The sequence below is a fragment of the Brachionichthys hirsutus genome, chromosome 12, assembly GCF_040956055.1.
Source record: "Brachionichthys hirsutus isolate HB-005 chromosome 12, CSIRO-AGI_Bhir_v1, whole genome shotgun sequence".
In the NCBI taxonomy this organism is placed as follows: domain Eukaryota; kingdom Metazoa; phylum Chordata; class Actinopteri; order Lophiiformes; family Brachionichthyidae; genus Brachionichthys; species Brachionichthys hirsutus.
The window spans coordinates 7,443,419-7,731,776 of record NC_090908.1 but is presented as its reverse complement, the minus strand read 5'-3'; the positions used below and the strand labels follow the sequence as shown (position 1 = coordinate 7,731,776).

Genomic DNA, 288,358 nt, shown 5'->3' with positions numbered 1-288,358 from the left:
CTGCACGTTGGTCTGTTCTCTCTTCCCATGGGTCTAATTTGTGCAAGCTGCTTTTGAATTGCAGCGAAGAAGACGCAGGAACAAAGCCAGCTGAGGTGGCGGGGGGGGGCATGCGGGGCCTGCTGTTCCTCTGCGCCTTTAGTTCTGATGCCAAGTCATCTACATTCTTCTGTTCTTCCGCGCCTCCCTTCCTCTTTCAGCCCAAAGTGCGAGGTGAAAGGCTCAGATGGGCAAACACGAGTGCGTGACTTTTACGCATCGCAATTTACTGTACGGTGAAAGGTGTGCCGTGTGAATTCAGTTTCATTTAACTGGAGACAAATCATCTGATATCAGCTAATCAGCCAATATCCTTCAAAGACTGAGTCATCACTCAGACACAAATGTTTCCAGGAAAAGCCTTGATTTTAAAGTACGCGTGGACAGAATTATACTCCATTATGTTCTCTCCAGGAGGGATAACAACATCTGAACAACGTAGGAGAGGAGTCAAGGGTATGCGCTGAAACCTTCAGAGTTACCAGAGGACGCCCTGTAGGACAAGTGAAGTTTAGTCACCCGCAACATTGTAAGAGGCCGAGTGCAAAAGTTTCAGCAACAAATTGTAGTCGTCCTGCCCAAGGACAACTCCCTTTGCTTTTTCAATGTTGCCTTCACGCCTGGATCCCCTGCAGCAAGAGATGGAACTCCTCGTCCTGACACCCTGGCAACAATGGCAGAGAGGTGCAAGCTGCAGCGGTGGCAGGCCTCGGCATGTTTAGACTAGGAATACCAGGACATCAGGCTGGAGGAAGTAATATTGAATGAATGTCCATCTCACAGTCCGTCCCTCCCTTACATCGGTCTGTCGTGGTGAAGAAGGAGCTGAGGCGAAAGGCAGAGCTCTCCATTTACCGGCCAGTCTGCGTTCCTCCTCTCGCCTTTGGTCGTGAGCTTTTGGTCGGGCTTCGAAATGGTTTCAGAGGAAGATGAGAAAAGAAGCAGCTGCAGTTATTTAATAACATCCATGTTACCCGAAACAAAGCGATTCTAGTTTTACAAGCTATGAGTGAGCAAGTTAGTGAAAGATGGAGGGATACTGGGAGGGGGGGGGGTTACAATATCTGTGATGATCCATGGTGGAGAAGAATGGAGAATAAATCAAAGGGACATCCAGCAAAAGACAAGGAGGAGGAAGGGAAATTTAACTGGGTAATGGAGTACGGGAATAAGCTGGGGGAAAGCTTGCATCAAATTTCATTGTGCTGCCAGAACTATTGATAGGAGAGGATGAAATGTTCCTCTCTGAGTCTCCGGTCCCGTCTTTTGTTTGAAAAGGAAGGGTCTTGTTTTACAGGATGCAAACGTGGACTACTTTGTCTGGTTTTAGAATCAGGTTTTCAGTCATTTAATGCCACATCATTTGTCATCTCTGTAATCAGTTCCATTGATAACACATTTAGCGCTTCTGTATGACTTCCAAATCCTGGCTGTTTTGATTTGCTTGCACATTTGCAGCTCCAGCCTGCCTTTAATGATTTCAAAGAGGCAGCCACTAACAATGTTCCCATGAGTCAGTTGTCTGCAATGAACATGGTGTCCTCCACAAAATGAAGCCGAACTGAAGAAAGAACAGTCTCTCTCTGTGGTCCGCCCAGAAAATAAATGCGATTTCTGAGTGTAAAATCCTATAATTCAGAGCAATCTCCAAACCTCGATTAATACAACCTAAAACAGTCATTTAGTTTTTAATCAAAATGGATATTACAACAGGACGAGGGTGTTTTTGTTGTCTCACAGTCGGGTCACGAGGAGAAGCAGAGAAGGATGTTACATATTTGTAACGTATTAATGAACGCAGAAATAAAGGTGGGTGGGTTGACAGAATGGATCCAAATCAAACAGGAGGTGATGGGTGACGATTCTCTGGAGTGAGAAGGATAACAGCAGGCCACTGGATTCAGTCAGAACATGCTGTCACTTTGTGTCTATGTGTGTGTGTGTGTGTGTGTGCGGAGGCGGTGTTGTACATTTGTCGTTTTCAGATTTGATGCGATAAATGCGGAGCACCGTGTCGTTCTTGTACCTGGTTCTGGTTCGGCCCTTGAACGTTAAAAAGTAGAATGTAGAACGTCGCCTGTAAAACGTCTTGCACAGCAACTTCTGCAGAATCTCTTCATGGTTCTGAAAGGCAGTATTGCTAACTGGATTGCCTGTCTCCTAATTCCACTCAGGAGTTGATAATCCCACAGAATATTTCAGGCAGATGAAGGTGGCCTGGAATATTATTGCCAGGACTCCCTTGAAAAAGAGGGTTTTAATCTCAATGGGACTTTCCTGGATAAATTATTAAAATAAAATGCCTGGTTGGGTTGGCTCTGGCAAAGATAACCTCAGACAGAGCCCAGAGTGAGTCTTAATCTGGCAAGAGGAGAGCGAAGAGTTTCATTTAATCAAAACTTTTGCGATTAATAATGGATGGACTCGTGCTTCTCAAACTTTCAATCCAAACTCCAGTGGCATGTGACATAGCTGGATGTAGGGGAATGTATACGTATGTAAAGAATATTTGTAGAGAGGCGGGCAGGGGAGGGTAGAAGAAATATAACCATACATACGTGATGATATATGTACTGTACTATTTCAGGTGAGCAAAGGGAAAAAAAATAGACTCTGCAAGTCTCCACAGAAACATGCAGAGTAAAGTAAAACATTGAACTTGCTGGGAGCAGGAATGAGAGGACTCAGTCAGTGAACAGCCGTCACTCTGCTCAGGGTTGATTGATCATCCCTGTGGGTGGATAAAGATGGACTGTCACTTTGCACAGAGGAGACGTGTCTGTCTGAGAAGAGATGGTTCTGTGTGACAGCGGAAGCGCTGACAGCGAACCAAGACGAGTTTCAGAGGAGAACTGAGCCGCGTTTGTTCGGACCTGGCGCTGCTCACCATCTCTAAAATGCTCTTTAGACACACAGCCTTCCTCTTCAACTGTGATCCAGGATAAGAGGCCTCTGTTCCTTCCTGCCATTCGTACGTCTGCTGGGAAACCCTGACTTTGCTCAGGCGCTACCACTGGCTCTGTTTTTCCGCAGCAGTCGCTACGTGCTAAAGCAGCGACATTTCTCCATGTTATTTCCAGCAGCACTGCCTCAGCTGCCCGTTTGCCTCTTCTTGGTCTTGTGGGATGCAGAGAGAGTCTTCTTCTTCAGATTATCCAGAGATGACTGCTGCCTCTTAAATAATTCAGCGCAGTGAAGGACGGAGGCGGTCATTGAGCAAAACGTGTGATGCTGTATCTTGCAGCTGCGTAACTCCACTGACCTTCATTTTACTCTCATGGGTCCCTGTAATTTTTTTTTATTTTTTTTTTGCAGGGAAGAGGAGCTTCAAATATCTCTGTCTGCTAAAACTACCTTGAAAGTCTCAGAAATCGATGATGCAGTGAACGTTCTTCCAGGTGAGACGAACTTGAACCAAGAAGCCTTGGATATAGGTCTGTTGCCGTCTGGCCTCACCTCACGCCAATGTCTCAAGTTATTTTGTGTGCACAGTCACAACATGAAGGAAGAACAATTTGGAGATTTTTTTTTGCAGAAGCAATGATGACTAGCAGAGCAGACTGCAAACCTGCTGGAGCAACATCTGCTAAACGCTCTCACCGAGCAGATGTGAATAGGAACTCCATGATAATCTCACTGCTGACCGGTGGATTGTGTTCAATCATTTTGTGTTTTTATAATTAAGTAATGAAGCGTGTACTTATACAGGATATCCACATCTGTGAGTGTTAAAGTACTTCTGCCTGGTCAAAAAACAAAAAAACTATGGAAATAGTGTGTCCCTCTTTTAATTAAGTATCTTCATCAATACTACTTTTCTCCAGGTCTAGAGGCCTTTATGTGATTGTGTTGCTTTGGTTAGTGATGTTTTGGTGCCTGCCTGTTACTTGGATCTCGCTGCGCCTCAGCAGCTCCGTGCACTTTATTTTAGTTAAGACCAATTTAAGCCTTTGGCTAAAGATTCAAGCTTGAAATTTGTGCTGCACAACAAAGAAGACAGAACACAGAGAGCTAAACCTAAAATGGAGAAAGGACAAAACAGTTATGTCAAAGATGAGGGAATAAACAATAACAATAACAGCACAAACCAACTCACTGACCTTCGTACAATAAATATATATATATATATATATTGAATGTAGTAGAGAAATAAGGTCAATGTAGGACAAAGGAAAAAAATAATAATAATATGGATTCACCATAGTGCTTGTAAATTATACAAGAGTTAAAATCACTTTAAACGCTGGAATCACTTCAATTTAAGCAAATGTGAATCTACACCCATCACCCATAACCCTGAACTAAAGAGATGTGGATGTCGTGGTCTCCTTGTTGTTTAACGGCATTACCGCCTCCTACTGATCCGGGCTGTGGTCCTGTGTTATCTGCTTCTCTGACTCTGTTCTTCCCTATCTTGCTGTGTGGGCGTGGCCTTGGGAGAGTTGGCTGAACACCTGGAGACACACCTGCTGGCCATTTGTCAATTAGAAATGTTTGTTATTTAAACCCTGCCCTACCGATGCCCTGCTGCCAGGTTATGATCGCTTTTCCCTGTTTTGCATTCTCTTCCGTTACTGTAAGATTTTAATAATGTGTAGTTTGTTTTGGTGGTGTTTTTGATCTCTGTCTTTTTCCAGCGCCTGCCTGCTGTGCAGTGTTTAGTGCAGTACTTTGTTGTGGCTGTGTTTTGTGTTGATGTTTTTCTGGGACCGCAGCCAGTCTGAGCTTTTAGTTCTTTTAGTATTGCGAGTTTGAATTTTTCTGTTTTCTGTGATTCTGTATAAACTTTCGTATGTATGAGTAAAGTGTTTTTGTTCAACTTTTGTTTGTGTCTCTGCATTCTGGGGTCCACCAGCTTGATCTTTATGTCCTGTGATAGGTGATTTGTTAATTTATATATATCTGCTTATGTGCATATAATTGGAAGATGTACTGTGTTCCAATTTTGACCTTCAGAGTTGCATGAAACCGCTTTTTCTTTATATCCTTGGACAGCAGTTTTGCCTGGTCTCCAGTATTAGTGTAACTGCAGGAATAGAAAAAGAAAATCCTTGAATCATATATCCTCAAATAAGAGAGCCCAAACGAGTAGAGGCTGAATGGAAACTTTTGTTGCTGTTTTTCTCCCAGTGACATGAATTTCTGACACCTGTCATTTTTCCTGGTCTACTGCGAGGTGTGCTGTTGCAGATGTTACATTTTGTCTTGGAGGGAGCAGCTCCTCCTCCTCTGTGGCGTATTTATCCATCATGAATGGTGTGAATATCTACAACAAAGCAACCTTTGATATTCATACCAATAATCCAGTCAAACCGACCTCTCCACAATGCGCGTTCCACATAATCCCAGAACAATGACGGAAATGATATTAATGCTTTGAGGTCTGGTGCAGTCTAAGCGCCCGCGGGCTGAGTATCTTAGCTGTCATTTACATGCTAATGGTGTTAGCGGAGGCGATGACAACGGGCCAGGGGGGCCCAAACTGGGTTGCCAAGTGAGGAGGTATTTGAGGGGTCACAGCACATGCAATTTAAGGGTGTGGAGCCCATCTGCTGGTCCTCCTCTAGTGCAGCCTGCAACGCCCTTTACACATGGCCAAATCAGACGTCTCTTGTGGATGTTCCTCCTCCTCTTCTTTGACATTGACAGATCTTTTCAAACACAAATTAGTCTGTCCTATTTCCTATTGCGGATGTGGGGGTGTTGTGTTCCTGGTTTGGTAGCGACTCACTGCTAGAGGATTCTGCTTATCTGCACTGAGAAAACTGATTGCTGATCCCTCTTGAACATGGGATGTTTTAATTAGGTTTACTTGAATAGATTTTTGATGCTTTTATTAAATCATTGACCTATGGTCCTTCTGAACGAAGGTTTTATCTCTTCCTTCAGTCTTTAGTGGGTTCCCTCTGGGTTCTTCAGTTTGTGTCCCGCAGTCTGAAAAATGTAAAGCAAACTTAAAATATGCAAAAAATAATTTTATAATAGCAAATTCAGTGAAAAACAAATTCAGCATTGACTACAATATTTTGTGTTAGTATTTTAAATATATATTTTAAAATAGTTGCATTTTATTTTATGCAACTATTGTGTGCTTTTAGGTCTTTATTGACATGTCCTGTTCCTGTGTCAGAGTCGAGGCAAAAGAAATACAAAACCTTTATTTTACTCCCACACTCTCGCTTTATTTCTATTTACTGCACATGGAACTCAGAGGTTTGTGTGGGTGTAATGCAGCCTCACTTCTGCCACCCAGAAAAAAAATTAATAAGCCTTTGAGTCATGATGATTGATGTATACCAGGATGCTGAATGTATAGCAGTCGCTATTTATCAGCTAAGCAGTGAAGCACACACGTAACCCCTGAGAAATGTTTAATCATGTCACTGTGTTCGACATTGTCAAGCTGTTTCTTCTTGTTTCTCGTCTCTGTGCTGAACTAAGCGGCAGCCACATATACGTAATGTAAGGACAAGCTGTGGGCCAGAGAAAGACTGTGTGTAAAACCATTCTCAGTGAAGCCTAATAGTAGCAGAGCTTATTAAAAATAATCGAATGGTTTTCCTGTGATAGTTGTGATCGGACAGAATCTGATTGTATAAATATAAAGAGCCTTTACAAGTTTCTAAAGCTTGCTTTTCCTAAGGATGTCATTTTGGGAACATTTTCCAAAGTCTCCAAAAACATTAATGGATCCCCAAAGCTTATCCTGTGGTGCCATGCATGCAGGCTGAAACTGTCTAATGCAGTAATTCCCCTGAAACCAATGTTTTTTATGGTTGACAGGCAGCAGGCATTTAGATTTAGAGAGATTAAGTCCCATATTTTTTCAGTCATTTCTGCTCGAAGCAATCTAGGTCCAGCACTGCCCTATATCTCCATCTCTATTTCAGGAAACCCTTTAGAATGTATTAAATAGAAAGGAACAATGCAATTTTTTGAGTGGCAGATTTATGAAATACTCCCGCAGATGAGACCTACATCTGTCAAAAGGGTTGTCGAACGGGACCTGAGCGGCATCAATCATGTAGACGGAGCTGCCAGTCGGCCGTCAGAGAATCCAGGCTGGGATGTTTCATGACATCATTTGTGTCCCATTTGTCATTTTTAATTCATTTCAAGAAAAGAAAGTTTTTTGTTTTTTTTGTATGTGCAGATAGCTGCAGTTTGTGTGTTGTCAAAATCTGAGTGATTGGAGCGAGGCATAAACCCCCACTGAATGCTCAGGCCACCTGGTTTGATGAAATCGTCATGTCAGGTGCTTTTTTTTTTCTTCGTGAAACGCGAGTCTATATCTGAAGTGCGTCACTTCTGTCACAATAACAGAATCTCTGCAAAATATCCAGATGAGAAGCATAAAACAGGAGCACACAATAATCTCAGATGAAAGTAATTACGGTTCCCTTATCCTGTTCTAAAACAGAAAAAGAGAGTAGAAGTTACGGAAGAAAAGATTTAACAGATTTTCCTAGACAGAGGAGGGAAGGCAGTCGTTTCAACTTCACTGATTTTCAGCTTTCAGATTGAGCGACCTGACATATGAAGATGGATCTGAAGTTAGCAGTGGTCAATTAATCTGCTTCAATAGTCACAATCAAAACCCTGAAATTTCCACTCACAAAAAGTAAGAAGACAGAAGCTTCGTTTCAACCAGGAAGTATTATTTGTAAACGTGAAATAACTCCCATTGACGAGAAATGTGAAGTCCGATATTTCAATCTTGAGGATGGTGACGGAAAATCTACGTCAGAAGAAGCGCTCATCAATCCAGGACGACTCCACACCGACAGAGCTAACTGATCACATGGAGCTACACCACAGTGAGTTACTCTGGCATTACACAAATAAAATGTTCCCAGGTTTTCCCCAAGAAGCCGCCAAGAGAGAATCACATAGCGCCTCAAGCAACATAAAGGGAGCACTTTCAAACAGAACTCTGTCTGTCCATGTCAAACCTCGCAGCTGCTCTCTGGGTTTTTGCAGAAAGTCACTCCCGCTGTCTAAAAGCAAAGTGCTGCAAATCTGACGAGAGCCGACAGTGACGGGGGGGAAAAGTAATGAATATTTTACAGGCAAGAGAGTGCAGAGCTGCACTCCAGGTGACAGTATAGAGCTTATCAGAAGCTCATAGAGCTCGACCAAGGCAAGTCTGATTGTTTATCAGCAGCCTGCTGGGGCTTCCTGATACCTGCATTGGGCCAATCACTGGGATATTATGCAGTAAATTGGACACATAAATGGCCTTTTCAGAATGCAGCACTGGTGGTGAGTTTTACCTCTGACTGTCTCAGATTAGACAAGGGCCAAGTGAAGAAGCTCCATCCCTGCATTATAGTGTGACTTCCTTTTATTCAACTGAAATGGACTTTTATTATGCACACTGTCAAATTATATGACATATAAAAATGAAACAAATCATTACTTCTAGTTGTTTATCTTTCTTCCCTTTAAGTAGCCTTGAAGTTAAGTTTCAGATATTGTTTATTCCCAGTTTGTTTTAAAGATAAATCGTTTTTTAAAAAATAATGTTGATAGAAATCCTGTGATTTGTTTCAGAAATGTTGAAAAAAAAATATTTCTGGCTAAAACTAGAGCTCCAAAGGCACGACCTAAATACTAATAGGTCGTGCCCCCCCCCCTAGTTTTAAATGGGATTATTGTTTTAGCCCCCCCTCCCCCACTGGGCACCTATTCAGCACCTTAATCAGTCACTGTTTTTCCAAATGTAACAATGTGAATTTTGGGGGGGGGGGGGGTTATTTTGAGGACTGTTGCCTGAAGCATGCATTTCATGTTCCGGGTCAGACTCGCTGCTTTCACAAACGTGCATGGTAAACATTTTAAACGAGTTATTATATACAGTTATTTTTGTGCATTAACCTGTCTGCATCTATCCCATCTACATTTAGTGGTCGATAAAGTTGATTTGGTTAATGGCTCTTGAGCCGATCTTCTGACTCAGGTACTCATTTTTTAGCGTAATCTCTGAAAATCTCCTCTGTGTGTTCGTGTTTTACTTGATTCGTTCAAATAACTGGCCTCTGCAGACAAAATCCAATTATGTGAAATGAAACGCCCTTCGCAAGGCAGCGTGTCTGAACGCACATCAAGCGGAGGGAAAAGTGCAGCTGACGTCTCTGCAGCGTTTGTCACGCGTTCTGAGCTGCCGTGCTTGTGAAACAGTCCTTGAGCAAGGGCCTTTTGATGTGTCCTCCTCTGTGCGTGTGCATCAGTGCTTGTGAGCGGTGCACTACTCAAGGTGCCTGCCAGCTGACTGGCTTTGCTGCGAGGGATTATAAGTAACAGCATCGCTTCATAAAATCGGATGCCAGCTTTTGGAATAAAACATACTCTGAATGTTGAACTACACGGAGTGTAGAGTGTGTTCCTGCATCTGTTCAAGGGTTTTACGCCTGCTTGCATCATCGTCCTTTTAATTGCACTCGCTCTCCTTCCGCCTGTCGCTCCAATCTCTACACGCACTTCCACTTTTCCTCTCCCGTCATCTGTGCTTTTTCCATTCCATCGCCCTCTTCTTAATTTTCTCTCTCCTCTCGTCTGCTCTTCTATTTCTTCTAATCTTTCCATTCTTATTCTCGCCCTCCTCCTCTCTCTTTCTCCACTCCCACTCTGCATTGTCATCCGCACAGTCAATCGCAAACTCCTCTTTACGAGCAAGCAGTACAATGGATGCACATTTATATAAACCGATTAGCACTTCCTGGTTTTGTCCTCACGCTAAGCCGAAGGAAAATAATCAATAGACACGATGCATGGAGAAATCAATCTGGCCTTAAGCCGAACTGGGAAAGGTGTTTGCATGGTCTCATAAAATCCACTGCTAGTGTGTGAAAGAGGGTTTGGTGTTGATTGTTATGACTTGTTGAGCACAAAGCAGAGTGCAAGCCAAATCTTTATTTATTGTTTTTCAATAATCCACCTATAATCTGAGGCGATGTATTTGTGAAATTAAACTCCGGTTATCTTCAGAAAACGTCCGCTCAATTCAAACTGTTTATAAAAGACAAACCTACTTAAACATTAAGCGTATGTTTCATTAAGATTTATTTATATGAAAATAAAGTAACAACAGTTTGATTAAAAGACATGCTTAAAGCAGTCAGAAGGACTGTGTTCAGTGGAATGCCAAGGGTTGTGCCCGAATAAAAAATTATTTTATTTGAATAACAGATACAGGATTTGGACACTTATAAATGTATTGATATTGAAATGAGGGGTATTTCCAAATAAATGCTGTCATGCAGTTTATTTTCTACTACTGTATCTAGTGTAGTAGAATGTAGTATTGGGAAAGTCGATGACTCTCCAGGAAAGAATTCCGTAAACATAAAAATAAAAAGGACCCAGCCCTTTGTCTCATTGTCCTAACTGACTAACAAGGGTCTGTCTCGTCAACATTATATTTAAGTGTATTTATTATAACATCATATCCATCACAATATCACAACACCAATTCAGCAACCTATTCCCTATCGTAATCTCCTTTAAGTGACATATTAATGGTGAAAGTACAAAAATTAATGTTTTAGTTTGTCCCGATGTGCATCTCTACTCCACTCCCCTATCAACTGGCAGGATAAGACATTTCACTGTAAAGCCCACAAAGCAAATATCAATGCTGCTCTATCATTATGTCTGCGTGTGTATATATATATATATATTCCCCCTCCAGTATATGTATCTCATTTCACTACTTTCTGCCGTCATACTACGACACTGTCACTTTAAGTCTTTCACCGACGCGCCCATGCAATGTCATTTCTCTGCAGCTAGCGCGGGTCAATAATGATCGTGTTTTACTCAACATAGCATCGTAACCTCGGACGGTGTAATAGTTCATCTCAGCTTGACAAGAAAAGTCGGTCAGAACATATTCATATGTGATACGTGGTGATGAAGCGCGTCATCGGTTCTAGTCGGCAGGTACACAATAAGAATGTGCTTCTGTTTGACTCTTGATTGTCGAACACTGTCCTCCCCACCTATCTGCCTGCCGCTCGCGTTGGTGTCACCAAACACGAACACGAACACGAACACTGACAAGCTGCGCTACTAATGTGATAAAAGCAGGCATTTCCCTGTAGCAAGGAGCGGAGAGTAATTAAGGGGTAAAAGGCTGATGTGCTTTAGGCCCAAGAGAGGTAGCTGGCCTTGTACTTATCATGCCGAATTAAAATGCGTAGGTGGAGCCACTGACCGAGAACAGGAAAGAACAGGCTCATCTGCCACTTCAATGCTGAGTCAGAATAACGTCTGGCTGTTTGATTTCTGACTGAAGAACACTAAGAGACCGAACTTCTCTTTATCATCACAAGACCAGCATATACCTCATGCATTCATCCTGACTTCTGCAGAAAGTAACTCGTGAGATGTCTCAGACAAAATCGCCTTCCATCTGATGGACGTGCACCGACTTGGTATTCCGTTTGTCGCTGTATATCAACCATTTAGATTTTAGCGGTAACTGGTCCATTTGGTCCAATGTGCATGTGCTTGATATTCCTGTGCTTCTACTTTTTTCCTGTATTATTAATAAGTCGTAGAAATTCACTCCATGCAGGGGGTGTGGGTGCAGGAGTGGCTGTGTGTGAGTGCACAGTCCTTGGTCATCTGCAGGGAAACAAGTTCGAGCCCAAGCAACATGGCCACGCTCTGCGACAGCGCTCGGGGCGGGTTTGTGTCCTCTTGGTCCGTGTAGAGGAAACCCTCGTGTGCTATTCTACGTAATATAATGCTGCCTCGTGGATCCGCTCCCGTGCAGGTGTCTCCATGCCCATGTTGAATCAGTTACACAGTTGTTTCGATTTTTTCAATGATCTCTATCATGGATTTGGATGGGGACAGCAGGGAACAGTCGTCCTGGTCCCAGAGGCTGCTGGGGCTCGAGTTCCCATCTGTGCTCAACTCATCGTCCTCCTCCTCTGTCTCCTCTTCACAGGACTCCAGGTAATGCAGGCCTAGAGCGTTGATGCCAGAGTCCTCAGAGCTGGACGGAGAGGAGCAGTGGTCCATTTTGGGACCTTTTACCTTATCCACCCTGGAGGGAGGTTTGTGTTCATCGCATGCCTGCTGAACTGGTTGCACAAGCGGTGGTGCAGGTGTTTGTCGGGTCGGTGGCGTGGGCTTTGGGGCCGTCTGAGGCGTAGCGACGGCCGGCGGTGGAGGGGTGGGAGCCTGAGGTGGTTCTGGTAAGGGAGGCGAGGGACGCTGCACGTAGCACATCTTCCCATTAATGCGTTTGACGATGTAGTCGTCCACGAACAGATCAGCAATGACGCAGTACTTGGGGGACTCCAGGTGAGGCGGGGACTGGAAGCAGGGGGCGAGCTTCAGAAAGCGTTCAGCCAGGGAGAGGGACAGATCAATGGTGTTGCTGTACTCTGCACCAGCAGGAGGCACAGCGGTGCTGGGCAGCTGGCACACGTTGGTCATGGGCTGGTACACGTACTTACCTAAGGGGAAGAATGAAGGACACAGTAAAATGCATTTTCATCGTTTTGACATTAAAACTTGTAGAAGCAGCACGTAAAGATAAAGCTGCCATCTCTGCCGTTGCCTCCAAATCTAAAGTAGCATCCTTTCAGGCTCGTTGGTTTTAGTTTCAGCATCTTTACTGTTTGGTCCTCACTGCTGTCACAAGCTGTCATTGTCTGCTGCAGCCGGCAGCTCCTTTCAATGACAGAGCGATGATTAACCCACTGTGTGCCGCCTGGTCTGCGTCAAACACGAGGCTCAGTTAAAGTGCAGCGCCTGAGAGGAGGAGCTCGCATGTGACTTTCAGAAGGGACGCTTCAGTGCTGAAAGGGTTCAGGAAGTGGATTAGAGATGACTCGACTTTGAGGGGACGGCGCCTTCCAGCTCATTAAAGTCATTGACGTTCCCCTTGGTTCATGAGGCTAGCAGAGCAATGTAATAATAATATTCATGTCGTATAAATTCATTTTTGTCGACTCCATTCTTTGAATAATGTATCTGCGGTTAACCTGTCGTCTGCCCTTCCTCAGAGGCTGCAGCACTTTTCACGTCACGAAGCATTTCATGCAGCCAAAGGCAAACAAGCCACCATCTGAGGCGGTGCTACAGCCGGAGTCCATCATAGTTTCAATTTAAGGACATCAAGGCACAGTGAGAAATCACTTTTGACCTTTAGGAACTGATGCAAGACTTAATTAAAATATATATATATTATAATGAAATAGCATACAGGATAAAGGCCACACAATAAAATGTAAGTTAAAAAGCATGATGCGATGCTGCCTAACAAGGATTGGGTGAAGACCATGAATTTGTTCTGGGAAGTGTCTTGTGTTTGTGCATTTCCATGTGAGTTACGCCTCCCATTGTGGAAATGCCTGCACTGGTGGTGGCTGTGCAAAACGACTGCACCCAAATGCTACTCATTGTCTGCAGCCCACTGCCTCCGACTCTGAGCCGTGCTGCCTGAACGAGTGTGGCTCAGATGTGTGTTTAACTGGCTCTCCAGAGAGAGAGAGGGAGAGGCTGCAGAAGATGACAGGCCTGCACTTCAGTTGTCTCTGTCTCTGTCTTTTCTTTCTGGGGGGTAGCCTTTCAAACAAAATCAACTCCCCATTTTACACTGACAGCATCAAACTGTTTCAAAAGTAATGAAGAAACTTATTTGCATTTCTGAATGGACAAATGTTTTTTTTTAATCGCTGATGAGGTCGTTAAGTTGAGGTTAAACGGATGAATATTCACGTTCCACAAGAACAACTAAACTCACACGACAAGAAAACAAATCATCCACCCATGAGATGAGATTAAAAGAGGCCTTGTCTGCAGCTGTATTGACACAAAACACAGGCGATGATATCAATACAGACAAAAGGGGGGGGGGGGGTATTAGCCATCCTTCGTTTAATGAGAGAAACCCAATTGCCCATGTTCAGAAGGAGATGAGCACATTCAGCCAGAATAGCTGCAACAAATGAGAGCTAAAGCCCGAGTCGGTGCCTTGTTGGCATTTAGATGTTAACGTATAACATCTAAATGCCTTCATCCATCTGGGGTTTGATGTACCGTGAGCAATAAAGGGGCACAAACATACAGAGAAAACGCTGCACAAAGACGGTTGTCTTCAGCAGCCATGTGGGGGGGGGGGCACACAGAACCTAAAATGAGTTTACAATATCACATCAGCCTCAGAGAAGGATTGGTCGTCTGCCAGCTCAGTCACAGTTAGTCGGTTCTCTGGGCTCAAACTAGTGCGATAATGACATCATCAAATGTTTGCAGCTTTTACCTTTCCAGACATGCAGATGAAAAATCAACATTTGAACTTCACTTTTTCTTGCTATTTGTAAAATATAAAAAATGGTCGACATAATTTAAGAAGATAATCATCTGATTACATTAGTAGTCAATGCAGGAATGAGCCCTTATCAGGCATCATTCATAGCAAATCAGGTATCGACGTCTGCCCCTTGATGTCGAGGCTGCAGCGACCTACTGTGGAACTCCACCAGCCGTTTTTACCAACACCTTGAACTAATTAACAAACAAACCAACAGACCGATGGGGGTAAAATAGTTTGTCTTTGCTGCCAAAGATGCTCATGATATTATTTACTTGCACTGCATGTTTCAGATGTTTATTTTTTTGGGGGGGGAGGGAATAAATACATGTGGCATAATGCGAGGAATCATGAGGGATGAACATGTTTGTAATTTTAAATTCCTGTCAAAATAAAGGTTTGCATGAAATCTCTTATAGTGCAGAGACAGTGAACATATACTCAGTTCTATTGATATTCAGGCATAATCTATACTGCTATCTTGACCCCTCTGGACGCTCTTTGTATTTCCATACCAAGAAAGAGCAGATGTGCTCAAAAATAAACTAAATTCTCCATAGTTGAAGTTGTTGCTGCATTTTTATTTATTCAAAATAAATAAATAAAAGTCCTATTAACAAGATCAAAACTAACAATGTATTGGTTCATCACTTAGAACCGTCTGAGACGCTCACACTGCCCATGGCACTAGTTCAGAAATCCATTGGTTTTAAGTAAATATGTTAATCACTAAAAGTGGGTCACACACACACACAAACAAACAAAAAGGCTGAATCATTTTCTAAAACAGCTCGACATTGCAGTTTGAAGGAAATGGTGCATTTGTAGGCTTGGCTTTCCACAGATTAGTACATATGTAGTGGGCTGAGGATACAGGAAGGAAGGGATTTAATGAGTGCCCACTTTGATGATGAAGGGCTACATGTAAAAGAAGTCTGTGTCTCAGATGAATTTAATGAAGCTCAAACTGAATTCTGCCTGAACTAAACAAGCATTTATCCAAAGTAGACTCAAGTTATTGTTGGTTTTTAAATGGGAATTCAAATATTCTACTTTAAAGTGAGGACTAAAAGGCACCAAAACTGCTGCTGTTGCTGCATTCTGGATTTCTAGTTTTCCTTTTTATGTGATGTTTTTTTTAAAGATCATTTACAAACATTCCATGATGTCAAAAGACATTTGCAGCCCTGCGACAGTGCAATGAAGATTTTTCCAAATGAGGCATCACCCTCAGATCTAAGCGTTTTAAGTCCGTGCATCAGAATCAGAACTAGAAGATTCTCTGCAGACTCACAATTGTGCACCTACACAATCATGAGACGGTTCAGCTACAGGTAAAACACAGGACCAGTGTTTCCATGCATAAAAAAAAAAATACTCTAAGCTGGAAATCCTTCATATTATCAGTAAATGTCGGCAAAAGTGACGGGTTCACTGAGGACAGATGAATGGCATTCTGGGGGAAGTGGGAATGCAAATGAGGCTGTCAACAGAGCAAGGAACTGTTCTCCATTTCAACATGATAATCAAGGATTTAGGATCTCTGCATTTACAAAGCAGCGAGGGCGACTCTTTGCTCCGCTGTTCGAGACAACGAAGGATCTTTGCTGGCAGAAATGCAAATAATGGCATCCTGAGACAACAAAATGTCTAAAAAATGGGAACGTTAGATGAATTATTTTAGTCAGATACAAATAGGCGCAACAAGGGGACTGCTTTTAACAAGAAATGTATAATTTAAAAGTAATTCATGGGGAAAATTAAGTGTTTAAATTATTAATGAGACAGCAGAAAAGCAGCCGACTGGGTAACAACATGCTTTAATTTAATCTTTATTTGATCAGGTAACTCAGTTTACAAGGACGGCCTGGACAGAGTTCTCTTCATGGGGAGAAGTAGAGGACGACATTAAAGATACGTAACCCGACTCCAGCTTGAATGCTTTCTCTGCTCTCTAAAGGTGAATGTGGAAGGTCAACCACTGCGCATAGATGTGTCGTACAATCCTGCTTATCTCATATGTTAAAACCGCGGCTCCGCTGTCGGGCCGCATTAGGAGGAAAATACTTCAGGTTTATCATCAACAAATGCTACACGTAGTCAAAATGAATGAGGAAAGGATTATGTCATTTTAATGTAGGATTATATTTAGGCCTCAGCAGAGGGCGAGTCATCAACGACCCCCATCCCAGATTTTTTTTGATGTTGGAGAAGCCGGGAGTATTTTTGTCCTGGCTGAACAGACCTACTGTAAACGTGACACACCTGTTCGAGAGCAGCATGTTGGCGAAGCCAGGTGAGCAAAAGCAATTACTTGAGCAGATAGTTATCATCTATCAGCAGCAGCAGCAGCAGCAGCTGCAGCCCTCCGCCTGTAGATACAGTCTGCTCACACATCCGCTGGTATTTGAGTTCACGTCAGCCCAACAAAGGGGCTTCAGCGGGGAAAATAAACGTTTCGGGTTTCAGGGAAGGTGACGTTCTGAGCGGTTCATGTGAGACGCCCCTTCCTGTTTCCCGTTTCATGCCTTCAGAGCGGGGGGCGGGGGGGCTACTCCAGTTTAATGGCCATGTTGAGCTCCACTGTTTAGTCTGTCACCATAGTGAAAAGGGTCGAACCCTCTGACTGGTGCATCGTGAACATTACAGATTTGTAAAGGCATTTACGGACAGAGGATTTCTTCAACACAATAATCAGATGGAAAAACTATTTTTAAATAGGTCACTGTAATCATTCATCCTGCCAGTACTGGCTTACAGCGTAAAAGACGGGGAATCCACAGTCCTACATTACTGGAAGGACTTTATTTTAAAAATGTAGAGCAAGTTTTTCTGTTGAAATACAGTGAAATATCCCACCTGTCTTTAACATAACTAAGTGCAGCTCGGGGGTGCAGTGAAAATGAGCAGGCCCAGCTGTTTCCTGATGCTCGACTGACCTTCGGTATCATCTAACCAGGCATTTGCACATGTGTGCATTCTGTAGCTGGAACATCATGTCCATAAACAATTTCTCCGGTGTGACAGCAAGTCATCATTCACAATAGCAGAACCCAGAGACAGGCCAGAGGGATTGCAGTGCCGGGCAGTGTTTCCTTGCTGAGCTGTCACGAGGGGATTGTAACACAAACAGGGAATGTGGTGTTAAATTATCAGGCATGGAATAAGCAAGCTGGACTGAACGGTACCAAAATATTTCAGACTTTGTTATTACGGAAATAATCTGTTTATCATTCCCTGTTTATGTTGCTGCTGAATGTTCCGTGTAGATTTATTTGACTGTACATGTAATTTATGTATACGATTGTCTGTGTGTGTATATACAGTACATATACTAATGTATAACAAATGTATACTTTGCTTTTTACCCACTGGATGTGGACAGCAACAATATCCATTCAGGATGACAGGATCTCTAACAAATGACAAAGCCGCGTATTTGTCTTTAAAGCTTCACAGAAACTCGTGAATTAACTCGCTGCTGCTCTGTTACGTCTGCCTTGCAGTGGTCGAAGCGTTGCAGTTTCCAAATATGAACAGTCAGTCAAAAGCAGCACTCCCTCAGGTCTGTGCTGACAATGTATTGATCCTCTAATATTAACCGAAGCCGTTTCTGACGCAGCACTGCAGTACATTTTGAATTAAATCAATCAACAGGATAGAGCTTTGCCCGGTTAGCCTCTGTATGTCACTTCAGGAAATAATTGAACATTGCAGGTGGGCAGTGTGACGGATGCCATGATGCCGTTTGACAGTATGATCCAACTGTCTCGCATCTGCTCAAGATCTGGCGCTCACAAGAGGACACGAATGAGTACAATCAGAACTTCAACGCTCTTCATTGCTCTACCTGGTAATTGTTATCAGTTTGCAGAGAATAAAGAGAGAGAGAGACAAAATATTCAGTCCAGGTGGTTCCAGCGTTGCTGTGAGCAGAAGCTCTCATCACACGTGACGCTAAACATCACTAATTACCACTAATGACAGGCTTGGACTGACGCCCCCCCATTTTCTCAGCCAAAGGATTACCAAAGCTACAATCATGTGGAAAATGCTGGAAGGTCGTCAAAGCAACGAGATAAATGTTCTTGCTGTAGTCTGCAAAGACGATTAGCATTGTCTGAGAGCAGAAACGGGGGGGGGGGGGCAAACCATGGGACGCTCTGTTGGCTGAGGAAGAGACAGGGATGGAGTCACGGCTAGTCGCCTCACGCTGGTTACCAGGTGAGGTCATGGAAACAATTTGTGTTTGGCAATTTAAATGCTGAGCTGCGCCTTTTCTATACCTACACTTTGAGCATTTGGATTTATTTGCCCGGAAACCTATTAAAGTTATAATTAAGGACGCACGCCAGCAACACTTCCTGTGGCGAATGCACAATTATCATCTTCAGAACAATTTTGTACTGCAGGCGACAATCGTGGGCACGTTCCAAATGAAAACGCGACGAGATAATAGCATACAGCGTTTCACTGGGGCTTTAATATGTTGACTTGTCGCCGGAATGAAGGATGCGAGGGGGGGGGGGGGGGCATGAAGAAACTTGCATACTTTTCTCACTGGGAGCTGTGGATTTGCCTGACTCATCATTTTAAGCTGGTTTATTCTCACTTGTGCTGCATGGCTGTCCTGCAGGAAAGGCTGCAAAGCACATAATGGTGGAAAGAGATGTGAAGGTGAAACACTCTAATGGGACTTGGCTGGCTCTGTCTTCTACATCATAAAATGTCTGCACTGAATCATAAGGGACGAATGGCTCAACCTCCATTCTTCAGCATACATCCAACCACAGTGATGAACATTTCAAAGGACGAGAGAGAGAGCGTCGTAATGCTTCTAAATGATGTAACACTATAGACAGGATAATCCTGGATGTGGCATAATAATAAACACTGGAAAGGATTCAGAATTTTTCCTGCCATATCAGACATTTGAAATCTCTTAGCTCAATCCGGATTGGAGGAAGGCATCAAAATCCAATGATTACACACAGCGAAGATTACATTTGACTTGTGGAGTTGCGCACTATAAGCCCCCCCCCCCCCCCCCCCCCCAGAATGGCTGGCTGATTGTGTTTTACGATGATGTGTGGATTTTCAGGGCCGTCAGTGATGGGATAAATTAGGACAGGCACAAAGAGACGGACTTCCTGTCAAGGCCAAGCACTGCTATTGTCATTGTGTGCTGGTGTCAAGGTGTCAGGCTGAGGAACGTTCAAATGGAGGGGAAGTGTCTGAGGTGGAAATGTCACTTGACACTCTTCAAACGTCTGTGTTCGTATGGAGCTGCTGCTTTCGGTTTGGTTCCCAATAGTCAATATGAAAGAGATTGAGGATTGTTATTTCTTGGTGGTGTCGTTGAATTCAGTTCGTGCTATGAAATAGTGCCGAATAGTTACTGTCAACCAATACCATGAAAAGACCAAAGGATAAAACATGATATACAATACATCCGACAGCAGATTTAAATCTTTGTGTCACAAATAATAAATACCGGTAAATATTTTATTGCAAAGGATTAATAATTCACTAAAAGAGTTGGGCACTGTCATCTAAAGCAAACATGACTTCAACAGGAATAAATGAAGCATTTGATGGGGACGAGTTTCCATTTTAATCAGACTTGCATTTTGGATGTGTGGCTGTGCTCATTTCCAGCATGATGAAGAAATGATGTGATTCAAAAAAGTCTCTTCATGATGTGAAAGAAATGTTTGTTGGTTTTGGTCTTTTTTGATTCTTTTTTTGCCAGTGAGGAGAAACGTTTTAGAGTTTCTCAAGCCACATCATTTAAAGCGGAAACGGAGGCGACGACTCATCTCTGTGATGTCGCCAAGAATCTCTCGAAAGTGTAGTTTGAAAAATGAGGAACCTTAAAGTGGAGTTTAAACAACTGAATCGGAATGTTGTTGAATTTTCATCTGTGCCTTTTTTTTATTACCATTATTTTTCTGCAAAGTGCTCCTGTTCTTTACGTAAAACTGATGTTTGCCATGTTTAGGAAGAGAAAAAATGTGTTAAGACTATTTGAAAGGTAAGAGATTCATATTCTAACATCCATTTATTATAATAATAAGATGTACCTTTTTTATATATTTACATTGTAAGGAAGAATCCAGCCTTATGGATGCTGGAATAATAGTTAAATCTTTAACTACACACTGTGTAATGGCAGATTGGATTTAAATGACAAGCGGGCTTTCGTACAAGCGATGAAAACTAGCGCAATATATTGTTTCAGAACCGACCTCGCAAAGTGCGCATGCGCATCGCAAGATAAGCGGAGTTTCTGCTGTTTTGGTTGTAACTTTTTTTGTTTCGTTTAATTTAATTAAGCTTTTTATTTTAAAACCTGTTAATTTAATACACGCATTTTATTTTAAAACCTTCCATCCCAAATAGAAGATCTGTTCCTTTAAATAGACAACCCGCAACAAAAAGTTTTACTCTGATTCATTATATTCAACAGTATAAATTGTTCTCATGAACTTCCTGGAAAATGTTCGTGTCTCAATCAAGTTATATAAACATGAAAGAAACAAACTATGAACCCCTTTGACTGATGAAGACTGTGAAACAGCCTTTGTTCAGACTCTCTGGATCGATCCGGCGACGCTCGATTTGATGTTCGATGATTTTAACCTCCATATTAATCCCAAGACTAAGAAAGAAACGCGCCGGAGCTGGTCTGAAGAGCCGCTTTCACGGAGAACACGCAATAATTAAGATATCATTATTAATCAATCACAGGGAGAGAGAAGCGCCTCTATCCACAGCACATATGACGTCACCACCAGCTCCGGGTTTCTGCCATTGATCCGCGTAAAAGAAACTCACAGTGGCACCAGCCCAAGTGGCAGCACCAGTGCAGCTTGAAGCACTTCCCGTGGCTGTGCGTGGCGCAGATGGAGAGTCCGTCGCACGGCAGGAAGTCCGGTCTCCCGGCGCAGCTCCTGGCCAGAGCCTGCGCCTGGTCCAACTTCTCGTTCTTCGGACTCTTCTGTGCTCTGAAGGCAGCCATGCCAACATTTCCCGGATCAGGACGCACGCAGGTTCGCGTCTGATCCGCGAGCTGGAAGCCTGGTCTGGGTTCCTGCTGACGCAGCGGGCGCAAAGTTATCCCGTGGGAGTGGAGGACCGTGAGAGAATGTCACATTGAACGTCTCCCACCGCGGTCGTGATCCACGCATCTCGCCATCCTCCCGGTCGCGGAAGCTGCGCCTCTGTCTGTGTGCGCGCTGGTGACGCGCGGCGCGCATCTGAACTTCGCCACAGAACGGGAGGAGTCCGCGCAGCGCGCACACAAAGACAGCTGCTCTGCTGCGTCCTTCAAACACACCCAGGCTTCCATCGAGCCAATGCAAACTTCAGGACCCCCCCCCAAGTCACAAAAACACTGTTTTGGTCGTTTATAAATACAGGTACCAACCAACCAATAACAGGATTAGAACACAGAATGGAGCATCAGATTGTGTAATCCAGCTGCTCGGGGAGGACCCCCCCCCCCCCAACATCTGGGGAGCGAGGCGGACTCCTCGATTTACACAGAAGCAGTTTAGCGTCGTGCGTCTGTCTCTTCTTTCACTGCTGAGTCAGCAAAGAGCAGGAACGGGAGACGGACGAGACGTCGAGGCTGAAGCAGTTCAGACTGAATACCGCTGGAGGACATTCTGAGGCTGGGAATAGAACACAGCGCTGTTTAGGGAAACAGATCCATACATGAGTCAGATGTAGATCAGATCTTTATTATTAATTATAAGAGTTTAAACAACTGCACCAGAATGCACCGTATATACTATATACTACACGTATATACAGTCCAAGAGACATTTGAAGTTTTGGATTTAAACGTCGGCTCTTGTGAATTTAAAATCTCAGTTGTCTTCACAGAAATCTCACACAAGTTATTCACGTCATTTGATTCAAGCACTTTGATTCCAAAATACAAACCGCCTATAGCAGACATGGGCAAACCCAGGCCCGGGGGCCATATGCGGCCCGTTGGGCTATTTAATCCGGCCCGCCAAACTTGTCCAAATTATATCATTAAATAAAATTGTATTATAATTAAACCTCATTCATTTGACCTTTTCCCTGTAATGCTACCTGTAAAAGGCCAAATCCTTTAATGCAATAGCTTTCATGTGTCATTTTTATCAGCTCACACAAATACTTCATCCATCTGTTCTCGGTCCGGCCCCTCTGTCAAATTTTAGAACCTATTGTGGCCCGCGAGTCAAAATGTTTGCCCACCTCTGGCCTATAGCGTTTCTCCCATGGGGGTCCAGAATGTAGCCTGCCTCGTGCGTGCCCAGTGGCAGCTGGGATAGGCTTCAGCCCCCCCGCCCACGACCCCAAGGTAAAGTATAGCTGAAGAAAATCAATGGATAGATAGTATAGCTGCATACAACCGTTCACGTCACTATTGGCTCAATCAGCATTAGTTTATGATCACGACTCACAGCCCAACGGGACCCGGCAGGATCATTCGTCATCACAGAGCAAGAAAAGAATCGCACAATAAGATTCGTAATCACCCAAAGTCGTGTTAAATCTCTGCGCGAGAGGCTTCAACGTTTCCTGCTTGGCTTTATTCGACAGAGAACGAGCCTCGTTGTGTTTTACTTAAAGACGGCTGTGGAATTTCCCGGTGACTTCATTCCACTTGTGGATAGGTGGGCTGCCACCGGCCACCAGCCTCCTGAGGAGGTCGCAGGGCTGCAGGTGAGGCACGTCGGGGTGAGCCTGATGGTGGCGCTCCAGCACTTCCAGGACCTTCGGCAGCCCCACCGTGCTGGCGTAGAACATGGGACCCCCACGGTGTCTGGGCCAACCGTAGCCGAAAACGTAGATGACGTCAATGTCCTCGGGCTTTGCGGCTATTCCGTCCTCCAGGATGCGGAAGCCCTCGTTGATCAGGGCGTAGAGGCAGCGCTCCAACACCTCCTGGTGGTCGATCGGTCGCGCCACCAGGCCGTGCTGGGCTCGATAGCCCTCCAGGAAGCTGTGCAGCCAGGGGTCGGATCTGGCGACCCGGCCACCAGGTTTGTCGTACTGATACCATCCCCGGCCGGTTTTTTCACCGAAGCGCCCCTGCTCACAGAGAAGGTCCCCCAGCGGGCTGTCCCTGCGCCCTCGCCGGATGGTAGCCGACTGTCCAGCCACCAGTCCGTGATTCGCCAGCCCGTTCTCCTTCCTTATCTTCCAGCCCACGTCAAGTCCAGCGAGGTCGGACATTCTGAACACGCCCATGGGGAAACCGAACTCCTCTAATGCTTGATCGACTAACTCGGGCGTGGCTCCTTCCTCCAACAGGAAGAACGCTTGTTCCAAGTACGGCGCCAGCATGCGGTTCCCCACAAAGCCAGGACAGTTTCCAACAGCCACGTTGACCTTGCCCATTTTCTTCCCCAGCTGCATCACGGTGGCGACAGCCTGAGGAGAGGACCGTGATCCGTACACCACCTCCAGCAGCTTCATGACGTGGGCCGGGGAAAAGAAGTGCATCCCGACCACCAACTCTGGGTCACGGGTTTGAGCGGCCAGGTGGTCCACGTCCAGCGAAGACGTGTTGGTGCACAGGAGGGTGCCGGGTTTACAGGCAGCAGACAGCTGCTGGAAGACTTTTTCCTTCAGGGCCATATCCTCAAACACGGCCTCAATGACCAGGTCGGCGTCGGCTGCAGCCTGGATGTCCGTGCCGTAACTGATCCCATCAGGAGGCGGAGCCGCTCCACGCCTCTTAGCGCCGCGCTCCAACATGGCGGAAATTGCCTGCTTTGCTTGCACGAGCTGCTTCTCCTGCGTCTCCACAGCAACCACAGGCAACCCCGTCTGAGCCAGGGCCACTGCGATGCCTCTCCCCATGGTGCCAAGTCCTGAGAGGGCAAAAACCAAATGGTGACGACAGGAAGAAGAACAAAAAAAAAAAAGTTCCTCAGAAACACCAGCAAAGCAAATATCACACATTTCAGAGCAAAGAAAATGGTGACATAAACAAATGTTTTTAGCTCTAAACCTAATGCTCGATCCCACGCAGATAGCTTGAATATTCAAAATGCTTGTCTTTACTGAAGAGTCAAAACAGAACAGAAATCAAAGGACCAAATCTCCTACCGATGACCGCTACCCTGCGTACAGGCCTGGGCTGGCTTGTGTCCCAGCGAGCTCCACTGGGCATGCTCCACTTGGCGACCGCTCTCTGAGCGAAGAACGAGTACTGCAGGGCGCGGGCCTGCTCGGAGTTCATGAGAGTGGCCATCAGCTTGCCCTCCAGCTCCAAGCCCTGAGCGTAAGGCATGGTGGCAGCCGCCCGCACCGCCTCGATACATCGAAGGGGCGCCACAGCTCCACGGGCACTCTGACGCACCTTCCGCGTCGCCTCCTCAAACAGAGCGTCCAAATCAGACGGACGCGGACACGGAAAAGTGCTGATGCGACGGGCGTCCAGAGGCTGGCCTGAAAGAGAATGCACGCGAGAGAAGTCAGCCCAAAGGAGTGGCTTTGAGCTGGCTGACATTTCCCTCCAGTTAAAAGTTGAAATCACATCCAAATGCTAAAAGTACTTCTTCCTTTCTGCTTTCTCCATTTTGTTGGCTCACACTCAGTCCGGGTGTAATTGGGCAATCAATCACTGGATATATCGGAAGCCTCCGAGAGCAGAAGAAGCAAACAAAGCATTTCCGAGCTAACTGGAGGAGGGGGGGGGGGGTCTCTGAGATGCACTATTACAGCTCGCTATGACAACATCAAACTGAAAGGAACATTTTTGGGAAATTGGTTAATATTCAGAGTAAAACCTCAAGAGAAGCTTTGATATCAGAGCCTAAAAACACGCCGAGACGAAGCCGTGGACGATGAGAGCGAAGTTGGAGGCCACTCTTCGACACCCTTTGCTAAAAGCATCTTAATTTTCCATCTCTATCTCCTTTGATGTGATTACATGAGACAGTGGTCGCAGCTCCACTGATTTGCACTCAGCTTCCAGCCTGGCCCAGTAAATGGGTCACTATGGGCGGGCTTTAAAGGGACAGAGGTATCAGAAGCATCTGATTTGCCACCTCCTCTCAGTCCAACAACTCTAAATGTGAGCCGATAACATTTGAGTTTGGATGACTATACCGCAGCCGAAGAGCGAATGTCATTTCAGGTCGCTTTGATGTCAAATTCAAGCCCAACAGTGACGGGTTGCTGTGTGTGTGTGTGTGTGTGTGTGTGTGTGTGTGTGTGTGTGCGTGATCCCGGTGTGCATCAGCAGGGCTTTATTGCAGCGGTTAATCTGTAAATGGTTGATCTGTGTTGCTGGATTTGCCGAGCAGCGTGTGGAGAGCCTTGGTTGTCCTGACAGATGTAGCAGACAGATGTTAGAACCACTGGCATCACCAGCAGAGACTCCAGGCCGTGCATGTGCACAAGCGCATCATTTCAAGTGCACATGCTGCTTTTTTTGTTGAAATGCACCCCCCCCCCCCCTGGCTTTAAAGCCTTGCAGTGCTTCATGCCTGCTGCAGCACTGTGTGTGCAGAGTCTTCATTCAACACCGCTGCTAATCAAGACAAGAGAAGAGAACCGGTGAAAATCTCCAGATTTCAATCCAATCTGCTCCAATCTCCGACCTCGTATGCCGTTCGGCTTCCCTGAGTCGCTCTAAGCCTCGGCTTTAGTAACAGCGCTCTCTTCTTCACCCACTCAAAGTCATCTTGGCAGTGTGTGGTGCAGAAAATAAGGCATCAGTTAAAAGCATGAGACTGCAATCATCTCTGGACTGCTCAAAGTGTAGTTTTAACCATTTAACGGTTGGAAAAGAGGCGTTTCTGCTGTGCAAGCTACAAAAACACCCCCAGACTGCAGTGGGCGGCGTGTGTCTTAGTTCAGTGCTAGAAAAGCTAAAACGTTTGTAATGCAAGTAATTTTTTGCCATTTAAAAAAATATTTTAATCAGGTTTCTGAGACTTGGATGAGAAGTTTGACACTCTGCTCACATAAAACGTTCAGGCCAAGAACCTTTTAGAAGTTTTTACCATTTGAACGGATTCCAAATTTTTTTTTTTTTAAAGGCCTAATGTGCTAATTATTTTACTTTAGAGGTGCCGCTTGCTGGATTCATGGGTGGGCGGAGCCAGACAAACAGTTTCTCATTCATATTCGACATGATGCTAAACTAAGATAATCGGCTGCTGGCGGTGGACGTGGAAGAATTCCTCGAAATAATAACAACATGCATATAAACCAGGCTGCTTCTTGAATTCCTAACGGTCCACAGCCAAAAGGAAACAACACATAAAATGTACATTTTGATTTTTGGCAAACTGTTTCTTCCTACCTCCAGTCTTATTGATTAGGCAAGGCTAAGGTTTATTTGAACCTTCTAATCTTCTGCTCAGGCTACATGATATTTAAAATGCTAACAACTTCGTTGCTGTTGTGAATAATCTTTCTCACAAGTACAGCTGTGGAATAATTAAAGCAAAGACTGAGAGAAATGCACAATAATTAATAATTCCTCACACAGATTGAGAAATTGTTCCTGTTTATCTGCAGGGACGAGGCACCCTTCTGTAAGGGGATTTTAACTTCTTCTTAAAAGAGGCCGATTATTAATATTCTAAGAAAGTTTGTCCCTTTTCGCCCTCCTGAATAATACAGTAATAGCAGTGAAGACATCCGAGCACATCTGACAGAGACATGAAACATTCATGGCTTCAGTGGTGGAGATCTGGCTGCTTCCTTTCTTGACACTTCTTGATGTGGGACTTGCCCAGAATAACTGTTCTGGGAGGAATTTCTCCTCCTTCCACGCGGTACGTTTTCACATCAAGGAGATGTGGGTTGATTTCACGGCAGTGGGAACATTGTGCTATCCTCCTTCCTAGTGACTCACCGGCAACGCTCTCCGAAAACCTCAGCGCCTCAGCCAGCACGTTGTGATCAATGACCTGATCCACTATTCCGAGTTGCAGGGCCTCAGCAGCGGTCACATGACGGCCTGTGGGAGACACGAGGTTAATCGCAGATCTGTATGATTGCCTTGTGACATCCCCCCCCCCAATGTGTTCAAATAAGAAGGAAAAGAAAAGAAAAGGAAAACGCAACAAGAGTTTGCCTAAATTCTGTTGTTGAATATTTCAGGTCAAACTAAAGTGATACTGACCTCTGCTGGACATCACAGCGAACTACAGCATCAACTGTGAATTTACCAGAACTATAATATAATATAACATAATATAATATAATATAAACACAAAACAAATGTGCATAAAGAAAAAGAACTCCATTAAAATCCCAAACAAGAATCTATAGTGACATCTACGGATTTATCAATACTTTCCCTGCACTTCAAAGGCAGTTCAAACTTCTATCAGCCCTATAACGATCAGGCCAGCTCAACCTGTCTTTGCTACCTGTGGTGATGAGATTCAAGGCAGCCGGGACCCCAATAAGCCTCGGCAGCAGTTGTGTTCCAGCTGCAGCGGGCATCAGCCCCAGAGTCACCTCTGGAAGCCCCAGTTTGGCCTGAAAGGACACAAGACGTTTGAGTAAAGGACATAGTTGTGCTTCATAAAGACTGTAAATAATACTAAATAATACTAATAATGATATATTTAATGACCAGCCAGTCTGGGATGCAGCTCAACACCAACATTAGAGAGACAAAGAGAACGAGGTGTCAGACATCTCCAGCATGAACTCACTTTAGAGTGTGCTAGTCGATAATGGCAGCCCAGGGCCAACTCGAGGCCTCCGCCGAACGCACTCCCCTCTATAGCTGCCACCACCGGCTTGTGTGCGGCCGCAATCATGTGGATCATCGGTGCCAGTGGAGGCCCCGACAGCTTTTTTGCAAACTCCTTAATATCTGCCCCTGTTGATAAAAAATAACAATGATGATGTTATCAAAGGGTTCCAACAGAAGACAGAACGCGGATCTGTACCGTTTGTAAGTGTCCGCCTTAGACGCGAATAAATCATGTGATGGTTCCTGTATGGATTAGCGTGTGCGTCACTGCTAAATCCGTCACCGAGGTTGAGGAGTTTTGCGCCCCTTGGGAAGCGGAGCGAGGTGCGTACGTATAAGACAGAAAATATTACACTGTAAAAAAACACTGCAATTTGTTTGTAATGATTTTTGCAGAAAACCGGTATACGTTTATACTTTTGCTTGTTGATGTTTTTGTTTCACTGTGCTTGAATAAAAAGGTGTTTGGTGACTCCCTGCATTTCTAATTGATGCCGAGGGCTGCAACACTATTACTGTTGTAAAGCCACAGCAAACATTATTTTCCACATTTTTAGCACCAAAATGTAAAAAAAAAACGACTTTTTTTAAAGTAGTAGATACAGACAAACATACTACTATTATGAAATGTGAATTACATGATGAATTTCTTTAGTTGCTTGTTTTCAATTTTTGATTAAATGACTGATTTAGTTTTATTTTATTTTATTATAACTCTGATGTTAGATTAAATAGAAAATAAAATGTCCATACCCCCACAGAATATTCCACCATGGCCGGAGATGACCACGGACTTCACCTTTGGGTCACTGAGAGCTCTCTTCAGGTTGTCAATGATGGCCTGCCTCACATGGGTGCTGCATGAAAGATGCTGCACGTTTTAGCCTTTCAATTGTTATTAGCTGGGCTCAACGTAACAGAATAGACTCGCTGCTGCAACTATTTCTGCCACATAAAAACTAAAAGATGTAGAGAAAAAAAATTACATTGAAATATAGGATGATGATAGGAAAACGTGAATGTGGAATCTTACAAGTCAACAGGCTTTCATACAAATATAAGATATGGATTGTGTTTCTGTTAAACGGGGGCTTGCAGGCAAATACCAGTGAAAAAAGGAAAATTATCACAACCGAGGTACCCTTGAGCAAAGCATTTAACCCCCCCCCCCCCCCCCCACTACAGCTACTCATTGTATTGTACAGCATTACACATGAAAGTCCTGCATTAAAATCATACTGTAGTAAAATGTACTATTGACCCCTGTCAATCATCAAAGTATTTTCAAGTATAAATATTTAACTGAATCCCTTGGGGCCAACTTAGGCGGCATTTAATGTGTCCACACTTCTTAAATTAAATACATTATGCACCAACAAAACGAGTTCATCTTTATGCACTAAAGTTGTCTTCTTTGCACCCCTTTCTCGCACGTTTTAAGCGCCAATGCAAATCAAGTGCGCACGTAAAATGACGCACGTATAACGACTTCCCAAACCAAACTGTATTAATTTAATAAAGAAACACGCACAACGCAACGCAACGTCACGTCACGTCACGTCACGTCACGTCACTCACCTCAGGGCATTCACGGGGGGGTTCCGGAGAGAAATCAACCCGACAGATCCCAGAACAGTGAACTGAGCCATTGAGCCTGTCGACAGAAACGCTCTGCAGCTCTGCCGCACTGGTGAGACTGAACTTTGTAACTTCAACACCTTTCACACACTTCCTGGTTCAAAGATCGGCCACGCACGCAGAGATCTTTTTTTGTTCCTGCACACAGAGGCAATGATTCCACTCAGGTTTGATGGTATCGCTGCTCATTACCGCCCCCTTCTGGACAGAATCTGAAAAAACACAACTATGAGTCCCTTGTTCTGCTGTACTCGTTTGTTATTAAATTGGACATTTAAAACTCCATCAATGTGTACTTTTGGCGCCATTACTTTTCATGACTTTCACTTTTTTAACATTTTTATTTCAAGTGTATTTCACTTGAATGATTTTTTTTTTTGAGAATCAGAATCAGTTTGGTCTAAAATTGACTAAATATTTTAGTCTATTTAGTACAAATAGAGTCATGGAAAGTTTGCAAAGTGAAAGTGCATATATTTTAGACTGCCGTTTCCTGTTTAAGCCAGAGGGGGCAGTAATGCGACGAAAAAGGATGCGAGCTACCTTTAAAACGCATAGAAGAAGAAGAGCTGCCTTCTGTTTCCCAGTGCGCTCGATGTAAACAAGAAGGTGACGGTGTCGGTGTTCCGGTTCCGGTTCCGGTGTCTGTGTCCCGGTGTCGGTGTCCCGGTGACAGGGTGAATACTATGCGCTCCCTGGCGGGGCTCGGCTGCGTTATTGCTGGAGCGACTTTATACCTTTACTCGCTGTCGCTGTACCTTCCAGCGGGGCCGCGGCTCCGTCATCCATCCGCCGACGGCGAGCACGTCGAGTCCGAGCCGCCGAGCGACGACGCCTCCGAGGGAACCCGCAGGTCGCTGCCTTTATGAAGCCTCTCATTTACCATGTTTAGAGACGGGATGTTTGTGTGGCTGTTAGCGTGTGGTGCTGTAGCGCTGCTGTCACCAGACAACCAAGCACGCAGTGATATTAATAATATGAATGATAAAAGACAACTAACAGCCCTTCATGTCGTTATAAGGTGCCTTAAAGGTCACATATTATATAAGTTAACGTAGTTCCCAGCAACGTCCCCTCTAAGGTGCGATCGTGCGTAATTACGCACAGCTGATACGGTCTCAATCTACGTTGCGCACACAAAAAAAAAATCCAACCTAAATTGAAAATAACATAAACGCGTAAAAATGCACTTGTTTTTATGTTATTTATTTTTATACTATTGTGCGCTTTGAGATTTGCTTTTAAATATAAAGTGCGTTTAAAATAAAATGTATTATTATGATGTCGCTCAAAGTTGTCCGAGGGACTGCTCGGGGAGTTTGTGTGTTTGCGCCGACGCATGAAAAATTAGTGGGAACATTAGTTCCCAGACACTTGTATGAAGTATCTGTGACGGTCTTTGGTCAAAACAGCAAACAGATGCTGCGGGACAGCGTCCCTCTTTTCTGTCTCAAACGGCTCTGTCAGCAAACTATGCATAAGAATATAAATAAATAAGAATAATAAATAAGAGGTTAAGGTTGCCCGCTGGATTACGATTTGTACTCTGTCTGGTAATCCTAACCATTTAAAACGAGGGACTTTTATTTTTGTGGTCTGCGTGAGTGACGAGAGGACACCGTGTCTTTATTCTTGTGTCTGTCCCCGCAGGTTGAAGTTCCCTTCAGATTTGGACGAGCTGAGGGAACTCGCTGAGCTTTTGCAGTTTTACAAGCGGGAACACACGGGATATGTGCTGCTGCTCTTCTGCAGTGCTTATCTCTACAAGCAGTCCTTCGCCATTCCCGGATCCTCATTTCTGGTGAAGTGAAAACATAGTTTTGCTTGTTATCTGAGCTGACGTCGCTGACACAGGGAGAGATCGGACACAAAACGTTTGATGTGTTCAAATATCAGCTTTCGTACGACCTGCTTGGGTCTCTTCTTTTTTAGACGCGCTGCAGGGTATAAAGTATTCAGCGAGCTCAAACAACAAAGGGATGCCAGATGTGCCTTTTATATACATCCACTGTGACATTGTAATCTGCACAGCTGGAGTTTACTGCTAGAACTGAAGCGTCAACCACAAACCAGCTTCTGGCTACGCTGGATGTCACTGAGCTCCTCCAACTTGAAGCTCCTGTTTGATCAAAGTATTTCTCAGATACAGCGGCACTGCCTGTCAGATCTTTGCTCACACGTATTACCGAAAAGCACGACCCAAACGTTTTCTTTTTCTACTTGCTATGTTGCAGAACATTCTAGCAGGAGCGATATTTGGTCCCTATCAGGGGCTGCTGCTTGCCTGCGTGCTCACCACTGTCGGCTCCACCATGTGCTTCCTCCTGTCCCGGGCCTTTGGAAAGCACCACATTGTTAACGTCTTTCCTGATAAAGTGTCCGCATTACAGAGGAAGGTAAGTGCATGACAGTGTGCCAGTCTGTATTGAATCTAGTAGCTGCCATTATTGATAATGAGTTAAAAAGGATATCATTAGAATGGGTTTCCTCCCACCTCCAAAAACATTCAGTTTAGGTGAATTGATTACTTGAAATTGTCCGTAGTGTGTGAGTTTGTGCATGAACGGTTGTCTGTCTGTGTGTGGCCCCGATACGCACCCAAGGTGCACCCCGCCTCTCGGCCATAGCAAGCTGAGACAGGCTCCGGCGACTCTCGTGACCCGCAAATGCGATAGATTGTTTGTTTGTCCGACTGTTGGCGAGATAACTAATTTTGGTGATGATCCAGAAGAGATCCTGGATTCTGGGTCAGTTTGAAATTTTCAGTAACATTGCAGTCAATGGAGCTTTAAAATTTGTTCCTATTGACCAATGTTTATGGAATTTAACACAGTCATGTAGGGTGGGGGCCTCTATCTCACCACCGAATTTCATCTGGATCGGATCCAGAATGACTTTAGGAAAAAATCTTTAATTTTAACATTGAAAACTCCATTTATGGATGAAAAAATCGGTTAAAAATACACATCAAGTCTGATTCACTTTTACTTCTCATGGTTGGTGTATAAAGATACCAAGAACAAGTTGGAACCTTTTGATGATGATCCAGATCACTGTGTGGACGGTGTGCATCTAATTAGGAGGGGAATGAGCTGCTCGGCGGAGGTCTGCTCTCTCAGAGTGCTTTTCTAGTTTTCTTCGTGTGAACATCTTAAACAAAGTTGTGCCGACTGCTGATGGTGAAAACGAATACATTGCGAGGCTTGCACGTCCCCAAAGTTCAGACAGACATGAGAGATTCAAAGAATTCTGAGTCATTGATAATGAAAGTAACTCGTCTCGCTGTTATCTCACAGGTTGAGGAGAACCAGGACTGTCTGTTCTTCTTTCTGCTCTTCCTGAGATTCTTTCCCATGACTCCCAACTGGTTTCTGAACATGTCTGCCCCGATAGTCAACATCCCCATCACCTTCTTCTTCTGCTCAGTCTTCATTGGTAAGAACATACATGATATCATGTGCCGTGTAATATTCTCACAACCAGGTCTGTCGTAATTATTACATCATTTCACAATGACAATGCAGTAATAGATAGATAAATCTGTACAGAGCTTGATCAAACAGAAATGTCATATTTCATCATCATCTTTGATGTTCGTTAATGACATCTAGTTCAACTTATTCTGCTATTATTGGAGACGTAAATCAAACTTTTCCATTTGTTGGTGTGAACATCGCGGATCCTTTTGTGTTGAAGTCAAACACCAAAGCGCTGCAATGCCAAATGAAAAAGGACAGACTGACAGCTTTCTTGAGTTACAGTAACACATGTAGAAGTAAAAAATTACTACCTTTAAACCAAACATAAGATCTAGTTAGTGAAGAGTTCAGACCAGTCTAAGTATAACGGGGCTAATAAATTACTCGTTTGCTTCATGAAGTGTATTTATATTATTAAAATCATGGTTGGATACAATGATTTGAATTCCGAATCACAATTCTGTGTTAAAACTTATTTACCAGCTAAATTTAAATCTGTGACTAATCTACTTTAATTTTTGGAAGGCAATTTATTTTGAATGCAACCATTTTTTTATATATAGTTTATATTATATAAAAATAAAAATAAATCCAGCTTCAATATAATACACATTTGACTCATTTGAAAACAAGGCAAGATTCTAAATCCAAGCAACATAGATTTGGTTTCTGTCCTGATTTCACAAGAAAAGTAATAACAAAAAAATGAAAAGCAATCAAACTCACAACAGTCGGTAATGACTAGAGGACAGAGATGAATCCCTGCTGATGTCTATCCATCGTATAGCTCCCCCTCCTTGTAGTCTTTAAGATGTACTTTTAGGGGTTGATGGTTTGTTTTATCATTTTTAAATCATTTGCAATTTGAGCATTAATCAGTTCAAGCGAGATTACAAACAGCAATGCTACAAACGGTGCACTTTCGTTCCGCTGCTCTTACAGGCCTCCTGCCGTACAACTTCATCTGCGTCCAGACGGGCGTCATGCTTTCCGAGGTGTCGTCTCTGGATGACTTGTTCTCGTGGGAGCGGCTGCTGCAGCTGCTGGCCATCGCCTGCGTGGCTCTGGTCCCCGGCGCCCTCATCCGCCGCTTCAGCCAGACTCGTCTCACACTGGAAGCCCGGCCTCAGAATGGGCTCTCTGCAGATAAGAAGGCCCAGTGAGTCGTCCTGGAGACGAGCTTTAATGCCTTCTGGCCGGTGACTCCTCAGAAAAACCTCATGTACACATATGAAAGTGTTTCTTTTATCAGAAGTGCTGTTCTGGAGCCACCTGGGGCTGCACAAGTCTGGAAAATTAAACGGGCTCTGTTGTATTTTGTGTTACCAAATGTCAGCGCCTCCGTGCCACAACATGTTTAGACACGGCGTGTATAGAAATGTTGTGATGTAACCCAATCATGAGGGAAGAATTTTCAGGACGTTTCGCTCTTATACTCTTGTTTATGCAGTAAAAGTACTGCTGCAGCGTTAACAGCTGGTACTTGAAGTGCCTGTCATGTAGTTTCACTTCTACCTCTCAAGAGGGACGTGGAAAAGTGAACTTAACCGTGGATGGATGAGGTAGTGTGTGTTTGTTTTAAATTGATTTTCATAAATAGTTTTCAGGGTTGGCTTCTGGCCCAGGAAGGTTTGACAATTTTTGAAGTTTCTTTTCAAATGTTTTGGAATTATCATGAAAAGTCAAAATAAAGAGAAAAAAAGAATCCCTTGCGTTGAACAGTCGTCATGACTCCTGCATGAGTTATGGGATCTGGAGTCGGATCATTAAATGTTTCTAGGAAATTAAAATGTGTAGTGCGTTAGGATGAAGCGACATGCACTGGGTCACAGTAATGGATAAAGGCACTACCCTCATTGGGTGATGGTTCAGTCCGATAGGTGGAGGGAAAAGAATTCGCTATCCGTAGTCAATGTTTATTGTATTCAATCATCATTTTGTATGTGGTTCAAGGAAGAATGAAAGATTCTGGAACATTAGAAAGTGGAGATTTATACCAATTTCTATTCTCTCATACGTGGAATAAATAATACCTGTGATTTAATTCTATGTGATTGACGTCATAATTCTCCGACAGACTGTACATGCAGGGAGACGAGCAGGATGATCCTGACGACCATCTGTCCATGAGACCTGCCGTTAGCCTTGAAGGATAATATAATAAAATATAGGATCAAGGTACAATCGTTACATTTGGAATATGGCTGAGGAAACGGTAACCTCCAAAAATGCTAATCACCCAGACGGCTGATATGAGCTCGTTAGTTTGTCCTTTCAGTTTTAAAGTCCTTGCACCAGTGACATCTTGGATGAGCACAGTATTCTGTTCCAGATCAAGATCGTCCAAGATGAGAGGAATTCCATCAGCTGACTAAATCAAAAATCCAACTCTGAAGTATCTTTGTACTGTTGATGTTTAATATTTTTTCATAACAGTGCCAATACAAAAACGTTATGAAAAAAAACATGTAAATCACAGAAATACATAAATATATGTTATATATATACTAAAGTCTTTCTACACATTTTTTAAAGATGACTGGAAATAAATAAGTGACATCTAAAAACAGTACACAAACCTGAGACTACTGTCGGGCTGCGCTGGTCCCTATTTCATTGCTTACAGTACGTTTTGTGCATAAACATGCAGCAGTCAGTTCAGACTCATTTTAAAATGTTACAATACTCAATAAATAAATCTGTTAACACCAAATCACTTCTGTTTAGGAACGTGAAAATGAACCTTATAAAAGTTCACAGGGCACTTCTCATCTTCTCATCACATTCCCAGATGTGAAAAAATCTAGAAAAAAGATAAATAATGAGTAAGAATTCAAGAAAAATATAACTATTCAAATACCATTCAAAAAAATACTTTACTTTCCCTGGATGCTTGAGATCTCAAGACGGACTGTGTAAACCTAACATATTCTTTAATTATATACAAAATAATTATCAAAATCTTAATCTAAAAACTGAACAAATTATGTGATATGGTGATTAGGGCAGAACCCTTTATGGAGTGAATGCTGAATTACACAAACTTACATCCATGTGCCTGCACTCGTCTTCTTTTTGCATATCTGGGAGGGTAACTTTAAATTGGAAATTTATTGAATATCACTAGAATTTATTTATTTATTTCTGTACTAAAACCTACACCTTATCTCCTACGTTTATTTCATACGTTTAATATAAAACTCAGTGTTTTCATGTTCTCGGTTCTCTCAGCTGCCATCGATGGTTCTGCTCTAACTTTGTCCAACAGATGACAGTGTAGCACCGCAGAACCCGGGTGGGGAAAGATGGGAGATCGAGTTCTTTGATATGGTGGGGGCAAAGATGGAGAGAAGGGCTTCTTCTTCTTCTTCTTCATCATCATCATCTAAGGGAAACCTTCGTAGCTTCCAGGGTGTCTGAGGCTGCCAGAAGACAGAGAACATATAATGCAACTGAGGAATAAGTAGAAGGTCAACTGTAGGGATATTAAACAGTTTCAAGAAGAAAACCTAAAGTTTTACTATACAGTATCAATAAATCCATGATGCAATAATCCTCACACTTAATTATGAAGAATATGCATCACATAATAAATTGAGACAAAATGTCCAAAAATAATGAGAGTTTGCATTTCAGTCCACTTATTGTAATGAGACTCTCCAAGCTGGCTCTGATGCCTGTTTAAATAATGCAGTGTTTAAATCAGGCTTCCTGCGGGTGATGGAGGGCAAAAAGGGTAAAATGGTGAAGTACTGTGGATGAACTCGTTCCTTCTGCAATCAAAGCAAAGAGATGAAGAGCAATCGTGCAGTCTTTCAGGAATCCTCCTCGGCTTTACAGCTCACAAAATATGATTGGGAAAGAGCACAGACTAGTCTGCAATGCATTTTTGCACCGTCTACATGGCTCCCCACCTGTAAAGCGGGGAGCACATGACCTCATCTTTTGATGTCCTTCAGGGGTTGCAATGAAAAATATCTATTTATAAGTGTATCCTTATTGATTTCCTCTGTGCAGTGACTTCGAGCAAAGAAAATGTGAACAATCCTTCCAGCTGTGATCCAGGAGGGAACTTATTTTCTCCAGTACGACATTTAATTCATACCAGTTAGCATAATTGTGAAACCAGTGCTACAGGCTAGCCAGTAAAACATTTCAGATTTTATATTCTTTCTGTAGAAAAAGGATCAAATAGTAATAAATCAGTAGACGCGTGTTTCTGACTCATCATTCTGATACTCAGCTGTGATACTTTTGATCTTACCAGCCACTCCTTTGAGCTTCGCTGCTCATCAATATCAAGCTGAGCACAAGTCTCCATGGCGCTCTCCTCTCCAGATGTGCAAGTCCCACCTCCACTGGCTGAAAACCTGCTCCCAGATCTGGAATAAAAAAAAGTAATTATTTATTTTCACACCAGCTAGATATACACATACCGGTATCTAACAAATCCAGACGCTGCTCAGGATTTATTGGGATCAAATGCATCTGATATTTTCTAAAATCATATAATACGACAAGCACCTGCCTGATGTTTGGAAATATATTTCCCCCAGTCAACCTGATCCGTGTAAGCACGATGCATCAATATTTAAATGCAGTGTGCATGTTTGTGTGTTTCCACCTTTTAGGACGCCTGCAGCATTTCCTCTTTCCCCAGGATGCCGAGCACAATTTCTCTTTCAGCTCGAATACCAGGTGCCTCTTTTCGAATCTTTCATCAGTGAGATCCTCCATCTGAAACACACACAGACAAAAACGATTTTATACAGTCACAATAAAGAGCTCACGTCCGAGTGACGGTGACTGTACCTCCGCGCTCTCTGCCTCCTTGTGTCTCAGAGCTGAGGTCTCAACCAGCCTCCAACTGCAAGGAAATACAAGAACGTTGGAAAGCATGCAGTTTGTCTGTTAGGAGTTTATTAAAGTAAATAAAGTGAGTTTTATTAGTGTTATAGCTTAGCATTCAACATCCTGAAAATGAATTAAAGACCAAGTACAGCACTGATGTCCACATAAAACATCCATAGAGCACCAGAGTAGCAGTACCACAGAGACTTCTATGGTACTTCTGCAGAGGTCGTTTTATTTCCATACCTGGGCGTGAGGATGTTTTTGTATTGCAGTTTCTCCACTTTGGCCATTGACACGGGAAAGACAACGCTGTTGATATTATACCCACTCACTCCTTGGCGTTTGCGAACAAATCCCTAAAAGGACACGGCCCAAGTGGGAGCAACGAACAAACAACATCTCACAGCAGAGCTCTGGAGCGATCACACAATCAAGATCGCCGTACGCCATCCCTCACTCGTCTCAAGTCTTCTGTACACAGACCAGGTTTTTCACATTTCACTCTTGTCCACATTAAGAGATGCCTTTAATATTGTGTTCATTTGAATTCATATGTTAGTGCAATGTAAATGTTTATTTCACTCATTACACAACAGTGCACCAGCAACCTTTAATTGGAACTTCTACATGGTAAGTTCTACATGGTACAGGCTGTTTGGGTTTGGGTGGTGAGTCTCTGATATTGTAGGGGACAAAGCGGCGTTCTGAGTAAACCTCCTTCTCTCATTTTCTCACAAGTGGAAATAAGGTACCTGTGTAGCCTGCTTGTGTGTCTCCTCCATCTCGCTCTGCTTCAGCTCTTCATCTGAGCTGTCCTCTGTGTCACAGAGCTGGTAAAGAACATCGTCTTTATCTGGACACACAAAAACACACACGCAATCCCACCTACATTCAGTACTGGAGAGGCAGATTTACCAGTTCCACTCCCTGGAATCAAGCGTCTTCCCAGTCGTCATTTAATCACAGATTTACAGTAAAAGCATGAACATACTCATATAAACACGTTTACGCACACACACACACACCCACACACACACACCTTCTATCAGCCTCTGGACAGAGCTTCTCTTCCGTTTCCTCTGACTGGCTCTCCTGTGTTGACTCTGAGCAGAGCCTTCCATCTCAAATGGTGACCGTCTCATAACGCTTTTACAATGCCCACCATACGTCTTGTATTTGTGACCTATAATGACACACACACACACACACACACGTAAATCAAGTTAATATGTCACTGTGTTTTTCCTGTCATCCTAATCTACCCCTCGGATCCCTGGGGATTTTATCCTTAACCCTTATCTTTACAAATATAGTTCCATTTCCGTGACAAACCACCTTCTTCTGAAGAATGACGTCATCCAAGCTGATGAGAAATGCATTGACTGGTATGTGAGTGACGCCTCCATTAAATCCAGTCTTCTTTATCCTTCTCGGTGCATCTCTCGCATTACCTCTGGTCTGTGATCACATATTTGTATTCACTAGCCACTCTCACCCTGGACAAACCGACGTATCAGAGATTGTTTTCTATTATCATTCTGCATTGTGGACAATCGTGTGAGTGAGCAAGGGTTGCTAAAGCTCTGCAAATAACGCAGACCTGATTTCAGTCTAAATCTAAAATAAAATGATAAATACTGGCGTTGGTGAAATGCCACATTATTTCATTTCCAAAAGAGAGACTTCCATCCAGTTTCCACCGCTTATCCGGGCCGGGTCCCGAAAGCAACAGTCTCAGCAGGGATTTCCAGAATTCCCTCTCCCCAGCATCTTCCAGCTCTTCCGGGGGCATCCGAGGCATTCCCAGGCCAGCCGAGAGACAGTGTCTCCCCAGCGTGTCCTAGTTCTTCCTCCTTCCACCTCCCCAGGGATGCAAGGTGGATTCTGAAATAGATGCCTCTGGATGTGGAGGAACAGCGGCTCTGCTCCGAGTTCCTCTGAGCTCCTCACCCTGTCTCTAAGGGTGCGCCCAGCCACCCTGCGGAGGAAACTCATATCGACCGCTTGCATCGAGGGGAATGAGCTGCTTGGCGGAGGTTTTCGCTCTCTGATTTTCCAGTAATTATAAATACAACACAATACGCTGCTTACAAAATGGCTCAGGAATGCTATAAATACAAAAGTGAAAAGTTGTGTTCTGAAAGGTAAGTGAGTGAGTGAAGCACAAATAGAGCAGAGGAGAGTTAATAAGGATAGGATCCTACCGTTGGATGGGGTGGAGCTGGGTCGGCTGCGGCGGGTTGGACCACTTGGCTGGACATTAATGAAGAAAGGCCGTTGGTGCCATTCTTCTCTGACCCGGACCCGTTTAAAGTTGTGGGAAAGAGGAGTGTCTGTACCTGGTATGTGTTCAAAAATAACACAGTTCATTAATAACAGTCGATGTTCTTCTTACTCTGCAGAGTTTTAAATGCAAGCATGACATTACAGGCTGCGCACACACACACACACACACACACACTCAGGATACCACTCCCTTATCTCATCGACTTTAATCATCAGTATAAAAAATCTGATATTGTCCTCAAGAAATATTTGTTCCTCAAAAGTTGGATACATATGAAAGAATACAATGATTGGCTCCGCCTCTTCCTGGCAGTTACCCAATCACACTTCAGGTTAATGAGATTTTCTGTGCACGCCCCTCATCCCAGCTAGCACTCCCTATGTGCTACACCTGAGATCAATGGATGACAGAACCAACATGGCCAGTGTAGCGCCTCAAAATAAAATAAAATAAAAAACATGCATCCAAAAAGCCTCTAATATTGAATGCTACAAACTTCTCTTAAAACGATACGATAGTGTTTGAACTGAAGAGCGCAGCTCTCTCACATGCTATGTAGCTACGCTTTTTTTTTTAATGTTTACCTTACCTAATGAATGACCCGGCACAGGATGAGGGTGGGAACTGGATGACAGGGCGCGACTGGAGCTGCAGTCAGGATCAGAGCAGAGGACGACAGGATCACACGCTGAACATGTGGAACAGCTGGAACAGGACGGCGTCAAGAGGGAGGAGGCGAGGCTCGGTGTTAATGTCCCTGAATCCTGGAGCACAAAAGAGATCAAGATATGTTAAACCATCGGTAGCGTTTCTTTTAGCCTGGCTTTTGTCTCCATGTGAGACATGAAGTTTTGACAATGTGTGCAAAGACTATTCACTACATTTCACAAGGGCATTCTTTGTCACCTGGTGAGGTCACAAACGTGGTTTGATCCTGCTTGTTATTATTAATATATACTGTATCGTTATTTTGAGTGCTACGCTTGAACAGCAGCAAAAGGTAAAACAACTTAGCATTCCTTTCCATCAAGTTATGCAGCAGTGTCTTCAAAATGCTCCCCGATCATCTGAGTTACATCAACACCCACACACACACACGCACACACACACACGCACACACACAAGAATCTAATTCAAGTTAATGCTGGCAAAGATGCTTGTTTCATTCAAACTTAAATGTACTGCACTAAAGATTCATTTTGATCACACTAGCAAAAAGATGGTTAAATATATTTTGCGATAGGATTTGTTGTAAATGCAGTGTGGGTTTATCTTTTAGAGCTGCCTTGTTTATTTGAAGCCGATCCAACAGGCAGTACCGTTTAATTAAAAGCAGGCGTCCAGCTCTGCACAATAATTCATGGTCAATTCCACAATCTATTTAAGAGATGTGGAATCAAGCCACTGACGTCTGACTGATCGCAGCTGTGTTTGCCACGAAAACAACACATAGACAATTCTAAAAAAAAAAAAGCTTTATTGTACATAAACAGCCTTTATAAGGCGTTAACTGGTTCTAAGATTGCGATTTTTAAGTGTTGAAATGTTAGTGGATATTATATTATAATATTTATTTGATATTAACTCTTATTAAATGAACATACTGAGCATTAAACAGGAAATTATACCAGAGACTCATGAGCATGTTCAGGCACAGACTCCCATTGTTAAAGGGAGAAACCCTCCAGTCACTTTAATTACAGGAACATCTAATCTAATCTATTCAGGTTACAGTATTTTCAGGTACATGTACTTGCACAGTGTATTTAAATGGCCAGATAAACGTACAGGGAGCCTGCATGCGGCCTACCTGCTGACTGCTGCGGGTGAAGGCACTGAGATGGAACAGTTTGGGCTTGTGGTAGACGACCAGGGGTCGGGTCCGGGCGCACACACGGGCTTTGAGTTTCCTGGTTCCAAATGTCCTTCTCTTACAGCTATCAAACACAGGAGTGTTACCTAAACTCTGACCACTGGAGAAAGGATGGATGAGGTCAGGGATGTGACTCACGCTAAGCTCACCCACATTCACACAACTTATAAAAGAAGGCTTTTAAAGTGACTAAAGAATGACTCCATCGGGGAACAATTAGGCCTTTATAAGATCTGGTGTTGTTCACACGACCGATTTGGTGCCGTCCGGCCACTTGCTTTTTATGGCACTGCACTAGGTGTAGTAATGTTCTTGTGCTGTGCGTGTATGTGTGTGTGTGTGTGTGTGTGTTCAATTTATCAACCAGTTTCATTGGTCTCAACTTCTTCCAACCTCTTTAAACATATCTAAACAGAATGTCAGTCTTTATTTTATAGTATGTGGGTTTTATCTTCACAGCCAGATGGGAAATGTATAAAAGGCATCATGGCGGGATGATTCAAGCTGGTCCAGACGGCCGGGACTTACCGGGCTGTTTCACTGGGTTATGTTTCAAACAGGCTGCATGCTTTTAAACCTGCTTAGACTTTAGCCGAGGCCTGAACGGAACATCATGCAAAGTCTTAACAATGAGTTCTACTGCTCTGCTTCAATTTAGATACATTTTATTATCCTGTTATTACAAACAAAAGGTGATCAATTAAAACCCAGTAAATCTATTTATGTCCCATTATTTCACTGCAAATAATGAAAGGCGCATCGTGTTTGTGCCTAGATGAGAGTGTGTGTGTGTGTGTGTGTGTCGTGTCGCTACCTTGTGAAGGCTATCTCCCCATTGCAGGCGTGTGGCTGCTTGGAAAGCGGCGAGAGGCTGAGAGGAGGCATCAAACTGTTGACGAGCCGGCTGAGCTGAGCACTCTGTAATTAACACACCACCCGTTCGATGCGTTTCACAAACAAGACCTAGAATACGATCCATCAAATTTTTTCAAAGCAGTGGGTGAGTAAGCCCGAGTAATAAAGTCAGTTACTTGCATTTACATTTACTCGCTGCTACTCGTGTTTTAATTTTGCCTGATGCAGCATCAAAATATTTTCCAACTTGACTTTATTTTTTTTACTTATTATACAGCTTTCTTTTATGCCGAGGACACGTCATCACGCGAACCCTCGCTGCTTTTGATGAACACACAAATCTCAGTAGCAACAGATTTCTAAAAACAGCAGGGATTAAGTAGAATGTCACACAGAGGAACAGAATTAATTTGGTTTCCTGTAAACCTGGTGCTGATACATGACAGATTCATAATCGCCTCTGCTTCTCTACGCACCGGATCAACACACTGATTGAGTCTGACAGTGAACGGCGCGGTGTGATGAGATCGTAGGTGTTTGCACGAGTCCCTCCCTCCTACCTGTCGCTCGATATTGTGCAGAAGCCGATTGGGGCTGCAGGGGTCAGGGTCAGAATCCAAAGCCCTGCAGGGAAACCCCGCCATGTCTCTCAGCAGGAACTGCTGGATCCGATTGTCTGCCAGAGGCTGGGACTCCGCCAGTACCACACCGCCCTTAGACGCACACACACACACACACACACAAACTGCCGTTCCCTGCGGAAGTTACAGAGGACTTTTGCCTCACCTTGGTGGCGCGGATGTCCTTGTGGAGTTCAGCCAGTTGTTGTATCCTCCCCTCCAGCTCGGACAGACGCAGCTGCAACCAGCTCCAACCGCTGCCCAGCTCCGCTCTCTCCTCCAGCCACTGCCTCTCGCTGCTGCGACGGACGGCAGGACAGTTAGACCCACATAATGCTTCACAAGCCTCCAATGATCCCGACAGACCATTGTTAAATGCTCTGGAATGCATTAAAAATGTAAAGAAGCCGACTGGGGTCATAAAATGCTACTTGGGCACTGGAAGATTAGCATATGAGAATCACTTGCAGTTAAATATGTCACCAAAGAGACACAGAATAATGTGAGAGGGGCACAGAGAGCACCAACATGCTGCACAAAAGCACTTGTCAGTTCATTCATTTGTGCTGAGGCAGTCTGATATGACCTGATTTGCACAGCCGTGTTTCTGTGTACGGCGTGAAGGAGCCCGGCTGGCTAAAGCTAATGTAGGTCAAAGAATAAAAACGCTGGCAATTTGTGTTGTGTGTCTCCAGTAGGTTTCCATGGCACTGGCCCATTCAGTTAAGTGTTAAATCCGTGTGTGTGTGTGTGTGTGTGTGGTTGGCTACTTTCAGCCGTTGCTATGGTAGCACTCGTAGACCTTGGCGAGGACATGGGGAGGAATCCCCGACCTCCACCAGTGAACATGCAGCTACAGAGTCTTTGAGTTTATAAATAACACCCAACGCGTAGTTTGCGTACCTGACTACAACAAAAGGAGTGCAAGGCCTGTGATTGGCTAAAGACCGACTTCTCAATCAAGGCCGACTCGAGCCTCAGCCTGAGCTGGCGTGTTTGCTCAGGCATTGACCTTCCTTCTCTCTCGTCTCTTCCTTCCAGAGACAATGAGCAGACCTGGACACCCTGCAGCTCTTTCCGACTGTAAAAGGAGAACATTCCTGGAATATTTGCAGTCTGAGAGTCAGGAAGAGGAACGGCTGCTTCGTAGCCGTTACCGCGCAGGTTCCCAAACTGCATAATTGTGTATAATTTTTAGGGAACTGTTGAGATTGCAGGCTAAAATGTGGGGGTCGTGCTACCCACTGGCCTGAAAGAGAGCCTGAATCCACAGTGAATAAAAGGCTCCAGCGTGTAGTTCTAGGGTTACGGATTATCCTTCTTGAACAGTGTTTTTTTGGCTCTTCCAGAGGAAGTAGGACTACAGGGCGTGACCCACAATGAAACACGTAGCTCTTCAACGATACGCCAACACTGTAAGGTTAAAATAATGCACATCTACGAAGCTGAAAATGAGCCACAGCTGGATGAGTGAAGGTCTGCTGGTGCAGCTCAACGATAATCCGGTCAAGTGCTCACACTTGGATGTTGGAGGCAGGGAGGAAATGACCTCCACCTCCTCCAGCAAGGGAATCTTTCTCCTTCAAGGAGGAACCCGCCATGAAAACTCCCCAGGACAGGTTTACTGGCGAAGGCAGATCATTGTTCATGTCCATTCTGAACACGTGCTTCATCTCCATCGTCATCACGCGTCATCTCGGAACACAAGGATGAAGAAATATCCTGTTTGGCAACATAAATAAATCAATTGCAACAAGATATCAGGCCTTCTGCCCCAACAGTAACAAATCTATCTCCATGACTGGGTGTTTGTACCAAAACGCAGAGACAGCTCTGTCTCAAATCTCTCCTGTCTAAATACAGATATTGTGCAAAGAATCCAGTTATAACTGCAATTTTGTACAGGTTACCAGTTTTATTTCAAACCACGTGAGACACAGTGAATGGGCGGGGGCAGTTCTTTAGTCAGGGGGGAAATATTCAGTGCAGACGTCTGAGTGACGGCCGTGATGAAGTTCTCTAAATAAAGGCTGTCCACGCGTAGAGAATCATTACTCACGTTGTTCTCCGAAGTCTTTCTGGCATTACATAACACAAAACTCTCCCAGGGCAGAGGTCATTTCCACAAAATGGTAAAAAAAACACCCTAAAAAGGACATCAAGGTCTCCAGCTTGACACCGACCCCAGACCTTATATGGGTCGATCTGCTTCAGTTTGTCTTAAACATTTATGCTGCCTATCGAGGCTGCCAGCCTGAAAAACAATCCTAAAAATAAGAGCATACTAAAGAATTTACTGCTGCCTGTCTTGGATTATAGCAGAATCTCACACGGTAAAGTTTCAACACAACATCATGTAAATGTGCAGCATGTGTTTCTTGATGTTTTATAAAATATGTGAAAAACACTAAAAATATATCGTTTAAAAAAAACATTTCAACGCGATGTAGTAGAATTAGTAGCAGTTATTAAAAAAAGCTAAATATGTCAAACGTATTGTTGTTTTTGCGTGACGTGCACCATTTTGATGATGTAATAGTAACAGCGTCTTGTTTTTATTACCACGGAAAATGCCAGCAAGGATACGGACACAACAGGACCGCCCATCCTAAACACACACACACACACACACACACTGGTAGATGCTCCAACAGCATTTTTTTCCACAAGCAAGAGGAGGAGAATCAATGGTTGGTATGTCTCAGGCTCGCCGTCTGGCTCGCCTCCTGTTTATTTCCCGGCCTGCCGGTAACGTGAACTGCTCGGTCTTTGAATGCGTCGTGACAACGGCATGGAAGGAAACTATGTGTGTGGAGTCGACGTGGTTAAACACGTCTTCACACTCCCCACAGCTGGGAGGACAACGCTCACGTCAACCGCACTGCAAACTCCGCTAAGGGCCAAGTCAAACATTCAGAGACAGCGGACTCTCCAAAACATCGTCTGTCCTCTTGGTGCGGGATTATTTGTGTCATCGCAGGCCTTTGCAGACGTGTGTGGTGGTTCAATGACCCGTTTCTAGTCACATGCACCTGAATACATTCACTTGTTCGCTCCACCTCTCTCTCCCAGTGTCCTCTTTACTGTGTTGAACCAAGAAGAAGCCTGGAGTGAAAGTTCTCTCCTTGCATTCCCCCACTTGTCTGAATTAAAACGAGGCCGGTCGGCCCAGCGTGATCCACAGCTGGAGTCTGGCAACCAAATCCCAGCAAAACACAACAAACCTCTTGGCATTGGGTCTACGATACAGCTTGTGAGACACTTTTCTTCAGCTTTAGCTGCTTGCTAAACACTATGCAAAGAGAAATGCATGGTCCTGGGAGTTTCTGCAGTCTCTCCTTTGTGGCTTGTTTTGTCAGCTGCAATAACCATCTGTGACTTCTGCAGACGCATTCAAGTCCAAAACGAGAAACAGACCTCCAATGCAAGGCAGCCCACAACTCCAGACAGAAGGAAGCTGGTCTTATAATCTAGTGAGCAAAAAGGAAAGAAGAAAGAGATAGCAACCCTTTCTAGGTTTTTAAGTGATGAATGCATCCCAGGAAAGGAGAAATGTCTTGTAAATATGTACAAATAAGTGCATGATTTATAACCCAGGCCTGTACAATAAGACAACACAATAAAGATCATGTCATGTATTTTTATAGTATAATATTTCATGTCTTTTTGTTTTGCCTGTATATGAATATTTGTCATCATTAGGAACGTCACGCATTTTAAGCCAATATTTGTTTTGCTTGCAATCATAGCTGGGTTCTGCGTTGTTTATATTGTTATTATTATAGAATTACATATTATTTTCATTTATTTCTTGCATTACTTTAGTTAACATTTTGCTGAAGGCTTGTTTTCAGTGTTTTCCCAAGTGATCAGCGGCGAATTCTAGTTTTCAGCGCGAGTCAAACGGCGCCGTTACCCAAAGACGCATATAACAATAGTTATTCTGTTATAACAGTCCAGTCGCTGTCATTTTAAGAGTGTGAAACCTTCTTCCTCTAAACATCACCCTCCATGGTTTTAACGCTTGTGTCTTCACTAATCATATGCAGCTACAAATAAACTCTTGATACTCACGCAGGCGAAGTCGTCACGTCCTCCTCTTCCTCCTCATCTGAGCTGCTGCTGGCCGTGGCATCAGAGTCCAACGCCCCCTGAAGGCCTCGCAGCACCGACTGGCTGGAGAGGCTGAACTCGCAGACTTCTGTGAGGGAAGACAAGGTCGTGGACTTGTCCGGCGAGAAAAGTGGGGGTTCGCAGTCCAAAAGTAAGGGGTCCGAACCTCCAGGTTCACAGTGCCTATTCAGCCCCTCCAGCTGCTGGGTGCAGTGCTGCACGGCGCGCTCTCCGAGCAGGGCTTGCAGTCGCCTCTGCAGCCCCTGGGCTCGGTTCTGAAGCCCTGCCTGCCTGGAGAGATGCTCCTTCGCAGCCTCCTCCAGCACAACTCCGGACGGCAGCTGGTCAGAGGGATGCAGATGACCCCCATTATCAGGAACAGCTTTACACCCACGCAGCAGGCGAGCCTCTTGGCCGTTGTGCTCGCTGACTATAAACATGTCTGATACACCTGGGAAGAGAGAAGCCACCTGGGGAGACTCTCTGAGGACTTCGCTGGGGGAGACGAGGCTGAGGAGGGGGGCCGGGCCTGAGATGAGCACCGCCTCATATTGGCTGGCAGACTCCAGCAGACACCGGGACAGCGCTGCGTTCGCGGCGCTGTCCAAGGGGCTCATGGGAAGACAGGAGTCCAGAGAGGGAAGTAAGGGACGGTTCTGCCACATCATCTGGAGGTTATCAACATCTGTCAGCTTCATCTGAGACTCCAGCTCAGTGCTGCACGTGGCTGAGTCCAATCGGGCAGCGGCAGGACCTGAGGACGGGTGGACTCCGTCGCCATCTTTCAGGATTTTGGACACTTTCTGATCCACAATAGCTTAGATAATCTCACCTGATGGGAAAAGTCATAATCAGTTTGATCAGCTGTGCTATTCTAAATATAAGGTGATGTTTTTGTGAACATATTTTGTTACATTTTCTGCTTATTTTAGACTGTTTTTTGTTTTTTGTCATAAATATATAAACTTTATTACAAGCTCTAGACCAAATAGTCAAAAACATACAACACAAAAACCATTAAAAAAAATTCAAAGTGCATTATTTATTTCAAATGAGCTTTTGACAAATTATTTAGCTTGTTTTATCGTATTAAAAGCGTGTTGAGGGTAACATAAATTAGTCATGTTGTCCCTGCTGAACGGTTTCACTCATATCTCCCAGCTAAATTATGAGACGTCTTCTAACTATAAATCAATCAATCAACCAATTAATCAAAAACATAGCAACAAGGGAAATGGGTGGAAGTGATCTGTCAAACAAGCAAAACAACAACACTCGTTCATAACAAACAGGTTAGTAAACAGAAAGATGACGTCACAACGTCAACAAGCGCTAAAGCTAACGCGAGCTAACCCGTCATCGGTAACGGGCGTTACCGTCACGCCCCGTTAAGACTTTTTTTTTTGTTTTTTTTTTTTTTAATTACTCACCTGACCAGAAGGTGAAGCGTTGACTCTCCATCATTCATTCCAAAAGAAACCCAAGAGCTGGATCTGTCTGTTTTCCATTCCCGACATTTTCTAATTCCGTCCGTTTTCCGTTCACAGCAACAAACCAACTGTCGATCCAACCTGACATTTTGTGTTTGCCTGAACGGACCCTGCTGACGTCGCGCGTCCTTCTCCGCTCATCAACCGTTGAACGGACAGAGGGGGATCTGGCAGAGGGGGGGCGGACCAGATTTGTGATGCCTTCACGGCATCCCCACAAACTCGGACTTTTGAACACTCTCATGTACCTCCGCTGAGGAGATTATATTTTCGCCGTTGTTTGTTTGTTTGTTTTTCTGTTTGCATTTAGCAAGATAACTCAATAAATTACGGACTGATCTTGATGAAATTTTCAGGAAATGTTTGGAGTTTTACAAGGATACAGTTGGATACAGTTATTTATAAAATGCAGGAGAAAGTTCCGATTTATTACAGAATCGGTGGGCTTCCTCTCTTCATGGAACGCTTTGGCAGTTCCTCGTCATCACTAAGAACTGTTCCATTTTTCCAGTTGAAAACTATCTCTGCATTGCGATGAGATTTATTTCTGCTGTTTTGGCATTGGATGTGAGCGTATATCTAATGAGACGTCCACAAATAATTTTAGCCTCAATCTCATCTGCAGTTTGTTGTCAATCAGCATCTAAGTACCGGTATTTCTCCTACTTTATTTCATTTCATTGCGTTTTATCTTCATTCCCAAGAAACTCATCCTAAAACTAGATCTGAAGTGAGATCATTCACATAGGATCTAGTTTTAAATTTTACATTTATATTCTTAGAAAATGTCATAATTAGAAGAATTTTGTGAAATCTTTGTAGGTGAAAACTCTATGACAAAGGCCCCAGGAACCATGTACCGGGAGCTCTTTTAGAGGGCAGTGGGTAGTAATGCACTTAGTCACACACTGCCTTTGAATAAAACTAGGAAGATTTTAATAACAGTAATATTACACTGCTTTACTGAACGGAGAAAGTTCATATGAGTACACTGTTGACACAAAGCATAACAAGCATTACTTAGAAATACATTTTTAGATGGCTTGGTTATACAGAAAATGCATGAATATAAATTGGGCTGATTTGCAGCTAAACAAAATAAAAGTTTTACATCGAAAACATGAAAACAATCTTTTTCTTTTAGCTCCTGCACTAATATTCCAATAATCTGGGAACACTTCTGTTGATGTAAATGGATTACAGCAACGGCTCCAGCATCATCCTGCTTCTTCAGCCGGTTGAACGTCAGGCCCTTTTAACAGCTGTGTGGCACTGAGCCAGATGTTTGCTGCTCTCTGCCTGAATGCACTCTGACCAGCTCCCAGGTTGAATGTAGTGCCCATCATGTAGAAGTTGATGACAGTGACCTGAATTAATGAATACCCAGAGTTCACATCTCCTGAAAAATACTTCTCCACGGTCCACACAGCACAGATCATATACATGATTCCCTGCAAGATGCCAGTGATGGTCACTCTCACCTGACTTCTGAAACGTGAGCAGGAAAAGGGCTGCCCAATAGCGACCATGCGATGCATGTGTTTGCAAAGGTAGAGTACAGTGGAACTGCTGGACATCACCATAACACACATACCAATAATTAAATTGACCTTCACAAAGACAATTGCAATGTCAGCCATATGTTCCAGCAATGATTGTATTTGGAAATATAATGTGTCATCATAACCGGTCAAATTGTAACTGACAACATGCGGAAAAAAATTACTGAAAGTATAAAGATCTATAATCACTATACTGACATTACACAAACTAAGACATTTGTCCAAAAGCCAAATGCAGTAGATGACGGTTTTGATATTCTTCTTAATCCAGGTGAAGCTGGCTCTCTGTGCGGGCACAATCTGGGTGAAAAAGAAGAAGTTCAACCAAACAGAGGAGCTCATGCTGGTGTACAAAGTGTAGACAAACAAGCTAAATGAGACTGTCATGAATTTTGAGTAACCAGTGATCATAAAGATGTAGTGCAGCATAGCTGATAGCAAGTAAATCATTGTGCAGCAAATCAGCGTGCCCAGAAGAAGCTTCAGAGGTTGTTTGATCTGTTGTCCATGCAGTGGACGCACCATGCAAAAGATGAAAAATATATTGATCAAGATGTTGAGAATCACAAAGGGTCCATTAACAAAGCCAAAAGTGATAAAATCCATTGTTATTTCTTCAGTGGAGACCATTGTGTTGCGGCTGTAGACCTTAATCTCTATTAGATCTGCAGTCCTTGCTCTGAGAAGCGTCTGAATCAGCGTCACTTGGCTGGGAGAGGTGCAGAAGTTCCCTCTTTATCCAATGTCCTCTTCCTTTATGACGACTTCAGTCAGAAAACCTGTGATTTACTCCAACCTCTTCCAATGTAAGAAATCTGACACATTTGCATCGCATGCAAATTATAATATGCAAATAAAACACGTCACTTTGAAATCACACTGAATTGTATACTGCCACACTCGTGCCATGTTTACAGTTGACATCTATTGGTCATTGTTTATTTTTTGCTTCTAGCACACTAACAATATGTTTAGATTCTTAATTGCCTGCAGCGAAGGACTTATTAATGAATGAAGGAATTTATTAGGGTAAACACGTTTAGTCAAATAACTGTTAACGCCTCTCTCTGTTGAAATCAAGTTGGAAGCACAGAGACTGCAGTTAATTGACTCGTGAATCAATGTCATTTTTGAATGATGATCAAATCCTGTTTCATTTATGTTCTATACAGTTTCCCTTAAAAATTTAGTTTGTGCTACACTTCTTGTTTATCATATTTTCCCTTTCTTTATTCTAAGCTAATTTAAGTCCATGCTTAAGATCAAATGCAGCTAATTTCTAGATGAGATGAATATGGAATGATTTATTCAAAAGAGTTTATGGGACAGCATAGTGGTGTAGTGGGTAGTGCTTGCCTGTCTATGTGTGGCCCTGTGATCAACTGGCGGCTTGTCCAGGGTGTGCGCCGCCTCTCGCCCCGTAGACTGCTGCGATACGCTTCAGTATTTTATTTCAGTAGATCCCACAACACGGATTAAGCAATTAAGAAAATGAATGAATAAACATAGTTTGTGCTACATATGATATATGTAGCACAAACTGGGTTTTAAAATCTGACTACTCATACATATGAACATTGAGTCAATCATTCTGATATACTAATGTCAATAATGTAGATTGCACTCACCAAAGTACCCAAATGCAGTGGTGTGTGGCCACAGTAGTTGTTCCTGTACAGGGAAACAGCTTAAATGGACCAGAGTACATGCAAAAAACTACATCCACAGAGGAGAGTATATGTACATAATATCTTTGTCTTACAAATCAATCTTGTTCTAAAGCAGGTTTTCCCCTCAATGTTCTACACACAATAGTCCATAATGACAAAGTGAAAACATTTTGTTCTAAGTATGTGATGTCGCGTATAACACCATTTCTCATTTCATTTTCTAACCGCTTAATCCGCTGTCGGGTCGCGGGCCAAGCTGGAGCCAATCCCAGCGGTCAATGGGCGAGAGGCGGGGGACACCCTGGACAAGCCGCCAGTTCATCGCAGGCGTATAACACCAGAAAGTGGAAATGAGTTGATTAAATAAAGTGGACATTTGGACAAACCTCTTGAAGGTTTCAACAGGGTCTCTTTGGCATGCGAGAGGCTCCAGAGCCGAGGCGACAGGCGGGCTGTTGAGGATCTCTCTTTATCCGGGAGATAGCAGCGCTGAGGCCTTCAGCTGTTCCACCAGGCCCGGGACAAAGCTCCACAGCCCCGGGGTCCTGGGGTCGTCCTCCCTTTGGCAGAAGTGGTAGGCCAGGCAGCGGGATGTCGGAGGGCTAAGCCGGGGTGTCGCAAACGTACTTTACTGTTCATGTTGAAGTTCCTGTACACGGTCCGGGCTCCGTACAGAAAGGCGTCTCCATCGTTGGTGATGCAGCCGTCCACCAGGCCGCGGGCGTCCAGGTAGGCGCACAAGGCCTCTGCCTCCCCAGCGGCGGTCACCCAGGGGACGCCGAGGCAGTCCAGCATGTCTGCACACTGCAGGAGACAACTAGGACAAGACTTTTAGAATCAGACAGAAACCCATGAGGCCTAGCAGAAGGGACAGACAGGACACGGACCTCCCTCAGGATGGTCTTGAAGCGCCCCCTGCTGGTGCTCGTTGGAGCGGAGCCCTTCGTGCACCCCCCGTATCTGGCGGTTATCCTCTTCTTCATGGTTTCTGCCTTCAGTCTCGGCGCGTCTCCTTCAATCACGAACACAAGCTTTACTCGCATCAGCGTTAAGGACGACACCCTGAAAAACAAGTTCCTGGACAGGAAGCAGCGTCATCAGAAGCGACTCTCGCGCCCCGAGAAGTGGCTTCGTGCGTGACGTCGCCTCAGGTGGGGTTTGGTGACCCTCCCCATCATGGCCTGGACGTGCTAGGCCTCGCACACCCACAGACTCATAGTCCGGCGGCTTAGCAAAATTATGGGGACACGGCGGATAAAAGCACCAACATTTCTTTATGTGCTCTACATCACCATAGCTTTCAATTTTTGGTGGGAGCCACCTTATCAAGATGGCAGATGGCGGCCATATTGGATTTCCGCCATGTAAAATCTATAAATGCTAATATCTCGGCTTCCAAGCCACTTAGAAGGTCAATCTTGGTGTCAAAGTATACATTTTCTGAGTCCACCGCCAGCGTCTGTCCGCTCAAACCGAAGAGCGGAACCGACTCGAGAGACGGCTCGATAATGGACCACAGGGCGTGGACACCCATAACAACCGCAAAATGCGTTTGGAAGGAATTTCACGCAGGTCGAACGTTTAGACGCCACGGAATAATTCCCGCTGCGAGCTTTCAAACTGCGGCGCCGTTTGGCTGCGTACCCGTTAGCTTGACTTTCCCGGACTTCACTGCCTTCTCAAGGTATTCAGTAGTAGCAGCATCGAACAGAAAACAACGTATATGTTCATAATAAATGTAATTAAACCATTAAAATGTTATTGTTCTAAATATAAGACAGATAGCTACGTCTAATACTTATCAAATAAACAAGGTGGGAAGAAAGGAGACAATCGTACGAAGTCGCTCGGTGCCGGACATTTTCAACCTATTACGTCACATTAAGGCCAGCCAGTACATATTTGTTTTCTTTTTTCAATAAAGTTTTATTTCAAAATGAATAACAGTACACAAAGCACATATGACTACATAAATATTGTTTTACAATATAATATTGTTGATATTATTCTTATTATTATAGATGGAGAGGAATACAAAATTACAACCGACTGTCGATGGGCTCAGCCGGGGTTTTGGGGGGCTCAGTCGGGGTCACCACGGGAGGCAGCGTCGGTTGCCACCGCTGCCGCCACCACCGCAGGGGAGCCAAGGTCGCTGCATGCTCCGCCGGGGTTTTGGGGTGCTCCGCCGGGGTTTTGGGGTGCTCAGCCGGGGTTTTGGGGTGCTCAGCCAGGGTCTTCGCGGGAGGGAGCTTCGGTTGCCGCCGCCACTGCCACCACCGCCGGGGAGCCGGAATCCCTGCTTGATTTGATTCCGGCTTGGTCCCCTGGAGAAGGAGGAGAAAAACACATGTTCATTCATAAAACTCTTGAGGGGGGGGCACCGGAGCTGCAATAACATTAAAAACACAAGACAACTGAATAATCGATTATCTCACCTCTGAGATGGGAGACGGGGTGTCTGTGGACTCAACCGGGGTGTTAGTGGGCTCAGCCGGGGTTTTGGGGGCGTCAGCTGGGGTCACCATGGGATGGACTTTCGATCGCCGATGCCGCCACCACCGGCGGGGAGCCGGAGTTGCTGCTGGATTTGACTCCGGCTTGGTCCCCTGGAGAAGGAGGAGAAAAACACATGTTTATTCATAAAACTCTTGAGGGGGGGGGCACCGGAGCTACAATAACATTAAAAACACAAGACAACTGAATGATCGATTATCTCACCTCTGAGATGGGAGACGGGGTGTCTGTGGGCTCGGCCGGGGTTTCTGTGGGCTCGGCCGGGGTGTCTGTGGGCTCGGCCGGGGTTTCTGTGGCCTCGGCCGGGGTGTCTGTGAGCTTGGCCGGGGTGTCTGTGGGCTCGGCCGGGGTGTCTGTGGGCTCGGCCGGGGTGTCTGTGGGCTCGGCCGGGGTTTCGGTGGCCTCGGCCGGGGTGTCTGTGGGCTCGGCCGGGGTTTCTGTGGGCTCGGCCGGGGTTTCTGTGGGCTCGGCCGGGGTTTCTGTGGGCTCGGCCGGGGTGTCTGTGGGCTCGGCCGGGGTGTCTGTGGGCTCAGCCGGGGTTTCTTTGGGCTCAGCCGGGGTGTCTGTGGGCTCAGCCGGGGTTTCTTTGGGCTCAGCCGGGGTGTCTGTGTGCTCAGCCGGGGTTTCTTTGGGCTCAGCCGGGGTGTCTGTGGGCTCAGCCGGGGTGTCTGTGGGCTCAGCCGGGGTGTCCGTGGGCTCAGCCGGGGTGTCCGTGGGCTCAGCCGGGGTTTCTGTGGGCTCAGCCGGGGTTTCTTTGGGCTCAGCCGGGGTTTCTGTGGGCTCAGCCGGGGTGTCTGTGGGCTCAGCCGGGGTTTCTGTGGGCTCAGCCGGGGTGTCTGTGGGCTCAGCCGGGGTTTCTGTGGGCTCAGCCGGGGTGTCTGTGGGCTCAGCCGGGGTTTCTGTGGGCTCAGCCGGGGTGTCTGTGGGCTCAGCCGGGGTTTCTGTAGGCTCAGCCGGGGTGTCTGTGGGCTCAGCCGGGATTTCTGTGGGCTCAGCCGGGGTGTCTGTGGGCTCAGCCGGGGTTTCTGTGGGCTCAGCCGGGGTGTCCGTGGGCTCAGCCGGGGTTTCTGTGGGCTCAGCCGGGGTTTCTGTGGGCTCAGCCGGGGTTTCTGTGGGCTCAGCCGGGGTTTCTGTAGGCTCAGCCGGGGTGTCTGTGGGCTCAGCCGGGATTTCTGTGGGCTCAGCCGGGGTGTCTGTGGGCTCAGCCGGGGTTTCTGTGGGCTCAGCCGGGGAGTCTGTGGGCTCAGCCGGGGAGTCTGTGGGCTCAGCCGGGGTGTCTGTGGGCTCAGCCGGGGTTTCTGTGGGCTCAGCCGGGGTTTCTGTGGGCTCAGCCGGGGTGTCTGTGGGCTCAGCCGGGGTTTCTGTGGGCTCAGCCGGGGTGTCTGTGGGCTCAGCCGGGGTTTCTGTAGGCTCAGCCGGGGTGTCTGTGGGCTCAGCCGGGGTTTCTGTGGGCTCAGCCGGGGTTTCTGTGGGCTCAGCCGGGGAGTCTGTGGGCTCAGCCGGGGAGTCTGTGGGCTCAGCCGGGGTGTCTGTGGGCTCAGCCGGGATTTCTGTGGGCTCAGCCGGGGTGTCTGTGGGCTCAGCCGGGGTTTCTGTGGGCTCAGCCGGGGAGTCTGTGGGCTCAGCTGGGGTGTCTGTGGGCTCAGCCGGGGTTTCTGTGGGCTCAGCCGGGGTTTCTGTGGGCTCAGCCGGGGTTTCTGTGGGCTCAGCCGGGGTGTCTGTGGGCTCAGCCGGGGTTTCTGTGGGCTCAGCCGGGGAGTCTGTGGGCTCAGCCGGGGAGTCTGTGGGCTCAGCCGGGGTGTCTGTGGGCTCAGCCGGGGTGTCTGTGGGCTCAGCCGGGGTGTCTGTGGGCTCAGCCGGGGTTTCTGTGGGCTCAGCCGGGGTTTCTGTGGGCTCAGCCGGGGTGTCTGTGGGCTCAGCCGGGGTCTCCATGGTTGGGAGCTTGTGTCTCCGCTGCCGCCGCCGCCGCGGGCGAGCCGGAGTTGCTGCTGGATTTGACTCCGGCTTGGTCCCCTGGAGAAGGAGGAGAAAAACACATGTTCATTCATAAAACTCTTGAGGGGGGGGGCACCGGAGCTACAATAAGATTAAAAACACAAGACAACTGAATGATCGATTATCTCACCTCTGAGATGGGAGACGGGGTGTCGGTGGGCTCAGCCGGGGTCTCCACGGGAGGGCGCTTTGGTCGCCGCCGCCGCTGCTCCCGGTCCCGCTTCCGCTCCCACCACCACCACCGCTGGGAAGTCCGAGTTGCTGCATTCAGCTCCGGCGTGGTCCCCTGGAGAAGGAGGAGAAAAACACATGTTCATTCATAAAACTCTTGAGGGGGGGGGCACCGGAGCTGCAATAACATTAAAAACACAAGACAACTGAATGATCGATTATCTCACCTCTGAGATGGGAGACGGGGTGTCTGTGGACTCAGCCGGGGTTTCTGTGGACTCAGCCGGGGTGTCTGTGGGCTCAGCCGGGGTGTCTGTGGACTCAGCCGGGGTGTCTGTGGGCTCAGCCGGGGTGTCTGTGGGCTCAGCCGGGGTGTCTGTGGGCTCAGCCGGGGTGTCTGTGGGCTCAGCCAGAGTCGTTGCTGGAATTGACTTGGTCCCCTGGAGAAGGAGGAGAAAAACACATGTTTATTCATAAAACTCTTGAGGGGGGGGCACCGGAGCTGCAATAACATAAAGGGGAATTCCATTGCCTTGGTTAAATGATGAATGCAGGAAAATAATGAAGGACAGAGATGAACAACTTAAAAAATCATTTAAAACTGGTCTCACTACAGAAAGACAAAACTTTACATTTTTAAGAAATAAAGTAACCCAAGCCTGCGAAAGGCTAAAGCAAAATTCTTCATGGATATCATTGTGGAAGCAAAGGGGAATGCAAAAATGATCTGGCAAAATCTGAATATATTACTTGGCAAAGACATTAAAGACTCAAACAAATGCGTTGATCTTAAAATGAACAATGCAATGGTAACTAGTCCAACTGTCCTAGCTAGTAAGTTTAACTCAGTCAGGGAGATCAGAAATGTTTTCACCGTCTATTCTTACTTCCAGACCAATTAATCCTGCACAGCCTGTTTTTTCTCTACGACAGATAACAGAGCTGGAAGTTTCAAACATTGGCTCACTAAAGAACTCTAAAGCCAAGGATGTCCGGGCTGGATACAAATGTTCTCAAATTATGCAAAGAATCACGACTCTCACCAATAACATATATGGTTTAGTTTAGCTTAGTTTATTCCCAGCAGAAAAAAAAATTAAATAAATAAAAAATACCTTTTCGTGTACAAGAATAAATATGTCCAAAACAAACACCAAAGGTCATGTACACAAAAATAGCAAATAATACTTTATATAATGCTTGAAAAGGAGTGGGAAGAAGAAAATTAAATCCCACCCCATAATACAACTAATATTTCATTTCTGTTGGAATACTAATAATGGAAAAAAACAATGAAATATTTAATAAGCTCTATTTAATATATACAATATAATATATTTCAATAATTGAAACCATGGTCAACTTGTCATTTAAACAAAAAGTTGTCCCAGCATCTTGGAAAATGGCTGCAGTCACCCCAATCTTAAAATCGGGTAACAGTTCAAATATAGCCAACTATCGGCCAATCGGTATCCTCCCTGTGATATCTAAAGTTGCTGAGAGATGGGTAGCAAAGATTATAAATGAACATTTAAATAAAGACCACTCTCTTTGCATCTCTTTGCAATTTGGTTTCCGTGAAAATCATTCAACAGAGTTTGCAGACTGTCTGTTTATAGAAAAGATTAAACGCATGTTGGACACCTTCCCTGCGTTGGTGCAGTATTTCTGGGTCTGAGAAAAGTATTTGACACTGTAAAATGTAAATCATGAAATTCTTCTGTCTAAATTAACCCATCTTAATTTTTCTTTGGATGCAATTCAGTGGATAAAATCACATTTGGAATTCAGGAAACAGTGTGTCTGCATTAACAGTGTCAAACCACAATTTCTGCATTCAATGATTTTGCCACACATCGAATATTGCGTTACATGTTGGTCGCTGGCAGGTATAAATACATGCAAAATCATAGAATCACTATAAACAATCGTTACATTTCTTTGATCGAAAACCAATGTCATTCCATGTTTGCGGATGTAAATTAGCATTTTTGCTCAAATCCGGCATATTTACGTCTATTAGACGTGTCTGTAGAGATGTTCATTAGCGTGCACTGTCCCTTATCAAATAAATGAATGAATGAATAAATAAAAAACACAACTGAATAATTAATTATCTTACCTCTGAGATGGGAGCCGGGGTGTCGGCGGGCTCATCCGGGATCTCCGCGGGAGGGAGCGGGCGTCGCCGCTGCCGCCGCCGCCGCCGCGGGGGAGCCGGGGTCTCCACGGGAGAGATATTGCATTTCTGCAGCGGCCGCGGGGTCGCTGCCGGGGTCTGCTCTGGCTTGTTCCCCTGGGTATCTCCCTCTACAGAACCAGGATCAGAGTCAATAGGTCTGAAGTCTGTAAAAGTACAAAAATGAGCTAATGGTGCAAATTACCGTGTGGATCCGGGCCGTCGCCCATCGGGTCACTGTTCCCTGCTGGACATGTGTCGTCCAGGGCCTTTCGTTGCTTCATTGCTGACTTGGAACAAATACTAATCTGAGACCAACCGAATAACAATACAGCACCTGCGAGTTTAATAACGCAATGAGGTTCTGACAGCCTGAACTGGGATTTAAATAGTCAGATGTCAGTTGGACATCAAAGCGCCAAGGCTTTGATGCCAAAGCGCCAAGGCTTTGATGGCCAACCGCCCTCCCCCGGGCGCCCCAGTCCATCAGCATGCTGGCTGCAACGACGCCCATTCGTCCACGTTCATGTTGAAGACGTCCCTCCAGATGCCCGCGCAGCGACGGCGGCATCAGAGGCTGAATGTCGGGGGGGCGAGTCCGCCAGAGCGGTTTTATATCGGAGCCGATCTCCGGAGGTTCATGGGTCCACAGCTCAGAAGAAAGAGAAAGTTCACAGAAAAGCTCGAGTGCCAGCCTGCTAGCTGCTAGCTGCTTCGCCGTTAGCTCGGAGAGCGGTCCCTCCAAGACAAATGTGACATGATTGCGGAATGTTTCAAATTCCTTACACATATCCAGGGCTTCCCAGTCGATCTTCGGGTGCTCAAACTGCGAAGACGCCATAATTGGGTTCTTCTTGACTGTTCTTGACAGACTTCTTCTGACACCGTGTTTAGCAGGGAGCCATTTTCTTTACTTATTCTGCCCTACGGCAACTCCACAGGGACAAACAACAACAGCGCGACAGGCGAAGCAGTCACTCAACTAGCGCGTCATACGTTACAGCAGGGGTCACCAACCTTCTTGAAGCCGAGGGCTACTTTCTGGCCACCGATTCATGCAAAGGGCTACCAGTTTGATACACACTTCTGAAATAAAACATTTGCTCACTGTACCATTAATCATTAATGATATTCATCTATGTAAATACACTGATCATGTTTAATGATTACTCACACCAATTATTAACAACGTTTTAACAAGGTAGGGGACAGATTTGACTTGTTCAGAAGTCTTTTATTTTATACAAACTCTTGAGAAACCATGGCTCACGGGCGACTCACAAGGTCCTTGCGGGCACTTTGACGCCCACGGGCACCGCGTTGGTGACCCCTGCGTTACAGCGACCTTCCCGAAGGACGTCGTTTGTTGGCAGGGAGGTGTGAATCAGGCTAAATGGAGGATAATGCCACCCAAAGAAAAATAATGGCGACGGTTGTCGGTTCGATGCCCCCGCTGCACCTGAGATCTCCTCACCTCTGGAGGCTCCACATCCAGACTCATCTGGACAAGAAGTTAGAAATAAAGTTCTACAAACTGAACAGGTCTCAAATTAAAACTCCAACCCGAGTCCTGAGAGAGGAAGTTTCAGGGGGACGCGGACGGGGACGGGGACGGGGACGGGGACGGGGACGGGGACGGGCTGTTGCTCCGGCGGAGGATGCAGCTGCCACCAACCTCCTGCCAGACGTTTCATGCCTGCAGGAGGTGTTTAAGGCCTCACTCCTGTATAATTCAAGTATAATTCGTTCCAGGACTGAGCTCGTAACTCAAATCACTCGTACGTCTCAAATCAAAATATTGCTGGCCGGTTTGCGCGTGTCTCGGAACACTCGTATGTCGTCGAGGTACTACTTTACTGTACAATGATTTCTAAAGTTGTCACATTTCTGTCTGCCAACTCGCTGCTGGAAACACATGCTCCATCTAACCCACAAATATGGTCCTAGATTGTTTAAATATTCTACATCTGACCATGTGACCTGACTGAAGATGGTCAGATCAGAAGTCCTCCCCGTCTGCTTCACACCAACATCACGCATACATTTGCTATGAATACCATGAAGTGTCTGACAAAAGTCATACGTTTTCTTGTTGATGATGCAGATGGCACGATCAATGTGTTTGGTTCGTAGGACAGAAGACGGACAAAGTCTCATCGCTATCGTTCATGTCAATAGAGTCCGTTGACATCAATATGGATGAAAGCGCATTCCGGCTGAGCGCCGTGCGTTTCATTCACCTGCAGCTCGTGCAGCTGGCCCAAGAATGTGGTAAGACCGTCCACAGCGGTCAGGCCAGCCTGCAGTTCTGCACCGAGCTGAAGGACCGACTGAAGAAGGTTCTCCATCAGGTATGCACTGTTCAGTTCTTTCAGTCATAGATGGCACGGGGGGGGGGCAGCGAGAGCCCTCATGCCTCTTAGTGTCTTCTGATTGCAAAGGGAATCTTGACTTCTGTCTTTTCACCTCACACACAGCAATATATTCTAGAGAGACTGCATTTATTGCCGGTTGGACTCGTTCCTGTCTTTAGAGTCGTGTGGCGTACTGTCCCGCTCTGGAAGCTGCAGACTTTGATTGGTCGAGGCGGCTTTGGGTGAGTCAGATAAGACACTCTCTGGATTCTCTCTCCAGTCACAGAGGATCCTGACGTTCTCTTTTGCCTCTCGTACAGGTCCTTCGCCACGGTGAGCAGCAAGGCGACGGGTCAGAACTTTGCCATGAAGCCGGTAAAGCACTGGATAGTGTTCCCCATGGAGCTGGCCTTGGAGCGAGGCATTCTGACCTTCACCAGAAGCCCATTCATTGTCTCCATGCTGTGCTCCTTTGAGACCGAGACCGAGAGCTGCATGGTGATGGAGATCATGGGAGGTATGTGTGTCGTTGCTGATCAGTATGTACCAGTGTTGTGTGTAGCGCACGCTAACACTTCATGTATCGAGTACGTTTGAACCCAACACATCTAATGGCTGACTGTCTCTGTTCTCTGTCTCCTTCCGACCGCGTAGGGGGTGATCGTGGTCGTCTGCTCCGCAGGAACGGACCCCTTCCATTGGACCTGGCCCGTCTCTGTGTGGCAGAGATAACCCTCGCGTTGGAGTATGTCCACGCCTACGGGATTGTCCACAGGGACCACAAACCAGACAAGTGAGTCCACAGCCCGTCCTAGATGTGAGATTAGATTTAAGCTTTATTGTTTCTGTTTTGGGATTTATTCTTATTTTTTTATGTTTTTACATTTATTTTTTATGTTTTACATTTAGATTGAGCTTCCCTGATGTGTCTGGAGAATTTAGCGGTAGCCTTTTCTCCAACATCTCCAAAACCAGTCGGGTTAAGTCCTCCTTGGACCCGGAAGTTGGTCCAGTAATGATGTAGCAACGCTCTGACTGTCGTAGAAGGGCGGTTAGCCAGACATGCTAACGAATGTAGCCCAGCATAGAACAGAGACAAACAGTCTTAAGGTTGTCATAGAATCTAACAACAGTCGTGTTTCTGCTGTTTCCATTGCAGCATATTGATCAGTTCCACCGGCCATGTCAAGGTCTCAGATTTTGGCCTGGCCCAGATCGGGAAGATCAACATGACCTCCAGACTGGTTGGAAAGGCGGGTCGCCAGGAAGCCATCGCAGAGTTTGACGGTTCTGAGGTTAGTCTGTCTCTTCTCCTCGACTCGATATTCATTTCTTCCTGCAGATGGTTGGAACTCCATCTTATATGGCTCCTGAAACAATCTTTTCCAGATGACGTCCGGTGGCCCTCACAGGGCGACGTGGCGGCGGAACCCGGACCCCTCTGAACCCTCTGAACATGGACCCCCACCCCGGGGGTCAAGAGCTCTCAGTCATTTTGCTATGAGAAATAATTTTATCATATTGACTTTGTTCCTGTAGTATATATATAGATAGATTTTTATTATTGTATATATATTATATTCAAATTAGCAGTTTGCTGTAAAAGCATTTTTTTTTTTTTTTTCAGTTATAGAAAACCATTGAAGAAATGCTGAAAACTCTGAAATGTGTTAGCAGAATGGAGTCGGGAGAAAAACTGCTGTGTAAATATTTTATTTAAATACCTACATCTGACTAAAACGCCAGAATCAACAGATCATATAAACACAAAGAAAGAAAATACTCTATGTCAGAAATAGCAAAGTAAATATGATACATCTTTACATTCAAACGTTCATTCAGTGTTATGATTATTTTGGTAGTATTCTGTAGACACACACACACACACACCAATATTAAGACAGGTTCATAAATAAACACTTGCATCATATTTCAAAGATGTTTGTCAGTTACCTTTGAATAAACGGTGCATCCTTCAGTGGTTTATTCATTTTTACACTAAATACTGGTCTAAAAAAAAAAATCTAATTTCAGCAGTCACGGACATTTCAATCATATAAACTATATCCCCCCCCCATAAAAAAAAAAATGCTGCTTAAAACACGTGGGACAAATTGCTAATGCTTTTTCATGTACTGACTGAAATCAGCATGCATGAAACAAACATGTTTAATGGATGTTTAGAAAAGGACGACAGGCAGCCAGGCTCATTATCACGTTGGCGATACAGAACACAAGGGGGGGGGGGGTGCAAATAATTGCATTATATTTTCCATTCGTTTTACGCAGCATTCCCTCTTGTCTGGAGTCCGGGTGGGAATTTAAGCACTTATCGGATCATTTATTTCCCATCTCACACGCAAACTTTAATCATTGCTGTTTTTTTTCTTTTAAAATTTAAATGATTGAATTCAAATGTGTTTTTTTTTTCTAGCTATTCCTGAAGTTCATAATTCACATTCATTTCTGTGAGCGAACACATTTCTGCTTTCATTTATCATTGTGCATCAATGCGGTGCACATTTCAAGCAGAACTACAAAATCTGCCTCACAAAGCAGGAGCAGCATTAGCGGCAGTCTGCAGGTGGCAGACATCACGCTCCGTCACAGGTGAACTACCTCCAAACCCATTTTGCGTGTCTGTTTGTCATCCTACAGTCAAGTATATTTGAATCAGTGGTTGATCAGTAAAACACACAACAAGCAGTCTTTAGAGCAACAGCAGCAAGTGTGACGTACGAGTTAAATTAAATGAGCTACAGCATGCAAAAACGCTGAAACGGTCACACAAGAGAACACTCAGAAAACATTTTACTTGCAAAAGTGTGCACTTTCATGCCATGCACACGCACTAACCCACTCACACACACACACTCATTTCCATCAGCTCACAGTTGAGCATTTTCACTGTGACAGGCAGCCGTGGTCGGGGTAAGAGATGGAAGGATTCAGCGTACGTGTTTACGCGTCTGTGCGAACGGGCATTCTGGGTGGGGCAGCTTAGAAATAGTCTCTTCTTCGCGAGTCGTCGCTGATGAAGGAGGGGTTCCACTGAGCCGGGTAGATACACGAGTGGCGAGACCCCGGCAAGCCAGGGAATGGGTACAAGCCGTTTCTCTCCAGGTCTGAATTACGTAAAGCGGGCTGAGGGAACGCAAACAGAAACGCATCACCTTTATTTCAATGACACTTTCTACGTGGAAAACAAAATGAGCTGACTTGTCAACGACTTGTCTCCTTACCGAGTAGTAGATGTCAGTCATCTGCAGCAGGTTCTTGGTGCTGCCGTTCTCCTGCATCTCGATGGTCTCTCGGCCCCATTCCGTGGAGATGCGGTTGCTTTTAGGGAAGTCTGTGTACGGCGACATCTGCAGGTCTCCACTCTTGAAAATGATCTTGTTGATATCATTCTTGTCTCTCCTTTGGCAATCAAACATTTAAATGAGGTTAATGTTTGGTACTTTGGGTGAGCTGATCTTTCAAGTTAGGATTTTTTTATTTTATTTTAATCTACATTCTCAGATCATTAGATTGAAAAGCTGATCAGTTTAAGAGCACAGCAAGCTGCGGCACCGATTTAAAATAAAATAAAAAAAGAAGCCTTACTTGCAACACGTGACTATGAGAGCAATGATGAGGATGAGGAGCACAGCGCCCCCTGCAGGCGACACCACAACCGCGATCAGCTTGTAAACTGCAGTGTGAAACAATAGCATGAAACGTAAGAAAGCATTATGCAAATTTTTCTTTGTGACGTCAGCTGACAGAAAATATTAAATATTGAAGTGCTGTATTTTGTGTGTTAAGGGTCTATATCGCTACTTACAGTTTCCACAGTTGAATCCTCCAAATCCAAACGCGCACCTGCCCAGTGGACACAGAATCATCATCTATAATATTAATATATAGTAATTCAGTTTGAGGTAAAAAAAAAAACATAAAACAAACAAATAAACTTGAACATACGGTACACAGGTGCCGTTTTTGAGCTTGTAGCCGTCCCCACATTCTGAAACAAGATGTTCAGTAATAAAGATTTACAAGACCAACACACCGACTATTTATAGATTCAAGATTCAAGATTCAAGATACTTTATTATTATTATGCGAACATAATAAAATCGTTATAGCACACTATTTTTAATACCTGGAAAATTCATACTCACCACATTTTAATAGCTTTCTATAATGTTTTAAATTGAAAGTCATTAATGTTTTGTTGTTGTTTGTTGTTGATATCTGAACGTCTGCCCAGTACTAAAGCCTGATGTCCCGCTGATGTGGGACGAAACAACCTGATTCTGATTTCTAACCAGAAGTGTGACGTCCTTCTGATGCTGATTTGATGCTGGAAGTTTATGCACATTTAAAATAAAAAATAGTGGAGCAGTTTAATCAGTTCTCATCAGGCTGATATAATTTTGCCTTTCCAGCTCGTCACAATCAATATTTGGATAGATTTGTGAATGAGCGCCTCTGATGTCTTAGTGGGTGGGGCCACATATAAACACTCCCCTCCCCACTCCCTACCTAAGCAGGACAGATCATCTGGGTTGTGTTTGTAGTATCCTGGGAGACATTGGCAGCGGGCTGTGCCACTGTTATCTGTGCAGGTGGAGCGCTCTGCATCACACTGAGTCTTCTGAGCCACACACAAACTTTCCACTGAAACACAAGATGGACGCACAACTAGTCATAACTTTAACAACAAAAGAATAGCCCAATAAATAAATGCTGCCATACACACACGAGATCAGAGATCAGAGCCCTCCTTGTCCTTTGCTGCTGTAGGATTCATTCATTCATTCATTTGGATGGTGCAACTGTTTTAGTTTTGTCATAAATGCAACATGAAAAGATTTGAGCGGATGCTATTTATGGCCAAAGTGCTCCCTCTGGTGGATGTAACACATACAGCTGCATCATTTGAATTTATGACAACTATTAAATTTAGAAAACAAAAGGAGAGATACAGATGAAGCCTTTCATTTTAATGTTTGCTGTTGCATTTACCACGATAGGTGATCTTGTGGTGCAGGACCATCCAGCAGTGAGCCAATGAGGAGCTGCAGTTGCTGAGAGACGTCTGGATGCTGTCGGAAACCTCAGCGCTCGTCACATCAGCGGAGATGGAAAACATATTGACAGCTGAGATACGGAGCCCGCCCTCCCCTCTGTAGAGATATCAGACGTTCATAGAGACGTCGGTGCGAGGAAGATGTTCATGCTGCATCTTTTAATCTCCAAAATATGTTTTTTTTTGTTTTTTTGTTACTGTCCAATTATAGACACTCTCGATTGTACTTGTGTGATTTTTGAAATTGTAAGAAAAAGCACCGAATAAAATATAGAAATGTGATGACTTCATGAAAGAAAGAACTTACTTCTTGCTCAGCAACGACCGGCTGTAACCTGGGAGGATCGACAGCGAAGCGTTGAGCTGAGGCGTGGACAAGAGAACGGCGTGCATTAGGCGGAACAGACCCGAGTCTCGTGGAGATTTTGTCAGAAGTGCGAGGACGCACTGACGCGGACTGCCTCTCACCAGGTGGACGATTTCTCTCTGGATCTCATGCACCGTTGTGCTTTTGAAGACAACAGGGTCATGCGGCCGCCTGTTGACACTAAACGTTCCCAGAAACGTTTTGGCTACAGAGGAGAGACAATTACAATCAGGAGAAGCTCTTTAGCTACAGAAATGTTCAACACTGTGCTCTGATTCATTTAGTAACTGGAACTGAATTGTTTATTTGCAGTTGTTATGCATTAAATGGGTTTTTACCCTCGCCGAAGAGGAGGCGAGGGTATTGCAATTGGGTGTGTTTGTATGTTTGTTTTTGTTTGTTTGTTTGTTTGTTTGTCTGTCTGTCTGTCCGAGCGCATAACTCAAAAACTAGGAACCCAATCGACTTGAAATTTTTACACAAGCAAGGTTCTGTCCGTGGCTCGGTCCTCCCCGAGAATGGCGTTGATCCGGATATGGATTCAGATTTTAAAATTATTTTTTCATCTGGAATTGTGCCTGTGCTGTCACTTTAAGAGGGAGGGAAACGAATGGCATGATGGGAAAAAGAGTCCAGAAAGTGTCTTGTAGTACGTTCCGGAGCAGCAAGCTAGAGCAGGTTTGGCCCCTCTGATCCGGAAGCCCTGTTTACTGTCTCACAAGATCGAATAGTCTATTGGAGGCGAGGGTCTGCAATCTCTGATTGTCGTTTTCTAGTTACCTCTGCTGCAGGTGCGCCCGTCCTCCAGATTGAAGCCGAGCGGACACTCACAGCCGAAGGACCCTGGTGTGTTGACGCAGCTAGAGCTGGCGGGGCAGGGGTCGATCTCACACTCATCCACATCTAGATGGGTAAATATTAGAGTTAAAGGGGCTTCAGTGAATCCATCAACCTGAATACGCAGAGAAGAGAGTCTCACCGTGGGCACAAGTCGGTCCTGTCCAGGCCTGCTGACAGTGGCAGGTGAACCCATGTCCTCTGTTGCTCACGCACGTCCCTCCATTCATGCAAGGGTTGGACACGCATGGGCTTCCTGCAGCTAAAGAAGGGAGTTAATCAGAAAAAAAACAGAAATGGCAACCCTGAAATCTAGAACCAGTAAAGTCATGTCATCATCATTACACTGTTTTCACCTGTTTCAGGATGGCTTTTTAATAAATATAATTAAGGCAAAGAAATGTGAAGATTCTGCAGTTGTGCAGCTGAAAAGCTGAACTGTTTAGTTATTATACAATTCATCGTCAATACTAACTTTACATGATACGAGCCTGATCAAATGAGAAAAACAGATGGATGCATGCTTAGAAAGGTTTGCAGCTCAAAGATATGCATGGGACGATTTTGGACTGTATCATAGAGTTGTGTTAAAACTTTGTATTGAAAATATGATTTGTGTTTTTGTGTGTTGTCAAAGTCCTGCTGGTAACGAGTCCGGGATTTTATTTATTACAATTCATCTTGTTTGGTCTACTTTTGTCTCTCGTTGATTATTTGATGCATGTTGGTTACATAAAGTAAGCGGCAGTAGAGACTGGAACACGCTCGGCTCTCAGACGGAAGATAAGAAACATTCTTCCACTGAAAACAACACGTCACACGAGAACGCTAAAAAGGAAGGAAGAGTTTCATCTACTAACTTGGAAGAAGTGGCGCACTGGTTGTCGTGACGCCAGTGGATGATTTTGCCGTCTCCGGTGTCGTGGATCCTCTGTCTGTCTGTCTCCCAGTGGTCTGCAGAGCCTTTGTGGTCTTGGCTGGGGTGCTCTGAGGGTGGCTGGTGGTGAAGGGCTGGCTGTAAACGGATGGGATCCCCAGGGTGACTGTGCTTGCTTGTGTTTGCAGCGTGGCAACGCTGGTGGGGACGGCCACCCCAGCCGTGGGCTCCAGGGTTCGGCTGGACAGCGTGACCTGCGTAGGAGGCGTTGCACTGGTCCGTGTGGAGACTGTGACGGAGGGTGTCCCGTACAGGGTGGGGGCCTCGGTGGGGGATCCTAGAGCAGAGCTGCCGGTCGTGCTTCTGAGCTGAGCGGATGAGGTTCCAGGTAGGGGAGACGTGGCAGAGGTGGCGACTGCGTCGGTGGCTTTGAAAGTGTTTTCTTCTGTTATGTGTCGTCTGTGGAAGAGCAGCAAGAATTCCAACGAGCACTGAGAACCAATGGGCCTCGAGACGTACATTATAACCATGCAAGTGTCAGCAGGGGGCATGAAGGGGCTAAACTGGGTCTAATCTAAGCTGCATTTGATACGAGGTTCGGACCAAGTGAAGCAACTTTTACATGTAGAGAATATCCAGAAATATCTAGAAATACTAGACCTGAGCTCGTCTGAGCTGGACTGACCCAAAAGTGGAAAAGTGTCATTCAGTCCAGTAAATCCTGGTTTCAAATAGTTTTGGGGAAATCAGGGGCACCTCCAGGCTAAAGAGGGAAACGATCATCTAGATTTATTTTGGGGGGGGGGGCAGCAAAGCCAGCATTAGTGATGGTATGGGGGTGTGTTAGTGCCATGGCATGAGTAGCTTATACATCATTGATCCTGAAATGTGCCTACAGGTTTAGGAACGACAGTTGATCAGTTTGAACATTAAACATTTCCGTACCTTTCTGTGACAGTGACAGGTCGAGTGGTGAGGAAGACGTCGGTAACTGGTACCGGGGTGTCTGTCAGAGACTCCGTCCGTTCAGGTGTACCAAAGCCGACTGTAGGAAGTCCCGTGGTCAGACCTAAACCCACGCTTTGCTCAGTCGTCTGCGCTGAAGCATCCTCAGAGCCCACCTGGCTTGTAGTACTGGAGCTGTGGACTCCGTTAGGGGACTCTGAAGAGGTCTGAAGACTTGAGCCCATCTCCTGGCCTGTCCCCGAGATGTTTGTAGGACCTTCTGGAGATGAGGTGAAGGGAGTTGTGGAGGAAACAGACACTTGCGATCGGTCTGTGCTGAGCTCTGTCACGCTGAGAGGAGGTGCCAACTTGGAGGTTTCCTCCGATGTTGAGCTGTTAAGATGCTGAGTGGCATTAGTTTGTCCAGTTAAACTTGGGATTCCTTTGGACCACTCCGGGCTCCCGGTCTCTGAAAGGTACCCCTTCGTGGAGTGGGTCATGTGCTGGTCAGTTGTGTCCCTGCTGTCAGTTCTTGTGGATGGGGTGTGGTCCTCTGTCTCGATAGTTCTAGCAGAGAGACCCCAGGTACCGTGATGGACGCTGGAGTTCTGTGAAAAGGCAGAGGAGGTGCTGTTACTGGAGGAGGTGACGGACAGCAGGGTCCTCTCCCCAGCTCGACTGATGGCGGTGGAGGCGTAGGTGCTGTTAATGCTGACAGACATGTCAGACACTGAGGACGAGGCATCTCCGTGTTGAAGGGTGGTGTCTTGGGGGCTTCTGGCCTCCTCAATCAACACCCAGGAACTAGACTCCCGGGACACAATGGGGGAGGTGTCTGAAACTGGATCTGTGCTAACAAACCCTTTCTGGTCTGTACTGCTGCTGGTGTTGGTGGTGATGGTGCTGCTTGTGCTCCTGGTGGGGCTGCTGCTCCTTGCGGGGCTACTGCTCCTGGTGGTGCTGCTGCTCCTGGTGGGGCTACTGCTGCTCCTTGCGGGGCTACTGCTCCTTGCGGGGCTGCTGCTCCTGATGGGGCTACTGCTCTGGGTGGGGCTACTGCTGCTCCTGGTGGGGCTGTTGCTGCTCCTGGTGGGGCTACTGCTGCTCCTGGTGGGGCTACTGCTCCTGGTGGGGCTACTGCTGCTCCTGGTGGTGCTACTGCTCCTGGTGGGGCTGCTGCTCCGGGTAGGGCTACTGCTGCTCCTGGTGGGGCTGCTGCTGCTCCTTGCGGGGCTACTGCTGCTCCTGGTGGGGCTGCTGCCGGTGGGGCTGTTGCTCCTGATGGTGCTGCTGCTCCTGGTGGTGTTGCTCCTGATGGTGCTGCTGCTCCTGGTGGGGCTGCTGCTGGTGGGGCTGCTCCTGATGGGGCTGCTGCTGGTGGGGCTGCTGTTCCTGGTGGTGCTGCTCCTGGTGGGGCTGCTGCTCCTGGTGGGGCTGCTGCTGGTGGGGCTGCTCCTGGTGGGGCTGCTGCTCCTGGTGGTGCTGCTGGTGGTGGGGCTGCTGCTCCTGGTGGGGCTGCTCCTGGTGGGGCTGTTGCTCCTGGTGGGGCTGCTGATCCTGGTGGGGCTGCTCCTGGTGGGGCTGCTGCTCCTGGTGGGGCTGCTCCTGGTGGGGCTGCTGCTCCTGGTGGGGCTGCTCCTGGTGGGGCTTCTGCTGGTGGGGCTTCTGCTGGTGGGGCTGCTGCTGGTGGAGCTGCTCCTGGTGGTGCTGCTCCTGGTGGGGCCGCTGCTCCTGGTGGAGCTGCGGCTGGCCTCGGTGGTGGAGGTGAGTGGGGGCTCTGGTGACCTGCTACTTGTTTCTGTGAAGCTTTGTGTCTGCTCAGTGCCTGTGGGAAAAAATAAATGAAAATGTTAATAAGTTTTACACTGAAACCCTTTGATGCTTCTGTAATTATTCAGATTCAAGGGTAACACCAAATAAAAGCAGGACACTTTTATGGGTTACAGCAGCTGCTCAACTAGAATCAAAATCCAGATTTTTTGGTATCCAGGCTCCAGGTATGCAGATCACTCTCAAATTTGATGGGGTCTAAGTTAGACCAAGATCCATCTTCAGATTTCTTTTTCATCAAGATCCATCCAGCAGTTTTTCAGTAATCCTGCTAAATGCAATGTGTACCCCTATTTTTTGAAAAATTGCGACAGTATCCGCAATCCAGATGAAATTCGGTGGCAAGATTGAGGGCTCCACCCTGCAAATTCCGTAAACATCGGTCAATAATCAACTGAGATATTGAGGAACAAATTTTGAAGCTTCATTGACAGCAACGTTAACAACAATTTCAAAGTGATCCATAATCTAGGATCTCTTCTGGATAATCACCAAAATGTAGTCATCTGTTCCTGATAACGTACCAAACATTTCGTGAAAATTTCATCAAAATCTGTGAGTAACCTTTTGAGTTATGTCGTTAACAGACAGACAAACAAACCAACGGCGGTGATTGCGTAACCGCCGCCTCGGAGGAGGTAACCATGAAGCTTACTTCCAGCTCTCGCCATCAGAGGGCGCTCAGCAGGCCGAGTCTGGCCTGGGCACATTGAGCAGCGAGGAGGAAGATGCTGTCAAAAGCCTGCAGCAGAGGCGACGGTTTTGGGTGGAGAACAATTGGCAGCCGGTCTTGTCTACTCGAACAAAGGAATGAGGTCCTAAATGTGGCGCTGACTGTCTCTGCTGGGACTCGGCCACTTCCTTCCTAAAGCTGTGCGAGCACAAGGCTCACCGAAAACTCTCACCGTAGATTTGGGCGTGTTTTCATGTTAAGAGTCTTTGGAGAGCTTTTATTTAGCATCGCTCCAAATTATTGTGGAGTCAGAAAAAAAAAAGACCAAAACATTGCTGAGGTAAAGCATCGTTAGAGTATGCAAGCGAGAACCCCGGTGCAACGAGAGAGGTTACAACGACATCGGTCCCTGGAATGCCCCCCCCCCCCCACGCGTATTGTCATTATTTTGTACACCGTCATGGTTAAGCAAAATATTACTACCACTATTTAAATGGTGAATAGTTCGCTTGGCCGAAAGGTAATGGTGTTTGCCCATTAGCAGGATTACACAAAAGACACTACAGACTAAATACAATCGGTGCAGACTGCAGCGGATCAAAGCAGCGGCCGCTCTTACGTGGACCAAAGCCGGAATTATCTGACTGACGCTGAAAGTGCACCGTAGAGCCTGGAGGACATGTCATTAGTCACCACTGCGAGGCACCTTTTTTCCACGTTGCACATGATCAACTGTTCATATGTAAACGTTGACGAGTGCAATGTGAAAGTGAAATAGAGAGCCTTCCAAAGGATGAAGCAATGCCTCGGAATATCAAGCGCACGTGAGAGAAACGCATGAATGACACGCGGGGGGGAACGAAGTCAGGGTGAGGACCCTCTTTGACCTGAAGGTTTTCCTCTGATCTGATGGCGTTGCTGTCTGACAGCCCGCAATGTGGCCGGTCTCCGTGACAGCACAAGCCCACAGAGTACAACCCTCAGAGCTGGAAAGCATCCTAACTGCCACCATCCAAAACCGACGGAGCGTCGAGGTCACCCACGGAACTGGATCACTTTGTTTTCTGAATCTGGATCCTGTCTGGCTCAGAGCGGAGCGTGGGGTAGGCAACAGGAGGTGGACACGCCCATGCCCTCTGCTGTTTTTCTCTCCGCTCTCAACAGTTAGCACCTTGTCTTGTTCACATTTTCACTTGTGCTGCTCTTTAAAAATAAAAAAAAACTGCTCATGAACTTTTTTCCCCAGATGACTGGATCTGAAAACATGGTGCAGGCCAGGAACAGGGAATCCGGGTGAAAGCACGCTGAAGGAAGTGAATCGTTTTTACACTATCATAATTACTCCTTGTCTTCGCGCTATACCAGTAATCCCATTGTTTCAGTAGAATCCTTCTGGGCAGCTCCCAGTTTGATTGAGTCAAGCATGACTCAAAGAAACACGCATCTGACTGAAGCGGCGGAAATTAATTTACTGACAGTGATACTAAATTACAAAACGTTAAAAAGTAAAAGCATGTAAGAGCATCTTAACTTACTACATCTTGTACGTATACAAGTCATAGATCATAGTGTATAATCAATTAATTACAAATAAACACCACCTCCACCTTCCAGAGGAACAAATGTCGTAGTATTTTATGACGTTTGATGCAAGCGGCTGCTTTGTTTTTTTTCTGTGCTATGGATTTCGTAACTTTTTAGAATCACAGTATTCCATCCATTCCGCTTTTCCGGTTTGCAGGTCATGGGAATTGCTGGAGCCTCTCCTAGCTTGCTATGGGCTAGAGGCAGGGTACACCCCGAATGTGCCGCCAGTGCATCGCGGGAGAACCACAGTATTTTTCTCATTTTATTTCATAAGTATACTTTACAGTTGCATATTATTAGCAGGCTATATCATAGATGCAAAAAATGCAGCGAAAATAAATAAATAGCATTAGTCACAGTGAAAAAGAGGTTATAAAGAGAGCGTTGTTTCGAGTCTAGAGGTGAAACTATGCTAAAGTAAAGTCCTCTCTGTTAAGCTGTTATCAGGGAAGACACGATATGTGTCTGTTTTTGTGTGATGCTTCACGTTCTACATCTTGTTGCTGAGAAATAGCACCGTCAGAACTTAAATCTCTCTTTGTTTCGTGTGACTGAGGTCTAGGATAAGATTCTCTTTTGCCTCCAATCCAAAATCACGGCACAAAACCCCTCGCTTTGAAGATTAAAATCCACAAGGACTCACCCTCTGGCTCTCTGAAACGATTAAAATAAAAAAACAGCAGTTATCTACAAAAGCCCTTTTATTTTTAACTGCCTTGAGCCCACATGAAACTGTGCAGGTGTTGACAGGATTCTACATCGAATGGTTTTCCTTTCTTCCTTTAGGCCTCAAACCGGGGGGGTATTTGGAATCGGGTCCTTCCTTTCAAAACTCTGGAGCTGTGAAGCGAACTGAGACGCGATACGGGTTCGCGGCTTCGCTCAGCTACGTGCACAGAATGTGAAAGATAGTTCTACTGCAGGCCCTTTTGTTGGAGCAACAACTCAAAGCATCACAATTTAACACCTCCTTCTCGCTATCTGCACAACGAGAGGTAATTATTTATGACAGCGATGCGTTCTATTTAACCCAGCCGGTTAAATTTATTATTAGATGCTCAAAAACATTAACCCAGCCGGTTAAATTTATTATTAGATGCTCAAAAACATTAACCCAGCCGGTTAAATTTATTATTAGATGCTCAAAAACATTAACCCAGCTGGTTAAATTTATTATTAGATGCTCAAAAACATTAACTCAGCCGGTTAAATTTATTATTAGATGCTCAAAAACATTAACCCAGCCGGTTAAATTTATTATTAGATGCTCAAAAACATTAACTCAGCCGGTTAAATTTATTATTAGATGCACAGATGCACACAAACGGACCGTGCACCTTTATGAGCAGGTAAACAAATGTTTACACTCAGCAGGTTGATAGAAGACCAAAGGATGAGAGAAACGTCTGGGGGGGGGGGGGGGTCTAACTCAAAAAAAGAAATGCATACAAAATAAAATGAACGAAGAGGTGGAAATGTATTGATCTTCCTCAGGGAAGACTCCGTATCAGAACCATATACAGTATGTGAGCACGTAGTGGCCGGTTTAAAGAACCTTTTTGTGCAAAAATAATGAACTGATTGACAATGAAGATGAATTTGTAAGAATAGCTGCCGATACAGTCGAAGGTGCAACACTAAACAGGAAATGTTCTGCATGTTCTAATCAATAAATCAGTGTAAATAAGTCAACTTTGCTTTTGAAACTTTGGCGATTCTTGTCTTGTAATTTATTGATCAAGCAATGACTCGATTCATCAATTGAGAAAACGAGTAATTAGAGCAACTGGTAAGTTTTGAATCTGAATCCTGTGATTGGTCGATCGCACGGCGGGGCAGAGAATATTCAATTCATCCATTTCGGGCGAAAACTGTGGCAGAATGGAAAAAAGTAAATCTCATTTCAGCTCCTGCTTTCATTCAGAAGCAGAAATTACAGTCTGTGAAAGTATCATTAAGAGATGATGTGACGTCATCAACATGTTGATTGTAAAAAAAATATCTAAAGTTAATTATAACTATAAAATAGCACATTTACAAAGACTCCACTGTGTTATTATTGTATTATAACCACTCTGGGCTCCACGGGTCCTACCGTGGGGGGGTGCAGCAGCAGCAGCAGCAGCAGCAGTGCGCGTCTGGGCTCCACGGGGGGGTGCAGCAGCAGCAGCAGTGCGCGTCTGGGCTCCACGGGGGGGTGCAGCAGCAGCAGTGCGCGTCTGGGCTCCACGGGGGGGTGCAGCAGCAGCAGCAGTGCGCGTCTGGGCTCCACGGGGGGGTGCAGCAGCAGCAGCAGCAGCAGCAGCAGCAGCAGCAGTGCGCGTCTGGGCTCCACGGGGGGGTGCAGCCGCAGCAGCAGCAGTGCGCGTCTGGGCTCCACGGGGGGGTGCAGCAGCAGCAGCAGTGCGCGTCTGGGCTCCACGGGGGGGTGCAGCAGCAGCAGCAGCAGCAGCAGTGCGTGTGAGCAGGACGCTCCTCTGCGACGGTGATAAACGCTCGCCGGCGTGTGAAGTTGCGGTTTCCTCGTTTTCCACGTCGTTCCGTTCACGTGCTGCGGTTGAAAAATACGTTCCCGCCGTTACCGAATCCGTGCCGTTGGCGGCGGGGGTCCCTGCCCCGAGGGGGGGCCCCGGTAGACCCAATAGGAGGACCGAAAGAGACAAACCGAAGGCGTGATTCAAAAACCGCGTTTCCATGATTTCCACGGACCCCACGCAGCGACCGAAAGTTTCCGTGAAGTCGAGTGGAGGCCGTGGAGTCTCCGGAGGACACCATGAGGGGGGGGGGGGGGGGGGGGGGGGCTGCGGCTAGGAGGGGGCGCACATGAATGAAAACAGTCCCGGTCCCGGTCCGGAGGAGGTCTGTGACGGGGGGGGGGACGCGAGATAACGGAGTGGAGGGAAGTTTGTTATTATGACGGTGGAGCGTGAGCTCCTCCTCCATCCCGCACACACACACACACACACACACACGGACGCACGCGCGCGCGAATTCCTTTGCTGCCTTCAGGTGTTGTCGGAAGTCCCGTAATTAGGAAAATATAAATGTACCTGTAGGATGCACGTGAGGCTGCAAAAAAGGGTCTGTTGTCACTATTGAACTGATATATATACATATATATATATATATGTATACAGTATATATATGTATATGATGATACGAGGAATTACAAGCAAATATAAAGGAAACGTGAAATGCCTCAATTACTTTCTAAATAATGGGCAGGTGCTGTTATTCAATAAAACTATTTATAGTCAATATTACAACTGATAACAGAAATGATATAAGATCAATGGAAGAAGAGGTTCACACACGATGAACCATTTGATGCCCCCACAGCAGCTTAATCGAGAGGAAACAGGGCCTCTGTGTCCTTACTGGTTATCATGCCTTGTTGCGGCTCTGGTCATAAAATAAGAAGTGTTGTTGCTGACCTGCTTTTAAGTTCTGATTCACTCAAATACAATGGTTTATCACTGATTGTGTTTGTGCATAATGAAGATCTATTGTCTGAGTAGATGTACACTAATATATCACTAAAATAATTGATCATCATTTAGGACAAAGATCTGGGTTTTATATTCTGCTGTTAAATACCTAAAGTGCAGAGAACGTGTTTTTCCAAGTTATATTTTCTCTCCACTTGCAATTTTGCTCACTTCTGAAATTTGACTGGAAAAACAAACTAATTAACCCGGGATACATTCTCAATGAAATGCATGCAGGCAGGAGTGCGTGAACATATTCCAACTTTATCTGTTACATAAATAAAGCATTTCAGTCAGATTAGCACAACAGTGGCTGGACTTCACAGAAGTGACCACACAGCGCAAAGACCTGACTTTACACAGTATAGGCAGATTGAAATATATCACAAATTCGCTTAAAAAGGCGACAAGATTAATTAAGATATTATTAAGTTAAAGTTAACTACATTATTTAAAAATAACTAGAAAAGCACCCAGAGAACGCAGATGATGGATCATCATCATAAGGTTATACATTGTTCTCGGTATCTTTATATACCAACCACGAAAAGTAAAAATGAATCAGAGTTGATTTTAACTGATATTTGAATCCATAAATGGGGTTTTCAATGTTAAAATTATATATTTTTTCTATTCTGGATCAGATCTCGAGGAAATTCGGTGGTAAGATAGAGGTCCCCACCCGACAAATGCCTTAAACATCAGTCAATAATCATCAAAGTATTGAGGAACTAATTGAAGCGCCATTGACTGCAATGTTAACGAAAATTTCAAAGTAATCCAAAATCCAGGATCTCTTCTGGATCATCACCAAAATGTTATAATCTATTCCTGGTAACATTCTCAAGATTTCCTAAACATTTCATCAAGAGCCATCTGCAACGTTTTGAGTTATGTTGCGAACAAATAAACAAACAAACAAAACCAACGCCGGCAAAAAACAAAAAAACTCCAGCTACTTCCAGAGTCCATAAATAACTGTCTTATTCTCTCACACAAACACAGACAAAATTAAATGTGTGCAATATTAGAGGAAATTCAGAACCCAACCTCCGAACACAACAAAAAACCATCTGAGCATTTCACTGCCTTTTTCGTAAACTGTTTTGCCTGGAGGGCAACATGAGGTACAGTTCAAGACATGAAATATGGGCAAAGTCCAACAGCTATAATATTAACTGGACTATTGTTTAAGTCTGTCACTTGAGTGGCGGTTGAACCATCTTGTTGGCCACGATGAATGAGGAATGATGATGACGGTGACGAGTGGCAAAGTCAGCATTTTCCTCTGTCAGCTGCTTGGTTTTCAGCCCGACTCCTGACAGAGAGGGCGTAACAACCATTTCGTCCTGAGGAAAGTCTTTCCTCCTTAAAGAAGGGGAACAGTTTCGAAAAATGGGTTTCAGATAAGCAAATATTTACAGATAATATGCCCAGGCTCACATTCCCTGAATATGTACTTTTGTACTTTTCAGGTATTATTTTCAGACATTTCTTTGATGAATGGCGTTTAAGTCACTCATTCATTCTAATAAACAGAATTCATTGTTGGCTCGTAAACAATACCTGTAAATGCTATACAATGTTGATCTTAGCCATGTGATAAAGCTGAATCGAGCTGCAATGCCTGTAAATAGATCAAAAATATGGGTTACAATATGTGCTTTGAATACTAGTAATGGAAAAACTGCAAGAGAATTCATTTAAAATATTCAACAGAGACCCTTTATATTCCGTCGGAATTTGAGGTTTGAAGGGACGAACACGAAGGAGCACCCTGACCAGCTGTGTGACAATGCACTTGCAAGAGTAGTGCTCAGGAATGTGAGCTAGTGTAATGTGGTGACTTTGATGCACAGATGCTGGGTGTTCCATCTAGCTTTCCTAGAAATCCAAAGCCACAACAGCTGCCGGCATTCCAAGGAAAACGGCCAGAGTGCATTACATAACGACTGTCTAACTGAAATCTAAAAACCTCACATTAGGAGGACTTTAAACATTATTGCATAATTATTAATGACTTTCATATGGTTGATACAGCATACAGATGTCTGTCCAATATTAGTATTGTAAAGCTTATAGGAAATGCTCATTCATGTTCCTGGAAGGGCTTTAATATAGCAAAAGAGGAGGAGAAATAAAAGACTGCAAAGTGAAATACAAGGTTAAAGTTAGGATAGACATTTGAAAATGGTACATAAAAAAACGACAGCATGTTTGCTGTTGAATTTGGAATTTGGTCTCTAAGAAACAGTTAAGGACTTTGCTTTTTTCATAGAAAAATGTAAACTATCAAATAAAAAAATTAGCAGGAATCCTGTTGTCACTTCAGGTATATAAAGAAGCCATTGCCTCCATTCAACTCCAGATTAAGTGACGAAGAAAAGTCTGATTAAAGATTTTCATTCTAATCACAATTTATTTAATACTATTTGAGGTCTATGTAGTATAATTGGTAATGCACGAAACAGAAACACCAGCAGTTTATTTTCAAATCAATTAGAACATGAAACTATTTTCTGCATTCTGATAAAAGCAAGTCACAGCTAGCCGAAGACCATGCTAAAAAAGACATTCAGACGACTGGAACAATACGTACAGACGTACGTACATCGCTAAGATTAGATTTGATCATAGATGCTCGGGTCAAACCAAACCACCTAGACGAGAATCAGATCCCATGACAGGTAGTAGACAGAAGGCTCTACTGTCAGTGTTAGGGTCATTGCTAGTTCTCATACACTGTAGGGATAACCTGGTTTCTGCCAATACACTGACATGTTAATATAATTCTTATTATGACTGGCCTACCATTATGTACAAAAGGCTGAAAGGAAAGAAAAAGTGAAGTAACATTTCTTTCAGTGCCACAGAGGGAAGGTTTCAACTAAATGAATAAGCAATTTCAGAAATGGTACGATTACAAATGATCAGACATACCAAACATTACCTAATGTGATATGTACGAAGTGCAAAAAGGCTCAGAAGGGGCAAAACATCAAATTTGTTTCATCACCTCCAGCAGAGAATCACCCTGATGTCTACGCAGAAAGCCAGAAATACTGCACAAAGAGTTCCACAGGAAATAAAATGATGGAAGTCACCTCTCGGTAGTCCAGGACTCGTTTTCCCGATGTAGAGGTAGAGCAGGAAGATGACAATTATGTTTGCTAAGGAATAAATCCACTGAATAACAAACACAATCAATATGGAGCTCAATGCCTGAAAGAAAGCAGTATGTAACACTTTATGCAAATATACTCTGTTAATGAAAATTATAATAAAAAAACAAAACAAAAAACGTTTAGCCTGAAACGTGTCACCTACCACAATAAGAGCAACCCAGTGGTTGCAGAATTTGGAGTAGAATCGATCCTGAATGGGTTTGATTTCAAAGCTCTGGTGCTCAGCTTTGCTTCCGGCACCTGAAGGATTTAATTAAAGGGGTCCGGTTACTACAGCAGGAACCTCTAATCCCTGTAATCCCCACTCTTATCTGGTTCTGTCAGGTAATTAAAGAGTTTGATGCTTAAAGCGGACCACCTGTGTTGTGACTGTGAGGCTCAACTGATAAATCCTGCTCGGCATGATATATTTTTGAACGGCATTTCACTTGTGGCACTTCTGGAGCGTCGAGCTCCCTGACTCCACTCGGCATCTCGCTTTCCTCGAGTGGCGGCGCGGAACTAAAATCCTCTCTCGTCTTGCCTCTGTTTAGGTCAAAGCCGTAGCTGTCCAGAAGCTTCTGCTTCGCGGTAACACGAGCCGTCCTGACTTGGCATCTACTGCTCAGCTCTGGCACGGAGGCGGGCTCCTTGTGCCCAGCATCAGCGTCTGATGCAGGAGGAAAGATCTGGTCCATGTCCTTGGTGAACTCTGTCAGAGTGCCTTTACTTTGTAAAGTCTCCCCGCCACTCCCATAGTCTGGAAGATCGGTTTTGATTAGAGACCCCGGGCGTTGTTTGGCCGTACGCTGGTTGATTTTGGCTGATTTCAGGTGGCCGCTCGTCTCTTTATCCTGCAGCTGTAAAGTCATGGCCACGCTGAAGTAGGAGTAGTCGATGAAGCTGTAGGTGAGGATGAAGTTGATGCTGACGATGGGGGCCAGAACATTGACCTGACCGATGAAAATGAAGGCCATAGTCAACAGGCTGGTCAAACAGATCGCCGCCACTGGAGTCTTGTTTGGGCCTTTCTGTTAGAGAGGGAGAGACGGTCACAATTCATCGAGGCATGACGGCGCTGCATCGGAATGTTTAACATTCTCCAAAACGACCAGCTTGAATTTTATCAGTTGAACTAAAGGTTTAATACGTGATTCTTAGACTCTTAAAATTTGATTAGCCAGCAAAATGCTTTGTTGAAAAGATGAAAACGGACTTGTTGGTAACGAAGTAAAGGCTCTTGTTGTGAAATTACATCACAGGTCAGACATGCTATGTAAAAAACACATAACACATTTCTCATTATAATTCTGCAGATTTCCAACTTGAGCTTTTGCCCAAATAAAACAGTTACTAACGGACTCAAAGAGAAAATCAGTCATTTACAGGGAATGGACGAAATGTATTAAATTAAAGCTGAGAAAATCAAATCATGCACGTTCAAACCGTTTTGGATTGAGTATTGCTTAGCAATGGAATTAAGAGAATCAGTAGTCATGATATTTTTCATTGCATATTTAAGTAAATTGCATTTACCCGAATATGTTAAACATAGAACTTTAATGGTTAAATAATGGGTCCTGAAGATGGTTTATCCTCCGACCATTGCAGAACCGAATGTGATCATCAGCATATATGTGACACAAAAGCAAACATGAATGAGTCGTTTAATGTGTTGTTTGTTAGCTAACTTGCTTTGGACTTCACAGGGTCTATCACGCATCTTAAGGGGCGCTGCTGCTGTGTCACTGGCAGGCCTCCAGCCCCCCCTCCCCCCCCTGCACAGGGAGCAAAGCCCAGGCCGTCGACCCTTCCTGCGTTTGTTCTGAAGCTTTGATTTGGGCCAAGATGTCTAGGGCCTCATTCCAGCCTACTGAGTGAGGTCAGACACTGCGGGACAAGCAAGGGAAAGTGGACGTGGACGGGGTCAGGATGGTCATGGTGTGAGCCTGCTTGTGTAGCAGCATTGAGTTGGAACTCACTGTCAGTTCATCCACGTCTATGGAGTGGAGAGTCAGCAGTCTATAGTTAGACAGTCACCGTTTCCTGTTGAACCCCCCCCCCCCCCTATACATGTAGGCAATACGCACTTATTAGATATATTTATTTATATAAATCATTATAATGTTGCTTTTGTGCAACATCTGACTTAATTAATTATCTGAGTTTAGGGTGAAGGGATGCGGTTTTCATATCACTGAGTCAATCTGAGTGGCAAAAAAAAAGAAGTAAACTTTAAACTTACTTTTAAAATGTATATTTATATTTCTTTCATATCTGTGTATTTTTATTTTACCTGCTATAACAACTAAATGTCCCGGTTTGGGATCAATATAGGTCTAATATCTAAGGATTAAATACTTGCAGTTAGCAGATACTGATGTATATTTATATATTCACTTCGTTTTTTCATTCAATAGTTTTTTTGTATAAGTAAAGCTGGTTTTCCATATTGACTGCACGGTGGCTAGAACCAATATTTTAACTTTGTTCTTTTTCTACTATCCATGCATCCATTAATCATCCACCCACCCCTCGTCCTAAGAATGCCAGAGCGGGGATGACCCTCTCTTGTGCGATGCACTGGAGGATCCTGGGTGCACCATACAAGCCACCCATGCAGGAAGCAAGGGAGGAGACGTAGAGGCCCAGTAGAAAGAGGAAACCAACCAAGGAGACCTGGAGGAAGAGGGAAAACAAACAGAAGGTGGAAGAGGATGGGGTGGGGTTGAGCTCACAACAACTACACCCACTTCAGTTCCGCTGCAGCCAGCCCCTTATGAAAACAATGGCGATTTATCCTCTGCCTGAGAACGCAAGGGATCTGAGCATTTCATGTACAAAAGCAACATCTAACTTTAATATGTGAATAACTTTTCTGGGTTATTGATTTAATAGTGTTTTAATTCAGCACTGGCTGATCCACAACAACTGACCAACAACTGTTCAATCAACCCCACAATGCCGCATTAGACTCTAGACGACTGAAGACAAATCAAAAAGTCACATCATTGATCGCAGCCTAATCTTTAAATTCTAATTTGCTGTGACTCATTTGCTGTGACTCATCTGATAAACGGCTTTGCATGAAAGGCCAGGTGTTTGAGACCATAAATGTAGGCCGCTGGGACAAATCCAGTATTTCTTTAAGTACATCACTATTGCACACGTTTTATCTGTTTACATTTGTGTTACTTGTTATGGCTGAGAATGCAGTCAGACCTTAAGGTTGTCCCACCTCATCAACGGAACTGCGCCATCAAAGGGAATCCCCTTGTCCGACCTCTGCAAGCATTGTAGGGTGGAAACATAGGGAAGAGTTTACCTTCTCTGCTATCAAGAAGTCGTATCGCAAAGCTTCTCTGGTGCAGATGCCCCCGAGGAGGAAGACAAAGACCAGATACAGGAACCACCTGGGGGGGGGGGTCAACAACAGAACCACTATGCAGCTACAAACAGCTGTTGCTTTCTCACTACTCATAACAGACGGGCTGCTCCTCAGTTACAGGGACAAGTGTGATTTTATTTCATCTCCCCACTGATGGTGGAAGAGGTTACACTTTTGAAATATTATAATAATATATATATATATATAATTTAATACTATACTTAAAACCTTTGGAAAGCCTTTTGAATAATTCAGAAGGGGAATAATTAAAATGTAGTATGTTTAAAAGCATTATCAGGAGAGCCTAAATAAAATAAAATAAAACTTTCATTTTTATTTTCTGCTGTTCTGATAATTCCTCATCTTGCACAGTTTCTGTGGGAATATTTACTTAATAACATTTACTAAAAGCCACTTTGTAATCTTAAACTGTAGCTGAGGTCTTGTGTACTTGATTTTCTCCCCGCACGTGTGTGTGTGTGTTAAAGCGTCATCATACGAGGTAGACACAGCTGCCAGCGTTCCCACAGGGATGTTGTGTTCAGGTCGCTTAAGGTCTGAACTCATGTTGAAGCCTGCCATAACTCCTGCACACACACACACACACACACACACACAATATATGAAAACACAAAAATAGAGACAACAAATAATATTCTTCATACTCCTTGCTCAGTTGCGAGTAATGAAAAGGGGCATTTTTTGAAAGGCCGGCCGTCGCACCTGTAGCAGCTGGGAAGAAGACTCCAAAGACTGTGAAGAAGTTTTCTCCTGGGCTGTAATCTGGCAGCATGTTGCTGCTGAGCAGCCCGTCCGAATAACCGATGAAGCCATGCTCTGCAACAGGACACAAGCAGCACAGATCACACGTCAGCGCTGAACCTCATGCCAGGATTACCAGCATGTCACTCTCTGATTAAACATTAAAAAGCATCTTCCAGTGTCAAATGAAACTGGAGTGAAAGTGGCTCTGCTCATGCCTGCATGTCGTGACATCCTGTCATTCGCATGCCTCACACAACATCAGTCTTAATTTATATCCACTAACAAAGGGACACACTTTATTGCTACGCAAAGGTTTGAGCAATCATACTATTATACACATTCTCCTCGCCCCTAATCACAAAACCAGATGCACCACCTTCATCATTGAATCCACCTACTCTGTCTCAGCAGAGTCATCAGCCACCATCTCCACCAGTGTCTGGACCCTCAAGGGTGGATTGATGTCGCTGCTACTCAGGGTAGATGACATACTGACAGTACCTTCTGATCTTTACCGCACTCTTTTGTCTCTCCTGATTGAATTGCACTGAAGCCTGACTGTAGAACAGTTCTTATCAAATCCTGTTAGCTATGCATCGCGTCATTAACTCTGACCGATACCATCTATTGCATTGCGTAATACAACGTGATTTCCACCTGCAGATTGTCATTATGAACTGAGTCACAAAGTTGCTGTGCGCCTCTTCAGACTATAAGTAATTTAAGTAATTATATTGTAATTCATCTGAGCTCATAACACACAACAACAGCAGTAAATGACAATGTGCTGCAAAATAAATAAAAGCAAGCATGCTTTAGCATATCTGGTGAAACATTCATTAAATTGGTAATTATTATGAATTAAGTGGAGTTATGCATAATGTTTAAAATGAAAGAAGATTAGAGCTATCAAGTTTATTTTTTCAGAGTAAAAAAAAAAACTAAACCAGAAAACAATTCTTTAGATTAGCAATTCATCAAAATTTCCTCATCCATAATAATGTTCCAATGAAATAAAAATCCTTCATAAGAAGTTACTTCCCCCCCCGCCCAATAAATATATATATATATACACACACAATAAATATAGTGCTGGACTGTATGTTGGTTGCTCTATTGTGGAGTTTGACTGCATCGCCATCGGTTGTTGAAGAGATCATAGATGCAATGTTTTCCTGTTCTTCGTTAGTATTTTGGTAATTGAATTTGTCCCTACATAGTTATTGCCGCGCTTTTTCTCAATACGCCTCCTGGAGAAGTTGAGACTAATTGGAAAAGTCAACAGATCGGGTCGGCACAAAGGGATTTTCCGATGCATGGCCGAGAGAGCCAGACACCAGGTGCTCAAACAGCATAAAGGTTTGAAAAACAAGGCATGGAATCCGTCATAATTACAGTGCAGGGTTCCTACATGCTTATAAAACGCTGATAAACGAACAAAGGCGGCCCAAATAGGACGCTTTACATTTCTGTGCTCTGCAGCTAAAAAAAGAAGGGTCTGGTTTGCATCTAACTATTGCCAGAAATGCAGTTCAAAGTAAGGACAAGATGTAGACTGGATATATTTGTTGAATACAGATACTCTTCCAGGGGAAGAGCTTGTTCTGCTTTGGTGGGGCCCATAAACCGCACAATCTGGAGGGCTTGCCGGCGCTGCAACACCGGACATTTCCCCTTTGGTTATCTTACGATGGGAAAGAATGTGTTCTCTCAGATTAATGACATGTTTATCCAAAAGGAAGTCACCACCCATTTCAGAAGCTCAGCAGCTTCCAAGTTTTAGAGAAAGAATGAGAGTGGGTGAGAGAGAGAGAGAGAGAGAGAGAGAGAGAAAAGAGGAAGCGGAAAATAGAGAGAGTGAGAATGCTGACATTGTAATGTTTTAAACAAACCCCAAAATCAAAAAGGTTTGCATGTAAATTAAAATCAAGTGCACATGTTCTGCAATTTAGCGAGACATGGAAAGCTAACATCAAATTGGATTGGGAGGCCAAACTCTTGTTCACTCTGTGACCCCGTGAGAACGCCCTCTGTCCAAACAATCCGAATCTAAAAAACTCGGGGCCGTCAGTGTCTATGTCTGCACCAAAGGCTCCCCACCCATATTACAACATTACACGTCAACATCCAGCCATGCCGGACTCCATTCATTGGAGGGCGTTCACATGTTCATGAGCCAAAAACTATTTATGAAAACAATTCATCATTCGGCTATATGAGCGGAGTATTTGATCGCAACAGCTGTGGACCAAAACGCCAAATAAATGTTCTTACAAGCAGAACCTTTGTCCAAGGCTACCCCCTTCCCATTAACATCGTCTGCTCCCTCACGCAGTGCTCCTATGGGTTAGCCACAATTAGGAGCCCCAGCTACTTCTAAACACGATGGACATAGAAGACTATGGGAGATTTAACATATTCTGTTAAGTGATCAAAGGGACGGATGCAGCAATTATTCGATTTTTACTTTCTTTAATAAGGCATGTTGGGTCTTTTCCCATCCATTCATTTTCTTCTACAGCCGCTTTTCCGCTTTGCGGGTCACGGCTGTTGCTGGAGTCTAACGCAGCTTGCTATGGGCGAGAGGTGGGGGAACGCCTGGGACGCGGCGCCAGTGCATCGCGGGGCCACACAGATACAGACAACCACTCACGCACACACACACATGCACTATGGACAATTCAGAGTAATCAATTCACCTAAAGTGCATGATTTTGGAGGTGGGAGGAAACCGGAGGACCCGGAGGAAACCCACGCAGACATGGAGAGAACACACAGATTTTGCACAGATGCATTGTTGTACTGTTGGTAGCAAAGCGGCATCATCCATCAACGTAATGGATGGATGATGCCATTACTGCGTGGTGATTCTTGTGTGTTTTTGTCAGAGCAGCGGCTATATAGATAGCATAGGGCTAAGCCTTCCTCTCATATAGGTTGGATTGTGTAGTCCGTTTATATCCGAGGCCTCTTGCACCAGCTGACTGATCTCCCACACTAACCAGTTTAAACTGCTGGCATGAATGACAGGACAAGCTGCAAAGTCGGAAAGGTAGGGCATATCCCACTGGGATGACTGAGAAGTGGATCACAGGGAGAGACAGCGTAGCAGGCAAGCAGCAGCGGGCCTCCAATCGCAGTTCTGGCATTCACCATTTGTCATTTTCCAAAAATGTGGGTGAGTCTGGTCAACACCCTGAACCCCAGGCCCACATCAGTGGTTTGTGTTCTGTGGGGAATAGGCTTCAGAGAATGGCAGATTGTATTTCATTTGAGCACCACATTCACTCGGTTTTGCATTTGAGTACTACAACAATCAAAGCTGAAACTGAAATCTTCCTCTTCTTCTTTTCCTTTCGGCTTGTCTCGTGAGGGGTCGCCACAGCAAATCAACCTTCTCCACTTCACCCTGTCCTTCGCATCGTCCTCCCCAACACCAGCCACTCTCACGTCCTCCCTCACGACGTCCAATTCATGAAATTCTTCTCGGTTCAAGGTTGAAACATGTTATTTTTATCTCTTACTTTCTGTCTCAGCCACACCATGCAAAGGTAATCAAAAAATAACAATGTAACACATGAAAAGCAAGAACCACAGAATGACTGATATGTTTGCTTAAAATATATGTGAACCATGGTGACACACAGTTTTTCCATGTGCACACTGGATACATGTTTTTGTTTTTATCACTGGGGCTTCAGGTGGGGCCTTGGAGTTCAGTGAACGAAGGCTAACCTGAACTGTCAGGCGGCTAGTGGGTTCCTCCCATGAGATCACCGCTACCACACACTGCAGTTCTTTCTTACTTGGAAACAACTGAAGTAGCAATTTATGTTGACTCGCACAGATTTTCTTTAGGAATTTAAACTGGCCTGCTACAAAGGGTAGGTGCTTATAATTAGTTTGTGATTTGCAGGCAAACGTTATAAAATAGGGTAATTCACTATGTGATGTATTGTCTATATTAATGTACAGTGAGTGAGAATTATTTTTTGTCTAAAGGGTAGTGCCAAATTTGTGCCGACAGTATAATTTCCTATTCACATAGAGAATGGCTTGATTTCTGGAACACTTCGCTCCTCACTGGGCAGGACGTTGATAATCAGCGAGAACAGGAAATGTGGGGAAGGACTTCCTGAAGGGCAGCAAAAGGAGACAATCTATTCAAAAAAGACATTTCCTCACTACAAAAGAAAAAAAAAAACCTCAATAAACACAACACCACAAGGAGAAGGAAAAAAGAACTGCAGTTTCTGACAAAAACAGCCACACACTGAGGACAAATGAACTCCTCATTGGAGAGCGAACAGGCTATTAAAAACACAGAGACGACTGGCATTGATGAAATATATATATCATATAGCAGGATACACAAACACCAGTTTTTCAAACAAGTAAATGCAAAGACAGAAACTGGTTGTATTCGATAATACAACAGCGGCACCTAGTGGCCCAAATAGGCATTCGACATTTTGGTCAGTATTCGAGAACTAAATTCAACCGGCTCAATACATCATCATTAATAAAAACAACAGGAGCCATTTAATAATTATATTAAAAAAATAATTATGTTGAAAACAAGGTTTAATTTTTGCACACATTTGAGTGGCTTGCACGAACCTCAGCACACTGACAGACGTCATAAAGAACTTATTTTAACAAATAGCAAACATGGAGGATAGCTACAAATACCAGCCATGGCCCTTAAACATATATTCTCTACCCATCACCAAGATATCCTCCTGGAATAGTTGAACGCCCCCACAAGGAGACAGACCATGGATTTTAGGACACACAAATCCACATAATGTACAACGGCTCCCACTCAAAGTCTGGAAGAATCCTCCACGAGGATGACAGATGTGGAAGATGAAAGCCGAAGTGACTCCAGTGTTACAGGAACACTAAGGTCATGACAACAAAAATAGTAGAGACACAACATCTGATGTCTCTGTCCAAATTGGTGTGGTCCTCTAGGAAGAGCTAACCTGCAGTTATGCCTTTATGCATGTTCCGGCATGTCGGGCAGAAATAAAGAGTACAGAACCCTCAAACTCCCTCCGGGAGACAACCAGTGTTGACGCCTTCTGTGATATTAGTTCAATATAACAGGAATATGCATGCATCTAATTACAAGTACCACGTTTACTACTATTCACCATACTCTGTTCTAAAAAAAAATGATGTTCAAATTTCCAACTGAGAAGGAATTTTAGTTCTAAAAGAGGAATATTTATCTGGAAGCAGGAACAAGGACAGAATAATTTGAGGATTATTTTAACTTGTAAATACACATACTTGGGTCAAGGTGCGTGAAGGTTCCAACAACAAAGTCCAGGGTGGAGACGGCCAGAACAGCAAGCAGCACCAGCTGGAGTCGTACAATCCACTTGACCCCCGCCAGGTTGATCCCAGCCAGCGCCAGAAGCACAGCCGCCGACACGCCGCGCACCGCCCACTGAGACTGCAGCCGCAGCACCAACGCCACCGACTCGGAGAAGCCCGTGATGTACATGGCTCCGGCCACGCACTGAAAGGCCGTGAAGCGGCTCTGTGTCAAACCTTTCAAATGTACTGCAAACAAAGATCGTCACTCAGATTTCCTACTCACCTGCCCAAACACGTAAAGGAGGCCCACGGTGCCGCCCATCCTGCCCCCCAGGACGGTGGAGATCATAGAGTAGATTCCTCCACTGCCAATGCCACAGTGTGCATTCACTCCAATTCCTGACATCACCGTCACCACGGCGACCACCACAACCAGGGAGACCAGCAGCATCCCGAGCAGCACGCCCGTGTTTCCCTGGACGATGTCGAAAGACAAAGGCAACACAAAAGGGCGCATTGACACTTGTAGGCTGGTTCTCTTGGTCTGGATTAAACCGACTACGCTAGTTTACTGCTGCTAGTACACATCTGTGTATCCACTCCTGCTGCTGCTGATGTGTCTGTACTTGCATGGTTTTTGTATTTTGTCATTACTGTTAGATGTAGCACGACTTCACCGAGAAACGTTCCTAGTCAGTGAACACTCACTGACAATGGCAATAAACTACTTCTGATTCTGATTCTGATTATTAAACATTAAACAAGTTGTACATTTCTCTTTCTCAAATCCATTTGTGTTTTTCGACTCTCTGAAATGATGCATGTGTTTGAAAGAGGTTCTAGTGAGGTTAGATCCAGTGAACCGGGGGGGAAGCATTAATAATCTGCTTGATGCAATAAGGAAACATCTCACTCTGGAGAGGAAATCCTGTCGTCCACACGACAAACGTTGTTTTACCTGTCAAATTCAAACCAAACGGATGTTGCAAATTAGGATCGCAGCGTCTTTGCACCTACATGTCCTGTGATGACATGCACATTTGAGTGTTGGGAATCAAAGGACAGGACGATGCATGCATAATGACAGATGTAGCTAAAAATAAACCTTCAAAGCTGTACGAGGCGTGCAAAACAAAGTGTCATTACCAGATATTGCACTGTGTAGAAGTGAGTTCAGTGATTATTCATATTTTTTAACCTTCTTTATTTTGTCACATTTTCACTGTAATAAATGTGTCTTTGATGTCACTCATACAATTATGCAGAAGGCTGCATACTTTAACACTTTCAGATATCTTCCTGGTTTTGGACAATATGTAAAATAATTCTGATCCTTGAAGTTTTTTTTTTTTGCCTCCTCAATGAAAAGATTTGTTCAACTTTCTTATTCCATTGAAACATTTGGATTTGATATGCCAGAACATCGAAAAAGAGTAAATATGTAAAAGAGAAAAGTGATTTGAAGCAGACAGAGAGAAACGATGTAAGCACACTAACCACCAGGAAGCCGGTACGTAGGAAGAGCACCACGCCAAAGATGTTGATCATGCACGTGGTGAAAACTCCGTCCCAGGTGCCAAAGAGCACCGGCTCCCACACGAACAGCTTGATCTTCCACCACGGCTGGTTGGACTGCTGCAAGCCCTGCTCAAACAGAAACACACAAATCAAAGAACGGGTTTATCTGAAGATGCTAGATATTTCTTTGTAATGCATGCATAAGTGAGTCTCATTATGAGGGTCAAACGATCATGGTGACACTGATCTTCATTAATCTGCACTCTGAGTGCTGTCTAGTTTTGGTTGGTCCAAACAAACAAACAAACAAACAAACAAAAAGGTGCGAGAAGAATAATGTCAGAAGCACAGGAATGCTGATGGCTATATAAACTGACATATTAATCCCAATAGATGATCAAATCTGTAATTGATGCCTGGATGTAACAATGGACGACATTATATTTTTCCGAGCAGCCTACCTGTGCCTCTTCATGGAACAGATCATGGACATCTGACAGTGTGTTGGTGTCAGGCATTCCCCTCTTCAGCAGTCCTGCTTCATCGCCCCCTGCTGGCAGGGTTTCCATTGCAACCTGCAGGCGTATATAATCACTCGTGAGTCCTGTTGACTCAAAGTGAATCATTGGTCGAAAGCAAAACACGCAACATATAAAAAAAGAAAAAAAATCAATCCATCAAAAGGTTTGCTCCGTTGAGTTTGTTTTGAAACAGCGTATCCGGTTTCAGCAGGTGCAGCTGCAGATCACCCGGATACACGCGCCTCTGACGTCACTCCCCCCGGAGGCTGTAGTGACAGAAACAGTTTTACCTAAATCTAAATAAAACATATTCACACGTTACTTATTACGCTTTGAATCGGTGCGTTATTCGCGTCTGTGTAAAAAAAAAGTAGTTATTAATGGTTTTTTTTTTTTTTTTACAAGAGAATGAAAGGAAAGGCATGTACTTTTTTCAAAGTAAGTATTTCAACAGTCAAAACACAAATTAAAAAAAATCCTCAAACTTACACGTTTCTAAAGGACATTCAGTGTTTCCGTTCATGAAACTGAATGAGTTGAGCCTACCTTCCAAAGAGTCCCTTTTCAGGCAGTGCTTGAAGAAAGAGGAAAAGCCTGCTATTAAAACGCTGCGTTCACTAAACCATCCTGCCTCGTTCCTCAGCTACCAACAAGGCGGCTCGTGGAAGCGCCACCAGGTAACATCTGATATGCTCCCACTGGGTGTGTTGCCGCTTCGCACTGGGATCCTGTGTTGGTTTTGGCAAGCCTTGCATTGGACTGACTGATGATTAAAGGTTGTCCTCTGGATTCTTATATGGGACAGGAGATTAGGCTTCCAACCATAAGGCTGTCCACAATTACATAAATCCTGGACTGTAAAAAAAACAACTGCAAATCACCTAAGTTTACCTGATTCCAGGTAACTTGAGGATTTCCAGAGGCATTTCCGTATTTTGTACCTGGCCTGTTGTAAAAATAAACATGTAAACCTCAAGATATTATATATACGGTAGGTAACTCGATCCCAAAAGCAGGAACAAAAGCAGGTCAATTATCAATGGCGATGGTTTTTGAATGTACAAAAAGTATTTGTACAGCACTTTGGTTTCAACTCTGTTTTGAAATGTGCTATATAAAGAAAGAGGATTGGATTGGATATATATATATAGAGTATATAAAAACTCCAAACAATCCAAGTCACGTACTGTGAATTATTTTATTTATAAGGACATGACACACAACAATCAAAACAACAATTTAATCATAGTTTACAAATCATAATATATTGTAAAATTCTAATCTTATGGGTTACTTGACTGAAATTATTCAGCTACGATTATTCATAAAAGAAGTTCACTTGACCCAACAAGTTAGAAAACCATGCAAATAAACCTTACTGTCTAACTTGAAATAAACCTTACAGCAGCGCAGTAGGGCTTCATCAATTTCATTGAAAGTATGAAAAAATCCAAAGTTCAGACTCAAGATTTACGCCTGTATTTGAAAGATCTTGACACGAACAACTTGTACAGAGATAAACGAGGGCAGCGGATAGAGAATGCATATGATATACGATACATATCAGTGCTGTACATGTCATGTTTCAAAAATAGTTTCTCAAAAAGTTCAGAATTCGTTTTTTCTTTCTTTTCTTTTTTACATAAAACAAATCTAGCTTATACAAGGACACTTATGGCCAGGTTGCTGACAGTAATTAAAAGGAATAAAAAAAAACAAAAAACAGAGCATTATACTGATGTTATTCATGGGATGCGAATGACCATAGAAGAAATAACTCATCTGCACTGTGCTTTCAATAAGTGGTTACAGTAAAAGGCGTCGTTACTGGAATACTTAAGATTTAATGAGCATTTAAATAATAATATGCTTGAATTGATGCAGTTGAACCCAAAAGCTAACCAACTAAAATAGTTCACAGGCGGAGTATTTAAAGCCAAATGAACATTACCAGCAACAGTAACACAGTAAAACCCATGAGTACTCAATTGCATTAAACTAAGAAGAGAATTGACATAAACCAATCATCAATTAGGAGCGGTAGCGAGATATATTTAAAAAAAAAGTGAACGGGTTTATCTTTGAATGTAATAAATGCTGGGAAACTAATTAACGTGCCAAACACTGACAAAAAAGTGTCTCTTGCACAAGAATAGTCATTCTATTGACACAAAAATCTAACAGTACTTATCAGAGCATAAAAATATACAATGTATTTACAGCTGAATGTTTCCTATAGATGCTAGTGGGAATGATCGAGGATAAATAAAGCCGTCTGTCCCTGATAGTCAGTAGAATCGTAACAAGAGGGAAGGCTAGCATCATTTTGATTTGATGGCGCATACGGGAACCGTGCGTAACACAATAGCATCGAAGACATCACAAGAAAATCAATTAACATTGCGACGAAGAACAGAAGAGAGCTCAACCGGTTTGCCTTTTCTTCTACAAAGCGCCCGACAGATTTGATTCACGGCTGCATTCTAACAAATAGGTAAGAATGATCAAAACGACGATTCTGCATTCCTGTCACAAACTGCAGCGCAAATCAGTGAAAATGACATTTCCTTCAAACAGCAGGTTAAACTTTGAGAATTAGACTTGGCTGTTTTTTTGTTTTGTTTTACAATATGCTTAAGATGTTGGACAACATGAAATCGCTTGCAGGTTTCCAACAGTTCACAGACTGAACATTCTTATTGCTTATGCATTTTGTTGTGCAGGTGGAATTAGCCTTAGAGTGCTAGACATACATACAGAGGAATGAGTAAAGAAAAGACTAGAATATAAGAAAAGACAGATGCAAAACTAAATCTGGAAAGCCGCCAATTTCCCCACGTCCCATCTTTAATGATATAGCCACAATAAAACTCATTTCAATCAATACAAGGGGGGTCGAAGCCCATCGTTAAACCCCCCCAACCTGTGCGTCTTCCAAGAAGAGAAATAATTTACGTTCTATAAAACTGCATCTGCAAGAGCTACATTAATGTGACAAAAGCAAAGAGAATCATCTCTAGTTCAAAAGACCCCCAAATATGAACAGACAAGTTTTTCACTGACAGGTCACTTTCAGAAAGTTAATTGAACATAAAGTTGCCTTTTAAATGACTGCACTTTGAAAGTGCATTCCCTGTAGTGAAAAATGTGCAAATTGTGCAAATAATCTGCACAATCCTATTAAGTAATTTCACTACAACGCAACTATGCATCTAAAAGACAATAAGAATTATCCTGCAAATATTATATATATGCAGGTACCTCATACCCAAATCTTTTTTTTTTTTGGGGGGGGGGTGATGGGAAACTTGTTTTTAACTCCCAGTCTCTTTATCATATAGCCAAATGTGCTGCACTAGACTCAAATCAGTACCAAAGAGTACCTTAATCCACACAATGTTACACAAAGTGAACAATAATTTCTTATAATTTGACTTCATCTAATGATTGAGATAAACATTATTTTATATAAAGTAAAGTGAAAAATCAATTGTGATTTAATCTCTTATTTCAGGACACAACATTTAACAGGAGTAAAGGACGTAATGCAGAAGGAGCATTAAAATAAGAGGAAATTTTGCATTAAGCAGCAAGAGTGATTATAGCGATGATTTGTTGTGCAAGAAACAGAGAGAGCGTAAAAGGTAAACTCGACGGCAATGGTAGCAAAAAGTATTTCATCTCTTTCTTTAGACTTTGGTTGCTAAATCCCTCAATGTATGTATAATAATAATGAATGTAGCCATACCCAATTACAATCTTTTTCTCAAAAAGGGAAATGTTTTCATTACCTATCGATTTTCCGAGGTTGCCCTTAATATAACAAATCATTATTAATATGCATCACAATAAAGTATTTTGAGCACAACGCTGCAGTGAGACTCGTTTGGCAAAACAAGAGACACGAGATAAAGTGCTGCTAAAAATTCTGAAAAGAAAAAGAACCCAACGCGAACCCTCACCCAAAGGTTTCACTCGATGAAACATCGGGAGAGGAATTCATTTGCGACCTGGACTCGGTCACTCTGACCAAAGGGAACTCTGAGAAGTCTGTGCTGTGTCCTCGAAGACCTAATTGTCCATTGGCAACAGTAAATTGCGAGGAGGATCCAGACCTCGACGCCTGGAAATGAGCTTTGAAGTTCTGATCAAAGGAGCTTATCTGAAACGTCTGCAGTACGCCTTGTGGAGAGTCTGTCTTTTTGGAGGGCGAGACCTGCTCCAGAAACTCCTCCTCCGCCGGAGACACTTCAGACGGAGGGGTGGTCTCGTCTCCTGAAAACGAAAAGGAGAGCTGGGAGTCTCCCACCAGTAATCCAAAGTGAGGCTTCTCCACGGTTGGCCTCAGCGGCGAGCTCATCCCCGATTTGAACCGACTGGGGGACGGAAACTGCTTCTCAGTGGAGAACAGCGGCTGCCCGGCTAAGGGCGGGCTTTCGGAGACCAAGCTGAGGCTCTGGCTGGTCAGATAGCTGTCGTTCTGGCTGGTCCTCTCCAGGGCTTGCTGGAGAAACTTGGAGTATTCCTGCAGAAGGCTCACCTTCTCAGGCGCCGGCTGAGCCTGGGCACTGGCGGCGGCGAGGCCTTCGACTTGGCCGCCGTCCGACACGTCAGAGGAGTTGATGGAAATGCTGGACGTCACCTCCGCGTCGGCCACACTGAAGGAAATGTCCGACTGCCCGTTGGTTTTGTTAGAGTAGTGGTCCAGCAGCGTCTGCAGGACTTCGTCTGGCAGCACATTCTTGTCGTGCGTCACCTTGATCTCTGCGTTGATTGGCTGAGGCTCCAGAATGGTGGCAGGGACAGTCTCGTCGATGACGGCCGACGCAGCGGTTTGCGCACCGGGAGCCTGAGAGGAAGCGCTGCTGTAGTCCCGGCTCGTGTTGGTCACCGCCGCCTGAAGGTACCGTTTCTTCTTGAGGAACTGCATGGCGTCGTCGTAGTTTGTGCTGTTGGCCGCTGGCTTCGCTGCTCCGCCTTGAAGACTTTCAACCGACTCCAGCGCAGTGTGGCCTCCCGCATCTAAAGGGCCTTGCTTGTCCACAATTTCAAAGGTGTACTGTGTGACTTTAGCAGTGTCCTCAAAGGAGGACAAAGCGGACAGGCAGGAAGGAGGAGTTTGTTCGCTGGACTGTTTCAGACTCCTCCTGGGGACTTTCTTCAGGACGAGTCTGTGTGGCGTCGTGTCTTCTGACGAAAGGTCTCCATCGTGCCGCTCGGCAGCCGTTTCTTCAGCAAGTTCCACCGAATAGTCTCCAATCACAAACTCATGCTTGACTTTGGAGGGCGCAGCACAGAGAGGATTCTGCCTCTGCTCGTCTTTTTCCTCTGCCTCTTCGACAACAGCTGCGATGCATCCGTCCGTCTGGGCAGCGGCGGAAGCGCCCAAAATCTTGTCCGCAAATGTTTGCCGCTTTTTCTTCGGTAACGAACACTCCTTAGCGAGGAAGGGGAGGCCCGAAGAGTCCGTTCCACGCGCAGGCCCAGCTTTGACGGCTGTCCTGCTGGTCTTTCTCTCTCTGTTTTCGTGACACATTCGTCTGTGCTTTAAAACCCGGTCCGTTCTGGAGAAGTACTATGGACAGAAGGACAAAACACAGCATCTTATTCTACCAGTAGTAAACACCAAAAGCAGCGACGCACCTTTAATGAAGCAACGGAAACAATGAATTCCAACGTTCTTCCAATTCCTCTAATGAATAGAACTTCATTGTTATTTATTATTAATGGTACTCGTATGCAAAATCTACACTGATCTCTCTCTCTCAATAATTATTTGGGTTTTTTTTATGCACAAAGCTGAGATGAACTATTATCTTATGATTGTCTTTCATTTCCATTTCCTGTCATTAAGTTCAATTGTCTGGTTGCCCCCACAAACATTATTTCACCCCCCCAGCCAGCCTACCTGGTGACAGTAATCGCACTGGTAAGGCTTCTCGCCACTGTGAGTCCTCTTGTGTCTCTCCATGTGATACTTCTGGATGAACCTCATCCCACACTCATCGCAACGAAAAGGCTTTTCACCTGAACAGTAACGTAAAAAAAATAAAAGGAAAAAAGGAAAAATGTGACCCTTTAGACTAAAATAACAAGTAAATCCTTCGTGCATGTTGACCTTCTCATCCTCCGCTTACCAGTGTGGATTTTCTCGTGTCTCTGGAGCAGATATTTCTGAATGAAGCGCATATCACACTGGCTGCACTGAAATGGCTTCTCACCTGGAGCGTGGTTAATAAACTCAAACTCTCAGTGTATAACATAACAACCATCATTCGCTGCGTTTCAAAGAAAGACAAATTACGGCGCAACAGTTTGAGAACTTCATACCGGTGTGAATGAAGACGTGCCTCTGCAGATGGTAGTTGGTCCTGAAGGCAGCGTTGCAATGAACGCAGACGTGACACTTGGGATTTTGTACACCCAACGATCCATCATCGTTGATGCTCAGAATCTAGAAAGACAAAACGAATTAAAACATACACAGTAATCTCTCGCAGTTATCTCTCACTCGTGACAAATCATTTAAAATCCTGGATTTTTATGGAATAACTAACTTTGTACCTTTGCTGGTGAATGTTGCTTCCTTTTTTTCTTCTTGGGACACGCCATCAGGTCCTTCGCTCCCTTTTTATCCTTCTTTATCTGGATCTGCGGCTCAGACAGTTTCATTTCCTGCTTGATGCTCAACTGTAAAAGACACAGAGCAGGAGTGAAAGTCCCTTCAAGACTCGCAAGGCAGCAGTTTATCAGAACAGGGCAATAATCCTAGATTATAGATCCTAGAAAGCCTAAAATATGATGAGAAATAACAACTTTCAGCATCTGCAGATCTTTTATCAGACATTTGAAATGATGTTGCAATATTTCAATCAAGGAAATAATTCTTTCAAGCACTTACGCACTCTTAAACAATAAATGACTTCCGTTAGTCGTGGAGGAAAAACAATGTCGGCAGTGTGGGACTATTTTAATGCCTGATGACAAATGTAAAAACGGACGCCAAACTCTGCTGAACTAAACGGCACAATTCTGTGAAAAAGAGCATCAGCTGCCATTTGAAAGGCATTTCAGTCTCTGATCAGTTGAACTGTGTATCGGATTGAGTATTTTACTCATCGATCCTCCATGTAAAGCAGTTTTGGGAGTTTACATACTAGACCAGCAACAGACACATTCTGAAAGGTTCCGTTCAGGTTTTGCTGTGGAACAATGCAAAAGCCAAAAGTCAAGGTCAGCCGTGCCGCTGACCTTCCCAGCCTGCCTTGCGTTACTCAGTGTTGCTGCAGTGGTAAATGAGATGTGGCAGCTGCGCCGCGTTTGCTCAGAAAAGAACAGGTTAACTCTGAAATCTGACACAACATGCTGTAAAACATTTGTCTGATGGGAACAAAAATGAAACAAGACTTATATTATTAATAAATAAACTAACCGGTACACACAGAGTATCGGCGAGAACCGGAATGGCAGAACTTGCTCTTGGTCTGACAAACAGTAGCGCTGCTGAATCCCTAATCGTTATTCTTCTGTTAGAAAATGCAAAGTTTATTCTGCTAATGGCATTCGTGCTTTAAGGGCTCCTGACTTTTTGACTGAATGCAAGTCTGATAATGTGGAGACTGTGTGCAATATTCACACATAATCTCATCAGTACGTGGATTATCATCTCGATCGGCATGAACTCACTGGCATATGAAGCAAGCAGGGCAATTTATTGGTGAGTTTTAGGGGGAAATGGACTCCCACCTCGCCTCCTTCCTCCTCTCCTCCTCCTCCGCCGCCATTCTTTGTCATCTCCTCTTGCATCATAAGTTGCTCTGGAGGGACTAGATCGTGTGTAACCAATGAGCTCCCAGTCAGGTCCTCATCTTGGTCTTCGTCATCGTCGTCCTCGGCCAACAGAGGGTGGTTTGCCAAGGACCGTTCCCCCAGGGTCATTACCACCAGCCCGCCTCCACCGACCAGCCCGACTCTGCCTCCTCCATCCATTCCTCCACCGACCAGCCCGACTCTGCCTCCTCCATCCATCCCTCCACCGACCAGCCCAACTCTGCCTCCTCCATCCATCCCTCCACCGACCAGCCCGACTCTGCCTCCTCCATCCATTCCTCCACCGCCGCACTTCAGCAGCAGACCCTCCAGTCTGTCCTCGGTATTCATCTTACATAGAGTAGTTTGTTAACCTGTAAAGAGAAAGAAATGTAGAGATAAATATTACACGTGTACTTTAGCTTTGGCATTATGCGAGGGCACTTGTGAGATCAGAAGGGGCCACATAAGTCTAGAGCATATTTCCACTGTTAATTCACCAACATGTATGCACCTGAGATTATTTTATAAGCTTTTGGTGGTTAGTTATTATTTTAATCTGAGCAAAGGTCACTTTATATTAAAACTGTGAGAAGAACAAGTAAACAAATCTAGCCGCCGTCTGACGACACGAGTTTCTACAACCCTATGAAATAGTTCATTGTAAATATAATAACTGATAAATGGTGACCCTTACGCTTAGAATATGATTTGATCATATTAAAAAAATGAGATTTATGATCCCACCTAATGCCATATCTCTGTCCCCAAACAACGTCTCTCCTTATGATGGAGTCGGCTTCTGAAACTGGGTCAACAGTTGCTTCCCTGATATGGTTTCGGCTACACACGTCAGAGTGGTCCAAAATGCAACAAAGGCTTCAGAGACTTTAAAAGTCGCAACTTTACAGACACAACGCGCCCTTTTTTTTTTTTTTTTTTAACAATCACGGAGTTTTAAAACATGCAGAATAAAGTCATTTCGTTCAAATATCGGTTGGCACATATAAAGTTAGTGTGACTTACATCATTAGCCTAGACTGTTTTCATTTCTGTCAAAGACGCCTGAATGTCACGATAGATTGACAAAAACACATTTCCGGGAACTCAAAGTAGTTACAAAACCAATAAGTATTATACATTTGACTGTATTGCCGTTTCACTTCAACAAAACCTGGCGCAACTTCGATCATCAGCAATCACTTATAGCAGCAACACAAGCTAACGTGATAGTTGTGGGCCCTTTGATAAACGGTCTGTAATATATGTGTGTATATATATACTGACCCAGGAGACAGGTCCACGCGGAAGTGAGTCGCTGTCACGGTTTCTCACAAAAACAGCGTCTTCCCATGCGTAAACACACTCACTGTGCCACTTGGGTAAAGTGGGTTAATTCTCTTGCTAGCCAACTAGCTAGCCTCTCGTCACATCGTTTTCACAACAACGGATGGAGAAAAACAGAGAGTTTCATTGTCCTTCAAAATTAGAGCTCATTCACAACATCGACCTGAAAAGGCAAACACAAGAGACGCATAATCTCTAGAAACTCGTACGGGATCATTCACTGCCCCCCCGTCAATGGTGCCAAGCCAATTTTGGTATTATATCAGGGCTATCACTAGATAAAATGACGCAATTCCACGCGCATTGAAACCCGATGCATTGCTACACACTTTATTCTGAAAGCGGTAACCGGAAGTTCTATTTTAATTGCAAGGCATTTGACGCTTTAACGACTACGGCCTATTTGACGCTAGCCAGCTAGCTACTTACAGCAAACATTGGTCTATGTTGCTGCTACTTGAGTTGTCAAAGCATCTTCATGAAATCGGACGCGTCTTGAAACATTTTCAGCAACAAACGACGCAGACGGATAAAAACCTCACTTTCCTTTGCGCACGACACCAAGCTTGTCAGCAGAGCTACTTTGTGCTAGCGCTTCAAGCTTCCTCGGTCACCCTGCCCCATAGGCCACAATGTTATTCACTGCTAGTTATGCTAACGTTCGCTAGCTAGCTTGCTCGTAACTATGACAAATAAGAACAAACCTCTCAGTTGTGCAGAAATGACATAATGGCCATTACATTTGTACAGTTCTTTCTCACCTGCTATGCGTCTTAAGCCCGTATAGCTGTCATTGCTATACAAGACAACAGTGTACCGACGGTGTGCGGAATAATCAAACGCACCATCACGTTTTATGAAGCCCCCCCCAAAAAACATTTGTCGCCATCTAGTGGCCAGAATAGACGTGTAAGAAAGAGCGCGCTCATGAGGGCTGTTGTAGAAAAGGTTCTCTTCCGCTAGTTTGTTGACCTACTTCAATAAAGGTAGCGTAAATAAGCACATCTTGATTGTCTGACATCAGTCATTCCTTTGCATTTTTAAATTAGCAACTTAAATATGTTAAGATTTTCCAAACGCAACATATTTACTGGTTAAAATATAGGTGTAATGTATTGTCATCTGCAAGATATAAAGGTGCTTTATGTTTTTATTTTATTTATTTATTTTGCTTGAAATCGCACAGCCCTTTTACAAAGAAAACTCTTTCATCAATGACGTTCAGTTAGTCGCCATATACTTTATATCGAGCTCAAAACTGCACTTAAAAACACTTTCCCATAATATTATCAGGCCATATTCTCGGAATTCTGCCAATATAATAGGATTGAATATTTGAAATGAGTCTCCTAGAATAATTAAACAGCAATATGTCATGGTTGTGATGTTCAGCGTGTGTGATAAGTGAATAGAAATCGATTTCTGTTGCGGAGGCCCTATATCAGTCCTTCGGCTGACAGAATAAGGGATGCCGAAGGTCGTGATTAGACGATAGCCTGTCACGCCGAACCGTCACGCACGCACGCACACAGGAATACTAATCAACCTGTTTGATCGCAGCGCAATTTAGGACTTCTCCACTTGCACGTCTCTCTGAATCTGTAACGCCCACCTGCTGAGTTTAATCGGATTCCTTTATTCCCTTTACTTCCATGCAGCTTTCTTTGAACGAACCGCGGCAGCTCTCACTCCGCTGTCTGGTGCGCGTCAGGCTGCTGGAGACGAGAGAGTGGATCCGGGGACAGACAGCCGCGCTCGAAGGGAAGCCCCCCCCCCCGCGCGTTACGCGCCTGGATCGCCGGGATACATTCGCGTGCGTGAAGTGCGTGTGTGTGTGCGCGTGTGTTCGCGCGCGAGAAAGCCCCGGGGACCGTCCTCAACAGTTGCTACAAGAGCGGCGGAGCGGTGAGAGCCAGAGAGACGGCAGACTGAGGACGGACGGACGCGGAGCCCCACGCCGCTCTGCCCGGCTCCGCTCTTGACATGCACTCGCTCATCTCTCCGGTGACCAAGGCCATCCTCGTAGCGCTCTTCATCTTCGCCATCCTCCTCATCCTCTATGTGATCCTTTGGTACATCTGCAGGGACGTGGACTGCGACCACGGCATCTGAGGATTCCGTTCAGCGGGGATTCCACAATGGAGCGCACGGAAGAGCCCGCGGAGTCCAGGGTCACCCCGTAAGTGAGCTGCCTTGATTTGCGCTTTTTTTTTTTTACGTGTTTCTAGGTTATCTGTGAAGATGTGTATGTGCACACACGCGTGTTTTCCCGTGCGTAATGTTGAATGCGCTCTGGTGAGAAGGTGATGGTGTCCACCGGCACCCTCATCCTAAATGAGCAGACTACCGTTCTATTAAACTTGACACTGCAGACACGGCTGTTGCTGTCAGTGAATTCCCAAAGGTGATGCAATGTCATTCAAGAGGATTTCGAACCGGTGTCAAACCGGCGTGGGCTCAAATGGACAACGAAGACCAGCCGGTGACATTGCGGTAAACGGCGTGGGTGTCCCCAAAGGTCGAAAACAACAGTGTTTAAATCAGGGTGCCCCCCCCCCCCCCTCCCCATCCTTCCTTATATCTGCATCATTAGTTCATGTTCAGTTCATCTCGGTCTCTGAGGAATCGTTCTCATTGGCATTTTACACCCACCGAGGAAACAGGATTATCTCTCTTGGCTCTTGGTTCGTTTTATTCCCAATCTCCCCTTCATGCCATGTTTTTTGGACTTCTTAACATAAATACTGCACTAATACTTTTACGCATAGCGCTTTATATGCCCCTTGACATCAATGGGATTGTTAAACATGCTCTGTGGAATTTTAATTTCGGAACAGGTTCTCATATTTATGTTCATAAACACACACAGGCACACACACGCACACACACACACACACACACACACACATACACACACACATGCACTCGTGGAATCTATCGTCACGATTAAAAGTCATTCTCAGTACGTTGTGTCTGCACGGTGTCACATGGCCCATAAAGCCACACGTGGGAGGCGTGACAACAATTTCCACCTTGATCCACTTTTACATTTCATCGCCAGCAACCCCAAACCATGAAAAATGAACAAAACTGTGCACGTTTTAAAACGGATAGTGTGAAGGACACACCAAGGACATGTTGCCTGAAGGATTTTAGGAGAGTTGAAACAGAATGTAGCAAAGCGGCTGCAAACCAAAATCCCATATATTCATTTTCACTGTATTTATTTGTAGATTAAATCTTTTGTTTCTCCAGGTTTCTTCTTTAGGATGTGATTTGTATGCTGCACATTTTTGATAAAGCATGAGGATGGCCTGGCTCAGTCCCATAGGACGCATAACAAATTGGTGATTGCTGAATAATTATCACTGTCTGTGTCTCATCCTGCAGTGTAGCGACCTTTTTTTTTAAGGAACATCTCATCACTGCATTCCCTAGAGGATTTAAACAGCCAAGCATCTCATCCAATTCATCAAGAAAGTGCAACTTCAAGCTTAAAATTGTTAAACCTCCTTACTTTAAACCGTTGCCTCCACATTCTTGTATTTAAAAATCCATAAGCAGCCTAAATGTGGGATGCAGTCATGAGGAAGAAACCCCGCAGCGTCCTAAAGTGTTGTGTGAACTCTCCTGCAGAGAAAGGAGCGTCTGGTTTGATGGATTCCCTCTTTGACTGGACTACAAAATGATTCCTGTCAGCCATGAGTAGATGTGTCACCCCTGAAAACGCAAACACACACATGATGGTAAGCGGCAGTTCAGCCTCCAAGAGCTCCAGTAACGGCAAAGTGAGTTTGTTTTTGTTTGTTTTGTCTGTTTAAAATGATGCCCTGGACTTTCTTTATATGGGAGTGTGTGTGTGTGTGTGTGTGTGTGTGTGTGTGTGTGTGTGTGTGTGTGTGGGCGGTTAAACACTGACATGCTCCAAAATGACAGATGAAAATAAAAATGGAGCAGGGAGAGCTCAGCGGGAATCAGCATAGGAGAAAGGTGTGTGTGTGTGTGTGTGTGTGTGTGTGTGTGTGTGCATGCGCGTTCCATGAACTGTTCACACAAGCATCACTCTGGGTTTATTGAAAATGTCCAGCGATATTACATTTTTATATAATTTGTAATTTTGAACTGCGTTTCCTGTAAAGTCATGATTTGTCTGTCTGTGACCTTAAAAGGTTCATTTAAGAAGAATTCTAATTACGCACATCAAAGTAAAGTATAAAAACGAACAGATGTAGTTTCATAAGCATCGCTTCATTTATGTGATACAGACAATTGATCTCACACACACACCTACACACACACACACACACACACACACCTGTTATGATGGGCAGCAGGTATGGAATGCTGAACGTTAATAGGCCTTGATAGATCTGAGCTCAGTTGAGATTGAAGTCATGAAATATTTAAAGATGAAAGTAAATAATTGAAGCGTGCTGTGCTGGAGGGGATTTGTTAACCTGTTCTGGCCTGAGTCTTCATGCACTGTATATGACAAAGTGTGTGCGTATGTGTGTCATCATAACGTTAATTTATACCCACAACTAACTTGTAGCAGAGAAACTGCTAATAAAGTCTGCAGTGCTACACAATACTACCGCCATAAATCGGTATCCACAGAGGGTCCTCATCGCCTGTCCATAAATGTGACCGTAACACAGGCTAATTTAATAAAGCCATTGTTGACAGTGAGTGATTCATGTTTTCTTCCAATTTAAATTTCAATATTTTCCCCTTTTACGGTACATTTTAGCATCCTGATGATTCATTAATTTAAATACAAATATTACAAATGGCTGCTTTTTGGGACGACTAAATTGATTTAAATATCATATTCATTCAGAATAAAAAAAGTGTCTCCTTATTGTATTTCTAGAGAGCCCGTTAATAAGAGCAACATGTAGAATGACTGCTAAGAATAAGGTGAATAAGCTGCTCTTCTCTTCATCAAAGGTCAGAGGTCAGGAACGACTACACGATAGTACCACTAGAGCGACAGTCCCTTTTTGAAAGACGCTACAGAAGGGAATGACACTCAATGAGACAAGGACTTGAACATGACCTGTTGCGCTGAATGATAATTGCTGTATTGTAGCTATAAGATGATATTTAAACAGTTTTTAACAACAGTTGAATAAATAGTCTTTGAGCTCAGTAGAAGATGTTTCCCTCAGATATGATCTAATTTCACCAGATAACATGCAATAGCAGCAATATAACACATACTAGTGGTGATACTCAAACGCCGTTTCATATTTAACGTTGTTCAAGGTGATTTTTTAGTGAACTTCTACCCCCCCCCCCCCAAAAAAAAAAATCATCTCCACAGTAATGAGCAGGGAACTCATCAACTCCGATGTCTGCAGATCCTTATCCTGGATTGAAAACATACTGTGACATTAAAAGGTGTTGTTCTTCGAGGGCCAAGTGTCTTTTTTTATTAGAAGCTCACGTCCGTAATACACCCGAGTGGCAAGAACCACGTAATGTTGTGTTGAACATCTGCTCCTTTCTCAGATACAATCATGAATTCTGAACTGGGATGATTGGAAAGTGTCTAAGTATTGTGCTTATGCCGCATTGGATTTATCCAAGTAGGAAAAAAATCCTTGCAAAGTGTTTGAATTGAAGTTGATTAATATCATCCTATAACAAGGGCTCTGTGTGAATCAAATCCTTCCCAGAATTAGACACTAGGTAAATGAATAAGGGACTAGTATTTGGAACTGATACAGGGATTTAATGAACAGTCTATTAATATTGATTTGTGTAGATTCTCATTAACATTGTAACATAAATTGTCTTTCAGCATTTTAATCTTCACACACTCATGCTGTGTGACATCTCCCGGTTTGCTGCATCACCATCGATATGCTAATTTACACATCCAGAAACAGACAAAAAAAAAAATTGGAAGCATTTTTGCTCAATAACAAATGTACATTGTTCATTCTGCCTGGATGGAGACATTCACTCCAAATCACAAATGAGCTGATTTGAGATTTGTACAGAAACTGTTATCATTTCATAGTTTGTCCACAAGAGAGCACCGATAAGACGACGCATTCTGTGCATCTGTCCTCAGCAAATATCTCCGTCTCAATTCATCAAAAACAACATTTAGGGGATCGCAATCAACATTGCTTGCATTTGCTCAAAGTGGTCCGTATGTATGACAAGTTTTAGAGACTTTTTAATGAGTGACAAATAAAGTCTGAGTTCTAACTCGTCTTCTCTTCATGCATTTTTAAGGCTGAGCACCGAGATTTATTTTGCTGTGCTTTCTGCCGTTTCTTAGTCGCCATCTGCAACACACTCCAGTTGCCTCCTCTTGCGCAGCATCCCATTTATCTCACACCTTTCCTGTCTCTTCCCTCCTTCCCTCACTCGCACCCCAAAATACTTCAAAATGGGCCACACCTTTAGCCTCCCTTAACATAGAATCGAGTCTTCAGAATCTTGACGAGTGCCTAAATGTCACGCAGCCTGATCAGGACAACCCGACTTCACAACTCTATCCCCACTTTCTCTCTCAGAGAGATAGAAGTACAAACACACACGCACACGCGTGCACACACACACACACACACACACACACACACACCTCGCAGCCATAAAAATAGATTGTCAGTGACTCAGTCGTTATGTAAAGTCCATCTCTGAGAGGGCCGCCCGGGGCTGTTTATGTCAGTTTAGCTTGACAGCACTGGAACTGAGGTGACACGTGTCTGCTGTGTCCGAGCTTTCATCCTCACTCGCTCACACACACACACACACACACACACACACACACGCACTTTCCCCAGAACATTCGTGCAAGTCTCTCTTCCTCTCACTCTTCCTCTCCCTTTCTTCTTCTGAGTCTACATTCCCCAGTGTGATGTCCCCTGATGGACAAAGTAGAGATACCGTCTGCATAATGAACTCCCTCCGGCCCAAACGAGCGTACATTATTAGCATTTTAGTGCAGACTTGGGGGGGAAACTCCACATTAGTGATGGTGAATCCCATCCGCCGTCCCGCTGGCCGGATGAACAGTTCGATCAATACGGGTAAACATGAGCAAACTTGAATCAGAACTTGAATCTCGAGTGACTGTTTGCTGTTTTCTCCGTATCCGTATCTTCTGCTTCTCAGGAAACAAATGTGATGCAAGTCTGTTTGATTATATATTCATCATTTGCAGAGGTTTCCTATGGGAAAACATTAACTACATTAATTATAATGAGACATTTTTTAAATCTTTGATGAGGGTATGCTTCCTTCCTGATTAATCCGGCTATGAATAAACATGTCTCCCGTTCCTTGGTTGTCTTAGTGCCGGTCCAGAGGGTTTCCTATCATTGCACGGGAAATTCATGGCTGGGAAAAAGTGTTTTTACTGATTTAGTTCGAAAATTGTCACATTTTTAGCCAAAAGAGATTTTCAGAGACACAAAATGAGAGCCATAGATGTTGTGTGTGTGTGTGTGTGTGTGTGTGTGTCACATAAGTTAATGACAGACTTAATTGGTGCGAGCCAATATCCGTCCCATTGCTCCTCTTTCTACATCTTCTAATGGAAATCCACTCTCTGCAGACAGTCAGGGGAAACTTTTGTAGAGCACGAGCCCGTTAACGCAGACTAATTTATCTCTCCACAAAGCAATGACTTAATCACACACAGCTCTCGTACATAATATGGAATTATTTACAGAAATATTTGCAAGTATAAGGAAAAGATTCTGTCGAGCAGCTACAGTTCATGCACCAGCTTCTCTCAGACATACAGGGGTGTAAATAAAAGTGAAGCTTCATGCTTAGCTTGGAATTGATTTATTTGTTTGTTGGACCTATCCCGAGCTAAAGCTGTGACACGCTGCTATTGTCGCGCTTGTAAATAAGGTAATAAATGTGAAGGACAATTGCTGCAGAGGGTTTGGTTATGTCCAAAGCTGTTGTGTGGTTTTCTGGCACGAAATTTCAACGCAATTACAGTTCAAAAAATGGTGCCTTCTAGTGTGCCTATACAAGCTGGCTGTGTAAGGCTGTCTGAATCTCCCAGTAACATTCTGGAGTTAAAAGAAAACCTCACTGGATATATGTATGGCACCCACTGGGCCACTTTGAGGTACATTTCCCCATTCCTAAATATAAAAGTTCAACCTAGCTCCCTTGGGTGACTTTATAGGTCTGCAGGTGAGAGAGCGGAATTACCATCCAGATGTGATGTCGTCGTAGGGTGTGGGCACCCACCCATGGCATACACATTTCTTGTTTGCGAGCTGTCCTTTGGCTTGCCTCCCTATGGAAAGCCTGCATCGGCTGCAGCTGCGGCGACACAGTAATTACCTAAATCTGTCGTACGGCACAGTCCGGTGCCTTTTCCCACCCGTGGCTCCAAACGCACACGGGCCATCTGCGGCGGACTAGCGTCTCCCTCTGAAATAAATCTCTCCGGGGTTTCCCTGTTTATTCTTTTTAAGTATTTCGTACACTTAGCTGGGTCTGATTTTGAAAGCCATGCAGCTATGAGCTGATTTAAATGGTTTAATGGTTTAATAACACATTAAACGCCACTGGCCGACAAAGAGTCTTGCCTTCCTGTGATGAAGAACTGGAAGGGATCATCTCATCACGTATGTTAGAAGAGAAAATCTATACCAGTCTTGATCTTGTATGGTGAATATATAACTGGAGCCAGTATGTGGTTCAATTCAGCAAAGCATAAAGGTTGGAAACAGGGAGGGAAATAATACAAAGTCTATATAAATATAGTGTTGAATAACAATTTATGACTTTACAGTGCCGCTGTTTCAAACCTGACAGTAATATACTGTAATTGGAAATACTTTCTCAAAGCATTTACTTCATTTCCTTCACACTTACCAGCAAATGCAGATTCGATATACAGTTTCACAAAGACCGTTTTTTCATCAGGTGGCACAACAAGGCCTCCCCTTTGACCTAGTCTCTCCTGCATAAACTCGCAGTGCCGTTAAAGCCAGACTCCATGTGGACGCTGAGTCTCTGAGCTCCGAGTCCATCCTCGATGGAGTCGGCCATCGTGGAAATGTCAAATGGGAAAAAAATGGCAACATCATTTCACACAAGCTGATTCACTCCAGAGCCAAAATTGCCCATGCCAGACCAGAAAAATCCCGTTTATTCACAATATGACACTCACCTGCCATCTGCCATGGGTGGCAGTGGATCACCAACAGAAACAGATGTGCTAGGAAACAGCATGTCAAAGCTGTCCCAATTGAAATCTGCTTGTGGCACTTTTTTTTTGGCTAAAAACATCAAGTATTGTCTACCTTCTCTTCTCACTGGGAATAAATCTATGTGAAACATGAAAAGAAGATTGCATTTGAACTGACATTACACAAACACACACAATCTGTAGAGCTGTTGTCGTCCCGGATTCAAGTTGAGTCTTTCAGCCATGCAGCCAGCGGTCGTCGAAGGCTAGGTGCCCATGTGCTGGAGCGCTTTTGATGCCGTTCACATGTTATTTACATCATACACCCACCTGTCATGTGCAGATCTCAGCATCTCCTGTCTTGCTTGTGTGCACCAGTGACAAGCAGCGAGGTTCATGGCTGGTGAGGCATTGAATTCATTACAATCAGATTTCCAAACTTCTTTCTGAACCCTACAGAATAGCTTATTCACCATTTAATTACCTAAGTTCGGGGGGTTATGCTAAATATCAGCATTCTTTACACATGCAAACTGTAGCACACACAAAAAAAAATCACTTCTAATTAAAATACAAATTGATTATGGTCTTGCCTTTACTTATAAATTAAGTCCATGCTCTGCTCTTTCTGAAAAGAAGCATTGATAACTAGTTTATAGAAGATTTCCTTCAGTTTTAAAAGTCAACTAAACAGAGTAACTCGCTAGTCAGGAATTGAAGAATCATGCACAGGCCGGCCGGAACGGGTGGAGGAAAGTATCAGGTGTGCTCTGTGATAGGAGAGTGTTAGCGAGGATAAAAGGAAAGGTCTACAAGACAGTGGTGAGGACAGCCATGATGGACGGCTTAGAGACAGTAGCTCTGAGGAAAAGACAGGAGGCGGAGCTAGAAGTGGAGGAGATGAAGATGCTGAGGTTCTCCTTGGGAGTGACCAGGTTGGACAGGATTAGAAATGAGAGAATAAGAGGGACAGTGAAGGTTAGACGTTTTGGAGATAAGGTCAGAGAGGACAGACTTCGATGGTTTGGACATGTCCAGAGGAGAGACGGGGACTATATCAGTAGAAGGATGCTGAGGATGGAACTGCCAGGGAACAGGACTAGAGGTCGACCCAGGAAAAGATACATGGATGTAGTGAGGGAGGACATGAGAGTGGCTGGTGTTGTGGAGGACCATGCAAAGGACAGGGTGAAGTGGAGAATATAACTGTTTCATTTATTTATTTATTTTTGCATGATAGCAGGTGAGGTACGTCACATATACACATTTTATACACGCATTAATGGCAACATGGCCACATTCATATTCACAGACACACAGCCTCCACAGCTGAGCTTCCATCAGAGCAGCAATCTCTTTATATGCTGCTTCACATTTAACCGCCTTCTCAGTTGACTATAATAACTGGGGCCAACTTCCTGCCAGTGTTACAACCTGATCTTAACTACAGGATAGCAGACAATACAAAAAGTAAAACCAATTATTTCCCTGCCAAAGCGGAAAAAAGGAAGTGACTTGAATGCACCAGACCCGTCTTTATTGTGGATGATTGTAATTTAGTTGAACTGAATGACTTGGAGACTTTGGTTCGCCTCCTCTCAGTGCCAGTGACAATTCGGCGTGCTCTGCCCTGCTCGCCAAACACAATCTGTGTCAAAGAAGATATCTTAATCATGCTCTCTTGTTGTTGTTGTTATTTGTTTGAGATTTCATGTAATCGGTCCTTCTTCTCAAGCTCCACATCAAACAAGTTTCCTTTTTGGCTTGGTCATGTAAAAACACTTCGTTGCAAGTTTAATTAGGTGAAACAGAGCAAACTTTGTGTACATGTACAACTGGCATTCAATCAAATGGTTCCTTATATATACGGTCATAAATATATCTGTAAGTGTTTTGGGAGTCAGATTAGTAAAAATAGAAGGATTCTTCAGCACAAATTATTTCTTGTCCCTTTGTCTATTTTCACTTGATTGTTTAAATGTTATTTACATGAAACCATCTGAGAAGATGCTTTGTCTTTCCCAAGTCCATCATAATACTTAATGTAATATAAAACATCAGTTGAAAGTCAAAATACCACAAAACTGTTTTAAGTGAAATTGTGAGTATGTACTTATATTGCATAACATAATATAGAGTCTGTCAATAAAACAGGAAAACAGATGTAGGCTCAGTAATAACCACAGTTTACCGGCACTCAGGTCGAACGTCATGCTCATTTTCTTTTATTTTGAAAAATATTTTTCCATTTATATGCCCAGATTAAATTCCTGTTCTCTAAAATAGCAGGGAGCTGAGGCAAAAACGACAAAGCTTGGATTCAGGAAATAGAAATACAATTATTGAATCATTTTGAATGTGAGCACTTCAAGTTAATAGCATCATTCTTTGCAGTGAAACGGTCCAAGATGTTCGGTATCAGCAAGTCAGAATATACTTATTGGAAGTCATGTGTGACATGCAGCGCCAGTAGTTTGTCTTTAACTGAATCTCTAATCTCTAATCAACACTTTTATGACACTGTATGCACTTCTCATTTTCTAAATCAAAACGTGCAGAAAAGAAACTTAAACTGTTACTTAAAGTTACATGTCATTGCATTAGGATCCTGAAATATTCTGCAACACACATCAGTTGCAGCATAGTTCCATGCACCATGTGGCAGATATTATTAGAAATATCACATCTCTAGCTCAGTTATTGGAGTAATTATTACAGCAGCATGACAAGCCTGTAGTAAGAGAATAATGATGTGATAACCAGAGGAAAAAACCTCCAACATCCAGCTGTCAGGACAGCTGAAGGGCTGCGGACAGGCTCCAGAAATATGTTCTGAAAACCCATATATCCTGAGCATCTCTAGATCAAACTAATGTCTGTCATGTGTGACTGATCTGGCAATATGCTGACAGGAGCAATATGCTGGATCTGCAGAGAAGGATCATACCACACATCAAGCAGCCAAGCGGCAGGGACAAATACCCGCCATCATTCACTCTTTCACCGATGGCTGCAAGAAATCAATTTCTTTTCAAGGTCAACTGGTCAGGGAGTTGTCAGAACAATTAGCCAAATGCCAGTCTAAAGCACAGCAACCCTTCATCACCAACGTTTTATTTTACCATGGACAAAATGTGGATGGAATTAGTCGACAGTAATGGGATATGGTAAATTCTGTCAATCTGTCTTTTTGTGATTTTTTGTTTCTGTTTTTAGACGTCAATTGATGGGACTGGGGCTCATTGGGAGCCAATCAGATTTCAGATGGGACCAGTGTCCCTCTGCCTCCAACCATGATGTGTATCATAGCAAATCAGCTTCAAGAAGTTGCCTTGAAGGGGTTGAGTGATTTTGAGACTGCAGTAGTTCGTAAAAGTATATATTTGGGCATCTTCGCGGTGCCCAACGCGCTTTACATTAGGCCTCACATTCACCCATTCACACTCCAGGGACATTCTTCTTATTCTTGAAATCTTTGTAAAAGATTCTATAAAAGTCACTCGGAAATAATCCATTACAGAACTCTTTACGAAAGCAATTGTTTGTTACTTTACTCAGGAAATGAGTTTCATTGGCCATTGTGGAAATAGAAGAATGTGTCATGTCTCTGAAAGCGTGACCTTCCTTGAAGCATCTACTGTATCAAAATATATTTCCTCTGATATCAGTGTTTTTCCTCTTCCGTCTCTGTCAGTGATAACCAGACAAGATGGCAAGGTTGCCATAGTTACAGGAGGAGGCAAGGGAATTGGCTATGAGGTGGTCCGCCACATGGAAAGTTATCATAGGTATTGTATCAAGCACCACATCACTGGAACACATTTAACGGAAGGAGAGGCTGGAACAAGTCAAAGATTTTTCTTATAGTAAATGTTTAATTTTGCTCTGCCTTCAACAATTACAGCATAAATAATGTGTGAGATGAAGTTTTTTGAAAACATTTTGTGAAATTTTAATTGTCATTAAATTGCAGAATCACAAAAGGTCAAGTAGCATGTAGAGTCAGGCTGCAGTGGTTGCTCATCTTATGGTGCATCACAAAACCTGGTGGTTATCACGGCATCAAGATTTATTTATTACCTCTTTGATAAAGAAAGATATGTAAACCTCAGCTTCTCTTCATCTGCCTGTCAGTCAATGTAATGGGCACTAGTGTGCCATTCAGCGGAGGAAAGGACAATGAGAACTGTCTGTGAAGGAACCTTTTTATTTTGCCAGATGCTGTACCATGATGAGCTGTAAGTGAGGGGAAACAAGGTTTGGGGGTGACTTAATCATACTTCTGCTAAAATACTATTCAATTAATGAATCCACTATGTTGTATATTTTTGTTTTTATATAATATACAGCATATAACTCTCCCGTATCTTAATGGGTCAGTGTAATGATGACTACTCATGACTAAATTCATGCATCATGGTATATTCTGAGATGGTTTTCATACTGTGAAAATCTCATACTATTGCAGCCTTATTTAGACTAAGTCGGAGATGAACAGACACAAATTCTTTGAACTCATGTTACATTTAAAAATCATCAGGATCTCCTTTGGAAACATGACAAAGCCTTCTCTTGCAGATATGAGGCTGATGGCAGAAATGAGCCTCGTCTCATCAAGATAATGGCAGGAATTCCTGAATCACTGGCAAGCAGATATGAGATTAGTTTTCACGGTTTTCACTGCAGCATTAATAAAGGAAGAATTAAAGAATCTGCTGTGACAAAGACTTTAATTTCCATCCATCTATCTAACTTCTTGTCGACGAGACGACCTCGATCGTCTCGTCGACGGCCGCTTTATCCGCTTTGCGGGTCACAGGTGTTGCTGGAGTCGAACCCAGCTGACTACGGGTGAGAGGCGGGGTGCACCCCGGACACTTTACCAGTGCTTTGTGGGGCCACACAGAGACAGACAACCACTCTCTCTCACACTCGCACACACAGACAATTTCGAATGATCAATTCACATAAGCTGCTTGTTTTTGGAGGCGGGAGGGAGCTGGAGAACCGGGGGTAAACCCATACAGACACGGGACGAACACACAAACAGTGCGCAGATAGGGGTTGAACCTGGTACCTTCTTGCTGTGAGTGCAACGCAAGTAAGTTAGTAGATACATTATTTCCTGCAAAGTAACTTCTGAAACTACAGGATGCTCCTTCCCTTACTGGAGGTTATCACTGCCCGATTTGAAAACTTGCCATTGAGGTCTGTGGAAATATAAGAGGTGCATAGTTGAATGAATTAATTAATGAATTAATGAATGAATTTCGGGTCATTTTTCAACAAAACAAGGACAAAGGACGAAATGACAATCAAACAAAAGCTTTTTACAATGATGAACATGAAAGATGGAAGGTCGAAGCAAATGCTTATTTACAACTTGCCCCTTTTCTTACAAAGACATCCCAGTTTCTCTTCCAGGAATATTCTAGCAGACATTCAAAACATGTTTTACCACCCTTTATAGGGCACTCATTGAAATACTTTGAAATTTAAAAATTCAACCATACCATGTTATTGGAGGAAATAAAAAAAATGTCATGTAGAAACTGAAATGATCAAAAATAGTCACTTGCCTAATAAAGGGTTAAATCATTAGAAAAATAAAAACAATATTTTCCCCTCTAACTTTCCAAATAATTCCAGATGATTAAAATAAATTCATGAAAGACTGTACTCCCAATGCTGTCACCAAAAAAAAACATGGGGAGTGTGTGTGACTGATTGTATGTCTATGGTGTGGCCATGCGAAGAACTGGCGGCTTGTCCAGGGAGTACCCCGCCTCTCACCCGTTGACTGCTGGGATAGGCTCCAGGACGACCCGGTAACGGTCGAGAAGATGAATGAATAATTATTTTTGTGTCTTGATAGTTCTTCCTATAATAGTAACTCGGGAAAAACCTGTTGTCAAGCAAAACCCAGAAAATAAGACAAGACAACTGATTTGTTAAGCAGTGCAATCGTCTCATCTGAAGACACACCTTCTTTATTCATTTGGGGCATGTCCAGCAAGGTCAATGTCAAAGTGTACGTGGAGACGCCTCGTCCCGAACTCAAAGGAGACTGGAGCGCTCCCTATGTCAACACCAGAAAATCAATGCATGAAGGACTTTTGTGAAGTGTCTGATGTAGTTCTGTGTTGAAGCTGATCCCACAGGCCTCTGAGTAAATCTCCATTTCAAATACCCAGACCTGCTGAGATAATTCATGAAGTGGGAATATTTATGGTGAAGTGGATCCCTCTCCCGTAAAGCAGCAGATGCATATTTTAGGTGGAGCGGTCGCATTGTGCTTTGTGTGAGTTTACAGTTTGATCCTCTGCCGGCTGTGAACCAGAAACATCTGCCTTTGAAGTGCGTTTGAGTAAATTATGCACAAAATGATGCATCCCTGTGTTTCCAAGATCCGATAATAAAGATTAAGTTGATTTTTGTTGGAAACCTGAGTCTTTTAGTTTAGTTGTAACGCTGTGTTGACTAATCGTTGACTCATCAAATATCTATCCATTTATTCTACTCATTTTAGTGTAACTCTCCAAATATGAAGAATTACTTTCTTTTTGTTACAATCGTTTTATCCAGCCTCTGCAAGAATGTTTAAGTCGAATAATTAGTTGCTTGTTTGTTTGTTTTTTATCTCCTTGGCCAAAACCATTACTCAGCAAAGAGACACCTTGGGGCATATATTTTTTTAAAGTGGCTATTTTAAGTTGAGATTCAGTATTTCCAGAGAGTTCTGCTCCATAAGTGTCTGTGTTGTGTGAAATCATCAGTGCTTGTCATGTTTGTGTGTGTGTGTGTTTGCACCCCCCCGACACATCGTGCAGAAGAGCTGCATCCTTCAGCTCTGCCTGAACCACAGTGCATCAGGGTAAATGATGCTATGCCCTTGGAAAAGACCTGCATGATAATCTGCCACTAGTGTGTGTGTGTGTGTGTTTATATGTAAGATGTGTCCAATGCTCCACATCAGCAGAAATAAGAGACAGGTTTTAATGCCGTGTAAATCAATGTTTCATTGACTGACAATTCACTTTGTTGAGTGAATGTCGGAGCTGATTTGTACGGAGTGAAATCACAAGTCATTCTGTGTCTGTTTGTGGTTTGCCCTCTAAATGGCAGATGCAGTAAATTGGTCTTTTTCAGATTTTCAGATTGATTTTCGGAATATTTTCTTCTCTATTTCTTAGCATTAGGGCTCATTTGTATGCAGCCATCCTCTGTAAACAGAACGTCTGTCCTTGAGTCATAACGGCTGGAACTTTCACCAGGCTCTGAAGCTCCTTTCACACATTTGCTGCTCCTCTGAAATGAATGTGCAAAAGTTCACATCAGTAGACCTGGACATTAAAAACTCTCTTGTTGGTATTGTGGCGATCTCCAAATGCTTGTAGTGAAGGGCGATGGAAATTTCAAGAGGTTAATTCAAATGTGACGGGGCTTCTTTTTGTCAATGTTAAACGATGACCCCCCCCCCCCACCCTCCTATCCAAGCAATTCCAAAGTGATTTACATGTCACAAAGATGATATCTAATACCATGCAGCCCTACTGCTAATAAATTAGCATTTTCTATAGGGATAAGAAAGAAATATGTATTTTGGCTAGTAGATGTGTGACCCAAACCACCAAGTGAGAAATATTATTATTGAACCCAAAGTGTTGTGGTTGTTTCCTATATCTGTTCAATATCGTTTAATAATGCCTTTTATCCATCACGTTAATTTGTATAACTTATTTAGATTTGTAAAGTAATTTACAATTATTTGTTTAATTTAAACATTTACACTTTTTTAGAAATATGTTTTTAGAAAATAAACAAAATTACATTAACAAAATGAGAATCAGCGTTATTTTTAAAGGCCTCTAAGGACCTGCCATCATTTTATTAATGTGTCTCTGCTTTAGGCGGGAGGGATGAGCAGGAGCGTCTGAAAGCCATCAGGAGGATCCGTGAAGAGTATACAGAGGCTAAAGGCATGTTTGAGTACAGACCACACACACACACACACACACACACATGCATATACATACACATGTCTTTTTCATATGCCAGTGTTGAAATAAGAAGAGGCAGAGCTGCAGCATGTGTGTCCTTCAGGCTTGTTTTTTCACTATATTCTTGGTGTGCACACACACACTCACACACTTACGTGCCCATACACACACACACACAACTGACTGCAAGCAGAAATTCACTCAGAGACACACATGGCTTCCGTATTATATGTTCAATGTGTGCCATGAGGCTATAAGGAAAAAGGCTTTGATGAAAATCCAACGGGACATACATCAAGAAAGAGGAAGAAGAAAGGCAGACATTGGAGGAGGAAGAGGGGTGGAGAAGAACACTACAAACACCGGACAGTTACACAGACGAGGTGGAGGGAAGATGGATCTGCTGAAGAAGTGATAAAGATGAAAGTTGAGGAATTATCACTGCAAAGAAATGAACTGCTTCACTGCCAAGAGCCCACAGCGATGTCTCCAAGTCCCACGTTGGGAAATTTATTTGTTCGACCTTCGTGATGCCATAAAATTCACCATCATGACTGGGGAGGCTCATGAGTTACTTTTGTACCAAATGGCCTTGAGTGTTCACAAACCTGCAAGATGTGTTGTGTTTAAAAAACACCAGTGACTTCAAAAAGCATTAGACTCAACGATAGTCCTTCCACAGAAAGGTGAAAATAAATGATGTGTCAGCGTGTAAATGCTGTCTCTGTCTACCAAGCAACTCTCCCATGCTTATGGGTTACAGCATGAATGGATGGTCAGCATTGTTACATTTGGTCGACTCAAATTGAGTGAGATGATGTATTCCATTACGCAGAACTTAGTTTCAGTTTTGTTTTCAGAGGCTTTTCTGACGGAGCTGTTTTGAGACAGAAAAGAGGGACGCTGTCCTGCATCATCTATTTGCTGTTTTGACAAAAACCTTTACAGATATTTCGTATAAGTGTCTGGGAACTGTGATAACTTGTGGAAAAAGAGTATACTATGTGATCTTTAATGTTAGAGTTTCTCTGGGTTGATTTTGTAAGCTCCACTCACCACTGTCTTTTACCTAACAGGAAGCAGTCAGGCAAGTTATGTTATGATTTATGGGCCCCATTTAGCAATGACAGATGACCAGACTGTCAAGCTTTATTGCACAGCAGGTAATGGATATACAAGCTGGTTCAATTCAATCTAGAAGTTTTATTTGTTTCTAAGCAGACGTCACATTTCACCCAAGTTAGATGGTGCAAAGTTTGAAATGAAATCGTTGAGTTTAGTGTTTCATAGTTTAGTGTTTCATAGCTGGTGTCACTGAAGTCGATTTCCCTGGACTCGGCCTTGGTTGGAATTGATTACTCTTATTGTAATTGGCGGGCACTGAGGCATGAGGGACAAGGGCTTGTCTGTTGCCAGATGCTTGTGTGCTGAATGAGAACGTGTTGATGTATGTGTGTGTTTGTATGAGGCTGAATGAGACAGTAATGAATTCTCATTAGTATGTGAGGCAGGAGCTTCGTGCATCTCTCTCCAAACGCCCTTTGGCATCCTTCCTAGTGCTTGCACATTTGTCGGGTGAATTGGGAGACGCTCAAACTGGGGATTTCTCTCAAGGTGGCATCAACAGGACCAAATCAGATTTTTTAAAAATACATTAATAAATGGAATAATACATTCTACAAGTGGCCACTGGTGGAGCGTTGAACTCTTGACTGGTTAATGGCACCATAGATTTCTCGGGTGCTACGCCTGGAGGATATGTTGCACCATCCGTACGCAGTACCCACTTAAAGGTAGGCATTGCACTGTAGTGCCAAGAGGAGTTTATCTTCTTGTTTGTCCTGGACTGTGTGTGTTTGTGTGTGTTCAGAATGCATGGCAGCATTTGGCCACATTGAAGTTAGCGTTGCGTTGCAGCTGATATACTTCACCCTCGCCCTAGTTTAGCGGTCGTTGTCTGCGTTTGCTTCTCAAATAGCAGGATGCCTGTTGCAGCAGCACCTGGGGAGGGCGCACACACGAACCCCCCCCTATCACGCAACATTGGGGCATTCCTTTCACACATAAGGCAGTTTCTGTTCTGTTACCCGTCTCCTGTGGCATCAAAGCGGTGGAACGCACTGACATCTCATTATGCCTTCATTGCATTCAGACAGGCACCAATCCAGAATAAGTGGCCTGCACTTATATAAACGGGACTCGAAGCTCTGACCTATCCGCCACTGGACAACCCGCTCTACCAACAGAGCCACACAGCCGCCCAGAATGAAGACACAACCGACCCTGAATGGAAGCGCTGTCTGAACTTGGGCTAGCGTGTCCCCCGTCTGCATTTATAACAGCAGTAATCCTCCTCCGTAGGCCCCCTTCTGAGTCAAAGCTGCCCAGAGTTGCTGCTATCACATTCGCTCACATAACCGCCACAGTATTATTATAGGATGGCGACCATTCATCACCATGACAACTTATTTGATGGGCTCCTCACTTCTGACATGCCAATAAGAGGATCTGCACCATGTTTCTGCAGTTGAGATATTTTTTGAAGATTTCACTTTATGTTCATGCTGTTTGACAGGACTGTCTTAGTTTAACTTGGAAAAAGGTATTGGGGGGGGGGGGGGGGGGGGGGGGATGGGTTGTTCTAAAAAAAAGAAAAGAAAAATCTGCACAATCAATTTTAAAAAAGAGAGGAGGTTGTGGTTGAACAGGAGGTTTTAAATCCTTTCAAAACGTAAAGAGGAAACTCCTGACCCCTGCACAGGTGGTGTACAGGTTAGCGGTGTCTGTGTTCAGTGTTTACCTCAAAATGCTGTGAACACTGTTCACTGTTTACTGACACACTTCCTTTGTCTGTTCCCTTCTCGTACACTCACACACAAACACACCTATAAATTTGCAGCACATACACATCGGCACATTCGCTAAAGACGTAGTTATATTCAGAATGCTCGAAACCAATTCACCAAATGTGTGTAATGTACTGGATTGAATCCAGCTACCGGACGCACAACCTCCCAACTGGTGTTTTCCAGGCCTGCTCCTCTTTCATCCAATCTCTGTTGCTTTTCACAATTGTGTCACACAGCTTCAGGTGTCCCACGTGCAGCTACGATAAGCCTGTCCTCCATTTCTACATCAATGTCAAGCTGATGCCAAGACACGTGACGTCTGTAGAATCTCCTCATCAGCATCGTGCAAATCATTCAGTGAGTCTTGATTGAAGCCGCATATATGCGGTTATAGCGCATTTTTGAAAAAGTACATATAAATGTACATATAATACACTAGATTTCAGGATACTCTAGTCTAGATAGTTTTCTACTGATTTTTGCACTGTGCAGAGCCTGCTTAATTTCATTGCATGACCGTGTGTAATGACAATAAAGTACTATTCTATTCTATTCTATTCTATTCTATTCTATCATCTTGTTGTCATAGAGCCGTTTCCAACCACACCTTTCTGTACATTTGTGTCTAAACATTACCTTACGTGACGTAAATTTTCTAAAGTTGACAGCAGTTGATCACGGACGGATCAGTAGAGACCTCAATGGAGTGTGTGTCTGCACACACAAACACACACACACACACACACACACTTTGCTAATACTGTCAAGTCTAGTTTTCTCTCTTTCCTCTACAGTCTACATGTTGAACAAACACCTGCGAAGCATTCAGTGTTTATATTGTGCCGAGCTGCGTTCTGCTCTGCGGCACAGGAACACTGGTGAAATGAACCAATACTATTTATTCATTTGCACCATTTATTAACCGTTTGCAAAGGGATGATTTAATATCCTAGAATATAATGGCATCCTTTGAGTACTTGAAATTATTTATTAAGTTATTGTTGCACAAAGAAAATAATGTTACTCATACCAAACGTATGTCACTGAGCAGAAAAGGCGATACAAGATGCAAACTGTTGTTTTTTACGAGTCTATTTTATGTATTATCCTGATTAACTCAGCGGTTCAAGTTACTTTAGTTAGTGAATCAGACAAATAAAGTATAAACTTGGCAGTGATACACTAGAGGTTACTCATCTTTCTTCCCTCCGGTGATGTTGTGACGTATCAGATCGGTCCGATCGGCTGCTCCATCCTGTCAATAATTGAATAAAGTGTCCTGCCAGCCAGTAAGACTTCATTAAGACGGCGCTTGTGTGTCCTTGCTCTTCCTGACATCCCTCCCATTCCTTAAAGTAGTAATAAGAACTGTAGTCCGATTCCCGGTTCTGGAGACATCGAATATGAGTCTTTGGATTCACCCCAGGCATTACCATCTCCAACGGTTGCTCTCACGTCTCTGCAGAATGTAGTAAACAGTCCTGATATTATGAATGATACTGATATTTGCATTATCATGTTAGGTTTTGTTTCTAATGTGTTTGTGGTTGTGTAATTTTGGACAGATGTGAGTACGCTTATAGTATGCATTTGTTTTATTATTTTTAGATGTGGATTTGTTAAACTGTTGGAAGGAGTGTATTACCTGCTATAATAAAGCCATTGTCCCTAGACAACCTCGAGTGCAATCCTGTGGAACCTGTGATTGGGGTTTAGGCAATGAGGCTCAAAGCGTTTGACTTTATGATAATTATAAACACACTCAAACACGAAGATAAAGGTTATTTCTGGATTTTCACCCCAGGCACTGCTGTCTTTCCACTAACTTTATTCACGGTGCACCAGAAAATAACACTTTGTGAACAGTGCAAGACCGCTCTGTGTGTGTGTGTGTGTGTGTGCATGTGTGTGTGTGTTAAGCAGCTGCTCCCTTATATTTTATTTAAACTCTTTCACTGCAGTAAATGTTTTGTAGTTGAAAAATAAAACTGTCCGGGGGAATTTATTTGTATTTTAAAGCATAAAAAATGCATGTTTTAAAACATATATTTTGTCAATCTTTAATTTGATTGGATTGGATTTTCATTCCTTCAGTTATTGATAATGTCTTTATGATCTCTAATGTCTGGATGCCGGTTTATTGTAATGACTTGCTTACTGTTTTTTTATATTGCTCTCTTGACTAAGTCATTCTTGGTAAAGAGATTTTTAATCTAAACGAGGATTCCACCTGGTTAAATAGAATAGAATAGAATAGAATAGAATAGAACAATTATGTTCAGTTCTACCTACAGCAGAGCAAGGCATGTACAGCTTTGGAACATTTCAGTGATGGAAGATCTCTGTACTATTCACCAGCAAAGGAGAATTTGTTGTATTTACCGGTGACGCATTTTAATATCAGATTTAGGTGTAATCCATCTTAATCATATACTCCAGGCACAATGAGGGCACAAGATTCATGTTAAAGCCAGGTGGAAAGAGGGGATTTATGTCGAGCGAGGCAGGCAGTCCCCCCTCATTATTTTTGATTGTATTGCCTTTTTAAAGTTATTCAGTTTTACAATGAAATACAACATAGAGCAGAGAATGATGAAGACCAGAAATTGAATTTTCATTGCTATGATTGGTGAGTGTGTGGCATGGGCTTTACCTAAAGTAAATACAAATGGTCTGCTCTTTTGGATGCAGACTGTAATTGCTTTTGTTCAGATGTTGGATGCGGTTTGTGTTTAATGTGTACCAATCAGAATTGATTTATTGTAGAACACTGAAAACGGGCTGAGAAAAAGAGCAACTCCAGAGTCCATTTGTACTTTGGAAAGTCGAGTGATAAAATAAATCAGGTTTATGACTTGAAAAGAGTTTCATTTTATTTTCCACCGCCCCAGCTGCAAGAGTGAGTGAGGCTGGAACATGAGTGTTCTTTGTAAAACAAAGTTTTCTTTTAATTGAACTAATAGACATGTTTAGTTTCATTTTATAAAAATTCATTTTAAATCCTTTTTTTTTTTTAAATCGGTATTACTTGGAGTGCACAAGAAAGATATCTGAAAAGAATTGGTGGCCTTTTTAAAATATATATATCATTTATTTTACATTTGACTGCTAAAGTGGCTCTGATTGTGCAACAAGCACAATTTGCAATCAAATTTTGACTTCAAAACTGCAGACAAAAAAAATGCTGGTTATTGAATGCAGTCTGTTGAATTTACTTCATGAAAAATCAGAGATGTTCATGTAGCACAAGAAATGTAAATGTGAAAAATTAAGGCAATGGTCCATAAATTCTGAAGAGGTTATTAATTTGTGCTTTTGCATGAATGCATCTTTTGATTTTTGCTGATTTCAAAACTTCTCAGGTCATAAATGTAACATGGTAGATCATATAGTGTCTTTTTTGGAAGTATAGTACAAAAAATCAAACTGCAGCAAAATAATGCTGTTTTGTATATCAAGAACATCAATAAAAAGAATGGCGCTTGCACCTTTCACTCGTAAGTATATTATTTATACTTCATACTTTGATTGTCTCCAGCCACTCATCCGCCTTACGGTTCACAAGTCTGCTGCAGCCGATCCCAGCTGTCTACAGGCGAGAGGCGGGGTACACCCCAGATGAGATGCCAGCTCATCACACCCAAGACAAAAAACACACACGCTAAAACTCACACCTACGGACAATTCGGTGTGATCAATTCACCTAAATTGCATGTATGCTGCATTTTGAGGTAAAATATTATCTCCAAAATGGAAAAAAACACATCTTGCTTGTGCACTGACTCAAAATTGATTTACAGTTTCATGTAAGGAAACACACAGCTCTAGTGAGCCTAAGTTAGAAAGGCGCGTTTGTATGTACCTATTGGCTCTTAAACAGCACAGCTGTGTCTTCAGATAATTTCTAGATAGCAAAAACAGAGTTTTCTTGTTTGGCTCTTGAGTCTTAGACGCTAAAGAAGATCCTGGGGTCTCTATTGAGAGCCGGCAGTGGCTGAAACATGAGCGGTCGATGGCATTTCACTCCCAGTGGACTGTCTTGATATGAATTGCCTCGCTGAAAAGACCCAGCCTTGGGGGAGCCAGCTTAAGAGGACAGGAGAGGACTAATAAGCAGGACACACACTCTCACACACAGATTTCTGTCTGATACACATTTGTCTGCTGGATTTATAACTCATTTATAACTTATAACTGTTCACACTGAGATACACTTGAATGAACAAACACTCTCTCTCTGGTTCTGTTTCTTTTCACTTCTGCTTCACCTTCACCTAAACACCTTCTGATTCTGATTCTGATTCTGATTCTGATTCTGATTCTCTCATCCACATGCACACAGCAACACACACACACACACGCAGCGTGCATGAGATGAGTGGCATGGCTCGGCGATAGCGTTGCTATCAGACTGTCATTGGGGGACGGCTGCATACTCATCTGTCATACAGTAGCAGCCTTTCTCTCTATCAGTTCCATCAACTCTCTTCCTGCCTCCTTTCCTTTCCTCCTCTTGACTTTGTTAATTATGTTTTACCCTCTACAGCCTTTGGGAAGTTAAAGGGAGCACCAAAGTATAATTTACTTGTTGTCTTTCTGTAAGAAGGCAGTGCATTTGTGGTTTTGTACTTTGAAAGCAGCTGTTTGCCCGGAAAGGATTCATCAAGTTCTACGAAAAGACTAACCAAGAACCTTTTAGTGGGTCTTCTGCCCGACTATGATGCCCGACTTTCCTTGAGGCCGATTGTAGAACACCGTTAACGCCGTTAAACTTGCATAGTCCAATCACTTGAAAGAGGCGTGATGGATTTCCTTCTGGTTTCTTCAGTTTTCATTTTATATCCATTCTCACTGTTGATCCCAGGCCTACAGTTCTCTCTGAATCTGGCATAAAATTTTATTCCGGCCTTCTGTTCATAAAGAATATATTTGAGCGCAAAGTATTTCACTGTAAACCCGAGTAAACATCACAAGAACAACACCTGAATGTAGCGCAGTTGAAAAAAGACAGAAATATTGTAAAAAAGAACATCATCCAGCTGTTTTGTTTTTAGCATACCATAATAAGATTGTTCTTTTTTGCAAAACTATACTTAAATTTTATATAAAACATAAAAAAAAGGACAGACGATTACATTCCATTACATTCTTGCAATAGGCTTTCCTATAAAGATGTGCGAGAAGCTGAAATTAAAGTCATGCATGCACAGGTGGCTGCAGAGAGAAGGTGAAGAGGTGCGATTTCAATTCACAGTTTAACATCGGGGCTGACAGTCCAGTGCAACGGCAAGGCCATTTCACTGATGGGGAGTCTGCTGGAAAAAGAGAGATGAGCAATGGCTTTTATTTCCTGCAACAGCAAATAAAGGACCTAAAGTAGATGAGATTTTCCCAACTGGACAGAAAATAACAAAATAAATATCTAAATGAAAATTGATTTGATAAACAGCAGCCTAACAGTCATCAAAAATGTGAAAATGTTATGGTTGCAGAATGTTTCAGGTAATTCTAGTCCACCGCTCACACAGTACGAACATTCGTATGAGCTGAACCGCTACTTATCACATTGTGGAGACAGAGAGGAAGTCAAATAGAAGCATACGGATTGATCTCTGTGTTGAATAAAGTCAACTGGACTGAAAAGCTTCTTCCAGATACATCTGGAACATCCTACAAGCCGTTCAGAACTGAAGAAGCCTCCTGGATGAGAGGCGAAACATCTTCAATCTTTTTCATAGTCCAGTTGATTTATTCAACACATGTTGAATACCATGTTCTGGATGACTGAGAATCTTCACAGGAAATACACAGAAGAGCTCCATTCATGGAAAGAGGGCTGTTGGGGGCAGTCAAGAGTGTCTGGTGTGCAGACACCATCCTCATGCAAGGCACACTCACAAAAGGTCAGATAGTGTGGAGTAATACCCTTTATATCAGAACAAACCATTACCAATCTCATGCACAATGGGCATCGGGTAGCGTATGCTTTACATCAGGTACTTCAGTTTAATTCCACAGAGACAGTAAACACCAAATATGAATGACATGACAGACCGGCGATGTTCTGTTTACAGGCTGTGAGATGTCAAATCAAAATCATCTTTAAATGATACTGCATTTTATGTTGATTTTATTTTAAATAGAGATTCCAGATTCACTTTCTGGTTATTACACCATGAAAAAAAAAAAAGACAGAATGCATTAAAATCATAATCAACTAATGTGACTGCATGAAAATAAGTTCAGCACATGACCGGTGCAACTAAGCTGAGCTATCAGGAGATTCAATACGATTAAAAGCCTTTTTAATGCAATCATTCAGAGACTTTAATCAAGAAAAACACCCAGCTGGGCCATTAATATGGTGATGGCAGACTTATTCTGAAAGTGGTAATAAATTAAAAAATAAATAAAAAAGATGAATGAAACAAGTGGCCTTCTTATCATTGAAATAGTTATTTCTGTTTCATTTTCTTCTCGTAAAAATGTTCCAGGAACCATTAAAACCTGTGAGTGTGAACAATCCTTTAAACTGCAGTCTGCAGCATGAATAATGGAGCGCCAGCTTTGTTTTCTTGTATTGTTGGTCGAACTGAAAAGTTTCACTCTGCATTTCATTTAGAACTGTAAAATGCATGCTTGAAAGTTTTCACTATAACACACACACACGCACGCACACACACCTACACACCTACACACACACACACACACACACCCTGAGCCTTCTTCTCACTGATGCTGACAAAGAGTGACATCAGCCCGCCCTGGCATTCACACACACACACACACACACACATACACTCTGTGTCAAGTTGTTTGTTTGCTGCAGTGATAACTTTCTGCTGAACCATTGGAGTGATGGTTTTAATGCATCATTAGTATGCAGTTATTCTAGGTGTGTATGTACTGTATTTATGCATGCATACAGTATGTAATTAGGTTTGTGTTTCCTCAGACTCCTGCAGAGGGTGCTGCCACTGTGCTCTACGCCGCTCTGTCCCCAGACCTGGAGGGGGACTGTGGAGGAGGCTACTGGGCCAATGGGCAGCGGGAGATAACAACACCATCGACTTTTGACCCTCAGCTGCAGCTGGACCTTCGGAAAACCATCCTGCAGTCGTTGAGCCTCCAGTAGCACGGGACCAAGTGAACTCCCTTTGTCTCAGATTTTCCTTCATATCAAGGTAGTGATGAGTTGACATTTCCACAATCCAGCACTGGACTATTTGGAGATTGAAGACCTATTTCTGGTTCCAGATTTCACTTTGAGCAAGCAAACATTTACATACTCACATATCCAAATGCATTAAGGTTACTGGAGATCGGATTTTGTTGTCATGGACCTTGGGCAGTTGCTGACATCCACAATGGTATGATGAAGGTTATGCCCTGGTCTTCCTTAGAGAAGTTAGGCACAATGTTAGGTGCAGATGCCTTTTGCTTTCTTGAGAGGGGGCCACCATCAGATGCCACTGGCGAGACATCCAACCGTTAGGAATCTTTTCACTGCAGCAGTAAATTATGAAGCAGCTTAAACACTAGATGGAGAACTATTATCATTCTCCACTACACTGCGTACCAAACCATTCATGTGTGTGTGTGTGTCCTTAGTCACACAAAACCTAACTGACCGATAAGACCAGCAGTTGGCAGTGTTTATACTTAACACATGCACTGCATTCATTATTTTGTAAGTACGCGGAGCTTTTTCCGGCTTGTTTGAGAATAACAGATTACAGGGCGGCGGGGCTTCACGGTGTTATTAATGTGACGTTTTCAAGTGGGGAGCAACCTTTCTGCTCCGTCGTTTGATGAGGGAAAAGCCATCATTATCCCAGTCGTTGAATGGAAGCGCGCTTCTTTAGAGCAAACTGACTCAGCATTGAGTTCTCTTCACTGTAGTTTGTGTTGGGTGGTTAAATGCTGCAGTGTGTGTCGGCGAGTGTTGCTTGTCATTCCTTTAGTTGTTTGCCCGATGCTTGTTCTCTAAATGTGTCTCTTTCATCTCTAAAACTTAGTCGTTGCCTCTGAATAGAAGCCTGTTCCTGGCCCTGGCATGCTCACGCTGCAGTGCCCTCACAAATGGGTTCTGACGTTTGCTTGGTCCGCAAAAGTCACTCTTCTGGTGGTAGGCTTGTAGGTCTTGTATACATTGGTGGAAACCACAGACACACACACACACACACACACACACACACACACGCACACACACACACACACACACACTCACATTCACATACAAACACATTTATGCACCACAATCAAATCTGAACTCGCCTTAGTGTGGCAGAGAAATGGGATTGTGGTCTCTCACAATGATTCCAGATCATCTTGCCATCTCCATGCCAACTGTTGATAGGAGCATGATAAACTTTATTTCCCTGCTGTTCTATTGAAGATGTTGGGAAGACATTTTCAGCTCCTCTCGCCTCGCTCTCTCTCTCACCACTGCTAAGCAATCCAACGCTGAACTTTCTCTGGACTGATCGGGGGATTTAGGAAGATATCCCATGTGAAAGGAGAAAGCTCAATGGATTTTTTTTTGGGGGAATTTTCTCACCTTTCTCATTTTTTTTAAAGCCAGAATTTCCAAACATATCTGTCTGCTTTTGTGCAAACAAAACAAAAAAAAAATGGAATGGATGAGGAGCAACTTCTGCTTCATTTAGTCCAAAGGATTCCTTTGTGATTTTGTGCTAATTGATTTTACAGCATGTGTGTGAGTAATGAATTAAAATTTAACTAATGTTTAAGAAAATAAAAAAATAAAATTCATGTTGATGTATAGCACAATCAGTCCTAAAAGACCAGTAGTGGGGATAAGAGACAATAGAAAAAACTCATTTCTACAGCATGTATGCTGTGATCACTGCTGCTGCTGTCACGTCTTCATCTGGCACATTTCCCAGAGCATTTTGGGATGGAGATTTCCCAGTGGTAAGAATCAAAACTCCATCTGCTGAGCTGACACACACACATTCTCTCAGAAAATGTGGGAGCAGTACATCAAGGCACAGGCTTATCTAAAGAAGCACCCAACAAACAAACACTTCTGTTAGTCATGCAGGAATATATAGACACACACACACACACACACACACACACACACACACACACACACAAGCGCCATAAAGCCATCTCCACTGTGATAAACCATTGTAGCTGTGAAGATGAGAATTTTTATCTGAAATTAAAACGTTTGAGCTAATAACTCTTGCACGCATTCCATCCCATGGCTCTATGTGGGGTTTTGCTTTGAAAGCGGCCACTGAGCATGCAGCATTGGTTGCTATCTGCCGTATGTGAAGCAATAGTAGCACCGCGGTAGCTAATTCAGGCTGTAGCTGAAGATCCAGGTATCCAGGATATGGAAAAGAAAGTGTACAGATGACAAAGATACCAGCTTCAAGATACAAATATACAGTATATCAGGAATTCCAATTGTCAATGTGTATTTAAAACAAAAAAAAACATGTTAATAAGTGTGCTTTGTTTTGAATGGTTACTTTTAATGTAAGTAAAAATTAGAAATTCAGGGGATGGATCCTCTGAAGGAATGCGACCCACTAAAGGTCAAGCAGAACCCGCTCCTGTCTATTAAATGGCACATGGTTTCAGACTCACCGAGATAAGGCTCACGGTGTGTTTGAGTTTTCATTTATTATTAATTTTATTATCTGAAGGCCAGATATACCCTTCCGTGTTTAGATGACAAAGGCAGGTGTTTCTTGGCCTTTTGTGGTGGAGCCTTTGGAACGGCGCCGTTAGCTCATTGTAATAAAATGCAAACTCTAGAGGATCCATCTCTAGACAAAGGCTGCATTCGTGTCGCATGGGCTGAGATGGAAAAGCGAGCCTCAAGCGAAAGCTCAGGATAGTTGGTCCTCTGATATGTTTTACTTTTTAACGATCATTTTGGTTTAGCAACCTTTAATAATGGTGTGAGGTGTTTTCACGGTTGCTTTTTATAGGCAAACATAATCAAATTCTAGAAAATTACAATAACTCAGACGTGACACGAACATAGCATAACCCCAGGAAGCCACATTAAAGATGAACCTGATTGTAGGATTGCTTAAATCTTTATTGGAATACGATGTAGAAAGCATATTCAGATGTTTGCCTCTTTTGAATGAGACTGATTCCTGATTCCCACCAGGCATTCATCGTTCGATATTTAAAGGATTTAAATTCCGCTGAAAAAAATTCAACCATTGCCTATATATTTTACGAGATATTGGAAACCAGAAATTAAATTCTCATTTTAAACTCTAGCTACAACCACCTCACAATGTTTGTTGTTTTATTTTTCTGGTGTGACAGTCATGCGCGATTCAACTCTAAATGCCAGCAATATTCCTCAGTGCTCGAGATCTTTCCCCGGGTTCCTGTTGTCGCACTGCTTGGAAATAAACTCAGTGTTCCAATATTTGACGGTGTGGTTCCAGGAGACTGCTTCCTCTTCCTGTATACAGGAAGTGACTAACTAACAGGATAATAACAAACAGATTGCCTCTTGTCCCTTCACACAAATTAAACCAGCTTTCTCCTCAGCAGCACTCGTCTAGAAGGTGCAGTGCTACCGCACGCTCCTGCAGTTTCCACATTCCAGCTGCTGCACTACTTGTAGCAGAACCAGAGAGAGAGAGAGAGAGAGGATGCCATAGACTCTCTCTCCTATCTGAGCACATGGTTTTCCAAAGCGCGAGGACCAGAGTGCTGCTGAATTATCAATGAATTGCATTGTTATATATTTAGCGTAGCCGTGAAGCGTTCGAGACAGACAGGGCAACACGGAGAATTCTGAACTTGTATTGCGAATAATAGAAAAAAAGGTTAACAATAGCAAAAAAAAAAGTAGCTGTGTGTGATATTGCCTGTATGTGATCTACTCCTATGTGATAATCTCAAAGCATTGTGACAAATGGAGGCAGAGCAGAATCGATACTGACCTGGGAATACATTTATATTAAATGTTTCAGTCCCAAGATCTGAATATTCTAAAAGTATAGGAAGAGACATAAAATAAAGATGTACACACGGGGTAACCGGCTGAACTGAGTTCTGACTCTGGTATTAGTGGGATGTTCCCACAACAAATCCAGAGTAAATGCTCAGTTCATCTGGAGATGGAGGAAATGTGCAAGATATTTTATTGATTTATTTTTATTATTACTTTGTTGTTGTTGAAGTTCACATCTTGCTTTTGCTTTTGCTGTGCCAATGAAGAAAATCTCCCTTCTATCTCTGTTAACTGTGAATTTTTCATGTAGACATGAGCTTGTAGAAAATGTGATTACCGTCTAGTTCTGTGAATTGCTGTAAGTTTTCTCTGTCTTTTGGAATGATGGTGGTTAGGTGTGTGTGTGCATGCGTGCGTGAGTGTGTGTGTATAGATAAGGAAGTTCCTGTCCATGTTTTCTGTCAGTGGTTGTGACATTCCAGCTGCAGCCACCACCTTTTCTATTATCCAAAGCTTCTCAATAAACATATCATTGTGCCACTCAGGCTCTCTGTCCTTTACACCGTGTGAGTGAGGAACTGTCAGAGTGGCGACACGCAGCATTAGACAGCGAGCCTCCAGCACAGTCTGAACTTTTGAGATACTCTCTATCCGTCAGCGAAGCGCACACACAAATACACACATTTACATCACGGCGCTCGGAGTAACGCCAGTATTTCTCCACTTAGTCTTTTAAAAACTCAAATTATGAACACAAAACTTTAAATACTTGAACTTTAGTTTAGCGTACAGTATTTGATTTGTTTAAATTAGTTAGTTATTTTATGCATTTAATTTTTTTATAAATCTTTATTACTTTATAAATATATATATATGTGTGTGTGTTTGTTTGTTTTCCGCAAAATCTATAGTAGTGGAGCTTGAATTGATGATAATGCTGTAGAGATTTCAACTCAAGTGAATCATATTACAGAAAAAAATATACAAAATCTGCAAAGCCAGAGAAACAAACAAACAAACCTTCCTCTCTGCTCACCACTAATTTTATGCAGCATAAACGTGGAGCCAGACACAGCAAATAAAATGAATCAGACACCTTTCTCTCCCTGCATACAGCATGTGTGCCAATAAAGGTCTGCACAAGGAATCAGGGAAGAGCAACCGTCATCTTGTCTTACACGACTGAGAAGTGCAGCAAGTCCAAAATTAAAATGGCTGGAAATCGCAAACTAATCAAGGCGCTTTTGAAGCGGACAAGCCGTCATGCGTACGAGTCAGAATGAGCACAGTCTCCTCAGCTCTTTATAACACAATGACATGTAAAATACTGCATGTATGCACTGAGCTGACTGTTGCTTAGCTCACTCAGGCAGAAAAACCACGAGCAAGAAACCTGAAATGACAGAAAAGATTATCCTCATTTATGCCTTTGTAATTGATGCTCTTATACTTGGTGACAAATTATTCTTTTTAACAGTGGGTGTAATCCACAAAACATTCTAAACACATTTAATAGGCCCTTATTAACTAATTTAGTGGCAGTACTCCCTCCATAAATTCATCATGGGAGATTTAATGAACTCACTGCATGCACACTCATAAACTAGGAAGTGGCTAATAAGCTTTAATTTATGTAATTACTGCAAATAACAAAATACCGTATAATTGAAGGCAATATTCAACAAGGGGCTACAAGAAAGACGCTTACCTGTTTCTCTTGCAGCCTCGTAAATCACCTCCACAACCTGGTTCCACCATCCATCCATCCATGGATGAAAAGATGGAGGTTAGATTTCAACTCGTAATTTGTTATCAAGGTGACAGTAATTGTCTGATAGATGTCACCATCTGCTACCATAGGACAGCTTGCCAATAGCTGCTGTAATTCAGTTAGCCATTATAAATGTTATTTCAAATAACACACCTCATGCAACCCGTTCCTTTGTCCTGCTCAGAGAAGGTTTCTAATCTCTCTTTGTTTCCCGATCAAAGGTCAGCGACCTAAATAGATGTTTCCGCAGATGTTTCGTAGGAGCATTGCCAAATGCAACATGACCTCTAAGTTAAAGGGTTAACATAGACACAGAACTATCTTCTATAATGTAAGAACAAACCTGAGATACAAACAGGTTTTTTGAGTAAATCTGGCTAAACTTACCCAATTCCTTTGCCATGTGAGCCCTGTTTGAGGTCTTAAGATGACGTGGCAAAGAGAAGGGCGATCAAGGGTCAGAGAGGTTGAGGAAATAACGACACATGGCTGTGCTCCAATGGGTGTGATTCCACCAAAAGCATCCCATCCACATCACTAGCTCGTGGTGCTGGAAGTCATTGGACATTTTACAGGTACGTGCACTGATCAAACTCACTCAGATCCTTACACTACCCATTTTTTCCTGCTTCTAACATCTTCTTTCAGGGCAAAATGTTTACTTCCTGCCTCACATATCCCACCCACTAACAGACGCCAAGATAAATACCGGTAGAAGATCCGTGCGACTCGCTTCAACTGTCAGCGGTCCCTGGCTCCATTACCCTCAAAAACAGATGCATCTGATTTTTGGTCCCTGTTACACGTGCTATTGTGTAGTTTTGTGTGAGAAACTTCTATTGTTTATATTCTGTGCTGGCTGTAAAACAAATGACCCCCTCAGGGCATAAAGTTTACTCTCACCTTGACATTCAGGGCAGTAGTGACTTCCATTCCTGTTTGTGAGCTGCACTTTTATGTTACACTCTATGCTGCAGTGCCTGACCTCACAAATATGCGTCTGGTTGAATTGTCAAATGATTCCCAGAGATACAGCGTAAAAAAATGGGGCCACCGACTCCATATGAATGTCCATGAATGTCTAATGTGTCCGCAGGTCCACCTATTAGCAGTCTCTAAGTGTGAAATCACGACAACCATAAATCTTCTACACAGCAGTGCCTTATGGTGAAGGCCTAACAGCCCAGAGTCAAGTGATACATGGAGGCTATTAAATCAGCTGACGGAGGGATGGATGAGTGGACGAAAGGACACATCCATCGATCTCACCTGGCCAAATGAGGTAAAGCATCAGAGTCAGTAAGTCTCTGATAAGCGTTTTCATTTAGCCTGAGACATCTGACTTTATTGGCAAGAGAGAACATGTAATATCTGGATGTTTCATGAAATCAAGGCAATAAAGCTAAAGTTATTGCCTTGATTTGTCCAATGATGCCTGCTTTATTTTATTCTCTAGTTTAAAATCACTTATTCTGGCTCAAAACTTTTCTAGGAATAAAAAAATATTTTACTTGTTTACAATTACGATTACAATTGGTGAAAGGACAACATGGTCACAGCCAGTGGATTTATGATTGTATATGAACATGAACAGTGCAAAGCTTGAGATAAGTGGTGGCATCTCTCTCTCTCTCGCTCTCTCTCTCGCTCTCAAAATGCACACACAGTCTTAAACACTTACATAGATGTTCTGTGGGAGAGGATGGGAATTACTGTCTAAAAATGGCCAAAGAGGAGGAGGAGGAGGAGGAGAAGGGGGGGGGGATGAGGAAAAATATGTAGAAATAGAACCGGGGGATATATTTCTCTTTGAGTTGATATGGAAAGGAATAAGCGCAGAAATGTCATAACAGAGAAGGATGTGAGGACAGAATAAGACAGAAAAAAAGAATAAAAAACAGGAAAGCCAGAGAAAATTAAAATTAGCTGTCATTTTCTAAATACGATTTATGTGTTTGAAGGACAAATGAGATGAGCCAAACACTCAGAACATTTATTTGATCTGATATGAGAGGGAATGTTCATATTCCTTGTTGTGTGAAAGCGTCTGCGAGTGCGCACACACACACACACACACACAGCACACATAAAGGGTTTGTCCAGACTAAAGAGCGGATGGCACAACGACCTCCAGGGCACGATGCTTCCTCCGCCCACTCATCCCTGCTGAGAGGCTTGAGAGAAGAAGAAAGAAAGGGAAAAAATATGGAGGTGTGAGAGCAGGGAGATAAAAAAGAGAGAGAGAGAGAGGAGAGCAGATAAGAAGAGGAAAGGAAATTACCACATGGAGGAAAGCGCAGGGGGGGGGGGAGTAAAGGCGGATGAGGATGGCACGGAGAACAGAAATGGAGGGGTGTTTGTTTGCGTCACATCTGCAGTGGATGAGAACTGCCTGACAGTCATCAGATGCAAACTGAATGACAATCTCCTCTCCTCTCTCAGGCGGCTGGCTCATCCTTCCTTTCCCTTCACGTTGCATTGCTCGTTACATTACAATGATGAAACTCCTGATGTTCACAAGTGGAAGCCGCCAGTCCTACTGCAGCATGAACTCCTGCGTCTTGTACGCCGGACATCATGGTCGCTAAAGTATTACAGTTGATGCTCATCGTGAAGCATGAATCTAATACAGTCGAGGCCGTTATCATCTGCCACAGTACTAAAAAAAAAAAAAAAAAGACCGATGACAAGTATGTGATTTAATTTTATTTTTTGACAGCCTGTAAAACTCATTCCCGATTTTTTTTATTTATTTATTGATTGGTCATTCTCCAGCAACACTGTGAATCCTGGTGTGACAGGTGTCAAAACAGAAAGTGTGACATTCAGGGAAAGTACACTTTGACATCAATCCCACACTCTGAGTAGAAGATCAGTGAAACCTCAACACTTAGCACTCAGACTGACTGTAAATGATGGTTGGGGGGGGGGGGGGGGGCTGGGTGTCCAAACTGTTACCCAGTGTTGCAGTTGTAATGTGAATATCTGGCTATCCCTGTGGTAATATTTGATGTTAAATAACATGGCCAGTTACAATAAAAATAGTTTTTCCTCATTTGTAAATGCTTTATGTAAAAGAGAGCCCAGTCATCGTTTTCAATCTGTGTATGTCTCCTTTTTTTCTGTGTCTCTATGCCGCTATTACTGAATATTTCGAGTAACTCTGATCCAGATCGCCATGAGGACGGTGTAAATCCAATTAAAAGCGAATGAGCTGTTTGGCGGAGGTCAGCGCTCTATGAGTGTATTCGGGGTCCTAAAACTGCACCCTCTCCCTCAGACCTGTGGGTGCATGAAGGCAGTTTTCCGTAATAGATCTAGTACAGATTATACTATAAGTAGAGCTGTCCTCTAAAGAAGCACCGAAAGGATTGCCCGAAGAAATCCCTCAGGGTCTGTCACATCGACCACCATCAGTAATCTGCTCTTGCTGCTGGCGTTGAGGCCCGGAGACACGCCATCCACCAAGCTGTCTCCTCCTTCAAACATCAGGGCTGCTGTGGCTCAGGTGGTGAGAGCGGTTCTCCATCCTTTTGAAGGTCGATGGTTTCGTCCCCAACCCAACATCTCATAGCGTCCTTGAGCAAGACACCTGAGCTGAACATACTTGGTTACCTCCGCCGAGGCGGGGGGGTTATGTACTCACTGGCGTGTGACTTTTACCAACCTAACTCAAAATGTTTCTAACGGATATTTATGAATTTTTTAGGAAATGTTGGAAATGCTACCAGGAACAGATGATTCAATTTCGGTGATAATCCAGAAGAGATCCGGGATTCTGTATCGCTTTGAACATTTGATTAACATCGCAGTCTTCATTTGAACAGATGCTGCACTGACAGGTATGAAATATTTATTTTAAAAACATTTTCTCCTATGAATAGAGGAGGACAAAGCTGCAAATTTCAGAGACAACATGCAGACATAAAGACGAGTTATACCTGAGGCAAATAACAAACAGCAGCTAAGTATAGCTCATCGATTTCTACAGAGTTTTCCCCTTTGGGAAGTTCAGATTTAATACTGATAGTCTTTATTATTTGTAACACAGCCACAGCCTCACCTCCATGGATGTCTGCGCTGTCAGCGCAGTTTTATTTAAGTCTTGTCACAGTTCATCAACAAGAGCAGGAGATGACCTGCTGCTCTGTGGAGAGTTTCAACGTTTTAGAAGAATGGTTGAGCGGAATCAATGTGGCTCTGCCATTGTAGTTGTTATTGTTGCTTGATTTCAAGTCAGCTCATAAAGGAGCCTATACTAAATGAAATCCATTAAAACAATCACATGCTTGTTGCGATTGTTTTTTTTTTAATATACATTTTTGTAAGTTGTTACCTAAAGGCTATTTATCAGAGCAAAAGCAATGCTTTCCGCAATGCAGGTATTGCTTTTGGGCTGTCGCCTGGTAATTCACCATAAAACCAATTTTAACATGACCTGAGAAAAGATCCGAATTTCCTGTTTCATTGATCTGTGCTTCCTGGGACGTTTAGAGAATGTAGCAGCTGCTGTATCGTCATCTTTGAAACTAAAGATGACGACACTAGAATTTACAGGAGACTTAAGGGATTAGACCTCATCCTGAAATTAATTACGCACCTGTGCAGACAGAAAATAACTGTATTCCCCTGAGAGTACGGCACATAAATCCACCCTCACACTGACACACAAACTGAAAGGGTGCACAATTGTGTAAATTACATTGCATGTCCCCTTTATGATGACAGGCTTCCACCTCTTCCAGTGCAGCAATGTGGAACAAATAAATAATGCTCCTATAAAAGGCAGTAATATGTAAATACACATTATACGAAACACGTTAAGCATATCCTGAACTTTACAATGTCAGTATGATCAAAACAAATGATTTAGTTTGAGGTTTTGAACAGCAGCAACAATATAAGGGCCTTTGGGTAATGTAATTCTTGCTTTTAGTATCGTTTTACTTGATAGAGAGCCGATGTGCACCTGAACATTTCTTTGATATTTTACATATACGGATAAAATACCGGATTGTGGTGTGAGGATCGCTAGAGAGGAATGCTTTATATAAATTTAACGACTCTGTGCACCCCCTTGAATACTAAAATATGAGACCGGGCTCTGTTATTAATATCAGAATATTCCCTGTGACTGGTATGCCTATAAAATATAAAACAGCGTGCACATACACGGTTTACATGTACTTGCACAAAACGTATCTCTCATATACACATGTAATCTCTCTTCTTTCTTACAACAACTAAATGATGTGCAGCATTTTCCAGACACTCCATTTCACTTTGAATGTGTGTGTGTGTGTGCATGTGTGTCTGGGTGTGTGCTTTATGAGGTTAAAAAGTCTTACACTTGTCTGACTTTCATTGCTGTCTTCTTCCATGTTTAAATAAACAGTAGCGTAGGAGATGATAAAAGGAAGGAAAGTAGAAGGAGGAAGGAGACGAAAAGGGTGGAGGAGGTGGAGAGCCATCCATTAAGTCACCGTTTGGTTTCTGTGGAGAGTGCTTTGCTGTCCTTGGGCATCAGGTCAACAAAGCCATTAATACACACACAAACACTGCAGGGCTGTCCAGGGATAGACGTGTGTGTGTGTGTGTGTGTGTGTGTGTGTGTGTGGTGTATAAGAAACCAATGTGTGACAGGCCATGAGCACAAAGTTGCCTATTTTTCATCTTCAGCTCTGCAAGTCAATGACAATCAAACTTCGTATGCAGAGACAAACTGCAGCTTTTATATGGGGGGGGGGGGGGGGGATGGATGACAATGAAAACCGAGATTTTTCATCATTCCCAGTCGAACATCTGAGTAGATCTGGCCAGAATATCAATGGCTAGCCTGTGGTGCAGGATAGCGATCAAAGATGATTCAGATATCACGAGAATGCTTGTTTACAACAGCGCCGCATCATCAAAGGCGTTATCTACCTTTGCCTCCCTCTGATTTGTCAAGCTGTAAATGAATTTCCCAAAAGAAAACAGAAAGATCCAGGCTCCGTATACTCACATCCCTAAGCGGAATTAAATCTGCCTCAACACCCTCGGGAAGATCGTCCAGCTTTGTGCTAAACGATTTAACGGTTTGGGTTGGAGCTCTGAAAAAAGACCCGCCTTCCATATTCTGTCAGTGAGTGGATGAAGGTTTGGATCTTTTCCAGCTGTTGATGTTGCATGAAATGTCTGTGTGAGGGCGGGGGCGTTCTTTGGTCGTATGATCTATGGAATATTCAAAACGAAGAAAAGAAAAAGGGAGGTGCAGAGCAAATTAAAATGTGTTTGTATGTAATTGAATTAGACCCACCCCCTAAAGCGCACAAGATCAGAGCGTGTTGCGAAAAATGTTTTAACTAATATAACTGGGAGAATGGCACTGAATAGCTTGTTATCGCATAGAGACATTACAGATCGTAATCAGAATACTTTATTGATCCCAGAGGGAAATACTGTTACAGTAAACTGTTGTCACAGCTTGAGGCGGGGCCTGTGCTTTTCCATGCATTAACTTCTCCTATCTTCCAGATCCTCCTCCTGCAATCAGCTCATTCCCATCACCTGTGCTCCTAAACTCACCTGCAGCTAATCAGTCATCAGCCCGGACTCTACATATACTCAGCTCAGCCAACACACACTCGCCTGATTCGTGCCGTCGTTTCCAGCGCTGTATCCGGATCCTGACTCCTGTGTACCTGCCCTGCCTGTTTTTGATGTCGCCTGTTTGCGTGCCTCTTTGGATCTGTCTGCCTGCCTGTCTTGGTTGACCCGGTTCTTGACCTTTTGCCCGGTTTCTGCAAACTCTCCCTTTGCCTGCCACTCTTCTGATCTTTCTGCTGTTTGGACTGACCTGGTTTTTGACAATAAAGATCAGTTTCTGGATTTTTGTTTACTGTATTGAGGGACAACTGTAGTAATATACATTCGCACAATCTGTAATGTTCATAGGCATCATAATATCAGGTTGGTGAAATGCTAAATGTGGAAATACACAACTGAATGTGGTCGAAGGTCGGACAGGCCACCGTGTTAAATACTGTCACTAACCTTTGCCTTGTGCTCATTCTCTTGGGTCAGACTTTTCCACTATTGCACGTCTCAGTTCGGTTTCTGTAACCAGGATAATGATGACAAACAAAAGTGTGTGGGAAAGATGTGGATGGAAATCAGGGAGAAATTTAGAACCATATTGAGGCGGTAAGGAAAATACAAACACTCTTTCACATTTTAATCTTTATTCAAATAACAAAACGCACCATAACCGTCTTGGTTAGGTTTTACAATGTTCCAATGTTCGGTAAAAAAAAAAAAAAAACACACACATTTTTAACGAGTTGAGGTGAAAACACTTTTGTATCTCTGTTGCGATAATAATAATCCTATAAAATATAAAATCTAACAGATACGTCGGAAGCAATGAGACGTCTTTCACGGGTGAAACCCACCTCTGACCCAAAGTCAGGGAGGGGCTCCAGACCCCCATCATACCGTTCATGCTTATTTTTGTAGTTTATATATCTTTAAAAGCCTTCATTTCTATTTTGGTATCAAACAGTTCTTCATCCTGTGTGTGTGTGTGCGTGTGTGTGGGTGTGTGTCTGCGTGTGTGTAAATCTCTCATGCCTTTATGCTGCCACACTTCATTTCGCCCCCTCTGCAGCTATTCTGTCAATCACTGTTGCAATATGTGTGCGTGTGTGTACGTGCGTGTGTGTACGCGCATGTGTGTTTTGAAGTATTTGAAGAATTTGAAGAACAAGGAGTCACTCGGTGTGTCTTTCATCATGTTTTCATCATGTTTGAATGAAATGTTTGAAATTCCTGTCGGCATTCTTGTGTTTTCCTCAACTATCTGTCATGAGTGAAGTTTCAATGTGTCTGTGCGTGCGTGCGTGTGTGCGTGTGTGTGTGTACGCACCCAGCCCCCTGTGGTGCAGAAATGAGACATACTGCCCAGACAGAGATTTGGGAAGGTCACATTAAATTGACACAAGGAGACAGGAAGATGGGACTTGTGTAAATTAGCAGGCACAATATCATCCTGATGACTGATGTCTGCAGGGGGTGGAAAAAGACAAAAGTGGAGAGAGCATTGGAGGAAAATAACCTCCATCCTAAAACAGAGCAAAAATAATCGCTGTTAGATGTATTTGAATGAGGAAATCAAAGTTGGATTGACTTTCTTGCCAAAAGCCTGGAACCAGTTGTATTTTTCTCCTCCTAACCCAGAACAAATATCTAAGTTATAAATCAAATAAAACATATTGTGCTGGTTAATGTGATCTATTGAATTTACAACATTGTACAAAAACGTGCCTTCTTTGAACGTTGGTGCAATCTGGATATGCAACACACTCAATATTCATGCATTTAATATATACAGTAAAACAGGGCTCTGTGCAGAGGTGAGGTACCGGACTTATCAATTTGATGCTGCTCTCCTCAGCACCACCCGGTCCAAAACAGCACATCCATGAGATAAGCCAAGGGGTCCCAAATTTTCAATCCATTGGATTGAAAAAAAAAACTTTGGAAGGAGAAACAATTCATGTGAATAAACACCAGCCAAAAAGAGAATATTAATTATCCTTTGAGGTTATGTAATCACCGGCGTTTGTTTGTCTGTCACAAGCATAACTCAAAAGATTACGGACGGATCTTGATGAAATTTTCAGGACATGTTGGGAATGTTAGAACACACAATTTGAATAATTTGATTGATTCAATTTTGGTGATGATCCAGAAGAGATCTTTTTGATCAATTTAAAATCTTTGTTAACATTGCAGTCAATGGCGCTTCAAAATGTGTCAATATCTCGGTGAATTATTGACCATTTTTTATGGACTTTAACACAGTCATGTATGGTGGGGGCCTCTACCTTCCCACAAATTTCCATCTGGATCTGATCCAGAATGAGGTCAGGAAAAAATATAAAATTTTAACATTGAAAATCCCATTTATGAAGTCAAAAAATCAGTTAAAAACACAAATCAGCTCCGATTCACTTTTACTTTTCATGATTGGGCATATAGATAACACATTCCAATTTAGAACCTTTTGATGATGATCCAGATCACCATGTGGACGGTGTAAATCTAATTATTTATTTAGAAAGGCTAAAGTTAATTGTTCCTGCTGCAGGCCCATAAAGGTTAAATGTCGCCTCCACTCCATTCGGATGACTTTCCAGGCAAATTTGTGTCAATCTGTTTTGTTACCTCCAACTCTGCATTCAACAGAATTTCCTGTGACAAGATGATCAAGGCTTGGCACATTGGCACAGCCACAGAAAATGACTACAGAGATGTCATCAGCCATCAATACCAAAAGCAATTACCTACCGACTACCTGCAGCTGAACATGGACAAAACAAAACAACTATTGAATTTCGCTCATCACATCCCGATTCCAAAAAAGCTCGATTGAAACCCACCCGCATCTGTGGAGAGACAGTTTGACAAGTGAGCAGATAAACAGACTCATTACATATCTCAGAATAAAATCATTCACCAGCGTAACAAACACTGCCTCCAAAACCATATCACACATCTTCCTTTAACCAAACTGTCAGACACAAACCACCGAAGCGTCACTTATCTCGCACCCACAAGAGCAATGATGCTGAAGACATACTCAATCAAGACATTTACACCACATAGATGGAGGAGCGAGGCTTTAAATAAACAAACCCTGAACAAACCCACACCGTGAAAGAGAATGATTGGAAGTCTTCCCCTCAATCAGTATTGCTTTGCTAAATATAATTAATCTATCCCTACTCACAGGCTATGTACCCAAGTCTTTTAAAACAGCAGTCATTAAACCGCTTCTCAAAAAAACAACATTAGATGCTGATGTCTTGGCTAACTATCGGCCAATTTCCAACCTTCCATTCCTGTCAAAGCTTTTAGAGAAAGCAGTTTCCAGTCAGCTGTGTGAATTCTTACAAGACAATCAGTTATTTGAGGTTTTCCAGTCGGGTTTCAGAACTCATCATAGCACAGAGACAGCATTAGTTAAAGTCACCAATGACCTTTTAATAGCGTCTGATAATGGACTTGTCTCCGTGCTTATTTTATTAGATCTCAGTGCAGCCTTTGACACAATAGATCATCAGATTCTGTTACAGAGGCTGGAACAGTCTGTTGGTGTTAGAGGATCTGCATTAAACTGGTTTAGATCATATTTATCTGATAGATTTCAGTTTGTACGTGTTCATGATGAATCTTCTACGTACACTGAAGTTAAATATGGAGTTCCACAGGGTTCAGTGCTTGGACCTATTCTGTTCACGCTGTATATGCTACCCTTAGGTAACATTATTAAGAAACATAGCATAAATTTCCACTGCTATGCGGACGATACTCAATTGTACCTGTCCGTTCAGCCAGACAAAGTCGATCAGTTGGTTAGACTTCAGACGTGCCTTAAGGACATTAACTCCTGGATGACCGAGAACTTCCTGTTATTAAATCTAAATAAAACTGAGGTTCTGGTTCTTGGGCCAAAGCATCTCAGAAATGTCTGTTCTAGTGTTGTAGTTGAACTAGATGGCGTCTCAGTGTCCACCAGCACCACTGCCAAGAATCTGGGTGTAATCTTTGATCAGGACCTGTCATTTCAGTCCCAGATAAAGCATATTTCAAGGACTGCGTTCTTTCACCTTCGGAATATTTCAAAAGTCAGGCACCTACTAACCCGAAAAGATGCAGAAAAAATAGTCCATGCTTTTGTGACTTCCAGACTGGACTACTGCAACTCCTTACTGTCCGGCTGCCCAAAAAAGTCTATTAAACATCTCCAGCTAATCCAGAATGCAGCAGCTCGTGTTTTGACGGGGACCAGACTGAGAGAACACATTTCCCCTGTTCTGGCGTCTCTGCATTGGCTTCCTGTTAGAGAACGGATTGAATATAAAATCCTTCTACTTACTTTTAAAGCCCTCACTGGCCAGGCCCCTCCTTACCTTACAGAGATGATTATCCCGTATTGCCCCACTAGGACCCTGCGGTCCCAAAACGCTGGCCTGCTCGTGGTTCCAAAAATTTCCAAGAGCAGACAGGGGGGCAGAGCTTTCAGTTATCAAGCTCCTTTATTGTGGAATCGGCTCCCCGTTTTGGTTCGTGAGACAAACACCATCTCTATGTTCAAGAGTAGATTAAAGACTTTCCTTTTTAACAAAGCTTATAACTAATCAATGCAGTAATCAGTATAATCAATCTGCTGTCATTAGGCAGCATTGGTGGCTTAACATCATGACACACTGAGCTCCTCCCCCTTTATCTGATTATTTATGTTATAAATAGATGTGTGCAATATGTCTCTATTCCCCGTAGTCTTGTTCGCTCTCTCCCGCTGTTTGTCCCTCTCTCTCTTTCAGGTCCTTCTGTCCGTGGTGCTGCAGAACCTGGACCTGTGTCCCTCAACACTGAAGTCCACGTCGCTAGTCCTTCTGTCCGTGGTGCTGCAGAACCTGGACCTGTGTCCCTCAACACTGAAGTCCACGTCGCTAGCATTAGCATTTAGTTTTTGTCTGCTCCTGCTCTGTCTCACTATCACTTCCCTATCCATCTCCTTGACTCGTCTCCGACCTGCCATTCTCTCTCTCTCTCTCTTTCTCTCTCTCTCAACCCAGCTGGCCAGACAGATGGCCGTCCACCATGAGCCTAGGTTCTGTCCAAGATTTCTGCCCGTTAAAGGGAAGTTTTTCCTTGCCTCCGTTGCTCTTGTGGGTCAAGTTGGGTTCTGTGTTTCCCTGCAGGTCTTTCCCTGCTAATCCTGTAAAGTGCCTTGAGATGACTTTATGTTGTGATCTGGCGCTATATAAATAAAACTGAATTGAATTGAATTGAATCAGGATTTCATGTGGCAAAATGAATCCTCCTCTACAAAAATTCTTCAACATTTGTTCTGCAAATCAAATTTACGTGCACAAGTCGATAACTGTGCTAGATTGGTTTGCTCTTGACTCCTGCAGCATTTGCATCGTAATAAACCTGTTTCTGGATATTGCCATTTGATCTCTTTACCAACTGAATGACTCATGCCAAGATTTTATCCCTGACCTTGGAGGAAGCTGCACCTGTATGAGCAAAGCCACTCTACTTTTATTTGTTTGTGGAGGAAGCAGAAACCAGGCCCCGTAAATCACTGGGGCATTGAACCTCCACCTCCTCCACTGTGCATTAGCTGCTGCCCACTGACCCAAACAAAAAGATTGCTGCAACTGTATGAAAGAGGTGGCGGGTGTGAATAACCTTAGAGTGCAACTGACCTTCCGTGTGATTAAAATAATATTACCGTAAGCTTGGTCACCTTCCTTTCTTCTTACCGTCTCAGTTTGACACGGTGCACCTTCAAAGTTTCGCTATGAAACACATTCTGTCTGTCTGATTTCTCCCGGTATGATGAAATGATTTTGCAATTCATCCTGCACGACACTCGCAGTCTCCTTACACGTGTTTGCATCCGTGCCAGACGCCTCGGCTGTCATTGAGCTGCTGGGTTTCGTACTGATGAATCCTTAATGGTTCAGTCGCTGCCTGAGCGCTTGTAAAGGTCGGTTGTATCGGAGCGAGAGGCTCGGTGCAATCCGTGTGTTTTAATGCAGGACTCTGATCCAAACACTCACCGCTGTTCAGAGAGGTTAGGATCGGATTGTGCAGCGGCAGAGAAAACAAGACTGCAATTTAACAGACACCTGAAACATTTGACCGATGAAAGTTATTACTGATCAAGGGCAACAATAAAAAGTTCCACCTTAAAATATGTTCAAGTTGTTTTTACATAAAGATACCCGGTTATGTACAAACAATACGCAGTCTTGTGGTCTCATGTTCTATTTTCATGAAGACAATTATTTAAATGATTCCTAAAAATTCAGAAACATGTGCGATCTGCTTGCTATGGACAGTTATGCTGATGACAATATCATCCAGGTACCTGGTGTACTGAAAGCCAACCCTTTGCATCATTTAGTACCTGAACACAACACAGAATAACGGGCCCACACACACGTGAACTGAAATTGGTCCCCCCCACCTTGGAGGTTACATTTCACTCATCTTCATTAGTTCGTTACTCTGTCCATAGGATCACACAAAAACTACTGAAAGGGTTTCTTTCCACATGAATAAATGCAATACATATTCGAGAGGCTGCTGTGTTTAAGCATGCAATTTGATGTGGTTCCAAATAAATCTTTCAATCCATTTGATTCAACTCGCTGGCTGTAAGGCCAATTGTGTTCACAGTTGGTGTTGTTTTCCACTAAGGCTGCCCCGTTTACTTATGACATTCATAGACAGGTGTGCACGATGATGGAGATGATCTCTCATCTACAGTAAGTGTGAAGTGGCCGGTATCAAATCTGTGGCTTGCCCTCTCTGTGTAGGGGGCAATCTACAATGCATTTCCTGCCCCTAATCAAGCGCAGGAAAATGGACCATGGGGTGGATAGCCTCAGCAGTATTGCAGATGCTGTATTGCACCTTTGGGGTAAAAAGAAAGCTGAGCCAGAGGGCAAAGCTCTGGATTTAGCGGCTGAGCTACATTCAAATCATCATCATGAGCTCTGAGCACTGACCACAGAATGGGATCGTGGCTGCCAGCTGCCAAAATGAGTTTCTTTCACAGCGTGGCGAGCCACAGGGTGAGGACTTCAGACATCCAAAGTGAGCTCAAAGTATCGCCGCTGCTCCTTTGCATCAAAGATATTTTGTATTTCATATTTACAGGGTTGCAGCAGATGTTTGTGCAACATTGATACCAATTAGTTTCAGAAAGCTTCACAGATAAAAGTCGACAAAGCATTCTACTGCCCATTTTCTGTTTCAAAACGGTCAATGTGAAACTATAATTGTGAATCATCATCAATTTCACATTTCTGTCTGGGCCTCAATGTTTCTTTGTACTTTTGAAATTCTCAGTGCACCTCTGTATAAACGTTTGTGTCCAAAAAATCACAACAGAGTAGTTAAGGTAATCAGAATTTTCTAGTGACACAAGATGATCCCATTGAACTTTGGATTCATATAGGCAGCTATCCAAACTGGAGCATCGTGCCTTTGTTGTCCTGAAAGCAGTTTAATCTGTTGGGCCGGGAATTGCTATAAATATGGAGCCATTCATCCACAGTAAAAGCAGCAGCAGCACTCTGAGAAAATTCAGATGTGAAATGAAAAAAGAAAGAGACAAAGCCTTTTGTTTGTGACGAGAACACAGCATAAAGAACCTCACATGATTTACTGCAAAAAAGAAAACCATTTTGAAACACCTTGCTGAAAATCTCAGAGGAAATGCGATTCATATGACGATCATTGAGAAGGCAGCGTCTCATTGGCTGAGCTGAACAAGATGCTCGTCTCTGACTCGCTGCAATAACGTAAGTTGAATTTAACAAAGCTTAGAAGTCTGCTGACAGTGCGCTCATAGTTGTTAAAAACCATCTCATTGATCAGTATGCTCTTTCAAAACTTGTATAATTATTCCTCATTTTAAAATGATGACGCTTATTTCTTGAGAATTCTTGAGACGAATCAAACTGCACTGAAACCTGGAGGAAATACTGCAGCACACTGGGCAAAGTTTATCTCCAGGTTTGAATGGGAAAAGATAGTTCAATTGAACAAGATACTTTTTGCGGTTGATATTTTTTGCAGTGTGCCCCCTCCTTTCTCTTTTCGAGTTACTATTCCATCCCAGTATGACAGGATCTTACTCGGCACAGTTGAGCACCAATTATTATGGTAATGATTGAAACAGATATCAGACGGCTTTCCCTGGAATAACCTTTTCATATTTCGCAAACGTCACTGTTTGTGTGTGTGTATTTATGTATTTGTGTTTGTGTGTTTACCTAAAAGCATGCGTTCGTGGTAAAAAAAAAAAAAAAATGTCAGTGGAAATAGAAAGCAGCAAGGAGAGGCTCTCCCAATTGGAATTGAGATCTCTCATCTTGTCTGGCTGAATTAAACCGTTATGGAGGAAGAGCATTCACAGGAAACTATGCCGCTCTGCACATCAAAATGAACATGTCATACTATTATATGTGGAGCTACAAGGTCGTGCTTTCAAGGTCATTGTTCCATCCGTCCTCCTCTATCTGTGCCTCATGGCATCCTATAATGTGTTTCATCAAATGTGTTAGAAATGCTCAGGGATGACACTGTGGTTCAGGTGTGTCGTGGCCACTTTGAGCATGTTCTGCCCAATCGTTGAGCAGGATGCAGGATGACAGATGCTGAGGGTGTGACAGGACAAATCTAACCTACCTGTCCTTAAGCATCGGTAACCCTGATTTGAGCTTAGCTTTCATCTTTAATCCTAAGACACATGGAGCTGAGGCTCTGGTGGTTCTTCACTTCAGATTTCCTAAGTGATCTTAAAGTGACCCCCCCCCCCCCCCCCCATATTAGCCGTTTGGTTTGGTTCAGGTGTCCAAACATCTCTATAGTTTCAATAAATCAATTAGTAGTTTGTATCATAGTAACAACACTTTTTCACAAATGAAAATGTCCCCATGTTGGAAGTTTAATGATGAAAAACAGATGACATTTCTCTGTCCAATAATGTTGTAGTTGTAATTCTGTCTTGTTAATCTCGTTCCTGCTGTTCCTTTTCCCACAATAAGTAAATGCCGGCAAATACACCAGCTCCTGCTTCCAGAAGAGACAGACACACTAAGGTGTTGACCGATAATGCTGACAGGTGGGTAAAGCACAGGCAAGGAACTCAACAAAAAGAGGAGGTCCTTTTATTTGAATCGTGTCAAGCGTAGAGTAAAAAATATATATTTTATTTTATAAATAGATATAATCCATAGCCAAACTGAGGACTAGACTAATTACTGGTTAGCAGAGACAAAGTTCAGAGATAAAATGATTACTACGTCCATGTATCTTCTCCTGGGTCGACCTCTAGTCCTGTTCCCTGGCAGTTCCATCCTCAGCATCCTTCTACCGATATAGTCCCCGTCTCTCCTCTGGACATGTCCAAACCATCGAAGTCTGTCCTCTCTGACCTTATCTCCAAAACGTCTGACCTTCACTGTCCCTCTTATTCTCTGATTTCTAATCCTATCCAACCTGGTCACTCCCAAGGAGAACCTCAGCATCTTCATCTCCTCTTCTTCTAGCTCCGCCTCCTGTCTTTTCCTCTGCCTCCTGCCGTCCATCATGGCTGGCCTCACCAATGTCTTGTAGACCTTTCCCTTGTAAAACCATCCCACATGAAATGATTGTTCATATAAACATGTTCAAAAGAATTGCAGCCATTTGAAAGCCAATTATAGCTTTTGTACAAGGTTTAAAATGTATATTCAAATGTGTTTACTTCTTCATCCTTTTTGAAGCCAGATAGCAAACGTGCTGATTGCGCCATCATAAAGATGAGGGTGTTTTGCCGCTCCATTCAGACTTTAGAATTTTGTTCCAAGAAATAAAAAAAAACATTTAGATTTTGTGCCAAGGATGCAGAATTAGCTGAAGTGTTATTAATTTGTATCTGATCTGCGGCTCTATTAGAATGTCCTGCCTCTCGAGCTGATAAATACGCCACCGCTCTCTCCAGCTATCTCACTTTGCCTGCTTGCTGTTTGGTTTTGGACAGCATGTGTACAGTGGACTTATCAGAGCCCCCCCCCCCCCTGAAAACAATTGCCTGCTGCTGCTGAAAAAGAGGTTGATAAGAACATTGAGAGGAAATCTAAACAAGAAAAAAATTACAAATGTGACAAAAATAAGAATGAATTATCAATTATTATTTTTATTTTTTTTATAGGGCCTTTCATCCAAATTCATTCAGGCGTGATACTGTGGTCCATTTTAAATTTACTTTGCATTGTTGTTGTTTTTTACTGTCCACACTGGTTTTTGCTGTCACCGTCTCTTTAAACCTTCAATTTGTTCTCGTATTTATTTCTTTATTTAAAGCTGAACTCTATTCGCATTTCGCGTCTCAATGACCCAATTTCTCCAGAGAGAGATCAAAAAATGTTCTTCCCTACATCCTGCTTTATCCATTTCTCTGCGTGTCTGAGACAGAGTTTGTTTTGGGAATTTGGAGGATGTGAAATGCCTCCTGACAGCCCTGAACTGAGCTGCCCTGGTTTCATCACCAAGCAATGACAAGCGCACCAGAGCATCAGTGTTGCGTGACTCATAAGGATATGATTTTTGAAATGCTAATAAGATGAAGATTATACAGAGTGGAAGAGCAAGAGAGAGAGAGTGCAAAAGAGTGAGATAAAGACAGGAGGAGAGATTTTCCGTATCATCGGGTCTTTCACCAGAGCTGGCGTTCACGGGACTGAACGTGTGCGTTTTTAAATAATCTCTTTACTTTACATTAGAAATTCATGAAATTGCGATTAGTCAGAGGGAAAAAGCAAAAAGAGGGAGTGAGAGTGAGAGTTGAGGCAATAAAGCCTGCAGCGCCACGACAACTTACTTTTCCCTCCACCTCTTTCTCTCTTCATCATGTGTGCTCATCTCCAGGGCAGCGAAATAGGGCTAAACAAGGTTAAAGAGAAGGTCAAACACACACACGCTCACTGTTCATCTTTCACTCGTCATTCCGGTCTTTCCTCATTGAACTGGAAAGATTCGATCATCTTGAATTGTTGACCAGATCTTCTGCTTCGTTGGTTAATATCCGCTGACATGTGGACAATCTTTACAAGGTTAAGATCAAGTTGATGCTATTTGACTGAAGCCGGATCCAGATGTCCAGAACAAGGATATATCCACCCACTATCCCACTCATCTGTTTACCTGCATCCGCCCCGTTGTTCCTGTTTCTTACTTCTCCGGGCTTTGAATTCACCGCTTTTACTTTTGCTCTCAATTCTTTTCCTTCTTGAATTATTCCATGCATCCATCCTGCATCCTCCTCCCTCTCAAAAGTCTTCTCTTGTCTTTACCTTCTGTTGCTGTCACATACTGCACCTTCACCCTCCGTACCCCTCTGCCTCTTTCTTTTCTATCTTCCCGCATGCTGAGCTCATGAAGGTCATTTTAGTGTTGGAGACTGGGGGGGGGGGGGGGTGATGTGGCTGCACGCAACTGCTGCTCTGAATAGGATGGATGGATGGGCGATAAGGAACATGAAAGCTGGGAAACAGAATGTAAGGCGTGGGGGGGAGACGGAATTTCCGGCGACCTTTCTCTACATCCTGATGAGGACACATCACTTGTGTTTGAATGCCCGCTGGCCACTTAAAGCCACGTCGGCACTGATCCACCATTTGTTTTCATTCGCGGTCCACCTTAACGGTCACCGCTTCTAAATGCCTTGCTGGCAATGACAGTGTCATCATTCATTTTATTTCATTGTGCAGTTATGATGTCACTTCAAAATGTCTCCATATGAAATTGAGCTCTTTTAAATGCAGAGAGTGGAGCGGGACCTTTTAATGTACTTTTAATGGATAGAGAGGTTTATATTTGTCTTCAGTATATAATCTACGATATGAAATCCTGGGGATTTAGAGGAAGTAAAAACTTTCAATATACCAAAGAATGCATTGCATTCAGCAAAGAGGAATTAGACACTTTAATCCAGGTATAAATTACCATGTGAGAATTATTCATCAAATTACATATAAAATATTGTGCAATTGCCAGTTCAAAGTAATTATGGGAAACTTGTAATTCCAGCACGTTTCTATTGATGAAGAACCTTGTAATGACCTCAGTATCTGATAATCATGACATTTATTCTTGTAATTATGAACTAGTCCTATTTACTGGATTATATTCTTTGGTGAAGACAATAAGATTGTTTTGACCGCTATTGCCTTTGCTTTTTTTTGTAGTGTAGTGTAGATCTTTCGAACACTCACTTTGGATCTAAAATAAACTGCAATAAACAAAATGTTTGAAGAAAAAAAAAGCCATCCATTGAGTGAACTCTCCCCCGGTGAGGGACACGTTCAGAATAGGGTGAGGATAAGTTCAGCTACATGGGGTCAATTAATGCACAATCAAGGCATCAATACGTATTGATTAACCCAAAATTAAAATATGATTAACAGCCAATAATCCTTCTTAAACGCCGTACTATTCATGGTCAGTTTGGTACAAGGTCACTGTGGACATTTATATAAATGCTCACTTGGACTACTAACCTTCATTCTGCCAATCAAAACGTCAGGTCACAGCGTTTCCTGGCACCACAGTGAATCAATGCAGCTGCATTTTTCCTATTTCATAGATTTGTCTTGCAAACCCTGCCTCAGTTTGCTCTCTAAAGACTTTGTCTTGTCCTTTTCAGTCTCACTTTGTTCTTTTCATTTCACCGAGTTGGTTCCAATCCATTTATCTTGTCATCCTGTCGATATTCGTGTCACTTGTCAGGAAGAGGAGTTAACGCCCTGCATTTCTTCCACTTAATAGGAGCAAGGTGGCGTTTGGACTAAGACACAAAATGTCCTTCTACTGATAAAAGGTGCAAAATTAATTCATTATTATCAATAACAAAATGTGGTAAACTGGCTCAACTGAACCCGGCCCTTCAACTCAAGTGACCCAAATCCAGATCCAGCCAGCTGAGCTTTTTTTTTTTTTTTTTAACTGTTATTCTTTATAAACTCTGTCTGTTTTGCTTTTTTGTTTTTACATTATACTGGTTGATTGGAGCAAGATATGCTGAAGTAATGAGAGTACAACTATTATGAATTTATTTCTTAAATAAATTGAGACAAAAAGTAAATATATATATTTTATTATTATCTTGCTGATTGTTGCAAATGCCGTATGCTTGGTGCTTTCAGTCGTTGTAACAGGGTTTGGCTTTAATAAGTGTTTCACTTATTCACCCTTTCAGTCATTGTTTTATGTTGCTTCTTTTTTTTCCTTTGGAACTTAATCATGTCTGAGTTAAGATGAAAGAAAACTACTAGTACTACAACTACTACTAGTATCTGATTATTCATGCAAGTTTTTCACTCCAGAGAACAAATGCCGAAACTGCTGTCATGCGCCAATTTGCAAATCTCTGTTGTTTCTGGCTTTACGCTGGCTCTGCATTTTGCCAAACCTGATCCATTCCCTGCCTCAAGGAAACGCATATATAAAAAGATGGAGTTGAAAGAGTTTTGCAACAGAGCCAAGCCTAACCTCAATCCCTGCAGCTCACACTGACACACTGAATCAACCTGAGTGGAGGCAGCTAATAATCCATGGAATTAAATGAATGGGAGTCATTTTCCCTCATGGAAGTTCTCATTTAAAAGAGTAATACAGATTAGTGCGACTCTGCGGTGACATAACATGTCGATGAGTAGGTGCATGATTTCTCGTGTGGGATTATTTTTATGGATACCTATGTTTTATACCCCCCACTCTCCACCCCCAAGGTGCGGTGTGCTTCACCTGTTTAGTGCACTGCAGCATCCCACTGATACAAGGGATGGCGCGAGCCTGGCATTTACACGCTAATGAAAACAATCATAGGATGTTAATCTGCTCGGCTACGATTAGCTGAGACAAACTGTGCTCTTTCAAAAAGGCCAGATGTGCCTGTGAGAAATCACCTGAATCCATTTAACCCGAAACATTATAGCTCAGTTTTTGACCCATACATATGATGTTCTTTATGTGTGTGTGTGTGTGTGTGAGAGAGAGAGAGAGAGAGAGAGAGAGAGAGAGAGAGAGAGAGAGAGAGAGGCTGTATTAGATATGCAAAGAGGCAGGACAAACATACAAAAAACAGAAGCAACAGTAAATGACAGAGAGGAGGAAAGGCAAAATTGGAAAGATTAGTCATTATCTGGGGGAGAAGTAACACACACACACACACACACACACACACACACACACACACACACCAACAAACAGAGCTTCATCACCTCTCCAAAGGTCACCAAAGATAGACAAGTTCCACTTCTCTGTATTTGTAGCTCATGAAAAGTGTGTGTGTGTGTGTGTGAGTGTTGCCTACAGGGCAGAGATCTTTGTTCTCAATTCAATACTGCTGTCACCGCTCCATGAATTATTGAAGTGTTTAAAAGTGACAAATCACATCTTACAGCCAAGAGACACTTTTATTGAGTTGTGAGATTGTGTGTGTGTGTGTGTGTGTGTGTGTGTGCGTGTGTAGGTGTATGTGTGTTGAGGTAATGCTGCCATCACAACCTCTGCTGCTACTTTTTCTGAACATTCAGCTGAAATATAGCAAAGCTTGCAGCTGTTGCCCAAACACTCGTCTTCAAAGAGTAATGAGACGTGCAGGGATGACAGTCATGCTTCTGTGATTATATAAATGATGGACTCAAAAGACTCCATCCAGAACTGTCCAACATAAAAAAAATAATCTTTACCAATAACAGTGTGAGGCTTCAGGTCACGGCGAGCTGGATGGATCCCCTCGAAGCTGCAAGAAACCACCAACCTGCGGCTCCCTGTCAGGAGAAAAATTGGAAAGGACACAAAAATAACTAAATAACTAAAGAAAAGAAATATAGGTAAAGGAAGAACTGCATGAGACGTGGCATCTCCATACACTACATTTTACTTATTCTACAAGTACCAGGTGTGCTATGTGAAAGGAGGGGATGAAGGGAAAGGTCTACAAGACAGTGGTGAGGCCAGCCATGATGGACGGCAGGAGGCAGAGGAAAAGACAGGAGGCGGAGCTAGAAGTGGAGGAGATGAAGATGCTGAGGTTCTCCTTGGGAGTGAGGATTAGAAATAGGACAATAAGAGGGACAGTGAAGGTCAGACGTTTTGGAGACAAGGTCAGAGAGGACAGACTTGGATGGTTTGGACATGTCCAGAGGACAGACGGGGACTATATTGGTAGAAGGATGCTGAGGATGGAACTGCCAGGGAACAGGGCTAGAGGTCGACCCAGGAGAAGATACATGGACGTAGTGAGGGAGGACATGAGAGCGGCTGGTGTTGTGGAGGACGATGCAAAGGACAGGGTGAAGTGGAGAAGGTTGAATTGCTATGTCAACCCCTGACGGGACAAGCTGAAAGTAGAAGAATAAATTATTTATTTTCTCTCTCCATTCTTACTTAAGGATGTGTAAAAGTATTCTTGTCTGAATCCCAGTCTAAGTACTAAATTATTCTACTCCAAACTCTCTCCTCGTCCGTTAATCATGTCTAAATAGTGTAAATCAAGGTCTCCTTTACAGAACAAAATCTGAAACATTGATAATCTGAAAATTTTATTTCTCCATATTTAAAAAAAAAAAACCAAAAGAGAAATATTTTACATCTTCATATGGGGATGAAATAACTAAAATTGCGATGAAATTAGCCAAGCAATTTACAAACCAAAAGCAGCCGACTGCTCCTCCATGTTGTGCATTCCAGTGACTCTTATTTTCCTGGAGATGACTCGCTCTGACTGCTGCTCCAAAAAGAAAGGCAGGTAGTTCCTGTGAAAAGGTAACAGTAAAACACAACACACACACACACACACACCTACACTGCACTGCACTGTGTGTGTGCGTGTGCGTGATACACTCTTTGGAGACTCTCTAAATCTGCTTCACAAGTCACGCACCATTCCACCCTAAAGCTCTAGGATTCCACTTTAAGATAACAACTTCAGGGTATTTCTGGGAACACACAGTTTATGCCCCTGTGTGTGTGTGTGTGTGTGCGTGTGCAACACTGATACATCACTGCACTCTTCCTTTGTGACAGGGAATATGCGTCCATGCAATATTAAATACGTAGGCGTAGACGTGTGCATATCGTCTGTATAATGCTGTTTTTCCTTATAACGGAATATATTATCCATGGTTGTATTTCCTGCCTTGACTCAAACAAGGGATATTCTTGTTGCATGGCATGCATCTCAAACTACTAGACAACAAGGACGATCCTGTATGTGCTTTATTTTGAATTCCGTGTGTTCTCAGAGGCTCGAGTGACGTTTAAAGCAGAGAGAGAGAGAGAGAAGAACCTGCTGTCCTCACCTTACCCCCTCACAGCTCTCTATTTTTACAGCCCAAACCTTCTCGGATCCTCCACGACGATCCTGAGGCCAGTGCAATAATAGCTGCATGTGATGGAGCAGTAAATGGAACTGCAAAATGGAGGCAAGCTTCTTTCTCAGCTGAAGTGGAAAACACTGACCCGAGTCTAAATCGCTGACAAAAAAAGTACTTGAAGAATTAACAGCCTACTTTCTACAACAGCAACAAAAATAAAAATAAGATAAGAACCCCAGAAAAATCTGTTAAACTGAAGACTGCAATCAGAATGTTTCCCATTCTGGCTGAAAAGCATTTCCTGTCCCTGAATGGCTGTAAATGAAACCCTGCTGCAGTTCTTCCCACAGCTTTTTAATGACTTACTCTGATTTCCTGAGCTATAATCTCCCTTAACGTGAATAATTAGAAGAAGAAAAAAATTAAGCAGCATTCATTTCCAGAGGCTCCGCCTCCGTCTGGCAGTAACCGAGCAGCAAAACAATTTTAGACAGTTTTTATAATGCTTTTCCGTAACTAAAATGCATCAACAACCAGAGCAGCGTTAGACGACCATCGTCACATATGTAATACTACGAGCACGTTGTCTCCAACCTCAGCACTTCATTTCCATTCATTAGGCTTCCTCTGTAAAGTCATCTACAAGGGTTAGACATCAATTCTAATTTGCTGCGCTGATTAATTCACAATTACTGCGAGGAAAAAGAAAGGAAGACGAGCCTAGAGAGGGCAGAGAGAGTGAGTGGGTGTGTTGAAGTGACTGAAGAGAACAGCCTTGAATGCGGCGCATGATTCAGACAATATTGGTGTCACGGCCTCTGCTTCAGTGTCCTCCCCCTCATAGTCAAACAAAAGATCTCTCTCTCTCTCTCTGTGTGTCTCTCTCTAGTTTGAGGAGACGATAGCTGGGGTCAGATGCCATTTGTCATCCATCTACAATCTTCTCTGCTCTAGAAGCCGGGCCTCAGCTCCGCTTGGCCTTCAGACTCCGCTGCAGCGTTCAGTCAGGCGCAAGTTAACCATTGATAGAACCCCATATGCCTGCAGTTATGTACAGTTCTACTCCAGCTACCGATCCTCTCGCATTCCTGGACCTTCTCATCACAAGTCAAGAAAGGTACACGCCCTTATAACTGTTCTCTTGAAATTTCCTGACTAAAAGACTCAGAAGGCTATTTAAAAATAAATAATAATAAAATATCCCATTTTCACCACCCCTCATCCGTCTGCTTGTGTGAAACTCAAACCTTTAAAGCAGACATATTATGAAAAACTCACTTTCCCCATGTTTCTACACTATTTAGGTCGTTTTGGGTCACGACCAAAACAGCAAAATAAACCTGCCAGTGAATCCTGCATAGTTTGCATCGTTCTGTAATCACCTACTGGGAGAAATCTCTCCCCATGTGATGTCACAGAGGGCGAACATGAGTGCATATTCATTGCGTGCTTAGTTTCAGTTTCGTTTTCAGAGGCTTTTCTGACAGATCTGTTTGAGACAGACAAGAAGGACGCTGTCCTGCAGCATCTGTTTTCTATTTTGACAAAAACCTTTACAGATATTTCATATAAGTGTTTGGGAACTGTGATACATTGTGGAGAAAAAGAGTATACTATGTGATCTTTAACAATTGCTGTTTCAATATTTCTTATGGTCTCTCGTACCTGATTCCCCAGCTGCTATTTCCTTTTGCCCATCTTTAGGCTTAAATAGATTACAGCATGTAATAATGTAAGGGAATATACATTTTATTCACAAATCATCACACTGAAGGCCGGTGTCAGCAAACTACAGCACCGACAGGCTGCACTAATAACGACTGATACCTGCACATCTTCTGCAGGGAAGAGAATAGGGCAGGAATAAAAGACGGGCTAAGCCTTTCTGATGAAGATTTTATTGAGCCGCGTCCGCCATTACAAAGCACAGTGCAAAGGCAGCTTTACCAGGTTGCTGAGAACAGTAAGAGGCGAGGCGTTGTGGAGCCCAGGGCTTACGATCGAGGGATGAGAGCAGATATGCTACAAAGTTCATCTCCTTAGCAATGAAGCAGGAAGCTCAGGCTGCACACGTCTAACAGGGGTTGACCTTTGTCGTTGATCACCGACTGGGCTCAGTCCCTTATTAGATGGTCGAGATTTGAAGTCGTTTCAAGTACAGAAGTATTATTATAATAAATAATTATTGTTTTAAATCTGGAGTTGGCTTCTATTATCTGCTTTCTATTGATTATGTAGAAATGATTTCATGTTTTTCAGAAATAAGAAGGGACTCCCCCCCCCAAAGTTTCCAAACTTTCCAAATGTTCCAAATAAACTTTCTTACAAGAATGCATTTCAAATGGATTATAATATTCAATATTCACATCTACCACAAAGATGTGAATATTAAGTAAATTAATATACCGGTTAGTTTCAGTGAAAAAGATGGACCCAGAACGTTCAATCAGAGAATTTTTTTTATTTTAAGATACTTGATATGAAACTCAATTCAAGCTGGGATTGAAGACCGTGCAGATTTCATCCTGCATTCTTCGGTCTTACGCCTGTTTGTATCCCAGTACAGCGTCATAGGATTTCCCAGTGAAGCGGTGCTGGATGTTGGAGAAGCCAGCAGCCTCCAGCAGGGCGGCGTACTGGGAAGGGGTCCTCTCTCTGCCCTCGGTCTGCACCAACATGTTCAGGGAGAAGAGTTGTGCCGTCAGCGGCCCAGAGCCGTCGTCATAAAGCAATGCCTCCACCAGCAGCACAGCGCCCCCTGCATGATGGGGCAAAAAGCTCTTCATTTGTATGTTGTTTGGTTTTCTTTCTTTGATTCAAGCAAAGATTAGCTTGGCAGATGTCAGAAACGTTTTTGCTGCGTCTGATTCTATTGAGATTTGCCACGTTTTGTTTTATTAACAGAAACCCTTTGACAACTTTTCCAGGCGGAGATAAAATGACTTTTGTTGTTGTTTTTATGTACGCACAGATTCACAGCCAAGAACGCAAGCGTCCTCTCTGACTCCCGAGAGCAGCTGCTGCCTTCGTGTGTGCATTTGTCTTTGATCAACGTCCGGCGGATTTTCTAGGATCAGCTGCACTGTGGAAGAAAATCTGCCATCCAATTCCGGACAGTGGAGGAAAAAAAGAACACACACACACACACACACACACACACCTGTCTCACAGGCTTTGTAAACTTTACTGAGCAGCTCTACGCAGCGCTGTTCGGTCCAGTCATGAATGATTCTGGCAAGGATGTAGAGGTTAGCCACTGGAAGAGGGTCCTTGAAGAAGTCCCCTAAACACACACACACACACACACACACACACACACACACAAAAGTGCAGAAAAAATAAATTATATAGAATAAAAGCAGCAGTAATCAGAAAACTTTAAACTATTCAAACATTTTACAACAGTAATGGTTCAAGGAAATAATAATTATTTTTTTGAAAACTAAAGACGTGCTTGAGGTTCAGAAAAAGTTATATAATAAATGAAATGTATTGTTTTAAATGATTCGTCTTAGAAACTAACTCAGTATCGCTGCTTGGTTCTTTTCGGGTCAGTCTGGTTCCGGGTACCAAACGCTTCAAGAAGTACACACTGACTTACATCATATTAACCAATATGGATCAATCGGCCAGATTCTCGTAGCTGAGGAGACGTCTGCTGTCTACCGACTGATTGATAAGTGTGATTCTTTGATCAGTTTATGTTTTGATCTATCATTAAGTCCTGCATCAGTTTCTATATTAAGGTCCAGCTGCTCCCAGGCCTTTGAACAGCTTCCTTAGTATCGGTTCGGACATTTTAATAACGATGTTGGCTCATCAATCACGGTCATTCTTTGATAGCGAGGACACAATTTGTTGAGTATCGGAATATCGGAAGAATAAATCATGCCTTTAACTCAGTCGCTTCTCAGGCCTCACTTTTGTAGTCGAGCAAGCGGTTTGCTCATTATTGTGTACCTATCTGTTCCATCCATGCTGTGATAGCGCTCTGCAACACCACACGAACAGTAATGAAGTGGGGGGGGGGGGGGGGGGGCAGAGGCAACCATGCAGGAGTCCCCTGCTCATCAGGAGCAGTGGCCATCACTTAACCATCACTTATGCACCAGTGGAACAACCGCTAGGAGCAAGCTGGGCTTCAGCATCTTTCCCCGAGGACATTTTAAGACGTAGACTGCAGGGGGCGAGGAGCAAGCCACCGACCTTCTGATAAGTGGACGAGCACTCTGTTCTGCTCTGCTTCTGAGCAACAGCCATAAAACAATTAGTTTGACCCTTAAAAACTGACTGAGGTCAAACTAGCATTGGCAGTGTTATACCTAGGGGCGGATAAACCCAGTCATCAGTATAAAAGCTCCTAAATCTGCCATGTCTGGCAATTTTGATCGAGCGTAGAAACAATCGCAGAGAAACATTCTCCACCCGACAGCGTGACACTTCCGTTGACAAGCCCACCTTGTAAGCGTTGTCTGTTGTCATCTGCATTCTGAGATTGTATCACAATGCAAACAGAATTCAGAACAGAGATTAATTAGTACCAGCTGTTGACCTGGAGGCTCATGTAATGTACCCAACTATATACAAGTACTGCACGCCGATACCTGATCTGAAAGGATAAACCCAGCAACATGTTGGTGAAGTTCAATGAGCTCATTTAAAACTTTATCCTGTGTCTATATGTCATGGGTTTTTTTTAATGGGGGGGGGGGGTTATACGTGTGCATGTGTGTAAATGCGCTTGAACTGGTCGGACATGTTTTGAAATGTCAGGCGATTTTCGGCTCTGATGATGTTACCTTCATGGAAGTTTATCCTCTGGTCGGCCTTCGTCAAAAAATGTTCCCTTGCCACATGCACCACCTTGGGGAGGTCAAAGATCGTTACGGTGCATTCTGGGTAAGCTGACGTGCAGTGCTTAGCTAATGCCCCGCTGCAGCCTGCAGGAAAGAGAGAGAGAGCAACACAACTCAGAGACACACAAAGTGGAGCAGGTGCTTCCAGGTGTACGTTCAGTATTTTTGCGTGATTTGCGTGTCACTTGTTTGTGTTGGATTTGGGAACAGAGTTGATCTGACAATGACGCTCATAGAGCAGACAAAGGTGAGTTGAATTTAGACTGAAGCTACAAAATGTATTTCAAATGCTCTTAATATGAACATTTCTATGTTAAGAAAATCTCGATTGATTCCCAAAAGGTTAAGAGAAAAAAAAGAAAAATTCACTTTGTCCTGGAAGCCAAACATTCATGGAGCAAAGTGGTAAGAAATGACGTAATGTCAGAGTTTAGTGTGTGTGTAAACGTTCAGTTTATGCCATCGCTGTTATTTTTGACGTGTTAATTGTGAAATCTATTAAAAATATTCTAAACATTGCTGAACATTTCTCCCGCGATCGGCTGAATTTTCCTGCGGCATCATCAAGAGGCTGACATTTTGGTTTCACGTTGACATATCTAAACAGCTATTGGCTTGAATGCAACTGATTTTTTTTTTCCCCGCTTTGTGATCTCACATTCCTCGTCGGGCTCGGGTCAGAACGTACGACTCGAGTGAAAAATAAGGCAATTGAATTAACGCACGAAAGCACTCACACTGGCTGCAACAGGAATCTAATGGGGAAAGGTGAATATTTCAACTTGATGCTTTGGCAGCATTATTATCGGCTTTCACACTTCATGGGGCAATCTGAATATAAAAAAAGAGAGCGAGAGACCAAGCAAGCATAGATGCAGAGAGAAAGAGAGAGAGAGAGACAGAGACAGAGTGATGGAGAGGCAGTGAAGTGGAATACAGGATCAATGGATCTCACTGGCAAACCTACAAAGCCAGCCAGACGTTTCTGCAAACACACAAACACACACACACACACACACACACACACACGTACTCTTTGGCTCTCCCATCAAACAAGGGTCAGCAGCGGAGAGAAATCAAAGAGCAGAAGCAAACACAACAACAAGCTGACCTGAGCGCCTCAGTTTGTTCATGAAACCCTTTGATGGCTGGTTGTGGTTTTACACTGAGCTGCTGAACAACGTCTCCGCCTCTCCGTTTATCTCCATTATTATTATTCGTGTATACATGTGGTCATTTCATTGCTGATACTAGAATGCGTTCTGTAAACATAAGCAAGGGCGCACAAACCAGGGAAACATTTGAGCCCCCTCAAGTGTCTTTTCATGGATTGACTTTTAATATTCAAGTTGGTGATGTTTTATAGAAGCATTTCTTTTTGAACATCATTTCCTGGCTCCCAATCAAAGGCTGTGTCGACAGCATGAAACCCATCTGGTGTTGGAAGCTGCTGCATGTCTGAGATGATCTCATCCATCTGAATGGAATAATGTGACGGCCTCTCTACCTACACAAGTTCCTAAATGCAAGCACCCCGCCCTGACCCTCATTATGATGAGTGGACTCTTCCACATCACAGGAAAAGCAGTTTTCTGAGAAATATTCTTGCATTATTCTCTCCTATAATGAAGATTATTACGGTAATGAAGACGATGGAAATTATACTTGAAAAGAGAAAAACAAGTGAATGGTTTAGCACCATTAATGTAACTTCTCCAGAGTTGCAGAAACATTAAAAGTGAACTTCAGCTCAGCTTAAACACAAAATGTGTTCCATTTCGTATTAAAATAAAAGTGAGAGACTTTTCAACTCACTTTCATCTGATGAATTTCAACAGAGGTGAATGTGGAGCAACTGAAACTGGACTTGGGCTGGAGTCAGCTCATTGGCAGGAAGTTGGCCAGACACACAGACGGAGCACCTGAGCAGCAGGTGTGATGAGACACAACAGGTGCTGTGTGAAAGACATGGCAGCGCCTCCCATCACTCATTCCAGCGAAGCACCTTGCTGCATAAACATGAACGCATAGGGCCATGCTGGTGAACGCACAGAGAAGAGGGATGACCTTTCTGGATGTGTGCCAGTGCCTATTGAGTCATGGGTGGCTCAACAGCACCCCTGTGTGGTCAGCTGGAGTACTGCGTACAAGAGATGCTCATTTGCAGGTGTCACGGGAGACGCATGGGCTGTTACTGAGACTGAGGTCAAACGCTGCAGCTTTTAAATAACAGCACAGAGGAAATGGAGATGCACAAAATATGTTTGGACTTATTTTTCTCAATAAATGTTAATGCAATTTCTTTTTGCCACAGATCAAATATTTACCTTTAAATTATTGCTTCAGCATTCATTGTCTATTTAATCTTCCTGACACTCTGACACAGCAAAAACTGTTTTCTTCTATTATTATTAATACTTTCTTTCATTCCCATCATTCCGTTGGAGGCTCTTTACTCCATCTTTTCTTTATTCTGCTCTGTTCTGTCTGTGTAAACAACTTTTAAAGAAACCTGCTGTGAAAAAAGCACTTCATGAACAAGTCTGATTTCAAAGAGATAAAAAATAAGTTTTACTTCTGAAGACATATTGGAGCAAAAATGTTTCTCTTATTGAGTGGAATATTTCTCAGAAAACGAACAATAATCTGGTGACCGACTATCAGGATCACTTGGGTTTATGACAAAATGCTTTTTTTTTTTTAATCATGGGAAATAAATTGGTTTCACGGATATGTCAGGATATTTCAGGCATTGTCACCTCAGACTCTATTTTATTATTCAGAACACAAAAGCTAATTTAAACGTATGCATGCATTTCTGCAAAACTGGCCTTTTTTATTTATCCCCCCAGCATTCTAAATGTAATAGAAAGAAGGAGATGTTATTAATTTCTTTTCCCCTGGAAGATCTTTTCTTTTATATGCTGGAAAAATTCCTGAAATAGCACTTAAAAAAAATGATGGCATTAAAATAAAAGAAGCATTTTCATGATGTTAGATGCATAAACAGTGGCATAACGGTACTCACAATGGATGAGCGGTGGCTGATGTTTAACATTCATTGACGAATGTCTTGAACATCCTTATTACCTCCGCCAAGGAGGTTATGTTTTTGACGGCATTGTCTGTTTGTTTTTAGCAGGAATACAGAAAAACTGTTGGATGGATCTTGATGGAAAAAAAATCTGAAGATGGTCTCACTTAAGCACCATTTAATTTTGAGAGTGATACAGATACCAGTCTGGATACAAAGAAATAACAACTAGAAAAGTACTCAGAGAGCGGAGACCTCCGCCGAGCAGCTGACGGTGGCGCAGGTGGTTGAGCGGGACGTCCTATATGACCGAGAGGTTGGCGGCACAATGGCACAATTCACCCACATTGCCTGTGTGAATGTAGTGAGCGAGTGAATGTCGGTGGTGGTCAAGAGGGCCGATGGCGCAAATTGGCAGCCTTGCTCCTGTGAGTCTGCCCCAGGGCAGCTGCGGCTAGTAGCTTACCACCACAAAGTATGGTGTGAACGAGTAATGCACAATGTGAAGCGTCAATGGGTGCCTAGAAAAGCGCTATATAAAACCAAGCATTATTATTATTATTCACCTCCTTATTGGATTTACGCCGCCCACATATTGATCTGGATCATCACCAAAATGTTCTAAATTTTTCTCGGTATCTTTATACACCAACCATGAAAAGTAAAAGCGAATCAGAGTTCGTGTGTATTTGTAACGGATTTTTGAATTTGTAAATGGGATTTCAATGTAAAAATTTAGTATTTTTACTGACTCCATTCTGGATCCGACCCAGATGAGATTCAATGGTGAGATAGACGCCCCCCCCTACATGACTCTGTCAAATTCCATAAGCATTGATCAATAATCAAACGAGATATTGAAGAACAGATCTTGACGCTCCCTTGAATGCAATGTTAATAAATATTTCAAAGTGATCCGTAATTCAGTATCTGGATCATCACCAAAATGTAATCATTACCTCGCCTTGCCTCGCCGGAGGTAAAAATCTGGAGTTTCCCCATTTACTTATAATGGAGGATTTTTCAATAAAAAATATTGATTGGAAAATATGCATTCAATTCACTCACCACAAATCAGTCATAAAGGGGTCCGATATGAACTATCACGCAAAATGTCTTCTGGATTTGATCCAGAATGAGGTCAGGAAAAATATTTTAACATTAAAAACCCCATTTACTGTTTCAAAAATCAGCTAGAATCAAAATCAACTCCGATTCTCTCTTCGTGGTTGGTGTATAAACTGATCAAGTTGGCGACACCAGCCTCATTGGGCTCATCTTGGACGGTGATGAGGGAGGAGGACCGGCTGGTGTCCTGTTGTAGCAGCAACAACCTGGAGCTGAACGCCCATGAGAGAGCGGAGATGATCGTGGCCAGGAAAGTCACAGCCCCACCAGCGACTGACACACACATACCTGGCAATAAAACCTATTTTGATTCTGATAAAGATACCAAGAACAATTTAGATGTTTAGATTATGTTGATCCAGATCACAGTGTGGATGCTGTAAATCCAGTTATGAGGAGAATGAGCTGCCTGACTGATTTACTGAGCCATTAGCTCGACGAGGCTAAAGGCTTAATGAAGGTCACAGTTCACGCTGTATGTTTTGCACACACCTGCACCATGTACTGTATAAATATAGGTGTGCAGCCCTGCCAGCGGTCTCGGTCAACGCATGATTCAAACAGCTTTAAATGTTAATGAACCCGACCTCGTGGAAATGAGTTGCGATGACTTGAACACACACACACATACCTCCGATGTCGCAGATGACCTTGAAAGGTGAAAGGTCGAAGGCCGTGACCACATCCTTCCCACAGATGTTCCAAATGGAGCTCATAAACAGGATAAACTTCCTCATATCCTCGTCGGACCTGCACAGTGAGACACGGGCGTGTCAGTCTGCTTCCTTCATTCAAGGCTTGGACCGTCTCGGTAAAACTTTGTCTTTTCTTTTGTAGCGCGACTCTCTCACACACGCGTACGTGCACACAGAGGGACTCTTCTCATCTACAAAGTTCCTCCCTGTGGCATCAGGGTTAGTGTGTGTGTGTGTGTGTGTGTGTCATAAAACAGCTTGTGGCGACTGCTGCTACTCAGAGGCATCTCCACCTATTCAAACAGCAGTCTGCGCTGCCATGGGGCCACACACACACACACACACACACACATGCACACACACACATGCACACACACACACACACTCTCTGTTCTGCAACACCAGAACTGCATTTATCCATTATGTGATCATCTGATGCACGAAGCAACTTCCCGACATTCTGACCTCTGGAGGAACTTTGAAAGTCGCAGCTCTGATTACGTTAGTTACAAAGAGACAGAATGACTTTGTCTTCTTGGATTTAGGAACATTTGAGACATAAGTTATTGAGTGCCCGACGACAAAAACATCTGCAGCGCTTTTAGTCCCTGATTGAGTGCATTTAGATACGCATTAAAGTCTCCAATCCAGTCATCATTGTTATTTATGGTCGCTCTGTTCCGTCTTGTTCTTCTCAACAATGAGCGCCGTCAGATAGAGTTAGCATTCACGGCTGCCTGATTATTGTAATTGTATATACATTATCATTGTGCAGTTATTTTAACCTCTTCATATTATTAGGAATAGCAGGAGAATTTAGAGGCGACAGTTTTATTTTTAAATGCGCGTCAACAGGATCGCAGACTGCTGGGTGAATAGGCGGAGATGCCTCTGAGCAGCAGTCGGCTGACAGAAAAAGACCTTTCTCATCCATCGTCTCCGTCATGATCTGACCGCAGGAATGGGCGGGACTAGAAGGACCCAGATGAAGATTGAACACGGGAAGCTCACTCAAAATGGCCCCTGAAATTTAGCAAACTCCAATCCATTACCTTCTCACCGTGAGGTGAAAGTGTCAACACTGAATGCCTTTTGCTTTCGCAAGTGTGAGAACGAATGTTAGCTGTGGAAATGAAATGGCTACTTAAAAAGGCTTTGGCCGAACAGGAATGCGAGTCACATATCCAGCTTTGAATCGCCGTGATCCTCCTAAAGCACTTCAGGAATGCACCGAATATCTTCAGTGGTCGTTTCCTCCAGCTAATTTACATTCACAATCAGAGGGGGTGGGTATCTTCACTATGAATCCCTTAAAGCTCGATCGCAAATTCATTTGCAAAAAAGTACCATTAAGTTGTGTATATGTGGTTCACGGTTTGACGACACGTAGGGGAATGTGCCACTTCAACACTGTGGGCCTTTGTAGTTTTCCACAGCAGGGATTCTCACCTTCAGTCCAAGAGTGTCACGTTTAAAATGCAGGATAGAGTCCCACGTCACATTCTAGTTTATGAATCTGTTTAATAATAATAACAACACGTATTTGTGATATCTAAACATTTGACGGCAGCACTGCGCCTGTAGCCCCCGCCGGACGGTGCTTTGAAACCCAACAAGGAATCACGACTGTTCAAAGGCGCGTCGGGAAGGCCGACAGTGTGTGAAACCTTTAGCATGTGATCCCCCAAACTGCTGACCGGCGGATCAGTGAGGCGTGAAAGCCGTTGGCACGAGATACTAGGACACACAAGACCTCGAGGACAATGGCAGACATGCCTTCTCCCGTCACTGCTCACATCCTCTATGTCTGTCATCGCTCTGCACTCTCTCTCTGCCTTTTTGTGTGTGTGTGTGTGTGTGTGTGCGCATCTCCTACACCTCTCTGCAGCCTAATAAATCCCATGAGTCGGTTTTTCAGCAGGATGCGTAAAGAGATTGACCGACAAGCTTAAGACGGAGAGACGGGGTGGAATATAAATAAGCAAGGAATTGCGTTATGGTGCGTGCGTGCGTGCGTCTTACCTGTAGAGAGCATCAAACGGGTCTTTCGCGCTGTGGCCAAACGCCCTTTCATACTGGTTCTTTCCCTCTCTAATGCAGGACAAAGACAGAATACACATACATGAAGGCCGCCCTTCAGGTGTGGGTCTGTGCCTCATTTGACAATTTGCCGCACAAGTGCACAAAGCGGGGGCCGGGGATATCGATCGTCTCGCCGTTTAAAATCCACTTCAGCTTCTTCTCCGAGTTGAAGGAGCTGCAATCGATAAGATCAAGTGTGCCGACGTGAATTCATAATCGTGCCTCGTCTATTTCAGGTAAATTCACATTTCCATTGCTCACGGCCAGCAGGCCTTCATATCATCTCTGCGTCCGTTTGTCGAGATCGACTCGACTTATCAGCCGCAGCAAATCCTCTCAGGCTGTCTCAGAGCTCCCAGCTGTCCTCCCTCAGACAATACAATGAGACTAAAACCCATTTGTGATGCTATTTAACCTGAGGGATATATTGAACCCACATCCATTGGCTGCGAATCGAACCGGCTGTTCTCACAGCCTCTGTCTGCTGCCTGGTTACCTGGTTACCTACGTCACCGGTATGTGGTTCAGAGTCGTTATGACACGTGTTTGTTTAGTGCTGCTTGATCTTTTGCCTTTTCTCCCCTTGAGTTACACTTTAAAGTCATAATAAAGTAGTGACGTCAATGTGGTGACTTTGAGTTTTGTTATTAATGCAGAGCATTTGAAGTAAAACAGTTAAGCAACGCGGGTATGAAATGGTTAATGCGCCTTAGAAAGTGAGGCAGAGTTCACAGAAACCAGTTATTCAGAGAACCAGTCCAACACAGCACTTAAAATAATCAATTGTTTCATCGCCATATAAGGAAGGACACTGGAATAAGTTTATGGAGTGGCTGATGATCCGTGATATATGAGGGGAATGTTTAAACAGTTTAAACCCAGTTTCGCTCTCTACTGCGACACTGGGTTTACACTGTGAACGCAGATGTGGCCGTGCTCCATTTACTTACCGGACAGCATCAGTCAGGTAGTGCCAGCAGAGGTAGAGGGTTCTTGAGCTGTAGTGGATGGACTCGTAGAGGGACGAAGGACTGGAGCGGGTCAGGTAGACACTAGCCTGCTCTGTGTTACCGTAAAGCACTGAATACAGGTGGAGGGCGGGGACGGAGAAAGAGTCACTAAAAGTGACAATATGAAAAATATATAATGGTGCAAACAAAAGTATTGATCACTTTAACTGCAGGAAACATTAACAAGATTAGATCTTATTTAATGCGTGTTAGATGGTGTGCCTTTGTGTGTGCTGACCTCGCCCATTGACCTGCTGCGTACTGAGGAGCTCCAGGCCGGCGCAGGCGGCCAGCAGCCTCTGTGTGCCGTCCAGGCTGGCTCCGACCGCCTCACTGATCTCCTCCGCAGACAGAGGGCGCTCTGCAGCCAGCAACACGTCAAACACACCCAGCTCACAGGAGGCGGAAACCACCTCGAAGAGAAACAAAGAAGAGGAAGATACAGTATTTACCGAAACTGATTAAATGATCTGATCAATACAAGGCATCACAGCAATCAGGGGAGCGCTGTAATTACTAAGTAAACGTGTATCAACAGAAAAATTACTCTTCTTCTTCTTCTCATATTATCCATCCATCCATCTTCCACTGCTGATCCGGGGCCGGGTCTGAGCAGGGATTTCCAGGCTTCCCTGTACCCAAACACATCCTCCAGCTCTTCCGGAGGAGCGGCGGGATTCCGAGGCGTCCCCAGGCCAACCGAGAGACATAGTCTCTCCAGCGTGTCCTAGGTCGTCCTCCCACAGGGAGACAGAACGATACAACGACTGCATCACCGCAGCTGCTGTCAATCTCAAGCTCCGTCCATCCCTGACTCGTGAACAAGACCTCAAGATGCTTGAACTCCTCATCTCACCCTCCATGGCTTCTCCGATCTCCTCCCAGGCCCGAGTTTTTGCCTCCGTAATCCCTTGGGCCGCGTTACACTTAGCCTGCCGGTACCTGTCAGCTTCCTCCGGGGTCCCACGAGTCAACAAGACTCAATAAGTCTCCGTCTTCAGCTTGACGGCGTCCCTTACCTCCGGACTCCACCACCGGGTTATTAATATTTACTGTTGCATTCATGTTTATGTTGCTTTTTACACTGTGGCGGCTTAAGGTTGAGGTTTATATGCTGTTAGAATAAACATTCTATGTGTTCTATTTTTTTTACTCTTTAGTACTGTTCTTAGCATGAATAACTCAAACATGTAGTCGATAGGTAGTGTCTCTGTGCTTGATGTGAACCAGATAGGGAGTGCAACTTGTGACATGGCGGAGCAAGGAATGTGGGGTCATGGGTTAACCTGGTTAACCCTGGGTATAGATATCACAGAGCGTGGTACTGTGCTTTTTCTTATCTTGTGCAGGAGAGTAAACTGACATGCCAATGCAAAGTGGACCATGTTTCGTGGCTGTTTGCTCAAGCTGCAGAGAAAGAGACCAGATAATGTTTCTGGCTCAGTGACGTGCAGTCAGGGGAGGCAGGTGAGGCACAGCCTCACCTGTCATCATATAAAATCATATAAAAATCATGTATTTGTATTATTAAAAATAATATAATATATAATATAACATCAGTGATATTATATTATATATTTTATGATTGTTTTCATTTTTAATAATACAATTAGTGCGTCACGTATTGTGCTCAGCGGCATTAAAATACTGCAGAATGAGGCCATGTGTAATACGGCCTTCAGCCCATAGGAGACCCGTGAGTGATTCAGCGCACTCATCAGCTGATCCGCTCCTTCGAGACGGGCTTGTAAACACGGAAGCGCTGGCTGTCTGGATGTCTGGACGTCAAGCAAGAACCCGTGTTTTCTGCTTTTCCTGCCTTCTTTTCTCAACTTCTGACGATGTCTGGACTCGGATGGGATATTGCGACATGAAGAATTTACCGAGAAGCCTCCAAACACGAGCAGCGACCGCGCGTATTCATGGTCAAATTGCGGGACCGATTCGAGCAGAACCGCGGCGCACTGGGCCTGACAGAGTCCATTGGATGTGAACGAGTGTTCTGTAACGTTCTGGAGAACATAAGCTGTCAAATGAAGCCCAGCTTTTCCTCCATCGCTGGCATAACTCTGCCGTTCCGTTCCGTTCCGTTCCGTTCTCTCTCTCTCTCTCTCTCTCTCTCTCGCTTTCTCTCTCTCTCTCTCTCTCTCTCTCTCTCTCTCTCTCTCTCTCTCTCTCCGCAGCCCCAGTGGACAGGGACACACCCCCTCACCCACACACAGACGTGTCTCAGAACATATGTTTAACAGTTAAAAATCAGTTAAACTTTAACTGATCAACACACACGCATCCACACACATTCAACGCTGCACGCACACTGATACGCAGAGTTGAATAATTTTATTAAATCTCTTGTAAATACGCAGATTACGTGTGGTCTCCCCTTTTTGTCATAAACTGATGAGCCAGGTTTGTGACAATATGTAAAAAATTCTGGTACGAATTTTTAAACAAAACACGTTAAATGTTGCCAATCAAATGATGAACAAGCTGTAGGTTCATTTATTTGTAAATCTGACTGTGCCTCACCAGACATGAACCCCACCGCACGTCACTGTTCTGGCTGTATAAGCGGTCACGAGTCATTATCGTCAATAAGTGTTTAACTATGAGATCAATGCAAATTGTGTTCTGGTACTGCTCTTGGAGCTTTAACAATGGCTTTGGGTATTTGAAGAGAGGTGAGTCTACGTTTTAGAAACACGGGTCTAGAAAGTCAACTTTTCCCGAGTTCAGTTTTCAACTGTGAAAATGGAAATAATTTTAACCCAAGAGGGTTCGAAAGGGTTTGTGTTTTCTCAGTACATAAAGGAACCACATTTAGATTATCAGAATATCTCAAATTCAAAATCATTATTTTCACTTTCACTGGACAGGGAGGGTAAAAGAAGTAGCTTATAACTGAAGTATAATTTTCCTTCCACCAGTATCACAGATGGAATAACGATAATGTAAAACAGTTCAACACAGCATTCAAGTCTGAAAACATCAAATCCCACAGATCAGAACCAGTGCCTTCACATTTTCATTTAATATTTAAATGACATTTAAATATTTAAAAAAGTTGCAAATAATTTTATACTAGTAGCCATAGTGTATTATAATAATAACAAATATTTTAAATGCGGCACAATGAAAAACATTGATATATTAAGTATATATTGATAATAGTTTCATTGCATTGAATTGAACTTTCTAGCCCTTTCTGCGTAGAGAATATTTACAACACTTTCTCAAAACTGAAAATTTTACTTTTTCAGCTTTTAAAAACTTTTGTGCTATAAAAAAAAAAAGATCCACAACCCTCAACAATAAAGTTTATTGTTAAAAACTTTAAACTGAGTTCAGGTGAAAACGAATGTGGATACTCTACATGAGAGTACGGTACTACCTTGGTGAAGCGGAACCCGTCCATGCACTCCATGATCTTTTTGGGGTACGCGTCTGCAGCAGGCTTCCCCTCAGGTGTGTCCACCTCCACCTCCTTGCGTTCAGACATGGCCGCTTTCCGGGACACAACTCCTTCAAAAGGCCGCTCTCTTAATTTTCCAGCTCGAGAAACACTTCGAGTGACTCCCTGAGTTTTTCCAGCCAGTGGCGTGTGACAAGGCCGCGCTCCCCTCCAAGCGCTAGTGACACGTCATTACGCATGTACGTAACCTGAGCGCGTGTTGTACGCTCATTAAAACCTGTCGGTCGTCCCAGTGAGTCCAATCTGTTGACACGCCCACCGGCGTCACCAATTGTGGGAGTGATGATAGTAAACAGCGGTACATGGGAAAACATCATGCACAAAAGCCAAATAGGAACATTTTTAAACTAGCATAACCAGAATAACGTGCTCGATATGACACTGTGGATAATATTATTTGCAAGTAAAAATGTAATCCAGTATGAGGGAGCGAAAACAGCACGATAAACAGTAAGTTAATACATTACAATTTATACCATCATAACAATCATGTATCATGCATACAGTATGTTGTATGTGTACATCTGGAGTACTGCTATTGTGTAGAGACAGTGTAGCCCATATTCAAGTAATATTTACAATAAATTCTGGTACTGGGCAATAATACTACTGATTAAAATATATATATATATATATATATATTATGCAGGTTACAGCAGGATGCATTGTCCACAACCAGATTCAAATCATTCCATTTCTTTCATTTCTCTTTTTTACTTAATACTGTATTGAAATTGGAGTAAATAAAGATTGCGAAGGAAGAGTTTTCTTTGGTTCAGTTTTATTTTGTTTAATGACCCTCATCCAACATCAATGCTCAGATGAGGAAATGAAGAAAAGGAATTAGTAGGTAATACCAGTAAATAATAAAATGAGTTTGTGTTCAAGAAGTGGGAGTGTTTTCTCAGGACATAAAGGAACCACATTTAGATTATCCAAATATCTCTAATTCAAAATGATTATTTTCACTTTCACTGGACAGAAAGGGTATGAAAAGAAGTAGTTTTTAACTAAAGCAGTCAGACATCTTTAATGTTAGTGCAGTACCACTATAAAGCTGCACAATTGGAAATAGTGAAGTAGACATGCCTGAAATGAGTACGGTACATAAATCCAGCACCTGAGTAAATCTACTTACGGTAGCTAGATTCCACGAAGACGAATTTCCCTACGGTGGCTAATACAATCTAATCTAAATCACTGGATTACTTTCACCATTTAATCCAGGAATAATTAGTTTATTGGTATCATGGAGTTTAAACATTGATGTCTCCAGTCTATTCCTGGACATAAAATGATTCACCTTCTTGAGCCATTGTGTAGGAAACTACTGCAGGAGTATGTTTATGAAGGTTGGCTCTGTGTTTTCATGGTACCCTATGATGGGTGGAAGCAGATGATCAATAACCAATTAAATGTTCTATATGATGGATAAAGGACAATTTTCCTGCCACCTGTATTATATATGGAATAATGATCATGTAAAACAGTTCAAGACAGCATTCAAGTCTGAAAACATCAAATCCCATACATCAGAAACAGTTGATTTAATATTTACTTTGCAATTAAAAAACTTGAAAATAACTTTATACTAGCAGCCATAGTGTATTACAATAATAAACACTCAACATTTTAAGTATTGAGGCTCATGTTTTAGTTTAATTACACCTTGAATTGAACTTTCTAGGCTTTTCTGCATAGTGAAAAATTACAATACTTTATCACCACTGAAAATTTGAATCACCATTTCAGCTTTTAAAAACTTTGTGGCTTCAATATGGTTCGTGCTATTAAAAGATCCAAAACCCTCAACGATAACGTGTATTGTTTGAAATGTTAAACTGAGCAGAGTTTTTTGAAAATGAATGTGAATACTCTACATGAGTGTACTACCTTAGAGATGAGGAACCCCTCCATGTACTCCATGATCTTTTTGGGGTACGTGTCTGCAGCAGGCTTCCCCTCAGCTGTGTCCACCTCCTTGCGTTCAGACATGGCCGCTTTTTCTGGGGCAGAACTCCTTCAAAAGGCCACTCTCTTATTTTTCCGGCTCCAGAAACACCTCAATCGGTCTCAGAAATATGAACGGCAGTGAGAACAGAACCCGAGCTGAGCCATGGAAAGTGCCCAGCAGTCAGCAGCAGTGAGAGCAACAGCGGGCTAAGCCGCTTATGGCCAGATAACCCAGATTAGAACAGGGACTCTAATGCATTGGACAAAGAAACAACACAGGCAACACACCGCTGCCTTCCAGCAGCACAAGGCAGCAGTGTCTTGCCTTAAAAGTGTCGACTCACACTCAGATGGGGACTCTCACTCAGGACATCGTCACACCAGATGGATTATACAGTTCTCTCAAGAGCAGAAAGTAATCAATACCTCGGGAATACCAAAACTTTGAAAGTGTACCTTCCGAAAGACGCATAGACTCCATGTGGCCCGATTGTATGCATGCTGGTACAACAAATACTAATACTACTAATTATAGCATCAGCTTTGCTGGCAGAAGACGGTCACGTCCATTCCTTGATGAGGTTATACAGACAGCAGTCTGTGCCGGGATTAATTATGTACACAGTTCATTAAACCAGGAGAAATCAAGATGGATGTGATGCTTAGATCACGGCTCCATCTGCATCAAATCATGCTTGAAAAAGGCTTTATAAAATCAAACACATTTTACACAGGCTTTAAATTCTGATCATCACAGTGGGGTACAAGTGTTACTTACGTTACACCATTAGCATACAGAACCCTTGAATGTTACACCCGAAACGTGCGTAAATCCAAGAAAGTCTTCAGTTACTCCTGAGGTCAACAAAACAATACGGCACATGGTTTTGAGCTTGAACATTTTTAACGTCCAATTTCTATTTAATATAGTCACAGAACAATAATTACACTTTGTCCAAGAGAATCCATCACTCGTATTCAAGTATCACATGTGATCTAGGAAATAGGGAGTACGCTGCTTGCTGGTCAGGATCACAAGGACACCATTTCATCAGGACTTCCAAGAGCCCATGTCCGAACACAGTGTGCACTTTTACCATCACGTTGTATCTTTGTTGACCTCGAAACAAATTCAGGAATGAAAATGTTTTTTTTATCTACTTATAATGCAACAAATACTGATGGAGTATCCCTCGACCACGCTGAGGATGTCTGCAGGTCAGCCTGAACACAAAAGTATGTTTCTTTGTCATCTGCAGAAATGTTCACATTCAAAGAAGGAGCTGCCATTCACTCAAAAACAGCAACGTCAACCTGAATTGATGTCCAGACAGGATCTCTCTTAATTTCTGAAGTTGATGCTTCCCTTAATTTAAAAAGTCCATCAATCATGCACAAAGAGAACTTGCTAGTACGTGATCCACAGGGTGTTTAACAGCAGTCGGATTGATCCAAATCTATAATAAATATGATGTTCTCCATACCCAATGACAACTAGAACTGATTAGATGCGTCTGTTTTTAACAATTCATTTTAATGCCATCTAGCGTTTATTCCTAATACAGTACTCCAGTAACATGAGGAATTTGGTGTAGCTCGTTCCAAATACTGATACGTCTTTCAATCATGGCCAAATAAAAGCTCTACAGACCAAACACTTTAGGTTTTATCAGATTAGCATATTAAATGGAAATGAAATATTAAAAATCATAGAACAGCAGTTTCAATCCAACATCGAGATATGTGGAAAATAAAAATAAAATAAAAATCAGTTCCCTTGTCCACACTGACATGCACGACGTCGGGCGATTCTTTGGGAGTCGTTTCACACTTTAAATGATCTCTCCTTGTGAATCCCATTTCTCTTCATGTGTAAACCTAGAAACGATCAATGAGCTGATCATAATGATACGACTAGCGCAGACGGGAGTAGCTCCTATCTCCGCTGTTACTGCGCCTCCTGTATCTTCGACTATGACTGTGACTCCTCCTGTCTCGACTGCCCCTGGAGCTGCCTCCGCTGTATCTGCGGCGACGACGCCAGTGGCTCCTCCCCTTGCTGTTACTCCTGCTCAGGCTCCTCTCCTGGCTGGAACTGGTGCTCCTGCTGCAATGGCTGTGGCTGCGCCTCCTTCTGTCGTGGTGACTGCAGCTTCTTCTATGGCGAACAGAGCTCCTTCTACGGTGGCTGGGGCTCCTTCTTCTCCTGCTGTAGCTGCGGGTGCTCCTCCCCCTCCCTTGGCTATAAGAGCGCCTCTCTCTGTGGGACCGATCTCGGTCCCTTGCCCGCTCCCTACTGTGCCTGCTCCTGGTCACCTCTTCCCTCCTCCCCTCCCGGTTCTCCTTTCTATCCTCCCTTTCCTTCCTCTCCTCTCCTGTTCTGTTCTTTCCTAAAACCTGAGTGTGCTTACTGGATTTGGGAACCTGCTCCTCGCTATTCGGGGCAGTCACAAAGCCCAGGACCCCCAACATCGTGTCACTGCCGCCCGGATCGGACGCCTCCCCACTCTCTACAACGCCATCTCCCTGTGGGCCGGGAGATCTCGCGGCTTTGTCACTGCTCTTCTTCAACAAGTTGCAAAGCAGTTTCTCCCGTAGCTCCTTCTCTCGACGCTGGAGCTCGAGAGCACGCTCCTTCTCCACCTCAACCCTTCTGAGCGCCTCCTCCTGCTTCCGCCGACAGGCCTCCACCTGCTGAAGACGAGCCAGTTCCTCCATCTGTCGGGACTGCTCCAGCCGCTCTTGTTCCTCCCGTTCCGCCCTTTCTTTCTCCTGCTGCTTCCGCTTCAGGTCCTGGAGAGGAGGTGCAAACATGTTGGAAAAGTTACAGCAAAAGTGAAATCATTCAGAGGCATGCGATGCTCTAACCAACCCCATGAAACCGGAAGTTACCGTTTCAGTGTCGCCGATTTAACGTTGCGACAAGCTGGGATAGGACGGACTGAATAAACTGTTCTACTCTTGTGAGTAAGTAGCATCTAGGCTTCTGTTCATCGCTACTAAAACCACCAACCATCCCAGTTTGAACGTGTGCAAGTCGCAGTTATATACTGGAATACTTCTTGGTGTATTAATACACAGCAGGTAGATTTGTGTGTGTGCGTGTGTGTACACTTTTAAAGGGCTACTCGTGCCACATACCTTGGTCCTGGCTAGCAGCTCAGCAATGAGTCTAATGGATTCCAGGTTGCGCTGAGCCAGCAGCAGCCTCCTCTCCTCCATGGCAATCTTCACCTGAAGCTTCTTCTGCTCCTCCTCCTGCTGTCGCCTCACCTTCTTCATGCTCTTCCTCTCCTCTTTCTCCCGCAGCTTCTGCTCTCGCTTTCGTAGCCTCTCTTCCTTTCTCCTCTCCTTGTCCTCCTGTTCCTGCACTTTCTGCTTCCTGAGTCAAAGTCAATCGTCACGCAATAACATCCATTATTAGAGGTAACTTTCCCCCAAAGATTCCTCAAAGCTTCAAATCAGTTCAATTATTTTGTATTAGGAGAATATATAAAGCAAAATAAAATATTAAAGCAGCAGTTCCTGCCCTGATTAGACACCTCTTCGTTTTATCTAAACACTAATACTAATTGCAATCCATCTTTACCTCTCCTCCTCTTTTCGCCGCTCCTCCTCTTCCTTCTCCCGTCGTTTTTGCTCCTCTCTTTGTCTCTCCAACTCCTGTAACTTCAGCCTGTCCAAGCTTCTCCTCTTCAGAGAAGCCTCACTCAAATGCTTGCTAGTGTCAAAGGTCACCTGAAACAAAACATGCAAAGGCTTAAAGGCTATGCTTTCATGCTACATATAGTATGAAGTACAACAACATCCTTAAAGACCGTTTGGATGTTTGTGTTGCTGCGATGTTTCATCCAACAATTAGGTGCTTTAATTTAGTCTCTCTAATCTACAACAGCTCATCTTTGTAAAAGATTCTTCATTTCTTTTATAAAGGCCTGGGTCCACCTTAACTTTTATTCTATAGCTTAACAGCCCCCCTCTGCCACATCCTTATTATCTCAGACGAGGCTTTAATTTTCATTCCACTAAAAGGTCTTAAAGCTGCTGTGTGACCCTGAGTAACACAATCTAATTGAGAAAATCTGCAACTTCACAGCAGCTTTTGCAAATCTCCGGTGGCCTCACAGATAATATCCAAACACGTAGATCTATGAGAGCAAAGGTCAATGGTGTTAGTGGGGAAATTAAATACGACACAGGAGAGCTGGAGAAGGTGTATCAGCTGTAATCATAGTGTGGTAGTTCATGTGAACGTGAAGAAGGATTTTACAACTGGGGAAAGTCATCCCCAGCCGGACACACAAAAAGGGGGAGGGGGGGGGGGGCAAGTATTTCTAATATGGACAGAAGTAAAGATGAAATACTAAATACAGTAGATACTATTGTATAACTTACATGTACAGCAGTGCCTATGAACTAAATGCAGACAGACGTGTGGATGTAAATGTTCTGGTTCAAAGTGGGTTCATTCTGTGACGGGTCAGTTTTATGTCTCGACCAGTCACGATGCTGTATTTTTAGATCCAATAATAATCAGGTCTTTGCTCAATCTCTCTCATCTGTGCTCAGGTTCCGCCTCTCTGATAAAGTGTTACCATAGGAACCACTGTGAAGAGGCATTTTGGGAGCAAGGATGGGGGAGACTGGCGGACTAGTTACCTCCGCCTCTATTATTATTATTTTTTCTTTTTAATAAGACCTACTAACTGTCGGTTGTACTAATGTGAGTTTTGGGCACGTGTGATCAAAGCAGCCACACCAGTAAACCTGTTCTCACAGTACTCTACAACCACGAGTGTGCAGTACCTTGATGTTGCAAGCCACTGCCTTCCCATCATCTCCTTTCAGCATCAGCTTCATACTGCGTAGGGTGTCCATAGCCTTGGTGAAGCCACAGTACTCCTGGTACTGGACATAAGCGTCAAAGTTGAGATGACCCCCAAAACTGAAAGTGTTGAAGTTCTTATCCAACATCTCCTCCCGATAAGGGTCCAGCATGGGGATGTCAACATGTCGCACCTAAAACCAAAAAAGCAGCAATTCAACAATTTTGGTCACATTTTGTAATATCAGTGATGTGACATTATGATAAGAGACTTTTTGTGATGGCTTGTAATATTTAGTGTGCTTCGGTTTTTGTAAGACAAATATGTTCACCGAACTAGAACGCATATAAATATATCCCTTTGATTGCTTCACTGACATGCAAATAGTCAAATAGTCGTGTAACAATATGATGAAACATAACTTTTGATTTCAGTACAGTTTCCTGTTAAAAAAGGGAAAAACACAAAGATCGAGCACCTTGCCGAACGTTTCGAAGACAGCATGGAGGACCTCTTCTGAGGGCCGGTCTGGAAACTGGCTGTCCTTCTGGCTAAACCAACGACAAGGAAGTCCTTGCAGGTGGATGGTGTCAGGCCTCTCTCCGGGCAGAGTCTCAGTCATGTCCTTGGCATCACGGAAGAACGAATCCCAGTCATGGCGTGTAGGAAAATCCAACTTATTTTCAACAGCACGGACCTGAAAAAAGAGGAGAGATATATTAGTTCACATGCACTCAGTTGCAAGTAGATAAAACTAATGCGATCGTCAGCGTTGCAAGAAATCACATTTTGTATAAAGTTTATTTTTAACTATTTTGCAGAGGTGTTGCTTCCTGGTATATAATTACACTGAGGTGTTGTTAATAGTTATTGCATCAGTCAAGGCAGATGCTGCACAACAAAGGGAGCGCCGTCATTTTCACAATGAGTGTTTACCGGAATGCCAGCCTTACCTTGAGTACATCAGTAAACCCACTAAGCTTGATTGTTTTCCCATCCAGGCGGCTCAGCAGGTTCTTGACGACCGCCTTGTTTTCCACCTCTCCCTCAAAGCGGATGAAATCCATGGTGCTCTTTGAAATACGCAGGGCAGAAAACTGCTCTGGAACTACCATGGCCTTGACTCGCTCCATAACTTCCCAGTTGGATATGCTCTTGCCGGGGAGCTTGAGCTGGGGCAGAGCAACACTGACGGTCATTTTTGCGATAGGCTTGAGGTATAGGTTGTACTGGGATGAAAGGCACACTGCCTCTGTTGTATCATGGACAATGGTCGTCATTGTTAGGAACCAGAGAAGAAGCTGTAGGATAGAAACACAGTTAGTTACATATATAACAGTTTAGTCCCCCCCCCCCCCCACACACACACACACACACCACCCTTACCCTATGCCCTCTTTGCATGTTACAGGGCCCCTATAATTTATATATATATATATATGCATGCATGTAGGGTGTAAATGTAATTTCGTTTCGTGTATCATGCATACTCAATACCAAGAATAAAGATTTAATTTAATTTCACCAGATGTGGTGCTTTCACCTGATATTTATATTCCATTCAATAGTGCAATGACATTGCCTTTGAATTGTACACTCGTCTCATACAAAATACTGCAATCAGCATACATGTTAGCTAAATGTCAAATTTATTTGACATCGCAATTTGTTTTCATCAGAAATGTGTTTCAAATTCTAGTCTAGTTAGTACATATGTATCGGCATATTTGCTTCTAAAGCTTACCGTCTGTTGAAGTTGTTATCATTGACATTACATTATGAATGTTGTAAATAATACATTATAAATATATAAGATCATTTTCCATCCAAGAAAATATCGACTCAACTTTGATTATATGCTACCTAACATGCAAAAGCAGTTTTAAATCAAACTTCATTAGCCGTCAGCAGTAAAGTTTAGCTAGATGAGAGACCAAATAGAGAATATCTTACGAAAACAGCCGACTTTAATGCAAAAATAATGGACGCGTATGTTGTTTTTGTAACCGGCTGCTACGGGGGCTAACGGTGATTAGCATGAATAGTCCTGTAAACTGTAGCTTCCAAATAAGGTTCGATGACTTTAACAAAGTGTGTAAAAACAGTACACAAACACAGTTAATTCACGTACCTAACTGCAGTTAGCTTCTCGGCGAATAGACAGGAACAAACGAATAATGTTTTATAGAGAGCAAACACTGAAGGTACCAAATGGAAAAAAGCTCAATTCAATGCTTGCTACTTCCGCATGGGTTGAACTTTAACCTTAGCCGAAGGAAACAATGCGTTACTGGGTAGTTATTTTAGAACAGCGACACCATGTGGCGCATGTGAATATGATTCAATAAGGTCAATGAGGTAACTAATAAATTATGCCGTTTCCTTGTATATGTATGTATTAGTATTGCTATGTTTACTTGACTTAAGGATAAATAATTATTCCACCACTTCAAGTGCACAATTAATTTAATGCTAGATGTGCCTTTTTGGATAGCAACAGGCTATTAATTAATTTTATGAATGAATATTTTTTTTCTGTCTGGAGATGTGGTAAATTATATATTGTCAGAGAAAGTTTCATTTTCAAGAAAGAAGGGTCGTATTAGGCTAAAACTGGGGTTTTTAAGCTTGGAAAGTCGTCTAATTTAAAGTGATGGCAGTAATATCCACCATAAATTATTGGAAAGTAATTAGTTTGGATGAGAAGCTAATTCATTCATTCATTCATTCATTCATTAGCCTTGTGAACAAAAGCCTCTAAGATTGGGGTGTTACTAATCAGCTTGTACAAATAGAAAGTACTGTATAGGCTAACAGGAATTATTATGGAAAAACAGTGCAAACAGAAGACATCTTGGGGGTTGGGCCTTGCTCCTGGCATGTGGGGAAACAATTTCAATATAATAATATACCTGCAAACAAGTATTTTTACCTTATAGTTATAATGAATTAGATCACATTTAGAAATCTATTTTCACTTCAGTGTTTATTTGTTTTACTGAATAACTAAACTGCAAATCCACCTTAGATGAACTTTGATTAGTACTGCAAAAACAAAGCTAGAGGAAAGACCTTTTCAAATGTAGGCCATGAGCCATCCAAACATCCAGCTGACAATGCACATCGTCAGTTAAATGGCTATTTGGGGCATCTTACATTTGTCACAAGCTGGATGGTTATTGGTCACTGTTGGTGACAATTTTTCTTTGTATGAATGTCATCATTGCTGTGCTAACAGTTTGGAGAGAGAGAGAGGGAGAGATGTGGATAGATTGGACATGGATTAGTCTGACAACAGACGCCCCAGGCAAAAAAGTTGGCACAGTTTCCCTGAAAATGGGTGGCACAGGAATTTACATAATAGGCATTACTCCATTCACTTTGTATGTAGGTCAGTAGCTGCAGTCAGAGAGCCTCTCTCACAGTCATTCAGCAGTCAACAAACAGTCTGCCTAAGGCAAAAGTCTGCCGGCCCAGGAAGAATTCATCCTGTCTCCCCATAACTGTGTAATTTTTTGTTTGACTAGAAGTTGGGAGACATCAGAGAAACATCAAAGGAGCAGACTCGGACTGAAGAGCATTTACATTTACACCTGCAATGCATTTGTGATTGTAATGACCGCATGCATGATGTAATCCTGCATTTGTGTGGTTGTTCTGGTGGAGTGGATGACAGAAAGAAGATCAGTGCCACAAGATGAGTGTAGAAGCTGTGGTTTTCTCTGCAGGCCCAGGCACACACTCACTCAAAGCCCACACATAAGATTACTGCTAAATTCAATCAACTCTTTCCGTCTCTCACACTGTGTGACGTCCTGAGGAGAACCGACTCAACTGCACGTTTCACAGTTCAAAGGAAAAGCAGCAAAAACTCAATAAAGCAATTGACCTGAACCAGATTGCTATGGATTTGTATCCTGATTCATCGGTTTAATTAATCTCGTCTTTTTTAGGAGGAGAACACACACCGATGCATGCATGCACACACGCTCAAACAAATTACACAGAGTAGGTGCCCTTGAGAAGGGGCCCAAAATTCTGCATTTACTGTTAACGCTGGACCGAAACTAGTGGAGCTCATCAGATTATGGATTATTTAAGAGCCACCAGTCGAGGACAATCATTCAGCATCTGCTGGACTGGTGAACAAAAATATCCCGTCTCACCTGAAGCTTTGATGCGTTTGTGCTCGACTTCCAGTGTTCATGGACTTACAGACATTACATCTCTGATCATAGCGTGTTCACACTGATTCTTACTGCCTGTTGTCGGCTTGAGGCAGTTTGTACCATGATGCAATTGAGGACAGTCTTGTGCAAAACATTATTGCTTTATTTCATATTCAAGAATGAGGCATGAGGAGAAAGATTTACTTCACACTAAATGATTTTACAAACATAAGAATTCAAATTTCAAAGAATCTATATATGTCGTCCATATGAATCTGAAAAAGTGACATCGGAGTTTGGTTTACACAAATATTTCTGCACCAGAAGAGTCAAATACTACAAACATATGAAGCCCTATGCTTTGTGTACAAACGCTACAAAGTACAGAGGGAACATTCATGATATCTAGAATGCGTCAAGATTCACACATCTTGGTAAACAGTCAAAAGGTCAGTGTGCTCGTCGGGTAAACAAACAGCTTATTCTGGTCTGGACTCTTTACTTTGCACATATGATGCAGGCTTGGTTAATAAACAGGTGACATGCAAGGTTAAACAAATGCAACAGGAACGGTATGAATCATAAATGTGGTCCAGACTGATTCATAGTGGACACGAATCAGTCTGGGACAATCTGTGCTGTTTAAATGGTCACTATTTGTAATAGCAATGCAGCACAGATTGCACTCGGAGGTCTTTGAGGTACATTGTAGTAAAAAAATAAAATAACAATTTTCCTGTGCTTCCACAATTGTGAAGCGAAGACATAGAGCCATCCCCACAACTTTGAACAGATCTTGATAAACGGACGCGACAGGAAAAATGACATCATCTAACCATTTCTCTATGGATACTTCAAACAGATGTAGGCATCTAAAGAGAATACTGCCTTAGTATTCGGATATAGGACCAATGAAAGCTGGCAGGCATTCAGTTTGAGCAGCCGTCTCTCGTTTTCACAAACCATATTTAAAGTGACGAGTGGTTAGAACAGTGTGTGTGAGTGTAAAAAAAAAATCAGCAACTCCAAAGGAGATTCAGTGACAACACAGAAAGGTCATTAAAAAGTAAAACAACATCCAATCAGAGGAAACTGAGTCCTATGAATAAATAGATTGTTTTAATCTGCAACAAAAACAAGGGTTTGGTCACCTGTGTGAAATCAGACTGAAGTGTTACTTTGAAATCCTCCACCGCTGTGAGTTAAACCCAAAGTGAAAACCCGATACTGCTCCACCTGTTTTCTATTGTGTGCACATTGTTCAAAGTGAACGTTTAAAGTAAAAACTATTTCTGCTCTAAAAGAAATTGTAAGAAGAAGAAAGCAACTCGCTGAGCAGAAGTCTACTCTGAACTCAACGAGATGCCGTGGCAAAATAAAAAAGCGACATGAACCGTTAACAGCTGGAACAAAATAAGTTAGTTTTGTACACAAACATTCGCTGGTGTTTTTATTAATTTAAAATCCTATGAGAAAACTTCTACTGACGTAATACACTCGGGTGCGTCCTTTGAGTTTGGTCATGACAATGTCTGAACTGGTACTCAAACTGGCTCGTAAGTGCATGTCGATGGCTCAGAACCAGTTCATCCAAACAGGTTGGACAGCGGCCGGGTTCGCAGAGGGCTGCTGGGCGTCTCCCCGCTTCTCCCCACCTCCGCGGGGTCCCTGAAAGAGGCGCTGTGGATGATCTGCGCTCGGTGGCAGCCTCGATGCAGCCGTGCGTTCAGCCGGCTCAGGGACGTCTTCCTCTGCATCCCCCCTCCCTTGGTCTTCCCGGTCGCAGCTGCGTCCTCCGCTGCCTCGGCGGGGGGGCTCAGGAGCCGCAGAGGATTCAGATTGCCAGGGAGCACTCTGGGAAACCGCCAGCCACGCCCTCCACTGCGGCTGCAGTTGGGGTTTCCCCTGCCTGACTCGGGTCCTGGTGAGAGGACCAGTCCCTCCTCCCGGAGGTCAGCGGCCAGTGATGGGGGCAGGTACTGGATGGCCCGCCTCCCACCATAATCTCGAGCGTCAGGGTCCGCCTCCCAGTCAGACAGCAACACACGAACAGCCTGTCAATCACAGCACATGAAGAGGCACCGAGATTTGTCTGATAGCTACGCTCTACGTCTGGGAATTCCTGTACAGTTTTGTTTTTCCTTATTTTGTCTTCATCAGTTTACGGTTCCATTTATAGAGTGATACGGAAACATTTAGTATGTTGTGAGCAGGAATTCCATCCGAAATGTTGGTGTATATAAAACAGGAGACAAAATACAAAAACATCTCTCTCTTATTTAGCATTTTTATTTATTCTTTCTGTTGATCAATTTAATTTTGTATTGAGTTCATGAAAAACTGTCCATGTTTGCGATCACACACTAGTTAATTAATTTATGCTTAAATACTAATTAATTAACACAAAAAAGTTGGCTTGGAACAAAAGTGTCTCTTACTGGAAAGGTCATTCTCGGTCTGCGCACACTGGAGACTCCAAGTTTCTCAATCACACTTATTGAATTCGCAATTTGGATCAGGATTGACGTCTAAATCGCAATGTTACAAGCTGTGTTTTATACACTGTCGCCTAAAATATCATTTTCAAAAGATCAGCTGTCGGGCGATGATACACAAACACCGCTGAAGAGTCAAACTCAAAAATCTGATCGTAAAAATGAGAAGGAAACAAAACCAAACCGCTTTAAAGTGGATGGCTTGAGTTTACACTCAGGTCAAGTTCATGAAGCTTTCAAAGTGAATGTCAGGTAAAGGTGTTGTCCTTTTCTGGACACACATCCTGGTAAAGAGATCCTGCTGATTGTCTCCCTGGGGGAGGGGTTGTTACTTTTGGCTCCCTTTGAAGGGTTTTTAATGGGGGGGGGATTTTACTAATCAAATTGCATTGGGACCATTAAGGCAAACTTTAACTGGTTGGACTTGATTATCTTAAACAAATGACACACAGTAGAAGCAAAATGCATTCCCAAGTAAAAAAAAAAAAAAAAAAAAAAAAGATTGCTATTTCTGGCATTCAGTGAAAAATTCCTGGTCATTGACACTTTAAGAAACATAATTTTAAAAGACTGTGGATTTTATATTTACAAAATGTATGACCCCAAATAATAAGAAAAGATCTTTCCAAGTCATTGCGTGTAAAATACTTTGGCATTAATGAGCCCATCTGGAAGCAAACAGTGTGAATACAATTATCAAAACATGACACCACATCAGCGACACCACGCGCCATACCTGAGTGTGTCCGTGCATGGCGGCCAGGTGTAGCGGCGTGTAACCGGCGCTCGATCTCACGTTCACATTCACGGGTATGGCGTTCTCCTTGGCGAAGGCCAGCAGCCGGGAGAGCAGCTCAGCTTTACCCTGCTTGGCCGCCCAGTGGAGGCAGGTAAAGCCAGTCACAAAGTCTTTCTTAGCCACAAGGCAAGGCTCCACAATGAGCAAGGGCTGCAGGCTTTCCCACAGGCCTTCTGAGGCACACAGCATCCACTCGTGTTCCAGGGGGTCGAGGGTCACCGAGGCACAGTCCTCATCGGCGGCTGCAGACAAGAGGGATGTCGAATCGCCATCGCTCTTCGCAGAGTCCCGGAGGCGTGAACCGCGGCTGATCAGAGACCTCCGAACCTGCAGCGGAACAGAACACGGGATCAAAGCAGCTGCACGGGCGAAAGCGTCGCACCGTTCAATACAGGAGCCGATGATGATTAATGGTGATATAAATAGAACTCCTAGTTCTTACGATGCAAATTACACCAGAACTGTGAATAATGAAATGTTAAAATCTATCTACCTCATGATCAAGCCGTCATAAAATGTAGATTACGTCACTGACGCACGCTGTGGAGTCCCACACCATGAATATTAGATATGGCCAAACCCCAGATGGCGTCGCTCATTAGTCATCAATGGCCGGCCCTCGTAGCCGGGCTGAGACGCCGCTGAAGCGCCGGCTGCGACCTCCCTGGTCGCATTGCTGCCATGTTTTTAATTATTGTGTCAAACCGCCATTAAAAACAAAAAGAATATGACTTAAAAATATCCCACCTGAGGAGAGCTACTCATCATCAGCTCTATAAAGTTCCTGCGACTCCCCTTGGGCGTGCTCACGTCTCCAGCAGGGTCCAGCCCGTCCAATGTGCTGTCCTCAGACAGACAGCTGACCAGCACGGCTCGCTGGGAGCCCCTGGACACCCGACGTGTCCCTCTGACCTGCTGATTCTGGCAGCCCGCGGGGCGACCCTCAAGATCTGGCAGCCCAATTACCGGGGCCGACTCTCGCCGCCTCCTCTCCCTCAGCTTCACCGGCCCTCCTCCGCCGGAGACAGGAGTCATTGCGTTGGGTTTGTTATTCTGGGAGGGGGCTGCAGGTCGGTCATTGTCATTGGGCTGCTCATCCGGGCTGGTCGCCGAAGAGGTGGGGGCACCTGTGGAGCAAAGGGACACGAAGTCACCTCTCCATTGTGTGGAATGTGTGGAGATGGCCTACAATTCACTTTGTGTTGTAATCTTCAGTTATTCTAAACACGCTTTAGTCATTTTAAATATTTTATAAACAAAAAATATTATGATTCACGGTTCTAATAGTCAGATAAGGAAAGTTGCAGCAATTCAGGGAGCAAACTGAAAACAATGAAGCCAAATCTAGCAGCAGAAGAAGATCTAACATGACTGATTTGCACGGACGCACGCGTCGGTGAACGCACGGAGATTCTGTTAAATGGAATAACACGGACACGCACAGTGCGTGTCCCTCACCTGCTGCGGCTCTGATGCTCGGGTTGCCGTTCACATAGTTGTCGTCGTCTATCTCCGGGATATTCCCGTTGCATTCCGCGTAATCGCGGCCGCCCGCGTCCGCGCGCGTCGCCGACCTCACGCCGTCGTCGGCGTTTAAACACACAAATGTCACCCCGTTTTCCACTTTCACAAAGCCCACGCTGTCCACGACGCGTTTCAGGACCTCGTCATTCGACTGGTCACCCCCCCCGCAAATTGATAGGAAATGATCGATCAGCTCCATCTGTCGGACCCGCCCTCCTCCTTTCACGAGGAACTCCTGCACGGTTTGCTCCGTGCAATGCAACGCCGTCATCACGCCGAACAAAACAGAACGTAAAAGGTGGATCGACTTGGTTGCGGAATGACGTTTCAACGTGAGCCCATGTTTAAAGCCTTTCACTCAGGTCCGGATGACAGCATCTTCCTGCCTGCCTGGGTTCCTTCTATCCTCCGCTGGAAGTGTCGAGCTCTGGCCGGTAGGGGTCGCTCGAGCACGAAGCGGCCAAAAGGCTCACTCAGTGGAAAATCATGCTGCATTCGCGTGCACCTCGTAAACTTTGGGTATATTACGTTTAAATTCAACAAAGTGGTAAAATACCTTAGATTTTCTATTCGTTTGAAGCATAGATTGTGATGACAAGGCCTTAACGGAAGTATTAATGTACTTTTATCATCTGTAGTATATGATTCACTGATGATTTAAATGCTGTTGTAAGCAAGCCAGGCAAAAACGCATATACATTTGAAATAATTCTTAAAATTCTTGTTATTCCTCGCGAACCATCTCAGACTGTCACATAAAATAATAAAACCAAAATCATCGCAGGGAAGTTGTTGGATACAAAAAGCATTATATACATACATTTATTCAGCTAGAGAGTTTCCGACACTCATTGAAATGTTTAGCGTAGCGGCTGGGAAAATCAATTTGCGCTGTACCATTGTATCAAACGGGGGAGTTTAGTTTGTCACTACAGTAGATTAACATTGTTTGGCAATAATTTCCCATAAAATACTCTCCAATTATTATATCAAAAGCTTTATATTTGAATTCACCTCAATACATTTTCACAGTCTTGGTGTTTTAGCTTTAAAGAGTATTATAGTCTATTTTGTCCCCTTCATTCCTTCCTTATTTTGAGTAGTCTAGTTGTCCAGTTGTCGAGTTGTTGGAGCTTTTGAGGCGGTCCCCAACTGGGTTCTAAAAAGAAAAATAAAGGTTTCTTTCGCTGGTCACTTTTGTTTGATTGTATCTGACACTATCTAGGATATCATCCACAGGCTACATCTATGGCTTCTTCGGATGTTGCGCGACAACCGGTCAGTACTTTCTTTCATTTCATGTAGAAGTATCCGTTTTTATTCACTGTTGAACTGGGAGTGCCATTAAGCTAGCCACCGCTAGCCTTAGCCGATAGCGACTTCCAGGCTTTCAGTTCAATAAAAAACGCGAATATTCAAAGATCGTGACTGTATCGATCACAGAAAACATCTGCCGTTCGCACCTACGTAGATCCATAACGCCAAGCGGAACTTCTCATTTAATGCTTTCCACTTTTCAGGATGTATGACATCATGAACCAAAACACACCGCGGAGGGGGCGCTAGCTGGCTAGCTCGACGCTAACTTAGCCATTTAGCATTCAAAAGTTCTGACATTTTTTTTGATGCTTTTTTCTTTTTGGCAAACACTCCCTTGGACGAAAGGCCATGTTTCACATTCATGTGTTATGAGTGCTATGTTTTATATGCGAGTTAAATATGGCTCCTAATACTCTTAATTTCATACCTGATATTCAGGGAGTTGAGAGTGATGATAAGATGTGAGAATTGTCCAGCATCAATTTGGGGAACATATTTTAGCTGTCTGCACAAGTCTCAATGTAAATGGTTGCTGACCGTCAGTGGTTTATCAGAGGAAGCTTTAATTCATGAACAATACTGAAGTCGTTATTTACCAATTACATGGTAGAAATGTGTTCACAAGTAACGCCAGAGTCATTATTATTGTGTGTCCTCATGACAAATGGTCATTTTGTTATGCTGGAGGAAAGAAATGGCACGCGTGACGACTATTTCTAAAAGTTGATGCACTTACTTTTGATAATCGTGTTTATCTACAGATCATTTGTTTATTAGAGAACGACATTTTGTGCTACCTGTGCTGTTTCTCCCTCAGGATAAAGGAGCCCGGCCTTTGTCCCTCGCTGGCCACGTGGGCTTTGACAGCCTTCCCGATCAGCTTGTCAATAAGTCCATCTGTCAGGGCTTCTGCTTCAACATCCTCTGCATCGGTATACCAGTATACGTTGCTGAAACCCAGACACACACACAGAATACGAATACCATTATTACATGTACACACCCTCTTTGTTTTATTTGACCACCTTGATTTATTGCCGTGTTCTAATATTACAGCTCCTGTCCTCTGTAACTATAGTACATTGTGGTCTCATAGCAGTGCGTGTACTTGTACTAACTAATTATTAAAAACTGTGATGAGAAAGATGCTGCTGGTCCAGACCTCTCACCCAGCCGGGAAACGTTCCTTATCGAGCGTCCTCTCTGCGTCCCGGCTGACGTTAGTGATTCCGTGTTCAGCCAAAGTGTGAATTGAAGCTCGTTTGTTGGGGTCATCCTTCCCGCAGCATATTTATCTTTAGGGGTATTTCCTTTAAAGCCGTTTCTTCTTTGAATGCCAGTATGTGTGTCTCCACTAAGTCAAAGTTACAATGTTTTCTTTGTTTGTACCGACTCCAGGTGAAACTGGTATTGGCAAGTCGACCCTTATGGACACTTTGTTCAACACCAACTTTGAGAACTTTGAGTCATCCCACTTTGAGCCTCAGGTGAAGCTGCGGGCTCAAACCTATGACCTGCAGGAAAGTAACGTGCGACTGCGCCTCACTGTGGTCAACACCGTGGGCTTCGGGGACCAGATGAACAAGCAAGAGAGGTGAGCGCGTCTACGAGCGTATGTTTGACCACAGAGCCAAAAAGGTGTTCGAAAGAGGGAAGTATTAAACCTCTTGTTTTAAATGTGCAGTAACTGTGAACTAATCTGTTTGTATCATTCGCTAAACTCGAGTTTCTCATCCTCACTGCGTGTCTGCTCTTCAGCTATCAGCCGGTGGTGGACTACATCGACAGGCAGTTTGAAAGCTACCTGCAGGAGGAGCTCAAAATCAAGCGTTCCCTCCACAACTACCACGACTCTCGAGTCCATGCCTGCCTCTACTTCATCTCGCCCTCAGGTCATTCACTCAAATCCCTGGACTTGGTCACTATGAAGAAATTAGACAGCAAGGTACTGGTTGTGTGTGTGTGTGTGTGTGTGTGTGTGTGTGGAATGATTAGACTTATTTATTGATTTGTCAGTACATCCGGTGGTTTTTCAGTGTTTTCTTTGATATCAAATTTCTAAAGTACTATAGAATATTCAGATTTACTGTGCGTCCCTTCAACTTATTAATAGCAGACCCAGCTACTGTACAAAAAGTCAACTATAGCATACCAAAGGTTTTAAAGTATTCTGATACATGTAAATAGCTATAAAATATAGTTTGACAGAAACTATAATGGATGAATTCCACGCTACCTGTCTGTCCTTCAGGACGCTCGTCTCACCTTTTAAAATGAGGAATACATTAATTGAGCAGAGTTGTTGAACTGTTTACACAACGAACCCGAGGGATGAAGAAGTTTGTCGTTTTATAAACGTTCTGCAGCGTTGGAGGACGCCACATATTTGGAGCGACGACGCAGTGATCTGAAATGTATTTGCAGTTCTTGGCTTGATATTTTAAAATAGCCTTGTTAGTTCTTTGGCATTTTTTAGATGCTTGGATTTGAATTAGTTTGAACTGTATGTTTTTTTTGGGGGGGGGGGGGGGGGTAGGAGGACGAGGGATACTGAGAAATTAGATGTGAACATTAACTGAGAGCAGTAAACTGATGCTCATGTGATAATGGGAAGTGCTGAAGTAGAGACTGCGTGGTAGTTTCTAAACTTCCTTTTTGCGCCTGACTGTTGGGAGAGTTTCTCTGTCCAGCTGGTAAAATATCGCCTCCCCTCACTTTTGAAGTGGTCAGGAACTTTCCCATGCTCTCTGTGTGTAGGGGCTGCGTGTGTTTTCTTTATGTGTGATGTTGCTGCTCTAGAGTGTCAGTAACCCTGGATTTGTGCGTGTGAATGGAGCAGAGAAAGCAGTGGAATGTTGGAATGGCCTTTTGTGCCACTGTACAGATACACTGGGGGGAGCTGTGTGCTGAATATGCAGCTCGGACGGAGAGACATTCAGTCACTCCAACAGCTGTTGGAACAGATCTCCTAGCATTGTTTTGTTTCCCCTGCTGGGATCAGTCTGTGTGTGTGTGTGTGTGTGTGTGTGTGCGTGTGTGTTCTGGCCCAGAGGCTTGTCTATAGCAGCAGTAACTCATTCCAAGCCTCTCTTTTTGGACAACTAATGACAGACAGTCGTGGAATGTGGGATGACTTGGAGAGCTGAGGTGGTTGTCGGAGCAGAAGTAACATCACTAAGCCCAGTTTATATGTATATAACACGTAGCTGAAAGCAGTTTTAAAAAGTATTTAAATAAACAAATGTATTATTTATTTGAGCATCAAACATTAGGCATAAAGTCAATAAAAAATAAAATAACAATAAATAAAATAAACAAACACATTTTCATAAACATACATGATTAAGATGCTCAAAAGGAGTAGGATGAAGCGTGAACTTATAAAATCCTACCCCCCCTTCACCAACAGATCATCTGAAACCTTTCATATAACGTGTTTGCCCACACATATTAAACACCTCCATTGATCTCAACGCCTCAGTGTTCAAGTAAGTATTCAAACAAAATACATTTGTAAGTAGTACCTTTTACACATCTATATGTGCATATTTAGAAAATACCGCATATTTGTACTTTCTTTTAAAATTAATTATACTTTGACACAACTTCAATTCAATATCCAAGTTATTCCATAATTTTACATCACAGATGGAAATACAGAAGCCTTTTCTTACAGTTCGTATTTTATTTACCTTAACATTTCTCAGCCCTCTTAAGTTGTATCCTCCTTCCCTCTCAGTGAACATGATTTGCAAATGGCTCGGTAGTAATACTGTCTGAATAGTATTTTTGGTTGTATTGTGCCAGAGTGAGACTGATGTTGGATGCCTTTTTCTAATGTGACTTCGAGGGAGTTACGTTCCGAAGACCACATCGCTAAACCATTCCGTCGTTAAATGAAACCCCCCGTTGACGACACCTTGGCTGACATTTTGTGTCGTAAAAAAATATTTTACCCCACGATGCGTTTGCGATGCTTCCGGTAAATATCCCGCCTCCCGCCCAAAGAAAAGCTGGGATAGGCTCCAGCAACACCCGTGACCCGGAAGGCGGATAAAGCAGACATGAAAATGAATAATAAAAAGAATACCGGTGTGTTGCAAATTTTTCTCAGGAAGGAAGGAAAGGTTCAAAGGAGGGTTTAAATTTGTTTAGCTTGCATCGAGGAATTATTATTTTATTGTCTTATTTATTTATGTAGAAAAAAATATTCTAGTTGATTTGAGTGAGTTCAGTAAAAAGTTTGGCGCTACTGATCTGGTATTTAAATTTTTTTTTGCTCTAAATTTTATGAAGAAAAAAAAGTTTCATCTAATCAGTCAGCATCCATTTTTTTTACTCTAGGATTGGCTGATAATATTTGTAGGAGAGCGTTATTTTGTAAACGCAGATGAAGGTGTGTCCCGTCTCGCCGTAGGTGAACATCATCCCAGTGATTGCGAAAGCTGACACCATCAGCAAGACCGAGCTGCACAAGTTCAAGATCAAAATCATGAGTGAACTGGTCAGCAATGGAGTCCAGATCTACCAGTTCCCCCTCGACGACGAGACCGTCGCTAAGGTCAACACCACCATGAATGTAAGGAAACACACACCCACACTTTAGGATGTCCCCAGGATGCTTCGAGGCCAACTGCAATTATTTAAAAAACCCTAGAGGATATTTACAAACTGGGCCAACATTTTCACGCATCAGTTTTATTAAATGGTTGTCCTTTTTCATGTTTTGAAATGGAAACATGTTATAAGTGACACTAAAGATTATTCCTCTTCTCCATAATCTATCCCAAACGAGTTTTTCTCGGCTCACCAAAGGAATGGAAGATACATCAAACACGTATATTTGTTGCACAATGATTTGTGGCGACGCCTCTGGTTCCTAGTTGCTGTGTTGTGATTCCAGTCACGTCATAAGTCGATGCTTTTGCAGGGTCATTTGCCTTTTGCTGTCGTCGGCAGCACGGAGGAGGTCAGTGTTGGTAATAAGATGGTGAAGGCTCGTCAGTACCCCTGGGGCGTCGTACAAGGTGAGATAGCGTTTTATTTTTTTTTAGTGGGCTTGTATTGACAAAGATTTGGCTGCTAATTGTAGGAGCACATTCAATAACGGTCAACTTGACTTAATTGATTACGTGTCTTTTTAGCATCTGCATTGTTTCCACTGACAGTAAATGTAGCATGCAGAAATGAACCCTTGGCCGAAACCACTCGGTGTTCTAGATCTGAATTTTAAAATCACTTTGAACGTTTTCGAGCCTGATATTAAACCATTTTGTAGTAAAGTAAAAAAAAAAAAAAGACTTTAATAGAAATGTTGTATTATTAATATCAGCTGGATGGCTAACCCTTTTATTTGCCTCGTGTCTGCTGATGTGTGTGTCAGTGGAGAATGAGAATCACTGTGACTTTGTGAAGCTGAGGGAGATGCTGATCTGTGTTAACATGGAGGACCTGAGAGAGCAGACTCACACTCGCCACTACGAGCTGTACAGGCGCTGCAAACTGGAGGAGATGGGATTCAAAGACACGGGTCCAGAGTGTAAACCCGTCAGGTGAGCTGCAAACCCCAGCGACGCTCTGGTTCTTGAGCGTAATTGACCAGTCCGATTGAGTGTGTAAATGTGTGTGTGTGTGTCTGCAGCTTGCAGCAGACCTATGAGGTCAAGCGTCAGGAATTCTTGGTGGAGCTGCAGAAGCGCGAGGACGAGATGAGGCAAATGTTTGTGCAGCGGGTGAAGGAGAAGGAGTCCGAGCTGAAGGAGGCTGAGCGAGAGGTGCGGAGACGCAGGAACACAAAGTCAGCATCTGTTTGTTAAAATGGCCTCGCCGTTGCCGACGTTGTCCCCCGGGGCGGAGAGTTGCTGACTCAGCAGCTGCTCAGCGTTCTTTCCATTTCTTCCTTAAAGGAAAACCAACTGTTTCACACTTTACTTTTCCTTCTGTCGTCGATACGATTTTGGAAATCTGATTTCAACAATCTTTTTTTTTTTTTTGTCATTCCAACGTTTAAAAATATATTTTTCCTCCCGGTGAGATCCAATCATTTTAAAGTTTCATGTCTAATTTTGATTTGATGCAACAGCAAAACTACATTATGAGGGGAAGTCATTTTGTTTTCAACTGCGGAACTCTCCTTGTGTTGTAGCTGCAAAGTCGCTTCGAGCAGCTGAAGCGTCTCCACGGAGACGAGAAGGCAGCTCTGGAGGACAAGAAGAGGATCCTGGACGAGGACCAGAGCTCCTTCAGCAAGAGACGAGCTGCTGCCCAGCTCCTGCAGGCCCAGAACCTTACCGCCAATGGCAAGAAGGACAAGGACCGCAAGAAGTAAGCCCGGCTCTGCACCCACAACGCTAATGTTTGACACGCTGTAGGTTTGGGGATTAAATTAAGCATTCAATTGATAGAATTCTTGAATTTCATCTTGTGCAACGTCCTATTGTTCCAGTTCTGGCTTCATGTGAAGAGGGATCGGAAGCGCACATGACCAGTACAGCCAGTGGCGTCCTCCCCAGCCGGTCACAAACACCGGGCAGGAAAACCCCCACACAAACCAGCAGCGTGCACGTGATTTTCTGCCAAAGTGCCATGACTGTATTCAAGAATTCTGTGCACACTTTCTTCAATGTTATTTCTAATCTTTGTGTTTTATACCTTATGTGTAATATTTTATATTTATCCTCTCATCGTGATATAAAACCTTTATTTTCCGTATACGTACCTCTATACGCTGAGGGACATCGAGGGCGTTGGTTCTCGCGCAGCCGCCTCCCCTGGTGCTCAACGATTGGTACAAACGAGCCGTTGGTGGCTTGACTGCCTGCCAGAGGTCGAGCACACGGTGCCTCCGCTGAGGACGTGGTCAAACATCCGTTTGAATTTATCACCAAAGCCCTTTTCACTGATTTTAAATCCATATCTGAAAAGGATTCGTTCGTTCATCATAAACACACGGTCGCAGGACGTTGTAATAATTCGTCGTGTAGTTTTTGTGTTACGCTTTTCCTCTCGGCACCAGCATAACAGAAACCAGCAGGATCCGCACTGGTTCTCCTGCGCTTTAAAGGGAAAGAGTTTTTTAATGAGCTTTTAACTTCTACCCATCTGCAGTTTTTAGGAGGGTGAGGCTGAAGCGTGGCTTCGGATCAGGTACATATTACTTCATATATTTATATAAAATGTATTCCCGACACAAACAATCTGACTGAGGAGAGCTGACATGTCGATGCATTTGTGACTTTATATTATTTCTTGCTTGCTTCACTGGGAAGTCATGAGATGGGTTTACATCTCGCAGCATTTATAACAGCAGAGTAAACCAGGCCACTGGTTCTGTTTCCCAGTCGAGTGTTATTAAAACATATTTTCCTCACAATGCTGCCACTTTATTATTTCTCTAAGAGCTTCCGATGTATCGGTGCCTTATATGTGTGAAGCGTACGCACCGATGCCTGTTGGAGATTTTGTACGACGCTTGTATTTAAGGACTAAACAGTGTTATCTGGGAGCTTCTTTTCATTCTAAATAAATAATTGTATTTTTGACACGATCCTCTCTGCTTGTCTGTTTTTTTTAATGTCTGCTGGTTATAGTCCTGGCCCGAGGCAAGTTTTCATGTCCATCGAATTAAATATGCCAGGACAGCTGGAATGATTGCCAGGTTCATAGGAGGATTTAGGAGACGGCAGTAGCTGTCACTTCTTGTGATCTGAATGCACCAAGCCGCCCGCTCTCTATCTCTCTCTCTCTGGGGCGTTTTGTTTCCTGCTGTCTCGCCCACCGCCTCCGTTAGCCTTCTTGCGACTCAGATAGAAAGATAGACGGGTCCATTCGTCAAGTCACTGCCGGGGCCTGCAGCACCCTGAGAACAACCGTTTCTTCAACGCAGGTTATGGTGGGAGGTGTGTGTGTGTGTGTGTGTGTGTGTGATCCAACACCTTCAGCCGGTTTCTGGGAGCTGAGGGAATTCTCCCAGTATTCCTGCCGGTGAGGAAAATCACTGCCTTGCAAAAATCTGAAAAATACAAATTCACCGACTTGTCTCCAGCCTCACCTTAAAATAAAATAGCAGTTTGAGTTTGTGTCAAGTGTTCCTGTGTGTACTTTACATTCGAGATAGTTGTCAAAGTGCATATGTTTCACGTACACACACACACACACACATACCCTTGTCACCTTTTTCTAGTCACTCTAAATGCAAATGGGGGTGATCATCGGAGACAGGCCCGGCTGCTGGAGAGACGAGGTTGTCATTTAACGGGAGTGCTGGAGACACTCTGAAATTACCAATCACGCACCTCACTTATGCACAGTGTTGGCTTGAGAACCGGAGAGATGGAAGCAGAGAAGAGGGAGAAAAATGGAAAGAAGCGAGGGAACGATGAAACACGGGGAGTCTTGCTTTCATTTCTAAATGTCTCATGAAAACTCCACAAACGATTTAATTTATTGAAATCAGAGCCTCGGTAATCATTTATAAACGACACGATGCTGTACCACAGTGACACAGGTAAGATGCTGCCACTATGTTCTTAATAATAGCAGCATAATAATCTGTGACCTGGAGTGTTTTCATGAATTCATAACGAGCACATTACAAATAGAGGCTATAAGGATGAACTGAAAGAGCAGCTTAAAAACCCTGCTGGGCTGTAGACAAATTGTTTTCAGCCACCCTCTGTGTAAACTCCATCGTCTCCATTATGAAGCTGCAGGTCGATGCAAAGGAAACACTGGAAAATCTCTTTTAAAACAAAGGCATTTATTGCGAAAAATGCACTTGACATGGAAAAAACAATCAAATCAGCGACGGGTCATCAGTACAAGACGATGTGTAATGATCACATGGTAGAGCGCGCTGGGCATGGCCAGCACAGAGCATGACTTCAATGGCACAAAAGGCCTATAAATATTCTGCACAATATAGAATTATATATATGTATATATATATATTCTTTTTTTTTTTCAGTATCTCTTGCTGTGTTCAACCAGACTCCTGATGCAACCCCAAACTCATTTCATAAAGTTCTTTTTTTTATTATTATTATGTAAAGAGCTACATACAGAGGCCCTCTCCCCCTCACGCACACTCACAAACACACACTCAAACACACAAAGTATCCATAGGAACAAATATGGCCGACATCTAATTCAAGATGGGTACGGTGTCCCAGGAAGGACCAAAAAAGGAGTGGATAGAAATTTTTGTATCAAGTCCAATGAAAAATTGCTTTGTAATAAAATGCTTCAGGTTGTGTTCACATCCACTGGAAATTACCGCTGGCTTGCCCACATATTTTAAGCCATCGCCGACCTCCTGAGTGGTATTTACAACTAGGAAGCTGAGCCGAAAGACAAACTTACATCACAAGAAGAAAAAACACGAATGAGAGGGAACATTAGATCAAGGTATTTGATGTAAAGTGACCACTGTGCTGTGGTTTCATTCCTGACGTTTCGACTGTTCACGGCATTAACCAAACCCCCCCCCCCCCCAAAAAAAACGATGTAAACTGGAGGACTTGTGCTTAACCGCATTTCTCTCAGTAGAAATAAGAGTCCTCTACTTCGCACACAAACAAACACATGAGAAACATGTTGTTGTTGTTTTTTTTCCGGGTGCAGAGCTGTTCTGGGATCTGCTGGCTTTTGCCATTGAACAGATGACAAAAAAATATTATCAAACAGAGCTGTGAGGAAAAACAACCAGCAGGCTCATTGTACCAATAAGAAAGTAAAGCAGAGATGCAAGACAGCTTGTAGACGTGTTGGCATTTGTAGGCACTGGGGTACGACTGACAGCTTTTAAAGGCCAATGCAGATATTTTTGTCTCAGGCTCAGCATAACCAAGTTCTTCGTCCAAAAATCTGACATTTGGACGTTTACTTCATGTCAAATAAACGGTACATTTATTTACCTGAAGTGCTCGATTGACACATATTCAGTACACATCTGTTATAGGATTGAATAAATAGACAAAAGTTGTCAATTAAAGATTACAAATCAAACCGAATTTGGACTGAGAAGAAACGCATGTCAGCCTAGCCTTGATGTTTCATGTGTGACAGACAGCAGTTGCGCTGCGACCTGCTGGAGGGGGAAAAAAAACAAAACGTTTTAATCTAGTGTTTCTGGTTTCATCTGTTGCTCCAGATGGACAGAATTACCCATAATGCACTGCCAGCTACCAGAATATGAAGGCAGAGCATGATAACTGTCTCCGCAACAAATCTACGTTTCTTCACAAGGTGGAGTTGCTGTCATCAAAAGTAAAAACTTCTTGTGCTTCTTTAAATTGTACTTAAAAGCGTAACATTTGACACCTAATTGCTTACTTGCTCATTTAATCTTAAACCAACAAGCATTTGTTGTCTTGTGCTTGTTTCAAATTCTCACATCTTCAGCAGCCTCATATGGGACTAAGGAATGAACCAAACTGTTCTGATGTGCTTCGTTGTCTGACACAATGACAGCAAGCCCCCAGTTGTGTCGCTTTTTCTATCTGGACTTTTGTAAGTTTCTCCAGCCAATGAGATTCCAAACCCAATGAAGACACCTGTATGCTCAGCCAATGAGTGAGCCTCACCTGTGAGCACCATGGACAGTAGGTGTGCTTCATTCTGGTCCAAAGAGGTGAGGAAAACCTTTCATGCCCTTTAACTTTCGCACACGCACACATGCACACACGCACACACACACACACACACACACACACACACACACACACACACACACACACACACACACACACACACACACACACACACACACACACAGTTAGCGAGTCAAGCGCAGAGTTGCACTGTGCTTTCTACCTTCAGAAACAAGGAAAAGGTTTGGATGGTCGTGACTGGATGTGAACTCAACAAGCCTGGATCCAGGACGTGGATATTCACAAAGCCGACTGACTGCACACTGAAAGCATACAAAAGTACTCGTTAAAGTACTCATTAAAGTACTCGTTAAAGGTCGACAACATCAGGTTAAAGGTGGCCAAAGGTTGGCAGTTGTGTGATGAGAGTCCCTGCCTTCTCCTTTATATCTTCCCACAAGCATCGGACCCGCCCACATTTGGTTTCAACATATTGCTGCATACAAATTACTCTCGGCAGGAATTACTGCCAGTTAGTCATCTTTGTGACACAATGCATCAAATTTGCAATAGGACATTCATTGATTAATTCATTAGTAATTTCATTTTTGGTTGGCTAATTATTTTTACATTTCAAACTAGGCTGGATTAAGATTTTTCATTTCCCTTCCATAAAAGTTTGTGTCTGAAAAGGATGTGACAAGTAGCAGCAAAGATTATTATTTTGTCAAATAAATAGTAATTGAGTGTGCAGTAATATTATTGTATCAAACATTACCAAGTGCATTCTTGGTCTCTGAAATCTCATAAAGAATATCAAAAGATTTTTACCAATACAAATGACTTCTGTAAAGAGTTTTCCTACATTCAGCGAGCCAGTTTAAGCAGTTCAACCCAGCTGTGTGTGGTCTACAAAGAACACATTTAAAATGACTTTTAAAACAATATAAGATACATAAATAGCAAAATGAATCAGCTAATATTTTACTTTTTGTACCATTTAAAAAAAAAAAAAAGAGAGATTCCTGTGATGGATCATCACAGCGTGACTAATTTGGGACGACACAAACCTCTCTCTCTCTATATATAAAAAAACAATGTGACATGCATTGTAAACACATATACATTGTGTCGAATGAGAAACTCATGAGCTCACAAATGAGACATGAAAGTGGGTTTAAACTAATTCTGGAGTGCAGGCTCGCACAGTTCCCTCGCCACCTGGCCTTTAGTCTTCACCTTTCTAACAAAGAAAGCACCCGAATTCGGGTTCTGAGGTCTCAGTGGAAAGAGGAGATAATGCCTTTTGTGCAAATGCTTGCTGGTGGATGATGCCGAGGAGGAGAACCAGGAGGCGGGGCTTGTCTTTGTGTGCTCTTTGAGTCTGTGTGGTTTCAGTAGTCAACATCACAGGGTCCGGACCGTGCATCAGGCCAAACGCATCCTAGGAGATGAAAGAAGGAAAAACCCGCCCTGCTTCCTGTGTGGCTGTTTGAAGCCGAGGCCAGCGTTCCCGTAGGTGTTGGTGTGCGAATGAGTTGGACCGATATGGGTTTTGGTTTTAAAGATTTCTAAAATCATATACTGACGTTTTGTGCCAATATTTAGCTTTACTTTGAGTACTTAAATATGTATAATTTCCAGTGTTTCCTTAAGCGACGGAACCCCCCCCAAAAAACTGTCTTTTGGCATCCAGACCTTTTAAAGCAAATTCATGACTGTTTAATAAAAAAAATAAAAAATACTTCAAGGAAACCCAATGCCGGTCCACTGCTTGTGTATGTAGCTGTGTGTGTGCTTTGTGACTCAGAAACAGGAACAGTGTGTGTCGTTTAGTCCACTTTTTCCAGTTCAGAAAGTCTCAACGAAGCTGCTGGGAAACAGGCCGGTCTGTCCCGTTCTCTGCAGGGTGCCTTTGTACCAGCCGTCCTCCCTCTTCTTATGGACAAAAACCACATCCCCTTCCCGCAGCTCAATCTCTGCCTCGCTCTGGGGCGGGTAGGGCACCACCACGCGATACCTAAAATACAGAGAGGGAGATATAACACACACACACACACACACACTGCGTGGGGGGCAACATCATACGCAGGCAGAAGTATCTGAATGAATTAAGTCAGAGACGGTATCAGAGGTGTGCATTATGGGTAATGTTTTTGTGTATGCCCACCTCTCTCTGGACAGGGGTTTGGGTTCAGGCCGCAGGACCATCAGAGCGTTGCCAGTGCGTGTCGCCGGGGGCGACCGGGGGAAATTGGTGTCCAGGGAACCGGACTTCCTGTGTAGAGGCGCCAGTCCAATTGCTCCTCCCATGTCGCTCTCGATTGGACAGGAGCCTGCTCGCCCCTGCGATGCCATTGGACAGGAACCTGAGCGGGTATGATAGTGGTGGTGTGGATGAGGGGTCAGGTCGGTGACCACGGCGCCCCGGCCGGCCAACGTGGGCTCGTGGGTGGGCGGGGAGGAGGGAGGCGAGCGAGGCTTCTTCTTTGCTGCCGCCCCCGACAAGAGTTTCAACAGGCCCCCTGCTTTCCTCTCCTTCTGAGGGCGGATGAAGCAAGAGAGAGGGAAAGAGAGAGGAGCGAGACAACAAACATTTGCTGGTGAGGTGGAATCTCGGTTTCATAAGCGCTATCCTGAAAACCGACAGGGTGGTAATGAAAGTGTTGGCCTTGTAAACAAAACGTCTGCAGAACGTTTGCCACGACGGAGCACACACTCCCAGCACGAGTCAGACTCAAACAGTTGACTATTAGCTCCACATGACGGGAGGAGGAGAACTGCTAACAAAGGCATAATTGTTTTCTGGGCACCAGTAAAGCCGTCTGAAGGACAGTGAGGACATGAAGGACATGTCTCCTACATGCTCCATCAAAAGATCAGGAACACTGAAGTCGGTTCTCGCTGTTGAAACGAACACAGCTATTAAGGTCGCTGCCTTCATTTCTGCTCATATTGAAACAGGACTCAGCATGTCAGTAAGTTAAATAATTAAAAAAAAAATTCTAGATGGCGCCAGGTTTACTGTTTCCACTTGCTACAAGTATTATTGTAGATTAAATGCCGTTTAGGTCTTTTAGATTTTAAAATTAGCCCTCGTAGAGCAATGTCATGGTTGATTTATAATGAGCAGAGAGCTCACAGCCATCATATCAAAATAAAAAAAGGGTATTGATTATGGATTTCAGGGTTTCTTGGTACAAATGAAGGTAGATTCCAGCTAAGCTTTTTTGAGGTTTATTTGTGGGAGAGTTGAATGCTGTCTGAAACGGACAAAAGAGCTCAGTCATTGCAACGTGGATCAATAATGAGCATGTCTGAGCATAATCGATTGTTTCTGTGGACTCCTGAAGCCTTCATGTCTGCGCCCGCTCATCCCTAGCTGCTTCTTTTACATAAGATCTGTTTGCTTTACATTCATTTTGCATCTCACACCATCTCTGCAGCACCGTGGTGAACTGTCATCACAGCAGCACATAGCTGTAAAACTGGAAGTACCGATACACACTGTTCTGTTGGTATTTGTCAAAAAAAAAAAGCCCTGTGATGTGCTGAGTCAGGACGACTGGAGAGAGGAAGGTCCTTATAAAAATAGGTGAATGTAAATGCAAAGCCCCAAAACGTGAAAGCAAGGAAATCGTAGAGAACTGTTAAGCCTCTAGAGTTAAAAACAAAAAACAAAACCTAAAGACACTTTCTGCTTCCATAAGAGGTGCCCAAAAATAGTTGAATTTACATTTGTTTTATCATGACAACTCTGGAAAGTATCTGAAACCACACCACATTCAGACTTTTCACATTTCTTCCACACCCCATCACAGAAACACGTATGAAGATAGTGGAACGACAGATCACATGAGAAAAACACTCAGAGAGCGCAGACCTCCGCCAAGCAGCTCATTCCCCTCCTAATTAGATTTACAACGTCCACATGGCGATCTGGATCATCACCAAAAGGCTCTAAATTGTTCTCGGTATCTTTATACACCAACCATGAAAAGTGAAAGTGAATCAGAGTTTATGTGTATTTTTGACTGAGTTTTGAATCCATAAATGTGGTTTTAATGTTGAATATTGTTTCCTGACCTTATTCTGGATCGCATCCAGAAGACATGTTGCATGATAGTGCATATCGGACCCCTTTACACACTATTTGTGTCAGGAAGATGCACACAAGCGCTCCAGGTGGAGCCAACATCAAGTTGATGGCTTTCAACAACTTCCTTTTTTGTCAGAGGAGACTTCTTCACCCTCCCAGAAATGTTTCTCTCTGTACCCAGGATGAAATCAATCAATACTGATTGGTTGCAAAAAAAAGAAATCTTACATTTCACCCAAATTATAAAAACAATATTTAATATATATAATATATAAACATGCTCAAGAATACTGTCCTGCCCATCATCATATCTGACAGTCATGCTGCACCAGAATGATTATTGTTAGACGACTAACCCAGGCCTAAGTCATCCAGAACCCTGGAAATGCATCAACCAGTACACTTGATTTGTCCTGCCACTAACATATAACTACATTTTGATCAAATAAACAATACATATTCATCAAATAATCTATTACTTTTATGCATAATAATATATTAATCAATTCTGTATGAGAAAGTGCAGCAGCATATAGTCATGTCTGAGAGGCTTACAGCACCAAAACATTATCAGTAGTTATAAAAGTTGCATTGTTCTTGTATTGATGGTCCTGCAGTAGTCCGACATTTAAAGTCACAGTTCTGGTATCTCTTATGGTATAAAATATAATACACCCACTATCCATAATGAAAATTAGAATTAAATGAAATGAGTCAACCTCTAAGTGAACTGAAATGTTATCAAATGAGCGATTGACACTTATGAGTTCTTATCCTGTTTAAGGAGAAACAAAAAGTTCTAGTTCTAATAGCCAGCGCTGGTACGGAGGTGTGATGAAAGTGCTGACAGTGCAAGACAGCCTGCTTAGCAGATGCTCTGTAGAAAACAAACAGCAGTCCTTACTTTAGAGGGCTTTAGTGATTTGCATTATCTTAAATACAAAGGCCCTTTATATTCTGTAAATCTGCCGAAGATGACTGTCTGCAGCGAACAGCACATGAAACACTGATTCCGCATATGTAAATAAAGCTACTTGGAATTTTGATTTGGTAGAGGGAGGAGACGATGCAGGGGAAAAAGAAAGACGAACAAAAAGGAAGAAAATGGTTAGAAATTAAGGATAGAGTGAAAGGTGTCGAGGGCGTGATGAAAATACAATCAGAAACAAAGAAAACAAACAGAAAAAAGGGGGATGTAGAAAAGGAGATAGGGAAGGATGGAGGTCAGGTTGAAAGGGTTAGGAAAGGTAAAATAATTGCTTCCTCTTTTTCTCTCATCTCCAGGTTTAAAGGCTGAATCTGCCTCATGCCATCTTGTTGTTCCAAAATCTACCAGCAGGTGGAAGCACTGACTCACAGTGCAATCCGTCACACACTGGGGCTAATTCATCTTTACAACACCCTGGCAGGAAGCTGGGCAGGTTTCTTTCTTCTTCCATGTTGTTTTGTGCAGTGGCGAGCGCAGCTGAGATGACGCGCTCAATAAAAATACGAAAAAGAACTCAAGAACTCAAAGAAATCCAAGCGTGAAATAAGGACAAACGCCGGTATACCAAAATGCGCTCATTGCTTGAATGAAGGCGACTCCACATTCTGCTGGACGTGATTCTAGTCCTCATCTCATAGCTGTTAGTTTGGTGGTTCGTCAGTACGTGGAACATGTGCAGAAATTGACAAGACGGTCCTGACACTGATTAAAAACATTAATATCATCAAACTCAAGGCCTAAAATATATATAGTCTGGAACATTTTTCAGGCTGCAGACGCTTCTGACAGCCACTCAGATGGCCCTAAGCGTGCAAACGTCTTGTAACCATCTACAAAACACATCTCAATGTCCAACATGATGCGTGTCTGCGATGCAGGCTGCTCACTAGACAGCGTGGCAGCGTGTTGCACGGAGACTGTCCTAACTGTGTCTGTCAGACAGTCATCATGGCCGTTTCATCATACTGTCTGCACCTCCTCAAGCCAGCCTGACCTCAAACCCGACGTTCTTGCTCTCCAAAGCTACACGAGGGTAAGTGCAGCGAAGGAGGAGGAGGCGATAGAGACAGTCCTTTCTCGCCAGCACTCAATTTATTTGAATGGGGTCGCTTTTAACTACTGCCATAAAACACACAGGATCCAGGATCGTAATCTTTTCAGCGCGTCGACGATTCATCCATTTTGAGAAGTTGTTTTGGGGTAGATTAGCAACTCATTACTGCAGATTAAGGAAGGCCATCATTTAAGAGTTATAGACCGCTGAAAAATCCCTCTAAAGCGATTCTAATGATTTCATTCATTCATTCATTCATTCATTTACCAACCGCTTTGTCCGTTATCAGGACGCGGGCCAAGCTGGAGCCTATCTCAGCAGTCAATGGGCGAGAGACGGGGCAACACAGAGACAGACAATCAGACATACACACACCTACGGACAATTTAGCGTCACCAATCAGCCTAGGCTGCATGTTTTTGGTGGTGGAAGGAAGCCGGAGAACCCGGAGAGAACCCACGCAGACACGGGGAGAACATGCAAACTCCTCACAGAAAGGCCACAAGACGGATTCAAACCCCACGACCTCCTTGCTGTGAGGCAACAGCGCTTACCACTGCGCCACCGGACCAAACAAAACAAAAAAAGAAAGTATTGGAGGGAAGTTACTTTAAAATCAGGATGTGATGGACTGAATTCAAACGCAGTACCCTCAATGGACTCGTTCACACATGCGTGAGTTGTGTATCATTCATAATCCTGAATCCCGAGTGTGTTGATGTATAGAAGGACGACGGCTGCTGTCCTGCAGTCCACGAGCTGCTAGTCAGATAGCCACAGATTATCTGTCCCAGACACTGGAGCAAAACAGTGCAACAAATGAAGGATGCCAGCGTTCAGTGCCTTCTTGGCCTAATTTTACTGCCACAGCTTTAAAACCACGGCTCTCATAACACGCAGGAGGACATGTGGCATCAGCGTAAAGTTAATTAAACCGACATTCATTCGTCTTCATTTCAAAATGAATAAAACCTCTGGGATTAAAAGAGATGGAGTTGGTGATCACCTTTTCGGCTTTGGGTGCGAGGACGCCCTGAGTGGAGACGTGGGAGGGGCCCGGAAACGGCGGCTGCAGGGGACCTGCTGGCCCCCCATTGAGGAGCACTGCTGACATGTTGGGAGGCGTGAGGCAAGAGAGGGGGGAGGAGAGCGGCAGCAGGGGCCGCGAAGCAGGAGAAGAGAGCGGCGAGGGCCCTAAACTGGGCCCCGGAGACACCATGGAGAGAGGACGCCCTGGCTGGCCAGGGCAGCGCGAGGGGGATGAACTTTGAGAACGCAGGGGGGAAGTAGCCACTGCGGGTCGCTCTGGGCTCCCAGCAGGGGGGCTGCGGACTAAAACAGACACAGACACATTGCCGTGATTGTGAGGCTTCATCATCATCATCATCATATAAGAGCATCCTAGTGGTGGAGGGTGGAGAATATGCACCAAAAGTAATCTGTGGTGTGAACATCTGTATGGAGCAACCTCCAACTGCTTAAAAACACACACTCAAACTTGAGAGAGTTCAGTGTCGACACGGCGATAAATAATCTGATCCCACAGTGAATAATCTGAACGCAACTTGATCCTGAACAAACTGCTTGCAAGAAAATATGAACGGACTGTTCCTGAGTTTTAGTTGCACGAGGACATTTGGTGCTCGTGAAGACAAGACAGGCATGCAGACGCACATAAGCATGCAGATATGAGCACACACACACACGCACACACACACAGCCACCTGCTCATACACTGCAGCAAAAAAGCCACAGAGAGGCAAGCTGGTCATGTGATAAAACCACTAAGCGCCCAAACTATGCACATACTTTATTTTGTAATGGAGACCAGATGTGTGTGTGTGTGTGTGTGAGAGAGAGAGAGAGAGATAGATGAAAAGAGAGGGAAACAGGAAGAAAAAGAAAGAGGTGGATGGAGAGAGTCATGGAGGTCTGTCATTACGCCCCCATAAAACAAAAAGTGCAGTGATGTCATTCTGCTGTGTGTTTGTGTGTCTGCGCATTGACTCATACATGCAGTATGTGCATGTGGGAAAGCATGTGTGTGTGTGTGTGTGTGTGTGTTATTCTTGGCAGTGTTGTCAAAGTGTGTTTCCTTCAGCCGTCATCTATCTTTCCTTCTAAAACAGACCTTTGCCATCGTTTTCTCGGTGGGAGCAAGACAAGACAAAGAGAGGAAGAGTGAGACGCGAGCTGGGGAGAGGACAAGGCTGAGATGATGCAGGCTTTGCACACACACACGCACGTACGCACACATGCAGGTGTGTGTGTCGGTGAGAAGTGTGAGTGAGGTAGGCGCGAACAAAACCGCTAATGTATTGTGTGATGGAGAATGTGGAAAGGAAGTGAAGAATCGCGTGCAGGCAAGCCTCCGGTGGAACGGGTGGAGGAAAGTATCAGGTGTGCTCTGTGACAGGAGAGTGTCAGCGAGGAGGAAGGGAAAGGTCTACCAGACAGTGGTGAGGACAGCCATGATGGACGGCTGAGAGACAGTGGCTCTGAGGAAAAGACAGGAGGCGGAGCTAGAAGTGGAGGAGATGAAGATGCTGAGGTTCTCCTTGGGAGTGACCAGGTTGGATAGGATTAGAAATCAGAGAAATCTGACAGATTGTCGTGATTCCGTTCCTTCATTCCGGCATTCTAAAATCCTGATTTTGATTCCCGTGTCCGCCTGCCCTGCCTGTTTCTGGATGTCGCCTGCCTGCCTGTCTGTTCTGTTTGTGACCTTGGCCTGATTTTTGCTTGTCCCTATCCTGATTTGTCTGCAGGTTAGGACTGACTACCTGGTGTTGACGAATAAAGCTCCGTTTCTGGATTCCACCTCTCCTGTCCTCTTGCATTTGGGTTCTTCCCTGCATTGGCCCGTGACATCTAATGCATGTTGTCGCAGCTCATTTTCACCCAAAACATATTTTGATAGTCCGTAGCTCTTTTCTGTGAGGCGGTTTCCGTATTTAAATGGCATTGATATTCCTGTTCTGGGGTCTCCTCTATGTTCAGACAGTATATATTTGTTTTCACCTTTTTAGCGACACTTCAGAATCCAAAGTAGTGTCTGGGCTAATCAGGCGTTTGAGTTGTATGCAAATGAGGGATTCGGGTTAGGGCTGGCCGAGGGCCATGCAGGCCACCAGCCGAATTGTCTGAACATAGGGGTGTCTATTTCAAAACGTGCCACATGTGAAAGACGACAGCCCTGTTTGTTGGAGACACCTTATTGCCTCACTGGGATGGGCTCCATCTTTGGTCGCTTGCTTGCTTGCTTGTTACGTCAGTAACCCAGCAAACCCTACCAGCCTTCTGCTTCTATTCTTTACTTTATGAACTAGTAAGACCTCCGCTCTGACATGTTTTTGTTTTCTTTAAACAACTCGGAATGTGCACGAAAAGAGTATTTACGAGATCAATCTGCCCATTTAGTCCTTCCAGTTCTTCATCTGCGGTTGGATTCAGCTCACGACTCCGTGCAACAACTCGGTGTCCCGACTGGCTCGCAGTCCTGTCACAATCAGCTTTATTTGAAAGCGTGAACGGTTTGTAACATGTAAGTTTGTACACGAGAGCATTTAAGAAAAGATCCACCAATTTGTTAGATTACGCAGCAGAACCGTCTTTTGTCGTGCAGTCATAATCTGTGTAGTTTCAATATAAATTACGTCTGATGTTTGTTGGTTTGATATTTAAAGATGACTGAGAAGTAGTAACATTAAATGGACTAGTCAAAGAAAATCAAAGTGGTTTTGCGGGATGGGAAAGCCTGGTTGATCTTTCAGCTTTTTGATTGATTTGTATTTGCTGTAGTGTTAACTATAGCCATGTTCCTCAGGTCTCTTGAGTGGCGATTGATCTCCAGGTTCAGCTGTAATGGACTGGATTAAAACCTTTCACACATCCCAACCTGGCTGAAGTGCCATCTTTTCCCACAAGCAATTGTTTCTCTTTAACGCTGAATCTTCTGGCCGGTTTGAGAGTTTCGTTACATTTGAGTTTTCAAAGGTAAAATTTGTAGGTATTCATTTTTGTTTTTACAGATCTAAGACTTTACTGAAGTTCTTAAATTATCATATAAAAATAAGAAGGAACAGATTTTTTTTTTTACTTTGGAGGCATCAACAATGACAAAAATACTGTTTCTATTAAAACTAGCAAGTTTGAAACATCGTTGAACAGCCAAAGATCCAAGACGGGATGATTCTCTTCCCATCTATTCATCCCAGAGGGAATTTCTTTACACAGCTAAAAACAAAAATCTTAAAAAAAAAAGATGTGGAATGGAGTCATTAGAAATCTCATTTCAGAGTTGAAACAAAGGCTTCAAGATATTTCTCAAGGCAGCAGGGGAACTTAGATGTATAAAAACGGTTTTAGAGTCTGCTCACTTTTTGGATTAAATTGAGAAAATCCAGCGTTTGTGATAATTCTCAGCTCTATGAGGTTTGTTCATGCTTAAAACAAATGGCCATGATGCCTTTAACCAAGTAATCCCACACAACCACTACCTTGTTAAACCAGCCCACCCTGACACAAAATAAAGAGAGACTGGGTCATGCTGGAGGCGAGGAGTCCACCAGACCGGTGGACCAGGGCGGTGAATGATGAAATGCAGTCAATGTTTAAAAGCTATTAAAGATCAACGTCATGACGATACTATTTAGTTCCAGTTAGAGGAAATATTTTATTGCTAGAGGCTATTTTATTTACTAAATGGCAAGTTTGTGGCAGATGAACAAAGTGAGTGTAAACGCTTACATCCTTTGATTAATCCCAGAATGCTGCCATAGCAGAATATTAAGAACAAAGCTTTGGAACGAGACGCTCGACAGCGGGATTTGAGTTTAATGGCCACAAAGAGTTGTCCATTATGCAAATGCCACAAACCGGAACTCATCCTTCTAAATTACTTGGACAATTAACTCACTTTTTGTGGTCCATATGTATGACAGGGCTGTTGAATACAGAGGCTGATATGCATATGCCTGTAAGAGTTTACAAAATGAAGGATTAGCGGATCAATATTCTATTATTCTGCATCAGGCCTGACGCAGGATGGACAATAGGAATAAAGCCATATTTGATTATATTATATTAAAATGTAGAGTTACGCCAGACAGAGAAATCACATCGCACACATCAACTCCGATTCACTTTTACTTTTCATGGTTGGTGCATAAAGATACCAAGAACAATTTAGGGGGTCTGCGCTCACCGAGTGCTTTTCTATTTGCCTTTTATTATAATATTATTTTTCTTCTTATGATAACAATAACTTATCATGTGCTATACCTATTTCACTTGACCAATCGATCATTCTACAGGGAGACTTTAAACACCTCTCCTTTCCTGTTTGTTTCTCATTCAAGGGGATTATAAATCCTTTCATGATAATCAGTGAATATTTGGTTGTTCATCATTAAAATGTTAAAACGGCAACAAATGTGATGCCGATGGTTGTTTAATGAATTCAGTTAAACCACATGAATAAAAGATGCTTAATGATTAACACCCGTGATGCACGATTCTACTCTTTATTTTGCATTCTGCTTACCCAGCTGCATTGAGGTGCGTGCCTGGTTAACCGTGTGTTGACTGGAGCGCAGACAGTTCTTCAGCTGAGCCGCGGCAGTTTGTGGCGAGGAGGCGGGACTGACGGAGTTGACAGAGTTAGCTGAGTTTATCAGTGGGGTGGAGGGACGGGGTAAGGAGGGCCCCGGGAACCCAGGGGAGGCAGGGTCAGAGATTTTACTTCCCATCTGACTGCACCCGCTTCCTCCTCCTCCTAATGGACTGGACAAACATGAGCCTCGAGAAACTCCAGCTCCAAATGGAGCCCTGCAGACACAGAGAGATAGAGACATATTGATTCATCACTGAATGTTTATTGTGACTGAAAATGATAACTTTTTTTCTTTTTGTCATGTCTTAGGACCATTATTCTTCCTCATCACAGATGCATGCGTGCTGTGATGTCAGAATTTATTTGTAATCAAACACAGAGAAGCAACTCTGTGTTTGATTACAGCCTCACAAAGCGGTCGTCGTCTCTTAGTCTCATTTAGTCTCAGTACAAAATGTTAATGGACCATATTTACAGAGCAGGAGCTTCAAACAGTGTTATTATCCGAGAGCTGGGCAATTAATCAAATGTTTTTTTCAATTCCCATTTTGGCTTCAAACAATTTTGACATCAAGAGAACATTAATTGAGATTAAGTGATTACTGTCCTACATTCGTTTCTCAATGATGCTCTCATTTGGCTCTTGTTTTAAATCCAAATTCACCTCTTTTCCACAACTGTGTGCTTTCATGCCTCCCCATGAGCTCAAACTCAATATCAGCCAGGCTGTGGTGGAAAGATGACGGTAAAAGCACAGCAAGCAGTGAGAGAGCAGGCGGGGATGTGAGTTATGCACTGTGGCAGTTCCAAAACCTGACACAAATAAGTTAGTGGTTTTTAAAGTGTGGTGTCTGGACCCCCGGGGGTCTTTTCGGGGATTCCAATCGATCCGCAGCAGAAAGGGAAGTCACTTTTGTTTGTTTTTTACAAGGCTTACCAGGTGGGGACCCAGGGTTAAAGATATTTTGAATGGGTTTTATGGTCTATCTTCTTTTTTTTCTAGCTTCAGGGTGCTTAAAGTGAAAAAATGTTTCAAAACGACTAAAAGACAGGCAAAAACACGACAGTTTGATGTATCAGCTCTGACTGTCTGGCCAGAGCTTAAATGGTCTTACTGGTTTCCAAGTAGGTTCAACACTGAAGGAATGAAAAACAAATCACAAATCCTTTATATCACACAGACCAAACTGAAAGACAGGAATAAAAGAGTCCAATAAGGTGCAGAGTGATTGTATGAAATAATCATGATTCAAATATCGACTAAAATAAACAGAGGTATGTATTTTTTTCTCTATGACTGAGCAGCATTCTGTCAAAGTGAGTGATTTGATTATTTGGTCAGTGAATCAGCACACCGCAGTGGCCGACTAACATGGAGCTGCAGACTGCAGAGTGCTGAATGGCAGAACGGTTAGCTTAACATTATCGACTTGATGGTATTCACACTCTCACGGCCGCTCATCGACTTCCTGTCAGACACATGCGGAGTTATGGCTTTCTTTGTGTGTGTGTGTGTTTCTACCAGCAGAAACGGTGAGGGTACAACACACGCACACATGCACGCAAACTCTTTTTTTAGACTGCTTAGTGTATGGAGGCTTTGCTATAGAAAAAACTATTCCCAATTGTGTGTAGGAAGATGGGTTGTGTAATTTTCTCATTCAATGTTCGCATAACTGGAATTGCAAATGCATAAAATAATGTCTTTAAGTTTGATGAGGTTTTTGTGCAGGATTCTGCAACCTTGTAGGAATGAAAGTCTAAATCAATATATTACTCATTTCAAGTAACTGTGCAGACAATACGTACATAATATTCGGGGCATTGGGTTAGCCACATGGCTGATTCTGGCAGCCATCATTACCTTTAAGACAATTTCACTTGATAAGACAATCATTCTTTGGGCCAAACTGCATTCTGGAGTCATCCCAAATAGGATTATATCTGGATTATTCAATCAGGATAACAAGAATTCATTCATGAGACATTATATAGAATCAGAGCCACAACAAATATAGAAATATTCAAATTGGATTGGATTGACCTGCCTATTTGGCCCCCTGGATTGGTCTAACACTACTGTGCGTGTGCGTGCGTGTGTGTGTGTGTTTTTGGCAGCCTCTCATTATCATGTTGAGAAATTCCTGCGCTGCACTGCAGACAAAGAAGAGGGAGAGGTAAGGGGGGAGGAAGGGAGAAAGAGAGAGTATGCTTGCGTAAAAATAACAAATTGCCTCTCATCTGATTACTCGCCCATCCCGCCTCTCTTTCTCTCTTTCAGATTGTGTAACTGCAGAATGAGACGCAGCCACTCATATCCAATGGAGAGGGACACCTGCTGTTTCTTCATCTCTTTTCTTTTCTCATCATTTTCTCATTCCTTTTTCCTCACTCTAGTGCTTTTCAGTTGTCATCTATTTCAATTTCTTCCCATCTGTTTTTTTTTTTAATCTCTTCTACCTTTTTCTTTTCCCATTGCCGTTTTCTTTCTCAGGCCTTCTCATGTTTTTCTTGGATGTTTTTTCCAATATGTTTTGCTCTTTTTTCTTTTTCTATTATTGTAACTCTCCCTTGCTTTTATTTCTTCCCTCTTTCTCTTTGACTGCACCGTGGGGTACAATGCAGACTATAAATGAACAACCGTTGCAAATGATTTTACACACATGGGGAAATTTAGCATAGTTAAATTGGCAAATATGATTCAGAAAACAGATTCTGCCATTTTATTGGGCTTTTATGACTTGCAGTGGTTATCAAAATTAACAAAAGATATGATGAAAGATTAGAAGGACAGAGCCAATTTAATCTGTTTGCTGTTTTTTTTTACTTCACACGTTGCATTCGGGGTGTACCCCGCCTCTCGCCCGTACCCAGCTGGGATTGGCTGACACCCCGTGACCCGCAGGTCGAAAAGCGGCTGTAGATGAGATTATCGTCTCATCTACAAGACAATGGATTTAATGGATGGATGAAACATCCCAGGTTTTACTTTGCCTATTAAACACATTTTTTTTTTTATTAATGTGATCCAAATCAGACGCTTATTCTTGCATTTTTGCATTTACATTTACATTTGTTTAGGGTAGAATTATGGGCGGACTAGACGATGAAGCAAGAAGACGACATTATTACAAACATTCGCAACAGAACATTCGCAGAGCCTCAGCCAGCTCAAGGCAAAAAATAAACCCCTCTCTTGTTGGGTGTGCCTTTATGACGAGAGTATCGCTAAGTAGATGGTGGTAAAACAAGCACAATTACATGTCGTAACATGAAGCAAAATTGTTCTGCTCAGCCGGATCTCTATTTGGGCTCAGTTGGAGTCAGGATATTCCTGTAACAAAAATTACAACGTAAAACACAACTACTATGTTGGTGCTTCCTCTGCTTTACGGGAGGATAAAATTAAAGGCTTAGGATGGTTGTACTGCTTTGCTGGGTTCATTATGAGCGAATCAAGCAAACTGAATGATACATGAAAAAAAAATCTGCTGTTTGAAAGTGAATATGTAAATAATTTGACTGGTTTCAATGCAAAAATAGAAAAAAATGTTTCACACCAACCCATTAGCCCTCACACTTGGATTAAGAATTACATTTACACTAAAAGAGCATTGCAAATGTGGCCCGACCCTGAGCTCGCTGACCTCGACACAGGAGTCACATAGTTTCCTGGGAATACACCAGAGGCAGCGGTTCTCAGCGAGGTGCCTTTGAACCAACCATCTTGGCACTTCTCCGTCACCCGGTACATCTCCCCTTTTCTGAGTTCAAGCTCGTCGGCCTTCTGAGGTTTGTAGGCGTACAGAGCAAGATATCTGTGGACAAGAAAGGCAACAGACAAAATGTAATGTATAGCAACGCAATTATTATAAGCCTGCATCTTGTATTACTTTTTATAAATTAGGTAAAAATATCCACAAAGTAAACCAACTGAAAAATAAACAATGATTGAACATCTGAGACAGTGCTAAATTTAAAGTAGCAATGAATTGCGTGCAACGGGACCAAAGAATAAAAGCCTTTTCAGTGTTGCTCCTTTATTAGAACAAGCGCTGTTTTTATCAACAACAACATCTTTGCCAGGTCACTAAGAGAACTTGTCCTCCCACAATACAACATGACTTTTCCCAGAATATTTCAGCATTTGTTTTGTTTGGGGAAAACTGAAGTATCTGACCATTTTTATCTTTGAAAAACCACAAGATTTAACCAAACTGAAAATTAAAATCCTTGGAAAAAACACGATCAGAATAAGAAAGAGTGACTAAAAATCCAATCCAGGATGACACATCCTGCTTTAATGCTCCATCATAGGCTGAGAGTGAGAAAGTCTGAAAGAGCATTTGAGTCACTTCTCTCTGACATGGCGATGCGACCACTACAGGTGGACTAAATGATTTTCCCAGCCCTAATTGTATGGCATGGCATGAATGGATGCATAATCAATAAATCCTTGTTTACCTGCCACCTAAACAGCTCCACAGACAAACATACAACTCAGCATCTCCCTATATGAGACTGTGTTATGTTAATGTTTATTGCATCAGTGTTAACATATAAATGAGCTTCTGGTCCTTTCTCCCCGCTGGGGGAATACAATACGACCGCAGAGTAAACAAGCCCTGTGTGTGCTGCCTCCACGTTGCCATGGTAACAGATGTAGGGACTGTCTTCTGTCTCCCCATGGCAACAGGAGCAGTTGCCAGGTCAAGATGGAAATGCCCGCCTTCTTTGATTGATACACACCTGCAGCATCTGGTCTGAGTTTGTGCATTTCAGTTCATTCTGACATGTGCTTAACATACACACCAATGTCCTCTCATGCTTGTTGTGCAGAATAATGTGAAACAAATTAAGAAAGAATATTAATAAAGTCATTTCCTGTATGCTTTTACCTTTATCATGTATTCTTTATGTGAAGTTTAGATGTTGTTTCATTCAGTTCTGGTTATGTACAAAAACCTTGTGTGTATGTGTGTTTAAAAACTTCTATTTTGTAGGTTATACTATGCACGCTGACAGTATTCTTGTACTCAATCGACATCCTAGAGGCAAGATACATTCAACGCACACCTTTATACAATTGAAAGCAAAACTATTCGACTCAAATTCGATATTAGGCTTATTGACAACATGCTTGCATTGACCAAATCGAATGACACATTCAAAAATAAAAATGAATCTTTCCCCATATCCATTAAAAAGTGCTGCTTTTAATGACTGCTGCATTCTCCAAAATTATTCAGTCCCTGAATAGCATCCCTCATAAAAGCTAACATTTGCAAATTACATGTTATTAAAACATTTCATAGACTTCATTTAGCAAAGTTTATTCTCTGAGGATGGAAATTTACATAAATGCCCGAACTCCAAGATGTTCACCACTGCTAACCCAAAAGCAGAAAGAAAGTGAGCTCCAGTAGCTAAAAGGAATCTAGAAGAGCCTTTCTGGCCTTGCAGAAGCGGTTTATCTGGAGAAGGAATAATGAGGCACGTGCTTATAAGAACACGTCACAATGAAGCATGGCAATGACCATGTATCATGTTTGCAGCAGGTCAAAGCAGCAAAAGGGTACGGTATCTGGAAATCACTAGAGAGGCTTTTCATGAAGAGCTTTGATACCTTTGAGACCGCAGCAATCAGTAAAAGTAGTGTTTTATAGAAAATCTGGGGGAAATCTGTTGTATTAAGCTTTTCAAACTATTCTTGTTTTATAAGTTTTATTTTTTTTGCAAATAGCTGATAATATTTTTTTGTATGTAAACCTAAAATGTAATGGGAGTGAATAACACTTCCGATTGTACTCCTGCACTCTTAAGGGCCCCTCAATAGCATGACCTCTGTCCAAAACCGTAACCCTAATTCTGACATCGGAGGAAACAAGCGTCCTAACTATCCCAAAACATCCAATGTCCTTGCTCGAGGTCTAAGACGTACACACGGACATACACAAACACAAACTCACCTCGAATACCTTTTTGTTAGGTATGGGGTAAATTCATTACAAGGTAAATTCTAGAACAGTCTCGCTCAGCATTGGCGTCTCACCAGCCATCTGGATGTCAAGAGTGGTTACTTTTCTACAAGTAGTAGTGTGGGTAAGCAATGCATACTGCAGTCTGTACAGCCCTAGCTTTTTTTTTGCTTTGTGAATTTACCCATCCACTACAATGTATGTATGTAAATTTACACAGATATATATATATAAAAAAATGAAAAGCCTCCTGCAAGAGATTCTGGGAAGCCAAGGGCTTTAAGATGCTGATCGTGTCATTGCACATTGTTTCCCTCCCCTCACTCTCTTGCTACTGTCAACTGTCTGTCAAATGTTGAATAAAAGCTTGACACAAAACGTGTACAAAATGTTACAGTTCAGTCATTTGAAAGAATTATTTCAAGAAAAAATATCAAACAATAGCATTTTTCTTTTCTTCTCTTCTCTGGGTACCGGAGGAAAAAAGAAATTCTTTTCAGATGTTTTAGTATTTGTATCGTATATAGCATAGAGATATTAATTGTCAAATAATTGGCAGATTAACCAACAATAGAAAGAAGATCAGCTGTAGCCCCCGGTATAAGCCATGTCTGTCCTATTGAGATCCTTGTTGTGAAACTGTAACTGCTGTAAACTCACACAACTGAGGGAAAGCTGTGTGACTGTATTTTTGTTTTCTGATGGGGATTTCTTCCTTGACCAGTGGAGGAGTAAATGCAGTTGCAGAGGTGGTGGAACGATGCCAACAACTCTGGGCACAAAAGAGGAAGTATTTTTAAGCTGCTAGGAGGTGGGTTTTAAGATCATGTGGGTCTTAGGCACATATTCACCTTGTTGAAAAAGAGAAAACAAAGGGATTGTAGGATGGAGCAAAAAAAATAAAATAAGACACAGGTTGGGGGGGGGGGGGGGGGCGAGCTGAGAGCACCCTGAGGTGTACTCACATGTTGAGGGGCAGCTGCACCTTGGCATGCGCCAGTAGCTCAGAGGTGATGGATGCCACTTTAGGGGGCACTAGTATCCCTGCCGAGGAGGGAGAGGGACCTGGGTGTGACGCATCCTAAAGGCACAAAGAAAGACAGATACAAACACAGAGGGATTTCCATTCACGATAAAATATTACTTGCAAAACGTGGTCCGAGGTGTGACTATGAAACCCATTCATTCTAGGTGTGCGTACGATCAGAGGCAACAAATGTAATTCGATGCAAAGGGCTTTTTTCTTTTTTTTAATTCATATTGATCTTTTAGAGTAGGTGACTGAAAAATGCGTTTGTGAAATCGGGTGGATAAAGGCGATTGAAGTGAACCGAACTCTGGCTGATGAAATGGAATCGGCAGATTCTGTGTATCTCTGTATTCTCCGCATTGGTTGGTGTTGAATCACACGTGCAGAACAAAATGTCCATGATGATTGCCTCAAACGCCCAATATTAAGTTATTGAAATACCAAAAATAAATATTTCTTCACTGAATTTACAGAGGTACAAGTTCTAAAAGCCATTCAAAATTTGACTCAAACATGCAAACATCCAGTGCAATTAAAATAATCAATAAGTAAGTGCAATAGTATCAATAACAGGCTAATGTAAACCCAGTTTAATCCTAAAGCTCTGCACAGGACAGTCAAGTCAAGTAACTCATATACTGCACTGAAGTACAATTATGAGGTACCGGTACTTGTACTTGTTATCAACATATGCTTCTCTAGTTTAGTTATTACCTATTAAATATGTATTTATTAAGCAGAATGTATACACAATATGTCACACTGTTAATGATTCAAGAAGTAACAAAATAAAACAGCTAATATCTCCTATAGCACCATAAATCAACTCTTATTGCTTTGCAGCAAAAGCCAAGAGAAGTCTCTGAATTGCAATATTGCTACATTTTGTACTAACTGCAGTGTGTGTGTGTGTGTGTGTGTGTATTGGGCTGCTGTGTGTACCTGGATGCGTGCAGCAGCCCTGGGGTCAGAGGAGCTGATGAGAACAGGGTGGGAGATCTCCATACTGTGTCTGTTGTTGAGCTGGGCGGCCCTCTGGCTGACGGACAGCGCTGAGAACGAATGCCTCTTCTTGGCGTTTTTCTTCCCCTCTCCTCTCCGATGACCGGAGCCATTTCCATTGGATGGGGAGGCGCAGGGGGAGGGGCCAGGAGAGCAGGGGCCCAACGGCGCTGGCTCAGAGCTCGGACCTGGGACACTAGTCGGCATGGGCTTGTCGATCTCCATCAGCTGCTTGGCTGTTTCATTTAACTGGGAGCAGAAGGGAGGCGGGTTCAGTTTTTAGACGTCAGGCCGAAGTCGTTCACATCCAGCAGAGACAGTGTTAGAAACGGGTTTTATTTTTCTCGGCATATTTTGGTTGGCAGCTTGTCAAACCAGCAGCATAACAATAGTCACTTACAACAAGTGGTCTGCGAAAACACACACTCACACTATCTCTCTCTGTCATATGCTACCACACATGGCATCCCCCAAACAGGAGCATCCCTTTGCCAACGCTATCTTCTAATCTCCTTTGATTTTGTTTCACTTCATTTGCATGTAAAATGTGATACTTTGTAGGTTTCATTGTTCCATTTAAAATACAAAAACACATAAGGACAGGACATGTGTTGACAATTAAATCATTTTCAGAGTTTATGTCACTTACACTCAAAATTAATCCACCCAATTTAACTTTATGCACAATGATTTCACCAAAAACCCATTTTTGCCTGATTAAAGTAGTCAATTAATTCAAAATAGCACAACATGACTGTGAGCTCAACAGAGCCGGAAGTTGAGGAGTTGTCCCAAACAACGCACAAATCACAAACGTGTCACTTGGAGATCTGTAACCAAACTCTTACAGTGGACCACAATGGCAATAAGATTTTTTTCATTACGTTCCCACTCTAAACATTTTTAATTGCATGTCTGGACTGGGCTATTACAGTCTTTTAGTACCGCTGATTAAATGTAGGTAATAAATGTAAAACAGTGTGTATATAATCAGCTTGATGAATTGTATGGTTACAACTGTGTTATGTAATACTGACCAGGGCTTGTAATAACGTTCTGCTGCTCACTATAAATGCACTTTTTTGGAGTTTCGGCTTCCAAACAAGATTTGATACAGACAATGCATCAGGTCTGTCTGGTTGATTTATTTTTTCAATACTATAGTCACACCTTGGATTGACCCAATTTAAATTGGGTGAAATTGTTATCAGCACTATCAAAACGTGACAAGAGTAGTGTGCCGACAAACAGCATGACCTTCTTTGTCTACTGGAGCTGAGTGTGAAGGGACCTTTGTGCTCTTAATCTGTGCTACTCATTCATGGACGCTCAAGGGATCAGCTCAAGGTTCACCACCTGCAAAAAAAAGCAATTTATTACGAGTGGAATCCAGCTGTGTCACTGATACCTTCATTTCGCTGTATACTTCCATGTGTCTCATTACCCTCGCCGAAGGGGAGGCGAGGGTATTGCAATTGGGTCCGTTTGTTTGTATGTTTGTCTGTTTGCTTGTCTGTCCGAGCGCATAACTCAAAAACTAGGAACCCAATCGACTTGAAATTTTTACACAAGCAAGGTTCTGTCCGTGGCTCGGTCCTCCCCGAGAATGGCGTTGATCCGGATCTGGATCCAGATTCTAGAATTATTTTTACATCTGGAATTGTGCCTCTGCTGTAAACTGCCACTTTAAGAGGGAAGGACACAAATGGCATGATGGGAAAAAGAGTCCAGAAGGTGTCTTGTAGTACGTTCCGGAGCAGCAAGCTAGAGCAGGTTTGGCCCCTCTGATCCGGAAGCCCTGTTTACTGTCTCACAAGATCGAATAGTCTATTGAAGGCGAGGGTCTGCAATCTCTGATTGTCTTTCTAGTTCTCTTGTTATAGCTGACTCTTGTTTATCAGCGTGGCGTAAAACAAATTGTGAAAATGTTCGAATGGGTGTTCCACACACGTTCAGTTGAATGGCAAAGCTGCAAAAGTGTATGAAGTCGATAGATCTAGCCATAAGTGATCTATTATGGCATCTCACCAACGGGGTTTTCTGCCCTGTGGCTGTAAGCTTGGTATTAAATCGAGAGCAGTTATTATTCGGAGGCTCAATGACCCATAATTAAGTGTGTCTGACAGTTATGGAGCTTTGTGGTAGTTTAGGTAGTTTTACTGTCACATATTCCATGTAGCATCCAATCATTCATCTGCAGTACATACATAAAATGAGCCTCGTGCTCATTAATTCTACTTTCACACTGCTTCCCAATGTTCCTGCGCTACCTGCCGCTTGAAATGTGACACCGCTCTCCTCCTCAGCCTCACCCGTTAGGACCTTTAAATGTAAATTCCTTCATGTGTCCATGTTCATCGATGTTCCACAAAGGAACAGTGCATGTAAGAATTTAATTCCAAGCAACCTTTGAGAGGAGTGGCTCCACCTAAAAACACGATGAGAGTGAATTTACGGGATGCTGTGGCTGGGGTGAAATTTTACAGATGCTATTATTACAAAAGATGATTAAAAAAGCAAATAGCAAGACGGACCTCCTTTCTAGCACCAGCCTCTATGAACACAACAAGAGCATTGATTTGCTGCAACAATGCAGTAAATCAATGCTCTTGTGTAGAAAGTCTTGGTGGAATATAAACTGAATGGTCTCTCCTACACACACAGGCAGAGGTCAGCCTGAGACAGGGACGCACAAACATCTTCAGTGTCAGTCCCCTGACAAATTTACATGGCAATCATGTCTGGTTAGCGGCGTTAGCCTAACCTCAAATTCTTCAATAATCCCCAGAGATAAAGTCAAGCATATTTGTTTCTGTGTGAGAGTGTGCATGTGTTTGTGTTTGTGTGTGTGAGTGTGTGTGTGCACGTGAGAGCAAGATAATGTGTTTAGGACCGACCTGGCTGTCTATGTTGGTGTTGTTTCATTTCCATATTAATAGATATGCTAATCATAGCAAAATCATATGCTAATGAGCATGATGGATTGATGCAGCAGATATAACTCAGTTTGCTCTCATGGAGCTGACTACACAGTGAAATTAAATACGGAGACCCCCCCCCCACACACACACACAGAAAGGTTAGTAGGAAACACTGTTTGTGTCACACAGAGAGTTAAACCTGCAACAAATAGCTGACTAATTGATTAGTTAATTGGAGAAAATAAATATTGTTAATCCCACGATTAATTGATCTTCTAGAGGCTGGTTCCCTCCAAAGTTTCCATCAGCCTAACAGTTTTATCTGGCACAGCCGCTGATTGTGTCGTTCAAAAATGATTCCCAAACTTTAAATGGTATGGAACATGACTCGCTGGCTTGGAGCAGGCATGGTTCAAAATATATGTCAATTAGAAAATATTCCATGCCTGGATGTAACCCTTAAATGTACGTATCACTTTCTACAGAGCTTCACTGTTAATAATGCTACTTATTTTTCAATAAATTAGGATCAGATAAATTAAAAATGAAGAAGAGAAAAACAAATATTGCGTTTGGGTAGAATAGATTGAGTGAAATGATAATAATAGCCTGATAGAAAATAATGAAATATCACCATCTTTAATTGATTAAAATATTTATAGTTTTCTTTGATCACAATGTCAATGTCAGTTGCAGAAACGTATCTAAAAAACAGGATAGCATTGATGAATTAAGAATAAGAACATTTGGCATAGGATTAAGATTTGCCATCTCTTACTATAAACAACCACACTCATATTGCATGCATGATGCTGCTTAAAGGATATAAGAAGGAGCATTTGTGTTTGAGAGAGGAGATATTATTCGTCGAGACAATGCATCACTTGGTGCTGTTGGCTGAATGAAATCTCCAAGGTCATCTGTTGAGTGTTGAGCTCACTGTGCGCTCTGTGCCCTCTCCAGGTAGCACTGAGACCCTTTCTGATGAGCTCCTTTCTGCACTACGAAAAGGAAAACGCCAGCAAGATACATGCCTGCTCACACACAAACACAAACACACACACATAACTAGGGGCAGGTGTGTGCCGACTCCCTCCTGCAGAGACGTGGGATGGGATGCATTAAGTGAAACAGAGGGAAAAGAGACAAGGTTATATGGGACATTGGCTGATCCAAATCCCAATGGGCAATGAAAAAAAAAAAACTGCAAACAAATCTGTGCTGAACTCGTCTTTTATTTGCATGAATCAGCCTCAGATTTGCCAAAATCAGAATCAGAATACTTTAGTGATCCCCGAGGCAGAAATTGCTTTTTGTACAGTACGAGAGAAAGGTTCTCACAATAAAGAAAGAAAGAAAAGCCCCTTACCACAAATACAAATCTGGATATCAAAATAAATAATATATATAAAAGAATGTCAATGTTGAACTTGAATGCAGGAAAACCCCAGAAAAAAAGCTCCAACAAAAAATACACATAAGCAGAAAGAGCTGTTGTGCAACTGGCTGAATGAATAGACTTAACATGAGGTATATACAGTACAATACTTAATAATACTTACCATGAGGTACAGTATATACAGTATACAGTATAATACTGGCTGCTGATAGCTGAACAAACGAGGAAAAAATGGACCACAGAAACTATTAGAATCCAGACACGGCATTACGTTAGTCAAGAGGCTCCCTGCAGGTTCGACCAACATTATTATCTTTTGTCCTAATGGTGTGAGATACGGCAGCAGGAATCATAATGCTAATCCTGAAACAACTGCAAACAGTAAAGCTGCCGCGTGCAGGAATGTCTCTCTAAGCAGACATGAATTTAGATTTGTGCCAACCTGTCCACATACAACCCCGATTATCAGAAGGTCTCCGTATTTAATTTCACCGATACATTTCCCCTTGAAGACCTTTCGTGTTCTTTCAGCCTGGCTCAGTAACAATGTGTGAATGCATCTCTTCAGTCCGATCATGGAGATAGAGCCAAGGTGATTTAAATCCCTTTCCAGAGCAGTAATATCCATCCTCACAGCATCGTGTCTGGCTGTGAATGTCTTTGGCCTCTGATGAGGCCTTGAAACACAGCGAGGCGTTGCTTAAACTGGTCTTGTTGGTTTGTAAACCTCCTCTCACCACTACGCTGAGCGTGATACACCAACGCAGAATCTTCAACGCTATTTTTGGGTTTCGAATATCTGCTACGGAGACAGATAGCAGCACCCACTTCACATGGAGAGGCTTGCCAATCACACTCCACACACTTCACACGTTGCAATTTGAACCATTTTGGTGGTATCCGAATCATTTGCAACCCTCTCATTACCAATCTATGTATCCAGACTGCCAAATATGAACAACAGCAGTCTGCAGTCACATCTGAGTGGCGCGACAACGGCTCTGAGAGGCACTTCATATCCCATAAGACACACACAGATCAGCAGAGGCCCAGCTGGGCCCTTCTCATTAAGCTCTCACTGCACACGCACACACACACACACACAAGAAGCCCCTGCTGTGTCAGCGATGGAGTGGTCTACATTATTGATGGCTCTCTATCTAATAGGAACCCCTGTGGGTCTGTGTGTGTTCGTCCCCTGCTTTTCTACGCCTGTGGCTTAATCATCATCATCACTTGAGAGAGTTGTTTGGTCAAACTGTTAATTTCAGGGACATGACTGTGTAACCAAGAGTCCAAGCCTAAGCAGACTGGAAACCAGGAGGGGTATTTGCACGTCACAGCAGCAGTGTGTGAGTAAATAACACTGTTCATAAAATCGAGGGGAAATACATCTAAGACACTGCTGTGTTTGTTATTGCATGTAAGGTATGGAATATTTGCGTGTCATATAAAAGTAATATAATGTTTAAAGGATGAATAATTCCATTAGTCTCTAAGAGAATGCACACTGCTCTCGCACCGCCAGGTCTCACCGCATGAGGTTCTCGTCTCGACAAACACAGTACCAGACAGTACCTTGCTAGTTTGAGTAAAACCGCCCATCAGTCTTCTGCTTTTTTGGGGCCAATAGAGAATTGGTGTTTTCACAAATTTTTACAGGCAAAGAGCAAAGAGAGGAAAGAGAAAGAAAGACATTCCAGTTTATACCAACGGCTGACAAGCCTTAAATGGGATCCAGAGCAAATTGTGTGTGATAATTTTAAGTTTTACATGTATTAAATTAAAGTATAATTCACTCTTGACAGGCACAAAGTTAAAATGCTTGTGCTCTTGGGGACTTATCATTTTTCTGAGAGGAAATCATTTTACGGACCATATTTGAAACCTTGTTTCAAATAGAACTGCATTTGTAATTGCCATGGATTGCCATGGAAACATAATCTGGTAAGTAACCGTAACGAATATACGAAAGAGCTGCCAGTTTGCGACAAACAATAAATTGTGTTCATTCTTTTTTACCAGAATCGTACATCCAACTCAGACAGGGCACAATGTAAACTAATTACACCAGCTACAAACATTACAGTAAGGATAAAAGTAATCAGCATCATCAAAATTAAAATCCCTCAATGTATAACTTCAAATAGAAGCAGCAGTATCTGGTTTGGTCTTACAGTTTAGATAAGAACTGCATTTTCACTATGAGTCAAGACACATTACACAACACGATGTTGATGTGAAAAAAAAAAGCCAAGGTTATTACCTCTTCCCTGAAAAGCAGATGTGCAATTAATGCTATAATAAAGGTATGTCTGCTACAAAACAGTTGTTATTTTCATCAGTCTTTTTTAATAACGTGTTTGCATTACATAATATGTTTGTGTGTGTGTAATGTCTGTGGGATTACCTCCACATAGAGTATGGGGAAAATGCCGATCTTGTCTCCCAGCATGCCTTCTGCCCAGTTCTCGTCAACCCGTCTGATTACTGTCAGTACCTCATCCTGCAGAAAGGAAATGTGTGAGACTGTGTGTGAGACACACGCACACACAAATGTACACAAACGGTGGGTTCGCCATGTGCGTCCAAATTGCAAGTTACTACTGTGTCACATTTCCTGAGAGTTCAAAAAGAAAGAATGTACCGGTATGTAATGAAAGTGTTTCGTAAATATTTTCTGTGTTTGTGAATATTTTGATCTGATCCAGAGGAAATTCAGTGGTGAGATAGAGGGCCCCGCCCCAATAACATCGGTCAATAATCAAAGGAGATAATCAAAGTGATCCAGAATGAACCAAAATGTAATCATCCGTTTCTGGTAACATTCCCAACATTTCCTGAAAATCTCATCAACATCTCTTAAAACTTTTAAAGTTATGTTTCTAACAGAGAGACAAACAAACAAGCAAATAAACAAACAAACAGATAAACGCCGGCAAAAACATAACCTCCTTGGCAGAGGTAATAATGTCAATGACAGTCTCAGGACAATTCAGGAGACAATGCTAAATGGACTGCACTTATATAGCACTTTTTACACTTTCGCGGTGCCCAAAGCATTCAGTCACAGTCAGTCACACTTCAAAGAGAAAGAAGACCGATGTGACCCGAGTACAAGGTGTGCGCTATGCAACAGAACTCTGCAGTAATAAACTCTATTGTATCTACAGGCACACACATCCACCTACGAGCAGCCCCACCAATTAACAGCCATGCTTCTGTGCATTGTGCTGCTTTCATATTTACACTGTGTGTAAGGTTGCACGGGTCTACTGTATTGTCCATGCATAAAACAGATAAAACAAAAGCGTTACTATTCTCAACAATGCTATTTCCAATACTTATGTGAACACATTATGTTTATGGCTCATCACACACAATTCCACTGGCATCAATGTTGCCCGACTTCTCACTTGGATACAAAGGTTGTGGCTGGACCATTAGGGATGGAAGCGATAATACTGGCAAATGACTGTGTATTAGTCATACTGAGTAATTGCCTCTCCTACTGAGAAAACAATATCACACACACACAGACACACACACACACTGGTTCTGCATCACAACACCCATACAGAACACCGCAGGGCCATAACATTCTGTTTAAGTGTTTGGCTTTGTTGAATCGCTAATCTTTCAACCTGCCAATTAGTTTGGGCCTAAAACACAAAGGCATTTGATGAGTTATCTGTTAATCAGCATGAGAAAAACAAGGTGTTCAGATGGATGCCTACCATTTACGTTACAGTGATCAGTCGTAACACATATAGTGATGTGTACACTACGATTTAATTATCCTTCTCCCTCCACAGACTCACTTGGAGAGCAAAGGCAGAGTGCCTTTGTCAGCATTCACCACGAATGAGTCTGCAGGAACAAAAATGATAAGCTCTGCAGAACAGAATAGGACATAGAATACAAATGATTGCTTACATCAAACGCAACTTTGATACAAACTTCTGAAGGACAGAGTATCTTCCCTAATCTTGTTTGAGCACCATCCTCTTGCAACTCTGGATGATGTTGAGCAGCCAAAAAACCCTTTATCCCCCTCAAAACATGTTGGATTCACTTTGAAATTACCCACAGTACTCCTACCAAACTTTACTTGGAGAATGTTTCAGAACGTCCTGATGATAATTAGTCATAATCAAAAGTGTTTAGCAGTGCGATGAGAACGACAAGCTGCAGCGGGATTCTCTGAAAGGCAGCTTTGTTAAAAATAGAAATATAAATGCCATTTAAACACTTGCATGTTCAAACTTTATATCTGTCAAAGCAACTTTACGCTCTCCTCCTTTTCCAGAGATGAATGTCTCAAATCTCTTTCAGTAAACGCACTGCACAAACGAGACTCACATGATGAGAATGAATATACAAACTTCGGAACTCGCTAATAAAGAACTGAAAAGAGCCATTAAGACATAAAGACATCCTCCAGTTTGATGTATTATCTTAAAAAAACAAAACTCAGGAAACAGATAAAGCAGCACAGGATGGATGTGATCGATTACACAATAATTATAATTATAAATATTTCTACACAGCAAAGATGTATTCCTCTTCGCTTAAAAAAAAACCCAAAACAACTGAGGCTTGTTTTTTGTTCCAACCTTTCAACTTGATATAAAAATCCAACACTTTCAATACAAGAACAAAAAGTATCTGAATTCTAAAAATGTATCATTAAATTGACAATGTAGTTTTTAACGATGTCTTGAGTCAAATCCTTGAGCTGAAATTCTTATTCTTTCAGCAATAAACAGGCAAATTGTCAAATGTTAAAAACATTATAATAAAAAAATCCTTCTCAAAAGCACTTCTTTAAAATATGAGCCTAGAATGAAGACAGCTGAAATGTGATGCTGCTCCAGTTTATACCTCCACATCATGGAACCGATTTTCCAGGTTTCTCCCGTCATGAATTCATTTCTTCGCGATAATGTTAAATATTTTATGTTATTGCGCACTAAAACGAAACCCCAACGCCTCGAAATGTATCGCTCGGTTCCTACCCTGTGAACGGCGGTAGTGTTTAGCAGCAGCAGCTAAAGATCTGTCTGGCTGGGAACCTTTGCTGCTATGGGAATAAGACTATGGTACGTGGGAATGCTGACCACATTACATTATTTACCAAACAGAAAGAAGAGGGCGAGAAAAAATATGGGGTAAAATGAAAAACTGCAGGTCCTTTGGGAGAACACTGTGAAGAACATGCACTTTGCAGCATTGTGAGAACCAATCCAAAGAACAAGCAGTGATAAATTATTAGTGTCCTACAAAGAACCAGCTTGCTTTAACACCGCAGGTAAGTATTTTCCTCTAATACATTATTTATGTTGTTGTAAAATCTGAGTACACCATCTCCCAATCTCCTCACCAATTCATCCATGCAGCATGTCCATACTTTCACATTGTATTTATCCTTAATCTGATATAGACAAAGTGTCTGCAGGTGACAGTGTGTGTACAGTGTGTGTGTGTGTGTGTGTGTGTGTGCGTAAGAGCAGATGCGTTACCTTGCTGAAGGCCAGACAGTCTTTATCTTGATCTTTATCTTTGACCTCAAAGTCGTAGAGCGCTTTACCCTGGGGCGGAGTTTGACTCAACGGACGCAGCAACTGGATGTAACTCGCTGGCAAGAACCCGTGGCAACCGTTGAGCTCACCATGATACCAGTTGTCGTCTACCTTGCGTCGCAGGATGATGATGTCACCCTTGGAAAATTGGAGATCGCCTGGTTCTTTGCCTTCATAGGAGTAGAGGGCTTTACCGCAAGGTAGCGCCGGGATACTCTGAAAAATACACGCATATGCTCATTAATATAATAATACACAACTTACGGTTTTATACATACATCAATACAATGCAGAAAATACTGTGTGTTGTTCTGTTTCTTATTATGGTGAGGAACAACATGGTTACATAGTGATGATGTGTGAAATTGTTGTCTGTCCTAAAGTGACAGCAATAGAAAATTTGCACTTTTTCAAAACAATCTTTATCATTTGTGAGTAACATGTGCAAATGAACAATCCTTAAATTTCTGTCCATATTGCCTGCACCCAGGCTAATTTGTCCAGGATCTATGGCTATTGACGGCTTGTACCACGGCTTGTAGTTCTACATTGTCCCCTGCCCACTTCTACAGACACAAACAGCATAGACATCGGTGGAAGTGTTTCTTGGACCATTGAGATGAAGTGCAAAGGCCTTCTGAGCAATCCAATAACAGCCTGTTTCTCTGTGCAACCATTTTCAGACATATATGCACTTTTCTAATGCATAACCATAAAGAGAGGTAGTTTGAATCTCAAACAAACTGAACAATCTAAAATTCTGTTGTCAGTCAAAAGTTTTGAACCACAAGTTTAGAGCACTCACATGCAGCTGAGAGCAATATAGTTTGCTTCTATTGCTTAACTCTATCGCCTCCGACGGGCAGAAGAGATGGGCAGATTACCCGATAGTCAACAGTAGGCTGACAGGTGTATTTTTACATGAAACGTAGCACACAGAAGCATTAAGTGCCCCTCCACAGAGGATAATAAGCTTTGGTGTCAAATAGTAGTGCCACTGATCTGAAATGATGCCACATAACTGCAACTCATAAACCTTGGTGGTGACGATGCCCTGATTTAAACAGTGAATCATAATTATTTTTACATTTTTTCTAATATGGAGTGGGCAAGGGTGACATTTGAGCCTGAATGTCCAGAACAAATTATGAAACAAGAACATAAAGAAAGGCATAAATGAGTCAGTGATTCCCATTATAGTAAGTAAATTAAGCAAACTGTGTTTAAAGATACTCAAAACAGTGGAAACTCAAATAAGTTGCAAAACTTTGGCCCTGGAGACAATTATTTGGAGCTTGGATGTTTGGGTACATGCTACAACTTTTGTTCTACCCCCCCCCCCCCCCCCCAGGAGCATGTGAGACCTCACTGGTTATTAAAATCATTGCCAGGTAATTGCTGCTTCCACCTTGGGTCAAAAACAGTAAATCAAAAATAAATCAAAAATATGCCAGGGCCATGTGATGCAGGACTCCCTCGAGCAGAGTCAACTTCACCGGTTTTGCTTTTCACATGCCAAGGACAAGAACACACTTTAACACACAAGGTTGTATTGAGGTCAATTCAAACGTAAAAAATACAAATAAAAAAGACCCTATGCAAGAAGTCTGGTTAAGAAATTCTCAACATAGTAGAAGAAGGATGAAATATTTTTTTTAGCAGACATATCAAGATACTTTGTGTTGCAGATACTGTTTATCTATTGAAGCTAGCTCACAAACTGAAGTTGGGCTGCCCTGAGGATTTATTATGATGAACCTTCTGCTGCAGCTCTTTATATGACAAATTTCCATCAGCATCGACACATTATTATAGCAAAAAAAAAGAAAGAAAAAAAGACACAACACTGGTGTTCATTTCCACCACTGCAGAGAACTCCAGTAAGTGAAGGAATGAGAGTTTCAAAATATCTTGCAGCTTTCAATATTAAGTAATACTATTTAATACATCTTACAGGAATCTTTTAAAACAGATCAAATGGAAACATTAAAAAAGTCAGACAGAGACACTCATCAGCCTAATATTAGCTTAATTGGATTTCACCGCCAACTGTTCAGTGTAAACAGCATCAGTGATGCACCAGAAATGAAATGAAAGCATATTTAAAGAAAGAGCTGTAATCAAAAAGCAGATTAATTCTCTAAACAAACCGGATAATGCAGCTTCTATCCTTTAGGTGAAATGCAGTATACATTTCTACACAACCATTGATGCAGAGCTTCATTTTTAGGCCTATATTTTCTCCTATGATATATTTAAAAAATATTTTCTGTTCTGCTTGCATAGAACAACAGGCAAGCACTGCAGTGTTCAGCACTCTCTTAACATCGGGGATGTGATCTTGGAGGAGAAATGATCCAAAAAGGGAGCTGATCTAAGAAAGCCAGATAAACAATCATCTGTGACTAAAGTTTTATTCAAAAACTACACTAATACTAAATACAACACACATGAACACGCATTCCTTTTGTACTGTCATACAAACTTATTCTCCCCCAGACTCTAAATGGAAGAGAACAGCCAGAGGCACCACCGACTTCATTGAGTTCAGTGGTGATGCAACTTGAGGAAAAACACACTGCTAATGCTACTTTAAACTGCCACAGCCTCAAACTACAAAACCTAAAGCATGGGAGTAAAGTCTGCAGCTGTGAAATAAATGCCGCTGACGCCGTTTCTGCATTTTACGTTTTTAAATGCAATTTAATTTGCACAAAAACAAAACACCTGTAAAGCTTACCGGTCCTCTAAAACAGACAAAATTAAATGTTGGCCACTAAATGACTTAAATTGATTTATTTTGTGCAAAACAATCATCTTCCTCAAATTAACATGTTGGGGGATTACTTTAAATCTTTTCTGAAATCACTGTTTGAAAGATACTAAATGATGGATGTGTCTTAAAGTGTGAAGAATGACGTTTTGATGATGTGCTGGCTTTTTGCGATGATAAAATGGGCCCCTTTCACATAATTACACACTTTTGAGTGATGATCTTCTTAATAAAGGTAAATTTGCTTTTATGACTTAGCATTGTCCAACGTTCTCAATGCATTTTTATATTCGCCTTCCATTCCAGCAAAGCACTACTTTATTACTGGTTTTGAGAGTACTTTAAAGTAGCTTTGCATCCTAAACTGACATTAGTCTGTGTAATTGTACAATATTGCTGAGTGCTGTTTGCGTTTTCATCCGTCTTCTCTGTATTCAGAAAATATTGCTACAACCTGCAACACTGGCTTAGATCCATTTCTCAGAACCCTGTGTTTCCAGTACACATAAAACATATTTTCAATTATTCTGTGACAGACAACAGGAATTCTAATGCTATACATGGATTAAAATCATCGGTTACAGCAATGCAGGATTTAAAGAGATTAGATAGCGAGCAACAGATGACTGAATGTTTGTGACTCCGGTTTGAATACTTGGCATTTGAATGACCTGAGAGCATCTCTGACGAGGCCAATGCTATTTTCCTCCAGCCCAATGAGCGAGGGGGTCAATGTTGATGTTTCTTGTGTTTATATCGCTGTAAAGGTCGCTCTATGAATATTCTGCTGGGTTTGTTAGGCATTGCAGTATGCTTGAAAAGAACCCACAGCTCAAAACATTTCTGTAAGTCTTGACAAGTAAAGGAGGCAGATTTAGTTGATACACAGAATTTATTTCATTTTAATTTACATAAATTGTATAAACTTACACATTACCATATTTATGTCTACTTCATATACTGTATAATATATTCAGTTTTCTTTCACCTTCCTCAGACACTAGTGTGATGAATGTAACAGTTCATCCTTATTCTTAATCTTTCTGTTTAGTCGTAGAGTATTGGGGGAGGGGGGGGGGGTGCATTCTGCATACACAACACAATCGCAGTTTCAACTTTAGCTTTGTACAGCAGAGCAACGCAGAAAAACCACTTTGTATACAGTCCCAATATCCATTGAGTAATTCAAGAATATTTTAAAGGCAGAACCAGTTGACAAAACTGTATCTCATCGCCAAGGCGATCATGGTGTCAATAATGTATTAGTTTTCTTCATCAGTCTGCTGTTTGTTAGCAGGATTATGCAAAGATAAAGATAGTTGACAGATTTGAATGAAACTCAATAACAATATTGACACCAGTGGAATTTCATTTTTGCATAAACCACCCAGCGGATTTTGATGACACTTCTTAGAACATTTGTGTATAAAGGAATGAACCTTCAATGACAGATGTAAGACGTTTGTGGTGGATTTAAGATGTTTCTACACTTTTCGGAACAATGCAAATTTGCTTTTCATGAGAATAATAAGAAGGGTGGTGCATGTGTGCCTGGATAAATAGATGAACACAATAATGTTTTTCACACCTTGGCCAGTCTTTTTTTTTTTAACCCTTTTTGGGTTTGGATATTATTTGGAAGTTGGATAAAAGCGTAACTTAATTAAAAGGACAGTAGTAGTATGCACTCTATTGAGTGACTTCTACTTTCAAATGTGGTTGGCTGGGAGCTGTCCATTGAAATTTCTGAAAGAAAAAAAACATGACCATGAAGGACAGAAACAATTATTGGTGTAATAATTGTTTAATAGTTACTGCAAGTGCATAATATAAAGTTTTTTTTTTTTTTTCATTTCATTTTCTCACCGCTTATTCCGCTATCGGGTCACGGGCCAAGCTGGAGCCAATCCCAGCAGTCAATGGGCGAGAGGCAGGGGACACCCTGGACAAGCCGCCAGTTCATCGCAGGGCAACACAGAGACAGACAACCAGCCACACACACACTCACACCTACGGGCAATTTAGGGTCACCAATCAGCCTGGGTTGCATGTCTTTGGAGGCGGGAGGAAGCCGGAGAACCCGGAGAGAACCCACGCAGACACGGGGAGAACATGCAAACTCCACACAGAATGGCCACAAGCTGGAGACGAACCTGCGACCATCTCGCCGTGAGGCAACAGTGCTTACCACTGCGCCACCGAGCCGCCCAATAATATAAAGTTTATTGGTAATATTTTATTCCTCTTTTTAATTACTCCCCTGTCTGCAAAAAAAAATTGCCGGCATGAAACCTGTCCGTGGGAGGAAAAAGGTTGGGGACCGCTGGCTGATAGTGCACATCTATAAATCAATGTTGTGTAGGAAACACACAAAACGTACCAGAGTCGATAGGAAAGCCTCCTTTATGTATTCTCCGTCATATCTCTGCATGTCGCCCGGTCTCCTCTTGAAATAAATCCATAATTCTTTGTCCAACTGTGTTGGAAAAAACAGCTGGAACCGGGTTTACTTGGCTTGATGACAACGCGGTGATGCGGCGATCACTTCTGTGCATGCGCAGTGTGCCACAATTCTTAAATAGAATCGCGTGCCAGGTATGACACGCGTGTCTTAGGCTGCCGACCCCTGGGGCAGAGCAGACAGATAATTTATACCTGGCTGCGGCGCTGGAGCACGACTCAGCCATTTACCGAAAAGTTTAAAATCCATCACTGAAGCAGGCTGCTGAGAACACGGTTCAGTGTTGTGTCATTTCTCTCAATCTGACCAACGTCTTCCTGCTGAGTGGCCTCCGCGGTGAGAAGTCTCATCTATCCAGACAACGTGTGGAAAGAGTGTAATTGTGTGAAATGCAAAGAAATAAAAACAAGCAAGGATTGTTGTTGTACCTGTAAGTACCACACACACACACACACACACACACACACACACAACCCTGTGGTGCAGCAATTAGTGTTTGTGGATTTCTGTAATGATCAGAAGGTGGAAATGCACGTGTGTGTGTGTGTGTGTGTGTGTGTGAAAGAGCGTCCCGTGGCCTTTGGGACACACACAACCAGGCCGAGTCCCTTCATCAACCCATCTGTTCTAGTTTCTCTATGCGTGTCTGCTGTAGCCATAAGGAACAAGACGGTGACTTGTCCAACATGAGACTGACTGCTCCACTCAAGGCCTCTGACACACTCGCGCAGACACACACACACACACACACGCACACACCATGCCCATCATGGATCATTGTCTCTGTGCTTTGTATTTAGGAGACACATTTTCACCGCGTCCTCGACTCTTGTCATATCTGTTTGCGTTTCACTGCCGCAGTGTCTGAGACTGAGCTGTTTCCCTACATAGATGGAGAATAGACGAGCTGTTGCTTCTGCTGCTGGATTTGACTTTGCTGCTGATATCAGGATCATCTTCAACCGAACACTGAGTCAACAGACTGCGTGCTTTTACAAAGTGTATTCTGGGCATCACATTTATTTTATCTGCAAACTAAACTAATTGGCTGTATAACTGTGGTGCACAATTTTGACTTGCGATAAGAGTTAAGATAAGATTAGATGTATTCCTTATTCTAGTATTGTAGTCTGTTTTCCTTTACTCATTATGAGGAGTCACATAATGAGTCTGAAAAGACACCAGGCTGCACCAGTTGCTGCGGTTTGCACTGGGCTTGGCTGGCGTCGGAATTCTATAACTGGAAAGTGCCTCATTGAAGTTGCTGCTGCTCAGACACACAGATCTGATAAAGCTGCTGCGGTGAATCAGATATCCGTCACGGTATTACACACATCAGGTCATTTCCAGCAAGGCCTCTAAACGCATGTTTAGAGTCCCAGAGGACAAAAGATCAAAAACAAAAAGTCAAAATACATTGCTGCTCTCTAATGTCATTGTTTAACGGCTCAATCCGTTCCATCTGTAAGTTTAATAAGTTACATTCTGTACTTTAAATGTAGCTAACAAAAGACTTTGAAAGGCGAGTGACTTCGGTTCTGTCTGCTTCACATGGCTTCTACTGTTTACGTGAATGCAGGTAGAAAATCGCAGCAAACTGGAGATTTGTCCCGTAAACTGAAGGCGTTCAGTCCATCGTCTGTCCTGCAGCACTCTTCCATAAATCCTGGAATAAGAATCCACAAACCATGATCAATGCGTAGTGAATCACATTCACCATACTCGCCTTCACTGACATCGGTTTAAGCAAAGATGTACCGGTACTGATCAGAGTTTTGGGTAGCAGGCAGCAAAAATAAAATCCCAACCTAGCAGGCGAACAGAGAACATCTTTAGTGAAAAACGCCACTTCAGCAGCTCAACGCTGCACTTTGTGCAACTGTTCAAAAATAAGAGTGCAATATGCAAGAGTCACATCCACATACCTGAAGGGCTTTTATGGATCTGCACAGCGTTTAATGTTGAAGCTGTCGTACAAATTGAAACTCAATACACTCAAAAATCACAGCGCTTGATAGAGGTGCGGAGTGGAGGCAGCCAACATCATGACATTCTCCGTGTTTTCAAATAAATAATAACTTATTTAGAGCAAATGATGTATTAAAACCGCCTAGAAATCGAATTTCAATACACTGCATAAACATTACATGAACGTGTAATCCTGTTTGTTGAACGTGACTTTGAGGTTTCACTTTGAAGGCGACATTTACATACTACGTAAAGGAATGTTTGTGGCAGCTTCAGGTTAAGTGAGCTTTGAAGGAAATAAGGAAGAAGACGGAATAAATCATTTCGTTTGGAGAACCGGAAAACGGTACCCTGGATTCACTTATTTGTCAACGGTACAGCTCAATAAAACGCTAACAAGCCAGGGTGCGTTACAGATCGGCATATCAAGCAAAGACGTGATCAAAACTGTCGCTCAACTCCTACTTATCAACAAATACGTTCTGTAATGCAGGAATGCGTTGTTTCGGGTGCAGATCAGGACAAGGGGAGAACATTGTTTATCTCAAAATCACAATGAACTAAACTAATCCGTTTTTTAAAAATATTAATTATTATTTCAATTCAATGCCCAACCGTGAGTGTGTGTGTGTGTGTGTGTGTGTGTGTGTGTGCGTGTGTGTGTGTGAGGGATGGTAGATGAGACAGGATGTTCCACTCTGCTCATATTCCCATCAATTTTTCCAGCTCCAAACCATTTTCTGCTCCCTGTAGTCTATCTCCTTGCCCCCCCCCACGCTCTCTCTCTTTCTCTCTTAAACTGTGATTACTATTCTCGCTCGTCCCTTGCTCACCCGTCCTTGGAGGGGCACTGGGCTATTACAACTTTTTTCTGAGTGAGAGAGAAATTGTGTGTGTGTGTTCTGTAATAGCATAGTAAATCTGCAGAGGCCTTTTTCCTCTCTGCTGTGAAAGTGGTATTCTATAAGGCTGTGATTTTATATCAGAGAAGACACTCAAGTACAACACAAACAGACACACACACACACACACACACACACACTCATGCACAAATATGTACAACCTGTATTTATGCTATTTTAAATGATTATAACAAGAATCAAAGAGACAATGTCTCAATTGGTTTCCGTACACCCTTGGAAAAGCAGTAAATTAAAAATCTCCACTCAGATTTACATAGAAAATGAAAAACAACCACCATCACAGCAGAGTCAAAAATGTGCACACAAACACGCACACACACACACACGCGCATGCATGCACGTACACACACACAGACAGTCTGGCAGTAATTCAGTGCACTATTGATTCACTTTCCATCTATAATTCATGATACAACATACACCTCAGGTGAAGTGAACACACACGCACACACACACACGCGCACACACACATCCATAGCAATTTCTGAGAAGTAGGAAGACTAGAAACACAACACCACTCACTGTGTATAAACTTAGACACACACACACACACACACACACTTCTAGCTACCAGGACTTCATTCATCTCAACCTTCACTTCTCCATCATGCCTCTGCCTCTCATCTCATTCTTCACTCTCAGATCATCACTCCAACTTAGCGAAGGCGCCGTATTACCCTTATCTCGTCTCACTTGTCCTCCTCCTTTGTTGCCGTCTTTCTCCTCTAAACCAGAAACAAAGCTCACGGGCTTTCCGCACATGAAAACATTCTCTCAGTAGTTAGTCAGAAGTAATACATAAATATAATTATTAACATGTCCAGAGACACAGAGAAATACGCGATTATGAATACTACTTCTATGTTTACATGCCGTATGAGTTAGACTTTCACTTCTGTTGCAAAGCTGACTCTAAGTCTGTGATTATTAAAGTTGATTTAGTGCTTATTTATTATTAAAGCAGTTTTTTTTCCCGCTGCACACCATTACTTATTAAATAGACTTCCCTGTCCTGCCCTGCTCATTAAAAGCACAAGTGATATTGTTTATTAAGACTGACAGTAAAAACAACAACAGGGACATGAGTGCATATACTTTCCAAGGCCCAGCAGTCATTTGTAATTATATGAAACCCTGATCTGTCCCTTTATCCACATGTGCTCCAAATTTCTCACTGAGATTTGCTCCAGCAACCCATCGGGTTTTGTAGTGCATGTAGACTTGTGTAAAACCTGCTAAAGGACAACACCAACAAAAACAACAACATTCATTCATTGACTCATTCATTCACTCACTCACTCACTCACTCATTCACTCACTCACTCACTCACTCCCACTCTTCTGCTCTGCGGGTTGCAGGAGTTGCTGGAGCCTATCCCAGCTTACTATGGGCAGAGGCAGGGTACTCCCCGAATGCGTTGCCAAGGGCAGTTAAAAAAACCAAAAAAACAAATTGAAAAACTGTGAAAGACGTCCCTCCCTGGTGGATGTAATTATACACTCTAACATGATATGGAATTATATAGATTAATTCAGGAATGCTTATATCAAGAAATAGTTTATATATCTAACACAATATCAAATAATTATATTCCCCAGTTTGATTCTATCACTTTTAAAGACACATTTCTATATGGTATAGAATGAACTCTGTCCATCTGATTGGACCAAGCCTCTTTATTATGTATAACATCGGAGCTAACATGAAATCATGAGGCATGTTCTCTGTTATGAATATTCATGTGCGATCTTTGAAAGGACTGAGGGGTAACGCAGACTAACTTTAAAGAGACAAGCTGTCAAACTGAACGGGGACGTATTCGGAATGATCTTTCTTCTGTCTTTATACTTTCGTACAATGTCATACAAACTTTCAGCTCAACATTGAATTTTCTTTGTGGGTGTCATTTACGATTTACTTTCATGACATGATGTCAGGCTGCCTGCGCCGAGCGTATTCGACTGGGTGAATGACAGAGCGAGAGAGACACAGGCACAGGGTGCGCAATGAGACCGAGCAACGGCAGCGAGCTTCAGTACAGAAAGGATGCATATTCATGAGGCTCATTCCCATCTGAGCTAGTGAGAGCGTGTGGATGTATGTTTAAAAAAAATATCGACCTACACAGCAGTGCTGGTTAAATATGCAAAATGTGCAGTGCCAGCGGAGTCGTGAAAAGGATCAATGTTTTACCTGGTTGAGTATTCAAAGTGTTGAAACAGGAGATTATTGGTGCTATTAAACCTTAATAAGAGCTATAACTGAATGGAAGTCATAAAACATTAACTATATATGAATGTCTGTATGTGTGTGTATGTATGTGTGTGTGTGTGTATGTATGTGTGTGTGTATGTATGTGTATCTGTATGTGGGTGTGTGTGTGTGTCTGTGTGTGTCTGTATGTATGTGTGTGTGTGTGTGTGTGTCTGTGTTTGTCTGTATGTATGTATGTATGTATGTATGTGTGTGTGTGTGTGTGTGTCTGTGTGTGTGTGTGTGTCTGTGTGTGTCTGTATGTGTGTGTGTGTGTGTGTGTCTGTGTGTGTCTGTCTGTATGTATGCACAGTTACAACCATATAACCACACACACATAATGGTGTGAATGACTATATCATAACTGGAAATTAAGCTTATTAACAGTGCATAATGCAACTATTATATATACAGTATAATATAGTTTTTCAGTTTTACAAGCAATCACATGGATAATCTAAATATCCTCTCCTGTTTTATATTGAAGCGACATATATTACATCATTGAACAAATCCTGCAGCTAATAATTAAATGATGCAATAGCAGGATAAATCGTGACATCTGCCACCTGATGATTATCACGGGGCTTACATCACCAACAGCTGGTGTAAGAAAACGGCATCACTTCATTTAGTTCCCTTTTTGATCTGCTACTTGTCTCTGACATGTCGCCTTTCATCTCCATTGTGCTCACACTCTGTGAAATTTGACCTTCCGCTAAAGCAGACATTGTTTTCATTGTTTTCTACTCTGCTGTCTTGACAGGAAGCGGCTGTTTCCTGGAGCATCTCGCTGTAACCCAAGCAATTCCCTGATACCGGTGATGTTTGAGAGAAGTCTCCGTTAGCCACTGCTATAAGCTTTAATTGTGTCTCAATGTGTGTGTGTGTGTGAACGCCAATAGAATACTATTATTATGGGGTTTTGGTCTTGGAGAAAACATCTAGCAGACTTATTTTTTTTTATGTATCTCTAGTGAAAGGGTGAGTGAAACATCACAGGTACGAGGACAGAGATAGGCGGAGGGCTGGCGAGGTTGTGGGTGACAAGTTGTCATGGATGAGCCCTTTTTCTACTGGTCCCCTCCCTGGTTACTGTGGCGACAGGGGGCTTTGAGCGACAGATGGTCGCTAAGGCGTGTCGGCGAGTACCAAATGTGTCAATCATTGTCACGGATATAAAGAGCTTAAAGGATATACCCACAACCAAAAGAAGCCCAAACCACGGTGAGTTCAAACGTGCAATATGGACACATGTTTGATATAATCTCAAAGCATGAAGTAACCGAAGTATTTGAGATTCAAAAGGGATTCATCAGAAGATATTTACGAGTTTAAATAATTATTTCTTTCAAGAGTGACCTTCTTCCCCAGTGCATGCTGGGATACTTTACACTATCCTGCCAACCTGAAGATGATAAACAATAGATGGACAGATGTGAATAAATAATGAATATTCATTATCCAGCACTGATGACTCTTTTTCATCCCTCTTTTCAAAGACACAGACCTGCTGTCACTCAGATACATGTGAGTACAGGGTGGAGTTTTTTGTTGTTGTTATTTTAAATTAATTTGAAAAATGGCAAATATTTGGAAGAAATGTGTTAATACTGCTCTGGATGCAGCTCTTTCAATGTTAAAGATGTTGTCCGCTACTCATTTAGAAACTGTTGGTTTGAAACAAAAGACGTGCATTTACAAATTATATACTGCATATGTTGATTTATAATCATGTTATTCTGTGCAACCCTGTCTGTTTAATAGTTTTTTTCCTCTATCTGCATGGAGTGAATGAATAATGCACAATGTGAAGTGTCTTTGGGTGCCCAGAAAAGCGCTATATAAAACCAACGCATTATTATTATTACTATCTTCCTAACTTCTCCTCCTTTCATGCCTGTTTTTACATCCAGTCTCCTTTTACTCCACCTGGCAGTCACATACCTCCTCCTCCTGTCTCTCTCTCTGTCTCCGCTGTCTATCTGCCTTCCTTCCTGTTGCTCCAGGGTGTTATGGTTTCCTTTTCTTCTGATTTGATCTTTTTAAGTAAGAACAAAAATACAACAAATACAACCAGAGTCAATTACGACACCTCAATCCCAATGAAATAAGAATTATGCGGATTCTTGTTGAATGACTGCTCTGGCCTGTTGCTTTTAATTTCATTTAGTTTTGCACCTGTGATGTAATGGATTTCACATGAATTATGAACAAACTGCTGTACCAATGTCATTCATTCATTCATTTATTTTCCGAAACGCTTTGTCCCTTACCGGGTCGTAGGTCGTGCTGGAGCCTATCCCAGCAGTCAACGGCGAGAGACGGGGGTACACCCTGGACAAGCCGCCGTTCATCGCAGGGCCACACACAGACATACAATAATTCAAACACACACTCATTTAGTGTAACCAATTCACCTAATTTGCATGTTTTTGGTGGTGGCGGGAAGCCGGAGAACCCGGAGAGAACCCACGCAGACACGGTGAGAACATGCAAACTCCTCACAGAAAAGGCCACAAGTCGGAATCAAACCCGTGACCTTCTAGCCGTGTGGAAACAGCACCTATTACTACGCCACCGTACTGCCTGTCAGGCCCCCGAAAAATCATCTGCATTAATATGCTGTTCAAAGTGTAAAAACAAATACATAGGGTATAAATTCACAACCATGCAATCACAGTACACTCTTTAGTTACATTAACATGAATGATTGGAACTAAACTAAAGTTTTAATCATCATAAGATGTTTAATTAGCTGCATTGAAATGCTTTAAGGATACTTAGGATATTATATGGACTGCAAGGTCATATAGGGCAGAGAAAATGTATCCCAGCAGCATGAATTTGGACCTTAACAGAGATTTAACTATCGACTTGGGAGCCGTAGATCACCTGGAACATAGTAGAGAGAGAGAGAGAGAGAGAGAGAATTATCTTACAGTGAATAGCAGTTTCATTTCTCCCCTGGCATCCTTCCATCTCATTACTCCTCTTCCTCTGCTCTCGGAACACTGGTTTCTTCACATATGTTTTACAGACCTTTTTAAACATTCAACTTTTAATTTAACTTAATGACTTCCACTGTGTGAGATAAGAGGGCATCACTGTTATTAGGGGAAAGCGCACTGATGTGGGGAAAAAACAGGTCTGTAAATGTATGCAAAGGCACAACCTCGCCGAGAACCACTGCACAGGATGACATGCCTCTGGTGGTCCACTCATGTTTGACAGGAAAAACAGACTGTCTTAAGGTTTGAGAGACAACAACCAAACAGGATTAAACTGGGGCTGACAATAAAAATCGGCTTTCCGTTAGCAATGACCCTCCTGTAGTGCAGAATATTACAATTAATATAAAAAAACAATTGTGTTGGGTAGTAATTCGTAAAAGTTTTGGGAAACAACAAGCTTTTTGCAAACTATGCAAAAAGCCACACGCATAAAAATGTACTGCCTGGTCTCCAGCACATCAGGAGTAGATTGTGTTTATTTTGAAGGTAGTTAATTTATGCCATTAGCTGTTCTTTGGAAACTGCAGCTTCATTTGTAAGCCACCACGCTACAGTAGATTATCACATGAATGGATCCTTAATGGTTCTACTTTTAAAGGCAGGATGACTAACTATATTAATAATAATAAGCCTTGAACTTATTTTCTTATATCTTCTGTAATTGGATATGTATTCCTGTGTCTTGCAGCCAACTTGAAATACAAGCTTCATGAAAATGACATGAAATGCCACCATAGACACAGAATATAAATTAAAATCAGTATTTATTTGTGAATCAGATGCAACTAACACAATCTATAATAGCTGCGTTTTCCTCCAAAGAATAAGATAATTAGCTTTGTCATTATGAAGCCCTGTTCTTTTCCTACTATGACATCTTACATAGCCTGCTGTGAAAAGGGTCTGTTAGTTATTGTCCCGTCCGGCTCATGGGTCACCGGCATTTAGAAGGAACAGTCATTATCATGGTGCACTAGTGTCTGCTGCAAGAAAGGTCTATTCTGAAACTCACATAAATGCACACCTTTTGTGTGTTGCATGCATGATAAATAGATATCAAGATCTGAATAGGTTACCTGTAGCTGTTAATTTAACACTTCATTACAACTCTTTAAATCCGCAGGGAAAACTCGCAGCTGAGGCAATCTGATTATTAAATAATAAAGCCAATGGGGACAATTTGTCCGAAGGAGTTTATGTTATAGAAACACAATTTCCAAGTACCGCTTCATAAGCAGAAGTATTATTTCTATTTTTGGAAAAAGAAAAGCGTTCATGATGCAGAATGACACCACTGATGGCTGAAGAGCATCGGTGCACTGGAGTCCGTCACAATCAAGGCTTTCATGATGCATACTCTGTTATGTAATATGAACATCCTGCCTCTGAAGTCAACGAGCGTGGATGCAACACACTGAACATTAGATGGGACTTAAATAACCTACTGAGATGTGATCATTGCTTCTTTATATGTCCTGGTGTATTACGAGATCATGAGGGAGGACATGAGAGTGACTAGTGTTGGGGAGGACGATGTAAAGGACAGGGTGAAGTGGAGAAGGTTGATTTGCTGTGGCGACCCCTGACATGAGAAGGAGAAAAAGAGGAAGAAGAATCACAAGGCACAGCATTTTTTTTTTTCCAGATTTGCTGCAAAGTTAAAAAAAAACATGCTTGTGAATGCATAACCATAAATAAAACTGTATATGACAACTAATGTCAGCTTGATCTGATATTCCTCCCGTACAGAAACCTAGCAAGCGCCTGCCGACAGTGATGATACAGTCAAACTAATCTGGAACATTTCAAATCCTCTCTGGAAAAAATAAACAGTATTTTTTCCAGTATTTAAGCAAATCTGCATTTCAAAGTGCACAAAATGCATAATTTTGTGCCCCCTTACACCTTGTTACTTTGAAATGCTAATGATGGTTCACGCTTCCTGGTTGCGTGTGTGTGTGTGTGTGTGTGTGTGTGTGTCTGCGTGTGTGTGTGCTTGTCTGTTTGTTTGAAAAATAGAGATGAGGTTTGGTAGAGTGTGATACAGCCTTGCTGTTGACTGAATGACGTTGTCAGCTCTCATTTGTCCAATTTGCTCTCATTTGTCAGATGCGCACGCATTCGCGCGCACACACACACACACACACGCAAATCGTTGCAAGGCTGCGTATCTATCTTGATTTACTAGGAAGGTGAGCGTTCCATCAACCATTTCTGCTCATATAATGGTTTAGCGTCCCTGGCTATTAAATCCATACATCTCACACACCCACTCTGCTTCTACCTCTGGGGTTACAGAGGAAAAGGTCATGACCCATGCAGAGTTCATTAATCAAAGGGAGGGACTGCCTCTGGAATGCTCACATTTAACAAGAAGTGGGAATTAGCCTTTGCAAAGGAGGGGCACAAGGAATATTAAGTGGTGGTAATAATTCTAACAACATCCAGTAAAAAGTTTATATGAAACTCTACAAAGACAAAAAAAAGGATCAATAAAGCAAAGGGGTTTGAGTGGAAAAAATAAACAGCTTTCTTGGAATCTGACTCTCCTCGTTTCTTCATGTTATTGTACAACGTCTCTTCCCTTTCATGACCTCTCCCTCAATGTGACATCGATTCTTATTTCACTTTATAAAGGATGACATCTGAATGTTAAAAATTCTACCTTTGTTTTCCAGTACATTCAGTGCCGTGTGTGGGCGAGTGCATATGTGTGTTAGGAATCTCTCTTGGCAGACAGATGTAACAACAGCTCTACATAAAGTGACAGAGTGGAATACTGTATATATATATATATATATATCCTCAGGGACATGGTGACATTTAAAAAAGATATTTGCTTGTCAAGTGATTTTGAAGAGATTCAGACATAAAACAAGTCGAATACTAACAGTGTGGAAGTGAGCATTTAAAATAATAGGAACAAGCATGAGCTACACAACATCAGTGATCTAGAAGAAAAAATGCGTGCTCTGAATTTCTCCAGAACAAACAAAAATACTAAAATAAGGCCATGGGGGTGTCTAAGCCTAATCAGAGTTGTTTGTGTTGCTTTGAAATACTAGATATGAAATGACAACAGCTAATGAAGTGCTATGTGCTCTTCTTAACTGTTTGAGTGTTCTTTTCTTTGTCTTTTCCTCTTTGTGTAGTCAAGTCAGTTACATTTGTGTGATCTCAATAATCACAAAAGTTATCCAAGAAGAGCAGATCTAGAGCGTACTCTTTATTCTGCAGATCCCATATGCACAATATACTTGGGGAAAGGGGTGAGGAAAAACTACATTGACAGGCAGAAATCTTGAGGCAATCCACACTCAAGCTGGACAGTGCTCTGCTTTGACTGGTTGGAATCAAGACTTGATGCTAAAAGCTCAAAAACCTCTCCAAAGATACTGTTAATGTTTATGTGTGTGTGTGTGTGTTTCTGTGTGTGCCAGCTAAGTGCCTGACATGTGTCTGAGGCCCCTGAGAGCTGACAGGGACATGTTGAGGGATGGACTTGCAGCATGAGATTACTTAAAGGATCGACGGGTGCGCTGGATCGGGTGGAATGAACCACTAGCACACATATCCCAAGAAATAACACAAAGAATATTCACAGATTTACAGTGTAGAGTAAAGCACACCAACTGACAGTGGCAGGAAGACAAATGAAGTCATTAAGGTGCACAATGGCTGTTTATTTTGCATGCCCCCACCCCCTCCCCTCGACCTTCTCCTGACTCGCCCCGACCTGGTAATGACCTCTAACCATTAGCAGACTCTGCACGTGTGTGTGTGTGTGTGTGTGTGTGTTTGTGCACACACACACTTGAATCCTCAGCTGTTGAGCTCATTCAAACCTCCCTGGCGGTGCTTCATTGAGCGGATTTGTCTACAGTGTCTTCACAAGCTCTATCTGAGCTTCTGTCACTTCTTCTCTGCCCCTGCACAGCTGGTAAATAAGCACTGCCATTGTATCTGCCAAAGCATGATGCCACATAGTACCCTTCTTTTATTGTGAGTGCTGTAACATTTTGTGATCTTTCACAAATAGATAGAAAAATAAATTAAAAAAAATGAAATAAAACATTCATAAATATAAGTTTCTATTTATTATTTATATTTAACGCGTACACGACAGTGTTTGTAGTCTCCAAAATGCTGCTCTAGGGGGGTGTGAGTAATCCTATTACTCGTATAATGAGTTTTTAATTCATATTCTGTCTGTATCTAACGTTATTCTATCGCTTCTTACCATCGTGCAGTGGCTGTATGGGGAGAGAGCTATCAATGACAAAGACAAATATTCACCAGATCCCACCAGACTGCATAATTCATCACATAGGGATTAAATTATATATGTCCATCATCAAATATTTACACTATTTGCGTTTTTTCCAAGAACAGGCTCTGGATGTAGTCCTTCTCTGGATGGGATCACTGTGACAGAGGGGAAAAAGAAGCAGCATGGGAAGTTGTGTTCACAGGGATAGAGAATAAATTGGAGGTTGCGTTGGATGCTTTTTACCATTTTTGCTCATTTGTCAGTTTTTTAATTACAATTATTGTAACGTTTTTACACACATTTAGGAACTGGATGATTTCGGATTTATAATTTGCTTGGATGAATTAGTCAACAAAAGAGGATGAAGAAACTACCAGCTATGATTAAATAATGTAAGCTAAAATATAAACTGTACACACAGAGACGCCCATAAGCAAGCTTGTCATGGAAGCCCACCGTATGACAGTCAACAGATCTGCTCGGCCGGATTTCCAACCATGAAACAAAGGGAGGCAAAATCCTGGGAATATCCAGTGATACGAAGCACTTCATTTCAATCCTACTGACCTAAAAATACCTTTGTGAAGAATTACAATGCAGCATAAGATATTTATGGGGTTTTATTTGCCTGCCCCTGTTGAAATTGCCTCAATAGTGGATGAATAGTGGATTTATTCCTCTCAAAATAGATGGATTTGGTAAAGATATGAAGAAGATTAACTCAGTGCATGTGTGTGCGTGGGATTTTAATTCCCTTTAAAGGAGATTAAACCTTTATTTTGGCATACATCTTAGGCAGAAATGATCCTTCACATGGACACACACCAGCACACGTATGTGCTGTAAAGAAGGTGAGTGGGAAATAAGCCGGAGAGATGTGGCGAGAAAATGAAAGAGAGAGGGAGAGACATTGAAGAAAAGATAGGAGGCAAGTAGGACAGATGTACCAGGCCACAGTGGGTCAGATAACGCCTTACTGATGAGAGAGAGAGACAGAAAGAAATCTGATCCTCTGATACTCTTTCTCTCTATCGCTCTCTCCTCTGTGCGTCGAGGTCTGTCTCTGATGGAGCCACTGAGTCTTGCAGTCCAGCATGCAGCTGTCAGCAGCTCTCCCTCTGTCTGTTTATGGGAGCTCAGCAATACAGAACTTTTTTATTTTTTAAAGGCGTCATGCCATATATCAGGGCTATGATGGTGCACAAAACTCAGGATGAGTTCAGTAGGAACAAAGATGTGCAGAAGACAAAAGAAAAAAACTCTTAATATCAAACAAAATTGTTCATCTAAAAAATTAAGAAGCATGTTAACATGCTCCGTTTTAAAGCCAACACAAGAATGCCTATATGGCCTCGTGTATTATGTCCCTTTGAATTCACCATTTTCGTATATTTTTCTGGGGGTATGGGGGTACTTGTCATTATTATTGCAGGTATGTGGTCAGAAAAAACGTTTTTGAGAAATTTTAATCTGATAATGGTGCACAAATGTGGATAAATTTAATTTACCAAGTTAATATGCCTTATCTGACTTGGAACATGGATGTGTCACGCAAACTATACAATACTTGAGGAGACATTTACTGCAAAAGCAATAAAGATGACCTCGTAAATTCATTAAGAAATTGAGAAAATCCATCCAACAACTTTTAAGACATTTCAGTCCGGATGGAAATTTCACTCTGCTATCATAGATTAAAAATTCTCTATAAAATGAGTGCATTGTAAACTGAAATTGGTAATCGGAGCATGAGGTGTAGCATTTCATATTAAGCCCAGAATATGTATATCCAGGCAGCTCTGAAGCGCTGGAGGCCCAACTGTTAATGTTGAGAGTGACTGTCAGAACACCCGTCGAAATGCAGTTTGTGGTTCATTATACAGAAAAAGGTGCAACAGACTGACTGATGGAAACACAAAGAAGCAGTAGCGTAGGGCTCCAGCTTTAAGTTCTGAGGGCCTGTGAGCTGTATCTTTGAATTTCTTGGAAGCACCGAATTACATTTGGACATGATTAATGGTTAAGGGAAAAGAAAAGATCTTGTAATAAAGTGTAGGGATTAAAGAAGAAAGAAATAATGTGATAGGAATGGTATGATTGACATTATGATCAAGTCACAATCTGAAAGAAAATCAAACTCCAGAATAAAAAAAAAGCTAAGTAAAAAGGCTGATTTGATTTTTTTTGCTGGGGTCTTTATCAAACAACTTTCCCTTACATCTGTGGAATAGGATTTTTGCATTAGTGCAAATCTCTGTGGCATCACAATGCTTCATTTACAAAAGTACTTTGCCACACATTTTATTTTAATCCAAAAGCTTTAGCTCCTGGGCTTTGGGTTTTGCACCGTCGTTACTGTGATTTTCATATTTCAATTAATATATCAGTCATAACTTGAACTTATCTAACTGATAAAAACGGTATATCAGACCAACAGTAACTTATGTGGAGCTTAATGTAGATGGAGTTTATAGAGTTTAAGTATTTCCTATTGCCCATTACTTATATCTATTACCTGTTTCCTCTGTAATGTGCTGCGGGGGAACTGTTTTTTTTTTTTTTTTTTTTTTAGGAGGCACCACATTAGATGCTAATTGTGGCCATTTAAAGTTATCTAATGTGCTAAAATTTAATTGGAAATGTATATTGACTTAAAATAGTTAATTTCAGTGCTTAGAGCTGGAATATAGGAAAGAACAAGCAAAATAGTGGGGTGAGGAGAAAAATAGACTGATAGGAAATAAAGTGTATAAAAAAGGAAAGGGAGGGAGCAGACTGTTGTGTCAGATGGAGCAGCCAGATGGTTGGCGGATGCATCTCCAAAGACCCGAGTGATAGCGGCGAATCTTTGAACACGAAGTCCAAAGACCTTACGATAAAATCCTACACGTCATTGTTGCCGTGGAGGCCAGACTAAAGGTTACAGTCTGGACTCCAGTGAGTGTCGACAAGGCATTGTTATCAAACCACTAACATTTCAATAGATCGTTTGGATCTCTCGCAAATCCATTCCTAGAGCAAAAAAGATTTATCCCTGTGTAAAGAAATACTGGAGTACTTTGCTGAATGTAAAATACCTTAAATGGTGGATAATATCAGCAGATATGTAAAAACTGAAAGGAAACCCAAAGGAAATGTTATCAGAGATTCATGTGGCTTTCTTGAAGCAGAGATTGTTCAACAGCAGCTCAACAACGACCCTTCTAATTATGAGATAAAAGACTGCTACAAGCTAACTTCTAAGTCTTCCGGGTTTGCTTGCACACAAAACATTTTATCAATACGTCACGGCTGCGTCCTGCCTCTATGGGAGAGTATTTGCTATTGCACAACGTTCTGTTTTTTTTTTATCTTCTCATGAAAAGATTTCGGTGAATAACCTGCAAAAGGCATAACACCCTATTCCTGTTGAATGCAGTTTTTGATGGATTTGTTGCCTGTGCGTTGGCAACATGAGGACTTGTTGCTACAAACTTCAGAATACAAACCACAGAACATCAATTTCAATCTCAGAATTTAATGTAAGGCAAGTTCAAACACACACAAGTAGATTAGGAGCCCCAGATTCCTCAGACGTAACTGTGACTGAACTGCTGCGCTGCTCCTGCTGAGGTCGATGTGGAGTATAACGACATCCTCTGATAACAAGATACACAGGTTGCTGATGAGGATGACCCAAATGCTGGTGCTCAAAAAGAAGAGACGATGACACTCCCTGGAAAGAGCAAGAGGAAGCACAGGGTGGAAGATGAAGAGGAGGACAAAAGACTGACTGTGTGCTATGCAATACTCAGAACTGCCCTGCAGTTGGTGCTGAGGTTAACGTGAAGTTCAACCAGGCTGATGCATTAGTCATGGATTTCCCTCCGCCTGGAGGAACCGGGAAAAGGGCAACGGAGATGAGGAAGATGGTAAAAGGTTACAATGGGACTGGTGCAGCACGACTTACTTAAGTGATGTAGAGAATGATGTGCTAAATGTCAAGTCGAGTCAATTTTATTTTATACTGCAAAATCCAAAATCAGAAAGTCTGAGTGCGCTTTGCAATCTGCAAATTGTACGACACCCTGGCCGCTCATTTAGAGCTGATGCCATCCACCTGCAGCCGGATGCCACCCATCTAGAAAAACTGATGCCACCCTCCTAAACACCTGATGTTGCCCACCTACAGCCTGATGTCACCCATCTGTGCCCTCATGCCACCCACCTATCACCTCAGGCTATTCTCACCACTTGGGTACTTTGGGGAGTGTTATGGCTCTGTAAATCAAAGAGTAGTGTCCAGAACGGCTGTACAGGGGGGGTCGTCGACTTACAACAACAATTTGTTCCAAGGGTTTTGTCGTACCCCGACTCGGTCATAAGTCGGCCCATGTTAAATTACCGTAAGTACATTAAGCTGCGTCATGATACGCAAAATATCGGACTAGATAGCCATTGTGAGTGAGACGGCAGAAACTGTTGCACACTCGATTCGCTCGCTCGCTTCTGCCCTAAAAACACCTCGTATACAGACAAAAAAGTCGTAAAGTCGAACAGTCGCATAGGTCGTAAGTCGACGACCCCCTGTATAATAAAGTATCATGAGTACTGCTGTCATATCTTGTTGCTTATATACATAAGAATTCACTTGATTTTCTTGTGTTTACACAGGATGTGCTTATGTCTTCCCAGAGCACACACAAAGACATTTTTTATTTCAATTTTCTTGCTGACTCATTTGCTTTAAGTATTTCAACATGTCTTCAGATAACTTCTACCTGCATTAGAAGAGTAACAGCCATAATGTTCAAATAAAACTGACTGCTGCAATTATGAAACGTTTGACAGAGCAGGTAAACATCGGTGAACGTGAAGGCGATTGGCCTTTTCTTTAGGTGGGGAGGGATGGAAGGGTCATCGATGCCATGGCAAGGCTTCAGCTGCTTGCTGACATGATGTCTGAGACCAGCTGGAGGGCCCCAGACTGAGAGAGAGGTAAGTTTAGGCCATTGAACTAAACCTTTAATATTTCTGCCTCTTGTGTGTGTGTGTTTTTTTTTTTTTAGTGCCTGCTCTTTTATGTAGTCTGAACAGACAGGAACTTTATGGTGCTTTACTAAGAGTCATCGCACACACGTTACCAAAATCAGATTGTATCTGAGGCAGACTGTAGCGAGACCACACAGGTTTGTGTTTCTGTCTCAGGATCATGTGACCAAAACCACAAAGGCCTGCTGGCACAGACGGACACACGCTGACACACACACACACACCTTCCACCAGCTGTCTACTTAGCTGGTCAATCATGAGCCCATTCAGACGGAGAGAAAGACACTGAGAGGATCCGTGTCCTGCTGGGACCAGGAACACATTTACATCCTCCGTGTGTGAACCGAGCTGGTCTGAACCAGATTATACTGTCTGAAATGGGATTATATTGAACTAAACTGAATTATGTGCTTCTAAAAGTTATTATTCTGAATTAGTGGATTATTCAGAATAGGATTATATAGACAGATCAAGACTATAGTGGAGTGCATAGATGGAGAAATAGATGGTAGTGAATGAAAGTACACCCAATCAGATTATACTGAATTGAATCAATTTTTATCGCACTGGCAAAATATTTGTTTCGTGTGATAAAGCCGTTGCAGTAGAAATGTCAATCCATTCTTTTCCAGTTTGTTCCACTTTAATCCATCCTTCCAACTCTTTTATTCCAGATTATTTTGCTCATGTGTCACGTGTGTTTTTTTCTTGACAGTGTGTAAAGAGTGCATATATAACGGAATGTGATGTTTTCAATTACAATTTGGGCCTGAATCAGAATGCAACCTCCTGAATCTGATTCCTGCTGCCACGGCAGATTTCACACTCACCAGCGTTTCGTCAGCACTGGTGAACAAAGCCAAGCATGGAGGATCACAGTGATGAGAAACGGCAGAAATGCGGCTGTGAATGAATGGGTAACCGGTCAAGTCCTGTTTTTGCCCTCTTTTCCTGAGCCTAAAAGGAAGACAGTCATAAACTAGCGCTACCACAGAGAATGAAAGTAATAATTCCTGCACCACCATTTCATTCATTCTAATAATATGTGGATGTGAATAATCAAGACAAAAGTATTTTAATTTTAGAACTATTTCAGAAAGGATTACTTCACCTCAGCATGAGCACAGACTTTTACTATTTGTGCCAAACCGTTTCCTGTATCAAGCGTAATGACAGCCTCATCAGTAACTAACACTAAACTGGTTTAGTTCATTATATTTCACAGTGCTGTGAAATGCCTCATTCAGACACCAGGTCAAACAGAGGTATAGGCACGCACACACACACACACACACACAGATAGACTTCCAGTGGGACACCCAACCGATCCACCTGTCCACTTAAGGACCACCAGTGAATAATGGCTGTGTCTGCTGGAGTGTGCTGACTGGTAAGCAAAAGACAAAAAATCTATCTGGATGAGCATGGTATGTGTGTGTGTGTGTGTGTGTGTGTGTGCGTGCGTGTGTGTGCGTGTCATGAGGCAGACATAAGATTCAATTATGAAAAACAAGAGATCCTTATTCATGATCGACAATCGCAAAACAGAATCATGTGCTAGTTCAGAGCCATCTGTTGTTACTGCTCAATCAGTGTTGGTGTGTGAATGCTGCATATCTCCCTATTAGACATACACCATTGTCTACTGTGTATCTGTGCGCGTGTGCATGTGTGTGTGTGTCTGTGCCGTTTGGTTTCCTGCGAGCATGTGCGGCTTGTGGCTGAGAATGCAGCCGGTCTGCAAAGAGGAATGGCTGTTAGCAGACATTCTTTGCTTCATCGCATTAATAATATGCAGATATAAAGTCACACAGTTGAACTGACTTCAAAATAAAGAAAAAAGATTAAAACTAGGAAAAGGGGGAAACTGCTGAAAAACAGCAGCAGCGTGGCGGGAGGGGTGAGAGACCTGGAAAGATTTCAGCAGTGAATGGAGAACATACTGCTGCAGTGACAATAGATGACATTTACTGAGCAATCAATGCGTCTTCTTCTTTTATGATCTTGTTTTACATGCAGAGCTGAACAAAGACAGCCAACTGGAGCATCCTGAAACGGAACCATCACAAAGCCCAGCAGCAGGATGAGCAGCAATCCCCCTCAGCGCTGCCTGCACTCTGATCCATTATGCTGCTTCATTCAGCAGCATTGTCTTTTCTTGTATGTGCATGACGGCCAGGTTTTTTCACACACCTCCTGGAGTCTAGATTATGGTCTAATTTTACAGCTCAATGCTGGAACCAGCGGAGGCTGTCGCTGTATGACAGCATCCTCTGTCATCGCTGTTCAGATGGCTTGAGCAGGGCACAATCTCTGATGGACAGCAACCATCGATCATCATTTATCAGCCTGTCAGACTGGATTTCCCTCTGAATCATTCAATCATTTTGTTCATCATAAGTTATAACACATGAACATATGTCATCATGTGCATGCAATCAGTATGATTGCTCTATACATGTGATGAAGTGTCTGTCAGTTAGTTTATAAAAACGTGTTGTGTTAAATATGCAGGTGAATTAGCTTTAGCTCTTACTCTTCGTGTTAATCTATAGATTAATCTATAGATTTAATGTGTAACAGTCTACTATCCATCAGCAGAATTAACGCTAAATGTCTTTATATGCATCAGGCATGCCGTTCACTTCTTCAAATTAATTCAAATTCTGTGCAAATGCAGTATTTGTAGCTGCAGCAGATGTATTTGACTTTTTATGATGTGTTCCAGTTTGCCCAAAGCCTAATTCTGTGTACAGACAAGAAGACAAATCAGAAAGAACTCTGTCTTCTCCTCCTTTTTGGCATCCTTGCAAGCAGATCAACTGGAACACATTCAAAACCAGCAGAATTAGCAGCTCCATTTTTAGCAGTTGTAATCAAAACAATAGAGTTGGCATTAAAAGGCCTGCATCCGCTGCTACAGTGCACAAGTATGCGCATAAGTGTGTCAATATGCATACACTGAGGTCCATGAGTGATTTATTTGGAACGGGAACATCACAGGACAGCAGTCGAAATTCAATTTTCTGGCGGCATCAGAGGAGCGAGCGTGAGCATGACTGGATAGGTGTGACTGTAGAGGTTCTCCTTTAATAAACCAAAGATCATACAATACACAGAATGACAGGCTGCCAGGAAAAGCCCTCCTTCTGACACTTTTTTCTGTTTTAAAAAGTGTGCGAGGGTGTGTGTGTGCGTGTGTGTGTGTGAGTGCGTGCGATTGAAGCCACGGCAGCTGAATTCCGCAGATAAAAAGGAGCACTGTAGTGTCACTCAAAGCCAAAAGGAAGGGAAAGGCAGAGACAGGCCATTAAACAAAGAGAAAAATAACAAAGAGAAAACTGCAGGACATTAGTCAATCTAAGAGAATTGCTCAAACGCTGCACAGTTAATATTTTAATGATTTATAAGGATAAAATGAATTATTCTACTAATTGTACCTCCAATCCTGCAGGACCTTTCTCTACTGTATGAATCTTTCAAGTCTTCTACATCTGAATGAGTGCTGTTTCAGGAAGTGATGCTCGTCATCTCTTGAAGGTAAAATACACTTTTTCAGATGTTGCCAGTGGGATGAGGATCTCGTGTCTTTCCCAGCATGCCTTGGGCAATTGGCAGGTCCGCTGGCTAATTGCCGAGTGTCAGAAAGGCTTTCAAAGCTATTGGCCACAGTGGGCGGTTAGAATATTTTCTCGTCATACTTTAAAGTCAACTGCAGTGCTGAATCAACATAAATTTGGACCGCCGCAGCAAAAACATCCTGTAACTTAAAATAAGAAGAAAAGAAAAAATTCAGCGCTTCCGTTCTGAAAACATGTCAGCTTCCCAAATATATGTAAACACACAGCGAGAGTCATGAGAATCCAAGACTGGTACCATTGTTATATCCCCTCAAATCTTTTTTTTCTTCCAGCAGTCAGCCTCCAAATTGTGTGTTGAGAATATCCATTAGGAAAGTTTTTGGAAGAAGGCAGGAAAAATACAGCTTTAGTGCCGAGATGTTGGTGCGGGGAAAAACGAGACTCGCAAACAGAACTTTGTTCTTTTGCCAGCATAAGTTTCAAAGCAAGTGGTGTCATATAATCAATATGACATCAGCAAGGAACACCTGAGAGTTTTCGTTTCAACGTTATGTTACTGTGTGGTAATACAGCTGAAGCAGAGGTTTGCCTGCGCGGTTGTCTTGGTAAGAAGCTGTGGCGTCTCAGGTTACTAACTTCCAGCCTGATGAGCCACGATGCATCATCACAGCGTATGTTTGAGGCTGGTGTTTGGGAATCATGGCAACAGGAACACAAGTTCTTTTCAGTCCACAATGCACTGCCAGTCGGGTAATGGAGAGTGAATGAGGACAGGAAGATTTCCCTTGGGGTGCAGCGTTTCATCTTTAAACACAGCGAGGTGAAAATGTCCAGCTTCCTTTAAAATGACAGGACATGAAGCCATTCCAACATTGACAAATAATAACCACAATGCAATGCAACACAAAACAGCTTCATTCGTTTGTGATTGTTAATGTTCAGGTTATTTCAATGTGATTGCATGTCTTATTATGTAAATGCAGCTTATCTGGACATTTAATTGAAGTTTTTCTGCACTACTAGTTTCGCTATGCAAACTGCTGTCGAGCAGCTCTTAGAATAATAAAATGTTCTTACTAAGGAATTCCTGTTCATTTTTATCACAGTTATATATTTGATGACTCAGACACTCGAGTCAGAACTGGGGGAAATGCAGGTCAACACATCTGCAGAACCAACCAACGTTGCCTGAAAATAACAAGACGTTGTTGCGTGACTCCAATGGTTTTCTTACATTCTGATGCCTCAGCTGGCCCACTTTGTAAAAATCTGCTGCATAACTCAACAGATTGATTTGTTCCAGGAAACTAAAGTTTGGGTTGTTGCTTTTAAACAGGTTTAGAAGCAGTAAAGGAAAAGCCCTGAAGCTGTTCTGTGGTACAGTTCCTGGAAATACAGGAATTGCATAGTGATCTCTGAATTCTGCGTAAATGGCCATAAAAATTCAGTGATAAAGCAATATAGATACACTTTATTACCCTTATAAATCACAAATAAAGGTAGTAATTTATATAAATTCATTTCAAATCCGCAGCACACAATGCCAGACACTGACCTTTAGGTACTTCAAATGTTTTGCAATGTAGTGCACAAATCTACTGTGTAAAAATCAAAAATGTTGTTATGACTTGGACCTTTTTCATTTATTTTGTATGATGGTTTGAGATTTTATGAGCAATCGATTGAAAAACTACTTATATTACTTCTACTATTGGTTTCCTTCATTTGGAGACCCTGAACATACAGTGATTTTTAATTCGACATGAGGGAGCTTCAAGAAGATGAATAAATGAATGAATGAATGAATGAATGAATATATCTTTACTTACAACAACTTAGGTTTCTATCTTGCCACCAGCAGCTTACTGGAAGTGAACAGAGCTTGGATCGTGGGAACAACAAGATGAAAAAGTGAACGAGGACACATGAAGGATGGCAGCATGGAAAGGCATGAGAGAAATGAGGTTAATGTATGTATGAATATGTTTTCATGGTGGTAGAGGGAAAGCCACGGCTGCAGGGTCTGACATTGTCCCAGTTTAACCACAGTGCCTGGATCTCCTGCGGCTCTCCAACACATTCTCACCCAGTTGATTAATGCTGCCTTCACAGCCCTCACCAGCAACTGAAGGCGGAAAGGGGGTGATCCACAAAAAATTCTGTTCAACACTGCGCTCCATTTTAGCCTAGTTTAAGCCTTGATTGTGTGAGTTCTGGGACATGATGGTGGAACTAGGCCATGACATCACATTACAATGCAGGTTGGTGCGTAACAAATCAGATTTATGATGGAAGATACTGCGGAGGCTGCACAAAATGGTGTTCTGAAAAATTGCAGTTGCTACACTTGGGTCAGTATTTTCTCTATAAGGCACCGTAAATGTTGTTTTTGATCTGGTCTGAGTGGTCTGCAGCTGTGTGTGTGTGTGTGTGTGTGTGTGTGTGTGTCAGTCTAGCAGCTTTAGAGCGAGGGAAAGAAAACAGTAGACACACTGAGAAACAAAGGACACGACAAACACGAGTAAGAAGCCTTGAATGACTGATGTAAAATGACTAACAGGAGCAAACACACAAAATAGTACACGCAGGGAGGGGACGAGACACAGGTGAGAAACATACATGAAAACAATTAAACGAGAAAAAAGGAACCGGGGACAAGAAGTATAAAGGTGAAACGACAGCGAGGAGGAAAAACATTCAAATAAAAGAGGAAACAGGAAACATAACAATAACAGTACTCTGACTGTATGCTAGACACACACACACACACGCACACACACACACACACACATAAAGTCTCTGCTTGGATAGAGAATCTCATGAGAGGAAGACAGCAGGACCTTCAATTAAAACAACTAATCGAGCAAACTAATCATTAAGAAATATGGTTTGTATGCAAATAAGATGCCGACAGAGCATTAATGTCCTTCGAGGCTTCGTTTACAAAGCAGAAAACTGCGAGACTTTTAAACGTGAGTTACAATCATTCCCTAATATCAACACTATTCCATAACCTTAAAGTTGGCACAATGCCTGAAGTACAAGGCTTCTTGGCCAGACTGATGCTGGACCTGCTGTGGCCTTTGCTGGTTAAATGGAGCTGGAGGAACTGGGCAGAGGAAGCCTGAGCTGAGTCTGGACTCTGGACCTCAGCCAGCTGTCTGAAGACGCACGGACACAATGAATGGAGAGCTCAGAGAAGTGGCTGCAGTCGTTCGGTATGAAGCAGACAAGCATCACTCAAAGCCAGAAATAAAAGCAAAGGAGCAAAGGAAGGAGAGAATGAGAAATGAAGGAGATGACAGTGATGCAGAGGGGTGGAGAAGAAAGACCCCCGGGGGGGGGGGGGGGGGGGGGGGGGGCTTTAGCATTCAGGGAGAAGACTAACTTTTAATTAGACTGTCAACATTTGTGCCAGTTAAATGAAATGACACTTCATCAGCACACTGGCAGCCATCTCAATACACTCTCTGTTATAAATAGCCGCAGTTGACACCAGCTTGAGATTTGATACGTAAGGCTGCCGAGCTGCATGATGGGAAGCGTAGGCTCCTGCATTTTGGAGGCTCGACTCAGAGTTTAAATGAGTTAAGATACCGCCAACTCTGGTTAACTATTTATAAACGTTTCTTCTTCTTTCTTCGTCCACAAGATCATTGTGATGCCTTAATATGAGAAAAATTAGAATAATTCCATCCATTCTTTCTTTAGAGGTTGAACATCTTCCAGATCAGATGATGTCACTTTCTTTTTTATACTTTATGACTTGTATATTACATATGGTACAGTAACGAAAAAAGTATCCTTTCAGGACAACAGAGCGGTGTGATGTGTAAAGAAATGGAAAAAAATCATTCAAATTCACTTTTATGTGTCTTTAATAAGGTGTGTGTGTGTGTGTGTGTGTGTGTGTATGTGTGTTTTCACTAAAGTGAAAGACTGTGTGATTGACTCCAGCTGGGATTTACAACAGAATAATAACTGCGACATTGCTTCCTCTCTGGATAGAAGACTTGCGGGGTATAAAATCGCACACAATAAACACACACATGCATGCACACCCACAAGTACAAAGCGTGTTACTCAAACAGGATGGCGGATGAAACCACAAATTCCAGAATACCCATGAGTTTACATAAAACGGTCAAACCACATGACAGAATTGCTCATACAAGCGAGGGCGGTTATCTGTGGGTTCACCGTTTTAAAACGAGCAATACCAGACTAACGCTGTTTGTCATATGATGACACACATTATTTCCAAAGTGACCTAAATGCTATTTCTCACCTGGTTTACACTGTGAATGTTAAAACTGCAGTAATTAAAACTTAATGAATACGCACCTCAGACCGAGCCAGGTAAACACTCCTCGCATGCACAGAACCTCCAATCTGTTGAGCGTGGGCGCTCACAGGACCCGTGGAGGCCCCGGCGTTCCCTCAACAAGAATTGAAATGCTTTTGGCAGACTGCAGAGACAAATGTTTTCAATTCGGAATTTGTGCAGATAAATCACCACACTCTGGGTGACTTCATGACTCATGATTCTAGGACGAATGCAATTTAGAATTATTTTTTTTTCTGTAAAAAAGAAGAAGACACTGTCACTGCTTGTAACTGCTTTATTTTTCATTAATTTTACTACGTGGAATACAGGAAAGCTAAATATCGACAACTACCTCCGTGAATCTGAACGGGAGCTTGGTGTCTCACCATCTGTTCTTTCTTATCTACTTTTGTCCTCCCCTCTGGGTGCTTCTTAAAGTAACACTTCCAGCAAGGATAAACGGACAAATGTACAGGTCAGGGGTCAGCGATGAAGATTTGTCCAACATTTAGCATCTGAACCAAATGGCAGCTTTAGTGTCTGCTGGGAGCAAAGGTTTGACATAAGAGCAGAGGAGCCTGTCTGTGCCAGTGTTTCCATTGTTCCCAGTCTAACCAGCACGGAAGTTGGACGTAGAGCAGTATTTGACCTCACTTCTCTGTGCTTACATAATCCCTGTACTGGAGAGAGAAAACTCCCAGATCCCACACATATACACACCAGACCCCGAGCCAAAAAATTCACTACATAGCTACCACAAGGCTTTTGCCTTTTCCTTCCAACTTTCCCTGCACAGTCCCACACTAACACAAGCAGGTACACACCCTTTAAACACACACACAGACAGACCTCACTCTCCAACCTCAAGTGCAACTCCATGAGAGTTTGAGAAAGTCTGCTTGAGAACACAAAGCGGCCAAAGAACACACACACACACACACACACACACACAAGTCTTCTTTCATGTAGAAAATAAATCTATACATATCATATCTAAGTGCACATGCAAAACCCACAACCAAACATCACACCATGCATAGGTTTGCCAATTAAAATATGCACACACACACACACCTACACACACACACACACACACACACACACGCACGCAGCCAAGAGTGGATGTTTGGACACCGACGTCAGAGTGGAAAGCTGATCACAGTTGTAGAGCAGCCATGCACGCCGTGCGTCCCAAAATAACCTGAAATGTTCTCATCTGAACCCCCAGAATGCATCTGTATGCAGCACATTTCAGAAGGATATTACATTTATCCTCAATTAACCATTACAACAACAATATTCCTCTAGTTGTAATTTGTATTGCACAATATTCATTAGTGAGTTTATTGTTCATATGGGAGCCCAACAGGACTATAATAACATGATTGAATGTGGCTGTAATTCATTTTAATCCTGTTTTACACACATACTGTTTGCTACATATATTAGACTATATGATTTATATAATGTCTCAGAGTAAAGTTGTTAGGATTTCATATGGTTATGGTGATTCATTTGCACACATGGGAAAAATATTAGCTTGCTTTATTTTGGTGTTTCTTTGAAGGAGAATCAGGCACCCTCTTCTATAGCTAAAGTTCAAGATGTCCCATTAATGCTCTTCAGAGTGGAATTTAGTGTTTATAAGATGAGTTAGAACAAGAATCAAGAATCAAGAATCAAGAAATGTTTATTGTCATTCAGACACTCTCATGCACGAACGAAAAACAGCACTCAGGTCCCAGCTCGAGGCACACAACAAACACACATTCATTCAACTTAAACTAAATATATACACAAAGAATATACGAATCAGGAAAAAAAATAATTATTTAAGATGTTAGTTGTCATTTTTGTTGATCCCATGTTTGATAAAAACTAACATTTTCAAAATAAAACAAATACAATGGCTATGTAAATGTATCGTTTTTGATTTACATTCTGGAAACTTTATACTGAGTCTAAATTAAAATTAAAATCATGGAAACAAAGGCTATTGCAACTTTATGAAAGAAAAATAGTTACGAGTTTTTTACATTATGCTCGAGAAACAGAATGTGAATGGACGGATTTAAGGGACAGATGGATGGATACACAGAACCCACTCCCACTCTGTCATGGTGGGGATGAGAAAAAAAACTTTGGGAGGGAGTCAACTATCTGATCTAGAGATTAATCAGTCTGATGGGAATAAAATCAAACACGAAGATCCAAGATGACTGCTGGTGATATGATGAAGTTGAGAGGTGCAAGATTGAACAGCAGGTTGGTGAGGAGGAAGACCTGTACTTGTGTACGTGTGCGTGTGTGAGTAGGTGTGTGTGTGTGTGTGTGTGTGTGCGTGTGTGTGTGTGTGTGAATACCCTTCTCTGCTGTAGCCAAGACTGTTTCCTGCCAAGTCTAAAGTGGGTGGTGGGTGAATTTCAACATCTCTCCATTACAGAGAAAGATGAGGAGGAGGAGGTGGAGGAAGGAGAAGTCATGTTTGCTACATGACAGGAAGCAACTGAGACCTTTTAGCAATCAGGAAGAAGCACACGAAGAAAAGTGTCTAACACCTGAAGAAACCGCAGCGTGTTTACACAAAGCTAACCCCTAGAGAACTGTTCTACTTTTTCAAGCACATCTTAAATGGAACCTCATCTGTTATTACAACTGACACACACACACACACACACACACACACCACGTTCCACGCTGCTGGAGAAGGAAAAGTCTTAACACCAAAGAAAAAGTCAAAAACTTTGACTCGTAACAATTTGCCACATTCCAGTCGCTCATATGTGCGGAATTCTTAAGAAAATCTCAATTACTCCAGTGTGTGTGTGTGTGTGTGTGTGTGTGTGTGCCTTGAATTGAATGTGTGTGAAATCCCATGTTTTCCTGTGCATGCCATGTTTTAATTTAAACCTTAAAATGAGGCACCATTCCTGTCTGAAATGTACACCAGTGGCTGGTAGCCAGTGACATCTCACCCTCATCTGCATTGTGACAATAGGACCAGAAGTGAGGGGGTTAACCCTTAACCTGATTGGTGTGTGTGTGTGTGTGTGTGTGCGGGTGCATGTGTATATTTGTACTGGGGGATGGGATTGATGGGATTCCACCCATACACCCATGGGAACGGCAGCCAAGCTCTCCATAGCTTGTTTAGGCTTTAACACCCAGTATAACCCCCCCACCCCCCCCACCCACCCCCACCCAAACTAAATTAAACAGCATATGTACACACCATCTTCTTACTCAGTTACACCAACCTCCTCACCTGCCACCCTGTAAAGAAAATAAATTCTAGCTGCTCCGAAGGAAAACATGATTATAACCCGAGTGGATAAGATGAGGAAACTTCGACTCCTTTAGTCAATCCTGGATCCAGTTCAATTCATTTGTGTTTATATGGTAGCACCAGATCATAACAGAAAGTTATCTCGATGCACTTTTACAGGTGCAGGCAAAGACCTGCAGGGAAAGATAGAGCAAGCACTTTGGCAACGCTCTTATCAGCATGACAACAACCTACATGGTTCGCTGCAGACGTTTTTAGTTCATGATCCTTATCAGTGATATATTTTTTTGTCCCTCTGTATTTCGAATGAATGTAAGAAAAAAAAAAAAAACAGTTTTGGAGAGTAAAATTCCAGAGGAAACACCGACACGGTGGTTTCTCCATGAAAACGGTTTACACTGCACCATACTGAATACTGGCTGTGAGCAGCTCCACTGCAAAGCGTTCACAATCCCTGCGTTCACCAGGGAAAACAAACTTACAAGCGTAGAGAAATTGTGAATGCATGCTGTATGTCTGCGTGCACGCTTTTGTGCACGGACACACATGCATAAAACATGATTCCCATGAGATCTCGAAAGCTTGCGCAGTAACGCTAAAACTGCTGCTTAAATGGCAAGCAGATGTGTGTGTGTGCTTGTGTGTGTGTGTGTAAGGATGCTTTATCCTGTGGTATCACTAATAAAGGCTTCAAATGTAGAGAAAACAAGAGGGAGATGAGAAGGAAAGGGAAAAAAGATGTGTTTGTGTGTTCGTGAGCAGGAAAAAGGTTGAGAGGGCAGAGCGAGCTCACACACTCCTAGACACGATGAGGGAAAAGTGTCCAGAGAGATATTCCAGAGTTGAGAAGATGAATTGTGCAGCCGTGTGTTTGTGTGTGCACAGTTCCAGACGTTAGTTCAGTATTAATGAAGGGATGGGGGGGTAATGTGAAGCCAATGAATGCGAATGAATGAGCGCACAAGTCGGTGTGCGCAAGGAGAAACAGAAAAATGAGGCTCGCTCACACTGTTATTGTAAAGTTGAGGGAGATATCAAGATTAAGTATGAATGGAGCTGCAGAGCAGGAAACCTGCAGCGAGCAATACTGTGTGTGTGTGTGTGTGTGTGCGCGCGCTTTAGTCCGTCTGTCTTTGCGAGGGTTAGGATTTTTCTGAAAGCAAGGACATTTCTGTTTTTTTTTAATCAAAAGGCGACTGTCCTTCAAAGACTTAGTCTTGGGGCTGAGGTTTTAATTAGGCTAAGGCATTGTGTTTGTCTCTAATATAACAATATAAGGAAGGAAAAGACCCCACAGGTTTAAAGGATTAGAGCAGGGATTGGGAACAGACTATTTCCTTTTTGGAACTCCCGTCTCATCCTTAGGGGGGATGACAGGGCAAAACTATGTCTCACTGCAGAGATGAAAGAAGCCTAGGTTGTAATACGTTGCCTCGGTAACCCTGGGCGTCGCCACAGCACCCCCAGGTAAATACAGGTAAGGCAGAAGATTACAGGATCATTGTGACAAACTGCTGGACAGAAGCTCAGCCCACTGGGACTTGGGAACAGAAGGGTGGTGGGTTCAAGCCCAATGTGGACCACAGTGTCCAGACTAGAGGCTGGAGAGGTGTGAGTTCACCTCCGGGGCACTGCCAAGGTGCCCTCGAGGAAGGCACCCGGACTGCTTTGGCACAGATTTGTGCTCTTTGTGTTGTCTAGTGATGGATAAGCTGCAACTCTGAATGATTTTATTTGCTGAATCAGCATCACACTGGGTGACTAAAACAACTTAGCACTTTGGATTTTTGTTTTTAATACTTTTAAAAAAGGACACCCTCGCAGACACACATGACAGATGGACGTGATAGCTTTATGACCACATAACAGGAACGAGGCAACCGCATTCATTTATTGTCATTCATTGTCATTTTACATCTGTGGTGTGATTTATTGTAAGTTTGCATCTGTGGTGTAAATTTCTTTTTCTTTTTTTTCTTTTTCTAATGTTATTTTGCATAAATTGAGTAATTTAATATTGGTTTTATTTTTATTTGTATTGCAAAAATTGTACTGTTAAATGTCGATTATTTATGTACTAAGGACTTTCAACGGAAACAAGACCGCAAGGGCTTTTTTTGAAATGCTCCTCTTAGACAGGATGTTTGACTTTATTCGTACTGTAATACATGCTACTGTGTGACTGTACTTGTACGCTAACATTCTATCTAATAAATATATTCATCATCATCATCAGCCTGAAAACTCCAAGAGAACACGGACCTGCCAAGACTCAGCAGCCAAGCCGTGAATCTATGAGCCACGCTATGGACTTACAATAATTCCACTGCCTTAGTTACATGCTGTCGTTTCAAACTTTCAAACTTCATCACATCAAACATAATCAATGCCAAGAGTTCAGTCAACACAGTTCTCATTGGCTGCTTGTGCAGCTATAAAGCAGTCCAATGGGACGCTCTGTTGTCTGGAGGTTTAGGTAAGCGAGAGTCACTTAAACCTTGAGGTTCCCTAATGCAGGATATTTATCTCAATAAATGACTCTTAGTCTAAAATAAGCTTGACAAGCGCCGCACTGTGGAAAAATGACTCCATGATGGCGTAAACTGTTTCTATGAATGTTTACTCTGCTCAACGGGACCGTGACTCAGCAGGAAGCACGGAGGACGACATTTGGGCAAAGCGCCGTCGCTCACTTTGAATGTTTTTTTTTCTTCCAGTTTGTATCGAAACAAATATGTAAACCTGAAGTACTGAGTACACACCGCCACGAGAACACAACTTTCCAATATGGTGACTGAGACATTGAACTGACAGGCATTCACAACATACCGACTTTCTGACTTTCATGTTTGTGGCCGTACGAAAGAAATTAGAGGAGAAAAAAAAGTTTTTTAATTGCTTTCTTGCATTATTAATATACTTTTATGCTAATCAGTTCAAATGAAAACGTGGTGGCCACTGCCACATTTCTCCAACTGTAATGATATATATTTGGGGTCTCATATATCCAGCTAATGAGCAAACTGGAAGACACGGAAGGGTAAAAAAACATCCAACAGCACAAAAAAAGCGACGACAAATAATTAACAGCTTGCATCCAACAAAGAAGTTGGAGGCTGGATGAAAACAAATGATCAGCCTTTTTACTCCCTTATTGGCCAAAACAAGAAGTTGGCAGCAGAGAATCAAAGAGTACAAACAGCAGGTGAAAAAACAAACACTCAGCACATCTGAATCTTCTTCTATCTCCATAGCAACACATCCATTCTCATCTACAACCTTAAATACCTGCCGACCAGTGCTTTGTGACCCTCATGACTCCTTCAAAGACTGTGCGTGTGTGTGTGTGTGTGTGTGTGTGTGTGTGCATGGTGCTTGCCTGTGCACCTATGGACCTGCGTGCACACACACACACACACACACACACACCACTGTTAAAGGAGATTAATTCACACTTTCATCACCAAGCCTTGTTCCCAGGGGACCCGGAGGAGACTTAGGCAAAGTGACTGCAGGGGATTGGAGAGGGTAATGGGTTATAAGTACGTGTGTGTGAGTGTGTGTGTTCACTGGTAATAAAGGGTACGTCCAGAGTGGAGTGCCTTCCCCATGGGATCTTAAAACAAACACAGATTTGGCCAGAAGTGAGCGTGTAGATTGTGTGTGTGTTTAGTGGGAACACATACATCCGTTTACTCTATGGACGTTTAACACTTCCCTCATTTCTCGTTACGTCATAAAGGAATTTAAACCTTTCAGGATATGAAGGGGAGCTGCCGTTTATTGAGTGAATTGAAATGGAGTGTAAAGCGTAAAGACATGTCACTGAGGCTTTGGATTCCAGTCATGCCAAAACGCCCCATTGCTTCAATCAGTGTCGAGCTGATGCACGATGGGGCTTGTTGTGGTTGCTGCACGAGAGTATGGGAGCAGAAAACAAAAGCTTTGTTAACCTTGATAATTCAATGCATCCCTCTTATTCTGGATATTGCACAATTTAGAGAAGAAGGTGCACGAATGCACCTGCACCCCCCCCCCCCCCCTCCCTGCCCCCCGACCACATGACTCTGAGAAACCTCGCTGCATATTGCAGTAGCACAGCACAAGCTCGCCTTATACCTGTATGGTATATCCATCTTAACAAGTCGCAACACGAACCGTTAAGGCCTGGATGTCATGTCTGTGGAAGGAAAATCAAAAGGCACAGTGGGAGAAGATTGGGATTGGGATTGGGATTGTGTGCCAGTTTCCACTTGGAGCATAAATGACGACCAAACAGGTCTGCATTTATTTACGTTCTCTCGCTGCCACTTTTACAGACGCAATCCTCATCGTAAGAAATCGCTCGACATGGCATGTAAACAAAGCTCTCCGTTCCTCCCTCGCTGAGTTTGGGTTATGAGATCTCACAGCGCTGCAGCCTGTGGGCATCTGGGCTTCACCGGCACCAAGGCGACCACCGCTGACCCTCGCAGGGGGGGGGGGGGAGAGTCTGCCTCTCCTCCCCGCCCTCTCATTCAGGTGACTTTAATTATACCTTATATCAGCATCATACCTGTGAGACCACAGTCAGGGAACATCACAACCAACTCTGGTGATAGTGCAGATAAACAATGCAGAGAGGACAACTATATCCATTGATCCAGTGATCCAGTGATCCAGTGATCCATTGATCCAATGATCCAGTGATCAGCAACAATATGACAAGATAAGAGTGCTACTGTTCTGGAAAAGGCAGTGCTGATTTATTCTGTCTCGATTCACAGCCATGTCACAACTCTGATGCAAAGTTCACTCCTCGTGGTTGTCATCAGACAATCAGACAATCCGTCTCACGCTTTAGTGAATTTACATCTATAATAATCACAAAACTGCTGCGTGTCTGAGGAGGCAGCAGGCTGAACGCTCTGGGGGGGGGGGGGGGGGGGTCACATAATGGTCCCCGGAATCTTCAGTGTGCGTAAAAGGGTCTGCTGTCTATTCCCCAAAATGTTGAAGTGATTTGTGAAGTGTGTTTGTGAATAAGGAAGAATTGTCAACACGCAGTTTGGCTGTTTGGAGCTGAAGAACCGTCCTGTATAATAATATTATTGGAAAGTGACCAACCTTGGCAGGGGAGCTCCTGGTGGCGACGGGGAGCTCTCTGATCGCGCTGCCCGGCGGAGAGGCGCATATCCCGGCTGCGTAGCCCTGCAGCAAGCACCCGGGCAGGGACTGCCTGCCCCCCGCTCCGCTCCCTCGCTGCGGCCGCTGCTTGATCCCGTCCAGGAGGCGAACCAGGAGGATGTTCGCCGGCAGCTCGTCCACGCCGCAGTCCACCAGAATGCGGCACTCCGGGCAGCGGAGCTCGTTCCGGGAGCTGAGGATGTTCTCCAGGCAGCGGCGGCAGAAGGTGTGCTGGCACGGCAGCACCTTGGCCGTGGTGTCCAGGCGCTCCAGGCACACCGAGCACTCCAGCAGATCCAGCAGCGACGAGGACTCGTCCATGTCGGCGGAGAGGGCGAGCATCTGGGCTTCAGTGTCCGCGGGTCCGCCGCGGGGACCGGCGGGTCGAGTACCGTGAGAATGAACCGGGGGCGCAGAGCCAGCGGACGCCCCACGACCAATGCGCGAAGCCCCCCCCCCCCCCCCCCCCCCCCCGTGTTGGGAACGGTCTGCGCTGCTCGCTCTCTCAGCGCGTCTCTCTCTCTCTCTCTCTCTCTCCAGCAGCTGTGCAGAAAGCAGTGAGGTCACGCTCTCATCATCATCCTCCTCCGCGCGCCGATAAGGAATTGGAGCGCGCGCTCACAAACTCCATACAGATTGATAAAGAGATCAAGAGAGAGCGAGAGAGAGAGAGAGAGAGAGAGAGAGAGAGACTACAGCCACTAGTGACTGCTCCACCTCGCCTTTTGACTCTTCTCTCGTTCAGCTGACCTGCTGCTCACAGAGACGCTCTTTCTGGTCCATCCTCAGCTCGTCCTCGGGATTTACAGTATTTCGGATTGGATTGTGCTTCGATGTATTTTAGGCATGCGTTTATTTATTTTTAGAAGATAATACAATTAAAATATAATTATACATCGAGTCATGCGGTTTATCACCTCACCTGAAAGGTGTTCACACTTTTCTTTTCGGCATGCTCATCCAGCGCGTCTTTGGGAAAATAATTGGTTTCTGGCGACATCTGGTGGAGCTTAGGAGCTCTCCCTCGAGCAGCTCTGAATTAATAGCTCAAACAATGTAATAACAATTCTTAACTGAATTCTTGTATAAGCTAGATAACAAAACATGACACAGAGGTAAATAGATTTTTAGATTAATAAAATGCTCTTTTTTTTGGTAGAGCTGTTGTCGTCAAGTGAAACCACGTGAAACAATGACATGAAATGAACAGTGAGTGTTGCAGAAAATACACAGAGAATAAAAAAAAATACAGATATAAATCCCATAGGTAGCATAAAGGTAAAACCTGCAGCACTTTCACTGATTCATCTCTCTCTCTCTCTCTCTCTCTCTCTCTCTCTCTCTCTCTCTCTCTCTCTCTCTCTCTCTGTCTCTCTGTGTGTGTGTGTGTGTGTGTGTGTACTGAAGGCTTGCATTGCCAGTCCACCTGTTCAGACCTGCTCATCTCTCACATTCAGCCCCTAAAGTTTTAGGAAGTGAAACAGTCAAGCGTGCATGCATGTGTGTGTCTGTGTGTGTGTGTGTGTGTGTGTGTGTGTGTGTTAGTCCATTTGTGTGTGTGAGAGCGTGTTTATGTGTGACGCAGTGAAGCCTTCTTGGATGTGGGGTGGGCTTGCTGTTCACCACCCACGACGAAAAGCAGAAGATGGACTGCTTCAAGGTTCAGTGAGAGAGAGAGAGAGAGAGAGAGAGAGAGAGCGTATGTGTGTGCAGAATATGCAAACCACAGCATTTACATTGATGAGCTGGATTACATACCCAAGTCATGCAGATGAAAAAGTTTTATTTTGTTTCATAATTCCAATTAAGAGCTACTCACACACACAAGCAGGCTAGTAATGGTTCAGAAAATGATGTATTTGAAATCCTCATAACAATGAGAGATCAAAGCTCTGCCGATGCTGCTCACAATGATGTCATTCCACCTGAGGGCAACAGTCCCAAAAACAACCGACCACTGGATAGTCATTCAAGGAAACACATATGTCTTTTCAAAGGTGTTTTTCATCAGGACTTTTGAATGTAAGTTACATTTGACAACTAAGTGGAGAAGCACAATTTAAGCACCAGCATGCTTTTCGGTAGTCTGTTATTGTGTGTTTTCTCACAGATATGCATTTTCCATGAGCCCATAAACGTAAACATTCTGGATCATTTACCATTCATCACTGGATCTGGAATACTGGTCGAATCCAGATCACACTTTGATGTGTTGTAGATATTATGCAGGCATTATGGTCTTGATTTATGAAATAAGCAAGCAATTTACTCCTGCCTTAATCCCACAATGTAAAAGTCGACAAAATAAATTCTGTAACCAAAACATGATCTGTAACCAGACTAAAAAAGGAATGTCACTTTGTAACATCTATATTGCATGGTGTCTAGTTCTCTCTTTATCATGTCCTCTCATGTCTCAGTCTCAGTGCGTTTCATCTGCTTAATGTAATTCTTCACAGCTAGTGATTCAGAATTATAGGGAGCCGACAGGGAGAAGGTGACATAAATGATTATTGGGTGAAAATCCTCTCAATCCATTTAAGTAGCAAAGTGAGGGCTCCCTTTGGGGCTCAGCATTGGCCTGTCAATATCAAGCAAAGAGTGGATGCTGCTTAAGCGGCACAACATGTGCCTTTCAGGGGTGGTAAGTAGCATTATGGAGCAAAAGGGTTAAGTTGCTCTATTAGATTACGATTTTAACCGGTAATGATTCACATCATTGATACTGTGCTACACAGGCTAGCAGGACACCCTGCTGTGTGATGAGTTGATGCATTTTGATTCATGTACTTTATATTGCCATCCATCTATAGACTTGTAGCTTTACATAATATATCCGATCAATGGAGTCAGCCTGCTCAAATATATTTCAAACAGCATCCATATCCAAGACCTGCGGACCTGACCTAACCCGACCTGGCAAGGATTTCACATTCTACTCCTTGTAGTTTCATCTTCACCTTCGGTGTTATTGTTATTATTCACTTGCCATTTTCTTAATTTCTCTGTCATTTTTCTTCTTCTTCTTACATGCAAATTACTCAATATTGCTTGCTTGAGACAATTAAATACGATATATATGTATATTTTGTGCTTGTGTCGGTCTGCTTCATTCACCTATACGTACTGTTCACCTCTCTCTTATCCACCAATGTCCTTCGTTCATGCAAAAGTAGGTTAGCTGACACAGCAGTTACCATGGCAACCAGTTCTCTGCTTCCTTGTTGAAAAGTGGTTAAAGAATGCACATTCCCACAGACAATGTGCATATATAATATTAATATATCAAAAATATAAATACGTATGTTAGTTAGTATGACCTAACAGGATTTATTATTTGTGTATGTTCAATGGGAATGACTTGGTTCTAGCATAATTTCACACGTGGATAGTAAGGCACAAAAATATGTTTATACCATCAGAATCCTGGAATTTGGTAGACATTTTTTACACCCTGTGGTTTTATCGTGCACTTTCCATGCGGGCTCATTTGGGAAAATATTAAGCAGCTGTGAAAAATATCAATCATTGCATTTTTTTCTTTGTTCTGATTTATTTTATCTTTAAAACGCACATTTTATCATTCTGCTCTTAGAGTTCAAATCACCTCAGGGAACACGAAAGGTTCAAGGAACTTTGTTTTCAAGGATTTTTGCTGAACATTGAAGCGACTTTGACTTCATTGTACTGAGCAGCTTCTATAGGTTCCGCTTTAGGCTGTCCCCTCTGAGCTACAGTAGCTTGATGCTGGGGGGTTAAACCCGGATAGCCCCATCTGTGACCGCTGCTGCACTGAATGGAATCTCTAATATGTGTGCATGATGGACTAAAGACTTTGCCGCAGCTCAAAGTACAATCCCCAAATGATTACGTATCTCCATGATCCAAGTTATTTGAATTCTCTCCTTTGTTTGGCACAATTTAATAAAAACCAGGCCAAGAAATAAGTAGGACTATACAGAAGATGAAGTTGATTTATGGAGTAAGCTAGAAAAATATATCAAACGTAATTTAAAAATGAATGTGTAATTTCAAGTTCTATAATCCGCCCAAAAAAGTCAAAGCACAAGAAATGTATTAACATTGCCTCAATGAAAGGAATAATCATCTAAAAGAGCAACCATAAGTGTTAAATATCATAAAGCATATGCTTCATCCTCATCATCAGATGCATGGCATTCTGTATCTATTATATTTTAAATGCTTATTACCTCTGACAATGACAGGTGAGGAAGGTCATTCAATTCAATTCAATTTTATTTATAAAATGCCAGATCATAACAAAAAGTCATCAAGGGACTTTACAGGTGAAGCAGGACAGGCTCGTCTGTTCTGTACCCTGTACCCCCCCCCGACCCCGGCTTTCCAGGGCTGGACAGCGTCCTTATCGCACGTTTCCAGCGCAGCATTGTCATTCCAATCTATGTTTGTGTAATGTGTACTAAATGTGCTTGTAACTGCAACTAATCCTATCCTATCCTAAAGACGCACGGCAGCCTGTCCGTGCCAAATTTCCCACTGGGATCAATAGTGTGTTCTGTTCTGATTCTGATTTGTCGAGTAGCAGCAGAAGCAGAAGGTTCTAGAACTGAACGAGGCACTGGGGATCACTGGTGTGCCTGCGCGTGTACGCTACGTTCGGTTTCTGCTCCAGACATCCTGAATCCGATCAGATTAGCGCTTTCATTCGTACCAGGTCCTGTCAAAGGTGTGCTAGAAAGCAATTCAAAGCCCATTTAGTAATGGAATTTGTTGACTTATAGACAATTTAAGCTGAACGAGGCAGATCCAACTAAAGTGATGTCATCGAGGCAACGTAGCGCGTGGTATTTCCCGGGCTCAGTGAGGTTGTGACTCTTTTGAGTCTTCCGGTGTCTTTCCTGTGTCCTGCTTTTTAAAGGTGACATAACTTAATCATACAGAGTGTAGCTGAAAGGCTGCTACACCATTTTACGCTCTGTTACTTGATCAAATAATCCCTTATCTAATCTTTTTACGTCCCAATATATATATTATCGCAAAATATCATATGTCTTTATTCCTCATTTCACCTTAAGCAGGGACAGTTTCATGTGGCTGCGCTACATCCATCAAAGTAAATACAGGTTATGTATAAAGTGTGTTTTTGTCTGGTTTGTGATGGAGGAGCCATCATTCTCTCAGCGGAACACATTGCTCTTCTTGTTATCCTCTCCTCATCCTCTCTTTCTTCTTTCCTCCCATCTAATCTCCTATCATTGCATCCTCCTGGATAGACATCAATGAGCCTCTGAAAGAAGGAGGGAGAAGGAGAGAGGGACTGAGCAAGAAGAAGAAGGGAAAGAGGCAGTTGGATGGAGGAATAACAGAAGTAGGCAGACTGAGGGAGAGAGAAAGCGACAGAGTAGCAAAAGTCGCCAGGGAAGAGAAAGAAGATGGGGGTGAACACAAGGAGGAAAGTGCAGACAGCGGGAAATATGGCGAGGAAGACATGGGGAGAGTAAGTAATTACAGGACTCCCAGTGTTTTCAAAGCCCCTCTTTTATCTCAGCCTTCCTGTGCCTGAGAAAAAGAAGCAGCGGAAGGAGGGAGGAGGAGAAGAGGAAGACTGAAGTCCAAACTTTAGTCCAACTCAGACAACAGGCTCCAGTCAACCACATCACACACAAAGAGAGATACACATATTAATTCAGAGCTTCTGTTTCAAAGGCGTCCTGCCATCTGGATCAAGATGTTTCTGTGTGTGGGCGCCCTGCAAAGCAACTGTGATGGTTGTAGTTCTGTCAATAGGAGTAATAGGGGTATGCAACTTTTCTCCACCTATGAATGTTATGGTTGTGGTTGTCAACCGCGATATGAAAATATAAACAAACTAGAAAAGCAAATCCACATGGTGATCTGGATCATCACCAAAAGGTTATAAGTTAGATACCAAGAACAATTTATAAGAACATTAAAAGTGAATCGGAGTTGATGTGTATTTAATCCATAAATGGGGTTCTCAATGTTAAAATGTAATATTTTTCCTGACTCCATTCTGGATCTGATCCGGGTGAAATTGGTGGTAAAATAGAGGCTCTTCTACATGCATGTCTCAAATTCCATAAACATTGGTCAATAATTAACCGAGATATTAAGGAACAGATTCTGCAGCTCCATTGACTACAATGTTACAGAAACTTTCAAACTCATCCTTAATTCAGGATCTCTTCTGGATCACCACCAAAATGTAATCATCGGTTCCTGGTAACATTCCCAATATTTATTAATAAACAAATATATTTTTCCCATGTATTGTTATTAAGGTCTTTACTGGTGACGGCATTTTTCAACCTGAAATGCATCTCAAGTTTTATTGGTAAACAAAATAAAAGGTTTATATTTTGCCAATAAAAGTAATGTGTATGTTTCTTCGTTTCAACTTGATGACGAATAATTGCCTAAATTGGCGTTTGTGCACCCCCACTACCGACATCTGACCGCTAGATGGCAGAGTTGAGTCGTTGCCCGCAGCGCGTTAATTGGCTCCGCCGCGCGTCTCACCTGGACGCGTTAACCTGTCTTTCATTCGGGGGGCGGAGAAAACGTGTCGCTTTTTCTCATGAAGGAGGGGCTTGAAGACACGCCGACATGCACCGAAGCGGAGGCTGAGGCGCGACTTGGAGTGCATGGAGTGGAAACTCGTGGACGGACATTCCCTTGGCGATGCCTGCCCGACACTACGCTAGAGATTGATCACCGATCACAGGACTGATCACCGTCAGCGGATCCTGCGGCGCAGCGAGAAAGCGGTCCAGCGTTGCTCCTTCTCTGAGCTCCAGGTAAGACGACTGAGCGGCTGCGCTCTCAGGAATGCAAGGACAGACTGCTGCAAGACTTTGGGGGAAATTCCTGAGCGATATTTATGCCTAAAATATGTAATGTAAATTTTTAATTGAAGAAAAATAAACAGCAATCGTTGTCCTTTTTGCTCTGGATAATATTATAGATTCAATATAATGCCGGTTCATTTAAAAATAAAATAATGTAATATTATTTTGGGGGCGATTTTATTCATACATAGGTTTTTCTGCAGGGAGATTACATCTCATATATATATATATACGACGTCTCCTACATCTTTAGGGTATACGTTGAGATAACTTGTGTTTGCCACGTGCATAAGTTGGAAGGAATATATTTAATACAATTGTCATATGCATTATTGACATCTGCATGAGTTTCATTTCTGAATACAGTCTTCATGATGTATTCTGAAGTATGTGAAAGGTAGCTTACATGTTGGTACAAAGGTTGTAGCCCAAGGTGGGAGACAAATTAAATCTCTCACATCAGCAGCTTCAAAGTGTCGGCAAATTGCTTTTTTGAAGGCTGAGGCATCGACTTTTGATTGCCAAACATACAGATGTGATCAGACTTTATTTCCTAGTCCTGATTTTGGATTTCTATTTTATATCCTTTGCTTGTTTCCTGCAGCGTTTCTGCTCTTGAGTCTGAGCAAGTGTGCGTTTGTGACCTTGCACACCTTTTCCCCTCTATCTGGATAATAGTTTTTTTTTTTTTTTGTTGGTGCCGTCTGACTGTCCCAGGCCCCCCCGGGGGGGAAGTTCTGCCCGCAGACAGGCAGCTTGGCCCGGCTGGGGACATGCCGGGTCCTGCCGAGCCTCTGAAGTCTGCTAGATGGCTTTGAACTATAGCTGCTGGAGCTGGAAATCAATCCGTCTCTATCCCCCCCCTTCTTTTTCTATCTCTCTATCGGTGTCTCTCTTGCAGCCCCCCAGCGCTGCACGTCTCATTGGATCTTTCATGTTCACAGGTAGAAAGTAGAAGGAGACAGAGAAGAAACAGGGGGAGGGAGTGTAAGTCATCTTCAAAAGACGTTCATATGCTTTCTGAGGGATTAAAGGGATGAAGGCAGCAAACTAACAAAGCCAGCGCCTGTAGTCATGATCGTCCTAAACCAGAACCCAAGTGGACAGATGATTTGTTTACTTACTCATCACTCCGTTACTTAATGCTTCTCATTAATGCTACTATAGAATTCACACAACAGTCCTATTTATTTTGGACTGATATCACAGAAAGGAAAAGGATTCATGTGTTTTTGTTTTATGAATGTTATTGAGATTTACGTCACAGCTGATTCTAATCCACACCGCGTACCCAATGTCCCCCGTTGTGAAATTTATACAGCTCAGCCTGTTGCTTTTTTTTTTTTTTTTTTAATACTTCACATATTTACCACTTTAAAAAAGAGTTTATATATATATATAGAAGTGAAATTATTCCATCTCATTAGTTCACTACATTTAATTTATGGCACAACTGTGTAGTGAAGGCTTTTATCCCTCAAATGTCCTGAACAGAACCAGATCCAGATCCACATGTAAGAAGAGCATATATAAACCCTTTATATTTTACATGTGTAGGAGTGTAATTATTGTCTGTGAGAATATAGACTTTGGGAGAGGATTTCTAGATGAATTTTTGCTGATTCTGCACATGAATGTAAAAGAAAAAAAATAATGTGTTGGCTTCATCCTGACAGGAATATTGACATGTTCCTTTAAAAAAGAACCACTCAAATTCAGGTCAGTCAGGACAAAATGTGCATTATTTTCATTAAAAAAGTTCTTCATGTGCAAAGTGATTGAAACGGATCATTCTTACTTAAAAAAGAAAATAGACATAAAAGAACGAGCATAATTTTTTTTTCATGAAAGTATATTTGAGGGGGGGGTAGGTAGCTGCATTTCATTAGTTTTTAATTTATTTTGGATAATAATCCCAACAAAGCAACATAAAAGAAAAATAATAAAACTACATTTCGAATCTTGGCTTTCATTCTCCCCAGCATTATTTCCCCATGCGCAGTGCAGACAGTTTAATGAGCCGGTACTAAATCAGCAGTGGAATCCTCTCTGTGGAGTCTCCGGGGAGCGACTTTAATCGAATCAGAGTTTGTGGTCTAATGACTCTAATCTGTGTACAGAATAGATTCCTACATATGGGGGGGAGCCTGTTCCATTTAGCAATCAATTTCTCCCATGCCGAGTCTGATACTTATACGCTGAGTGAAAACAAACATCCGGAGTCAGTCAATCTTATTTTGCGTTGTCCTCAAAATGATGTGAGTTTGTTCCACCAAGCGAAGCTCGGACGGATCGCTGTGTGGTTGCGATTGCTTGAAGGAACACAGCAGACGGTTTATTTCCATGGGCAGATAATGTGTGATCCATGGCCTTCATGGGGTTTGTTATCCAGACAGATGAGAGCCTCAAACGCTTCTGTGGGGGGGGGGTCAGCTGACTTGAACAACCGGGACACCATTTATTCGCAGTTTCAACCCTTCACTTTTTGATCACGTACCTTTTTCCACAATGCCACATCTGTATTGACAAGCTGCTGATCACGCAGCAAATTCCCATCCTAAAGAAACGATCCAAGAGCCCTCAGATTTCCGAAAGTAAAGTCTCCTTGGCGTCGTATCTAGAGGCATCTAGAGTCGAAAGGATAACATTGTTTTTGCAATCCCTTTATTGCAGATTAGTTAGAGAAAAGCAATAGTGGTTAGAGATGATGGCTGGTTGCAGGTTAGGCTTCCCACCAAGAGCCATGGCAAAAATAAACAGAGACAAGGGGAGCAGAGCTCGAGAAGGGAACAGGGGATCAGGGAGAGGAGATGATGAACGACAGATCTCCGGCAGGCAGAGAATCAAAGAGCGTACAGACCGGAGCTGGAATAGGTGCGTGTGTGTGTGTGTGTGTGTGTGTGTATGTGTGTGTGTGTGTGAGATTTCTTTTCATGTACCCTGTGAGTTTGTTTTTCCTGCGCAACAAGTGGGAAGCTGACACTAAGTCTGTAATTAAAGCAATCAAAAGATGAAGAGGGATAAAGAGAGAAATCACACACAGATATGTGCACGTACAGAAACACATATTTATTCAGTGCTCTGGTTGGTATGTATTGATTGATAGTATTTTAGAAATGTTGTTTAAGGAATGAATCGGGTCGTTCCACTAGATCGAGCACGTTTTGCCTGATTTCTCGGAGGATTGGAGTAAACGGATTTTTATGTTTTTTTGTCAGCATCTGAGAGCCAGCTGCTATCTGAGGTCTGCGTCTGTCTCCAAAAGTTGGAAATCACTTTTAATCACACGTGTTTATTTTCTCATCAAACTTCGGCAGTAATCATGTCGAAAAGCAGACGTGTCCATTTCTGGCTCATTTAGCTCCTGATAGCAGAGCCTTGACGGCCACTTTGTTCAATGTGTTTGACTTCCTGCATCGCAAATAAAAACATCTACAGCTAAATGTGTGAGTAATAAGGGAATATTTGCAAACATGTCAAAATGAGAACCTGCTAATTACGATTAGTGTGTGTCACATATACTGCTGTGAGTTGTGTTTAGCAAAGTTTTGAGGCTGTCGTAGTCTGAGTGGGTGGAATGCGGGTGGTTATTTTCATTGACTGACCACCATCCCTCTATTTATTGTCCAATTATGTCCAAATCATAGAAATGTGATAAAATGCAGGCAGTACAGGGGGTTCTGTAGTTATACTTTATAGTAGATCGACAGTGGAATGGCTAAATCAATCAGAATTATTGGCAAAAATTATGCAAATGACACACAATATATATTATTATGGCCAATGTGCAGTTAATGACATGGCATTATATGAAATTAAATTGCGTGATCTCCGTTTTCCAGATGATTGGAGGCTGTCGTAAATAAAACCTTTTTCTGATTACATAATCTCATAAGCCATAATTCATCATTACAGTCTTACATTCAGTTTGTGAGGGCTGCTTTTAAAAATCATTTTATTATAGACTTGCTTGAGTGGAAATCCTGACATGAAACACGAGGAAGTCCACAGTCATCCATTGGATGGACAGAAACGGAGTAAGTTTGTCGTCGGAGCTGGTGGAGTTCAAACGACAGGCTAGAAAGTTTTAAGAGAGGAAATCCACATTAAGAGGTTTTCTGCTTCTTGTTTATCTACAAATCTGCTAGTTTGAATTTTTTTAGTGACACTGTGAATTCAGGTCTTTGACGTCTAACAGAATATGTCGGGTTTTGCTGGCCCCGCTCCGAGCACAGAGGACGGGCTTTGACACAACTTTGCTATCAGAAAACAAAACTTAAAAATTTAAATATATCAAATTTAAAAAAACAAAAGGACCAAAGGGGAGATTGTTCAAAAAACAAAATGCACAAGAATAAAGAATTCAATGGGAAACAGATTTTCTTTTACCCAAACCAAGATGACAGAGACCCCTGGGCCATGCTGCTGATTTAATTTAATTAAGTGCTTTGGAAGCATCCAGCAAACTGTTCTTTAACCGCGCCTTTTGTCTTCTTCATTGGTTTGCTTCCTGGCAGAGACCCCTGCCTACTTATTGCTCATTAATTAATCAAGCAGGAAGTCATCTTTAAGTGATGCAATGAATATGTTTCCCTGGGTTAAACACAGATGGTTCTGCACTGCTTTAATGCCCGAAAGACAGAAGGATTTAGGGATACAAAAATAAATTAATGACTGAATTAAATCAACAAGGCAGGGACAAAGAGACTGAGCAACGAGTCGACAATGAGTTGCGGCTATTACCATTATTTTTGGGTCACAGAGCTACATCCAAAATCCATCCACCTTATCAATACTATATTGATTAACCAGAAACAAAAGTGTGTCTTGATTCAGTGTGTCGTAGTGTCAGAGATGTGACTGCTAACCTCAGAATCAGAATCAGAAAAAACTTTATTATCCCCGTGAGGGGCAATTTGTTTCACAGCAAGCAGAGACGCACCGCAGTTCAGTCATCGCACAAGCAAAATATAAAAAGTGCACAAGTGGAATAAAAGCTGGTCATAAAAGGCTGTTGATAAAACCAATGGATGCAGGAAGAAATGATCCCTTCAGACACGACGGGTCTCCTGAAACCTGCCTGTCACTTTCACAATCACGAAAAACAACAACACAAAGATGAACAAGAGACTGACTGGCAGCAAAGGGAGGATGACTTCTACTAGCTGAGCAGGAGTCCCTGCTTCCTGTGTGTGTGAGAGCGAGAGTGATCATCCCTGGGGATTTCCTTCTGGCAAACTCTCCTTTCAATTGCCGGGCCCAATTATCCCCGAAGTGACATTTCACATCCAGCTGTCATCTTTATTTCAATTTTATTTTGACATTATGCCTGAACGTGAACTTTGAGGACTGATGCTTTGTTTTACTCCTTTTAATTGTATTGTATGAATTCTTTAGGTCAGTGGGTTTCTAAATGCAAACGCCTTCCTGTAGTTACGTAGGAATTTCATGTTGGATATCCCCTGCTCAGCATTCAAATACAACCGCATGAAATTCTTTTTTTTTTTTTTTTTTAAGCTTGGAAAAAAAAAGCATTTCAGACACGGCAGCACCTTGATTTAAATTCACTCTTTAAAGCTGGCAGCAGGCCTGTACTCTCCCTGTGTGGTGTCACAAAGCTGCACCGACTGCCTGGTAATGACACGGCTAAAGCCAGAAGGGTTATTAATCAGCGATTATGTGGTCGTTAGGAGATTAATACCCTTGAGGCGCAACAAAATTGGGCTGACTTTCATCTCAGACCTGCCCCGACAGAGAGAGAGGGTGGGTTAGAGAGATGGGGAGAGGTAAAAAAAAGCAAGTCAGGAGACAGAGTCTTCAAACGCAGCTGTGTGTGTCCATCACTTTAACCCCATAATGAGTAGCCTCGAGGGGGTTGGCAGTTCTTCATTTCCTGATTTGGGGGAAAAAAAGAAAAACTCTACCCTTTTATTTCATCAGTAACAACAGACACACACACACACACACACCTTGTGGTATACCACAACGACTTGTGCAATTAAGTGTATTTTGCCCACATATGACAACAGATAGAAAGAGAGGTGTGTGTGTGTGCCTGCATGCATGTGTGCGCAAGCTATAATTAAGTAAGATCAAACCCCAAGGGTTGGAAAATTAGCCTTTACTGAAGATGAGAAGTTTTTCATGTAAGGCTGCAAATGAGTGAAATCAGAGGTTTGGAGCCAGACAGTCAGATTTTGAGCTGAGATAAAGAGTTAACGCTTCCTCTCCCCCTGTCTCTCAAGCAAACACACAAACGCACAAACACACTTCAGTGCTTCCTACATCATCAGGTGGCTTCAAGTTCCAGTATTCCAGTGTTGAACTGTTGTGGCCTCAGGACACATCACTCAAAACAAAAGCATGCTTTAATGCTGAAACTATGGCAGAGCTTCTGCAGCCAGAACTGCTGAATAGAGAGCGATTGTCTGCTCCGTTGGTGACTGAGGTTACATCCTGGATCTTTGCAGGTTTGGTTGTGCTTTAGTGACGTCACACATCAAGTGTAATAATTCTTGATGTCATTTTTTCAGTTACATATATCTTCTTTTACATGTCTGTTATTTATTGCCTATACCTGCTGTGAGTGAAGCGGAACCCATCCTGTAACCACAAAGGTCAGATCTGGAACGCTGTGAACGAGGTCAAATGAGAGCAGAGGAAAGGTTATAAACCTGGGATTTAGTTAATCATTCCAGTCTTTGAGTTTTCCTGAAAGATTCTGTGTTTAAATGGAAATTATTTGTAAAAAAAGAAAAAGAAAAGAATGTCATGTCGAAATAAGAAAAAGAAATCTGTTGCATCAAGTGAAAACATTTGACTTGGCCCCCAATGCCAGAGAAATATGCTCTATCTGTGTTTCATATTAGGATGAGTACTTGTGTACTTAATTACAGTACCGGTACCTCTGTGAAGGAGGTTGTGTTTTTATCAATTTACTGAATGGGTTTTAACAAAATTTGCTGGAAGCGTTGGACACAGGCCAGGAAAACGAACTCATTACATTTTGAAGCAGTTCCAGGTAAACGGGGCAGATCTACTTCCACTCCTTTCAACATTGAGAAATAGTCTGCATGCTTTCTGACATTTCCTCCAAATACATAGCAATTATTCCCAATAAACTTAATGGGGGGTTTGGCGTTTACCAGGTAAGGTGATTGATTGACCTATTTGTATATTCTTTCTTTCTCTTAAACTTGACTTCGATTATTACGGAGCAATAAATGATGTGCAGCCTGAATAACCTTCGGGTGTGTGTGTGTTCATGCTTTAACACTAAATGTTTTGGATTGTTCTCTTAACTAATCTACTATGCATATATATATCGTCTGTTTCGCAGAAGTGGAGGTGACCCTTGATTTTGCATTTGAAAGATCAGAAAATGTAATCATCCACTGGAAGAATTCATTGGAAGGCTTTGCATTTGATTTTCCAGCTTTTCTTGCTGATTTTATTTTTTCCTTCAACATTTGCTATCTCACACAGTTTAAAATCTGCATCCACCTTCCAAGTTCCATGGAAATGCATTGAGTGGTTTTTGTGCATTCCACAAACATTTGGTGCAGAGGTCTGGTTGTGCTGCAGTGCATGACGTCTCTTTGTTTATCTCTGGTCTCCAGGAAGAAGACACAAACATGTCTGAGAGGAGAAGCCAGAAGGAGTCCATATTTCTGTCCTCATTACTAGTAAGTTGTTCTTCCTTTAATTTCCTTCCTTCCTTTCTTTAATTCATTTCATCTGTTCTCCTACTTTAATTCTGTTGTTTTTTTCCTCGACCATTTTTTCTCTTTGACTCCATTCTTGTCTTTATTTCCACCTTCTGTGCTGCTCTCTTGCCTCCCTCCCATCCTCTTGTCCTCTTTGGGATAATGTCATGCAGTAGTTTAGCTGAACATTTGGCACTATGTCATCCAGACTTAAGGTGCTAAATACCATTATCTTGCATAACTTTGCAGCACTTGAACCAATTATTTAGCCGTGGCGCTCATATTTTCACAATCTGATCCGGAATCCAAAGATTCTCTGGTTGTTTAGATTGTGGAAAATCACTGGCCGTGTTCTCAACTGGCTCTGACACCTTTCCCTTGCTTCCCAACCTGTTTTCACAGAATCACCTTTGTGCACACGCATTATCATAAAGAAAGATATTTAGTCAGTGGTGTAAGTATATTTACTGAAGTACTGCACTTGTACAAACTTGAACCCTTATTGCACTCCGAGTATTTAAATTGAATGAGACTCATCTGACGGCTAAAGTACTAGCAACTAAAAATGTAAACGGGACAGTTGACTTTTAAAAGAACAAAACTAAACAATAATAAATTATGAATGTAAAATTCACTAATCATATGAGGTTTTGATACCTGATTTTAATTTTAGCTATAAACTGTTGGCTGAATTAAACTTTTAGTTTTAGCACTTGAAGCACATAACAGCTTTCTCTTTTACACACCAAACTGAAGTAAATAAGAAGGAAAAATAATAGTTGATTAGTTACTGTTATTAGTATAATATAATAATATACTATGTTTGCTGCATTGCATTTTGAAGACAAATATTTTTCAGTCAATTTTTCTGGTACTGGTACTTGTGTGAGAGTAACTTTTCCTTCATTGACGGATTTCAACAATCCTGCACCTCTGGCATCATTAAATGCCAAAATCTACAAGACCAGCCCGGACTGGTCAGTGCACTGGAATTGACTATATGCTCCCATTAAGCCCATAAATGTGTGTGGTGACATAACCCCCCCCCCCCCCCCCCCCCCAAAAAAAAACCTTCTCATGCTTTTGTTTTGCCCAAAAAAACAATTCAAGGTGACATCTGACATTAAATTAACACATAAATTTAGAGCAGCCAGTGCAACTTGAGGAAAAATGTTAATAGCTAGATTATAATTCTTTGAGCAGTCTGGTCAAAATAGGACCGGCACTAATTTCACAGATGGAAATATATTGAGGCTCCTCGTGTTAGCAATCTGCCCATGTCCATCGCTGAAATATGTATAATATTATAATATTTCACTATTTGAATTTGACAGTTTACCACAACGCTGTTAACAATAACTGTCTGGCTGTTGAGCGTGAGACAAATATGTTATCCTTATGTTGCTAAAAGTTAGCATCAGTATCTCTACAAGTGCCACAGTTCTGAGTACTCTTTCAAAAGTCCAGATGTCGTAGAAATGAAGTAATATTTATTTAGATTTAACCAGGTAAGTTAATTGAGAACTAGTCCTCATGTATAATAACGACCTGCACCTCAGTCGCATGTTTTCGGTGAACCCAGAGAGAACCCACGCAGACACGGGGAGAACACGCAAACTCCTCACAGAATGGCCTCAAGCGTGATTTGACCCAGTGACCTTCTTGCTGTGAGGCAGCCGCGCTTACCGCTGTGCCACCGTGCTGCCAAATGAAAAGAACCACTGGTTATTTATTCTTCTGTTTCTTCATTTTATAATGTTTGACAGTCTTTATTGCCTGAAGTTCAGATGTGACTCACTAAAGCAGAGAACGTTAATGATTGTTTCAACAGTGTTAGCAGGTGTGTGAGGGAAAGGTCAGGTCAGTTTGGATCTGGGTTAGATCACAAACAGATCCCTTGACCTGAGATGATTCCCTCCATATAAACACACATGTGCGTGTCATTTTAATCATGTGTCCCCCCCTTCCCCCCACACACACCCACCCACACACACTTGTATATTTACTCAAGTAGCATCTTGTGTCTGCTGTCATGAGGCGGCTAAAGGGCAGAGGAGGAAGAGAGGGGGATGTTATTAAAACAATAGAGTGCATGGAGCGCGTTAGTCATGCACGTTTTTTGTTTCCACCACTATTTTCTGGACTGCAGATGATTTTAAAAAAGTCAGTCAGAGTGTTCGGAAAAGAACAAAGCCTGCTGTTGAGCTGGAAACACCAGCTGCTGATTATTACAGTGAGCCAGTGACACAATACCACACACACTCACACATGTAACAAATCTGAGTGTGAAGAAATCGCAATATAATGTTTCGTTTCCTGCAAATTAAAATGGTGCGGTTGATGCTTAAATAATTGGTTTGACAGAATAAGGCAAGCAAGCTTATCTCCTTTGACATGGATACGGTGCAGTTTAGAAATATCCAAATAAATATGCCTCTAGTTCTGATGGTCTATCTTTGAAATCATTTGAGCAAAAATAAAATCTGATTTACAAAACATCGACAAATACCAAACTTTATGGAGAACATCTGCATTGCATGTTATGGACAACAGAATATTAGAATAAAAATGCTAATAAATTAATCCCTAAAAGTATTAATATGTTAACGAATATCCCCCAAAAGGCTTTTTAGACTGGTGCATATGGTACTAATGCTCTCTCTCTCTCTCTCTCTCTCTCTCCCCATCCTCCATTATCCAGGTGTGTTGTATGTTTGCTAGTGCAGAGTATTCCCGCTGTGGGGAGTATGAATTCTTCAACCAAACCAGGAACAGTTGCCAAGCCTGCCCTCAGTGCCAGCCAGGACAAGAGCCACATATGGTGAGAAGCGCACACACACACACACACAATACCATCCAAATCAATACATTTCTTGGAAAGTGTCCGTTTCTGTCAGCTCACCCACAACACGCGACACAGTGAAGGGTGCCTGAATTCAAACAGCGTCTTCTGCTTTATTGCTTTCATTGACACGGCTTGCATTACAGCGAATCACTGTGAGTCCTCACATGGTGATTTAGCCTTCGTCTGCCAGTCTGCTGACAGCAAAAGCAAACCGAGCCAAGGTAAATGCTTCAGCTGCCCCCCCGTCCGCCCGCCCCCCTGGGTTGTCACACCCACTGAAGAGAGGCAGACGCAGGCGAGGGTGAACCGAATGAATTATAGCCACACTGATTTATTTGGATGCTGCAGATGTTTTGTATTTTCAGTCTTCCTTTGATTTTGCTGTTATCATATATTGATTTAAGTGCGATAGATACTGAGGCACATGTTTCCATGGCTCCATATACAACGCGGTCATGCTGGAGTTGAACCAAATAGCTCACGATTAAAAACTCCTGCTTTCCATCTGGCTAGTTTCCAGTTTGTGATTCTGGAAAGTTAAATAAGAAGTTTTTTCTCTTCAAAATAAAGCAGACAAATATTACGTCTTTTATTTCCTCACTGTTTCCTTTCATTCTGTCCTCTTCTCAAAACTCATTGCAGGGCTCCAGTGGAGTCCTCTAGTGGCGGCCATCTGTGCTGCACAATTCCCCCCTCCCTCTTTCTCTCACAGTTCCGTCCTTCCCAGCCGTCTGGTCTGACCAATAATGGCTTTACAAATACTGATTCCTTTCACCAAGTCTATGTTTTCACCCTTCTTCCCTGTCTCAGCTTCGTGTTCAATACATCACCGTGCATTTTCAGTTAGCCTCCCCGACAAAGTGTCGTGTTAGCAGTGTTCCAGTAGCAGGATCTGCAATCAGAAGCTCAGCCTGGCATGCAAAGAACGTGGTCGTTGAGATTGATTTGGCCTTTAGTGAGCAATAGAAGCATGAGAGAAGAAATACTTAAAGATTCCCCTTTGCACTTTCTCCAATCTGTCTGATCCTCAGGGCCACGGCCTGTAATTTTGTGTGTGTGTGTGTGTGTGTCTTTGCTGATGCCTTTTTAATCAAAGAATAACCATAGTGTTCCACCTCCCAACTGAGGCTTAAGAAAATAATTGTTCACAACCAATAAATACAATCATGCTCAAGGATGCCTTAAACAAAATCCATCCTATATCCATGTGCTGCCGGATTCAGCTGCACATGCTGGACTGATTTGTATTTCTGACTTCCTTAGTGCGAAGTGATGAAAGTGAAGGTGTGGTGAGGAAA

The 288,358-nt window shown here is 42.8% G+C and overlaps 15 protein-coding genes and 1 pseudogene across 16 annotated transcripts in view; 3 read left to right on the top strand and 13 right to left on the bottom strand.

Moving 5' to 3' along the window:
• Window positions 1-11,844: 11,844 nt before the first annotated feature.
• Window positions 11,845-21,392, bottom strand: LOC137902660 (UPF0524 protein C3orf70 homolog B-like). Its single transcript, XM_068746747.1, has 2 exons — window positions 21,209-21,392; window positions 11,845-12,509 (listed from the first exon to the last, which is right to left on the bottom strand). Exons 1-2 carry the CDS (start codon window positions 21,390-21,392, stop codon window positions 11,845-11,847), a joined length of 849 nt encoding a protein of 282 aa, XP_068602848.1.
• Window positions 21,393-22,151: 759 nt separating this feature from the next.
• On the bottom strand, window positions 22,152-29,755 carry ehhadh (enoyl-CoA, hydratase/3-hydroxyacyl CoA dehydrogenase). The gene is made up of 7 exons (XM_068746681.1): window positions 29,685-29,755; window positions 28,860-28,963; window positions 28,063-28,232; window positions 27,772-27,883; window positions 27,252-27,356; window positions 24,488-24,829; window positions 22,152-24,249 (listed from the first exon to the last, which is right to left on the bottom strand). The coding sequence occupies exons 1-7, from the start codon at window positions 29,753-29,755 to the stop codon at window positions 22,997-22,999; spliced, it is 2,157 nt and encodes a 718-aa protein (XP_068602782.1). The 3' UTR covers window positions 22,152-22,996.
• Window positions 29,756-30,426: 671 nt separating this feature from the next.
• tmem41aa (transmembrane protein 41aa) lies at window positions 30,427-35,256 on the top strand. Its single transcript, XM_068746371.1, has 5 exons — window positions 30,427-30,597; window positions 31,395-31,545; window positions 31,979-32,140; window positions 33,041-33,179; window positions 34,166-35,256. Exons 1-5 carry the CDS (start codon window positions 30,431-30,433, stop codon window positions 34,384-34,386), a joined length of 840 nt encoding a protein of 279 aa, XP_068602472.1. The 5' UTR covers window positions 30,427-30,430; the 3' UTR covers window positions 34,387-35,256.
• A 369-nt stretch (window positions 35,257-35,625) lies between these two features.
• kansl1l (KAT8 regulatory NSL complex subunit 1-like) lies at window positions 35,626-49,286 on the bottom strand. The gene is made up of 15 exons (XM_068746534.1): window positions 49,256-49,286; window positions 47,787-48,642; window positions 43,879-44,011; window positions 43,653-43,805; window positions 43,052-43,155; window positions 42,175-42,301; window positions 40,954-41,128; window positions 40,282-40,410; window positions 39,117-39,260; window positions 38,830-38,930; window positions 38,321-38,433; window positions 38,036-38,090; window positions 37,848-37,960; window positions 37,488-37,605; window positions 35,626-36,645 (listed from the first exon to the last, which is right to left on the bottom strand). Exons 1-15 carry the CDS (start codon window positions 49,284-49,286, stop codon window positions 36,475-36,477), a joined length of 2,523 nt encoding a protein of 840 aa, XP_068602635.1. The 3' UTR covers window positions 35,626-36,474.
• A 1,246-nt stretch (window positions 49,287-50,532) lies between these two features.
• tas2r201.1 (taste receptor, type 2, member 201, tandem duplicate 1) lies at window positions 50,533-51,483 on the bottom strand. The gene is made up of 2 exons (XM_068746532.1): window positions 51,076-51,483; window positions 50,533-50,925 (listed from the first exon to the last, which is right to left on the bottom strand). Exons 1-2 carry the CDS (start codon window positions 51,481-51,483, stop codon window positions 50,533-50,535), a joined length of 801 nt encoding a protein of 266 aa, XP_068602633.1.
• A 1,462-nt stretch (window positions 51,484-52,945) lies between these two features.
• On the bottom strand, window positions 52,946-54,081 carry LOC137902443 (flap endonuclease GEN homolog 1-like; annotated as a pseudogene).
• A 10,469-nt stretch (window positions 54,082-64,550) lies between these two features.
• On the bottom strand, window positions 64,551-72,227 carry heg1 (heart development protein with EGF-like domains 1). The gene is made up of 14 exons (XM_068746530.1): window positions 72,221-72,227; window positions 69,867-71,691; window positions 68,905-69,380; window positions 68,187-68,300; window positions 67,988-68,110; window positions 67,309-67,412; window positions 67,148-67,203; window positions 66,777-66,937; window positions 66,294-66,428; window positions 65,730-65,772; window positions 65,590-65,627; window positions 65,370-65,457; window positions 65,006-65,183; window positions 64,551-64,907 (listed from the first exon to the last, which is right to left on the bottom strand). Exons 1-14 carry the CDS (start codon window positions 72,225-72,227, stop codon window positions 64,764-64,766), a joined length of 3,492 nt encoding a protein of 1,163 aa, XP_068602631.1. The 3' UTR covers window positions 64,551-64,763.
• Window positions 72,228-75,807: 3,580 nt separating this feature from the next.
• LOC137902439 (antifreeze protein Maxi-like) lies at window positions 75,808-77,344 on the bottom strand. The gene is given in 5 exon segments (XM_068746529.1): window positions 75,808-75,827; window positions 76,052-76,745; window positions 76,748-76,856; window positions 76,858-76,890; window positions 77,316-77,344. Coding segments are annotated over 5 exon segments (885 nt in total).
• A 350-nt stretch (window positions 77,345-77,694) lies between these two features.
• Window positions 77,695-92,233, bottom strand: slc12a8 (solute carrier family 12 member 8). The gene is made up of 13 exons (XM_068746528.1): window positions 92,069-92,233; window positions 91,587-91,733; window positions 90,373-90,564; window positions 90,060-90,291; window positions 84,720-84,833; window positions 84,496-84,583; window positions 83,934-84,021; window positions 83,141-83,287; window positions 80,988-81,639; window positions 80,772-80,869; window positions 80,549-80,666; window positions 79,011-79,071; window positions 77,695-78,812 (listed from the first exon to the last, which is right to left on the bottom strand). The coding sequence occupies exons 1-13, from the start codon at window positions 92,231-92,233 to the stop codon at window positions 78,644-78,646; spliced, it is 2,271 nt and encodes a 756-aa protein (XP_068602629.1). The 3' UTR covers window positions 77,695-78,643.
• Window positions 92,234-96,086: 3,853 nt separating this feature from the next.
• Window positions 96,087-102,143, bottom strand: znf148 (zinc finger protein 148). 2 transcript variants are annotated; one of them, XM_068746609.1, is made up of 8 exons: window positions 102,046-102,143; window positions 100,222-100,311; window positions 99,815-100,104; window positions 98,693-98,818; window positions 98,459-98,582; window positions 98,266-98,349; window positions 98,037-98,155; window positions 96,087-97,703 (listed from the first exon to the last, which is right to left on the bottom strand). In XM_068746609.1, exons 2-8 carry the CDS (start codon window positions 100,286-100,288, stop codon window positions 96,087-96,089), a joined length of 2,427 nt encoding a protein of 808 aa, XP_068602710.1. In that variant the 5' UTR covers window positions 100,289-100,311; window positions 102,046-102,143. The 2 variants fall into 2 exon arrangements, with proteins under 2 accessions (XP_068602710.1, XP_068602711.1); XM_068746610.1 differs by lacking the exon at window positions 102,046-102,143 and having other exon boundaries at window positions 99,815-100,107; window positions 100,243-100,288.
• A 57,382-nt stretch (window positions 102,144-159,525) lies between these two features.
• On the bottom strand, window positions 159,526-175,257 carry asmt (acetylserotonin O-methyltransferase). The gene is made up of 8 exons (XM_068746527.1): window positions 175,156-175,257; window positions 170,029-170,203; window positions 169,731-169,860; window positions 168,721-168,789; window positions 166,635-166,753; window positions 161,776-161,925; window positions 160,146-160,271; window positions 159,526-159,743 (listed from the first exon to the last, which is right to left on the bottom strand). The coding sequence occupies exons 1-8, from the start codon at window positions 175,255-175,257 to the stop codon at window positions 159,526-159,528; spliced, it is 1,089 nt and encodes a 362-aa protein (XP_068602628.1).
• A 694-nt stretch (window positions 175,258-175,951) lies between these two features.
• akap17a (A kinase (PRKA) anchor protein 17A) lies at window positions 175,952-181,321 on the bottom strand. Its single transcript, XM_068746219.1, has 6 exons — window positions 180,995-181,321; window positions 180,520-180,738; window positions 180,022-180,234; window positions 178,805-178,953; window positions 178,357-178,597; window positions 175,952-178,008 (listed from the first exon to the last, which is right to left on the bottom strand). Exons 1-6 carry the CDS (start codon window positions 181,319-181,321, stop codon window positions 177,130-177,132), a joined length of 2,028 nt encoding a protein of 675 aa, XP_068602320.1. The 3' UTR covers window positions 175,952-177,129.
• A 4,475-nt stretch (window positions 181,322-185,796) lies between these two features.
• On the bottom strand, window positions 185,797-189,299 carry sowahca (sosondowah ankyrin repeat domain family Ca). Its single transcript, XM_068746740.1, has 4 exons — window positions 188,963-189,299; window positions 188,252-188,631; window positions 187,442-187,831; window positions 185,797-186,264 (listed from the first exon to the last, which is right to left on the bottom strand). Exons 1-4 carry the CDS (start codon window positions 189,297-189,299, stop codon window positions 185,797-185,799), a joined length of 1,575 nt encoding a protein of 524 aa, XP_068602841.1.
• A 977-nt stretch (window positions 189,300-190,276) lies between these two features.
• septin10 (septin 10) lies at window positions 190,277-197,888 on the top strand. Its single transcript, XM_068746780.1, has 10 exons — window positions 190,277-190,306; window positions 191,166-191,280; window positions 191,747-191,942; window positions 192,107-192,293; window positions 194,766-194,927; window positions 195,279-195,375; window positions 195,732-195,900; window positions 195,990-196,122; window positions 196,494-196,672; window positions 196,794-197,888. Exons 1-10 carry the CDS (start codon window positions 190,277-190,279, stop codon window positions 196,807-196,809), a joined length of 1,284 nt encoding a protein of 427 aa, XP_068602881.1. The 3' UTR covers window positions 196,810-197,888.
• Window positions 197,889-202,240: 4,352 nt separating this feature from the next.
• On the bottom strand, window positions 202,241-270,000 carry LOC137902087 (E3 ubiquitin-protein ligase SH3RF3-like). The gene is made up of 10 exons (XM_068746141.1): window positions 269,599-270,000; window positions 230,545-230,820; window positions 227,433-227,528; window positions 220,643-220,951; window positions 219,636-219,751; window positions 216,340-216,510; window positions 212,624-212,907; window positions 208,085-208,410; window positions 203,108-203,478; window positions 202,241-202,957 (listed from the first exon to the last, which is right to left on the bottom strand). Exons 1-10 carry the CDS (start codon window positions 269,998-270,000, stop codon window positions 202,789-202,791), a joined length of 2,520 nt encoding a protein of 839 aa, XP_068602242.1. The 3' UTR covers window positions 202,241-202,788.
• A 14,143-nt stretch (window positions 270,001-284,143) lies between these two features.
• The window catches only part of edar (ectodysplasin A receptor), a 17,296-nt gene continuing 13,081 nt past the window's right edge, over window positions 284,144-288,358 (top strand). The window contains exons 1-2 of the mRNA XM_068746421.1: window positions 284,144-284,194; window positions 286,917-287,036. Coding sequence (XP_068602522.1) covers window positions 284,144-284,194; window positions 286,917-287,036 — 171 coding nt within the window. The remainder of the gene's footprint in view (window positions 284,195-286,916; window positions 287,037-288,358) is intronic.

What these genes read in the sequence shown, in the direction of transcription:
- LOC137902660 (XM_068746747.1), bottom strand. Translation starts at nt 21,392, where the DNA reads ATGGCTGCCTTCAGAGCACAGAAGAGTCCGAAGAACGAGAAGTTGGAC. An exon ending in CCACTTGGGCTGGTGCCACT is followed by an intron (nt 12,510 to 21,208) that starts GTGAGTTTCTTT and finishes TCTTCCCCTTAG; the next exon opens with GTAAGTACGTGTACCAGCCC.
- ehhadh (XM_068746681.1), bottom strand. Translation starts at nt 29,755, where the DNA reads ATGGCTCAGTTCACTGTTCTGGGATCTGTCGGGTTGATTTCTCTCCGG. An exon ending in ATCGACTAGCACACTCTAAA is followed by an intron (nt 27,884 to 28,062) that starts GTGAGTTCATGC and finishes GTGTCCTTTCAG; the next exon opens with GCCAAACTGGGGCTTCCAGA. An exon ending in ACGCAGGGTAGCGGTCATCG is followed by an intron (nt 24,250 to 24,487) that starts GTAGGAGATTTG and finishes TTGCCCTCTCAG; the next exon opens with GACTTGGCACCATGGGGAGA.
- tmem41aa (XM_068746371.1), top strand. Translation starts at nt 30,431, where the DNA reads ATGCGCTCCCTGGCGGGGCTCGGCTGCGTTATTGCTGGAGCGACTTTA. An exon ending in GCCTCCGAGGGAACCCGCAG is followed by an intron (nt 30,598 to 31,394) that starts GTCGCTGCCTTT and finishes CTGTCCCCGCAG; the next exon opens with GTTGAAGTTCCCTTCAGATT. An exon ending in CTTCTGCTCAGTCTTCATTG is followed by an intron (nt 33,180 to 34,165) that starts GTAAGAACATAC and finishes CTGCTCTTACAG; the next exon opens with GCCTCCTGCCGTACAACTTC.
- kansl1l (XM_068746534.1), bottom strand. Translation starts at nt 49,286, where the DNA reads ATGGAGAGTCAACGCTTCACCTTCTGGTCAG. An exon ending in GGGGAGATAGCCTTCACAAG is followed by an intron (nt 42,302 to 43,051) that starts GTAGCGACACGA and finishes TGTGTTTGATAG; the next exon opens with CTGTAAGAGAAGGACATTTG. An exon ending in TGTCCAGAGGCTGATAGAAG is followed by an intron (nt 38,931 to 39,116) that starts GTGTGTGTGTGT and finishes TTGTGTGTCCAG; the next exon opens with ATAAAGACGATGTTCTTTAC.
- tas2r201.1 (XM_068746532.1), bottom strand. Translation starts at nt 51,483, where the DNA reads ATGGATTTTATCACTTTTGGCTTTGTTAATGGACCCTTTGTGATTCTC. An exon ending in AATGTCTTAGTTTGTGTAAT is followed by an intron (nt 50,926 to 51,075) that starts GTCAGTATAGTG and finishes GTCTTTGTGAAG; the next exon opens with GTCAATTTAATTATTGGTAT.
- heg1 (XM_068746530.1), bottom strand. An exon ending in AGGACCGACTTGTGCCCACG is followed by an intron (nt 68,111 to 68,186) that starts GTGAGACTCTCT and finishes TTACCCATCTAG; the next exon opens with ATGTGGATGAGTGTGAGATC. An exon ending in AGGATTCAACTGTGGAAACT is followed by an intron (nt 65,458 to 65,589) that starts GTAAGTAGCGAT and finishes TTCACACTGCAG; the next exon opens with TTTACAAGCTGATCGCGGTT.
- slc12a8 (XM_068746528.1), bottom strand. Translation starts at nt 92,233, where the DNA reads ATGATTCACTTTGAGTCAACAGGACTCACGAGTGATTATATACGCCTG. An exon ending in TGTTCCATGAAGAGGCACAG is followed by an intron (nt 91,734 to 92,068) that starts GTAGGCTGCTCG and finishes CTGTTTGAGCAG; the next exon opens with GGCTTGCAGCAGTCCAACCA. An exon ending in ACATTGTATAGCATTTACAG is followed by an intron (nt 78,813 to 79,010) that starts GTATTGTTTACG and finishes CCCTTCTTTAAG; the next exon opens with GAGGAAAGACTTTCCTCAGG.
- znf148 (XM_068746609.1), bottom strand. Translation starts at nt 100,288, where the DNA reads ATGAATACCGAGGACAGACTGGAGGGTCTGCTGCTGAAGTGCGGCGGT. An exon ending in AGCAACATTCACCAGCAAAG is followed by an intron (nt 98,583 to 98,692) that starts GTACAAAGTTAG and finishes TTGTCTTTCTAG; the next exon opens with ATTCTGAGCATCAACGATGA. An exon ending in GCACGTCTTCATTCACACCG is followed by an intron (nt 98,350 to 98,458) that starts GTATGAAGTTCT and finishes ACCACGCTCCAG; the next exon opens with GTGAGAAGCCATTTCAGTGC.
- asmt (XM_068746527.1), bottom strand. Translation starts at nt 175,257, where the DNA reads ATGTCTGAACGCAAGGAGGTGGACACAGCTGAGGGGAAGCCTGCTGCA. An exon ending in CTTCCATGAAGGTAACATCA is followed by an intron (nt 160,272 to 161,775) that starts TCAGAGCCGAAA and finishes TGTGTGTGTGTT; the next exon opens with TAGGGGACTTCTTCAAGGAC. An exon ending in TTACAAAGCCTGTGAGACAG is followed by an intron (nt 159,744 to 160,145) that starts GTGTGTGTGTGT and finishes CCCATCATGCAG; the next exon opens with GGGGCGCTGTGCTGCTGGTG.
- akap17a (XM_068746219.1), bottom strand. Translation starts at nt 181,321, where the DNA reads ATGACGACCATTGTCCATGATACAACAGAGGCAGTGTGCCTTTCATCC. An exon ending in GGTTTACTGATGTACTCAAG is followed by an intron (nt 180,739 to 180,994) that starts GTAAGGCTGGCA and finishes CTCTTTTTTCAG; the next exon opens with GTCCGTGCTGTTGAAAATAA. An exon ending in AGCTGCTAGCCAGGACCAAG is followed by an intron (nt 178,009 to 178,356) that starts GTATGTGGCACG and finishes CCTCCTCTCCAG; the next exon opens with GACCTGAAGCGGAAGCAGCA.
- sowahca (XM_068746740.1), bottom strand. Translation starts at nt 189,299, where the DNA reads ATGACGGCGTTGCATTGCACGGAGCAAACCGTGCAGGAGTTCCTCGTG. An exon ending in TGATGAGTAGCTCTCCTCAG is followed by an intron (nt 187,832 to 188,251) that starts GTGGGATATTTT and finishes GTTCCGCTGCAG; the next exon opens with GTTCGGAGGTCTCTGATCAG. An exon ending in CCATGCACGGACACACTCAG is followed by an intron (nt 186,265 to 187,441) that starts GTATGGCGCGTG and finishes TGTGATTGACAG; the next exon opens with GCTGTTCGTGTGTTGCTGTC.
- septin10 (XM_068746780.1), top strand. Translation starts at nt 190,277, where the DNA reads ATGGCTTCTTCGGATGTTGCGCGACAACCG. An exon ending in CAGATGAACAAGCAAGAGAG is followed by an intron (nt 191,943 to 192,106) that starts GTGAGCGCGTCT and finishes TCTGCTCTTCAG; the next exon opens with CTATCAGCCGGTGGTGGACT. An exon ending in TGAAGAAATTAGACAGCAAG is followed by an intron (nt 192,294 to 194,765) that starts GTACTGGTTGTG and finishes GTCTCGCCGTAG; the next exon opens with GTGAACATCATCCCAGTGAT.
- LOC137902087 (XM_068746141.1), bottom strand. Translation starts at nt 270,000, where the DNA reads ATGCTCGCCCTCTCCGCCGACATGGACGAGTCCTCGTCGCTGCTGGAT. An exon ending in ACTGTCTGGCCTTCAGCAAG is followed by an intron (nt 227,529 to 230,544) that starts GTAACGCATCTG and finishes TCCTTTCTGCAG; the next exon opens with GATGAGGTACTGACAGTAAT. An exon ending in TATGTGACTCCTGTGTCGAG is followed by an intron (nt 212,908 to 216,339) that starts GTCAGCGAGCTC and finishes CTGTGTCTGCAG; the next exon opens with GGCTCCATTTGGAGCTGGAG.